The sequence below is a fragment of the Petaurus breviceps genome, unplaced genomic scaffold (genome assembly GCF_028583685.1).
Source record: "Petaurus breviceps papuanus isolate PSGF00001 unplaced genomic scaffold, PetGlider_PUasm1.0 229, whole genome shotgun sequence".
NCBI classification, from domain to species: domain Eukaryota; kingdom Metazoa; phylum Chordata; class Mammalia; order Diprotodontia; family Petauridae; genus Petaurus; species Petaurus breviceps.
In genome coordinates, this window is record NW_027185903.1 from 7,202,844 (window position 1) to 7,487,936 (window position 285,093).

Genomic DNA, 285,093 nt, shown 5'->3' on the forward strand with positions numbered 1-285,093 from the left:
AGACAACACATACCATATGTGAAACCAGAGCATTGGATTTCTGTACTGAAGGCTCAGCGGGTTATTTCCAATTCATACCAAGTCCCTAATCCCTGTAGGAAAAACTCCAGATATTTTAGGGGGGTAATTTGGGATTAAGAGTTTCTTTGTCTGGTTGGGGTGGCTTAATTTTCCTTTTCTCCAATTTTTTGATAGCTTTGCTTTAGTTCATTTTTTTTTTTAATTTTCAAATGTTTTCTACTAGGCCCTTTTAAAGTAATAAGCAACCAATAATCCCAGGTAAACTGTATAGAATGTCCTTTATCGAGTTTGTACAGCTCTATATTTAGCTATTGTGAGGTATAAATTTGGATCTGTATTGTATAAGATCTTAGCCATGTTGACTATTCTGAGACTCTTTTGTACATAACACTTGGGTAGCAAGTGAAAAAATAATGCTTGAGCTTCCAAGGGATCCCAGAGGACTTTGCTGAGGGATTGGGGATGTGAAAATAAACTGAAATTTTAAAAAATGCACCCTGGGTTACTTGCTGAGAACAATAAATTTTAGGTTAGGAGAGAACATAAGATATTCCCCACCTTGAAGCATGCACAGATATTTTCTGCCTGCCCCAGGCATGTCTCAGAAATTCAAACTTGTGGAGAGAGACATCCCCTGCCTGTTTCCAGCTACACAGTACTCATCAGTGGTTTGAGTCTCCTTGGTTGATTGCTGATCCAAAAAAAATAACAAATAAATAAAGTTGGTGATGTGGGATGTCTATCAGGGCAGCAAATGAAGCTTCCAGTGGGCACATTTTTTCAAGGAAGCTCTAAATGGGAATCTAGGAAGCAGTGTTATGAGATGGGAACCAGCTTTCATTGAGTGGCAAAGGAAGGAAGAGTAAGAAAGGTAGAGGTTTAAGATGATAGGAAATCTGTTATTTATAAAGCAGGAATTCCAGAGGACACAATGGAAAGTGCAGGCAGATCTGCAGCACGACATTTACAGGATATTGGGGCAAGGGGAGTTAAAGGGAGTTGGGACTATTGTAACCATTGCAGAGTGAGTTCAGGCAGAGTCATCAGTATTTAAAGAGCAGTTAGTTGAGAAAATCAAGTGATTAGACTGTCCAAGTGCCAAACTGGTGGTAGGTGATGTATCCTGTGAGAGCCTCAAACAGGTACAAGACCTCAGTCAGATGTCAGTGGTGCCCTGCCTGTCCTGTACAAAGCCTTGAGAAGTTGGAGGTGGAGAGGGGCTTGTCCTATGGCAGGCCAGCTCTAGAAAAGATCTAGGAGGCCATGGAAGCCAGAGGTGGGTGGCAATGTCAGGACCTAGGGTAGGGAAAAGAGAAGCCATATTCTTTGGTGAATTACCCAGGGCTGGAGATAGTCCTAAAATTCATTCTCTGACCAACCGGGTCATTGGCATTAAATTCTTTAGTCTCCATTTAACTTTGAATCCTTTCTTTCCCTTTATTCATCATAACCTTGTCACATTGTACTCAGCAAAGCTTATGTTTGACATTTCTGCTTTTCTAAATTTGATTACGAGGAGTTTATGTCCTGGTGTATGTTTGGTTTTTGCAGAGGTGTGATACAAAACAAGTTTCCTTGAATGTTCATTTCCTTTGCCATTCAGCAATGATCAGTGATAACTAACTTTTCTGAAATTCTTTGGAGGAATTTTTTTTTATCTTTTTGTTAAATTTGTCTAGTCTGAAGCAAGCCCAAGGAGGTTTCCAATAATTATAATGTTACTATCTATTTCTCCATTTGATTCAATTAACTTTTCCTTTCAATACTTAGATACTGTGCCATTCAGCACATTGTGTTTTGTGTTGTTATCTTGTCTGTGGTGCCTTAAGTATAATGTAGTTCCCTTCTTTATCCCTTTTAACCATTTCTGTTTTTACAGTTGCTTTGTCTAACATCAAGATTGCTACACCTGCTTTTTTGAGTTTACCAGAAGCTAAATAAATTGTGGTCTAGCCCAGCATTTTTGTTGTGTGAATCTTTGTTTCAAGTGTGTTTCTTACAAAAGGAAAAAAAAACCATGTTGAATTCTACCTTTAACACACACAATCTAGATATAGATAGATATGCATATATATTATATCCAAATACATTATATATATGCACATGTATATACACATATAACATTTTTAATTTAGCAAGACTTCTTTGATGTTGAAATGAAGAAACATTGACCTGTTCGTTCACACAAAAATCAGGATGCTAAGGCAATCCTCGAAAGTCTTAAAAGCATATTTTAGATAAATCCTCCTGAAATAGAGTTCACAGTCTTTGCTTGGAAGAAAGATACTTAAACAATATATTTGTCAAATGCAACTGCACAGCTAAGCAACAGCCCTATATTGGAAACAATAACATCAGGGGCTAAAAGGACTTTTTTTTGCCTCAAAATTTGATCTCTCCTTTAGTTTCTCTTTTGACTCCACCCAGGCTTCATCAATGGGTCTCTTCATTTCATCTTCTCCGTCTTCATAAGTCTTCTGTAGTACCTTTATAACCACCGGTTTGGGTGATCCCAATTCTGTTCCAACTTCTTTTTGCATAATTCAAGAACTGTATCACTCTTAATCTCTCAAACTACCTTCCACAGAGATTAGCTTCAAGGTGGTTGTAGAGTAGTTTTTCCCCATTTAGATTCTTTACCAAAAGCTCAAATGGCCTCTCTGTGAATTGCACCTATGTATTCTCAGTGGGGATTTGATAAACACTAGTTAAGGTAATGTATCTACATTATTTTGTAATAATATGTTTTCATTTTTTTTCACAAATGTTTTGAATTGATCTATCCATGACTATTGATTTTCACTGTATAACCAACTGAAATGGGGGCAACTACAGCTGTCAACTTCTCATTACCTCTCCAGTTACCTCTCCAATCCATTCTGCCACCTTGTGTTTGATCCCTGTCTACAATTTGGATTTATCTGCTGTCAGAGCATCATGGACTACCAGCACTCTCCCCTCTTCCACGTTCTTCTGTAGCTCCTCTAAAGCTGATGTCATGGTTTGTGACCACTGCTGGGACAAGACGAGCTTGGGTGTGGGCCCGGGCTGGGATCCTGAAGAGGGGTGGCTCAGCTGCTCCCACAGCCACAGGCACTACCTGAGTACAGACCAGACTGGCTTGAGCAGCTCTCAGCATTGCTCGTACAAGGCTGACTTCTGTTTTTCAGTCCATCCTACTGTCTTCCTCCCTGTAACATGTGAGCTCGTTCCATTCACATTAATAATTATGATTTTCATTTATTTCCCTCTTTTATATTCTTATAAGTTTTCCATTTATAGCAGCTCTTTTTGTGGTAGCAAAGAATTGGGGTGCCCATTATTGAGGAATGGCTGAACAAATTGTGGTATATGAACATAATGCAATATTATCGTGCTCTAAGAAATGATCCAAGAAATGATTTCAGAGAAATTTGGGAAGACTTGTATGAAAGAGAGTGACCTGATCAGAGCCACAAGAACAATTTTTTGGGGGGGGAGGTAGCAAGGTGGTCAGGGTTAAGTGACTTGCCCACGTCACACAGCTATCATGTCAAGTGTCTGAGGCTGAATTTGAACTCGGGTCCTCCCAACTCCAGGGCCAGTGCTCTATCCCCTGTGCCACCTTGCTGCCCCAAGAGCATTTTATATAACCAACATTATTATTATTACAAAAAAAAAAACTATGAAAGACTTTAGAACTGATCGCTGCAACCACCAACCATGATTTCAGGGAATGCATGATGATTTCCCGACAGAGGCAGTTAAGTGGCACAGGAATAGAGCCATTGGACACAGAGTCAGGAAGACCAGAGTTATATCCAGCTTCAAACTCTTACTAGCTGTGCGATCCTGGGCAAGTCACCTTAAAAAAAAAAACCCTATTTGCCTCAGTTTCCTCAACTATAAAATGGAAATGATAGGCAGGATAGATAAGGTAGGAAGCACCTACCTTAAAGGATTGCTGTGAAGATTAATTAAGAAAATATTTGTAAAGCACCTAGCACCTACTGAGTGCATGTTTCCTTCTTTTCCCCTTCCCAGATAGGTGATAGCCTCAGAGTTAAGACTGAAAAAGAAAATTTTTTTTAATGTAGCCAGTGAGGAAATTTGTCCTGCCTAACAGTATGTTTATAATGGGGATTTTGTGTTTCTTTTTTTCTCAGTGCAGGAGCATGGGGAAAAGGAAGTGAAAGAGAGAGAAAGTAGCATTTCATTGCAGAAAAAAAACTTAGAAATTTAATTTTTTGAAAAAGAAAGGGAAAGAACTAAAAAAATGTTAACTTAAAAAGGTTTTCCTACCTTTACTCTCCATGCCCTGCTTTACAAAGAAGGTAGTGAAAAAGAATGACTGTGGTCAACACTTTTTAATCTCCTCTTTATGCACACCCTTCTGAAGTTAGTTCATTTTACTTGCAATAATAGTCTTAAACCACCTTTCCTCATCCTGTGTCCACTTGTTTCACTATTGAATTTAATGTATTTCTAAGACTTCTTTTTTAATTTTTTTGCTTTTTTTTTTTTTGGAAGGGGGAAGGCAGGGCATTTGGGGTTAAGTGACTTGTCCAAGGTCACAAGGCTAGTGTAAAGTGTCTGAGGCTGGATTTGAACTCAGGTCCTCCTAACTCCAAGTCCCATGCTCTATTCACTGTGCCACCTAGCCACCCCGATTTTAATGTATTTCTATGCTAAACTTTATGTTTGTGTGTGTTCAGCCCTCCCTGGCCCAGTTCAGATAAGAGTGAGATTCATCCAATTGCTCTTCTACACACACACACACACACCCCTTCCTTCATGTTACTATAATGTACTTCTCCTTGTATGGTTCAATGTTAAGAAATAAGTTCCCTCATCTTCCTCATTTCTTTCCCGATGTCTTCCTTTTTCCCTCCCTTTTTTTTTTCCTGAACAAAACCATAAGCCAGGCATTGTTTGTCTTATTTGACTCCTTCTGTAGTCTTTATAATCAGTAGAATTGTGAACATCTCTTCTATAAGAGTGGAAGCAATCATTTAACTCCTCATTGCTCAAAGTATTTACCTTTCTAGGTTCCTATTAACTCTTCTCTTTGTATTTCAAAGTTTCTACTCAGCTCTTCAGTAATATTTGAAAGTCTTCTTCTATTTGATGTTCAGTGTTTCTCCCTGAAGGATTATAATTAATCTTACAGGGTAAGTTATTCTTGGATACAAACCTTTATTTTTGCCTTTAGGAATATCATACTCAAAGTCTTTTTTTTCCTCCTGCTCCTTAGTAGCTGCTGTCAAGTCTTGTGTGATCCTAACTGGTCTCCCGGTACTTAAATGCTTTCTTGCTGCTTGTAGTATTTTTTCTTTGACCTAGAAGCTTTCAATTTAGGTTATGACCCTGGGAATTTTCAATTTATAATTTTTTTAAACATAATATCCTCTTTTTTCCTAGTCTAATGACTAGTAAGAATAAGTTATATGCCCTCCTATAATCTAGTATTTTTACTTCATTAAAATACAAAAAATGAAAAAGAATAAAAACTCCCTCACCCCCCATTTTTTTTTAAACTCAAGGACTAATGATTTTGGAAATTTGGGGTATAAGTCAATGCCCATGTAACACCTCCAGACATTTTGGAAAGTCATGAATCCAGCAGGGCTGGTTTCAACATATTTCCGGTACTCTTAAAGAAAATCATTAACACAAATTAGCCCAAATTATTTATTGGCCTGCTACTACTGCAAGATAGCCCTAAAGGGGGACATGAGGAAGATAGATAGGGTGGAAATGTACTTTGTTTAGTTATGGTTTTCAGGGAATCTGATCATCTTTAAATTCATTCTTTTTTCTCCCTTGGTTTTTCCCTTTATTCCCTTTAATAGTAGCTACCTTATATTTCCTTCCTTTTTTTTAATCTTTTGACATTGTTCTAATATTTCTTGTCTTTTGAAGTCATTGTCAAGACAATTCAATAAGCGTTTTTTGTTCAGTCATTTCATTTTTGTCCAACTTTGAGTTTTCTCAGCAAAGTTAATAGAGTGTTTTGCCATTTCTTTCTCCAACTCATTTTACATATGAGGAAACTGAGGCAAACAGGGTCACACAGCTAACATTGGCTGTGTTAAGTTAAAAGCTAAGCAGTTTTACAAATATTATCTCATCTGATCCTCACAACAACCCTGGAAGGTAGATGCTATTATTATCCTCATTTTCCAGTTAAGGAAAATGAGGCAGTCAACAGTTAAGTAACTTGCACGGTCACATAACTAGTAAGTATTTGAGGCTAGATTTGAATTCAGGTCTTACTGGCTCCAGGGCTCTAGCTAGTACTGTCTCTCTGTGGCCAAACCATTTATTTTTCTGAGACTTTGCTTACACTTGTGTTGTTTTCTCTTCTGGGCTGACCTTTTGGGTGTTGCGTGACACACAGTGTTCCTTTATTATTCCATAGTTTTCTCCCTCCATTTACTCATATGGTCAACCTCAGTTATTGATTTGGGACTTTTTGTCAGGGCAGGCTCTTGGTTGGAGTAGTCCAGTCCTTTTTTATCCAGGCCAAGATTTTCTGAGCTGCTTCCACCTGCCTTCATGTACCTCTGCTCAAGACACTGGCTGGCAGGCAAAAGTTCCAGGGAGAGGACTGAAGTCTTCAAGGGCCTCCTTGATCATCCCTGGTAAGAAAGCCAATAGGCTGTATTGAGTAAGAAAGTATTGTGAAAGTACTGTGTCCCTGAATGGGTGCCACCTTTACTAGTTCCATTCCTCTCCCAGTGTCCAAAGGCTTCTGGCTATGCTCCTTGGAGTAGATGGAAAGGCTAGCTGTTATTTCTCTTTGGATTTCTTGGAAATTGTTTAATCTGGTGCCCTTTTTATGTCTTCAGTACGATAGAGCTTGGTTCCTCTGTAATTTTTATTATCATCAGCTTAACCATAACTTATTGACCCTGGGATCTTCTAAAAGCGATGCCAGCAGAGGTTTACCATGCTTGAAGAATACCAAGTACTATCTCTACGACAGACATCTGCTTCCTAAGGACTAGCCTATCTAAGGACATCACTAGTAGGCCAGACATGGGGGTTAATACTTTGGTCATAGCAACTCATAAAGAAAGTACAAAATGGTTTTTGCTCCAGTGCAGCCCCTGCTGCTTCTGCAGTGACAGTGGCAGAAAGATGCCAAAAATTATAGTTTTTAGACCAGTTATAAAATTAACATAATTGCTGATACTGTAAATGCAAGGTCCTTTTCCAATGACTAGGTGAATATACTATTAGAGAAGTTGAATTTTATTCATCTTGGCATTCTCACCAGAAACAAAACCAGGGGGAAAAAAAAAAGAAAGGTACGTCTCAGTGAGGAATGGGAGGAGATTTTCCCTCAGAAAGACAAATGAATGAGTTGGCTTAGTTGGTTTTAATGGGCAGGCATTCAAAGGCAACAAGAAACTTTATTTTGTGAGACCTGTGCTGTACTCATGATAAGTTTTACAAAATGACCACTTTGAAAAGAATTGTCACTTGCATCTGTTATAAAGGATGAAGAGGTAATGAAGTTCTGTAAATAATTCAATAAGGCCTTCTAAGTTCAATCAAGGTATACTTTAATATTCAGTACCTTTAGAAAATAAGAGAAGGCAAAAAATGTTTTTAAAAAACTGTAGGAGTAAGTAAGCAGAGAAGTCAGAGACCTGTAGCTTATACAGAAGCTTTATATAGAAACATTGTGAATGCTTTCTTTGTGAAAACAGGTGTAACTACACATGTATAACCTCTATTGAATCGCTTATCTTCCCATTAAGGGTAGATGACGAGGGAAGAAGGGAAAGAATCTGGAATTCAAAGTTTTAAAATCAAATATTAAAAAATGTATTATTATTATTACATGCAATTGGGAAATAAGATATATAGGCACTGGAGTATGGAAATCCATATTGCCCTACTGGAAAGTCAGAGGGGGGAAGGCGGAAGATATAGGAGAGAGCAGATTGGGGGAGGGGGTATTCAGTGGGATCTCTGTTTTGGGGTGGTGGGTAGGGGAAAGATGGGGAGAAATTTTGTAACTCAAAATCTTATGGAAATGAATGTTGTAAACTAAAAATAAACAAAAATTAAAAAAAATAGAATGAGTAATTAGCCGTGTGACCTTGGGCAAGTCACTTAACCCCAATTGCCCTCCAAAAAGCAAAAAATAAAATGAGAGTTGGAAAAAAAAAGTTACAAGGCAGCTGGATGTGGTTAGAATCAAGTAACATCACTAAAGACATAATTGACTATATTCAAGCAAAGGAAATGATAAGTTACCAATGCAGACTGTTGGCTTGTTGGAACAAATATTAAAATCAGAACCTAGAACAGGAAGCTGACATGGTGAACAGAAAGATATTGAAGTCAGGAAGACCTAGGCTCAAGCTTTGCCTTTGACAGTATGATCTATACAAGTCACACCTTCTCAGTGCCCTCAGGCAACTGGCTAAGACTACAAGTTGCGCACGTGACTTTCCAGTCTGTCACAAAGAAGAGAGTTTTCACACTGGGAGTTCTCTACAACGATGAAATTCAACCCAGCCCCAGAAAAACAAATCAATGCAAAATTAGAATTCTGAACTCTGAATTCCAATTGAAAAGGTTGTATAGAGGAAAGAGAAGAGCTTGAGGAATGAGGCAGATTTGGAAAGTTTTGGAATTGGAAAGAAGGTCAGAAATCAGATTTGGAGAGGAGTAATTTGGGAGCTCTTCAGGCAGGGGTGGGCGGGAAGGGAAGGAGGACTTGAGTATAAGACTCAGTCTGAAGGAAGAGAAAGATTCAAGGAAAAACTTCTAAAGAGGGGGAAAGAATTTGGGTCTATCAGGTGCTATAGAGAGTTACAAGGTGGCATCAGTAGCTTTACCAAAAGATACAACATTCTATTTAAGCAGAGAAAATGATGTTACCAAAGTTACTCTATGTCAAGTTACTACAAAATGGTCAAAATCTTGATAGGATGCTAAAAAGGCGAAAAGGAGAATGAAAACTGGACTTGCATTCTCCAAAAAATGAGGATCTCACTTCCAGCTAATACGGAGAGCAGGAAAAATTTTTGCTGTGCCTTGGACTGATGGCTTCAGTAGAAACACAAACAAGTGACAGCAGCAGTGCTCAATGTGCAGGGTTGCCGGTCTCTGAAAAGAGAAGATAAAGAAGGCCAAGGAACTGGTCACTATAGTCTCCAAGTTATCATGAGCAACAAAATATTACTTTAAACTGGAGGAAAAAGTGGGGAGGGAACTTCAGTGTGAAAACCAAGAACAAGAATCTAAAGAGGCAAATATGAATTCTGAACTGTGCCAAAAGATGTAAGATTCCAGGCCCTCAAAGGAAAGAGCCCTGAACACTGGGATCTCAGGAATAAAGTAGGAATCCACGTTGAAGCAGAGAGCCTTGGATGCTCCAAGGAGTAAAAAGCTGCTTGTCCTCTAAAGAATGATGAACCAGCTCGACAGATGCTCCCAGGGGAGAGATCGTCTAGTAAGGATCAGAGGAAGAAGAGAGGGGGTGGTGGGTTTCCACATGTGGTAAGAGCAATATCCTAAACACTCCATACAAATCAGGCTCGTTTTTCCTTAAAAGGTATTGAAAAAGGAGCCAAGATGGTGGAGTAGCAGGAAGTAGCATTGCAAGGAGCTCCCCCCTGCCAATATTCCTCCAAACATATCTGGAAAATACATCAGACCAAATCCCGGTGGAGAAATCCAACAAAAGGTAAGTTGTTTTTCCAGCCAAGTTTGGTATAGGGAAACAGGTCTCTGTACACTGGGGACAGGGCCAAGTGCAGGACGCTGGTGATCACTTGAGTACCTAGAGAGTATGTGCCAGGACAAGAAGAAGTCCCAGACCCATCCTGGGGCACCATGATGGAGACAAGTGTGGATTGGCAGCTTTGTAGCCCATTACTCAGTTTAAGGTTACAGATCCAGAGCAGACTGACTGACAACTGCGCTGCACCCTCACCCCAGCAGTCTCAGGTCATGAGAGGTTCAGGTTAAAGAGAGGAGCAAGTGCAAAACTCAAGCAGCAGCAGTGTGACCACAGGAGGAGGGCAGCCTGAGGCCTGCAGAAGAGTAATCAGGGCAGGAATCCCAGACCAAATGAGAGCCTACAGTCCTCTCACTAAACCAGTAAAACTTCCCAGTTGGCTGACCATGGCTGAGTCCAACAGCAATCTATTGTTGCTCAGGCCCAAACTGATATTAAAAACTTGGAGAACTCAAACCAAGGATCAGCAATTAGGCATTCCGCTGCATTAGACCACTTTCAGACTGCTGGAAGTTTGCAGATGCTGAGCCTGAGCTGTCCCTGAGATCTTTGAATGGCATAGCACTCAGTACTCCCAAGAAAGCAGCAAAAGGACCAGCCAGCCCTTTCCTACAGAAGTACACAGAGGTCAGCCTTAACATCAAGTCCAGAGTAAAGGAAGAAGGCTGGAAGAATGAGCAAACAAACAAACAGAAAGAATTCCACCATAAAAAGCTACTACAGTGACAAAAACACTCAAGACACAAACCCAGAAAAATAGAATGACTCCAAAACATCTAAAAACAAAGCCTGAAAGAAAGGGAAAAAAATAGCTTGAACATAAATTCAAATAGAATTTCTGGAAAAGATGAAGCTAGGGATGTTTTGTTTTAGAGTTTAAAATGTTTTTGTCAATGAAATGAGAGTACTAGAAGGAAAAACAGAAAAGAAATGAGAGCTGTAGAAAAAAGAACTGAAAAAGAAATACAGAGGCTGAAGGGGAAGGGAAAGGAACAAGCATTTATTCATCACTTAGTGTGTTCCAGGCACTTTGCTAAGCAATATAGAAATGTTATCTGGTTTGAGCCTCACAAAAACCCTGGGAGGTTAAGTGCAATAGAAGGAATCCACTAGTCATTTCCTGAAACTGAGCAAAATGGATTCTAATCCTGCAGGGGGTGCAGTGGTGAATGGACCTTTAATGAAATAGAGGACTTCAAGCAATTTAGATGAAAAGAATAGAGCTGTATAGAAACTTCGGAGTTAAAGCACACAAGTTAAGAGAAACATTAAAAAAAAATTATGAATGAACAATGACAAAGGACTAAACAAGAATAAATTTCATACTTTCTAATATGGGTAGATGATGTATTTATCCCATCCCCACCCCCACCACCCTGGGAGTAGTTCTGTTAAGTCTTCCTCATTTTAAAAGAAGGATGGAGGGGCAGCCAGGTGGCTCAGTGAGTAAGAGCACCGGCCCCAGAGTCGGGATGACCTGGGATTGAATCCAGGCTCTGATACTTAGCACCACACCCAGAAATAACTGGCCGTGTAACCTTGAGCAAGTTACTTAACCCCAATTGCTTAAAAAATTAAATAAAGTAAAATAAAAATAAAAAAATAAAAGAAGGATGGAAAGATAATTTAAAAAGGAATATACTTAGGGGGAAGGGGAAACAGTTTATGAAAAATTATATGATTATGACCTGCAAGTAGACATCTATTCAGACAAAGAGGAGGAGGTTAGGGGGAGCATCTGACACCTAAACTTCATTCTCATCTGAACTGGTCAAAGGAGAAAAGAATATGCATGAGTGAGCACACACACACACACACACTCAGTTGGATACATAAAATATTTCACCAGGAAAAGGAAAGAGAGGAAAAGGAGGAATTAGACATTAAATCAAAGGAGGGAGGGGCGGCTAGGTGGCTCAGTGAGTAAAGCTCCAGCCCTGGGGGTCAGGAGGACCCGAGTTCGGTTCCAGCCTCAGACACTTAACACCCACACAAAAAACTTAACCTTGGACAAGTTACTTAACACCAATTGCCCTCCAAAAAGAAAAAAAAAATCAAAGGAGGGATCAGTATTAAGCAAAATAAAACCTAGAAAATATGTATAGCCCTTTTTGAGGTAACAAAGTATGGTATCTAAGTAGGTATCCATCATAAATGGTTGAAGAAGTTATAATACATAAATGTGGTGAATACCATTTTGTTATAAGAAATAATAAGGATGATTTAAAAAAAATCCCAAGGTTTATATGAAATCTGTCTGTTTATATCCTTTGACCTTTTATCAGTTGGGAAATGGTGCTTGTTTTTATAAATTTGACTCAATTATCAATATGTTTGAGAAATGAGGTCTTTATCAGAGAAATTTATAGTAAAAGTGTTTTTCCCCCACAGTTGAATATTGAGTATTTCCCTCCTTCTTCTTTCCTCCCATTTATCCTATCCTCACTCCCTTTATTCACCCTGACCATCCTAAAAGTGTTTTGCTTCTGACTATTACCTCCCCAATCTGTCCTGTCTTCTATCAATTCCACCGCCCCCCCCCCTTTATCTACTTCCTCTCTACTTGCATGTAGGGCAAGATAGATTTTTATTCCAAACTGACTGTGTATGTTATTCCCTCTTTGAGCCATTTCCAATGGGAGTAAATTTCACATACTCTTCCCCACCTCCCTGATGTTCCCCTCCATTGTAAAAGCTCCTTTGTGCCCCTTTTATGTGAGATAATTTACACCATTCTGCCTCTTCCTTTTCCCTTCTCCCAGTGCATTCTTCTTTCTAACTCCTTAATTTTGTTTTTTTTTAACTCACCCCATGCCCTCTGTCTATGTATACTCCTTTAACTGCCGTAAGAATGAGAAAGTTCTTATGAGTTACAAGTATGTTCCCACGTCAGAATGTAAACAGCTTAACCTTATTGAAACCCATTATGATTTTTCTTTCCTCTTCTTTATGCTTCTCTTGAATCTTATGTTTGAAAATCATATTTTCTATTCACCTCTGGTCTTTTCATCAGGAATGCTTTAAAGTCCACTATTTCCTTGAATGTCCACTTTTTCCTCCAAAGGATTATACTCAGTTTTTCTGGGTAGGTAATTCTTTGTTGAATTTCTAGCTTTTACCCTCTGATCCTTTAATGTAGAAACTACCAAGTCTTGTGTTGTCCTGATTGTGACTCCACAATATTTAAATTGTTTCTTTCTGGTTACTTGAAATATTTTCTCCTTGACCTGGGAGCTCTGATATAACTTGGCTATAATATTTCTGGGAGTTTTCATTTTTTTATCTCTTTCAGGAGGTGATTAGTGAATTTTTTCCATTTCCATTTTATTCTCTAATTCTAGAATATCATCACAGTTTTTCTTGATAATTTATTGAAAGATGATGTCTAGGCTTTTTTTTTATCATGGCTTTCAGGGTAGTCTAATAATTCTTAAGTAACCTCTCCTCAATCTGTTTTCCAAGTTAGTTGATTTTCCAATGAGACATTTCACATTTTCTTTTTTTTTCATTCTTTTGATTTTGTTTTATTGTTTTTTGACATCTCATGGAGTCATTAGTTCTCACTTGCCCATTCTAATTTTTTTTTTTAAGCAATTGGGGTTAAGTAACTTGCTCAAGGTTACATGGCCAGTTATTTCTGGGTATGGTGCTGAGCCCGGATTTGATCCCCAAGTCATCCCAACACTGGAGCTGGTGCTCTTACTGGCTGAGCCACCTGGCCACCTCTTCTCCCCTATTCTAATTTTTAAAGAATTATTTTCTTCAGTCAGTTTTTGTACCTCCTTTTCCATTTGATCAATTCTGCTTTTTAAGGAGTTCTATAGTGAATTTCTAATATCTTTTTTCCATTTGGCCATTTTTGCTTTTTAAGGCATCCTTCTCTTTATTGGATATTTGTGCCTTTTTTAACCATTTAGCTTACTCTGTTTTTAAGGAGCTATTTTCTTCAGTATTTTTGTGCCTACTTTACCAAGATTTTTACTCCTTTTTTCATGATTTCCTTGTATCACTGCCATTTTTTCCCCAATGTTTTTCTTCTACCTCTCTTATTTTATTTTTAGAATGCTTTTTGAGTTCTTCCAGGAATTCTTTTTGGGCCTAAGACCAATTTATATATTTTCTTCGAGGTTTGGGATGCAGCAATTTTGACTTTGTTGTCTTCTTCTGAGTTTGTGTTTTGATCTTCCATGTGACCATAGTAACTTTCTATGGTCAGTACCTTTTTTGTTGTTGTTTGCTCATTTTCCCAAACTATGTCTTAACTTTTACTCTTCTTTTTTTGTTGTTGTTTTATTTTAGATTTTGCTTTTTGCTTTTTTTGGAGGGGGGAAGGTAGAGCAATTGAAGTTAAGTGACTTGTCCAAGGTCCCACAACTAGTTTGGTGTGAAGTGTCTGAGGTCGGATTTGAACTGAGGTCCTCCTGACTCCAGGGCCAGTGTTCTTTCACTGCGCCACCTAGCCATCCCATATGTCTTAACTTTTAAATCTCTGTTAAAGTTGGGCTCTGCTTTCAGAGCAGTGTCTCAGGCTTCCGGTTTTTTGTCCAGCTGTTTTCAGAGCTAATTCTGGGGACCTGTAAGTTTTTGGTTCTTCTAAGATGTTTTGCTCTTAGGAGAGATGTGTTTACTACTCTTCTGGCCTGTGTTTGTGACCACAAACACTCTTTTCTGCACTGGAACTGTGACCAGGATCCTGCAGTCACAAAATGGTGTTCTAGTGCTCTTCCTCACCCTGAGACTATGACCCAGGACTTTAACCTGGATCTGAGTATGGGCAATTCAACAGAGTCCTGCCCCAGTACCAGCAGAAGGACCCCGGTAATCTTCTTCTGACTAGTTGTCTGACCCACTTAGCATCTGTGGACTGCAAGTTCTGGATGCTGCCACTGCCACCACTGATTCAGTCACCTCCCAGGTCTGCTGCTGGTTTCCTGGGGCATAGCCTGCATTGGCAAAGCCTGCACTGGTCTGTGCTCCACTCTCACCCCTGTTTGATAGACCTTCCCTGCTGACCTTCTAGGTTGTCTTGAGCTGGAAAATTGTTTCACCCCATCCTTCTGTGCGTTCTGCTGCTCCAGAATTCTTTTTGAGGCATTTTTAAAATCATAGAAGTTGTTTGGAGGGGAATTTGGAGAAGCTCAGGTGAGTCCCTGCCTTTTCTCTGCTATCTTGGCTATGCCCAGCCTTTATTTTCTATCATTTAAAGGCTTATATAGTAGAAATTCCTCCTGTCATGAGTAGTACTAAGGGTAGGAGAAGTAGAAAAGGTGAAAAAACAAAAATAAAACAAAAATGATGAGAACAAAAGTCAAAAATTCTAGGACTTTTCTTCTTTCTTTGGAAGGACCAAGTCACAAGCCTATGTCATCAATGAGGCCAAATCTTTTCAGTGCATGGCATGTATCCCATTGCAGATCAGTGACAACAAACCAGAGCAGTACCAGAACCACCACAGTCATAGTAGGGAGGACAGCGCTTCCACTGTAGCTGCAGATTTCTACTCTTGGAGTGAGGTGGTGACAGAAAGCAAGAGCAGCCCCAGGAACATCAGGGTCAGGATGGGGACACTTACGGTACAGTCAGAAATTCTTCATCACCTATCCAGGTCACTTATTGGAAAGTGAATACTGGGTCATGAGCCTCTCATGAAACCTATCCCAGGATCTAAAGACATAGAACGGTACCACCATACAATCAGTGTTCCCTGGCCCACCTGCCCAAACCTCCACCTCCCTCAGAGATGCCTCAAGAGGATCATACAAAATCTTTTCCCCTTCAGAGGCCTCTGGATGAACTGTTCCCTAGTTCCACAGTGGCTAAATAAAATCTCTTATTCTCACCCAATGGCTCAAAAATCACTACCAAGTCAACTAAGGGATCCCCTTTCTTCTGGGTAAATACATAACAGTTTCATCTCCCCCATTATACCAGAAAGCAAGATGTCTCCCAGCAATAACACCCCACCCTTCCCCCTCTCCTTTCTGGGAAGGACTTCCCCAAACCATCCAAGAAGAAAGAGAAAGTCTACTAATTGAGGGTGACATAAGCTGCTTCTCCAGAGTGTATGGAGCCCTCTGAGGAGGTAAGGACCTTGGGGCCAAGACAACTCTGTGCTGGGGAAGGGTTGGAGAGGATCAGCCAGAACCTCATCCAAAAACAGTACATCCTCAGCAGGTAAGTCTTTATGGAAATGAGACCCAAGATACCACTGGTTAAGAGGTATCACCTTTCCAGGATAGCACTGATTTTTTACAGACATGTATCCATTTCCTGTTACCAGGTTAGTGGCTGCCAAAATCCAATTGTATATACAAATGGAGCCATCAGTTAACCAGGCAGAAGGGTATTTCTTAGGAGCCAGGACCTTGTAGGTGGTTGTTCACTGGACCAGCAGAAGAGGCAGGGTTCAAGGGTCTGGACTGGAGGCCTTAGTCTCCGGCCTAGTTGCCACCTGTTTATGAAGGGCACAAACACCAGAGGAACCCGGGCAAAGGTGATTTCTAATTTACCATTGCCATTTCTGAGAATTAGTGTTCGACTCTTACTGGGCTCTAGATGCTATTGAAGATAGGATAAAGGGTCATATAATCACCCTTTGTCCAGATTTGCCTATTATGGATTGGGGGGATGTAAGAGGATCCCATCAGGATACCCATGTGGGGAATATAGGTTCTCAAAAACCTAAAGAGTCCAAAAAGTTTCTGGGATGCCTTCTTAGAACGTGGGGAAGCAAATGTCAATAGCTTATTGTAGACTGTTTGGAATCCTCTGGGTTTTGCGCTACCCACTTTATTCCCCCAAATTTGACTGATCAAGATGAAATTTGTATTTTCTTAGAGTTAATTTCCCATCTGATCTAGGGTGTCCACCACTGTGTCTACCATCTGGCCCGATCGATATTATGTTATCAACAAAGTGGTGTACATCCGTGCCCAGAGGTGGGAGGTGGCAGGAGAAGGGAGAGTTCAAGTTACTCTGCGGAAGGACCTGAAGGTGTGTTGAATTCCTTCCCAGATTAAAGCAAACCACTCCTGACAAGATTTAGCGGCAGGAACAGAGAAAGCCTGGGTAAATCTGATTACTCCCATACCATTCACCTTGAGCGACCTGGCCTACACCACTGACAGGATTGTGAACAGCTTTGGAGTTGAGCATGCTGACTGTTCAGCTCCCACTAGTCCACTGGAAGCTGTCAGCTGCCTTCCTTGTTGAAAGGGTATCTGGTCTATAACAAAGTACTTCGGCTTCCTTCATCTCTCTATCACTATTGAAGAAATGTCTTCCACTCTGCTGGGGTGTCCACTTTGTTTGGTGTTAACTCCATGAAAGGGGTCAGGTAAGTGAGGATTTCCACTGGGCCTTACCCATAGTAACATGATTATAGGTTGCTGAAAGGGTCTACGTAGATACTGTGCTCAAAATCCTCTTTCCCTCTATGGACTCTGGCTTCCCCCAGGGGATCCAAATGAGGCAGAGATTTATGCAGGGGTGGGGAACCCCCATGGGTTGACCATTTTCTGCTTTCTTATCAACCTCCTGTTTCAGGAGCCACCCCCAAAGCTCCTTCCTGAGCTCATCCCCTTCTGCCTGACTAGCAGGGCAGCAGTTGGGTCTGACTGTCCTCCCCACCTCATTCCCAAAGTGTCCCATTTGCCTGCACAACAGTATTTGTTCAAGCCACAGCCATCCTGACCTCCAATGCAGATTTCACCGGTTGATCAGTCAATCCACACCCATGTGGTTGTGTGGTCATAGCTAAAGACACTCACCAAATCTGAGAGACCCAGATTTCACTTTTTATGGAACTGGAACTATTTATCCTCCTAGATAATCAGGAAGTTACAGGAAAGGTAAGGCCAAACAGGTTCATGTTGTGGGTGGGAGGAAAGAAGTTGCATTCCAGAAATGCTAGTCCTATCATATCCCCATTTGTGGTTATCCTTATCCTTCAGACATGTGTGGCTCTACGTAACCTCATGGACAAGTCCATTCGGCTTTCTTGGCAAAGACACGGGAGTACCATTTTTGTCATTTCCTTCTCCAATGTGTCCCCATTTTACAGATGAGTAACTGAGGAGAACAAAGGATAAGTGATTTGGCCAGGGTCGCACAGCTAGTAAGTATCTTTGGACAGATGTGAACTCAGGACTTCCTGACTCCAGCCCAGGCTGCCAGGCTGCCATTGCCTCAGTTTCTTCACATGGAGGCAAAAATGTCCCTGCCCTCAGCCTGGGGCATAGGCAGAGAGGGCATGACTAGTCTAGATAAACTGGACTACCACCCAAAAATCTCCATTTGGTTTTCCTTTGCTTTTTTTGTTCATTTTTTTTTTCAGTCACGTCCAATTCTTTGTGGCCCCATTTGGGGTTTTCTTGGCAAAGATACTGGAGTGGTTTGCCATTTCCTTCTCCAACTCATTTTACAGATGAAGAAACTAAGACAAACAGGGGTAAGTGTCTGAGGCAGGATTTGAACTTATGAAGATGAGTAGTCCTAACCCCTGACCACTGTGCCACCCAGCTGCTCTAGCTGTCTTTGCTTATTTGCTGGTCTAAATCAACATCTACTGCATTTTGCTACAAGGATTAGGGGGAGACCAAGGTGCATGTTCTAAGGGAGAGCCTTTGCAAACTTAAGGGTTCCTAAAGGTACAACCCACTAAGAAGTGGGTTTATTTTCAAATCCACTTTCTTCTTCCTTAGCTAACATGTCTATATAGGGGTGCAAGTAGTAGCTTCCCACAGAACATCTTGCAGGGGGAGTGGGGATCCCAAGACAGACCTCAGGCACAAGGCCAGGAATTAGCTTGGGTCCCTGCTACAGATAAGGAGCTTGTGGTCATCGACCTCCTTGGGGAACATGCCTAGGATTGAAATCTCTGTGTCAAAGGGCATAGATATTTTAGAAACTTTCTGTAATTTTTAATTGCTCTCCGGAATGGTTGACTTTTGTCTGTCTTTACACAGCCCTCTCCAATATTCCCATCTTTGTCATGTTGCCAGTTTGCAAGGTGAGAAGTTGTTTTGGTTTATATTTTTCATCTTGTATTTCTTGTTTGTATTTGATGTCACTGAAATTACATTTCATTCAACACTTTTAGGCACTAGGATTTTAATGCATTGAAATAAATAATGAGATTAATTGTCGTATATGTTTAACAGACAGTGCACAATATAGGATCCTTCCCAAAAATCTCAGTTGTTTTTTTTTTTATTTATAGCAGTAGTACATTGTAGCGAAGGAAATCTTGACACAAATATCAGAAATTTACTAGAATCACAAATGAAGTATTTACCAAATGAGACCCATTAGTCTCATTTGGTGAAAGAAATATGATATCCTTCAAGTCTCATGACTTTTCAGTTTTCTGTTTTCAATTAGAATCATAACAGTAAATTAAAATTGCATCATTTCAAATATAGACCCAACTTTAAATTCAAGAAATTATAAATCAGTGTTCTACTAGCTGAACAATGTGGCTTAGATACTCTATGTAATGTGATCTTTTTTAACCAAAAGTTAAAAACCATTATGAGCAAATAAGTATTTTCCTGTGAAATGTTTTTAATATTTTATTTCCCCAACCGCCAATTAAACATAAAAACAGTTTTTAACATTCATTTAAAAGAATTCCTTTGAGTTTCAAATTCTGTCCCTCCCTACCCCTCTTCCCACTCCCTGAGACAATAAGCAATCTGATATAGGTTATACATGTGTAATCATGTAAAACATTTCCAAATTAGTCGTTTTGTGAAAGAAAACAAACTAAAAAAAAAAGAAAGAAAAAGTGAAAAATAGTATGCTTCAGTCTATATTCAGATACCATCAGTTCTTCCTCTGGATGTGGATAGCATTTTTTCATCACAAGTCCTTGTAATTGTCTTGTATCACTGTGTTGCTGAGAATAGCTAAGTCATTCACAGTTGTTCAGTACTGCTGTTGCTGCATACATTATCCTGGTTCTGCTCATCTCACTTTGCATCAGTTCATGTAAATCCAGGCTTTTCTGAAATCATCTTGCTTGTCATTTCTTATAGCACAATAATAATTACATCATAATCACATACCACAATTTATTCATCCATTCCCCAATTGATAGGCATCCCCACAATTTACATTTCTTGGCTACCACAAAAAAAGAGCTGCTATAAATATTTTTGTTTAAATAGGTTCCCCCCCACCTCCTTTTTTAAAAATCTCTTTGGGATATATACCTAGTGTTGGTATCACTGGATCAAAGGGTATGCCCAGTTTTATAGCCCTTTGGGCATAGTTGCAAATTGCTCTACAGAATGGTTGAATCAGTTCACAACTCCACCAGCAATGCATAAGTGTCCCAATTTTCCCACATCTTCTCCAACATTTATCATTTTATTTTTTTGTCATATTAGCCAATCTGGTAGGTGTGAGGAGGTACCTCAGAGTTATGTGAATTTGCATTTCTTTAATCAATAGTGATGTAGAGCATTTTTCATATGACTTTATATAGCTTTGATTACTTCATCTGAAAACTGCCTGTTCATATCCTTTGACCATTTATCAGTTAAGGAATGATGACTTTTATAAATTTGGCTCAATTATCTATATATTTGAGAAATGAAGTCTTTATCATTAACAATTGCTATAAAAATTTTCTCAGCTTTCTGCTTTCCTTCTAATGTTTGTTTCATTGGTTTTGTTTGTGTAAAACCTTTTAATTTAATATAATCAAAATTATCCATTTTACATTTCATAATGTTCTCTGTCTCTTGTTTGGCCCCAAATTCTTCCCTTATCTATAAATATGACAGGTAAACTATTCCTTGCTCTTCTAATTTGCTTATGGTATCACCCTTTATATCTAAATCATGCACCCATTTTGACCTTTTCTTAGTATATGGTGTGAGATGTTGGTCTATGACAAGACCACAAAAATCACTTTTCTTTATTGATTCCCTTGACATTTTTGACCTTTTGTTTTTATTTTTTCTAGTTTTATAAAATAATTTTTGGTAGTTTGGTATGCCACTGAATAAGTATATTAATTTAAGTAGGATGGTCATTTTTGTATTATATTCTCTCAGCATACCCATAAGCAATTGATATCATTTTGATTGTTTAGATTTGACTTTATTTGTGTGAAGTGTTTTGGAAATTTGTTCATATCATTCTTGGTTTTATCTTGGCAGGTAGACCCCCAAGTATATTATATTGTTTACAGTTATTTTAAATGGCATTACTCTTTCTATCTCTTGTTGCTAGACTTTCTTCATTGGTAATATGTAGAAATGCTGATGGGTTGATTTTATATTCTGTAAGTTTGCTAAAGTTGTTAATTATTTCAACTAGTTTTTTAATTGATTCTCTAATATTATGGGTTTGTTTTTTGTTTTTGTTTTGCAAAATCAGTTTTCAAGTTTTATGAGTTCAATGGTTTTCTGAGAATTTTATTAACCTCTCCTTTGATTTTTAGAATTTCCAATTTGGTGTTTAATTGCAGATTTTAAATTTGTTCTTTTTCTAGTTTTCATAGTTGCATGCCCAATTAATCTGTTTTTTTTCTTTATTTTATTGATTTAAGTATTTAGAGATATAAATTTTTCCCTAAGTACTGCTTTGGCTACATCCCATAAATTTTAGTATGTTGTCTCATTGTTACATTCTCTTTAATGAAATTATTGATTGTTCCTATGATTTGATCTTTGACCCACTTATTCTTTAGTATTAGATTATATCCTTTCCAATTAATCTTTTTTTTTTTTAAAGCAATTGGGGTTAATAAATAACTTGCCCAAGGACAGTTATTTTGTGTGGGTGTTAAATATCTGAGGCCGGAACCTATCCCAGGTCCTCCTGACTCCAGGGCCAGCGCTCTTACTCACTGCTTCACCTAGCCGCCCCCCGCCCCCAATTAATCTTTAATCTATCTTTCCACTGCCCTTTATTGAATATAATTTGTATTGCAGTATAAGCTGAAAAGGATGCATTTAATATTTTTGTTGTTCTGCATTTAGTTGTGAGGGTTTTATACCCTAATACGTGGGAAATGTTTGTGTTGAGGATGCCATGTACCACTGTGAAAAAAGTATATTCCTTTCTCTTCCCATTCATTTTTCTCTAGAGGTCTATCATATCTAATTCTTCTAAAATACTATTCACCTCTTTACTTTCTTGTTTAATTTTTTTGGTCAGATTTATCTAATTCTGAGAAGGGAAAGTTGAGGTCCTTTACCAGTATAGTTTTACTGTCTATTTCCTCTTATAACTTATTTAACTTCTTTAAAAATTTGGATGCTATACCATTTAATACATATATATTTGGTATTCATTGTCTACGGTAACTTCTGGCATATAGTTTCCTTCCTCTGGATATGATTTTCTTCTTTGTCTCTTTTAATTAGATCGATTTTTGCATTTGCTTTGTCTGAGATCATTATTTCTATGCCTGCTTTTTGTTTTTTACTTCAGCTAAAGCATAAGAGATTCTGCACCAGACCCTTACCTTTACACTGTGTGTATCTCTGTGCTTCAAATGTGTTTCCTCTTTGTTTGTTTTGGAGGAAGGCAAGGCAATTGGAGTTAAGTGACTTGCCCAAGGTCACACAGCTAGTAAGTGTTAAGAGTCAGAGGCAAGATTTGAACTCAGGTCCTCCTGACTCCAGGGCCAGTGCTCTATTCACTGTGCCACTTAGCTGCCCCCAAATGTTTCTTGTAAACAGCATATAGCAGGATTCTGGTTTTTAATCAGTTCTACTATCTACTTCCATTTTATGGGTGAGATCATTCCATTCATTTTTACAGTTATGAGAACTAACTGAATATTTTCCTCCATCCTATTTTCCCCTGGTTTATTATTTAGGGTTATTGTTAGTGGATTCAGCATGCCATTTTCACCATAATGTGCTGTTTCTTAAATAAGCAGTCCAGCAAATGTTGTAAGATCAGTATTCACTGAGATACAGGCCTGAGAAACCAGAGCAAAGTCTTGTCTTCTAAGTCATATCTCCAAGTGTTTCCACAAAGGACTGAAATAGTCTTAGACTATTAATGAGAACCATTGGTTGTATAGAATCCTAAGAAATCTCACTGCTCAATTTTTTGTCCTAATGACCAAATTCCCCCCAAATCAGAATTTTCAGAGTTGAAAGCAGGAGGAATTCTTTTCCAAAGATATTGTGCATTATTTGTGTCATTAATGTATGAAGCACAAAAATAGGAGTTGACTATAAAATGGGGGGAGGGGGCATTTTACCAGGAGACTGGAACTCCAGGTTTTTGCACAGATCCATCAGTCTCACCACCATGAGCCCCATGGGAGACCCCAACCCCCATCTCCAGCTCCTCCCCCCTCAGTAATATATTCCTGTTAGTTTCTATTTATCTTGTGTTTGATCCTCATCAGAGGCATTAGATACAGCTTTTTTTCTAGTTGATCACTTCTTTTTATCCTAGTTGCATTAATTTTCTTCATGGGAAACCTGTTCAATTTAATGTAATCAAAATTACTTTCTTTTGTACTTGCCTCTTGCCCTTAAGAATTCACCCCCCTCACCACATCTGTGAAAGATCTATGTATAACCTGCTTCTATCTTCTGATTTTTCCATGCTGTGTTCTTTAATATTCTGAGGTCACATATCCATTTTGAATTTGTGTAATATAATGTAAAATATTGATCTAAACCTAATTTCTGTCAGACTTCTTTCCATTTTCCCCAGAAGTTCTCATTAAATAGGAAGTTATTTTTCTAGATAATACACATTTTCAGGCTTATTAAATATTGGGTTTATTGAGTCTGATTGTCCCTCGTTCTTCCATATTTACTCTATTCCACTGATTTTCTTTTTCTATTTTTGTTTTTTTTTCTCTTTTTGGAGGGGGGAAGGCAGTTGGGGTTAAGTGACTTGCCTAAGGTCACACAGATAGTAAGTGTTAAGTGTCTGAGTCCAGATTTGAAGTAAGGTCCTCCTGACTCCAGGGCTGGTGCTCTATTCAGTGTACCACCTAGATGACCTTTTTTTATTTTTTAACTGGTACAGAATTGTTTTGATAATTTCTGGCTCATGCTGTGGTTAGAGATCCAGAAGTGCTATTCTTCCTTCATTCCTACCCTTTAAAATTATTTTCCTTGATATTACATTCTTTTGTTCCTCTAAATTAATTTTTTACAAATTATTTTGCCAACCTGTGTAAAATAATTAGGTATTTTGCTGCTGGTAGCACTAAAAATATAAATTAACCTTGGTAGTATTGTCATTTTTATTATGTTGGCATAGCCTAGCCATGAGCATTGAATATTATTTAAGTTGTCTAAAAGAGAACTTTCATTATTGTATTTATGCAGCTATTGACTGCCTTGGCAGATTGGCTTCCAGATACTTTAATTAGGTTGTAGTAATCTTAAATGGGATTTCTTTTCCTATTATTGACTTCTAGATTATAGTATTATTATTATTACTACATAGGAATGTTGAATTTTTATGGGTTGTTTTTGCAGCTTGCAACTTTACTGAAGCTACTGTCTCAATTAGTTTTTTTTTGCTGATTCCATGGGATGTTCTGAGTAAATCCCATAGGGATGATTTAGTCTATCTTTAGGACTTTAATTTCTCTTATTCATTATTACTAATATATCTTGATCTATATCAAACAGTGAGGGAATGGAAATATCCTTGATTTACTCATATTTATTAGAAAAGTTCCTAGTCTTATATTAATATTAATACTAGCTCTTGAGTTTAATGATATTTTTTAAAAATCATATTTAAATCTCTTTATGTCTATACTTTTTGCAGGGTTTTTAGCATAAATATGCTTTGTCAAAGGCCTTTTCTTCATTTATTGAAATAATCATGTGCTTTAAGTTTTTTTAAATTTTAACATGTTAACTAACAAGTCTGTATTTCTAATGATAATCCTTGCACCCCTGGCATAAATCCAATTTGATCATAATGATCTTTTAAACATTACTGTAGTCTTTTGCCAGGTTTTTATTCAAAATGTTTAATCAATATTCATCAATCACACTGGTCTGTACTTTGCTTTTTTGCTTTATTAAACTTCCTTGGCTTAAGGTATTATTTTTGTCTCATAAAAGGACTTTGATAGAGGGCTTTCTTCCTGATTCTGGTGCATAATTCCTTTTTTGTGCCATGGGGGAAGAGTTAGAGAGTTGGAGTTTGGAGAATTTTTCTTCATGGTGACCACATGACCAAGTCATATATTCTCTAACATGCCTCCACATAATGAGTAGCTATATGAGATGCATGACTGGAATATAACTTTCAAGCAAATGTTTTATTCAAAGGAAACAGGAAGTTATATTAGGTGAAAATAAGCATTATATATTAAGAAGTACTCATGTAAAAAAATTAATGTAATTGGGAAATATTTAAAGAAATAAACAAATTTTAAAAAAATACTTGTGACAAAACCCAGAAACTAAAAGAGGGAAGCTAATGGAGAGTATTTGGGTAAAGGTTATTGAAGGCAGAAATGGAAGTGATAGTCATAAATACACCAGTCTTGCCAGAAGGAAATGTTACAAGTCAAGAAATTACTGTTTTATCTTTTGTGGTGGCCTCTATACTTTGGTAAAAACTTGTACCCCCCAACCACAGTAGTGAAAGGTATCTGATCTAGTTCTCTATTCTTTATGGTAATTTTTAATATTCAGGCCCCCTCTTCATTCTGAGCTTTAATGTGGCATACTTTGCCATGATGCCCTGATACTCCCCTCTGCCTCCCAAAATGGGGCCACGTTCTCCTAATTAATGGAAGTTGAGTACACCTAACTGCCTCCAGAGCAGGCCCTACATCCTATGCCTTCCTACCATGCCACACTTGTACTCACTCCTATCTTCATCTTTCCATCTGGTTTGGAAAATCACACACACACACACACACACACACACACACACTGCTACCATTCCTGTAGTGTCTCAGTTCACTTTCTAAAGATTTTGCTCACCATCCCTCATTTCCTAGAACCTAATACCTTTTCCCTTCTATGTCTTATCTTCTATTAGAATGTAAGACCCTTGAGGGCAAGTGCTGTCTCCTTTTGGTGTCTATCTCCAGCAATCAGTACATTTCCTGGCACTTTAAAGCTTTTTCTCTTCAAGCAGAATTGCTAGAAAAACTGAAAAGCAGTTAGGTGAAATTAGGCTTAGACCAACTTATTATGATGTATGAATGAATCAAAGAAAAAAACACTTCTTCTCTATGTAATTCATTTTCCAAGATATATCAAATACAGTGTTATAGAGCTAATTTTTTTTCCTGTTTTTCCCTATGGTCAGTCCAATGGCCTACATTCCTTTTTTTAACCAGTAATTGAAGAGTTTTGATAATTTCTGCATTACGGCATTATTTCAGGTCTAGGAGTGCTAGTCCTCCCTTCGTTCTTCTTTCTTCCCACGATTTCACTTGAGATTTTAGACTTTTTGCTCAATGTTGCTCAATTCTTACTTAGCTTAACTTGTATAAGTTTTACATGCCCCTGGTAATTTGATTGGTATTGCATTCCATTCCATTTGCAGACCAATTTAGGTGATATTTGTGTTATATAGGTGAATTCCAACAATGAATAATGAAAATACCTTCTAATTGTAGTCATTCTTTATTTTTAATTAGATTTTGTACGTATTTTTCCTTCTTCCAAATGGCGGCCCATCCCTATGGTTGTGTTTAGGAGGCAGCATTACTTCATCCCTGTCCTGTACTAATCCAGGGGATGCAGAAACATCTGTGCTTGAAGCAGAACTATTTTGTCCCCATCTACTTCAGACATGCCTCCCCCAAATTCCTCTGTGGGGACTTCTGTCTGTAGTAATCAGTACAACCCTCTGGAACCCCCAATGCAATGTTTACAAACTTCCCTTCATCTTAGGTGATCAAGTAGGCATTTGAAATCAAGATCACTTAGATATAGGTAAATACATTAGCTTTAAATCACAAGAGGCCAGAAAAAAAAAACTTTATTGATAAAATCATTTAAAACAATATCCTGAATATATTTATTTAAAAGGGGACTAAAACCATCTGAACAGCATGAAAACCTTTCTACTGTTTTCATAAAGGTGAAAAAAATAAAAATATATGATTTAAGGAAAATGTTTTATTCATATGATATGATTAATTTACTAATGATGCGTGGCCATCCTTGTATACCACAGAGACTGGCACTACAGCTAACATGAGGGATGTCTTCTCCTTCCCAGCTTGAATCATGTTACTGAATTGACCTGATGCTAGTTGATGTTTCTCATAATCCCTGATCTGGGTCAGGTTCTTTCCCTGAGATATCACTTTTTACAGTCAGTCATGCTGGCACTGCACAGCAGCCTGGGCATACACGGCCCAATGGCACCATGTTTCACGTGTTTTCTACCGTGGCCACCAGGTCATCAATAGCACACCAGTCAATCTTGCTGAGGATGCTGCTGGTGCTCTCAGACCCACTATCCAGGCCACTGATGCTTATGGGAAACCCTTCATCCTCAGCTGGTGAAAAGTTCTATTGAGCAAAGGGGAAAATTTGGTTAGTCCCATTCCTGACAGCTTAGAAAAGCTAAATAAAACCTAAAAAGAGATCCCTGGACCCAACTACCGACCTGTCTCATCATGGTTAGTGTTTACAGCCCATTTCAGAACAGGGGTGTCTTACTTAGGATACCAAAAGCCCATTTATAAGTATCTCTGGGATTACCTTAAACCATTAATTTGGCATTAAGTGAGGTTTTCAACAGGATTCTTCTATTCGTTTCCAAAAGGGACCTCAAAATATGTCAACAATCATACTTTCACCACTGCTGTGACAGATCACCAAACTGACCCCAGCCTTCTCTGAAGAAGACTCGTGAGTGCTGGGCACCAAAAAGAGAAGGATGTTCTAAGATCTTTTGCATATCACTCCCAAAAGAAATAGAATATAAGCTCCTTGAGGACAGGAACTGTTTGAAATTTTGTATTCACATCCCCAGAACATAAGAAGCTTAATTGAAGAAAGAAAATAAATGGCTGAGGCCAAAGTCACCTCACATAGAAAAACTAATCCCCCAACCTATGTCTCTACTGAAATTTCACAAGTGCTGTTTATGAAATGGCACTAATCATCCTGCCTCTGCATTAACTTCCCTAAGAGCAATCAGCTCAAAGCTCAGACCATACCAACTTGGAATTCTCATTTATCTGTGCTTCTCAAAATGCTTCAAGAGCCTTTCTTCTTCAGTTAGGATAGCCTTGTGTAATGGGAATGTACATTTTTAAGATCTTCCCTGCCCCTAGGCTAAAGTGCACCGGGAGCCTGGGATGGGAGGCTTGTTTTTCAGGAGATACTTCTTGATTGGCCAGTGAGTCAATAAGGTTGTTACATTCTCTGAGCCAGGAGAAGGCTATATAAGCCCTGATGTGTGGCTTTGTTTTGGGGCTCACTTTGAGAAGTGTTCTGTGATTTGATCAGATGAGACTCTGGGAAGCCGTTGTTGAGAGCCCCCCTCCGCCCCGCCCCCAGCTTTGAAAAACCCAAATGTTGATTTGGTATGGATGTAATGGTTGGACAGTTTGGAAAACTGTCTACTTGATCTGTTTCTCTGTCTTGATAATTCCGTCTATATACTCTGAAGTTCGGGGTGCTGACCTTTTTCCCCTGAACTAGGTGAACGATACATATTTGACTGATTAAAGTAAGCTTGTTAACCCATTTTGAGTTGCTTTCCTTTAAAAAAGCAGATCTAAGAACCTGTGTTGGCAGCCACCCTGAGGACGCTTGGGGTGCTTGCTGCTATACCTTGGAAATCTTCCTAGTATAAGAAATAAGACCATGTAATATTTTAAATCAGATAAACTAGGTACAACAAGATTTATAGGGCTGTAATAGTGACTGTGGGATTAGTTAGGGTTCTGAGAACCAAAAGGTAATGATTCCTAACTTCTTAGACCTGTTACAGATAATTGCTCCCTGGAAAAGTAATTTTTCAATATAAAAAAGGGTGGGATTAACCATCTTGATTTCAGTCAACTTCAGACATGGAACAGTTCTCCCTGCAAACTCCTGAAAGTAGAGAACAAAGATCCATCCACTATTCAAAAGCTCTTGTAAGGCAAGGAACTTGTAAGAAGATGAAGAATCTGAGCTGAAACAGAACACTAAAGACTAAAGGTATGGATGCTGATAGACAGGATGGAATATGGAAGGTGTAAGATCTGCAGAGCAAAAGCCTTCACAGCAGAAAAAAAAAAGTTATGAACAAAAAATGACAAAAAGAGAAAGAAGTATTAGAAGAACAGAGGTGAAAAGAAGGGGCTTCAGTTATTACAGTGGGAAGAGAAGACTCTGGAGCTCCTGAACTAGAGCTCCAGCTGAGAACAGACAGAACTTTAGGCAACAAGATTAAAAAGACAGGGCCGCCAGGTAGCACAGCGAGTAAGAGCACCGGCTCCAGTGTCAGAACGACCTGGAGATCGAATCCCGGGCTCAGACACTTAGCACCCACCCAGAAACAACTGGCCGTGTAACCTTGAGCAAGTTACTTAACCCCAATTGCTTAGGGGCGGCCAGGTGGCTCAGCGAGTAAGAGCACGGGCTCCAGTGTTGGGACGACCTGGAGATCGAATCCCGGGCTCAGATACTCAGCACCACACCCAGAAATAACTGGCCCCGTGTAACCTTGAGCAAGTTATTTAACCCTGATTGCTTAATAAAAAAAAAAGATTAAAAAGACAAAGGTATTTCCTGTCCTAGGCTAGGCTCCTTCCCAGACCTCTGTATCCTTGCCCAAGCTAGTTTCTTCTTTTCACTCATCCTTTCCCCAGTCCACCTATCCAACTCAAGACCCAGATCCCTTGCAAAAACCTGTCGAAGTTCTGATTCTTACCTCAAGGAAGGAATCTGGGCTTCTGCAAAGAACCTTGTCAGCACCTTCAGGCACAGCCCAGGAACTCATTTTCCTGTGTCCCCGCCTGTATTCTTCTGCATTGCTTGTGGATATACTAGCTTCAGAGCTTTTTATGGATCTGGCTCGTTGAGGAGGATAAGCAAAGTCTTCAAAGGAAAAAAAAGTGGAGGTTATAGATCTGGTGATACCGACGTGTTCCTGACATGGCTAAGAGGCTTCTTTGTTAGGCCACTGACTGTTGGGGCCAAGGCATCCTGCTGTATTCCACAGTTCCAATCACAGCATCAGGGTTGTCTGAGCAATATATTCTCAGGGCGTTTGAGAGCTTCTATATGGTGCCACCCTACAGCAAAGGCTATTAAAGTACTGAGCTGAGAGAGAATAAATTGTTATTTTCTCTCATGGTTCAAAAATTAAGAACTACTAAATGAAAATATTAAGAGGCCTGGAGTGGAGAGTCCTTGCAGATGCTAAGGCAAACTCAAAAGAAAGGCCTGCCTTGGGATATAGGATCATTAACCTTTCATATACACTGCCACAGAGATTTTTAGGAAATTGTTTCAGAACATATTTTTAAGTACATTCTTCCAAGCAGGGGTTGACAAACTTTTTGTCTAAAGGGCCAAGCAGTAAATATTTTAGGCTCTGCAGACCAAAATGCAAAACTGAGGATATTAAGTAAGTACTTATATAAGAAGAGAAAACAAGTTTCCACAGATTTTTACTGATGAAATTCAAATTAAGAGTAAAAATTTTTTGGTAATACAGGTCTACTACTGAGAAGAACGGAATTCTTTTTCTGTGGAATAATATTTTGTTTAACTCGAGTTCAAAGTGAGTATTTCCCATTATCAAAATCAATTGCAAATGTTCATCTGTTAATGCTGATCTGAAATGAGATTTTATGTAGTTCATCTTTGAAAATGTCTTTTCACACAGACAAATAGTGCCAAATACCAGTATCATTCCATATGTTTTTAATTAATCATAGTCATTGACTGGAAGGCATTTAAAGAATTCCATTTGATTCTTTTCTTGAAAACTGGCTTTTTAGCATGTCATTCACACTGCAGATTAATGACTTACAATTGACAGTTAGGCAGAAGCTCTTAAATTGCACAAGCTCTTCAATTGCACAGTTAAATGCACTTTGAAATATGGACTTTTCTTTTGCACTTATATTGAGGTCTAAAAAGTGCTGCTGGAACTGTAGTTTGAGGTTGGAAAATATATCCATTGAACATTTGTATGGGAATGGAGATCTTGCTTCTTGTTTTAACTCCTGGTGGGACAGGAAGTATATAAAAGCAGCTTGACATCACTTGTGAGTCAAACAAAGTTAGTTGTCATTGAACTGACTTTACCATGGTATGAGTTTTACATATGAGCAAAGTGCCTTGTAATTTTTAGGTTGAGTTGATTATCAAGCCTGTTCCAAAGCCATAGAAGGTTGGATGATGAGGGATGAGGGTAGTTGTTCTCATTCTGAAAAATTTCAATCTCAGGCTTGAGTTTAAAAAATCATCTGAAGCTCCTTCCCTCCCCTCCCCCCGCCTTCATTCTTTGTTTTAGTATATGGGTATGAGCTGGTAATAATAATAATAATAATAATAAATGTTGTGGTCCACTGATATGTGTGGCCCTCAAAAATCACTGTGGTTCGTAGTGTGCCAAGCAGCAGAATAGAGCAATCAGAGTAGCCAATGACAATACATAAATAAATGAACATAGCTGTGTTCTGATAAAATTTTATTTTAAAATGTAAAAATCATTGTTAGCTCTTAGACCACACAACAAGCAAGCAGAACTAGAATGTACCCATAGATTGTAGTTTGCCAACCCATTTTATGGCAAATACCCATTAATAGCCTCCAGACAGTCTCTCCCCTTGCCTTGCGGGTAATTTATTTATGTTCAGAAATGGGAATGACTGCCTTCATGCCAGCAAGGTAGGGATAAGGTGGGCAGAGGTGAAAAATGGAGTGTAACTGCCAAACCTAGCAAATTGGCAAAGGTGACCAAAAAAAAAAAGATAAAATGACAGTTGCTGGAGGGGCTAGGAAAAGGCTGGCACACTGAGACACTCTAAGTGAAACTGTGAACTAGTGCAACTATTCTGGAAAGCATCTTGAAACTTATACCCCAAAAGTCAATACAGTACATATGAACCCAGAAATACCACTACAAGACCTCTGGCCCAAAGAAACAGAAAAGGGACTTATGTATGACATTTCATAGTAACACTTTTTTGTTTCAACAAAAAACTAGAAACAAAGGAAGCATCTATCAATTAGATAATGGATAAACAAATTATGGTATATGAATGTAATGGAATATTATTGCACAATGAAAAATTATAAAAGGGAATTTTCAGATAAACCTGGAAAGATGTGCATGAACTGACACAAGCAGTAACAACATTATAGAAAAAAACAACTATCAATGATCTTCTGAGAACTCTGAGCAATGCAATGACAAATCACACTTGGCTCCCGAGAACAGATGAGGCATGCTACCCATCTGCCAGACGGCTAACAAATTCAAGGAGCAGAAAGGAGCAAACATTTTTGCAAATGGTAAATATGTGGGTTTGTTTGGTTTGTCAGTGCATGCTATAAATATCGTCTTTTTCTCTTAATTTGGGGAAAAGGGAAAGGGAAACTAGCAACAAAGCTGAACCCCGCCCTCAAGAAAAGAGGGTCACTACAGCACTTTTAAAAATGCACAGAAGAAAATAAGTAATTTCAGAAGGAAATATGGAGAGGACATCTTTGAAAGCAACATGTTGAATTTATTATATACTTTTTAAAAAGCAAAGCTATACGTGATAGAAAGTCATTTTCATATATAATCATCTTTCTGGAAAACCAATATAGAACACAACACAGGAGTATGCCTTTTAAATGAGTATTATCATTTTCCTTATTTGATGATTTCTAGTTTAAGTCCCAAAGTTATCTTATTATCTAGTTTCATTAAATTAAGCCTGAAGCTTACAAGCAACCTAGTGTGTGTTAATACTTTTGGCAAAGGTACCCTGCTGTAGCATAAAACACACACACACACACACACACACACACACACACACACACTTCATTCAGACTTAGATTAGCTCTGAACCAACACTAATTTGATGTAGCAGAAATAACCATTCAGCAAACTACTTAAACTATTTTGTTGGCCATAAATGCTTGCAATTCCTTTATAAATAAATGCAAACATTTTAATACTAAGTTTTGCTAAATCAGCAAAATGTCCTCCTGAAGAAAAGAGCTACTTACTGTTGGTGCGGCTAGGTGAAGTGAATAGAGCACTGACCCTGGAATCAGGAGGACCTGAGTTCAAATGTGACCTCAGACACTTAACACAAAATTAGCCAAGTGACCTTGGGCAAGTCACTTACCCCCAAAAGCCCTAACTTCCCCCTAAAAAAGCAAAAAAAAAAAACCAAAAAGAGCTACTGTTTACCATTACTGTCATACACAGGTACATACCTTACACTATGGTTATATATTGAGATTCATGTAAGAAATAACTATCATGATAAGATTCTAAGACAAAAATCACAAATACTAAATTGGAGTGCTACCTAAAAGTCTAATCAATTAAAATTAAGTTAGTCTAATCAATCTTATACCATCTATTTAAAAATTATGATTTTTAAATATACACACACACATTTTTCAAAACATTTTCAAATGTGGAAGAAAAATTCCTCTAGAGTCTTAGGATCTAAGGCAATTTCCACCCAGAAACTCCTGTGTTACTACAACAGAAGACAGGCAATCTAGGTAAGGGAATAGATGTTTTGTTAACAGAAGAGGTTAGAATATGACTACTATGGAAATGTTTTGCATAAGTATATATGTATAACCTATACTGAATTGTTTGTCTTCTCAGTGGGGGTGAGGAGGGAAGAAGGGAGAGAATCTGGAACTCAAAATTTTAAAAACAAATATTAAAAAAATTGTTTCTACATACAAACAGGAAATAAGATATACAGGCAATGAGGTATAGAAATCCATTTTGCCCTATAAGAAAGTAAGGGGTAAGGGGGGGATAGAAAAGAGGGCAGACTGGGGAAAGGGGTAATCAGTATGCTTGCCATCTTGGATGGGGGTAGGGGAGAGATGGGGAGAAGATTTGGAACTCAAAATCTTATGGAAATGAATGTTGAAAACTTAAAATTTAAAAAAAATAAAAGAAGAGGTTAGACGACTGTGAAGAGAGATGAGGATAATGTCACTCAGCAGCCACCTGTACCATGACAATTCTGAAGACAGGAACCATGGCTGCCACTTCAAAGTGCTGCACAAGAACCTTATTGTCTCTGAAAAAGTTTCTTTCCTGTTTTAAGTAGAACATCAATGTAGTACACAAGGCTAGAAGTAAGTTATAGGGTGAGGATATCAGAGAAAGACCAAATCCTGAACCCATCTTTGCAGGAAGTAGAAACTATTCTTTAAAGAAAAAACTCTATCCCCACAATATGAGCTGAAGAGGGAATGTGGGAGCTGATGATGCCATTGACTACACAGACAAGCATCACAACAAGTAAGGTCAGGAGGTGGTGTAAAAAGAGAGACTAAAAGATAACAGAGAAGAAAACTGAACAAGGGCTAAAGAGCAGGCTCAACATGCTACAGAAAATGGATGTGGAAAGAACTGCATGTGAAACTTGTTCCTCCGAATTCAAGATGTAACAGAAGTTAACAGCAAATGGGAAACTTAGTATAATGCTACTTGGGGCAGGTTTCTAGGCTTTCAGAATTTTCATCTATGAAATGGACATGATGGGAGCCGGCTAGGTGGCACAGTGAACAGAGCATCGGACCTGGAGTCAGGAGGACCTGAGTTCAAATCCGGCCTCAGACACTTAATATGTACTAGCCATGTGACTTTGGGCAAGTCACTTAGCCCCAATTGCCCCTCCAAAAAGCAAAAAAAAAAAGGGGGGGGGGAAATGATGATTATTATAATAGATTGCTACATAGAATAGCTTATATTAACTTATGTATACAATATTATCTTTACAAATAAAGCTTTGAAATGTTAACAATTCTTTAAAAAACTCTTGAAAAACAAATTCAGACCATCATGAAATCTGGTGAAATTAAAGTTCTCAAGCCAAAATTTCAGGATCGTTAACTTACTTAAATTTTAGCCAGCAGATGGCATATTCAACAATGGAGCAATGGAAAGTAGCTGGACTTGGAGTCAGAGGATAAAGCTTAAATAGCAGCTCTCATTTGCTGCCTGTGAGACTTGAACCAAGACAATTATTGCTGTAGGCCTCATTTTACTTGGCTGTGAAGTGAGGGGGTTGAACTAGGCAAGCCTATGCCTTCCAACTCCCAGCCCTAAATCCAGAATCTAAATGAGTGGCCATGACAGGCAGACCTCTACTCTCCTTGGATTCTTCTTCCTGAGAACATTTTGTAGTGTCTGGTTCCAGGCCATTTATTTTTCTCTGAGCTAAGAGCAAAATACACAAGAAAAAGCTGCACAAATCTAAAAAGTAAATTTTATAAAACTTCCAAAAATAGCACTCCAAGTCAGGTGTTTGCTGATCATAAAACAGAACCTGCAGAGTATTTTTGATGTAGGCTTTCAATAACAATATTAGAATGGCAATTATTTCCAATTCTTTTAGTGGATCATAAACTCATATCTTCAGAGTACAGAGACTTTAGATATCTAATAAGCCCTGACTTTTGCAAATGGTGAAACAATCCCAAAATGCCTCATCCAACTGGAAGACTAAGTACCTTGCAGATAATATGTGCTTTTGGGGTGCTGAGGGTCTATGCTTAGAGCCAGGATGCTGTATGGGTTCTATGAGCTGCCCCTGTGGCCATGGTCTTTGTTTCCACTAGCCAGCTGGAGATGATCTGCCCCCCACTGAAGAAGTACTGGTGTGGCCAGAGGTGAAGGTACTAAAAACTGTCAGAAGCAGCACGGAAGTTCACCCTTCATCCACATTTTCAGTCCACATACTCTATGAAGAAGATTATCCAAGTTGTCCTATCCTAGAGAAAAGAACCTTTCTGGTTTCACCAAAGCTGTGAATTTCTTTCTTCACCATCATGATCTGCAGGTGGAGACTGAGTGCCATGTCCTTGATACCACTGGCAGGCTGGTCAGGGAGTCAGGAGTCTGCAGGTAAGTTAGCTTCCTGACTAAACACCAGAAGGTGCTCCTGTGCCTGGTGTATTTCTAGAAACAAAACTGCCTCCATCAGTCACATGTTACCATGTTCTACAATGCTAGCATCTGCTATTACCTTTCTCTAAAATTTATGGGAATTCCTTATCTCCATGAGCACCATTTTCCTGGAGACGACCATAAAGTCCATTCTACTTACATGCTCCTGAGGACAGTACGGCGGCTGCCTCAGACACCTTCAATTGAGACGTAGAACTCTGGCTTCAAACCAAGGCTGTGCGTAACACAAGCTGTCCTACTATGAGGGTCACCTGGAAGAGGAGTCTATTTCTGGGCAGGGAAAGACACACCCTACAGGAAACTTGCCCTGTCACAAGTGTGTCTGAGTGGTTTAACACCAAGGGAGAAAGTCCTCTGCAGAGAAAAGTTTTATCTGCATAAAATGCATATGATACATGCTTTTGGTTTTAGATAGATGCTTTTTTTTCCTTTTTTATTTTTTAGTTTACATCATTCATTTCCACAAGATTTTGAGTTGCAAATTTTCTCCCCATTTTCCCCCTACCCACCACCCCAAAACAGCGATCCCACTGAATATCCCCTGCCCCAATCTGCTCTCTCCCATCTTTCCCCTAACCCCTTCTGACTTTCCAGTAGGGCACAGTGCATCTCTGTGCCCCAGTGCCTATATATCTTATTTCCCAGTTACATGTAAAATAATGATAATATATATTTTTTAAACATTTGATTTTAAAACTTTGAATTCCAGATTCTTTCCCTTCCTCCCTTGCCACCCACCCTTACTGGGAAGATAAGCAATCCAATATAGGTTATACATGTATAGCTATGCAAAACATTTCCATAATGGATATATTGTGAGAGACTGACTATATTTCCCTCCATCCTACCCCACCCCCCACTTTTTCTATTCTCTACTTTGATCCTGTCCCTTTTCAAAAGTGGGTGCTTCCAGCTTCCCTCCCCCCCCAAGCCTGCCCTCCCTTCCATCATCCCCCCTCTCATCCCCTTACCCCCTACTCTCCTGTAGGGTGAGAAACCCTATTTAGTGTGTATGTCATTCCTTCCCTAAGCCAAATTCAATGGGAATAAGGTTGACTCATTCCCTTTTGCCTTCCTGTTCTTCCCCTCCATTGTATAACAGTTTTCCCTTGCCTCTTCTATAGGAGATAATTTACCCCATTCTGTCTCTCCCCATCTCCTCTCATTATATTCCATTCTAACCTTTTAATTTCACCTTTTAAGTATCATTCCTTGCGTCCTGTACCCTCTGTCTACGTATGCCTGTATACATATGTACACACACTCACATATGTATTCATGTCTATATAGGAGCGTATATGGGCGCAAAAGGTGAAATTAAGAGGTGAGAATGGAATATAATATATATATATATATATATACATACACACATTTCTATTCCCTTCAACTATTCTCATACTGAGAAAAGTTTCATAAGTTACAATTATCATTTTTCCATGTAGGAATATAAATAGTTCAACTTTGATAAGTTCCTTATGATTTCTTTTCCCTGTTTACCTTCTCATGCTTCTTGTATCTGAATGTCAAATTTTCTATTCAACTCTGTTTTTTTCATCAAGAATGCTTGAAAGTCCTCTATTTCATTGAATGACCAACATGATGCTCAGTTTTGCTGGGTAGGTGATTCTTGGTTTTAATCCCAGCTCCTTTGCCCTCTGGGATATCATATTCCAAGCCCTTTGATCCTTCAGTGCAGAAGCTGCCAGATCCTGTGTTATCCCTTATTATATTTCCACAATATTCAAATTGTTTCTTCCTGGCTGCTTGTAATATTTTCTCCTTGATCTGGGAACTCCGGAACCTGGCTACAATATTCCTAGGAGTTTTCTTTTTGGGATCTTTTTCAGGAGGTGATGGGTGGATTTCTTTCAACCTCTATTTTATCCTCTGGTTCTAAAACATCAGGGCAATTTTCCTTGAGAATTTTTTGAAGGATGATTTCTAGGTTCTTTTTTTGATCGTGGCTTTCAGGTAGTCCAATAATTTTTAAATTATCTCTCTTGGATCTATTTTCAAGGTCAGTGGTTTTCCCAATGAGATATTTCACATTGCCTTCTATTTTTTCATTTGTTTGGATCTGTTTAACAGCATCTTGATTTCTCATAAAGTCACTAGCTTCCATTTGCTCCCATCTAATTCTGAAGGAATGATTCTCTTCAGTGACCTATTGAGATTCTTTTTCTATCTGGCAAATTCAGCTTTTTATGGCATTCTTCTCCTCATTGCTTCTGAGGCTCTTGTGCCATTTGAGTTAGTCTATTTTTTAAGGTGTTATTTTCTTTAGTCAGGTTGTTGACTCAAATTTCATAATTTTCTTGCATCATTCTCATTTCTCTTCCCAATTTTTCCTCCACTTCTCTTATTTGGTTTTCAAAATCCTTCTTAAGCTCCTCTATGGCCTGTAACCAGCTAGTATTTTTCTTAGAAGCTTTTGTTGCAGGACTTCTGACTTCACTGTCTTCCTCCTGTTCCATGCTTTGATCCTTTTTGTCCCCAAAATAGGAGTCTAATGTCGGATTGCTCTGCTTGCTTTGCTGCCTTTGCTTGCTGATGTTGCCACTCAATTATATGGCTTTTGAGTTTTTTGCCACAGTAAATCACTGCTACCAGAGAGGAGAGCTTTGTCCCAATACCTGGGATTTTCTCAGCTGCTGGAGGTATTAGTTGGGTGCCTTTGCTGAAGCCTCCACACACTCTGGCAAACTGGTCACACACCCCAGGACCTCCACCCTAGACAGAAATTCAGATCCAAGCAGGTTAAAGCAAGAGCAATTACCCCTCAGACTTGTGCTTGGTCCCCCTACTATCTGCAGGACAGGAGCTCTTAAGCAGCCACATGGCTGCGACTGCACGGCCACCACACCTCAGACAAATCTCCCTCCAGGGGGTTAGGCCAGATTACACTCCTGAATTCTGGGTTCCCAAAGTCCACACTGCACTGACCTCTCACTTTTTCCTTAGCATCTATGAGTTGATAATTCTGGAAACTGCCACAGCTGCTGGTGATCTGAATCATGGGTATTAACTGTTCTTTAAAAGTCTGATAGAATTTTTCTGTGAATCCATCAAGATGAGTTCTTTTCTTTGGTAGTTCCTTTACAATGAAATGTCTTTCCTTTTCTGACAGGTTATTTAAAATCTCTATCCGGTCTTCTAAGAATTTGGGTATTTTGTATTTTTAAAGGTACATGTCTTTCATGTTTCAGTTTTGTTAGCATATAACTGTGCATACTATGTTCTGATTATTCTTTTTTAATTTCTCTTGGTTTCATCATGATTTTATCTTGCTCATTTGTTATTTTATTTATGTGATTTTTCTGCTCTCTTCTTTTTAATCTGGTTAGCCAAAAAATTGTCAATTTTATTAGCCTTTTCAAAGAATCAGCTTTTATTTTTATCATTTCTATGGGGATTTTTGTTTTTAACCTATGTGTTTCCCCTCTAATCCTTAGTGTCTTCTTTGTTGTGTTCCTTTTAGGTTTATTTGTTTTAAAGACATATTCAGTTCATTAATGTTCTCTCTTTTTCTATTTTGTTAATCAATGATTTTAAGAATATGATTTTCCCTTGAGTACTGCTTTAGGTGCATCCCAGAAATTTTGGTATGTTGTTTCATCATTATCGTTTTCTTGTATATAATTACTATTTCCATGATTTCTTCTTCGATTCATTATTCTGTTTGTGGTCCCTGAACCAATTTTTTGTTTTTGTTACTTTATGGTTTATATAGGATGTGTTGACTATTTCTATCTTTTTACAGTTGTTTGCAATATTTCTGTGCCCTAGTACAAAGTTAGTTTTTGCAAAAGTTCCACATGGTGCATGTCTATTCTTTTGCTGTTTCATTTAGAAGATCCCATACGGCTTTTAATTCTAGTTTCTCTAGTTTATTTTTAGTAATTCTAATTTAATTCTGGTAATCACTGGTTACTGTTTACTAGTTAAGTCTACTAGTTTCCTGTTACTGTCTATGTCTTCTTGAAGCTCAGGAAATGTTTCCTTAGTGAATTTGGATGCTAAGGCTATTTGAAGGACGTTACTGATTTCGATTCATTGTCTAGGGTTCCTTTCAGCATAATATAGTTGTTTATACTTTTTATTTTTTGAATGTCTGTTTTTTTTCGTCTGCTAGTATGTCCGCAACTCCTCTTTTCTGATTTACTTGATGCACAATAAATTTTTTCCATCCTGTTTTATTTTGTGTATATCTTTGTTTTTTTAAATGTATTTCTTGGGGCAGCTAGGTGGCACAGTAAATTGAACGCCCTGGAGTCAGGAGGACCAGAGTTCAAATTTGGCCTCAGACACTTGACACACTTACTAGCTGTGTGACCTTGGGTAAGTCACTTAACCTCAATTGCCTTCCAAAAAGCAAAAAAAACAAAAACAAATAAATGTCTTTCTTGTAAGCAACAGATTGTAGGGTTTTGTTTTCTTAGCCAGTCTTTCATTCTTTTTTGTTTAATCCATTCATTTAATCCATTCACATGTAATGCTTTTAAGAGTACAATTTATATTTTCCTCTTGTCTCTAGAATTAGGTTTTTTCAAGGTATGATTTTTTTCCCCTCTTCTGATATAAATACACTATTATATTCCTTCAGTTACCTTAATTTTTTTTAAGGCAGAGGAAAGAGATTTAGAGAATATCCATGGCTAGGTAGAAAAATCAAGGATAAAGAAAGCAGGCAGGATCAGCAATGTGAAATACCAAAGGACAGTCAAAGGGAAAAAGGACTAAGAAAAAGTCCTTTAAGTTGGTACTTAAGGCATAGAGATGAAGCAGTCTTAATGAGTTAGTGGGAATGAAAGCTGAATTGCAAATGTGTAAGTAGATGCAACAAACAAATTCCTTTTCCTAATAGGTTGGCAATGAAGAGGAGACATACATTCCTTTTTCCTTATTCCAACAGAAAACAGTTCAAGTCAACATTAAAATTAAAGTTATTGGGGCGGCCAGGTAGCACAGCAAGTAAGAGCACCAGCCCCCGTGTTAGGATGACCTGGGGATCGAATCTGGGCTCAGACACTTAGCACCCACCCAGAAACACCTGGCCATGTAACCTTGAGCAAGTTACTTAACCCCAAGTGCTTAGGGGTGGCCAGGTGGCTCAGTGAGTAAGAGCACCAGCCCCAGTGTCGGGATGACCTGAGGATCGAATCCAGGCTCAGATACTTAGCACCACATCCAGAAATAACTATCCATGTAACCTTGAGCAAGTTACTTAACCCCAATTGCTAAAAAAATAAATAAATAAAGTTATTGTTTCTTTTGCTTCCTGGTGGTGAGTGAAGCAGAACTACTGTGAACTGCCAGGTGGCAGATGAGAGAGCTGTCTTCCTCCCACCCAGTCAGCATCTGACCAGGTAACTAGGAAGCCCAGGGGCAGAGTCTACTGGAATCACCGGAGATGGGACAGCATAGTAACCTTAGAGGTCATCAAGTTTCAAAGACCAAGCAGCTGAGCCTCTGGTTCCAGTGAAGCAGCAGAGGTCTCCTCTTATTACCATGCCCCATAAGGAACCTGGTGAAGTCTCCACAAAAAAGAGAAAAAGACTTCTCGGGTACCAACCTGTGAAGGGCCCCTAGGCCTCACGTGCACACTGGGCACATAGTAAGTAGCCCCATCCATGTCATTCATTACAAGCAGGCAGTCACAACACGTGACTGACCCTACATGCCCAAACAGGTTTACATTTGGGACCTTTAGACAAGAACGACCTAAGCTTCTAGCCCTGCAGAGTTATCACCCAATGATATAACCATAATGAGCTGCTATCAATTTTCCCTCTGGCAATTCAACTGGGAGCTATGTGCAATGTGGTATTTTTTACAATTTACCTTGACTGGAGAGGTCTGAAGAGCAGGATCCATTTAGTGCAGGCTTTTTGGTTATTTCTGTTGTTTTGTTTATTGGAATAGCAGACATTTCTGAAAGGGAAATGCATGTAATATTCTTGACTTCGGTCTACAGCATGAAGACATTCTCAAATACAAGTTGGAAGGGACTTTTGGACTGTTCTCCTTTTTAGCAAAATAGTCTTTTTCAAGATTGCTAGCAATGGCATGTCTACAAGACCAGGAATTCCTAGAAATCAGTAAAGAAGGAGAAAGGATACTGTAACCAGGGAATTCTTGGGAAAGGTATTGACTTAAGAGATCAGTACATATCTGTGATAGCTCCCTAGAGTGCAGACCTTTAAAACACTGCGATATTTATTGCTATTAATGGTAATGGCAATAACAACCAAAATGGAACAATGGTCATAAGTAGTAATGCTTATATACAGCTAAAGGTTGTCAAGTCTTACTGTTTGGTTGAGGTGAATGTTGATATTGGCGTAAAGGGGATTTTCCACAAATATAAGTAGGTTTGGAAGCAAATCTAACTTTTGAATTTCGACTTGGTGATGAGGTCCTGATAGTACGGTCTTTTCTAAAAGGAGAAAAAAATTATTATCTAAATTACATTGGTAATAAACATAAGTTATAATGTTTTAATTCCCACAAATAACAGCATAATTCCATATCCACATAAGTAGTTTTACCAAAACTTGTCAGCTTGAGATTTTCTTTACTTATCTAAGGGTTTTCACAATTTTCTCATCAGTTCATTCCTTCAATATCTTATAATCTTTAATAAATCATTCTTTATGATACAAATCACTATTTTTTAATGGAATTGTAGGAAGGGGTAGTTCTTCTTTATATACCTGACAAAATTTATTAAACTCTGGAGTTTTCTCTTCCCTAAACTTTGGAGGATTTGGTTCTAATTCTGGTTATCACATTTGGGATAGGACATTGAGAAGCTAGGTATTAAGATATTGAAAGGTCTCAAGATCATGCTATATAAGGAAAGGCTCAAGAAACTCAGGATGGCTAGCCTGTATAAGAATTTGAAGGTCTGTCACACAGAATGAGGAAGAAATTTGTTCCACTTGGCTCCAGCAAACAAAACAAGAAGCAATGGAGTGGAAGTCTCAAAAAAGAAAATTAAGCTGAGTGCTTGGGAAAACCTTCCTAACAATGAGAGCTATCTCCACATAGCATGGGATGTGTGGGGATAGAGTAGGCTCCTCCTTACCGAAGAGAGGGGTCTAAAAGCAAAGGCTGGATAACACTTCTACAGGCATGTTGCTGTGGGGGGGTCTTGTTCAAGTCCTGGGGGCCTGCACCCCTTCTAACGCTGACATTCTATAACTACATTTTTTTATCCAGCCTTATGATTTCAGTGGTACAGGGAACTCTCAACGAGGAAACTCCTTACACTAATGCAGAGCAGAAACTGATCTGCAACTTTATTTGTGAAAAGTGCTCAGGGTCACAAAGCTAACATGTCTTAGAAGTGGCGACATGGTTCTCCTGACTTACAAGGAATATCCACTATTCCACATATATCCAAATCTTTTAACTTAAAAAAAAACCTTCACAGAAGCACATATAGAGCTAGAAGAACCTCAGAGATCATCTATTCCAACCCTTTCCTTTTGTAGATGAGGAAACTGAAGGCCAGAGCCTGGTCCAAGGACACGGAGGAAGGAGAAAAGCTGGAGTTTAACCCAGATCCAGGTGATTCCATATTCAACATTGTTTATACATCATATTTCCCCCTTTTATAACTTCCTTTTTAGCCTTTTTAATATACTTTTCTTTTAATTACTTCTTCCCAGTTCCTGTGTCCAATTAGCATTCTGCTAATTCATTTTCTGTTTGTGATCCATTAAGACACTTGGATCCTCATCTGACAGACAGACCAATCAATTTATGGTTTATCTTGTAACTACATCCTTTGTTTTCTTAGATATTCTAAGTGACATTTATTCCTGTTTACTGGAACCAGGCCCAAGGTACAAAGAAAACCACTGAAAGAAAAAATGGCTTGTAATCAATATTACTGTTTATATATCATATTCTCCAATATTTAACATGAAGTTGTTGTTCAGTTGCAAAAATTAACTTCGTGTGACCCCATTTGAGGTTTTCTTAGCAAAGATACTGGCATGGTTGACATTTCCTTCTCCAGTTCATCTGACAGATGAAGAACCTGAGTCAAACAGGGTTAAGTGACTTGCCCAGGGTTACACAGCTAGTCAGTGTCTGAGGCTAGGTTTGAAATTAGAAAGAGGAGTCTTCCTGACTCCGGCCACTCTATCCACTGTGCCATCTAGCTGCCACAACATGAAGTACACTATTCAAATATGTTAGCTGTTTTGGTTACAAAATTAAGACTTTTAACCTTTTTATGGTATTATTGCAACCAATATTCATGGAGTAACTATAAATTCACAAGGCCTTTGTTACCATGGTATATTTACACTTTCTCAATTCACTGTAATTGTTTAAAGACAGACACAAAGACCTAGCCTCAAATTAATTACTTAATACCTTTGAAAACTGAAAAGTGACCTTTGCCCAATGACCTATGTCAAGGCTTCTCTTACCCACTTGGAGGAAGATGATGCTGCCTCCTAGAAATATGAGGAGACTTAGGTGGGCTCCCTGGTGGCTTTGTTAAGGATCTTTTTGGCACCTGTGCTGACTCGAATAACAACTCATTCATTAGGTCATATGCTTGTGTAACTCGGCGATGATAGTGTTCAGACAGTTGTAATCTTTGGAAAAGGAATTAAAAATAGAAACATGTTAACATACTGCTTTGTGAGTGTTATTTGAAATTACAGAGGTTTGCAAAGGATCCTGGACATTTAGTTTTCCCCTCTAAGAACCATGATATTAAAAGGCAGAACATGTCTGCATGTGCATATTCCTGCTATAATGCTAATGTGATGTTTCACAGTTTACAAAGCCGTTCATATGAGCCTTATGGTAAGCAGTGCAAGCTTTTAAGAAGCTGAGGATGCTGAGGGTCAAAGAGATTGTGACTTACCCAAAGTCACAGAGCTAGAAAGCAGAAAAAATAGAACTGAGTCATAGCATGACTTCTGACTCCAAATTCAGTGCCTCCTCCATTACACTGCAAAGACTCATAGATATAAGATTCATATGGACAGAAGAGAAGCCACAAGGATAAAACAGATAAGAGACTTTGCAAACTAAAGTCTAATTAAGCCTGCCATGTGCTTTAAGCAGTGTTCTTTTTCCATGAACTTATATTTACTAAGAAAGTGGGGAGATTATAGAAAGTAGGTCTTTTGATGTAAGATGTGATAAATTTCACTGTCACAGAAGATAATCTTTTCTGACTGTGGCCAGGAAGTCTTTCACTGAAAATTATGTAAGATTTAGACAAGTGTAGGTGATAGCATTAATGATTTATTTGCTAAATTTACCTGTCTTTTTCATTCTTCATCCTCTGATACAGACTAATTTCCTTTGAAGTCATACACAACTGCACAAGAAATAGCAAGTTAGCTTGATCCAAACAATTATGTTATGTTCCATATACTTGAATGGGAAGTTGCAATAGAATTTGCTGACAAAAATGTATAAGACACAACAGTCTTTAGCTGGTTCAATGCACTGTCTTTTATAGATATGTCCCTGCAGGCTTGTGGAAAGGAAATAATAATCCTGGTTAGAGTTACAATCTTAACAGACTTGAGGGAAGATTTTGCAGGGAAACACTTCCATTCCATCACCTGATGAAGAGTTTTTCTGTCTGTACTGGCCATTTCCTTAGTTTGGGAAACTCCCTCCATGATACAGATCCACTACCTTTCTGTAACTTAAGTCTTTTCATTTTATTTTATTCTGAATCTTTTTTTTTTTTTGCTTTTTTGGAGGGCAATTGGGGTTAAGTGACTTGCCCAAGATCACATGGCTATTTTTTTTTGTGTTAAGTGTATGAGGTCGGATCCAAACCTAGGTCCTCCTGACTCCAGGGCCAGTGCTCTATTCACTGCGCCACCTAGCTGCCCACTATTCTGAATTTTTAAAAGTGCATTTCCAAAGACCCAGAATACAAAAGATCACATGTGAAACCACAACTCTCCGTGTCATCCCACTTGCTTTTTCCCCAAAGTATGACTAAGCACCTCCTATGTCCCTTAGTCTGGTAAAGTTCTCCAGAGTTCTCTCTCTCCAGAGACACACTGCCAGGATCAGGGCCTGGGTCACCTGGGCTTGGGGGCTAGCTTCACTCTCCTGTACTACAGTGCCTCTGCATAATGATCTTACATCTCCTGAAAGTTATCTAAATTGAGTTTGGAATGAGATCTCTCTTAGATAAAATGTAGTGTCTTCCCTGCACATAACTAGAAAATAATATTCAATCCAAGTGTTAAGTAAACAACCTAAGGACAATATAAAATGTCCATGTAAAAACAATTTTACAAATGATATCTATCCCCACATTCTTAAAAAGCTGTTCTTTATGTGGAAGACAGGTAGCCCTTCAAAGATCAGGACAGTTCTATTCTCTATTATTTTTGTATTCCTACTAACAGAATAACCGATGGAAATCTAAGTGAATATGGTTCTTTTACTTTTCAATCTAACTAGTAATTGTGTCTGCCTAAAGTTACCATGTGACTGATTTATGAGCCACAGAATGAATACTGTGGGTAAAGAGGATAAAGTGTCAAATATCATTTATGTAAACATTATCATGCCAGAACCTACTAAAGTTCATTTCTATGATTCACATGGGCTTCCATGCCCATTTTATATGCAGAAAAATTGAGGCATAAAGCAATGAATGTTCTCAAGGCTTTATATAGATGAACAAAATGTTAAAGTGATTTTTGGACAGAAATTCTAATATAAACTTTATAATTTCAGTGAAATCTAATTTATCTTGTTATAATTTAACTGAAAACCTTACCTACTTGAAACACAACTGAGAGCCAGGAATGAAGAGGGGAAAAAAATCTTTTAGCAGGCAAAATAGGTATAAGCGAGGATATTCCATGTCTAAAGCTCCTGGACTTAAATCATAAAATAATCCTTTTTGGCCCATTTACTCTTTTTTTTTTTTTTTGCTTTTTGGAGGGGAGAGGATAGAGCAATTGGGATTAAGTGACTTGCCCAAGGTCACACAGCTAGTTTTTGTGTGTATGTGTCAAGTGTCTGAGACTGGATCCGAACCCAGGTCCTCTTGACTCCAGGGCTGGCACTCTATTCACTGCACCACCTAGCTGCCCCCTTGGCCCATTTACTCTTGCTTTACCAACAAGTCTAACAAGCTTGGTTTCCCATAGCAAATTAATATCAGCAAAATGAGCAGAAAGGGTATCTAGCTTTGCTAGAGGCATGCACTTTTACAGGCTGGCAGAAAGAAAAGTGACAGAAATACTATAAAAAGCAGACACAAGATTTCAAAAGTCACAGCAGTACATTTACTATGGTGGGAAATACCTTTTCATTTGTCAATAACCCTGGAAACCATCACTAAATTACAGCACAATATACAATAACTTCTGCTATTGTTGTAGTCATATATAACTCTTCATAGACCCATGGACCACACTTGTCTATGAGGTTTTCTTGGCAAAGATACTGGAGTGGTTTGCTATTTCCTTATCCAGTGACTAACGGCAAACAGAGGATAAGTGAATTGCCCAGGGTCACACAGTTAATTAAGTGTCTGAGACCAAATTTGAACTCAGGTCTTCCAGACTCCAGGCCCAGTGCTCTAACCACTGAACCATCTAGCTGCCTCATACAATAATTACATTTTCATAATGATGCCACTGAGTTATCAGAAAAAAAGGTTATAAGGCACTTTTCAACAGTGTTACTTTCTTTTCTTTAGTGCTAATTCCCCATACTTAAACATAGTCACTCATTAGATTTTTGATGACTGATTAAAAAACATATGTGTGAGAGTGTTCTTGTGGTGCGTGGCTAGGCCATAAGAATCTATATTTTCTTTAAGCTAAGTGGGAGATTTAAAACTGAAAAGTTGAGTAAGTAGGATTGCTCTTAATGCACAAGGCCAAATTATCAATTGAATAAAATAAACACATCTAGAAGAGTGAAGAAAAAAATGCTCTCATTTACCCATACAAAAAGAATTTTATATCAGTTTCCTTACATCTACATTAAGATGAAAACTAAAGGGCTATAATTTCCTGGGTTTACTGAGCTGAGGAAAAAAATTAACATCAATCACCTTTCCTATACACCTAAAGTGTATACTTGACTCCCTTGATATATTAATACAAAAGAAGTAATCACTTTATAATTTTAAGCCAAAGATTTAAAATAAAAATAAACTAGTAGAGAAAAGATTCATACATCTTAAGTATAATGCATGCAAATCTTTTTAGGGAAAACCTTGTGTGGGTGTGTTTGTATTAGCATACCCTAGTATGCTAAGTCTATCCCCCACTATACTTGATCTTAACTGGAATTAACTGAACAAAAGAAATAAATAGGAATGGAAAACTGGATGGGTCAAGAAGGGAGTTTGAATAATGTTATGGACCCCTCACCCTTTGTATATAAGGACTTACCGGATGCTTTGGGGACTGAAAGGGTTCGTGTTCTTGCTTTCTCTTCTCAGCCAGTTGTGCCAGGTACTCTGCCATCCTTTCCTTTCTTTTTTTTTTCATCCAAGCTCTTATCTCTCTTTTCTCCTTCTCAGTTCTTTGTGACTTTCTCTTCTTTGGGGTGCCATGGATCCTGATAGATTGAACAGTGAATATATCTTTACCTTTGCAATCTGGTTCGGCAGTTAAGAATGTCAAAACTAATTATTGTTTATTTAGTGAGACTCATAAATGCTGCCAAAAATACTCTCATCTTTCAAAAAAAAAAAATAAAACTTTTGAAGTGATTTATCTATGTGTGACAGAAAGTAACACTGTTTTGCAAAAGGATTTATATTCCTTTGTAGCTTGGTCTGAAGATATGTAACAAAAATAGGTAACAAATCTAAGGGATGATCTGTCATTTAAATAGATCATTTCATGCAACAAACCCCATTGTTATTTCTTCTTTAGAACTCATTTGATTAAGCCTTTCCTAAATTTCTTTTCTAAGTTGCATTCCCTATTATATGTGCAAAAGATATCATCTCTCCCTTAAAAAAAATAATGTTTTTCAAAATGAGCCCAATAAAAATGTCTTGTATTCATAGCGGTGAGGGATGAAATTTGATTAAGAATAAAAAACAACTTTGGTAGTAACTTTAGTAGCTCTTTACATTCAGATGAAGTGGCCTTACAAATCAGCAAAGATAAGATCTGTCTTCACATAACTTTTAATCTAAAAGTCATCTTAAGTTTCTGTCAGGGTTAATATTTCAGGTGCTTTAATGTATTCATATGAATCTTAAATATTAATGAATTAAAATAAGCTAAATTTCAACCTAAAATTATATTATGTGAATCATTTGACCATTACCTGGAGATTTTCTTAGCTTGGCGTTCTGTTAAACCAAGTTCTTCACTAGATACTCCACTCTCAGTGATAAGATCACCAATTATGTCAGCAACATCAGTTAGTCCAGTTATCTGAAAATCTGCTGAAACACTTCATTTACAAATGCAGTTTGAACCAAGTCAATGATGAATGAAATGAAAATAATATTAGATACAAAAGTAATCTTTAAAAAAGTATCCAAACTGCCCAATTATTATTCAATAACTTGAACAACCCACAAATAATTTGTCAGTCTGTTCCTCTTCAGAGACCTTAAAGATCAAGTCTAACTTCCTCAATTTTCAGATGAAGAAACTGAGGCCTAGAAAGGGAAATGACTGACCAAAGTTTACACAGATTACACAGCTAGGTTAGAAATGGAGCCAGGACTTAGAGCCAAGGTCTCCTGACTTAAGTTCTTTCCACTATATCATGCTGTCTACAAATGACAGGAAAAACATTTAATGATCAGTAGTGCTTCCTATTTACCTAGCTATGAACCCTGAGATAATGGCTGTTTTTTAATATTATTCACTTTAACAGTGTGTCTATGACAATCATTCAATATGCCCAAATTCAAAGAATAGTAACTACTACTTGGCAGAAGGAATCTTTCTTCTGATGCATCTTGATAAGATTTTATAAATGAAAAAAATCACCTAACCAACTAAAAACTTTTTCAACTGGAGGCATGAAATTATACAAATAAAATAACAGTAGGCTTCCATTCATCTAAACAACAGAAAATTACCTGAATATTTTATATTACACTTATAGTCACTCCAGTGTTCATAATACTAACTCTAAAGCACTGTATTAATATGAATATTCTCTGCATCACTAACTCAGAGATTGATCTTCTTGGAATGTTTTTAAATAACTAAAGGAAATAGTAAATTTCAGAGAGAGATCAGTGAAAACAAAGATATAAATTTTTTCCTATTCAAATCCACAGACCTTGCATTAAGTAAAAAGAATTTCCTAAAGTCAAAGAATTTTAGAATTGAAAGAAACTTTATAAGAAATCATAAAGTGATCTTTAGAGATCACTTATAAACTATAATTTTATGGAAGAGGAAACTGAGCATGGAGAGATTAAGCAACTTGTTCACAGTCACACAGTTAAAAGCAAAGCCTGGACTGAAACCCAGGCTTCCTGTCTGCACACTCGTGTCTGTCTCCTCTCCTCTCCCTGACACTAGCACACACCCAAGGCCTCCTTCAGCATAATATCCCGTTGTCACCATAGAAACAAAGTGTATAAAATTTATCATCTCTCCCTTCAGATTTTCTTTTCTCCTATTTCTTTTAATGGTGTACCATCCTCTCTCCTGTCACCAAGTCACCAAACTTTAGTTATATCTTACTTCTTTATTTCATAGTTTCTGAACATGGGTTTAATAAATATTTGAATTGTTTTGAATTGTTTGCTATTTCTGCATTTCTTAGTTGAAAAACCTCTTCTCTGGGTCTCTAACATGAACTATATATAATTCACATGGTGATGGCTACCACAAAGAACCTAAGAGGAAATAACGAGCTCATGCTGGGTATGTCTAGTAAAAAACAAACCAATAAATCTTAGTAAATTTCACAAATTTACAAACTGTGAGAGTATTATTTCATATAGCTTTAAGCAAAAGAATGTGAGAATGAGACTTAGTCCTTTTCCTTTTTTTTAAACTTCTAACCTTTACCTCAAGTTTTATGACTTAAATGTGAAGATCAAAGTCTCTGGGTGTGTACATCTTCATAGGCACACAACAACTGGGAATAGGGATGGTCAAGATAAAGTGAAATAAACTACTCTTTGAAGATATAAAATTGTATTCAATACACCCATGGAATGTGAGGGAAGGAGCACAGTATTCAGCCTTGACTAGGGTACACAAATGCTTTAGCTAGGGTCTAATACATCAACACTCAAGTATCCATAATTGTCTCGTTAATCAAAGCCCCACACCCCCTTGTCGATTCTGGATAAATGGAAATTTACCATATTGCCTCCAATCAGATTATAAAACATGTGGAACCACTACTTACAGTCACACAAATGACAAAACCTGGGGGATACCACACTCAATTTTAAGTAAAATTAATAACTATACTTATATCAAATTGCTTGCTTTTCCAGTGAGGGGGGTAGAGAGGGAAAAAGAGAATTTGGAACTCAATTTTAAAAACAAATGCTGAAAATTGTTCTTACATGTAAGTGGGGAAAAATACAATATTAAAATTTTAAAAAAATGATTATAAATTAAATCATAATATGTTTACCTTCCAAAAGAATCTTCATTACTAGCTGTGCCTAGAAAAGAAATTTATCATTAATACGAATTTTAGTAAAATTTAGAAATCTTGTCACTAGTAACCAAAATATTTTAAATAAGTCAAGTTGATAATATTAACGTAAAAGGATATACTTATGAGCAAACTGCTACATACTCTCAAACAGTGATGGAACCTGGTAATAAAGGTACTTTATTTTTATCATTTTTACTCTTTCAAAAAAGGACTGTCCAAAATGTACTTGAGGAAGCACAAAGACCAGTGAGAACATAGAATTAGTATAGTACCACCCAATACTCTAGAGGCATGGAAATTAATACAATCCTAAAAGTATCTAACTTAAACTCAGAAAATAGCTTCCCTAGAATAACCTGACTCAAAGAATAATAATGTCTTTAAAATATAACTAAATTAAAATTTAAATACACCTTTTCATTTTTGACCAGACTAACAACTAAATATTTAAGTCCTGAAACATGTGTAGGTACCCCATCACCCACCATGACCTACACTAACAAAATACTTCAACAGAGAGCACAAGTTAGTAAGGGCATATCAGCACTTGTCTATTTATGAAGGGTAAATGGAAAATAAATCCTGGTGAATGAAATTTGAAGTATGGCCAAATAACTGTTGAGACTGCCAGGTTTACTACTACTATGAATTCCCAGCTGGGAATTATTCAGTTTAGGCAAACAGCCTTCAGGCTAATAATGGTAGATGGGGTAATGATATTCATGTAAAGAGAAGACAAAGAAAAGTGAGGAAAGGACAAAGTTTCTATCTTTCTGATTAGGAGTTAATACAATTGATTGATCCTGTAACTGATTGATCAGTAAGATTGTCTAACACATCATAATGGACAGTTAGGACAGCTAAGTTCTAATTCTTCAACACTGACATTGTATGACCTTAAAAACACTGACTTCTTCAATTTTTCCATCTGTTTCAGCTAAAAATGGGGAGGAAGAGAGAGACAACATGGTACAATGGATGGAGCAGCCTCATAGTTACAAGGTACTGAAAAGTTAAATGATTTGCCAAAGAGTCACAGCCGATATGTATTTAACTTTTCAGTACCTTAGCAGTTTTCCTGGATTATAAAATTCTGAAGTTATTCAACTGCATTGTACTTCATCACCAGTTCAACATACTGATGAAATCACTGATTCAAACACGGCCCTCTCATCACCAAATGGAGGTATTAGAAAGAAAAATGAATTAGCTCATATAAAAGAACTTTAAAATCTTTGGAATCATTTTGTTCTTAAAACCAACCTGCTTAATTAATTTATCTCCTAAATTGTAGACGTATTTTATATATCATGTAACTGTTTTATTATGTAGTATTTTTAAACACACTTCCCTTCCCATCTTCCATGATCCAGTCAAACTGGTCTTTTTCTCTGTTTCTCACATACAGCACTTTACCCCTTGGCTACCTATCCATGTTTCTGCACTGGCCATCCCAAATGCCTGGAATGATTCTTTCCTTACTTCTACCTCACAGAATGCCTCACTTCCTCCAAGATTACAGCACTTCTCCTTCTACACGAAGCCTTTCCTGACCTTCCAAACTTCAATTCCTACACCTACAACTTGCCTAGTATTTATTATGTATATACTTGTGTGTGTATATATATGTATGTGTGTATGTGTATATATATATATGTATATATATATATAATATACAGAATTGATATAGCCCTTTGAAGTCTGCAAAGTGCTTTACTATTATGAGCTTGTTTTACCCTCACAACACTCCTAGAAGGAAGGTGTAATATTATCCTCATTTTATAAATGAGCAAATTGACATTTAAGTGACTGAGGCCATATGTGAACTCAGGTCTTCCTGACTCTAGGACCAGTGCTCCATCCATAATTATATGGATTTTTATATCTCCTCTAACACAATGTAAACTCCTCTGAGAGCTGAGATTATTTCATTTTTTTGTCTTTCCATCTCCAGCACAGGGCACCAAGCCCTTAGAGCTTATTTATATAAAATGAGTAGCTGTTTAATAAATGTTTGGTTAGTATGAAACTATCTTAACAACATTTTCTTTCTTATGGGCAATAGGTACAAAAATCCTCTAGCATGTCACTTCATATTTGATTATGACCCCAGAGTCCAGGTATCCTCTGACTTCCTGTCTGACAGCAATACAAATTAATTGAATTGAACTGAAAAGGACTACTTTACATAAGTGTAAATTAATAATACTAATAGTTGCAATAATAATTATCTTACCTTTTACTCACAGGACAAACAAATACCGATCTAGTAATCAGTAAATTAGTAAAAGTAACTAGTGATTAGAGAGGAAATGCATTCTGTCAGTCCCTATGGGCCTACTGATGTTGGATATCCAACAAAGTTCCAAGAATTTGGTCCCTTGCTTTGGTCTAGAGATATGACTTTTATTTCTTCATAAGAAAAGCAGGTTAGCCACTAATTGTATAAAATGAAGTAGATCTATAAAAAAACCATGTATCCTGAGATCTTTTAACTGCAAACTCAAAGCTCTTTCTACTAAGTTACACTGTCCTGATAAGGGTATGACATTACAATGTGCTAGGGGCAAGTGATTCTCAATACTCTCTCACTTTTAATTAAAAAGTAGGCATCATTAAGCTGAAATTCTAACTAATGACACAGTTAAAATTTTACCACTGCTAATACATTCCTGTAGACTCTGATGAAACTCTCTTAAAAATGAATAACAATCAACTTGAATGGTAAAATTTTTGAACTCTCTTTTCTCCACAAGGTAATTTAGAAAAAAAAGGAAATGACTTCACAAAGTCATATAAATATGGCACTAACAACACCTTTGATAACATTATTTTCCTAAAAAGTCAATATCAGTCCATAATAACCAGTTCATAAGATAAAAAGCAAAAAGATGTTAAGTAAAGAATAGTACCAGTAGAAGTAATCTGTTCACTGGAAACATTAAAAGATGATATAACAGAAGAAAAGGAACAAGAGTTCCATACAGGATGCTTTGTTTCAGGAAATTCAAGTAACGGAGTTTCCTCTTCTTCTTCTTCAATCTGATGGCTAAAAGAGTAAGCTGATCCATTGTAGAGCAAAGACAGAGTGGTGACCAGAAAAAGAAAGCAAACAGGGAGTATTTCATAAGTTAATCAATATTACCCCACTTAACATCAAGACAATACATATAGCAACTTCCATGGATTCTAACAATTCTCTATAGAATTCTAAAATTATAACTCTCCCTCAATGATGGATAATTAAAGAATATTTTAGAAAGTCACTATTTTCATTTTCCCAATAGAAAAATTAATTATTGGGGAGGCCAGGTGGTGTAGTGAGTAAGAGCGCCAGCCCTGGAGTCAGGAGACTCGATATCAGTTGCGGCCTCAGATACTTAGCACCCACACAAAATAACTGGCCATGTAACCTTGAGCAAGTTACTTAACCCCAATTGCTTGGGGAAAAAAAGAAAAAGAAAAACCAATTATTTCATCACTACCCAGATATCTGAAAGTTTAGCTTTTTCACTGGCTCTACAAATTGCATCATATGTTTGCTGTTCCTCAAGTTACTTCTGGATAAATAGCAACTGCAAAACAGTTGTGGTCACTCCCGGCAGTTAGTCCCATGAGTATTTTCCAGTGTATTTCAGAAGAGTAACATCCTTATTCAACAAAGAAAAGAAGCTCTTCTCTTAGAAGCACTGCTTTCTTCTGCCTTCTGTAATAGTTTAAATAAAAATACCAGAGGGACTTGAATTCTTGGTTTTAAGAGGTAGAGAGTTGCTTAGTAGTGGGTTCTTGTTACATGTGTTAAATGGCTAGAAAATGTAAAACAGATGTACTAAAAATATAATATATAAAGTCTATTCCAAGCTCATTTCCTTATTCCTATCTTCCCAACCCCCCAAAATCTTCTAATTGCCTGTCATTCCAAAGAGCATATTTATTCTTGTAATACATATGAACACCAATAGAGCAGGTTACTATTTTTTCTGAATACAAACCCTCTTTAGGACTTCTAAAAGTTTGTGAAAATGTTGTCTCTTTATCCACTTCTGGGGTATATGACAATTCCAAGGGGTCTTCTGTCTTCACCAACTGAAAACAAATATCCAATAGCAAAACAATCCTAAATTTCATATTTATTCAGGTTTCTTTGATGGAAACATTTTCTTAAATTATCTAATTAATTATCTACTAAGGCTGAATAATAATTATGTTACTATATATTATTTAATATATATGCTTAAAAAGAAGAGACAATGACTTCTGAAAAGAAACAATGGGCTTAACCCTAAAATTAGACAGACGGTGTAGATTCAGCAAATAGGATTTAATTTTAAAATAAGTGTAGTTTAGTGCATTTAAATGGAAAACAGAGAATCTTACAATGCTGAAACTTGAAGGGGCCTTAGAAATAAAAAATGAGTGTGGCTAGGTGGCACAGTGAGTAAAGCATCGGCCCCGGAGTCAGGAGGACTCAAGTTTGGTTCTGGCCTCAGACACTTAACACCCACCCACACACAAAAAAAACTATCCATGTAACCTTGGGCAAGTTACTTAACCCCAATTGCCCTCCAAAAAAAAGCAAAAAAATAAAAAGAAATTAAAAATGATAAGATATATTGGAAAAACATTAATAACGTGGAAATATGTTTAATATGATTGTACATGTGTAACCTATATCAGATTGAGAAGGGGGAAGGTAAATGGTGGGAAATTTCAGAACTCAAAATCTTATAAAAGTGAATGTTGAAAACTAAAACTAAGTTAAAAAACAAAGATATACTGGAAAAAAATTCAAATAAAATGCTGACCCTACAACAAACTGACCTTTAAAATTCCTTAAGAAGAAAAAGTATACAAAACCAGGCACACAAAGCAACATCTGGACATAACTAGGTTCTGGTTTTGCAATTAATATTAGTTTTTATAACAGGAGAAACATCTTTTTCCTAGAAACCTAAGATATTGAAAATACCACACCATTTTGATAATTTAAACATAATAAATAAATCAATATAATATGAACTGTTTGAAAAGAAAAAAGAATAAGAAAAATGATACTTACAGCACAGGGGGGGCATACCAACTTCGTGTTGCTAAAATCTTGCTCTACATTAGTTGCAATGTTCTGTAGTACAAGCAGTTTTTCATCTATTTCCAGGAGTTTAGTGGTGAGGTGCTCTATATCAATGTTTTTTTCTGATGGCACCGTGTAAGGTGGAGCACTGAAATTCTGGCACCGTTTCCAGGTTAAATAATCTTCAACACCACCTGATTTTACAGTAGATTCTTGGACTTGAGGTTGTACTTTTGGCAGATCTTTAATATTAAAAAAAGCAAAATTCAGAATCAGATTTAAGAAAATTATGAACACTGACATTCCTAGAATACGAAACACACAGAAATTACATTTCTATCTTTTATCTTTTGACTTCAAAGACCTAACTCTGCTTTTGTTGTAAGAACAGAACACTATATCATGACTACTATATTGTCCAAAATATAAGGCAATTTGAATTTATGGTGAAATAAGAATCTATTAACTATAGTGGAAATTACCATTTTATTCAAGGTTTCCTCATGAAATGATTATATTTCAATCTCTAGCTTTGCCTTTCAAAAGTGCTTAAAAATCATAAATAAGCAAAGAAATAAAAATTAAAATAATTTTGAGGCTCCAAAATATATCCAAACAGGAAAAGCTGATAGAGGACATAACTAAGAGTGGGGATGTGGGAAACAGGCATGCTAATTCATAGCTGGTGGAGTTGTAATTTGGTCTGACCATTCTGGACAGCAATATGTTCATACAGCAATGCCACTTTTAAGTTTGTTTACTTAGGCTTTTGTCAGGAATAATAGACCCATCTGTGTAAAACATTGATAATAATAATGTTTGTAATAGCAAAAAAAAGAAACCCAAACCCAAAATCCTGGAAATAAATCTTTGCTAAATTGGTTAAACTGTGGTTTAAGAAGATAATGAAATAAAATGGTCAGAACAAAGAAAAAGAAATATGCAAGAGTTAGATGAAGTAAAGCAGAATGATCAAAGCAGAACCCAAAAGGACATATAGACTACAACTTGGTAAAGGAAGACAACATAAAATAGGACCTAAAGTTATGGTAAATACGTGTTTGTCTTGTTAGTTAATGCACAGTCTTTGTTTCTTTTCTAGGTAAATAAAAGAAGGCTACAATCATTTCCAGTCACTTCTTTAGGTTGGTGGTTGGGTTCCCCTTCTTCTGCCTGTATATGATTTAGGAAAACAGAAGAAAAGCTTCAATGTAAAAACAAAGAAACAAGATCTGAAGAAAGAGAGCAAAATCCTAACCTGAGTCAGGAAGTTGATATGAGGTAGAAGAATGTCACAAAGAAAGATGATACTTGGAACTGAAGCTAAGAAACAAAAATGAAACTCGTCCCCCAGATAAGAGCTCGCTATTCTGAAAGGGAAGTCAAATTCTATCTTTGGATAACTTATGATGTAAGTTGACAGGTGCTTTTAAGTGACGTATCCAGCAGAGTCATAAATTTGGGGTAGCTTAGTGGGTCAGTAAATGAAGTGCTGGGCCTGGAGTCAGGAAGGTCTGAGTTCAAATCCAGCCTCAGACACTGTATGGCTGAAACAAATCAGTTTAATCTCTGTTTGCCTAAGTTTCCTCATCTGTAAAAAATGGGGATAATAAAAGCAAACACCTTCTCCCAGGGTTGTTGTGAGGATCAAATGAGATAACAGTTGTAAAGTGCTTAGCACCGTGCCTAGTACATAGTAAGCACTACATGAATGTTAGCTATCATTCAATATCATTATCAATATAATATATAACACAAAGATATCAATATCATTATGATGATGATGATGATGATGATTGGTGGCAGGAGCTGACTCTCTTCTCAGTAGCAATGAGGGAGGTATTTATTGACCTGACAGAAGAGGAAGGTCTGCTTTCTTCTGTGAGCAAGTTTCTGAGATCTGACCAAAAAACTTACAAGACTTTTCAAAATGGGCGACTACACTACTGGCTTTAGGTAATGTAGCTAAAAATCACAAAAAAAAAAAAACCCTCAAAAGCATTTCTAATATTAAAAAGTCCAGCAAGAAACTAAAGACTTTAGCATCACAGATACTATTCTCAGCTCTTTTTGACCAATATAAGCAAGAGCTTCAGAGGCAAAAGGTAGATTTGGGATGGGAACGGTAAAAAACAATGTTTATCTGGGAATAGCATTTGTATTTCTTTTGGATAATGGCTTAAAATAAAATAATGACAAGCTCCTAACTGTAGAGGTAGCATACCATGGGCTAGTGAAAATGTATTTGCCAAGAATCTAGCAAATCTAATCAAAGACACTTTAACCTAAAAAACAGAGGATGAGAGAAAACTGACTACATATGTCCACCAAGAGAAATACACAAGAAATACAAAATTTGAGAGCTGCCAGGAACATCAGTGTCCATCTAGTCCAACCCTTTGATGAAAGAAATCTCCACTATAATATGTCAAACAAGAACACCACATGTTACCACGCAGTACCTAAAATGTAGGAAGGAGAACAGTAAAGATACAGTTTTCATAGGAGACAAAATCTAAGAAAGCTACCAGTAAATAAAACCTATGGCCTCTGGTATCTATACAAAAAATGCGCTAAACTTTTAAGCTGCTTAAAGAGTAGGCTGATCAGCCATATCCCAATATCTACTCTAGCAAAATTCTAAAGTGTGCAATGTACTTACTGACTAATGATAAAGAAATTCTATGAGAAACTACAAATAGTGAGCTCTTCCACCCCAGAACTACCAAATGTCAGCCATAAGTACGCAGGCAATAAAAAAAGGAGAGACCAGCAAAGCCAGGGCTACCCCAGTGTAGGCTTCTGGCCCAGCAAATGACCAGAATCTCTGAGATCATGGTATCTCTACACTCAGACTGGGACAGATTATGTGCAAAGGCAATGAGATCCCAAATACTCTGCCCTGAGATGCTAGAGAAAGCCCTGAAGATCTAGCACTTTGAACTTCAAAGATACAGAGGGGCTGATCCTGGAAGGTAGAAGTCAGCCTAGGGAAACCAAGGGACCCAAAATGACATGAGGCAGGTCCACCCAAAAACACGGAAAGGGGTAGATTCTGGTCCTGGTACAAAGTTCCAATTCAGGAACTAAAGCTAAAGATTGGAGGAAATTAAAGAAAATAACTTTGCAGTATCAAAAACTACTACAAATCTAGAGTGAGGAACTCCCTTGCAATAGAGACTCAAAAAATGATTTTCCACTAGGACTACATGAATATCTAGTCCTAGTGTAAAATCATTTTTTGAGTCTTTATTGCAGGGAGTTAGCTGGGATCCTTGTTGATGAAAATTTAAGCCCTTGAAAATGCATTTTTATAAATTTTATTAAATAATTTTGTTAAACTGTAAAAAAAAATGAAAAAATGAAAAAAACCCTATAGAGGAAAGAATTTTAAGAATAAATGGCTTAGAATGAAAAGTAGTAAATCTTTTTTTTTAATGCTTTATTAACTTCAGGTTTACATCATTAATTTCCACCAGATTTTGAGTTACAAATTTTCTCCCCGTTTTTCCCCTACCCACCTCCCCAATATAGCAGTCCCACAGGATATCCCCTCCTCCAATCTGCTCTCTTCCATATTTTCTCCTATACCCTTTTCGACTTTTCCAGTGGATCTCTATGCCTCAGTGCCTGTACATCTTATTTCCCAATTACATTTAAGATGGTATTAATAATAGTACACACACACACACACACATATATATATAAATATATATATATATATATAAATACATATATATGTATTTGATTTTAAAACTTTCAATTCCAGATTCATTCCCTTCCTTCCTTGTCACCCACCCTTACTGGGAAGATAAGCAGTTCAGTATAGGTTGTACATGTGTGGCTAATGCAAAACAATAACAAAGTAGATATATTGTAAAAGACTGACTCTATTTCCCTCCCTCCTATCCCACCTCCCACTTGTTCTATTCTCTGCTTTGATCCTGTCCCTTTTCAAAAGTGGGTGCTTCCAACTTCCCTCCCCCCCAGCCTGCCCTCCCTTCCATCCTACTCTCCTAGAGGGTGAGATACCCTATTTAGTGTGTATTTCACTCCCTCCTCAAGCCAGATTCGATGGGAATAAGGTTGACCCATTCATTCCCTTTTGCCTTCCTATTCTTCCCCTCCATTGAAACCATTTTCCCCTGCCTCTTCTGTATGAGATAGTTTACCCCAATCTGTCTCTCCCCATCTCCTCTCATTATATTCCTCTCACCTCTTAATTTCACCTTTTAAGTATCATCCCTTCCTGTCAAATTGGTCCTGTGCCCTCTATCTATGTATACCTGTAAACATATATACACACATTCACATATGTATTCATATGCCCATGTGCCCTCATATATAGACATACATATAATCCCTTCAACTACTGAGAAAAGTTTCATAAGTTACAATTATTGTTTTTCCATGTAGGGATGTTAATAGTTCAACTTTGATAAGTTCCTTATGATTTCTTTTCCCTGTTTACCTTCTCATGCTTCTCTTGCTTCTTGTCTCTGAATGTAAAATTTTCTATTCAACTCTGGTTTTTTCAGCAAGAATGCTTGAAAGTCCTCTATTCCACTGAATGACCATATTTTCCCCTGAAAGATGATACTCAGTTTTGCTGGGTAGCTGATTCTTGGTTTTAATCCCAGCTCCTTTGACCTGCAGAATATCACATTCCAAGCCCTTCGATCCCTCAGGGTAGAAGCTGCCAGATCCTGGGTTATCCTGATTGTGTTTCCACAATATTCAAATTGTTTCTTTCTGGCTGCTTGTAATATTCTCTCCTTGATCTTGGAATTCCGGAACCTGGCTATAATATTCCTAGGAGTTTTCTTTTTGGGATCTTTTTCAGGAGGTGATTGGTGGATTCTTTCAACCTCTATTTTGCCCTCTGGTTCTAAAACAGTTTCTTTGAGAACTTCCTGGAGGATGATTTCTAGGTTCTTACTTTTCATGGCTTTCAGGTAGTCCAATAATTTTTAAATTATCTCTCTTGGATCTATTGTCCAGTTCAGTGGTTTTTCCCATGAGATATTTCACATTGCCGTCTATTCTTTCATTTGTTTGGATCTGTTTAACAGCATCTTGATTTCTCATAAAGTCATTAGCTTCCATTTGCTCCAATCTAATTCTGAAGCAATGATTCTCCTCATTGAGCTTTTGAGATTCTTTTTCCATCTGGCAAATTCGACTTTTTAAGGCATTCTTCTCCTCATTGCCTTTTTGAGCCTCCTTTGCCATTTGAGTCAGTCTGGTTTTTTTTTTTTTTGCCTTTTGGAAGGCAATTGGGATTAAGTAACTTGCCCAAGGTTACACGGCTAGTATTTTTGTGTGGGTGTCAAGTGTCTCAGGCCAGAACCGAACTCGGGTCCTCCAAACTCCACGGCCAGCACTTTACTCACTGCACCACCTAGCTGCCCCTCAGTCTGTTTTTTAAGGTATTATTTTCCTCAGTCAGGCTGTTGACTCTCATTCATAATTTTCTTGCATTGTTCTCATTTCTCTTCCCAATTTTTCCTCCACTTCTCTTATCTGCTTCTTAAGGTCCTCTATGGCCTGTAACCAGCTTGTATTTTCCTTTAAAGCTTTTGGTGCAGGAGTTCTGACTTCCCTGTTTTCCTCCTGTTCCATGCTTTACTCCTTTTTGTCCCCAAAATAGGAGTGTAATGTTGGAATCTTCTGTCTGTTTTGTTTCCTTTGCCTGCTCATTTTGCCACTCAAATGCTTGACTTTTGGGCTTTTTGCCACAGTAGGACTCTGCCACCAGACAGGGGAGCTTTTGTCCCAAACGCTGGGGTTTTCTCAGCTGCTAGAGGTCTCTGAGGTCTCCACACACTCTGACAAGCTAGGCACACACCCCAGGACCTCCACCCTAGACTGCAATACAGATCCAAGCAGGTTAAAACAAGAGCAATTACCCCTCAGACTGGTGCTTGGTCTCCCTACACTCTGCAGGCCAGGAGCTGAAGCTGCCATGTGGCACTGCCTGGCTGCGCCGGTGTCTCAGCGGCTTCTCGCCTCGGGGGTAAAAGCCAAGCACTCCCACTTAATGGTCCCAAAGTCCAGATTGCACTGGCCTCTTTGTCCTTATCATCTATGTGTTGATAAATCTGGAAACTGCCACCGCTGCTGCTGATCTGGAGTTCCTCTGGCCCGCGGCTGGTCAGGCCTGCCCTGGGGCTAAAGTGGGGTGGGCTTGGCTCCCAGAGCACTGTGCTGGATTCCTGCCAACCTGCCAGGCTGTCCTTAGTGGGAGGTTAGCTTCTCTGTGTCATTTTGTGGATTCTGCAGCTCCAAAGTTTGTTTAGAGTCCCCTTTTTACATGGATTGGGGAAGGTGGAAGCCAGAGCCGTGGGAAGGTCGTGCTTCTACTCTGCCATCTTGGCTATGCCTCCCGAAAAGTAGTAAATCTTACCTAAGAAATGGACTCCCTGAAAACTAGACCAAACAGAAATCAACGGCTATTTCAATCAACAAGAAATATTAGAATAAAATCAGAAGACTGAAACAAAATATAACATATCTCATATCAAAAATCGATGACTTAGAAAATAAATCAAGAAGAAACACAGTAAGAATCATTGGAATCTCTGAAAACCATGAATAAAAAAAAAAAAAAAGCCTGAACACTATGTTTCAAGGAATCAAAATAGAAAGTGTCCAGAAACTATTAGACCTAGATGAAGTAAAGATAGAAAGAATCCACTGATTTCTTGGAAAAAAAAAAACAAAAAACTCTTAGGAATGTGATAGCCAAAAGCTCCCAAATTAAAGAAAACTACTGGAAGCACTCAGAAAGAAATTCAAATATCAAGGAGCTACACAAGATCCCATAAGCCGTGGCAACATGTACTTTAAAGAAATGATGATCTTGGAATACTATACAGTCAGTTCTCACTTAACATAAGTGGACTGTTGTGCAGATCTCCCTCTCCCCCTTGAAGGACTCCAAGTGGTCCCAACCCCTCCATGGCTCTGCAGCCCCACAGCCAGAGTGTGTCAATGTCTGGGACCCCCACAGCTGGAATGGCTTTAGTTCCTGGAGTTGACCCCCTAGTGAGAGGCTGTACCAGTGCTACTGTTGCCACCTGCTAGGAGCCACAGCCAAGGCCAGTGTAGGGCACTGCCTGTAGCTCAATGTGGAGTCAAATTTACAATAATGCAAATTTACGTAAAGCGAGGGCTGACTATATTCCAAAATCAAAAGATACAGGTATAAAAAACAATCAATAATTTACCCTGTAAAAGCTGAGTACAATCCTACAGGGAAAAAAATGTACCTCTCATAGAATAAAGGTCTTTCAAGTAATTCTGATGAAAAAACAAGAACTGAGTAAGAACTTTGAAAAAGAAATACAAGAATGAAGAGAAATATAGAAAGGTAAATTGGATGAGGAATTAGCTACTAGCTTCTCTCAAAAACAAACAAAAATCTAGGTTATATAACAAGCCTTCAAGAATAAATCCAAACACTTGCATACTGAGCACATACACTTCCATTCTGTAGAATCTTTTAAATATTACTAACAGTGGCTTAGCAATCATATCTGCTAGTTCTGAGTACTCTATGAGGTCGTTCATCTGAGTCTAATGACTTGAGATGCTTAAAGAGAAGTATCTTACTGTCTCCCTATTTATCTTGAGCATCAATTTCAGATGAGATATTTTTGCCCTTTTTTTCCCAAAACAAAAATCTCCTGAGCAGAGAATTCTGAAGTAAAATAGAGTTGAATAGTTCTACCTTCTTTCTGTTGCCCATTGTCATTATTACACCCATCCTGCTCAGCAGTCCTAGACTTTCTTTGATCTGCCTTTTCACCCAAATCTGTTCAAGTGAGTACTCTAAAATAACTTTAATAACTCCAATCCAAACCTTTGTTGTCCTTGACTTCCCTTGACAGACTCGGATCATACTGAACTTTAGCATCCCTAAATTTCTTCTTAAAAGACTCTGCCATCCTTCCTTACCAATATTTGCTTCTATCTTCTATATGTGTCTTTTTTGAGTCTAAGTTAGATGGGGAGTTCCCTGTGTGACACTGATCACTTCAGACAATTCCCATTTTTCTTCCTCATCAAAACTGTTCCTTTTTGGATTTTCAGAATTTTATTCTCGAGCTTTCCCATCCCTTCTGGACTGACTTGTATAGACCTTTACCCCTTGGTAATGATTTATATAAATAAATTCACCTATCAGATTACATAGTTTACTAACATCAGTACATTAAATACTGGTTATAGTGTCAGTGAATTTTATTTAATTACAATAATTTCCCCCCACCCCAACCTACTTAGTCAAAATCCCTTCCTCAATTTTATCTCCTTTTAAAGAATAAACATAAAGGGATCTTGCCTTACTGCTGGTTTATACCATATGACTAATTTACAGGTGGCCTTGTCACTTCATCCATAGCCTTTCTCCCTCTTCATCTGAACAGAAAATTATGAATTTAACTTAGCTCTTCATTTTTCTACTTCTGCCCCCTGACTCTTCTATCACAAAATCTGTAGTTCCTTGATGAGGAAAAAAATGTTCATCTCTGAGAGTATAAGAATAGGAAGACAGTGTTGGGATGACCTGGGGATCGAATCCAGGCTCAGATACTTAGCACCACACCCAGAAATAACTGGCCGTGTAACCTTGAGCAAGTTACTTAACCTCAATTGCTTAAAAAAAAAAAAGAATAGGAAGAAATCTGGAAATTCTGTGTCAAGTAATAAAGAAAATAAAATGGCTTTTATACATTAAAATTTTTAAAGTCCAAAGGTACAAGAGTTACTTTGAGAAAGAAATTCAAATGAAAGATCTTTGAAGAGAGATGAAAATGGGGAAAGCAAAGCAGCATTAACATCTTTTTTCTTCAAAATCTTTCACTGCTTTAAAAAAGTAGAAGGAAGACTATTACCTTTATTCATAAACTGGTCAGGAGGAATTACATTAGTAACAGAAGCTGCCATGTAGTGCAGATCTGCAGAAGATGGAATTTCCATGCTATCACCTTCCTGTTTGTTAACAATATCATCAGTAGTCTCTTCTCTAACAGGCAATTCCTGAAGAAGATCAGTACCTTCAATGTCAATGACATTTATATAATTGTGTCCAACCTGAGGTGTAAAGCATACCAAAAAATTAAAGAGTTAAATATACAGTTTTCTATGTAGGACCAAATATGTTATAAGTGTAATTAGATTCAACAAACATATATTTATTGAAAAGTTTTCACATGAAAGACACTGTAGTAGCTTTGAGAGCTATAAAAACCAATATGATCACTATGAAGTAAGAATTGACAAAATGGATAGTTTCAGAAAAAATATAGCACGATTTGTACAAAGTGAGACAGAGTAAAGTGAGCAGACCCAGAAGAACAACTTATACAATCACCACATTGTAAAAATGAGTAACTTTGAAAGGCTTAAGAACTCATCAATGAAATGACCAACTATAATTCCAGACGGCCAGTGGTGAAGCATGCTACCTGCCTCCTGAAAGAGAACGGATGGCTTCAAGATGCAGAAGAGGACAGACATTTTTACACACCGGAAACGCAGAAATATATTTGCTTGACTATGTATATATTAACAAGAGTTTTACTTCCCTTTTTTTCCCCAATGGGGGTGAGAGAAAGGAGGAAGGAGAAAAAAATGCTTAGTAATTTTAAGAAGTTTTTAATTAAAAAAAAAAAGTCTCTGCCTTCAATGAGCTTATACTGCTCTAGAGGATACAACACATAAACAGCTAATCAAAGAGGCATCATCACTGCAGAGATATGAACTGAACCAGTCCATAGCCAGCTGATATAAACCTGCTATGTATCCAGAATTACCAAGCTTTTCTGAAGTAGAAGAGAACAAATAGTCTCAGTTTACAACCTAGCTGGAGAGTAAGGCTTAGATTCTAATTTTTAAAATGACACACCTAGATTAATTAGGGCTAGATCCTCTAAAAGTATTTCACAAAATCAGAGATAACAAAAATGTTTAGCACTCATCAATACAATGTATTATGCAACACATCAACATATTACAAGCATTTTAAGTAAATACAAACCACATTAGATGTAGGATCAGATGTCAAAAGTGCTTCTGATGTTTCAGAGGGAAATCTGAGATTTAAATAAACATCTGGAGCCAACATCTGAGGAACACTCAAATATTCTTGTACTAGAGGTAAGTGAAATCAAGAAAATAAGAATTAGTCCAAAAGAAGTAAAAATTTCAGAAAGCAGACCTAAAACATGAACTTTCTGAAGGCAGTAGTAGCAAGCAACTCAGAAACATGTAATTTGAAAAATGCAAAAAAGGATAGTGGTTCAAATATAAGTAAAATTCTATTCCAAAGTAATTTTTGTGGAATAATATAATGTCTAATAATTTCTTTTTAAATTAGACTGAATAAAAAACATTCCTCTTCATAATTTAATGACTCCAAGGAACAAAAAAAGTCAATAATGTAAAACAGAGCTTCAAAAATGTTAATAAAAAGCATCTTTTTAAAATGTTATCTACTTTTTATCCATATGTAAAATGGTTATAAAATGTCTGCCTCTTAAGACAGTCTCCATACACCAGCATGTACAATATATGGTTGCCACACATATCTGCGATGTATTTTGACCCACTGTTCCAATTTTATTTGCTAGGAATCTAGTTTTTAGTAAGACATCATTGCCATTTTTAACACTTTCTACTCGAACCCTCTAAACATGGTAACAATAAAAAAAAACTATATTAATATGATACATAATAGTAAGCTTAAAATCAAAAGAAAAAACTCACTGATATTGGATCTATCTGCATGACACCAACTTAACTATTTTTTAATTAATAAACTTGTTTTGTTACTAAATTGACAGATCTTTCAAAGGTAACATGCAATTATCAAAAGAAAAAAAACTATATCCTCATGCGGCAGAAATGATTTGTTGAATTTGATACTAGTAAAAAAAGATTTTTTAAAATTAGCTTTCCAGATTGGCTAACAAAGACAAAACAGGAAAATGATAAATGCTGGAGAAAATGTGGGAAAATTGAAACATTAAAGCATTGTTGGTAGAGTTATGAACTGATCCAACCAGTCTGGAGAGCAATTTGGAACAATGCCCAAAGGGCTATAAAACTGTGCATAACCTTTGACCCAGTAATACTACTTCTAGGTCTGTACCCCAAAGAAATCATACAAATGGGAAAAGGACCCACATGTACAAAAATATTTATAGCAGCTCCTTTTGTGATAGCAAGTAATTGGAAATTGAGGGGATGTCTATCAACTGGGGAATGGCCTAACAAGTTGTGGTATATGAATATAATAGAACACTATTGTGCTATAAGAAATGATAAGCATGGGGGCGGCTAGGTGAGTAAAGCACCAGCCCTGGAGCAGGGAGGACCTGAGTTTGGTTTCGGCCTGAGACACTTAACACCCACACAAAAAAACTAGCCGTGTAGCCTTGGGCAAGTTACTTAACCCCAATTGCCCTCCAAAGGAAAAAAAAAATTGATAAGCAGGCAGACTTCAGAAAAACGTGGGAAGACTGATATGAACTGATGCTGAGTGAAGTGAGCAGACCCAGAACATTGCACACAGTAACAGCCACACTGTGCGATGACTAGCTCCGATAGATTTGGCTCTTCTCAGCAATGCAAGGATCTAAGACAATTCCAAGAGATTCATGATGGAAAATGCTGCCTCCACACCCAGAGAAAGAACTTTGGCGTCTGAATGCAGGCGCCAGAGCACTGCTGGCTCTCCTCCTTGTTTGTTTGTTTGTTTTCTTTTGTTTTTCTTGTGGTTCCTCCCAATGGTTCTGGTTCTTCTTTACAACATGACTAATGTGAAAATATGCTTAATATGAGTGTATATGTAGAGCCATTATCAGACTGCATGCCATCTTGGGGGAGGGAGAGAAGAGAGGGGGAAAATTTTAGATCTCAAAATCTTAGGGAAAGTTGAAAAGTAAAAATTAATTAATTAATTTTGAAAATAAATTAGCTATCTTATTTTGGAGTGAATTAGGAGCTTAATGAAGAAAAAAAAATACTCCAAATCAGTTATATACTTAAATGCATTTTAACATGGGATTGCTACTAACCCTACTCAAATCATCTTGGAATAGATTTCTGTGTATAAAATGCATCCTCCCAATGTAATGCCTTGAGGGCAAGGAATGTTTCACTTTTTTTTTTATTCCCAGCACCTAATACAGAGCCTTTTCAAAGTTACAAAAAGTTTGTTGAAGAGAAATAAAATTTTTAAATATATAAATTGCAATTTTAAAATATGAGAAGTTCAGATACATTACTTATATACTAGACCAGTTTGCAGGAACAAAAAACTTTTTTTCCTGAAAATCAGTCTGGGTATTTAACGGACTTCTGACAGTTTCTTCACACACAAACTCCATCATGAAGAATTAACAAACTGGGAGCTGACTTGGGAGTCAAGAAGACCTGGGTTCATATCCAACCAAATTTACTAGCTATGTGACTCTAGGTAAATCATTTAACCATTTTTGCCTCAGTTTCCCCATCTGTAAAATGGGGATAATGATAGTACCCTATCTCCCAGGACTGTTGTAAAGATCAAATGAGATATTTATAAAGTACTCTGCAAATCTTAAAGTGTTATATAAATGTTGTTACTATTATTATACAGTCACTTACAGATACTTCCCATATTATGCCTGTACAGACCCACCTCCAACTTGACTTTATTATCTGTGGCCTTAGTACTCTTAATGACTACCTAACAAATTTTCTATGTTAATAAAAGAAATTGGTGCAGAGAATCCAAAATAAAAACATAATATATGTTTGGCTTACAATATACTATATAAGGGGCGGCCAGGTGGCTCAGCGAGTAAGAGCACCAGCTCCAGTGTCAGGATGACCTGGGGATCAAATCTGGGCTCAGATACTTAGCACCACTCCCAGAAATAACTGGCTGTGTAACCTTGAGCAAGTTACTTAACCCCGATTGCTCTTAAAAAAAAAAAAGAATATACTATATAATGCATGAAAATAGAGAGGTATACCTTTCTCTATTGTTTTACCCAAGTTTATATTAAATTGTGTTTACAGTAATGTACAAACCAGCTGGCTCTGAGAGAAGGGAGGAGCTAATCTGGAACCAAAAACTGGTCATAGATAATCTACACCAGAATAATTAAGAACCTCTTTTAAAACCACCTTAAATATAAAGCCTAAACAAATGCTTATCCCTTACAGAGATGCTAAAAGAGGAAGTACTTTAGTAGCATAAACATAGTAGCAATAAAATTCATTTACAGAGCCCTTTACAAAGGCCTTTCCTCACAGCACCTTATGAAACAGGTAGTACAAGTATTATTATCTCCTTCTTAGAGATCAGAAAAATAAGTTTTTATGGTGGTAAAGTGACTTTCTTAAAGTCAGAGCTAGTGAAGTTTGGGAGCTGAGATTCAAACCCAGACATTCCAAATCAAAATCCAGCTATCTTTCAGCCAACCTGGGCAACAACAAAACAACCAAGTAAAGGACCAGTGGGGTGTTTTACCTGGGTCTGTGTTTGTACTTGCATCTTGATTTTCTACCACCTTCTTTTTCACAGAAGCCATATAATGTAATCCAGCTGCAGTAGTGATGTCCTCTTCTAGAGATTCTTAAATACAAGAAAAAACCCAAGTGAACTACAATCAACCAACCAAGTTATTCAGTGCCTACTATGTGCACAGCACAGTGAGAAGTCTTGGGGGGGAAAAGAGAGGCCTTGCACTCAAGATGGTGGTAATCAAGTTTGGAAACAAGAAAAGGAAACAATTAGTAAACAGAACAAGAAAGTAGATAATAGATAGTTAGGTATTACATTGCTTAGCATCTCAGAGAAGACAAGACTGATAAAGACAGAGCTAGTCAAAAAAGACTTCATAGACAAAGTGAGCTGGACCAGGAAGGATGAGAGAGCTTGGACAGGAAACAGAGAGAACATTTCAGCTAAATTAACAACCAAAAGCCATAGAAGTAAGAATTGGTATGGCCTGTCTGAACCTTCGTGCACTCAAGGCTAGATTCAGAGGTCACAGAAAGACAGGCCAAAGAACTGAAGCTTTCTAGTTTAGATAAGAAAGAAAATCTTAGTAGGAAGTTTGGGAAGAATTCTGAAAGGCACAAGGATTTAAAATGTAAATGTTTAGTATGGAACTGCGAGGGAAAGGCTGGAGCTGTGATAAGTAGACAGAATGGGTGACAGATTTAGAAGTCACCAGAGACATACTGAAGTCACTTCAGAATAGATAAACTCTTCAAACAATAACCCATTTAGAGGAGAGAAGATCAAACATCATGATCTTCTTAAGACTCACAAAATGTGTATAGTTAGCAACTTAAATAAACCAATTTTCTGACTGTAGACAGTGTGTTTTCTTTTCTGAACCAACTCCTACATTGTAACTTATACAGAACCTCTATAAATTTGCTTATCTGAATATTTTATTACTGTGTGTGAGATCCTACCCACTTACCCATATCACTGCCTTTAATCCAGAGCCTCTCTAGGGGAGACTTTCATTAAATATAGGCATATTTACATATGTGGAAATTTATCTTCTTATTGCAGATGATAATGTAAAAAATCTAGTTAAATCTACCTCTTGTGATTATATAAAGTTATCCCTCAAAAAGCTTATCTAGTCTTTAAATTAGATATAACTTATTTAGAAATCACAAAGATACATACCAAAAGGAATTACAAAAGAATCGGTAGGCTGAGGAATAGGTTGTTCTTGCTGATCCTAAATAAACCCCAAAATGAATGTCTGGTTAGTGTAAAATGTGGCTTATTATCTTCGGTATTTAACATTACTTAAATATCATATTGTGTAAAGTTATTATCCATTGCCATAAAGTTTATTACCCAGATAGTAAAATTTAGTATTTTCAATTCACTAAAAAGTCAGTGGTTGGTACATATATTTTAGGAATAATTTAGGTTTAGAGATATTTTCAAGTGGTATATTTTGATTATGTCCATATTATACATAGACCCTGTTTAATCTGAACATGAGAAATATTGAGGCTATTCTCTTGCAAATCTCTTCTGTCCAGCTTGAAATACTTAAAAAAAAAAAAACCTATTTCTAGCTAGTATCCATTTTATAACATGAGCTTTACTATACTAATGTACTGGAGTTTGTTAATTGATAATCTTTGTAATCCAAATAATAAAAAGGCATAGAGTTCCATGTACATATGAGTTATTAAAGTCTGACAGTGGCTTTCCTCTACCTCTTGTTTCACAAATACTTCTAAATCATCTGGATTAATAATAGAATCCTCTGATCGGAATGTCACACATTTTTTCTCCTGTTTCTTTTGCTTCTCTGAACTCTTTTCTTGAAGGTCTTTCTTAGCTCGTCTTCTTTCTCTGTTATAAAAAAATATAAAATTTAAATTAATTAAAAGAAACAAGAAACTGGCAAATGAACACTCTTAAGGACATCTGAGGGAAAATATAAGTAGCAACATAATCTTTTGTTTAAGTAGTGCTTTACAGTTTACAAAAAACTTTTTCTCTTCTTTTGTAAATTTGCCAAACAACAACAAATGTGGACATTTCCATTTAAAAGAAAAAGTATATACTGAATTTAACAGCAGTGCCAACACTACCCAACTTATTTGTCTTTGTACCCTTCTGAACTGCCCTCTCCTTATACTTTACACAGGAAAGAGGTTAAGGCTGAACAAGCAGATCTGAGAATCACCTTGATAAAGATGTTAACTGAATTCTTGAACACTCATAAGATCACAAAATGAAGTAGGATAAAGCGAAGAAGAGGGTCCAAGACACAATCCTGGGGGGCATACTCTGATCAAGACACCCCCAGCTATCAGAAGTGACCCGGATGAAGATCCAGCACAGGTTACTTGAGAACAGGTGGTATCTAGTTTCTCTTCTGAGCTCGTCTTTTTTTTTTTTTTGGTGGGTAATTGGGGTTAAGTGACTTGCCCAAAGTCACAAGGCTAGTAAGTGTGAGCTCTAGTCTTGCAACAACTACATACTAAGCATTTTGAACTGGATGTCCTAGGGGCATCTGAAACTTAAAACACATCAGTTCATTATCTTTTTCCAAAATCCATGTCCCTCTTCCAAACTTCCCTATTTCTGTTATGGGCTTCAATATCCTTCTAGTCACCCCTGAACACAACTTCTTGGTATAATTTTAACTTTTCACTTTCCATCTATTTAATCAGTTGTCAAGTCTTATCATTTGTACCTCCGCTAACACCCCCTGAATTCTTCTTTTATTGTCCACTGACACAGCCATCGTCTCTACTTCAAGACCTCAGCGTTCTCCACTATTGCAAGTGCATTCCAAATAGTTTCCCTGCATCAAGTCTCTCTCTATTCCAACTCATCCCACATTTAGCTGCCAAAGTGATTTTCCAAAAATGAGGTCACCAGTTGAGAAAGTGTAGAAAAAAAAAAAAAGCCAACCTCAGAGCCTTGAAGTGAACTCAAAGAGAACTGGTTCATGTGATTCTCCTATTCTGTGTCTCAGCTGTTGTCTCACTCCAAACTTCCTTCAGAGCCCTGGGGCCTCTTCACCCAGGAATATCCATCCACCTCTGCAACACTCCCACCATGAAATAGCACTCCACTGTGCCAAATCCCTTTTCTGATTGGTGAGTTCCTCCCCTGGGTCTCTCTTTCAGAGAAGGTCCCAGGCCAATGAACTTTTATTCCTCCCCTGGTTCTGTTTAATTCTAGACTTCAATGCCATGCCCCTGCACGGGCATCTTCCTCCCATTCCAAACTTGTGTTTTGAGATCCATTTTGTGTTGTCTTCCTACATTTGAATTTAAATTCCTTAAAGGAAAGGACTGTCTTTCTTTTTGCTTTTATTTGTATCCACAGCACTTAGTTTAGCGCCTGGATACAGAGTAAACACTTAGTAATGTTTGGTGCCTACCTGCTTGCCTTTCTCAATAATTCCTGCAGCCCTATTACCTGAGGGGAAGCCCACCAACTGGGGAATGGCTGAACAAGGTGCAGTATATGGTTGTGATGGAACACTATTGTGCTATAAGAAATGACAAACGGGACAGTTTCAGAAAAAATCTGGGAAATCTTATATAAACTGAAACAAAGTGAAGTGAGCAGAACCAGGAGAATACTGTACACAGTAATAGCAATATTCTAATGATTATCAACTATGAAAAACTTAGCTACTCTGATCAAGACAATGATCCAAGATGATTATTCCAAAGGACCCATGATGAAAAATGCTATCCACCTCCAGAGACAGAACTAATGAACTCTGAGTACAGATTGAAGCTTGCATTTTTCCACTTTATTTTTCTTGGTTTTTGTGTGTTTTCTTTTGCAACTGTAATGGTAATGGGAATTTAAGTTCTTACTAAAACTGTATGAGCCTGCTCCAAATTTGTTAGTTTGAAACAGATTTTCAAGCCTCTTATCTCTGAGTGTTTTTATTCCCTAATCATTCTGTGGGCTTTTAAATCATTTTTCATATCTCTTTCTAGCTCTGGCCAAGACAGGCCTAACTCAGGGTTTTAAGTGAGTCAAAAAATAAAAAAACCAATTTTAAAAGAAGAAAGTCAATTGGCAGAACCACCTCACTGTTCCTGCAACTGCTCATCACGGTAGCGACTCTGCCAACTCTCCATGAACAGAATCACATCATCTCTAGTGAGAGGGGAGTGAGGATGGCAATACAGACTCAGTTCCTTCAGAGGTGGCACATTTCATTTTTTGGGCAGCTCCAGTTGTTTTGAATCTAATCATCCCAACAAAAATTTAAAGGCATCAGTAAAACTTGATACTTGATGACAGCTCTCTTGTCCTACTTTGAGTCTACTCTAAGTCAAATGCCTTCAGGTATTTTAGACAACCCTTTAATGGTGTGAAGGCAAGGCTTTTCACAATGCAATCTGGATGCAATCCGGAATTGAGTTAACTTTCTTTGTTTCCATGTCACACTGTTGACAATTCATTAAGTTGGCAGTTCACTACAGTTCTCAAATCCTTGTCAATGCAACTGCTGTCTAGCCACACCTCCCTTGTCTTGCTCTTTCAGAAGTGATTTCTATAACCTGTGTAAAACTTCACATTTATCCCCATGAAACTTTGTCTTATTAGATTTGATCCAATATCCTGTCAGTAACTTTGGGGATCATGACCATCATCTAGTATTCATGCCTTCAGATTTGAAAGTACGTCATCTGTGTCTTTATTATGCCACTGATAACAAAAGGGGACACTCTACTTAAGAAACTTCCTTCCAAGCTGACAATTCTTTGGATACAACTGTTAGACCAATTCCAAATCAAACTAACTACACTATTGTCTAGACCAGACCTCTTTATCTGATCCTCAAGAATAATATGAAGGATTTGTCAAATACTTGGCTAAAATCTAGGTAAACTATTAACATGTTCTACTGATTTACAAATCTGGCAACTGTCAAAACCAGAGTTTACTTGGGGGAAGAGAAAAGCTTATCCTTTTTTTGTGATTTTTTTTTTTGCCAGAGGTTTCATAGTACTCACCCTACTTAATTTTGGATCTCTGTTACTAATCTACACTGAGACTTCAAGAAATTCATTGAATTTGTGTGGGCTACAGTTTTTTCAATTGTAAAATGAAGGAGTTGGAACAGATCTATAAGATTTAATGATTTATGTCAGATTCTAAATGAAGCTGGCTAACACTCAGTTGTCATTAACAAATTAACATCAACATATTATGATGATATTGTAATGGGAATGGGAATCTGAAGATCTTCCATGTCCCTTAAATTGGCAAGCAAACAGGTACTTAGCACCTAAGATCCAGAACTTGTGAATCCCACAGTGGGAGGAAGTTGCTGTTGTAACAGGAAAGGGCAGAATAAGGAGGAGCTAATACCATACATAAGGAAAAGGCCAATCTAGAGAGTCAGAACTGCTGGGAATGAGGATTGCTGAGACAGAGAGAGGGAACTGCTAGGATCCTAAGAACTTCTGAGAGCTAGTCGGAGCTGCTGAGAACTTCTGAGAACTGAGAAGAGAATTGAGAAGAATTGATAAATGAAAAGAAAGGAGAATTGGGAGGAAGCATGATTGTGATGCTGGTACTTTGTCTGTTTTAATGTTACTTTGTTGGATTCATTTGTTGATAGAGGATGTTGCTGTTGTTACAGAAGCCCTGGAACCTCACTGCTGGTTCAGAAGCCCTGAAAGAGGATTTTCTTGTTGTATGTTTACAGAAATCTTGGAGGAGGGTCTTGCTGTTGTTTTCAGAGGTCCTGAGACTATACTGATGATTTATGTTGATTCCTCAGACCTTGTTGTTGGGTCTATATTGATTTCAAATTGGATAGATTTGGGCAGGAGCTGGGACCATGGAAGAGGAACCATGGAAGATGAGAGCCTGACTTGAGTCAAGATGAAAAGACCTCTCCTTGGGTGTTTAATGCAAAATGAGAAGATCATGATTTACTGTGGTCTAGGGGTGGAGAACTTTGACCTTTATGTTTACATGATTGAGAAGAAAGAAGACTTTTTGATTGAAGAGATTAAGACAATGTGACCTAGGGGTAGAGAACCTTGCTTGACCTTTGTACTTTGTGTCAATTAAGGAGGCTTGCCTTAAGGATGACTGAATTAAGGACTTATAAATGAATGTTATCTTTTGCTTAAAACTATGTGGCCATTTTAGTGATAAGTTGTTATGCCGTAACACTGTGAATGCTGTACTTTGATTTCTATGAATGTTTTGCTTTAATTTACTGTTGAAATACATAGAGAGTTCACTATATTGAATCAGAACCTTGAAAGCTGTTCACAGCAGCAGTCCTATGGAAAGCTGCTTGTGCTTGGCTTTACAGCAACATGGGGAAATATAGTTTGCAAGACTTCTCATGTAAACATGTATAATTTATATTGTACTGCTTGCCTTCTCAAGGATAGAGGGAGGGTGGGAAGGAGGAAAAGAATATGAAACCCAACAATTTAAAAAAATTAATACTAAAAAATGTTAATGTAATTAGGAAAGATTTAAGGAAATAAATTTTCTTTAAAAGAGAATACAGAGGGGCGGCCAGGTGGCTCAGCGAGTAAGAGCACCGGCTCCAGTGTCGGGATGACCTGGATCAAATCCGGGCTCAGATACTCAGATACCACACCCAGAAATAACTGGCCGTGTAACCTTGAGCAAGTTACTTAACCCCAATTGCTTTAAAAAAAAAGAGAGAATACAGAATTTGCCTTAACTTAATTCTACCCAGTGAAGGAGAAATAAAGGGGATAACACAAATGCACTTTTATTTTTCATGAGCAAAATACATGTTCCTTTAAGCTTATGGAATATATTGAAATAAGTCTGAATTAAATTAGTGACATCACATTTCAGAAGATAACTTTAAAAAAAGGAAGAGGTTATAGGGTAAAGAGATGTTAAGAGATGTGATTTTATTCCTAGCTCTACCAATTAACTAGAGTTTAGGAATACTGTAGCAGTAATTTTTGCACTGAGAGGAAGGCTAGAATAAATAACAACTACTCAAATGTCAGCTGTGCTTTTAAAGTTTACAAAGCACTTTTCTAACAACAAACTATGATGTAGGAAGTATATTATTTTCTCACTGGATGAGGAAACTGTGGCTATGAGAGGTTAAATGAGTTTCCTAAGGTCAAACAATGTTAAGTGTTAGAGACAGGGCCTGAACCCAGATATTTTGACTCCAAGACCAGCCCTCTTACTACTATACCATATTGCCTCCCCAAATAGTAGTTACAAATATTCTTCTATTCGATCCTAATAACCACCTTATGATGTCATCAGTGTATTAGTAGTTATATTTGAGAGGTAAAGAAATTGAGCCTCAAAGAGGTAATAATTTATATAAGGACACAAAGCTATTAAGTGGAACAGCTGGGATTCAAACTTGGGAATCTATTATGTTTTTCACTATACCATAACTGACTTTAAAATTTATTTCAGGGGAGGCTAGGTGGTGCAGTGAATAGCGCACCAGCCTTGGAGTCAGGAGAACCTGAGTTCAAATCCGGCCTCAGACGCTTAACACAAAAACTAGCCATGTGACCATGGGCAAGTCACTTACCCCCAATTGCCCTCCAAAAAGCAAAAAAAAAAAATTGTATTTCAGCTCTAAGATTCCATATGTATGACTAAAATTAATAATGAATTTTCTAACTTATTTTCACAAAATCTTACTTTAAAACTTACCTTTTTTTATTTTCCTTTTTTTGATCTATTTTGGCCTTTAAAAGGCAGATATTCCCAGGTTTCATATGTTCAAATAAATAAGGTGATTGTTTCTGCTGGCTTTGTTTAAATGCAATGAGATTTTCAAGTGGAATGAGCTTTGGTTTTTGACACTGTGAAAGAGAGAAGAAATTACGCAGTTAAAGTACATTTTTTTAAAAATCCAACCCCAATTAAAATACTATAATCACAAAAAGAATGAGTTCTAATTAAATTAAAATTTACAAACAAGAAGCTCTGAAGATGATTTGGTATTTAAACAGTAGATCTAGATTTTAGGAATGCTAGAGCCACTAAGCAATAACTAGGATTTTCTCATCCCTAAATCAGTTCAGCAGGAGGGGAACAGGAAATAGTGGACAGTTCAGTTTGCTCAGCTGCAGTCATTACGGGAGGAGCCGCCAACTCCTCAGGGAATCCAGGCCAGGTGTCAAGGCACTGTGTGAAAAGCCCCTGATCTTGGACTCCCTAACAGTGAAGCAAATGCATGTACCACTCCCTCTCCTGGATGCAACTATCCAATACAACTGCCTACCTCCTTCTTGCTCTAAGATCTTACCAAGGCAGCCAGCTTTCCTATTACTCGACTACATGAGACCTTTTAAATATCTAATCTATAGAGAACTGAAGAACTCTTGAGGGTAAAATGAAGCATAATTTTTTCTACTTTTTTGCAACATAACTAATATGGAAATGTGTTTTGCATGATTTCACATGTATAACCAACATAATATCACTTGCCCTCTCAATAGGTGATGGAGGGGTATGAGGGAAGGAAAAGAATTTGGAACTCAAATTTTTTTTTAAAAAGTCAAAAATAAATAATTTCAAAAATCTAATCTATAAGATTTAGTGCTAAGAAGGACTTTCAGAACCCTCTAATCCAAACCTCTTATTTTATAGATGAGGAAACTGAAACTCAGAGGTATGATGTGATGTGCCCATAGAAACAGTAAAATAGTGAGGATCTAAATCCAAAACCTCTGCCTCCAAATCTAGTGCTCCTTTCACTATAATATGGCATCTCATATTATTAGTTTAAATGTACTAGCTGATAGTACCTTTTCTATAAGAAATCATGTTATTAAAATAGGAAGTTTAAAAATATTTTCATTGAAGGGATCATATATTTGTACTACTCTGCTATTAAATTAAATATTGTTAAAATCCGTTACCTTGCGTTCTGGGGGTAAGCAAGTTTGAAGTAATTTTATGCTTGGGTACAAGATTTCTTTTGGGTCTCTTTCTTTTTCTTTAGGTCTACTAGGGATTGAGGGAGTTGAAACTGATGGTCTCAAAGCTGGTGAAAATCTAGTAGTAGGATTAAGTTGTAGGTGTAATAAAGGAACACCAAGAAAATTCTGATTAGGTATTTCAAAGAGCTCTGGTTTCACATCAAATATTTTTTCTTGTTTTTTCACTGAAGAGTCACGTTGAGGTGTCAAGGTTTCTTGTTCAACATACTGATCTAAGTTGAGATGCTTAGGGGTTTCTATAGTTCTTATTTCTGCCCATCTCTTCTGCTCAAGGGCTTTCTGTACAGTTTCCGCATCATACTGACTCAAATTCAAATGGGATGTTCGAGTGATGCTCTGTGCTGTTGAAGGAAGGTTTTTTCCAGAACTGGATGAACCCCAGGCCTCTTTTGGTTCTGGAGGGGGTCTGACTGTAACTTGTGGAGTTCTTGCTGTACAGACAGAGAGTGGTTTGAATTCATGCTTTATTTGAATCTTAAGCAAAGGAAAACCACTGGCAGGATTTAAGGTTTTTACAGCTGGAATAAGTATAGGATTCTTGTGAATGGTGGGTGTGGTAGACAACAAATGGAAGTGATTGTTTGCAGCATAAGCTGGAGAGCCTGGAGTGAGGGACAAGCCTTTGGATTTTTGAGTTACTTTTCCATTACTAGACTGGCCATCTAAGTGACCTGAAGGAACACAAAAGGATGGAATATTCTGAAAGAGAAAAAAAAGATAGTTTAAATTTGTAGAAAACATTTCAGAATTTCTTAATTTAAATATGGTATGGGGCAGCTAGGTGGCGCAGTGAGTAAAGCACCAGCCCCATAATCAGGAGGACCCGAGTTCGGTTCTGGCCTTAGACACTTGATACCCACACAAAAAAACTAGCCATGTAACCGTGGGCAAGTTATTTAATCCCAATTGCCCTCCAAAAGGCAAAAAAAAAAAATATGGTATGAATGGTGATTATTTTTTAAGTGAAGGGAACATTAACTACTAGAGAATAGTAATTTAATCAAATAACCAAAAAAAGAAAACCCTTAGAAATCACAAAATCTTTTATGTTCTGAATTATATAAGGTACCTGATTATTTCCAACTTTGTTCTGATCAGGCTGGACAATTCCTTCATGATGAGGTCTGCTCTTTTCAAATTGTCTGGAATTTTCTCCAATGCATTCAAGTAGGAAATCTTTCTTAAGATTTGTACCTGTGGGCTCAACATCACCACTGCCTCTTGTGGGGCCTAAAATTTGGCTTCCCTCCAAATGCACATTTTGAGACTGCTGTGTAAGTTGCATATTGGGAAGGCTGGCAAACGACGATCCTACTATTTGCATTAAACTCATGAAGTTGATCTGCTGTAACTAGGATACAGTAAAAAAAAAACTGTTTAATTATTTAACAGTAAGAAGCCTAAGTAAAAGGAATAGTCACAGTCCCTTAGAATAGTCAATAGTCTGAGTCATATCCTTGATTGTTTTTCAGTCAGTCAGGCAATAAATATTATATTAGGTGTTAGGTAAGGAATATGCAAGGAAAAAACCTTACCCTCACAAAGTTTACAGTATAGTTAGAAATATAAACATATCTAAGAAATAAAAAAGATTTAATAATAATATATTATATATTAATTATATATAATTAATAATAATATATAATATATATAATTATAATATAAGAAAAATAATATCCTCTACTTAAATCCCACTATGATGGTATAGAGGTAACCCTGGGTCTTAAAGACTATGCTAGCAGAAGAAAGGTTTCAAGTATAGACCTTGTTTTGGAACTGTATGTTTGTCATCAGAGAAGTAGATGACAGCCCAGGCAAGTTAAAAAAAAGTTCATGAAAAGATCAGTCACAAAACGATGGATTTTTCTGCCACAGCAACTCAAAGACCACCTACCAAAATGCAGAAAGACTAATTTGCATTGGTAGAGCATACATGCACAGAAAGATGAAACAGTTGATGCTTAGAATACTGAAATATAATAAAATAGTATACAGAAGTACAATACAATGGAATAGAATGATAGGATAACAGAATGAGTTGAGGTTGATTAGAAAAGAATTTAAGGAAAAATGACAAAAGATTGGAAGAATCAATGTTGGATGAGTTGGGGGAAGAGAAGCATTATTAATATATTATTGATGGAGGTATGAAATGGTACAACCATTTTGGAAAGCAATTTGGAGTGATGCAAATAAAATTATTAATATACCCATGCACTTTGACTCAGAAATTCTAAGAAGAAAGTTCCCATAAAGGCCAAAATATTTATAGCAACACTTTTTTTGATAGCAAAGAACTGGAATCAAAGTCAGTGCCTATAGATTGGAGAATGGCTTGATAAATTGTGGTATATAAATATAATTAATATTACTGTACTAGCAATTTACTTACTTAGTGACATGCCAATCCAATTAGCAAAAAAAAAAATTTATAGAGCTTGAAAAATAACAAAATTCACTGGGAAAAATAAAAAATAAAGAATATCAAGTGAACCAATGGGGAAAAATGTGATGGAAGATGGCTTGGAAGTATCAGATCTCAAACTGTATTAGTAAGTGATGATCATCAAAACAATCTGATAATAGCTAAGAAATAAAAAGTGGTAGATCAATGGAATAGATTAGGCACACAATACACAGTAGTAAATAACTGTAGTAGTCTAGCATCTGACACTCTTTATTATGGTAAATTTATCTGTTTTAAATCAAAACATACCCGCTTAAATATTTAACAGCTTTCAAATATCTCCATGTTCTATGAGACAACTCTATGGGAAGGGGAGAGGAGAATGATGCTAAGAGAAACTATGGTGATGGAAAAAACTGAAGACATCAATAAAAATGTATTTGAAAAAAGAAAGAACACAATGCCAAGAAGTTAGTTTTGAACTAGGTTTAATGAAGGAGTGGGGTATGGAAGATGTAGTAGAAAGCTTTTGGGGCGGCCAGGTAGCACAGCGAGTAAGAGCACAGGCTCCAGTGTTGAGAAGACCTGGAGATCGAATCCCAGGCTCAGACACTTAGCACCAACCCAGAAACACCTGGCCGTGTAACCTTGAGCAAGTTACTTAACCCCGATTGCTTAAAAAAAAAAAAAAAAAAGAAAGAAAGCTTTTTAAATGACAAGAATGACTTGTCTGAAGATAAAGATGTAGGAATAAAACAAGTAATACATGTAGAAGTTCATCTCAGTAACAAAGAGTAATAATAAATAACAAAAACTAATAAATTATACAAACCACTTGAGTGAAAAATACAAATCAGAGAATTAATGCAAGTTTTAAAAAATATGATGGAAAAAGAACCCATTCCTATTAAAAACACTAGCAAGCATATAGTTAAATGCAGTTTTCCTAAAAATGATAAGTACTATCTATCTACAACCATCAGCAAGTATTATCTGAAATGAGGATAAGTTAGATGATTTCTCAATAAAATCAGGGGTAAAATAAGGATGTTCATCATCACCACTATTATTCAATATTGTCCTAGAAATGTTTGTGATAGCAATAAGAGAATAAAAAGAAATAGAAGGAATTAGAATAGGCAATGAGGAAACAAAACTATCACTCTTTGCAGATTATGTGATGGTATACTTAGGGAATCTCGAGAATCTAGATTCTAGAAACTAGAAAACCAACTAAAAAACTAAGAGAAATAATTAGCAACTTTAGCAAAGTTGCAGAATATAAAATAAACCCATATAATCATCAGTATTTTTATATATTACCAATAATGCCCAGTAGGAAAAGACAGAAAGAGAAATTCCATTTAAAATAATTGAAGATAATATGAAATACTTGGGAATCTACCTGCCAAGACCACCCCAGGAACTATATGAACACAATTACAAAACACTTTTCACACAAATAAAGTCACATCTAAATAACTGGAAAAATATCAATTGCTCATGGGTAGGCTGAGACAATATAATAAAAATGATAATTCTGCATAAAATAATTTACTTATCCAATGCCATACTATCCAAACTACCAAAAAACTAATTTCTCAAAGTAGGGAAAAAAATAACAAAATCCACCTGAAGAACAAAAGGTAAAAAATATCAAGAGAATTAAGGAAAAAAAAAAATGTGAAGGGAGGTGGCCTAGTCATACCAGATCTCAAACTATATTATAAAGCAGTAATCATGAAAACTCTCTGATACTTGCTAAGAAATAGAATGGCAAACCAAGTGGAATACATTAGGTACATAAGACATAGTAATAAATGACCACAGTAGTCTAGTGTTTGATAAACCCAAAGATTCCAGCTTTGGGGATAAGAACTCATTATTTGAAAATAACTGCCAGGAAAAATGGAAAACAATATGGCAGAAACTAGATACAGACCAACATTTTACACTGTATACCAATAAAGGGTCAAACTGAGCATATAATTTAGATATAAAGAGTGATACCATAAGCAAATCAAGAGAGCTAGGAATAGTTTACCTGTCAGATCTATGGATAAGAGAAGAATTTAGGACCAAACAAGAGATACAGAGCATTACAAAATGTAAAGTGGATTTTTATTCATATCAAATGAAAAAGTTTTTGCACAAACTAATGAGAAATTGAGGGAATACCTATCAATTGGGGAACAGCTAAACAATTTGTGGTATATGAGTGTGATGGAATACTACTGTGCTATAAGAAATGACAAGTAGGATGGTTTCAAGTGAACAGAACCAGAAAAACCAATACCACCAAAATTAGAAGGGAAACAGAAAGCTGGAAAACAATTTTTACAAGTGCCTCTGATTAGGCTCATTTCTGAAATATATAGAGAACTAAGTCAAATTTATAAAAATAAAAATCATTCCCCAACTGATAAATGGTCAAAATATAGAAGCAGACAGTTTTCAGAAAAAGAAATCAAAGCTATCTACAATCATATGAAAAAAAAGCTCCAAACCAGGGCTTCTTAAACTTTTTTCACTCATGACCCATTCAGCGCTTTTTAAACTGTGGGTCGGCCATAGGGGGTCACATAACTGAATGTGAGGTTGTGAAAAATTTGGCAATAGTAAAAGGTTTCTGAACATGCAACTAAAAATTAATTCAAAATCAAATGCATAATGAAATCCAAGGTGTTTCTAGCAGCACTTGTATATGTTACATTGAGTGACTTCACTGCAGACTTGGTTCTGAACACAGTCTTAATGATTATAAGATCAAAATAGCAATCAACCATGAAAAACTTTGAAGATGCTGTGACCTACAGTATCAAATATGTAATTCTTTACATAAAAAGAAACAAGCACATCTACCTCATTAGTGTACAAATTTGCTTTCATTTTTAATAAAAGGTAAAATTATAAACTCAAAGATCCAAGATTTGGGGCCAAGCAATCACTACCTGACACAAATTGCTGGGAAAACTGGAAAGCAGTCTGGCAGAAACTAGGCATAGACCCACATCTCACAGAGCATACCAAATTATGGTCAAAATGAGTGCCAGGTTTAGATACAAAAAGTAAATTATTAATAACTCTATCTTAGAAAAAGAAATTGAACACAAATGAGAATATCATAACCAAATAAGAGAAGCATGGGAAATTTTACCTGTTAGATCTATGGATAAGGGGAAAGTTTATGACCAAACAAGAGATAGGGAAGATCAGAGGAGGAAATGGGATAATTCTGATTACACCAAATTAAAAAGTTTTTGCACAAACAAAACCAATGCAGCCAAAATTAAAAGGAAAGCAGGAAAGGGGAAAATTTTTTACAGTAAGTTTATCTTATAATGGCCTCATTTTTCAAATATGTAGAAAACTGAGTCAAATGTAGTTTAAAAAAAAATAAGAGCCATTACCCAACTGTTAAATTGTCAAAGAATACGAACAGGCAGTTTTCAGAAGAAGAAATGAAAGCTATCAATATTCATATGAAAATGCTATATATCACTAATAATTAGAGAAATGCAAATTAAAACAATTCTGAGATACTACCTCATACCTATCAGATTGGTTAACATGAGAGGAAAATAAAATTACAAATGCTGGAGGGAATGTGGAAAAATAGGTACACTAATGCACTTGTGGTAGAGTTGTGAACTAGTCCAACCATTCTGGAGAACAATTTGGAACCATACTAAAGGGCCATAAAATTGCGCATATCCTTAGACCCAGCAATACCACTACTAGGACCATATCCCAAAGAGAACAAAGAAAAAGGGAAAAGACTTACACATACAAAATTATTTCTATCAGCTCCTTTTATGATAGCAAAGAATTAGAAATTGAGGGAACACCTATCAATTGGGGAACAGCTAAACAAGTTGTGGTATATGAGTGTGATGGAATACTACTGTGCTATAAGAAATGACAAGTAGGATGGTTTCAAGTGAACAGAACCAGAAAAACCTTGTATACAGTAACAAGAGTATTATAACGAAGAACAACTGAGATAGATTTAGCTTCTCTTATCAAGACAATGATCCAAGACAATTCCAAAGAACTCATAATGAGAAATGCTATCCACCTCCAAAGAGAAAACAGATGAACTCTGAGTGCAGATTGAAGCACACTTTTTTTCACTTTATTTTTCTTGCTTTTTTTTTTTTTGCAACATGGTTAAATGGTTTCTGTGACTTCACATATGTAATGAGTATCATATTCCTTGCCTTCTCGATGAGTGGGGCAGGAGGGAGAGAATCTGGAACTCAAAATTTTTAAAAGTGAATGTATAAAATTAATTAATCAATTGAAACATCAATGACAACAATAAAATCATGCTGATTTCAACTCACTATAAATTTGTGCTATATAACCACAGGTCTTCAACAAGCCTTCAGTTCTACATTTGTTGTTTCTCTATAACTCAACTGTTAAGAACATTTTCCTTTTATTTTGAACCTCTAACTTATGGCTGATGGCCTAGCCTCTTTCACTGAGAAGTCTGAGGACATTAAACAGGAGATTCCCTCAACTTGTTGTAGAAGGAACTCTTGTTCTAGTATGGGAGGGAGTACATGACCCCTGAAATTGTCTGATTATGAAACCTCCCTATTTTCTACTCCAGATTTTTCACTATTATTCTCCCCCACCCTTGTCCCAAAGGATGAGGTATGTTTAAGACTAATCCTTAAGGTACTTGCATTCTTTAAGACTAAATCTTAATGTACCTGCATTCCTATTTTTTAGGTCCAACTAAATTATAAGTCCCTCAGGGACTACAACTTATTTACCTTTGTAACCCCTACAGTCCTAAAGCACTATGCCTTGACTGTAGTGAAAACTGAATAAACATTTGATAAATCCTGATGTTTTAATTTAATAAGTATTTAAGTGTCTAATTTGTACAAGACATATCTACTCAAGACAACCAGCCACTTATGAGACTTAAAGGCAGTCTATAAAAGTTCAAAAAAAAATTTTGTAAAACCCAAATTTTCATAATGTATTTTGCTTTCCATAAAAATTAAAAACAAAACCATAAACCCATTTGAGTTGTGGTTTAGCTTTTGTCATAATTAAAATAAGAATGCAGGTACATCTTGATAAGGAATTCCTATTAAGGGAACAAGTTCAAGAGATCCCCAGTAGGAAACTATTACAATAAAGAGAAAAGAGAAATCCGGAAAAGCAGTCAAGGAGGATCACCTGAGAATGGGAGGGTGAGCTACGTGGTTGTGCTCCAGTCCTTTTTGTCCAATCATGATTAGTCTTTCAAAAAATTTCACTGACTAAAGCTCAAATGGTACTAATCTAAGAAAAATAACTAATACTAATGTGCAAATGATCAATATACTTAACTTTCCCAGAGTATTTTCATCCTAAAGGAAAAATTTATTAGCCCTAAAGAATCTCTAACTGATGATGTGATTTATGGAGAGAAAAGGAGAGAGTTTTTGAGCCAGGTGTCTTCTACAAAAATAGGTGGCCCACTAGGGAATAAAACAATAAAATTAGCTTAGTTTAGTTCCATGTAACTAACAGAAAAGGAAAAATTCAGAACAGGAAGATCTTCTAGAATCAGATTCTAACCAGTCATTTTCTAAGACCAAGAATCAATAGATTTAATTTGAAAGCAATTTTTGCCTTTCCACAATTCTTTTGAAAGAAAACTATTATCTCAATTTCTCTAATTCTGCTCCATATACATACTCACAAACACACACATGTATACACACAAACACGTGTATGTGTGTGTACACAAGTAGCTTACCTGAACCAATCTAAACAATTCATCGTGGAGCATCTGTCTAATAGGTTCTGAAGAATTTGGCAGTTGAGCTGGGGACACATCTTTACGGCTCCTGTGACGTTTTGAAATAGGAGTATTTGAGGAAACACTGGTTGTATCTGACACCAAAGGTGGAACTGAGGCAGACTGGTCTTTTGGTGAAGAAACTTGTATGCTATAAGAAGTGACCCATAAAATAGATACAGAAAATCACTAATATGAACAATTAAATTCAAAACAGTGATTAGAAAAAATTGGTGCCACTTTTTTTAATTCAGTAACACACTGTCAGTAAACTTCAACTTCAGGGACAGTACAGCTTATCTGATTTACCTTTAAGGTTCCCTGAGTAGGATATAACTAAACACATTTAAGAAATCAATGGCTAAAGAGAATGGGTAAAAAATGTCATTCTCTATGGCTAAAGCAGCACCTGAAATACTAATGAGAGCTGATAAATTTCAAACACTCAACATTCAAGTTTCACTTCCTAAGCTTCAGATTTTGAACTAACCACAAATCATGTAAAGAGGAAATAGTCCTTAGAAAAAGAAGGTGATGAAGATTATAAAACCTTTCAAAACTCCTTAAAGCAAAGACAGATGATCTTTATGAAAAGCTGAAAACAGCATGAACTAAATCATAAAGAAGGCAATTCAAATTAAATTAATTAGAGCTTAAATTTAGTAAGAAAAATAAAGGGATCAATACTCACATTTATATATGTCTACATAAAAAGTCAGTTAAACTATTTCAAATCCAAGCTGGGAAATATACTAAAATAATACTTCCTAATTCTTTCTCTTTCCTTGTAAAAACTTCAATTTCAAACTTGTTTAAGTTATAAGATCTGATTATCTGGATATGTATAATTATATGGAAATTAAAGTCTTTTCTCTGGAGAGATTTAGCTTGGGATAACAACATACTTGGAATTCAAGTTTATACTAAGGTACACAAATATGCCTTTATAGTTGATCTATGAAATACACACTACAGCAGCTGTCCTGTTTATTTCAAGACAGATTTGTGCCCTAGTGTAAATAAACACTCAATATTAATTCTCATTGTTAATATGGAAAATATCTTTAGGAGCCTTGTGAGTCCAAATGCAAAAAAAAAATCACCCTACTGATTTGGAAAGACTACTAGCACTAACCTTTACGTCACCCTACCTCTCATAAATATAAAATAAAATTGGAAGTTAGGGTTGGAAGGAGTATTTTCACAACATAATTTGTCTTGTGGGAGTACAGGATTTTTCAAATGTTCTTTTAAAAGCACGGTTAAAAGTTGGAAATTGGGAACAAAGTCTACCTCTTTTTAAATATATACTGTTTATTTCATATTTTCACATAAGATTTTGCCTCCTTGGCCCCTTAAAATGTAGATTACACAAGGTTTAAAATTTGTTTTAAATGATAAGCAGAAAATACACTTGTATAAAACACACACAAAAATATTCACAGCTTAAAGTACAAGGAAACTATAATTTATTTAATGAGAAATATAATTCATTTTCTCTTACCTAGGAGTCTCTGCACTTGTATCTAAACAGAACAAGTGAGGAACGGTGAGTTTAGTGTCAGCAACAGTCTCAATCATACTATAAGATTAGAAAAGAGATTTATGTAGCATATTTTCAAGATTTTACATATATTAAATTACCCCTAATATAGGGAATCTAATTGTCAGTCTTTCATGGATACGCAATCACTATCCCTTTATAATAGCCTGCTGTTGAGTTCATAAATAAGTATGTTTACAATTGTCTCCATAGCAATTAGCAACTGACTGAAAAGCAATGGCTTTACCCATTTAAATACAATATATGAAAAACATTTCTGATTGGACAACACTGGAAAATGAACACGGGGCTTAAAATAAATATTAGATTAAATTTTCAGAATATTCAAAGTTTCTTCTTCCTTTCTTAAGTGAAATTTGTGGTCCTTATTATTAGGCCTACTTGTTACATTTTAAACAATAAGTTTTGTTTTTCATTAAGCGAAATATCTGTATTTCACATGTCATTTTCTTTCTTAAAGTATCTTCGTAATAAGGGTAAGCGATGGACCTCTTGATTTCAATGGCACAGAGAAGTCCTAAGTGAAGAATTTCTATCAATGCAGGACAGCACCTTCTTGGTAATATATAATCTTTAAGAGCTGACTAGAGTCACCATAAGCAGGGGAGAGGTAGTGAACCAAGAGGACCTTTACCAGGTTTTGGCTAATGACCAGATTGCAGCAGCAGGACTAGATGTCACAACCCCTGAACCACTGCCCACAAACCATCCTCTCCTTTTACTGAAGAATTGTGTGATTCTGCCACATATTGGAAGTGCTACCTATGGAACCCGAAACATTATGTCAGTGCTTACAGTTAAGAACTTGCTGGCTGGCCTAAAGGGGGAGCCAATGCCAAGTGAATTCAAACTATAAAGGTTAAACAATTAGAATCTCACAAATGAGGAAGAATAAAATTATATTTTCATTTCTGCTAAAAAAAAAAAAAGAGCTGACTAGAGTACTGAGAGTTTATGTGACTTTCCCAGAATCACACATCCAAGAGTGTAAAGGCTTAATAACTACCAATAAAGCAAGAAGCAGCATGATAACTAGTGGATAGAAAATTTAGCTCAAAATCAGGAAAACCTAGGTTCAAGTGAGATCTCTCACACACAATGGCTAACAGGACCTGGTAAGGGCACTTAAGCTCTTGAATGCCTTAGGGTGTAAGTTGCAGAAACTGATGGAGGAAGTGCCTCATTGCCAAGTCCCTATACCAGTCATATAAAGGGTCCTATTAAAAAAAAAATCAGAAGTGACTGATGTACTTGTGAGGACAAAATGACACCTGAGTTCCTTTCCTTGATTCATTTAAAGTATGTGCTGTCTAAATCAACTACCGTGTTTCCCCGATAATAAGACCTATCCCAAAAATAAGCCCTCCCCTTACTGTGTAAGATTCCTCTAAAATAAGCCCTCCCTCGAAAATAAGCCCTATTGAGATTGCTACTGTGCTACACGCTACATTACGGTACCCTCTGTATGCACCGTCCCCCACCCTGAAACGCACGCCGCACTCCGAGCTGCATCCAATCAGAGCTGCAGCAGTGAGAGCGTCATCCTGTTCTTCCCCAGTGATTTGCTTATTGAATAAAGGTACATTTTTTTTGTTCACATTTACCTGTTTATTAAAATTGCTGTCAATGTTCATTAAAATAAGCCCTCCCCTGAAAATAAGCCCTCTGGTGTTTTTTCTGTCCAAAAAATATAATAAGACAGTGTCTTATTATCGGGGAAACACGGTATTATGTCCTAAATGCCTATTGTTCTTCCTTTGTACTGCATCTGCCTTGACCTACTCTGGCCCTTTGGATCTGGTATTTGGTAAAAGCTGGCCTGATCTGACATGATTGAGTTACTTTCTCTGATCATGACTTATCTGAAACATGGATACTTTCTCCAGGCAACATCATTCTTTATCCTGTTGATATGCCCTTAACCTGTGAGACTCCACATCCACCCAATACCCGGAGAAGGACTTTGACAAAGACCACCTTGGCCCAGGATGTGGTTATTACCATGAATAATTTGTATTGGGACAGAAGGCTTTGCCAGTAAAAAAAAAAAGTGAGGGAGGGGGAGGTTATTAAGAAGGTGGTGGGGAGGTTGCCATTTGGCCAAAAAGCAAAGAAACTAATTTCACCTACCCTTCTCTCTCCCTAACTACCTTTTAATTGTTTTTTATTTATTCTATGTGTTTCTATATATACGCACATGTGACATGTATATTTGTCTGTGTGTGTTTATGTGTACATACACACACAGACACACACAATAGAATATACACTTCTTGAGGGAAGAAATTGTTTCCTTCTTTGTATTTGTATCCCCAGCACCTGACAGTGCTCTTAATAAAAGCTTTTTGATTTACTGATTCCTAAAAACTGGATCTGGGTTTTTTAAATGCATTCAATCCTGACTCTGTCATCATTTACTATCTGGGCAAATCACTTCCCCTCCATGGACATCAATTTCCTTAAACAGGTGGTGGGGAGGGTAGGGAAGGCAGTAGTGGAGGAGACTGGGCTAGATCACTTCTGGGGTCTCTCTAATCTCATGACTCGATGCTCCCACACTGCATGGTCAATCACATGGTCTCTGGTAGGATGAGGAGCAGTATGGATGGAGCAAGTGTAGGTGTGAGATGAGGGCACAAGGAGCCTCAGTCTGGGGAGGAAGTTTACTTAAATACCACATGAAAAGGTGGGGAATGGAGGTAAGAAAGTATAGCAATGATCACAAATCTGGAGAGTGAGCATGAGCAGCAAGATGCCAATTTGTATCAGTCAATATCTATCTCGTGGTAAAGGACCATGTCTGGCATGCCGACTTAGCACACCTCTGCTGAATTTGAACACCAAGGTAAGAATGCTATGTTTCTTACTAGTATTCTTTTGGAGGCTTTTTCAACAAAGCTATAACTCTCCAAAGATTAAAATGGACCTTCACAAACCTTAAACTTACCTAGAAATACTATATACAAAGTAAAAACTGATGTTAAGTTGTCACACTATAGTTTCAAATTGCATTTCATATGATATTTGATAGGATGAGAAAAGTATTTTACAAGTAAATCATTTGCAGTTTGACTGAGAGAACTGAGAAATATAACATTTGCCAAGGCCAAATAAAGTAGTATCTGCTAGCCATAGTTCAAATACACTAAGATAAAACTTGATATATAAGTAAAATAACCTCAGAAAAAATATTGAAAAGTGAGGGAAAAATTTTCACTGAACTCAATGAGCCAATTACATAATCATTTAAAATATTTTTTAAACCTTACCCATCCTGCTCAGATGATGTTTTCGCCAGTACTTCCACTGATTCTTTCAATGGACACTCAACCTTTTTTCTGGAATGCTGCTAAAAAATAGCACATGACAGAATGGCATTTTAAAAAAAAAAGAACTGCATGGCCATGGTCATCATGACTCTAATTAAGCCCCATAAATAACCATTCCCCTAGAAAAGGGGTTCTTGAATTTAAGAAAGAAAGAAATTACATCTCCCTGTATTTTCACCAACCTCTGGCTTATTTTGTAATTCTAATTTTAAAATCTTACTCTAAGCAAGGTATCCATAGGATTCACCAATTGCAAAAAGAATCCATGACACAAAAGAGATTAAGAACCTTTCCCCTAAGTATAGGTTTCTAAAGTCATTGGTACCTCCCCCTGAGGGGTGCTGGAATAATCCAGGGGGAGTAACAGTAGTGTGAAATGACACAAATTAAAAAAATTTTTTTTTGCCTTTTGGAGGGCAATTGGGATTAAGTAACTTGCCCATGGTTACATAGCTAGTTTTTTTGTGTGGGTGTTAAGTGTCTGGGGCCAGAACCGAACTCGGGTTCTCCTGACTCCGGGGCTGGGGCTTTACTCACTGCGCCACCTAGCGGCCCCTGCAAATTAAAAAAAAACCCACCAAACAACATTAAAGGGTTAAAGAAAGTAGATTGGGGGAGGGGGAGATGTTAAGCAATTTTTTTTAAGGTGGCAGTAGAACAAATAATTTTGGGAACTTCTGTCTAGAGCAACTAAACTCTAACAAGCAAACAAACATTCTACGCAAAATTTATTTCCTTTAATAACACTGTGGCCTAACAAGAATTTAAAATGAATGGCTTATAAAATCATGCTTTGTCCAGATATTTAGACAGCATAATCTGCCACCTGTCCCTTAAATAAGATATAGATAGGTAGGCAGATACAAAAGTAAAGGACAAATAAGCTTACAAGCTAGTTGAGAAAGAAACAGAATGGAACAGTTGTTCTTCCTCTCAAGCAAATACATGGTTCTTAATTACTCTATTGCTTTAACTCTAAATATGGTGTAATGGTCATTTCGTAAGAATTCTTTCAAGTAGTAAAATATCTAAAAATATCTTCAGTATAGTTGCAAATAAAGTATTCTACTAGATGAATGTTGAAAGTTCTAAGACACCAAAGAATGCACAATATGCACAAGTTTTCCACATGTACATTACAGAAATTATACATTCTGCCTAACACTTAAGACATCTGCCACTTTCATTGATTATATTCAATTATTGAAGCAATTTATGAAATTAAAGTTCAGAAACTAAAGTTAATTAACAGACACTTGCAACATTTCAATTTTAAGGAAAAATATTACATGGGGATTTTTTCATCAATAATTTTAAAAATATGATGAATAGTGAGACTTTAATAATGTTTTATACTAAGTACATGCATTTATAACATGAAGAAATAGTCAACTTGAGTCACCCACATGTAACCTTACTTACTTCTTCTAATTGCCCTTCTAATGACATAAGGCTGATAGAAAAATCAGTGTTTTTTAGACTTCCAAATGATTCTTCAGATTTCTCTAGTTTGAGACACAAAAAAGCAGAAATGATTATCTTAGAACTGAGTTGATTTTTAGAACACTTGGAATAAACTAAAAAGATGCAAAATTAAATGACAGCCAATTTATTAACTTTTTCAGAGGAATATTTTTCAAAGTATGATCATTAAATCCTTAGGTTCCTCAAAGTAACCATTCTAAAACTTTTACTCTTTCCTCAAGCTCTAATTCCCCACCACTTATAACAGAGTGGATGACCTACTTCACTGAGAAATGAGGACATCTAAACTCTCAACCTCCATATTCTACCCTTTATAACTTCTCATTATTATATCAACCATTTGCCTCACCCATTATATTGTTTCAGAAAAGAGATATCTATCATACTTACATATTGTCAGATAACTTCCAAAACTTTGCTCTAATAATCACCCTTCTGTCATACATTGTCAATTCAATTCAACAAACATTTATGTGACTACTGAGAGCCAAAGCCCTCTGACAGGTACTGCAAATACAAAGATGAAAAAGAAACAGTTGCTGTTGCTGTCCTTAAAGAGCTTATATTCTTTGGGGGAAGAGGAAAGGTATGTAAATATATGTTTGTGTGTGTATATGTATATCTATACAGATACATAAATGCAAAATTATCTGAGCAGAGACCATTAATAAATTAGGTAAGTCAGTAAAAGTCTCCTGGAGAAAGTGACACCTGAGTTGAGCTTTGAAGGAAGGTAAGAATTCTGAAAGAAAAGATAGGAAGCACACTGGGATGGCTTGTGCAAAGGCAAGAGGATGAGAATTAGAAAGCCAGGTGTGAGGGACTGCAAGCTAGTAGTCCCACTGGCCTGGAACTGAGAGTCCATTATGAGGAATTCCATGTCCTTTCATCTCCCCAGGAGTGTGCTCAGGTGTCCCAATCCTAAAAAGAACTTTTTTTTACCTTTCTATCCTCCCATCTCTGCCCAACTTTTCAACGACAAATATATTTTAAAAAATTTTTCAAGGGTACAATGTCTACACTTGCTCTTCATAGGCTGATAGTCCTTTATATCATCACAGTACTGAAAACACCATCTCTTCTCTCATGCCTCACATTCAGAAATATCAATTACTGCAGTAGTACTGCTCCTTGGAAGGAATTTTCCTGCATTCCTTATTGTGCAGTTCTTTACTACCTTCTGCTCTTCTACACAATCATTTTTCCCCATTTGTCATGAAGTCTCTTCCCTGGGTCCATGCCCTCCTACTCTTGCCCTCAAGAGCTCCGATTCCCTCTCTGCTGGATGAGTCAGTGTCTCTCCTAACACCAAAGCCCTGGAGATTATCCCCCGTCTCCACCTGCAGATCTCTCTTCCCCCAGGGAGGCATTCTTCAGCGGGATCCCCATTTCCACCAGTGAAACAAGACTTCTCCACGTCTCTCCCTCTGTTTTGGTCCTTCCCTTCGCCTCCTCCCTGCTCTCTTGCAGGTCTTCCTCCTGAGAGGCTACAGGAGTTATTTTCCCTTCATTATTAACCTCTGACTTGATTAGAGTATGTCACCTAATCCCCTCTATTTTCTACCTTCCCTTTTCCCTTTTCTACATCCTCCCATTCTGCAATCTAATTATACAAAGAAGCCTGATTGGTCTACAGGCAGTGTCTTATAATATTGAATCCATGATGTTTCAAGCCTCCACTATCAACTCCTATTTGATTTCTATCAACCTTGTCTCCTTGTGTCCTTTGAAAGAAATCTCTTAATGGTCTGTTATTTTGTTGTTAACAGGTATATTTTTTCTTTTTAGTTATTTTTTTTCCTTTTTTTCCCACTGGAGGTAATTTATTTGACTACCCATATCTTACTTGGTTGCTGTATTTCTTTACCTTTCTTATGAGGTCTATACACAATGTCTGCAGATCTGACCAAGGCCTTTGATACTGTTAGTCATCAGGGCTCATGGAAAACTATGTCAAAATTAGGTTGCCTGGAGAAGTTCATCAGCATAGTAGGTCAATTTCATGACGGCATGTTTGCCTGGGCTCTAGATAACAGACAATGCTCTCGTGCCTTCCCAGTCACCAATGGAGTGAAACAAAGTTCTGCGCTTGCTCCCATGCTTTTTTTAGCACGATATTTTCAATCATAAGGTCAAATGCTTTCACTGAGGATGAACATGGCATCAAAGTCAGCTGCTGCACTGATGGTATATTCTTCAATTTGAAAAGGCTACAAGCCAAGACCAAAGTGGAGGGAGTGCTGGTGCATGATTTTCTGTTTGCAGATGATTGTGCACTCAATGCAGCCTCTAAAGCTGAGATGCAACAAAGCTGGATCAATTCTCTGTTGCTTTGTGCTAATTCTGGCCTAAAAATTAACACCAGGAAAACACATGTGCTCCACCAGCCAGCACCATCCATGTGTGGAACCATTGGTTACAGCAAATGGAGAAGTTCTGAATGCTGTGGATAAGTTCACTTACCTTGGTAGTGTACTCTCTAGGGCTGTACACATTGATAATGAGGTTGACGAACAAACTACCAGAGCTAGCTCAGTGTCTGGGAGGCTCCGAAGGAAAGTATGGGAGAAAAGAGGTATTAGAATGACTACCAAACTGAAGGTCTACAGAGCCGCTGTGCTGACTTCATTGTTGTATGCTTGTGAAAACTGGACAGTCTACCAGCCCCATTCCAGCAAACTGAATTGCTTCCATTTGAATTGTCTTGGGAAGATTCTGAAGATCACCTGGCAGGATAAGGTACCAATCACTGAGGTCCTTACTCGAACTAAACTGCCAAGCATTCAAACTCTGCTTCAGAGAAAGCAACTCCAGTGGGCTGGCCACATTGTTCAAAAGCAAAATGTACACATGTCAAAAAGACTGTTTCATGGAGAATTCACACAGGGCAAGTGTTCACATGGTGGTCAGAAGAAGTGATATAAGGATACTCTCAAGGTCTCTCTCAAGAACTTTGGAATTGATTATGTGACATGGGAGACACTGGCACAGAACTGCTCAGCATGGCGAGCCCACATCAGAGGAGATGCTGTGCTCTATGAGCAAAACAGAATTGAAACAGTTCAAAGGAAATGGAGGATACACAAATTTGGAGAATCCACCCCAAATGTTCACACAGACTATTGTGCCTGACCTGTGGTAGAGCATTCCGAGCTTGTATTGGTCTGATGAGCCACAGTCAGACACACTGAAACTTGACTTTAGAATAGTGATGTCATTTTGGTCCTCTTCGAGAACAAAGGAAAACAACCAATGTTTGCGAACAGCAAACATGTTGTTTAGGTCTGGTTTTCTTTACTGGGAGTGCTCCAAATATTTCATTCTCACTGAACATATCTTTTTTCATTAATGATTATACTCAGGCTTGCTGGGTATGTCACTTTAGTAAAACATTATTCCATCCCACCCTGGGGTTTCTAGTAGGTACAGAAAAGTCTTTTGTTATTTGAATTTCCTTAACTTTATATTTGAAGGTCTTTCTCCTAGTCCCTTGCAAAATCTGCTGTTAATGCAACTGTTAAATTTAACCATTATACATGTTGGAGTTTGAAGCATAGGTTTTGATTTTGGTTTTCTTGAAAGTTATCCACGGATTCTTTGGAATGGCACTCTTGTTTTCTGTGTTTAGAAATCAAAGGCAGTTTTATTGGATTACTTCTGGCATTATTATGTTCAAGATTTTTTTTACCTGTCTTGTTTTTCTGGGAGACTTCTTATCCTTAAGCTATCTCTATGCATCCTGTCATAGAGATTGTTAGGTTCTGATTATATAAAGATCATGTTTTAATCTTACAGGTCTTTGCTTCTCTTCTTAAAGATTATCCTTCACTTCCATATATTTTCATTCCCAATAATTTATTCTGTCTTTTGTTTCTTTGGTAAAGTTTGCCATGGTGAATTCAAGTTTTTTTTTTTATTTTGTCAATTATTTCTGCTATGCAGACCATAAATTCTGCTTTCACAATTCTTATTTCTTTTTTAAACCATTTGTGGAAAAACTGATGTTTTTCCATCTTCAGATGGAAAAGCATGTCCTCTGCTTCATCAGATGACCTTTGTCTTGCAATATCTATTCATAGATATCTGACCTCATTCAGCCAATCTAGAGGTCATAATCCTTTCTGTTATTAATATTTCCCTATGGGTTTATCTACTTATGTTCAAAATCTTTACCTGAGCTTTCTTCCTCCTGGGATCTTTGATAATTTCAGTTTTTTTCTCTTATATTCCCCTATTTCTCTTTCTGACTCCTTTTCTTTTGATAATGATGACCCCCAAGGTACAGATCTTAAACTCATTTCAGTCTTCTCCCATACTGAAGAATTCACTAGCCTTAATCTCTGACCTGAATGACTTCTTGGGGGACAGAACATGGCCCAACTGTATACCAATCCCCTTTTCCTCAGACCTGGTGGAGTGCCACAGATACTGGTGTCCTGTCCCAGTTTCTTCTATTCCTCAGTTCTCTAGCTGCAGCACAGAACATTACCATGCTGCTGGCCCAGCCACAGAAAGCTTCTGACTTTTGGTTTTCTAGCACACAAGGCTGAGGGTAGGATAGAGCTGAGTTTTGGTCAGCTTATGAAGTCCTGCTAGAACATGATGGCTGGTGGAAGAGGGGATGCTGATAGAGCATGTTGTAGGTTAGACATTAGTCTTCTCTGATAATAGTTCACTGAGTTTTTACCTCTTTGGGGTTCTTAGTGTTTTAAGACCTTGGAGACAGCTAAAAGTGTTTTTATCTCTTCCAAAAATTCCTATTTTGGAGATGTTTGAGAGGTCATAAGGATAAGAAAAAGTACTTAGTCTTCCATCTTGAAATTGCCCTTTGTGACACTATTGAACATTTTCTCATTCTGGTTATTCTTTCTTCCTTTGTGTTTTGAGTTCTCCTACCTCTCTAATCACTCTTCTTTGATGGCTCTTATTTCTCTTCTACTGATCCCTTAATGTAGAAATGCTCTTCCCCCCCCCCCCCATGTTCCGACTTGGCCCTCTTCGTTCCATATGTATATGCTGTTTTGAAGTGATCTCATTTGTTCCCACAGCTTCAACTATCACCTCTATATAGATGACCACCACACCTACTTGAACTCTCTCCTGAACTACAACCCTTATTTCTAATTGCTTATCTATCACCTGTACTATCCTACAGGACACTCTCATGTCCAAATGTCACATTAAATTCAACATATTCAAGAGAAATTTTTTTCTTAATTATCTTTCCCTAAAAACTTGCTCCTCCTCCTGACTTCAATAATTTTGCCAGCATTATGCCATCATATACCTGGTCTCCCATGTTTGTGATCTTTGTGCTATAGTGAATCAGTTACCAAGTCATGCTGATCTTACCTCAGCAATATCTTTTGTATCTGTTCCCACTTTGTCATTCCCATTTGTTGCAGGGAGAACACTAGTGGAATTTGAGTTGTGAGTTAACTCCCATACTCTCACAACCTCATCTATTGTTGTGATCCAAGATGCAAAGGAGCAGACCTGGGAAAGTTTGAGTAAACCCAGCTATAGACCCTTTGCATAAAGAAAATGTAAATTTTAAGACTTCAGCAAAAGAGCTTCTGAGACCTAAGAGAACTTCCTTGTCAGAGGTTTTTAACCTGCTTTTAACATTCTTGGACTGGTTTTTTATTACCCTGTAAATTAATTTTTATCTGGAGATCACTGGATGTTTTGATTAAAAGGAGTGTTTATCTGAATCCTCATTTTGCCCCGAATGTGGGACCACAACTGTCACCACTATCACATCCTAGTTCAGATCGTTTTTAGCAACCTGACTAGGCCATTTTAATAACCTCCTACACTTTATTCTCACTCTATACTACCCTTCCCCAATGTATGTGTGTATGTGTATATATGTATATACATGTATGTAAATTACATAAATATACACATACATATGAATATATCCACACTGCTGCCAAGAATTTCTTCTTCAAGCATAGCTATATGCATGAGCCACGCAGCTAGGTAAAGCAGTGGACAGAGAGCCAGGCTTGGAATCAGGAAGACCTGAGTCCAAATCAGGCCTCAGACTAGATGTGTGACTGAGCAAGTTGCTTAACCCTGTTTGCCTCAGTTTCCTCATTTGTCAAATGAGCTGGATAAGGATATCACAAACCACGCCAGTATCACAAACCACGCCAATGAGGTCAAGAAAAGTCAGTCACAACCAAAACAAGTGAATAATAATATGCATGCCAACCTCTTATACAAAACTCAGTTTACAGCACAATTTTTGGTCCATAGTAGGTACTTAACAAATCTTAATTTAATTTAATTGACTATTGAATTGAATCCCTCAAAGACTCTCTGCTGCCTACCAAATCAAGTTGAGATGTTCAGAACTCTATCCAAATAAACATATACTTGTTCATACTTTTGTACTTTTCTGTATTAAAGGCTTAATGGCAAATGAAAATTTATATTTGTCTATGTGAGCAGTCTACTTTAATGTTTATTAGGTTACCATGGTATAGGATAAAATTAATACTCATGACAGATCACTCACTATTAGAGAAAAACATTCAAAGTCCTTCATAATCTGATGCAACCATGCCTCTCACTAAGATCTCATATTACTTCCACATACGTGGTCTGGTCCAATCAATGTCTACATATACTGTCTCCTGTACATACCTCACACCTGTCTCCAAACTAACAAAAACTCTTTAATAATAATAAAAATAATTTCAAAATTATAGCTTTACACAACTCTAAAGTAAATATAGTAACTACACTATTGGCTTAAAATTAACATCAAATGGGGCGGCTAGGTGGTGCAGTGAATAGAGCAACAGCCCTGGAGTCAAGAGGACCTGAGTTCAAATCCGACCTCAGCCACTTAACACACAAAAAACTAGCCTGTGACCTTGGGCAAGTCACTTAACCCCAAATGTCCTGCCTTCCCCCCTCCAAAAAAAAACAACTGCAAAATAAAAATTAACATCAAATTATTAAGTTATCTACTAAATGAACTTACCTCCATAGTCTGGCACTTTTATTTCCTCTTGTGTGAATGTTTCCATTTCTTCTAGTATATCTTCATCAAAATCTGTAAATTCTTTATCAGTAACATGAGTAAAAGAAATGCTCTCCTCAATGAGTTCTTTATTTTCATGATCTTTTGATTGAGTTGTTATTCTACTGATAGAAATGTCAGAAAAAAATTACAAACTAGTCTTACAGAGATGTGGCTTTTGATAAAAGTACTTTTTTCCAAACAGATTAGTCGTTTTTTTTTTAAAGGAAGAAAAGACCTTCTTAGATAATCATGAAAAGACCCATACTCAAAAGATGAGAAGAACTCTAACTTATCTGACCCCTTTCAAAAAGGAGTCTTTTCTGTCATTCCTTAATGAATATATATATCTTCCTACATACTGAAATGACTAAAAGAAATTATATTACTTTCATAAATAAAGTTTTGTTAAAAATTGATTACTTACAGCTTTTTGTGTAACCGACAGGTTAAATGTAAAAAAATTAATATTCAAATAGCCACCTTCTCAGAAAGATTTAAGCAAAAACAAATAACAAGAAAAAGAAATTATTTTTTCCATCATTTTAAAAGATGTTGTTAAGGGATCCTCACTACATACTATTATAGTTAAAAGACATACAAAAATCAATCATTTAATACTCTAGTCTCAAGTCCAGACATACTCCCCACATACCCACACTACTGAAAGGAAGTTCTAATTAAAAACTTACTCCAAAAGATTGTGATTAGGTCCATCACTATTATGGACTTCCTGAATTTCATTTGGAGTTGGCACTGATGCTGGACAGCCAGTATCTACACTGTTTTCTTTCTCAATATTTTGTTTAGTTTCAGGTAAGAGCATGGAAGGCACAGAATAATGATTCTCTGGAACCTAAAACAAAATATTTGTAACATTTATAATTGTATCCTTTATTTTATTTAATCTAAAGTACAGAGATATTTCAAAGCTCTGACTTGTTCCAAATGGGGACTCCCTCTACAGCATCCTCCATCAACTGCTAATGAGGTTGTTAGTTGTACATGGTGACAAAATTTTAGAAGCAGGATGGCAACCCATCACTTCCTCACTCCAAATCCAACACTCTGGATACTGTACCACATTGGCTCATTGTTTAATCATAGTCTGCATTTATTCAAAAGTGTGCATATCTCATGAGAATTAACAAGATGTAATATGGAGTTATTAAGATTTACCTAGTATGCACTACAAAAGTTAAAATACTAACCAAATAGCAGAGGAAGAGAAATACAGAGAAGGAAGGTCCTTAAATATTTTTTGGAATTAAATTGTTAAATTTAAAGCTTCACAAAAAAACAAGCAGCAATAAGATACAGTGGTATTGTGTCACTAACTACCTACATTCACTAGGTTTAGAATGAACCAAGAGAAAACTAAATTTCCAATTTTTTTGTTTTTGTTAATTCATTCAAAGAACATTTATTCAGCACCCACTATATAAGTAACTCCATTACTCACTGCAGGAGGAAAGGAGAACAAAAATAAGTAAACAAAATGATATCTCTGATCTCAAGATCCTTATAATCTAGTAGAGAAAAAAAGACCTTAGATAATTAAATATATCGAATATTAGACTTTGGTGAGTGCATAAGAACTAGACAAAGTGCTATGAAATCGAATGAGGTTAGTTCTAGGTTGGGACAGCAGGGAAGGCTTCACAGAAGTTTTGCCCTGGGAGTTCAAAGACAGACACAAAAATACAGTTTAGAGTAGAAGACGCCTTCACTACCCAGACCACAATGAACATGGTGCCCTTGACAAAAGTAAGCCTTTATTCACACAATTATTGGATGGACATCAATATTTTCTGAAAACTCCACTGCTTTTTTGGACCTCCCTTCCTATTTGACCATGAGTCTAACATTGGCACTACATTTTGGTTCAGTATAACCCCTGGGAACCCTAACCACAGGGCCCAAAAACCAAGCCCAAACTGCCCACAGTCACCCTGTGAGAACAACACATACCATCTTTCTCTGTCCTCATCATGACCTCTATCTAGCCCCTCCATCCATCCCAACTTCCCAAGTCTTATATTGACCTAATTTCCCTTCTGCCTTCACAATCTTGACTCCATGGCAAGGTGGTTAGTTCAAGTATACATTCCTCTATACCCTTAAATCCGTTGTACTTCTTTGTCCTACCACCATCTCCACCTCAACAGTTCTCAAGTTTGGGATCACCCCCCCATGCACCTCCATAGAATCACAGAATCTGAGAGAAAAACGGTCCTCAGTAGTCATTTGGTTCAACCAATTTATAAAAAAGAATTCTTGGGGCAGCTAGGTAGAACAGCGAATAGAGCACTGGCCCTGGAGTCAGGAGGACCTGAGTTCAAATCCGGCCTCAGACACTTAACACAAAAGTAGCTGTGTGACTTTGGGCAAGTCACTTAACCCCAACTGCCTTACCTTCCTCCCTCCAAAAAAAAAAGCCCCCACCTCAAAAAAAATTTCTCATTCTAACAGACCAGACAGTGGCTTCCATGTTTTGATCAAAGACATCCAAGAATGGAGAACCCACAAAAATCTTCAGGCAGCCCATTCTATTTTCAGACAGCTTTCATTGTTAGGAAGATTTTTTTCTGCTATTGAGTCTAAATACACCTCTTTGAAATTTCCAACTATTACTCTTGATTCTAATCCTCTGGGATCAAACAAAACAAATCTCATCTGTCTTCTACCCAAGAGCTCTTCAGATACCTGAAAATAGCTGTCCCTCTCCCCTTGAGTCTTCTTTTCTTCTGGTTAAACATACCAATCACTGCAATCAATCTTCCTAAGTCACCGCTTCAAGGTCCTTCTGTGGACACTTTCCAGCTTATCAATATACCTCTTGCACTAGGCTGAAAACTGAACAAAATTATCCTAGGGCAGAATATAATAGTAGGAAAATGTCACCTCCCTATTCCTGGAAACAATGCTTGTCTTAATGTAGCCCAAGATCACATTAGCATTTTTAGCTACCACATCACACTGTTACTCACAGTGAGTTTGCTGTGCACAAAAACTTCCAGTAATCTGGCCTCTTTCCCTTCCATTCTACTAAAGCTACTCTCTCCAAAGTTGCTAATGACTTTATAACTGCCACATCTAGTAGTTTTCAGTGTTCATCCTTTATCTTTTTGCAGCATTTAACACCTTGCTCAGAACAAAAAGCCCTCTTCTCTTTTTTCTCTACGTCATCCATAATGCTTAACTCCTCAGTTCCCATGGCTATAATTATCACCATGTCTATGCTAATGATTTCCAGATCTAATATATCCAGCCCTACAAATCGCTCCTAAGCTCCAGTGGGGAATCACCAACTGCCCACTGAACGTTTTAGAACTCATTATCTTTCACCCCAAACCTTGCCCTTTCCCAGATCTTTCCAATTTTTGTCCAGAGCATCACTATCCTTGATAGATTCACAACCTCAGAGTCATTTTCAACTCCTCATTCTCCCTCACCCAAGTATCTAATTCACTGCCAAATTTTGTCCAATTTACCTTCATTACAGCTCTTACATTCATCTGCTTCTCTCTATTCCAGTCACCGTACTAATCCAGGCCTTCATCACCTCTCAATATCCTAATGGTTCTCTCTGCCTCTAGTCTCTCCTCTACACAGAATGCTGAAGTTATTTTTCTAAAGCACAGTTCTGACTATGGCATTATCATGTTCAAACAGTTAAAGTGGTTCCCTCAAACATGCAGGATCAAATAAAAACTCCTTTATTTGTAATTTCTCAACTGGCCTGAGCCTATCCTTCCAATCTTATTACCCATTATTCCTTTTTTTTTATGCACCATATGGTACAAAGAAATTACTCTTCTTCCTGTTCTTGACATCTTACATTCCTCTTATCCCCATGACTTTGAAGATGCTTTCTTCTATGCCTAGAATACATCCCCCATCACTTCTGCCTCTTAGAATCCTTAGTTTCCTATAAAGCTCATTTCAAATGCCATCTTCTATGAGACCTTCTCTGATGTCAGCTGCTAATGCCTCCTTCCTTCCCTAAAATTACCATGTATATATTTTATATATAATTATATATGTAAAATTTTTTCTCTAATAGAATGTAAACTGCTGGAAAGAAAGGACTGCTTCATTTCTGCTTTTGTATCCACAGTGTCTGGCACACAATAGGTGGTTAATAAATATTTGTTCATGAATTGATTGACCACTCTATCCTTCTTAACATTCTCTGCTCTTAGATTCTATGATATTAGTCAATCCTGGTTCTCCTACTGCCTGACTATCCTCAGTATTCTTTGCTAGGTATTAATAACAGCAACATCATCAACAATAAGTGATATTTATAAAATACTTTAGGGTTTCAAAAGCACTTATGGCTCAGGTCAAGTGTCACCTTTTTAAAGATGTTTATGATCATACCCCTTATTATGAATGCTCTTGTGAACTGGTGAAAACAAGTATGATTGGTATGGTCCCAACTTCTCAGGATGTGTGTGTGTGTGTGTGTATAAAATATATATATATATATATGTAAATATACATATATTAAGGCTAATAAACCCAGAAAGTGGGCATTATCCACCCCTAAGCCTCTCGTGAGATGGTACAGTTGGAGTTATTATTATTATTATTCCCCACAATCCTCACTCCTTCCTCCCTCACTTAAATCCAGTTCACTTGTATGTCATGGCATCACCTCCCTGATGTCATGGTCCTCTTCAAGAATGAAGAACAAACAGTAGCAACCTCAGTCCTTATCATAAGGCAATTTAGAAAATATCCTCATTTCACTGGTCCTAGCTATTTTCCCTCTGGAAGGACAGGGCTAGTTCTTATCAGTGACAGGTAAGTTTTTTGTCTTAACTCTATAGAAATTTTACTCCTGAGGGCTTCTAGGCTTTTGACCATAGCAAGAAGGTGGTTTTATAGTTCTGTGCCCAGAAATCAATTCACTGTGTGCTGCTGCCTTCAGCTGAGAGCAATGGGGGCTGCATACCAAAACTACTGAATCTTGGCATCTTTTCTCCTCCTCCCCTCTTTTAAGTAGTAATAAAGTTTTTTAACTGCTCTCTCTACATGGTTCTGCTGCGCTTCATCTTAACTGGTCTGCACTACAGCTTCTTACCCAAGCCAAAAATTACTTTTATATTGTGTACCTATGTATAATAAGAGTCTTAAGAACAGGAACTGTTTCATCTCTCTTTGTAATGTAGTGTCTGGCATATAAAAGGTTTATTTAAATGGACTCCAACCCCTTAACTGCATCAGTCTACCACAGATGTTAATTCCTCCTTTCTTCCTCTAATCACTCTCAGAAAACACAGCTACTCCCATGGCTTTTTTTATAACCACTACACAAATGACCACCTAATCCAGCCTCCATCTCTCCCCTGAGAGCCAATCTTACAATCCCATTCTAAAACTTCAGTTCACATGATCAAAAGATGGAGGATTTGATATTTTCTTTAATATTCACATAACCTCTCAAGCCTCTCCCAAACAGATGTTATGCTCCAAGGATAAAGCAATTTCAGCTATCTCCCTGATCTAGTACACCAGAAACTCAAAAAAAAGGTTAAAAAAAAAGGAAGATAAAAAACTCCATGAACTAATGCCTAATTTGAGCTCACTAAACACTTCCTGCCCCACCAGTCCCCCACACTACAAGCAATAAGACTTGAACTAGGAACCACTGCCATAGGCTTGCAACAACAAAAAAAAACAACCCCAAACCCCAGGCCCACATGCCTTTTTCTAGTGCCATAGAGATCCAAGCTCCAAACTGCAAAAAGTTTGCTAAGGCCTCCATAGCTAGTACTATGGCAGGGGTCTGTCCTGCAAAAGATCCTTTCAGGCAGCAGCTGAGGCACAGTGAATACAGCACTAGCCCTGGAGTCAGGAGGACCTGAGTTCAAATTTGACCTCAGACACTTAACACTTACTAGCCTTGTGACCTTGGGCAAGTCACTTAACTCCAATTGCCCTGCCTTCCCTCCTCCAAAAAGCACCCAAAAAAATTTTTTTTTAAGTTTTTTCCCACATGAATGAATGAAATACTGTTCAAAAAGGAAAAAAACTCAAATGATTTGACACTTCATGAGACAAAGGACCATGTGGATTTTGATAATGTGGAACTAGAACACAGTGGTTCTTTAGTGATTTAAAAGAGAAATGAGAATTATAATACTAGAATTTATGACCTACAAAGCAGAAACAATTACCAAAATTTAAAAAAAAATGAAATTTGTAATGGAAAACTCACTAAAGAAACAAAAGAGAGGACAACTTATTGGGTAAACAAAAACACAGAAGGGAAAGACAATCTAGAGAGAAGAGAAGCAAAAAGCAGTAATATTAAAGTAAAACACATATTCTATTCCAGTAAAACAATGCTCTTGAAGATAGAACATATAGAAACAGCTCATCCCATTCTGGGCACCTTAAGTGACATGTTTAAAACTCAACCCCTCATGTCCTCTCTTCCAAACCTGTTCCTCCTAACAAACAGGATCCCCACCTAATTCTATAATGTTACTAATAACCCCATTGGTTACTAGGGCTCAAAATCTCAGTTATCTTCGATTCTTTCTTTTCCTACCCATATCCAATCTGTTGCCAAATTCTAGCAAAAAAAAAACAAAAACTCTGGAGTCTATCCCCTTCTCCTTATGCATAAAGTCATCACCCTAGACCAAGGACTCTCATCTGGATTGGCATAAGTCTTAGCTCACCTTCCTAGGCTCATTTATCTCCAGTCTTTCCCTTCTCCAATCTGTGCTGTACTCTACTGCCAAAATAACCTTCTTAACACAAAGGGATGCCCATGTCACTCCTCAGTTCAAACACCATCTGTATATCCTCAATGACTCAGGAGAAAATAAAAATGTATTAGTTTTGCATTTAAGGACTCTAAACTCTGTTTCCAATCTATTTTCCCACCCTTTTTTACATTCATCTCCTTTATGCACTAACTCTACAATGATTATGGACTAATGACTATCTACCAAAGTCTTCATATACTGTCTCTTAGACCAGCACTGTACACTCACATAGATTGCCTCTTTGGAACACACTCCCTCTTCATTTTTTCTATCGTAAATCCTTTCTATCCTCCAAGACCTAGCTCTGGTGTTATCTACTTCATTAAATCTTTCTGGATCCTTCCCTGACACCTTCCACCTCTTCCCTTCCCCTCCCCTGCCAAAAGCAGTATGTCTCTTCCAAATTACCTTAGAGTACACTTTATCCGTATCATTTGTCAGGTACAGTAAATAAAGTACTGACCTTGGAGTCAGGAAGACCCAAGTTTAAATCAACCTCTGACACTAGCTGTGTGACTCTGGGCAAGTCATTCGGCCTTTCCAAGCAGCAGTTTCCTTATACAAAAGGTTGGCACCACAGGACTGTTCTTGAAGACCAAATCAACACGAGATTATATGTAAAGCACTTTGAAAAACTTAATGGATGTTGGCTATCATTATCATCTTCATTATCATTAAATTCGACCCATGTTATATCTATATCATATTTATGTGCATATCTATAACCCCTGATTAAATTGTAAACTCCCAAAGGGAAAGAGCTATTTTTTTCATCTATTTCCAACACCTGAAACAGTGAGCACATAATAAATGATAAATCGCATTCACTTGGCAAAAAGCCAACTGTTTTCTTACCTCACAGATTACAGGATTTGTTTGCTGAACAAAGTATGACTGTTCTAAAAGCCACAGGGATGTGAGAATGGCAGCTGCTGAGGTCCTCACCCGTAGGACAGGGCTGTACTGGCAGGATGATTCAGGTTTAGTGGAGTCACAGAGCAATCTTCTATCAGACCATCTTATCATCCATTCCAGTAGTTTTGCTATGCTGCCAAATTTGTTCTTTAGTTCTGGAGAAAGTTCTTCATGAGGAATAATGTCATTCCATTGAACTGCTTTGAAAGTGAACTTTGCAGTCTTAAAGTTTTGTGGAAGAAAAGCTTGTTTTGGTAATCTGTGGGATGTGGTCATTTCTCTATTGTCATCTTTGATTCTATACATCGATTTTTCTTTTAAACCGAACAAACCTTTCTTTCTCGTGCTTTTAATTACTTCATTCGAAAAGTTTTGTATAAGAGATCTTGGCCCTGGAACAACTAATACTGAAGGTGAAGATGTTTGATTTCCCAAATTTTTGAAGTTTTCACTATTCAAAGTAGATGATTTTTCAAATTCACAAGACTCAGGAATGATAACGTAGCAGGAGCCAGCTCGGAACACATTCTGGCTCGTGGGTTTGCCCTGACGACGTTTTAAAGTTGTGTGAACATCAAAAAGCAAAGAATTAAGTTCATGTTCCTTAAGATGGGATGTAAAGCTACTTAGAAAAGGAATACCAGGATTATTAGAACCAATCAGGTCTTTTTCAAGCACATAACTCAAGAACAGATCAAGGAACTTGATATATTCATCATCATCACGTTCAAATTCCCAAACACCTACTGTAGGAACTATATTTTCTCTTGGGAAATTTTCATAATCACCTTTTCTTTCAGGACATTCCTCTGATTTGAACTTTTTCTTCTTATTGCCGTGCTTACTAATCAATGTGAATTCTGCATGATTCTGGGCATTCCTATAATAAAATATTTTAAAAATTACTTCAAACTAATCCTTCATTACTGACAAAGTCTTCCATAAACAGGGGAGTTAATGATAATCCCATTCAGGGCCCCTTATAACTTTAAAAAATTGATAATTCTCTGAAATGCAATACATAAAAGATATCAAAAGGAGAAACCTGTGAAGTGAAATTTAAATTATGTAAGAATACATAAAATCTACCCCAAAAAGCCCATGAGGCAATCCTTTTACACTTCCCTATCTGACTCACCACAGCAGCTTTTCCAACACATTTTATCCCTTTTTTTAAACCTCTCATGGTTGCCCTCCCTCCACTCTCTTGGCAGAGAAACTTGCCCCATATTTCACTGAAGAAACTGATGCCATTTCCTGAGAGCTCCCTCTTCATTATTCACTCGGATGACTTCTGACACCACATGCACAAATGACACAGTTCCATCCCATCCTTTCCAGCAGATTGCTCCTTCTATCATCTCTGCTTTCCTCTAATCTTCAGTCTCTTCCTTTCTATTGACTGTTTCCCCACTGCCTACAAACATGCCCACCATTCCCCATTTGCAAAAACTCCTTACTTGGGGCGGCCAGGTAGCACAGCGAGTAGGAGTACCGGCTCCAGTGTTGAGAAGACCTGGAGATCGAATCCCAGGCTCAGACACTTAGCACCCACCCAGAAACACCTGGCCATGTAACCTTGAGCAAGTTACTTAACCCCAATTGCTTAGGGGTGGCCAGGTGGCTCAGAGAGTAAGAGCACCGGCTCCAGTGTCGGGATGACCTGGATCAAATCCCGGGCTCAGATACTCAGCACCACACCCAGAAATAACTGGCCATGTAACCTTGAGAAAGTTACTTAACCCTGATTGCTTTAAAAAAAAAAAAAACTCCTTACTTGATTCATCCATCCATTCATCCCCACTGGTTATTGTCTAATCTCTCTCCTCTTTTATGTGGTTAAATTCCCTGAAAAAGTCATCTAAAATAAGGGCTTCCGCTCCCTTTCTAGGAAGTCTTTGAAGTCTGGCTTCCAACCTCATTCAACAGGAACAGCTCTCTCCAATGGGAGCTGAGATGCTTTCTCCAACTCTAATGGCCTTCTCTCATCATGACTCATTCTTTTTAATCCCTGTCTAATCTTTAACACTATCAGCCATGCTCTGCACCTTGGTACTCTCTTCTTCCTAGGCTTCTGTTCTGCCCCAGCTCTACTCCTCCTGGTCTGACCACGACTTCTCAGGCTCCTTTACTAGATCTTCATCCTGGTCTCACTTGATAACCATGGATATCCCACAGTGCTTTGTGCTGAGTTCTGTTTTATTCTCCCCCTATATTATTTTACTTTTTGATCTCATCAGCGCCTATGGATTCAATTATCATCTCTATGCAGATGTTTCTCAGATCTAAACTGAGGTTCCCAAACTTATTTACCCTACTGTCCACTTTTCAAAAAAAAATTATTCAATACTCCCCTGGAAATCTACTTTCTTCAACCCTTTAACAGTTTAAAAAAAATTTGTCATGAAAAAATAATACCCCCCCATATTACATCTACTTTCTTTAACCCTTTAATAGTTTTTTAAAATTTACATCATTTAAAAAAATACCACCCCCACCCCCCCAGGGATGGTATCACTCACTTTGGGAACCTATAAACTTCTCTCCCAACCTTCAGACTCCCATCTCCAACTGTCTATTGAATATATCAAACTGAACGTCCCACAGACATGTATAGCAGCAACCACACTGGCATACCCAGGATGGCTGCTAGCACAGGTTCTTAGATCTGCTTTACTAGGAAAAATAGCTGTTTAAGGGGCCAACAATATTTTTTAATTACATTCACTAGTTCAGGGGAAAAGTCAGCACCCTGAACTGCAGAGAAAATATAAAGAAAATACAAACAGAGAAATAAAGCCAACAGATAGGGTTCTGACTATACACTTTACATATATCCCTGGATGGAGAGAGCCTTTACATCTGAGCAGTCGAGTTCTGAACATAGGAGCACTCAGAATCTCGACCAAGAAATCACAAAATCCTTCTCATAAGCAAGCCCCCAAAGCAAAATACCAACTCAGAATATATATACAATTCTCAGAGCCAGAAGGCATTACAACCCTCCTGACTCAGTGCCTAATTAGAAATTAGCAAAAGGTGTGAAAGTCTTCCTACAAGCAAGCCTCCCCTAAGCAAGCTTCCCTTAATGGGCTCTACCATGAGGTCTATTAATGGGCAGGGAAGATCTTAAATCCCAGTAACATTACAACATCTTAAATTTAACACATACAAAACTGAACTCATTATTTTTCCCCAAAGCACTCCCTTCTTCCTAAATTCCCTACTGCTACTGAGGATATCACTCACTATCTTCCCTGTCCCCCAGGTTCACAACCTAGGCATTAGAATCAATTCCTCACTCTCTCTCTCCCCATATCTAATCTGATGCCAAGCCCTATCAATTTTATCTCTGAAATATTTCTTGATTATGCCCACTTATCTCCTTTGATACTGCCACCAACCTAGTGCAGGCCCTCATCCATTCTGACTGGGATTGGTGTGCAATAGCCTTGGACTGATCTGCCTGCAACAAGTCTCTCTCCACTCCAAGCCATCCTCCATTTAGGTAGCAAAGTAATTTTTCTAAAGTATTAAGTTTAACTATGTCAAACCTCCCCAGACATACTCAATAAACTCCAGTAACTCCCTATTACCTCTAGAATCAAATATAAAATCTTCTGAACTAGACACTTCATCTTCCAACTGTGAGAATTTTCACTGGCTATCCTTCTTGCACGAAATGCTCTCCCTCCTCATTTCTGCCACCTGACTTCACTGGCTTCCTTTAAGTCCCAGATAACACTCTACCTTTTACATGAAGCTTTCCTGATTCCCCCTTAATTCTGGTGCCTTTCCTCTACTGATTATCTCCAATTTATCCTGTATACATCTTATGTGTACACAGTAGTTTTCATGTTGTCTTCCCAATGAGACTCTGAGGTCTCTGAGAGCAGGGACTTTCTTTGCATACCTAGTGCTTAGCACAATGCCAGTCACATAGTAGGTGCTTAGTAAGTGACTGATTAAAAGCATTTCACCAAGAAATACTCTGTTATTTTCCACAATAAATTCAAACAGATATGTAAATTTAAAGTCTATACCATTTTTTAAAAAAAGCAGAAAAACAGATCATATATCTTCTAACAACTATAGAGATGAATCCCTAAAAAATCTTACTCTGTAAGAGTATTTCTACTCAAACCCATCCTAAGTGAAATACAGATAAGGCAAGTATAAAAAACAAAATAGATAATTTTTATTAAATGAAACTGAAAAGCTTTTTTGCATGAACAAATGCATCTAGAAAGGGTTTGATATCTATAATATATAGATAACTAACAGAAATAGATAAACCCAAAAGTCATTCCCTTATAAGTAAGTGGTAAAGGACAGGAATAATTCTCAAAAGACTTTTGAACTATTAAAAACCATTAAAATGTTCCAAACCTCTTATAATATGAGAGATTAAAACTAAAACAACTCTGAGGTTTTACCTCATCCCCAGCAAACTGGCAAAGATGTCAAAATAAAGGAATAATCAGTTTTGGAAGGGCTGTGAAGACTGATACACTAATTCATTGTTAGCATAGCTGTAAATTAGTGGCTATAAATGGCTAAAATAATATAGCTAATAAATAATTATGGCTAAAATATAATAAATGGCTAAAATGTTCAAATCCTTTGACCCAGAGATTCTTTTGCTAGGCATATCAATCAGTAATAAAAAGAAAGGCTTCATAGACACTAAAATATAGCAGCACTTTTTGTGGTAGCAAATAACAGGAAACAAAGTAGTTGCCCATCAACTGAGGTACAAATTGAGGCCAAACAAATTGTGGTACAAGAATATAATGGAGTATTGCTATGCCTTAAGGAACAACAAATATGGTGAATACAGAGATACATGGAAAGATTTACATGAACTGATACAAAGTAAACAGAGGCAAAGAAACAATGTGCAAAATGATTGACAACGTAAAAGGAAAGAAAGATCACAAAATAATTAAAAAGTGAATGCTATGAAAGAAAAGCAACAGGAAGCTGTACAATAAGCTCCTCCCTCAAAACTTTTCCAAAAAAGATGTAGGAAATGCACCAGTCTGAATTCTGAGGGAAAAATACAGAAAAAAGTAATAGCAGGGCAGCTAGGTGGCGCAGTCATCTGCCCTGGAGTCAGGAGGGCCTAAATTCAAATGTGATTTCAGTCACTTAATACTTAATTAGCTGTGTGACCTTGGGCAAGTCACTTAACCCCAAATGCCCTCCCCAAAAAAAGCCCCCCCCCCCCAAAAAAAAAAGTAATAGGAAGTTATTTTCCCGCCAAGGTTGGTATATTTAGACGGAGAGGTCTATAGAAACTGGGGACATTTTTTCCCAAAGAAAGCGATATTAAGTGAGCTCCACCATACCTTTGATCTGAATTTACTTACTCTCTTTTTTTTTCAGATGACAAAGCTTCTGAGAAAGTATCTGCAGTCTCTGTATCACTATGCGCCTGGGAATTTCCTACTTCAGTAGGAGTGCTTGTGCTCAAACCCGTCCCAAGTGAAAACCGGTCATAAGTATGAATCTTATCTACAGTTTCTTCTTCAGGTGGTTCCCAGATATTAATTTCAAAAGGGCCTATATTCCTCCTTACTCGTTTCAGAGCTTTCACCCTCACTTTGTAAATAGAATGCATGATAACAGACATCATTTCCTCAGTTTGTGGTCCTAAGAAAGGATAATCAAAGAGAATTTAATGTTACATTCAATAAATAGATGTTTTGGAGGATAACACAGCATCATAGTGGCAGAAAGAACAGAACCAAGGGAAAAGATTTCTATGACCTTCCAGCCCCATCAGAGGACAAATTATTAAAAGTAAAATGGTATAGAAGGATTGTAAAGTAATGTTTAGTTTGTAATCCACATTTTAAGGAAAGATATAGAGAACAGAAGGGATCTAATAAGCAATAAAAAGTATCAAAAGACTAAAAAACAAACTATCAAAGGGGAGATTTAAAAAGATAAGATTAGTTTAGTTAAACCCAGGCCTGCACAACATACGGCCTGTAGCCCTCTTGCAGGCCAAAGGATTTCAGATGGCTGTCATGTGACAGCCAGCAACCAATCATCCTCAGCCTATCTCTAGTCTAACCTATCGCATGCCAAAGAAGGTTACAATTTGTGCAGGTCTGGTTTAACCAAAGATAAAAGAATGCTATGCATGGAAAACTGTTAAAAATAAATGAGAAGCAGCCAAAAGATATGAAGAAATCATTTTCATGAGGAACAGTGCAAACTATCAACTATATGAAATCATTAACAATAAGAGAAAATGCAATAAGAACTGAGACTTAACTGAGGCTCACACACTCCTCAAAGTGATAAAAACAGGAGTGAATGTTTTTTCATTCAAAGGAGGGACTGTGCTAAGACAGGCACACTAATATACCGTTGGTGGGGTTGGGGATAGCTCAATTGCTCTGGAAAACAATGTAATTAAATAAGAAAAGTCAATGGAGAGTCTATTACCAGAAAGAAGTATTATGTAAAGTGCTGGGGTTACAAATGGAAAAACGAGACAGATTCAGCTCTCAGGGAGTTCATATTTTAACAGAGGAGACCACACATAAGGAAAATTTCACTTATATATCAGATGTAAAGATTCCACGATCCTTAGGGTAGGAGCAGCAAAGCAAATTGTTGCCTCTTCTTTAGAATCACTGCCACAGGTAAAAATCACATTGGCTTAGAATGTTCAACAATCTACCAGTGCTAAGTAAGGGCTTGAGTGACAAGAACTTTCTTTCCTATGTCTCCCTTAGCTGTGGCTGTCGATCAAACAGGAACAGGTGCCAGGTTACTTCTCCACAGGGGTTGCTTCTCAAGATGATTCAATTATTCATTCATTCAATTAACATTTAATAAGCACCTGCTGCTCTGTGCCAGGCACTATACAAAGCACTCTAGATACAAAACGAAGCAAAAGGTAGTCCCTACCTTCAAGGAGCTCATAACCTAACAGGGGGAGACAACACACAAATATACACAAAGCAAACTATATGTAGGATAAATAGGAAATAATCAGAAGAGAGAAGGCACTTGAATTAAGAAGGGTTCGAAAAGGCTTCCTATAGAAGGCAGGATTTCAGTTGGGACTTAAAGGAAGACAAGGAGGTCAGTAGTCAGAGTGGAGGAGGAAGAGGGCAGAGGCGAGAGAGCATTCCAGGCATGGAGGAATAGAAAAGGAAATGCCTGGACCTGAAAGATGGAATGTCTGCTTTGTAGAAAAGCTGGGCCCCCACTGTCATTGGATCAAAGAGTACACATTGAGGAGTTGCAATTTATACTTAATAAAAAGATAAGCTAAGGCAAGTCTCCTGGCAAGATAACATTTATCAGCAGGGGAATGCTACCTTTTCATAAGTGGGTCTATGGTTTGCCTCCATTTATGCCAAAGGCCAGAGACAAGGGACAGTTGTTCATTTATAGTTCTGGAGAGTACAGAACAAAGAGCACAACAGGGTAGGTAACATCATGTGGTTGAGGACATGATTGGCTACAGAGCTGGAGTGCAGGGAACAACACGACTGATTGGAAGTTTGGTAATACGGGCTAGCAACCCCCTCCCCCCTTCTTCTCTCATAAGTCTAAGAAGTGCTCATTGTTTGAGCCCAGGTACAAGACAGCAGCCCAGACTTTTGGACAGCAAACCAGATATTCTTGAAGGATAGCCTGGTGGAGCAAAGATATCAGGCCCAAACTCCCCTGTGTTCACAAACATTCTCCAAGGTCAGTTAAATTCATTGAGGCCTTACAGGCCAGCTCTGAACCAAGTCCAGAGACAAAGAACCACGACTTAAGCTATTCCTGGACAAAAGCAATTATAGGATAAAATCAATTGTAAATAGGATCAATAAGTAAATGATACAGGACTAATCTTAATCTTCTCACTGGAAAGGTAGGAAGGACTATGCTATGAGGAACTCTGAGTACCAAAGAAAGTATTTTGCATTTGCTCCTTGAGGCAACAGAAAACCACTGGGGTTTACTGATTAGGGGGTGACATGATTGGACCTCCATTTCAGAATGATGGCTGTGGGTTCTGGGCTAGAAGCATTATTATTCCCAAAGTTCTTGGGCTCAGGGTCCTGGGTTTTCTCCAATGGGGCATAAGGGGAAATGGTGAGGAAGATGGTGCTAGTGGTGGTTTGACCTGTCTAGCAAATGCTGGCTTCTGTCTCCCCCTCAGGGTTTCATGACGCTTGAGCTAGGCTACCTTGTCTGTCCTATAAGTATGGCACACAGCTGGCAGGTGGTGAAGAGAACTGGACCTTTCTCTACCACAGTCACATGCCCAGATGTAAGGGCTGTGCTGAAAGCAAAGCTTGTGGTCATGGGAGAGTCTCTCAGAGTTCTTGTGCCTAGCGAGCTGATCAGCAATTGTTGCTAGAGGTGATGAGAATGGTGGGCTCCTTCTCCACAATGATTTCCCCTCTCAATGATGGTTGCAGAGGCCAAAATGGAAACAGGTCTAGTGGTTTAGGGGTCACTGCTATTCCCAAATTCTTGGATTCAGGGTATTAAGCTATCTCCATCAGGGTCCAAGGAGAGATAGTGATCACAGTGGTGCAAGTTTGACTTGCTTGGCAAATGCAACCTCCCATCTTCCCCTCAAGAAGCCCTAAAAGCCAGCCTCAGAAACTTGATACACATACTAGCCATGTGACCTTGGGCAAGTCATTTAACCCCAACTACCCTGCCTTCCCCCCTCCAAAAAGCAAAAAAAAAAAAAGATGCCCTAGGAGGAATGTATTATACATACCAAAATATACATTGGAGCACTTTTTATGTTAACAAAAAATGGAAAACAAAGTAGGTACCAGTGTATGAAGGTAAAGGAATATTATTCTATTGTAAGAAAAATGACTATGAGAAATTCAGAAAAACATGGAAAGACATATAAATTGATGTGTAGAACTAAGCACAAGGAAAACATACACAATGACTACACAAGAACACTGCTAAAATAAAGACAAATGCTGTGTAATTACAAAGACTAATCTTGACTTAGAAAAGGGATAACGAAATGTTCCTCATTCCTGTCACAGGATAGGCAGAGACTATGAATACAAAATGGGACATCAGCTGTGGAACTCAGTCACGGTCTTGGATTTGCAATTTTGCATAGTGACTTTTTTGTTATAAAGAAAGGATCGCTGAGGGAAAAATAAAGGTATTGGGGAGTTTTGGAAGACTTGAGAAGGAAGAGGTACAAAAAGGTACAAGGGCTATATCCCAAAATGACTGATATAAAAAAAAAACCACATTAATACAATAACTTTGATATAAAAACAAACAATAATACATTCTTTTTTTTAAAGCAATTGGGGTTAAGTAACTTGCTCAAGGTTACACGGCCAGTTATTTCTGGGTGTGGTGCTGAGTGTCTGAGCCCAGATTTGATCCCCAAATCATCCCAACTCTGGGGCTGGTGCTCTTACTCGCTGAGCCACCTGGCCGCCCCAATAATACATTCTTAAAATGTTTTATTTGTTTCCCCAACACCTAGCACAGTGCCTGTTTTTTTTTTAATTCATTGAATGATATAGATGATAATTAGATGTTAGAGAATTCCTGTGTTCCATTCCAACTGAGGAGAAAAGAACAAGAGGAAAAAAGTCTAGAAGTTAATAAAAGAAACAAGGAATTAGTTTCTGACTATAAGTATAAATACTTCAAGAGAATGTATAGAGCAGATATCATAGAAACTATCTCTAGAAATTTCTAAAAGCACATATAAGTAAATTAATATATATCTATTGATCCGGTCTAGACATTCAGTAGATTCTACATGTAAATAATAATGACTTATAAACTTATAATAAGAACAAATGATTTCTAACAAAATGCTTCTCAGACTAAAGAGAGCTCAAGCTTCTTGATAAAAGAAATAATGCAACAATGTTGGAATGACTAAATTCCAGACTCAGACAATGGATAATAGTAAAGAACACATGGTATCTTCTAATTCTTTTTCAGTTTCCACATGATCGCCTGTTCTGTACAGGATTCATTCACAGAATCACACCCATTGGTGTCAACTAATCCAACTCCTTCATTTTACAGATAAGAAAAGTGAGGCCATACAACTAGTAAATGACAGAGCCAAGAGTTAAAATGCTGTCCGACTCCAAATTGAGCATTTTTTTCCACTAATGTATATTGGATTTAAGCCTTCTGAGAGAAAATTCTTAGGGAGATAAACTAAGGGAAAAGAGAACAATATAATTAGCTCCTCCCTAAAATGTACAGGGTTTTCTAGCTTCTTGTTTTCTCCATCTCTGCTAAACAGGAGACATTGTCTACAGATTATAAATACCTAAAAATCATATTCCTCGGGAATTTATGCATTTAATATCAAACAAAATCAAGAAATCACATTACCTTTCACAGTACAATGTCTAAGTCTCTGATGAAGAGAATTATATTTATCTCTTAAAGGTACTCTTATATCTTCAGAATTGGGAAATGCTTTCACCAAAATTTCTGCTACCTATGCAGAAAGAAATTTATCTTAGTTCTCTGGGCAAAAAAGTAACAATAAAGTCAAAGTCTTATAAAGGTGCAGCACCCAGTGACCTGAAAGTTTTACCTTTCTGGTGGGTGGTAGTTCTCCAATAAGACTCAAAATTATATCCTGCACAAGTTCTTCAATATTCATAAACCTAGAGAAAGGTAACATTCTACATGCCCATTCCAGTGCACTGAGACAGTGCTCTACCATACAAGAATCAAACTCCAACTCCATATCCTAGAGAGAAATTAATAGAGAGAAAATAATTCTGGAAATATTTTTCTCAATTCAGTAAAATCATTTTAAAATGAGATTAAGACCATTTAGAGTAATTTCACAAAATAATCTGATGAATTCAGTTATTACCACTATTATTTTTACTATGAATATAAATACCTTTTTCTTTTCCATGTCTTCTCTTGCTTTCTGATATTGTCTACAACTGTATGACAATTTTTCTCGGACATGAAGCATCCAACACAGAGCACAGAGTTCTCTGAAGCAGCCTGAATCAAAAATAGTTATGTAACTGAAAAATATTAGTCAACATATGCTCTTATCTTTGTATTTTAAAGATATACAGAATGTTCCAAAAGTCTTAGTGCAGTTTTAAGCTACTAAAGCCTATGTATGCTAAGACTTTTGAGATACCCTGTAAAAATCAATATCTTTTAGATCACCAGATAAGGAATTCCCAGCACCAATGCAGATTAACATTCTGTAACTTACAGTCACAGAGAATTGTCTAGGGAATCACAAGATGCCTTTTCTCAGGGTCACACAGACAGTACACCGGAGACAAACCTTAAACCTCCTTCTTCCTGACTCTGAGGACCAACTCTCTATTCACTACATCATGCTGCCTCTTTTTGTTGTTCTTGCTGTTGAGTCATTTCAGTCACATCTGACTCTTCATGATCCCATTTCATGGTCCACCATGTCCTTCTCCAGCTCATTTTACAAATGAGGGACTGAGGCAAGCAGGGTTGAGAGACTTACCCAGGGTCACACAGCTAGGAAGTGTCTAAGCCCAGTGCTCCACCCACTGCCCCATCTAGCTGCTCTTGCCTCTTGGGTATATATTACATAAATATACTTACTAAAATATAGTACTATATATAGCCTCTTTACACTCAAAATTAAAAAAAGATGTACTGCCCACCTCCACCTAAAATAACCTCTTTTTCAAATGGGTAACCTTTTCTACTTGATCTGTAAGTGTGCTTTCTTGGGAGGTAGAGGGACAGCAAGTGGGAAAAGTTTTCAAAACTGTCTCTAAAGAAATAATGAATTCTCCTACCATGTCTATGAGGCTTAAAAATTCTCCCTGACAATGAGAAATTTTAAAATTTGGGAGGTAGGACATACCTTAGACTCCACCTAGCCCATGACTCCAAGGATGAGCCAAGTGTAGTTCAAGATGTTCCTGATGCTACACAGCCCCTCAGCAGCAAAGCTGAACACTTTCCAGGAGGAATAAGGGGCCAGGGTCAGTACCAAGAATGGCAGAGGAGCTTAGACCAAGAGTGTCAAACTCAAATAGAAAAAAGGGTCACTAAGCCATTCATAAGGATCATTGCAGGCTGCATACTGACATAGTTTAAACGTGATATTATCTACTTTACTGTATTTTTATTTATTTTTGTTCAATATTTCCTAATTACATTCAAACCTGGTTTGGGTTGCGCTCAGGAGTTTGGTGGGCCCCATTTTTAACACCTCTAGCCACTACCTCATTCCCATTCTTACTTTTCTGAAAGATTCAAGTAGCTGAAGGAATCGGGGGAAAGCAAGAAGGGGAAAAAAAACCAAACAACCTTCAGTCTCTAATTTGTAGAGTTCTGGAGTTTAAGGGAGTCATATTTCCAAAGTCTAGCACTTTTTGCCATCTCTCACCCTTTCCTAAGAGTGCTTCTTCTAGGAACAGACTATAAAAAGTATAAAAGACAATGAAAAATAATCCAATTGTTAAAAAAAAGTACAAAATTGATGGTTAGAACCAGTTTCCTCGTTTACAAAATGAAAGGATTGGGCCTTTCTGAATGAAGGTCCCATCCAACTGAAAGTTCTATAAATTCATTTAAGTGTCACCTAAAGCAAAAATTATGTTATTCAAACCACAATCACAACTACTACTTAATGGTGTAAGACCCAGATTGTAAAAACTGTGGTCCCAAAATATGTATACTCTCTTGAGAGCTGAAATTACAAATTTAAAGTTCTAACATAAAAATAGTAACCAAATTTTTAAATATTTTTGAGTAGTGGTAATATGAATTCATGTTACAAAATATGAAATACAAAAATACACATACAAATATTTTGACATACAAAAGATGCTCTATTCTGAGAAAGTCCCTTATCACATACAGTTCCTCTTTAGGTCCAAATCAAATTATAAATCATTAAGTTCATATTGCTACAAACCTATTGTTTTACAAGAAACTTCATCAAGCTTTTGGTCTTCAGGGGCTCCAGGTCGATAGAAAGCCATGCCAACTTTACAATAATGAAGCAAAGATTCTGGAAAAGGACTCAGTAAAGGAAGGGAGCCTTTAATTCGAATCTGAAAAGAGAAAAATTAGGAAAAAAAATTAATTTTATAGAAATTTAGAAATCACCAGTGTATTAGATTTCACAAGAACCATTGTGGGTCTAGACAAATATAGGGGGAACAGAAATAACAAGGTAACTGCACCATAAATTTGTAAAACAAAGCCAAGTTTGTTGATTTTGCCAGTGAGGTACCTCTCCCACTCAGGCAGTCACACCATTCAGGGAGGGAGCAGTGCTTTTTATAGGGCTGGAGAGGAGTGGGGATGGAGTAAAAGTTTATTTAAGGTCCATGTCAGTGAGGCTTGAGGCTCATCTGGTATAATACCCCTTTTAACCAGTTTCAGGATTAGGGGTTTCTACATAACAGGATGTGGGGGGTAGCGGGAGCCACTCAGAATAGGTTACATGATAGGATACCACAGAATGTCCTATTTTGGGTTACTTGCATTGTAACAGATACATGGGAGACTACTGGCACACAGAGGGGAACAAAATGAAGTAATTCTCAAAATGAAGTAGCTCTGGAACTACACAAACACTTAACTTAATCAAAAAGAAAGGAAAATGAGACTATAATAAAATTTTGCCATAATCATAGTTAAAATCTTTCTAGAATCAATGAGACTTTTAAAAAGGGCCTTGTCATTTAAATCACTCTGAAGCTCACATATATCTTTAAAGAGAAAAAAACTAAGTAAACTACTTAACTTCTTTTATATTTTTTTTCAGCATCTCTAAAACAAGGAAAATATTTATTTATCCTCTTTCTCTAAAGGAAAATTGAGAAGGCTGAAACTTGTAAAGTTTTCTGATAGCTAGGCTTGTTTTCTCAATGAAATCAACATCATTTTCTACTTACAGTTTGTAAGTACAGTTTATCAAGGGGCAGCCTAGTGTGTGTGGTTCAAGTCCTGTTTTTGACACACCCAGCCATAGACCCCTGGGCAAGGCCTGTGACATCTCAAGAAACTGGTCAACACACTAAAACTACGAGATGCAGGGAAGAACTACATTTGTAGAACATGCCTCCAGATGACAAATGGAGGCACAGATCTAAGCCCTGATCACCAGGTCTGGTTACTTTTTAATAGTCCTAGACAAATCAGGTAATTGTTCTTATCCATGTTAGCCTATGACCTAAAAAATTTCACATAAGCCTATGGTTGGTCATATAAAGATTTTGAGAAAAATTAACAAAGTCCATCCCTGTCCTGCTCTGCAACATGGGCAAAAAGGTCAAATGATTTTGTAACTTATTTTAACCTGTTTGATACTGCTTCATACATGTGTGAAGATGAGGCAGGAAAAGCTGACTGACCATCAGTCATTTCACCCAGAAACAAAGGAAAGGGGATATTTTGGGCTTCTCTTTTGCCTAGGACTTTTCTATTTCTCACACAGCCTCATATTAAATTGGACATTTACTAGGAGCCTGTCAATAGATAGTCAGTGCTTTATGCTAAGTGCTGGGGACACTAATAAAAATTACAAAGTTTACCTGTCATCAGGGAGCTTCAAATCTAGCCTCCAAATTGTGAGCAAGCACCACAAATGACTATATCACAAGGCCAGAAATCCAACAGAAAAGCCTGACTCCCAACGACTATAGTAATCTATCGTTTGATAAACCCCCAGACCCTGGTTTTTGGGATAAGAACTCACTATTTGACAAAAACTGCTGGGAAAACTGGAATATAGTATGGCAGAAACTGGGCATAGACCATTATCTAACACCACATACTAAAATCAAGTCTAAATGGGTACATGATCTAGGTATAAAAGTTTATACTGTAAGCAGTCTCCTAAAACAAGGAATAGTTTACCTGTCAGACTTGTGGAGAGGGAAAGACTTTATGACTAAACAAGAATTAGAGAACATTATGAAATGTAAAATGGATAATTTTGATTACATGAAATTGAAAAGCTTCTGTACAAACAAAACCAATGTAACTAAGATTAAGAGGGAGATGGGAAATTGGGAAAAAATCTTTACAACCTATGTCTCTGACAAAGGACTCATTTCTAAAATATACAGAGAATTGAGTCAAATTTATAAAAATACAAGTCATTCCCCAATTGATAAATGGTCAAAGAATATGAACAGGCAGTTTTCAGAGAAAGAAATTAAAGATATCTATAAGCACATGAAGAAATGCTCTAATTCACTATTGATTAGAGAAATGCAAATCAAAACAACTCTGAGGTACCACATCTCACCAGTCAGATTGGCTAAGATGACAAAACAGGAAAATGACAAATGCTGGAGAGGATGTGGGCAAATTGGAACACTAATGCATTGCTGGTGGAGTTGTGAACTGATCCAGCCTTTCTGGAGAGCAATCTGGAATTATGCCCAAAGGGCTAAAAATACTTTCATACCCTTTGATCCAGCAATACCACTCCTAAGGTTATATCCCAAAGAGATCATAGAAATGAGAGAAAGACCCATATGTACAAAAATGTTTATAGCAGCTCTTTTTGTGGTAGCAAAGAATTGGAAATTAAGGGGGTGCCCATCAATTGGGGAATGGCTGAACAAGTTTTAGTATATGCATGTTATGGAATACTATTGTGCTATAAGAAATGAGGAGCAGACGGTCTTCTTATTTACCTGGAGAGGCTTGTACAAACTGATGCTAAGTGAGAAGAGTAGAACCAGGAGAAATTTGTACACAATTATAGACACAATGTATGTGTGATGACCAACTTTAATAGACTGGACTCTTCTCAGCAATGCAGTGATATAAGTCAATCCCAAAAGACTCATGATAGAGAGAAATATGTGCATCCAGAGAAAGAACTAGAAAGAACTGAGTTTATATCCAGGTGGAAGCAAAATACCTGATCTTTTTCCTTCTCTTACTTGGTTTTATGTCCTCTTTACCATTTTTCATTCCAGCTGGTACAATCCGTCCTTATAACCTGACTAATGTATAATGTCAAAGTATTTACAAATCCTATACTTGACTATAAGCCGCCATGGGGCACGGGGAGGGGAGGGAGGGGGACAAAATGTGAAACTCAAGAAATTGTGGAATTGAATCCTGTAAACTAAAAAAATAAATAAATTAAAAAATATAAATTAAAAAAAAAAAGAAAAGAAAAGCCTGACTCCACACAATAAGACACTGAACCAAACCCCTGCTCCACTTCAGTGTAAAAATAATAGAGACAGCCATAAAGAGGGAATAAGATGATGAGAAAATTCTATCAGTCAGAATGGTGAAGACAAACAGCAGGGTCAAGGGTGAAGGTGACATTACCTTTTGCATCACTTTTCTTGCCCACCTCAATTTTAAGATATACCATTGAGCTGCGGGAAAGGAGCAACAAGCTGCCCGGAAGAGTAGAAGGACTCGCTGAAGGATGCCAGACACCTTCTGACGATAATCTTTCTCAGCTTTTAATAGGAGGTCATCACCATGGTCCTGAGAAAAGCAAAGTAAAAAGAGGAAATACGTCATGTTCGTAAATGAAGGGAAAGGCACAATCCTTTATTAAAATCTTTATGTACCAGGCCCTCTGCTACGGGTTTTAAAAAATATTGTTTCATTTGATTAGAGAATCAATCAAATAAGGAATCTTAAAAGTTAAAGTAAAATTTAAAAAAAGAAATAATGATATTTAATGGTGCTCAAACTGAAAAGTTTCTAAAGAATTACAAGGGGGAAGGCAGTCAACCAACATCAATCTTCATGCTTCGGGGAGGTTCTCTATGGACTCCAGCTGCTATGATTTCATGATGACCCCCCACTCCCTCTTCTTTCCAGAGCAGTACAGGGACACATCTTTCTGACTCCATTTTCCTGCATCTTTAACAAAAAGGTATCACAACTCCACATTGGGGCAGGGAATGTTCAGGAAATTAGATGACAAGCAACATAGCATAATGGATAGTGTGCTCCTCCTCAGGTGAAGAAGATCTAGATTCAAATCCTATTTCTGACACTGGCTGTAGGCCCTCGCACAAGTCTCTTATAAGTCCCAGTTCCTCATCTGTAAAATGGGGGTGATAAAAAGAGCACCTGTTTCAAAAGAAGGTTGTAAAGATCAAACAAGAGGATGCCTGTAAAGCATTCTATAAACACGCTATATAAATACAAGCTATTACTACTACTGCTGCTACTGCTCCTCTTATTATTATGAGAGGTACAGTAGGGAGATCATGGCTTCACTCAGAGAAACTGGAGAGTGAAAAATATGATAAAGTCAGTATCTAAATAGGCAAAGCACAAGATTTCCAATAACATTTTAGCATTGTTTCTAATTACAAAAATTAATATAATTATAAAATCAGATGAAAGAGAAAATAACTATTGAGGATCTAAAATTTACTTTGCATCAGTTCTTCCATTTATTTTCATGTTACCTATACCTATTCAAGGTAATACTTTCTATTATAATACACTTCATAAAATAATATTCTTTTTTTTTTTTTTTTTGCTTTTTGGAGGAGGGAAGGCAGGGCAATTGGGGTTAAGTGACTTGCCCAAGATCACACAGCGAGTAGTATTAAGTGTCTGAGACTGGATTTGAACTCAGGTCCTCCTAACTCCAAGGCCGGTGCTCTATTCACTGCACCACCTAGCTGAATAATATTCATTTCTAAGAAAATTCTAAAAACAAATAGCAACGGCTTGTATTCAAAGAGAAGGTAAAAAAATAAAACCTTCAAGAATGTTTTTCCATTTAAGACTGAAAAGTGTAACAAGTGTGTACAAAATACTGTCTAGAATATTGGAGAAAATAAGACAAGATGCAATAGGTACTATATCAAAAGCAAAATTTCTATTTTCATATAAACTCTACTGTAAAAAAGGTGAGGTGGTTTCATATTTGAAATAGCTATGGATAATACTAAGATTTTCAGTAAGGGTGGAAAAAAACAAAATCAAGACCCATCATTACAGTAAAAATGACACACAGCTTGGTTTAATGGAAAGAATACTGGACCCTGAAGAGATTTTAAAAAGAGGAAAAAGGTCCAATGTACAGAAGTATTCATAAGTTATTTTTGAAGTATCAAAGAACTGGAAAACTAGGAAGAGAGTGCCCATCTATCATAGAATGAATGAACAAATTATGGTAAATTAATGTAAGATAATTGTGCTGTAAAAAAAGGTATGAAATAGTTTCAGAGAAACTAGGAATGACCTGCATGAATTGATGCAGAGTGAAGTGAGCAAAATCAGGAAAACAATTTATATGCCAACAACATTATGAAGGAAAACAACTTTGAAAGACTTGAAAATTCTGATCAATGTAATGACCAACCATGAAACTAGAGAACTGATTAAGGAGCATGCTACTCACCTTTTGACAGAGAAGTGATCAACTCACATTCAGAATAATTATCATGCACAACTGATATGGAAGCTTATTTTACTTGACTACATACACACACACACACACACACACACACACACACATTTGTTAAAAGGCCTTTATTTTTCTTTTTTTTCCCAAGAGATCAAGAGGGAAAGTAGGGATAGGGATAAAGTAGCAACAAAACAAATAAAGAAAAGAGTCTCTGAGACCAACCATAATTCCAGAAGAACTACAATGACACTTGTTATCCACCTGCTGAAAGAGAGATGATAAATCAAGATACAGACTGTGACACACTTTTTGGACATGACCAACGAGTCATGGCTTGATGATGTATGTGGAAGGAGGAAAGAAGGAAGGAAATAAAATAAAATTTCATTCAAAAAATTAGATTAAATTTTTTAAAAAGTCAGTAAGGCATCTTTTTTTAAAATACAGAAGAGGGAACAGAAGGTCAGAAAAAAAGGGAGAAGTCAACAATTTTGAAAGCTGTTTATTCAACTGACTGTATATTTTAAAAGAAAAGTCAGCTATACATAAAATTCTCAGAGAAGAGGTAACAAAAGAGGGACAAAATGATGAAAACGTTCTCTTAGACATTATTTTTAAACAATCAATCTAATACAAGAAAAAAACAGCCTTTCAAAATGCAGAGCAATAACAAATAACAGAATGGAAATATTTATTGTATACCTCTGTATCCAAGATTGGAAGTATTTTTTGGAACTTCTGAAATTCAATTCTGATTTGTTTTGTGACAATAAACAAGGAGAGCTATACTATTTACTTAATAGGAATATTATATGAAATTACCTATTCTCATTTGTAAACAGTTTAAAAGATTTTATATATTTCAGAAGACAGTTTTTATTATGGTTTTATTTTCAAAAACCTTGCAGGAAACAAAATCAGGTACCTCTTATATCTATGGCTAGGGGCAAATTTTAAACAACCAGAGACAAGAGGCAATAACAAAAGACAAAATAACTTCAATTATATGGAATTGAAAAGATTTTTCATGAACAAAATTAATATAACTAGGATAACAAGAAAAAAATTGTGTCAAATATCTATTTTAATAAAGATCAAATATCAAAGATACACATATATATCCATATATATGTAACTAACAGAAATATGTAAGACCAAAAGTCATTCTCTGATAAGTGGTCAAAGGATATGAACAGTTCTCAAAAAGACTACAAAACTATGAATGATTACATATGAATGACTACTCCAAATCAATAACAACAAAAGAAATGCAAATCAAATAAGCCCCAGAGTTTCATCTCATATTCAGCAAATTTGCCAAGATAACAAAAGAGCAGACTACTTAATGCTACAAGGGTTGTGAAAAGACAGGAATACTAATGCACTATTGAAAGAGCTGTGAACTGGGACAACCAATCTGGAAAGCAACCTGGAATCATGCAAATAAAGTGGCTAAATTGTGTATACCTTTTGATTCTGAGATTCTGCTATAGAATATACCCCAAGGAAGTCAATGAAAATCAGAAAGGCCTCATAAATAACAAAATATTTATAGCAGCACTTTTTTTTTTAGTAGAGAAGAACTGAAACAAAGTAATTGCCTATCATCTGGGGAAAAGCAGCGATGTATGAACCTAAGAAAGTACTATTGTGTTGAAACAATGAATATGATGAACAGAAAAGCAAGGGAAAACCTTTATGAACTGATGCAAAGTAAAATAAGCAGAAAAAGGAAAATCATATAAACCATGACTACAATAATGAAAATGGAAAGGACAACAATATAATGTAAACATAATATTGCAAAATTAAAATGACCAAGCTTGGCCCCAAAGAGATGAGAAAGCACCTCTCCCTATATCTTTGCAGAGGTGTGGAACGCTGCAGATAATTCTTTCAATATGTTATTTTTTCTGAACAGTTTTCCCCCCTCTTTTTAATTTTTTGTTATATAAGATGGCTTTCTGGAAGGAAGAAGAGATACAATGGAAAGCAAAAGAGATATAAAAATGAAAAATAATAATTTATTTTAAAATACTTTAAAAAATTAAATTAAATTAAAAATGGACAGGATATCTGATTTTCAAAGTACTTTAAACTTTAATCCCTCATACTTACCTCACTAATAACAGCTGGCTGAGGACAATATAATGGAGGAGAGGGAAGATACAAGCCCATAGGTACTAAGCCCCATAACCTCTTACTGAAGTCTTTGGCTGAGTCTATCAAAAGCTGAAATGTCTCTGAAAGAATATCAGCATCAGCCATCACTGCTGCTTTCAATATTTCCTGTATGGAATTAAAAAGTAGGTCTACATCTTCTTCTTCAATAGGATCTATAAAATGGGAAGACAAATATAACCATTAATTTGTGGAAACTGATAAATTTCAAAGCTAGCCACTTAACTTTTTAAAAATTGACTCTCAAGCATAAATATACTTACATACATTCAGTTAAAACTATTTATTGTCTGCTATATGCCAGACACTCTGCTAAGCAATATGGATACAGAGACAAAGAAAAATAAAAAATGTAATCCTTGACCTCAAGGAACTCAATATTTAAATGGGGGAGACAATGTTCATGGAAAACATAAACAGTATAAGTGGAAGGTAATCCCAGAAAAAGGCACTAGCAGCAAAGGAGATAAGGATTTGAGATGAATCTAAAAGGACCAAGAAACCTAAGAGCTGAAGGTGAGGAGGAAAGAAATCCAGTCATGGTACAGTGAGGACAAACATACAGTCAGCTGATAAGAGGGCTGTGTGAGAAACATCAAGGAAGATGGCATTGCTGATAAATAGTAGAGGGAACAAGAATCCATGCATGGAGATTGGGAAGTATAGGAGCAACCCACTGGCATACCAAAGATGGCTGCTAGCACAGGTTCTTAGATCTGTTTCACTAGGAAAGATAGCTGTTCAAGGGGTCAACAATCTTTTTAAATTACATTTACCAGTTCAGGGGAAAAGTCTGCACCCTGAATTTCAGAGAAAATATAAGCAGAGAAATAAAGACCAACAGACAGGGATCTGACTGCCTGAATTAACTATATACTTCACATATATCCCTGGATCAAGAGAGCCTTTACATCTGAGCAGTTGAGGAGCTCTGAACATATGGCTACTCAGAATCTCCACTAGGGAATCACAAGATCCTTCTCATAAGCAAGCCCCCAAAGCAAAATACCAAAGCAGAGTATGTATACACTTCTCAGAGCACATATATACTTCTCAGAGCCAGAAGGTATCACAACCCTCTCGACTTAGTGCCTAATTAGAAACGCCTTCCTACAAGCAAGCTTCCCTTAATGGGCTCCACATGAGGCTAATGATGGGGGGAAGGTCTTATAACCCATTAACATTATAGGACGGTAGGAAGGAGTCAAGTGGTAAAAAGCTTTAAATGTCAGAGGATTTTATATTTGGTCCTGGAGGATCAGTGGAAGCCCCTGGAATTCAAGGAAGGGCTGACATGTTCATACTTTTGCTTGAGAAAAATCACTTTGGTAACTGAATGCAGGATGGACAGAATGAAGAGAAACAAGCCAGGGAGACCAACCAAAAAGCTACTGTGACAGTATAGGTATGAGACAAGGAGGGACTGTACCAGGGTAGTTGGCTTGTGAATTGAAAGGAAAGTTAAACAAAAGATGTAGAGAAGATAGATGGAATATATGGAGTTGATGCGAATAAAGAACCAAGGAAGATATCAAGGTTGGGAGCCTGAGTGACTGAGAAGATGGTGGTACCTCTGATGGTAAAAGAAAAGTAAGGAAGAGAGGAGATATGAGGAAAAGATAATGAATTCTGTTTTGGCCATGTTCAGCTTGAGATGCCAATGGAACATCTAATCAGAGATGCCCAAAAGGCAGTGTGTGCTGTGGTTTAGTCATTTTGGTCATGTTCAATTCTTCATGACCCCTTTATGGGTTTTTTTTGGGCAAAGATATTGCAGCATTTTGCCATTTTCTTCTCCAGCTCATTTTACAGATGAGGAAACTGAGGCATATAGGATTAAGTGACTTAGCCAAAGTCACATAGCTAGTAAGTGTCTGAGGAAAGATTTGAATTTGGATCTTCCTGACTCCACATCTGGCATTCTGTCCACTGTGCCACCTAGCTGCTTCACAGAGAGACAAGGGCTACACAGGCTGTGTGTGTGTGTGTGTGTGTGTGTGTGTGTGTGTGTGTAAGAAAATCTAGGAATCATGTGAATAGATCACTAAACCCACAGAGGCTGATGAGGCTGATGAGAACACCAAGGAACTCATAGAAGCTGATGAGATCACTAAGTAAAAACCAAAGGATCCTCTACCTCATCAGGTATTTAGATATTTTCCTTTGTCTTGGAATATCCACTCATATATATATGTGAACTCTTTTAGATAATCTTTTTTTTTTAAGCAATCAGGGTTAAGTAACTTGCTCAAGGTTACACGGCCAATTATTTCTGGGTGTGGTGCTAAGTATCTGAGCCTGGATTTGATCCCCAGGTCATCCCAACACTGGAGCCGGTGCTCTTACTCACTGAGCCACCTGGCTACCCCTGTCTTTTAGATAATCTTAAGGCCATATTCCTTTAGGTTCCAGGTCTGTCCTTCCAGTCCTCATTTCTTTAGCTGGGTACTGTTATAGATGTAAGCCCTTCCAAATTGCAGTCCCAAGACAGAGCAAGCATCTCTGCCTTTTGGTCTTTCTTAATGGGAAAGGGGGATGGAGGAGAAGGGAAGTTAAGGGGACAGGCATGGGAGATGCAAAGCTCTTGGTTGAGAAAGTGGGGGAAGGTATGGCTTAAGGAGGGATGAAAAAGTCTGGAAAAGTTGCTGTGGTGAGATAGTGAATTGAATAGGGAGGAGCAAAAGAATCACTATGCCATAGTGAGGTCCAAGTTAAGATTATGTAAAATTGATTTGTCATGAACCCCATTTGAACAGTTTCATATTTTTTCCCATTATTTACAAGTACATGACTAAGAGTGAAGGCAGTAGTTATAGGAGTAATATAAGGATGAGGCTTGGCAGGGTAAGATTCCAATAAAGGACCAGGAGACTAGAGAGGAGAGTATAAAGTAGAACGGATTTACTAAGATGTCAGGATGGGCAAGGGATTAGAGTATAGTCAGCACAGGAGTTATGGCCTGGAAAAGAACTGAGAGAGGCACTACAGGCTACAGAAAAGACAAAGAACAAGTTTAGGGGTTGTGAGGCAAAGGGAAAGGTATAATCACAACAGATTATAATCAGATAAAGGAATTTCTGAGTTCATGAACATGAAAGTGAAATATTTGTATATAATAGCAAGAGTAAGGTTATGGGGGCGGCCAGGTAGCACAGCAAGTAAGAGCACCGGCTCCAGTGTTAGGACGACCTGGAGATCAAATCCCAGGCTCAGACACTTAGCACCCACCCAGAAACACCTGGCCGTGTAACCTTGAGCAAGTTACTTAACCCCGATTGCTTAGGAGTGTCCAGGTGGCTCAGCGAGTAAGAGCACCGGCCCCAGTGTTGGGATGACCTGGATCAAATCCGGGCTCAGATACTCAGCACCACACCCAGAAATAACTGGCTGTGTAACCTTGAGCAAGTTACTTAACCCCGATTGCTTAGGAGCGTCCAGGTGGCTCAGCGAGTAAGAGCACCGGCCCCAGTGTTGGGATGACCTGGATCAAATCCGGGCTCAGATACTCAGCACCACACCCAGAAATAACTGGCCTTGTAACCTTGAGCAAGTTACTTAACCCCGATTGCTTTAAAAAAAAAAGAGTAAGGTTATGATCGTTTCTGTAACTGAAGTGAGGTGGAGAGGTAGGTCATGGGAAAAGAGGAAGTCAAGGAACTAGAAAGTAAAGGTGTTTGAGGGAGTATCAAGATATATGTTGAAGTCCTCTAGCATGAGGACAGGAGTAGGGGAGAAGAGAAAGACTGTGAAAACGGCACTGAATTGGGGAAAGTGTCCTAGAGGGTAGCAGATAACGGCTACTAGAATTCTGACAGGATGATAAATAGGGATTGAATGACCCTTAAAAGATTAAGGTTACTGAGTGACAGTGATAAAGACAGATTCTGGAAGTGGCACTGGGAAGAAGGTATGTATTCCTTGCATCTCCAGTGCATTAAATTGTTCTCTATGAAGGATTATTAGGAAAATATAAATAAGAAATGCACAACATTAAAGTATAAAAGGATTGTAATGTACATACATAAGAAGAGGACCCACAAAAATATCACAGATCCATCAAGGCCTCAAAGCAATGAGTTTGGGAGAGCTCAGGTGCTTAAACTGCAAATGCCATCTACTCTTTTCAGATAATAAACTTAAGGTGTGGTTCAATCAGTAGACACTTAAGACCTTTGGAAATAGCATGAAAGAATTTACATAAATTAACCTGATATATATAACAGCAAATGATAAGTACCATACCTGTAAACTGTTTGTATTTGGGACCCAACTCGTTAGCCACTTCCAAAGACGCTGGTTGACCTAAAAAACACTGTAGTTTTTCCTGAAAAATTCGTGTTGGAGTCATGTTTAATGGTAGAGTTAAATCCTTTTTCTTACACCTCAAATCATTTGGGGAAGGAAAACAAAGGAAAAAAGTCAATCCTATTATGGAAGAAGTGAAAATTTCAAGATTTTTTACACATCTTTAATTTATAAAAAGATAGTTATATATAATAAAACAACAGATATTACAAATATAGCACATTGCTATTTAACAAGCTCCTTGCCTAAAACTATACTTTAAGAAACAGTGCAAATATTACTTCTCTCAATTTATGAATGAGGAAAATGAGGCATAAAAAAGTTAATAAATGTGTTTATGTTAATAGTATAGGAACTGGGGCTAAGAGTCTAGTTTTTAGAATTCACTGTTTGGTGCTCTTTCCACAAAACTATTTTGTGCTCATGTTCAGAGATCAAATAAATATCTGCAGTTAAAATACATTATTCAGAATTTTAAAAACAACAGAACACAAACCACTTAAACTGACTACTTTATACCCTCAATCAAAGAAAAAAAATTAGAACATAATGGGTTTCTTTCAATTTCCATACAAAATGTGGAAGTTTGTTTTTAATCTTTGAAAATATTAAGTGCCCTTTGAAGGTGAGTACTAATTTGAAATGAATACATTTGGAAGTGATAAAGTTCCTATGTGAAATGCAAACAATAGTAATAATAAAAATTAAACTCTCAAAATGATGGCACTACTGTGGTAACTGTGAACTTAAACATACTTGAAAAATGCACACCTTGATAAATTGCTGTTACTTTTATAGCATAATTTGAAGGCTAAACCAATTGAAACAGCCATCTTCCAGTCACCAAGTCTGTGAGCAAGCCACACAGCCTCTGGGATGAGACCAGTGATAAACAGCAATTCAAGAGCATATTCAACTGTCCATAGATATGAAAGGTTTTGATCTCTAATAACACTTGCCACCTTAGAGTGCTGCAGAGGAATGATTCGAACAGACTGTTCTGTGAACAAATAAAGAAAAGGAGGAAATATAAAATTTTAAGCACATTTGTAAGACAACTAGGGATTTTTTAGGATACCAGAATGATTCCTTAAATGTCTGTGTTGACCTCCCCAACTGGCAGTCTTCTGCAATAAAGTCCAAAACTGTGAAACTGTTTACAGTTTGGGGTTATTTGGGGGAAGGGGAGAAGGATTTGAGGGTTTTTTTTGTTTTTTACAATGAAACCACTTTACTTAGTATTCTTGGAGATCTTAGGCTGCCTTCTTTAAAACAAAGACACAGAAATACAAAGAACCCAAATAGAACTAGCAAAATGATATTTAACATATTCTAGAAGTTCCTTTTCACTACCTATGTGAATGGCATGAATAAAAATGCAGATTTCACTCACAGATCAAGACTCACACAACAGTTTAAATTAATCAACAAATATAAAAGTGCTTCTATACAGCCTTATGGATTTGAAGTTAGTGCCCTAAAGGTTTATTTAGGACATCCTTCTTGGAGCTGTTATCCTAAAGATGCTTGACATCCTAGAAGTTGAGAATCAAGTTTAGGTTCTGATCAAGAATTGGTATAATTTATTTTTGTCTACAGTATTCTCAGTCTCTTCTCTTCTTTCTTTCGACCACATTCAATTCTGATCTTTACGTTTTTTTTTTGCTTTTTGGAGGGGGGAAGGTAGGGCAATTGGGGTTAAGTGACTTGCCCAAGGTCACATGGCTATTAAGTGTTAAGTGTCTGAGGCCGGGGGCGGCCAGGTAGCACAGCGAGTAACAGCACCGGCTCCAGTGTTGGGACGACCTGGAGATCGAATCCCGGGCTCAGACACTCAGCACCACACCCAGAAATAACTGGCGGTGTAACCTTGAGCAAGTTACTTAACCCTGATTGCTTAAAAAAAAAAAAAGTGTCTGAGGCCGAATTTGAACTCAGGTCCTCCTGACTCCAGGGCCGGCACTCTATTCACTGTACCACCTAGCTGTCCCAATCCTTGCCTTTTTTTTTTTTTTTAAGCAATCGGGGTTAAGTAACTTGCTCAAGGTTACACGGCCAGCCATTTCTGGGTGTGGTGCTGAGTGTCTGAGCCCGGGATTCGATCTCCAGGTCTTCTCAACACTGGAGCCGGTGCTCTTACTCGCTGAGCCACCTGGCCGCCCCTAAGCAATTGGGGTTAAGTAACTTGCTCAAGGTTACACGGCCAGGTGTTTCTGGGTGGGTGCTAAGTGTCTGAGCCTGGGATTCGATCTCCAGGTCTTCTCAACACTGGAGCCGGTGCTCTTACTCGCTGTGCTACCTGGCTGCCCCCTTGCCTATTTTTTAAGACTGAGAGAACAGAGAGGGGAGGCTAAGGGTAGCGAAAACAAATGTAAATAACCAAAACTAGATTTTGTCAGTCCCACTCACACCTCCAATTAACACAATATGGCAGACTCCCTGACAACAAATACAACATCAGAGACTCTACAGACAGCCTGACACAGTAGCCCAGGGCCAAATACCCTAGACTTCCCTCAGGATACAGCACCCCAATGAGATCCCAAAAAAGCCAAAAGATGGTGCTCTTTTTGTGTTTGGCCACTGAAGCCCAAGATTCCTGAGTAGATAAAGATAATTTTCCACCCCAGTAAGAAAAAAGGTCATATTAACTGGAAAAGGCTCCTTCAATGTGTAGCATTCTGTTTGCCAAAGGGGGTGGGGGGAGCCAAACAGGGTTATCCCTGGGTAGGCTAACAGCACTCAGCAGCCTACACTGGAGAAAGAGTTCATATGCCAGCATCATACCCTGTCTTATTACAGCTATGGCTTAGGTTTGTTACCTAATCATTCTACCTCTAGCAAAAGGTCTTGCCTACTGCTTAGCTTCCTTTTACTTTTCTCCAATCTACCTGCTTGTAGTCCAACAGTGCTCCTTATCTTGTAACTTACCTAACTCTCTAAATTCACCTAAGTTCATTGCCCACAGCTTCTAGTTATCTAAGCCAGGAAAGAACATCTTTCTAGCTTCAACAAGAGAAAAGGAATTAAAAACATGGACAGGGGTGGGGAACCTGTAGTCTCAAGGCTACATGTGGGCTTCTAGGTCCTTGGATGCCGTCTTTTGACTGAGTCCAAGTCTTACTTAACAAATCCTTTTATTATGGAGACTTGTTCTATGAAGTTTGGATTTAGTAAAAAGGCCACACTTGAGGGCCTAGAGAGCCACATGTGGCCTCAAGGCCACAAGTATCCCACCCCTGGATAGGACCTGTGCATGAAGAAAAAAGTCACCAACAAAGAAAAAGGATACAAAAAGTCTGGAACTATGGAAGACAAAGTTACTGACCTAAAAATTTTGCCTATGATTTGTTTTATGTTCAAATGTGTAAGGACAAAAAAGAAGTTATACATGAAAGTATTTCTGTCCTGTAAAGTTACACAACAAAATTACTGTTGAATTCTATAGAACAAATACCAAAAACATGGCCAATTTTAACATGGTCATGGAAAACAATGTAAAAAGGAGAAAGGAAGGAAAGAAATAAGCCTTTATTAAGTATCTACTATGCACCAGTCACTGTGTGAGGCATTTTGGAAATATTCTCTCATTTAATCCTCACAATAACCCTGCAAGGGTTATTCCATACAATAACCATAATGTATAATATTATATATTACATATATCATATTATGTTATATATGTTAATATGTTATATATAAATAAAATATGTATTATATTATATATAATTCTAGCATAATTATATGTGGAATATGTTATTATATGTTATATCCAATAAAACAAATAAAATATATTATTATATATAATATAATACTGTGTATAATAACCACAAGGTGGGGTTATTATACTCATTTCACAGTTGAAGAAACTGAGAGAGACAAAAGGTGATATACTCAGGTGATACACAGCTAGTAAATCTCCAATGGTTTTGAATTTGTATCTTCCTGATTTAGCTGCCTCAAAAAAGGCAGACTCTGGCATTAGAGGATCTGGATTCATAAGCCAATTGTGCTACTTGCTATTTATGTGACCATGAGGAAGTGACTTTACTTCTCTGAGCCTTAGTTTCTTCATCTGAAAAATAAAAACCTGTAAAAACAACCTTTCAGGGAGCAGAGTCAAGATGGTGTAGAAACAGGACTTCCTCGGGGGGCTCTGGCTTCTACCACCTCCAATTCATGTAAAAGGTGACTCTGAACAAACTTTGGAGCTACAGAACCCACAAAATGACACAGAGAAGCTAACTTCACGCTAAGGACAGACCAGCAGACCGGCAGGAAGAGGCCAGCGCAGTGCTCTGGGAGTCAAGCCCAGCCCTGAGAGCCAGAGGTTTTAGCCTCAGGGCAGGCCTGACCAGCCGCTGGCTGGAGGGACTCCAGATCAGCAGCAACTGTGGCCCTTTTCAGATTTATCAACACAAAGATGCTAAGGACAAAGTGAGAGGTCAGTGCAGTGTGGACTTTGGGACCAGTAGTCGGAAATGCATTGGATTTTGCCCCCAGGGCGAGAAGCCACTGAGAAACTGGGCACAGCCAGCACCACATGGCAGCTTCAGCTCCTGGCCTGCACAGTGTAGGGGGACCAAGCGACCTGAGGGTATTCGCTCTTGCTTTAACCTGCTTGGATGTGGATTGCAATCTATGGTGGAGATTCTGGGGTGTATGTCCAGCTTGCTAGAGCATGTGGAGACCCCAGAGAGGGCACCCATCTAATACCTCCAGCAATTGAGAAAACTCCAGCATTTGGGACGAAAGCTCCCCTGTCTGGTGGCAGAGTCCTACTGTGGCAAAAAGCCCAGGGGTCAAGGGACTGAGGGGCAACATGACCAGGCAAAGGAAACAAAGCAGACAGAAGATTCCAACATTAGACTCTTATTTTAGGGACAAAAAGGACCAAAGCATGGAACAGGAGGAAGACAGTGAAGTCAGAACTCCTGCACCAAAAGCTTCAAAGGAAAATACGAGCTGGTTACAGGGCATAGAGGACCTTAAGAAGCAGATAAGAGAAGTGGAGAAAAAATTGGGAAGAGAAATGAGAACGATGCAAAAAAATTACTAAATGAGAGTCAAGAGCCTGACTGAGGAAAATAACACCTTAAAAAATAGACTAACTCAAATGGCAAAAGAGGCTCAAAAAGGCAATGAGAAGAACAATGCCTTAAAAAGACGATTTTGCCAGATGCAAAAAGAATCTCAAAAGCTCAATGAGGAGAATCATTGCTTCAGAATTAGACTGGAGTAGATGGGAGCTAATGACTTTATGAGAAATCAACATGCTGTTAAACAGATCCAAACAAATGAAAGAATAGAAGGCAATGTGAAATATCTCATGGGAAAAACCACTGACCTGAAAAATAGATCCAGGAGAGATAATTTAAAAATTATTGGACTACCTGAAAGCCATGATCAAAGTAAGAACCTAGAAATCATCCTCCAGGAAGTTCTCAAAGAAAACTGCCCTGATGTTCTAGAACCAGAGGGCAAAATAGAGGTTGAAAGAATCCACTGATCACCTCCTGAAAAAGATCCCAAAAAGAAAACTCCTAGGAATATTATAGCCAGTTTTCAGAATTCCCAGATTAAGAAGAAAATATTACAAGCATCCAGGAAGAAACAATTTGAATATTGTGGAAACACAATCAGGATAACCCAGGATCTGGCAGCTTCTACACTGAGGGATCGAAGGGCTCGGAATATGATATTCCGGAGGTCAAAGGAGCTGGGATTAAAATCAAGAATTACCTACCCAGCAAAACTGATATCATGTAGGGGCGGCCAGGTGGCTCAGCAAGTAAGAGTACTGCCTCCAGTGTCGGGATGACCTGGGGATCAAATCTGGGGTCAGATACTTAGCACCACACCCAGAAATAACTGGCCGTGTAACCTTGAGCAAGTTACTTAACCCCGATTGCTTTAAAAAAAAAACTGATATCATGTTTCAGGGGAAAATATGGATATTCAGTGGAATAGAGGACTTTCAAGCATTCTTGATGAAAAAACCAGAGTTGAATAGAAAATCTGACATTCAGATACAAGAAGCAAGAGAAGCATGAGAAGGTAAACAGGGAAAAGAAATCATAAGGAACTTATTAAAGTTCAACTATTAACATTCCTACATGGAAAAACAATAATTGTAACTGATGAAACTTTTCTCAGTATGAAAATAGTTGAAGGGAACAGAAATATATATATGTCTATATATGAGGGTATATGGGCATATGAATACATATGTGAATGTGTGTATATGTGTTTACAGGTATACATAGATAGAGGGCACAGGACCAATTTAATAGGGAGGGATGATACTTAAAAAGTGAAATTAAGAGGTGAGAGAGGAATATAATGAGAGGAGATGGGGAGAGACAGAATGGGATAAACTATCTCATATAGAAGAGGCAAGGGAAAATGGTTACAATGGAGGGGAAGAACAGGAAGGCAAAAGGGAATGGGTCAACTTTATTCTCACTGAATTTGGCTTGCGGAGGGAATTAAATACACACAAAATAGGGTATCTCACCCTACAGGAGAGTAGCAGGGGAAGGGGATTAGAGGGAGGATGATGGAAGGGAGGGCAGGCTGGGGGGGAGGGAAGTTGGAAGCACCCACTTTTGAAAAGGGACAGGATCAAAGTAGAGAATAGAACAAGTGGGAGGTGGGATAGGAGGGAGGGAAACATAATCAGTCTTTTACAATATAACCACTATGGAAATATTTTGCATAGCTAGACATGTACAACCTATATTGCATTGCTTATCTTCCCAGTGAGGGTGGGTGACAAGGGAGGAAGAGAATGAATCTGGAATTCAAAGTTTTAAAATCAAATGTTTAAAATATATATTATTATTATTAATATTTTATTTTACATGTAACTGGGAAATAAGATATACAGGCACTGGGGCATAGAGATCCACCGTGCCCTATTGGAAAGTCAGACGGAGTATGGGGGAAGATATGGGAGAGAACAGATTGGAGGAAGGGATGTCCAAGGAGATCGCTATTTTGGGGTGGTAGGGAGGGGAAAAACAGGGAGAAAATTTGTAACTCAAAATGTTATAGAAATGAATGATGTAAACTAGAAGTTTATACAGCATTAAAAAAAAAACCAACCTTTCATGTCCCTTCCAGTTTTTAAAGTATGATCCACTGAACCATGATATAAATAAACCTTGTTTCCAAGTAATTCATTAATCAAGATGAGATTTAACTATATATAATAAACAATCACTAAGTATTGGGAGGCAAAAGTCCCTAAGGACCTGTTTTAATGAACAAATGAGAATACTATAAATTAATCTATTGACTAAATGGCAGCATGGCCAAGTGGACCAGGAGCCAACCAGAGTCAGAATTTCCCACATGCTGGACACAGAATCCTGACAAGTCACATCACCCCTCCCCCTTAGTATCCAAGGGAATTCTCCATGACCAGAAGGTGCACAGCAGGTGCTGATCTGCATTCAAAGACAGCAAATTCCCTATACCAATGAATCAGAGATTTGGTTTAAAAAAAAGTTATTAAATATAACTAGGTACTTTTCTTTCTAAAGTGCTCCATAACAAACTGTTCTCAAATTGTCAAACGTTCAAATTTATCACCACCAGACAAGTCAGTTAACTTTTCTGGGCCTCTGTTCTCTCATCTAGACTGTACTTCTTAAACTGTGTTTAAGAATTGCTGAAGGAGTCATGAGTGGAAAAAATTTAAGTCCTGATCTAGAACATGAAGTAATTGGATTAGATGAATTCTAAGGGCCCTTGAAATTCTAAGATCCTATGTCCTAAATCCCTCTATCTCCTTCAGGATAAGAACAAAAGTAAACTTCAACCCAGTACCTTGCTAAATGTTCACACATTTTTAAAATATGGCATCTAATAAAATCATGAAACTTTGCTGTAATACTTCTGAATGTATATCTGTATATATGGAGGGCAGTTCAAATAGTCACAGAAACCACAGGATCCCAAAAGTATAAATGAAGCCAGATATCATTTCTGTATGAAGGATCTCATGAAGACTCAGTGGTTGAGGGGGTGAGAGGTAGAAGGAAAAGGTTGTTATATTCATTAATAAACAACTATTTCAAAAGGCATTAACAAAACAAAACAAAAAAGAATATCTGTACAACATTTGTGACAAATAAAGCTTGTCCAGGTTCCACTAAAAAACATCTGGTAACAGGAATCCTTATGAATACCAATTACCAAAAAGAGATGACAAAATATCTCCAGTTAATGAAAGTAAGAACCTGATCTTATTGGTATTTTCATGTTACAAAAGTCAACTCAATTGAAGCTAGAGAACTATCTTTAAGTGCTGTCAATCAATCAGAAGCATAATCTAAAGTGTTATATTTGAGAATAAAGCATTGTGTAAACTGAGGCATAATTAAATATTATTCTTTCAATAAAAATACCTGATTCTATGTGAAGTGGAGGAAGAACACCCACATTGTGAGGTGGGAGCACATAAAGCTGCTGGTTGGTGAAATAGGAAGCCATGAATCGCGCCATGCACCGAACAACCACAACTGCAGCCTCAAGACGAACATTTCCAATTATTCCAAAATCACAAAGAAAATTCTCTGAAACTAAAAAGTAACAAAAACATAGGTAGTATGAGTGGACTATGAACAAACTAGTAGAAAAGTGTTAAACATCATTCTGACAACAATTCTTCATATATGGAACAACACACTATATTATATACTCAAGTCCATGAAGAAAAAAAACAAAAAGATATAATTGGTGATTATGTCTTGGTATCTAACCTTAAAGATAACAGGAATGTTAAACAATTAGCTCAAGTATTAAAATAAAAATAATTTTAAAATACAAGGAGTCTTATTAACATTATTCTAGTGATTCAAGAATTATAATCTTAGCTATTTTTTTAAACTATAAAAAACTACTTTACAAACTCCAGAATACCACTGGTTGGCATTAATAAATCTGAAAATTAATACTAATCCTAAATAACTATACTAAAATTCAGGTTTTAAAAACATATAAAATGTATATCGCACAACTAAAATACTAAAGTTCATTTCATTTCCCAAGAAAATGGTCATTGTAGGTTACTGTATGTAATAGCACGTAGTGTATATTAAGTGGAAGTTATAATCTTCCTAACATTACTAATTGCTCAATTTTGTCATATCAAGTTGGAAGAGGTGGGAAGGAACCATTAGTTTCTTCAGATCTGAAGAGGAAAGAACTTACAGGCCCAAATGAGAATGTATCCCTAAAAATATATTACTGTTTCATATCACTTATCCTTTGGTTAACATTCAATTGACTTGGAGCAACTAGGTTGGTGCAGTGAATAGAGCACCTGCCCTGAAGTTAGGAGAACCTGAGTTCAAATCTGGCCTCAGACACTTAACATTTACTAGCCATGTGACCTTGGGCAAGTGACTTAACCCCAACTGCCCTGCCTTCCCCCCGCTAAAAAGCAAATATATACATATATATTTATGTAAATATAAATATATATATTCAATTGACTCTAAAGTTCTCTCAAGCTATCATCCTTTAAATTCTATTTTTTCACAGCTTTTTCTCCTTGGAAAAAGCTGTCAAGTTATCTTTATTTATATGTTCTCTCCTCTCACTCATTTCTCAACTTTTTGCACTCAAGCTTCTGACCTCATCACTCAAATGAAACTGCCCTCTCCAAAGTAAACTCTCTCTTAAAGGCCAAATCCAGAGGCCTTTTCTTAGTTTTCATTCTTTTGATGTTTCGGTAGCATTTGACTGCTGCTCTCTCTGGTTTTTCTTTGCTATCTCTTGGTTTTCTTACCTATCTCCTTTACAGGATCATCATCTATTTCCTGTCCCCTGACTGCGGCTTTATCCTAAGCCCTATTCTCTTCTTTCTTTAAATTCTCTCTCAGTGACCTCATCAGCTTCCACTGGCACAATTATCTCTAGGCATATGATTCCCAGATCCTGCCCTACCCTCTCTCCTGAGCTTCAGCCCAGCTTCACCAACTACCTACTGGACATTTGGAACCAGATGTCCTGAAGGCATTCTGCAAACATACTAAGGCCCCCTTTCCCCTCTAAGATAAATACTAAGAAATAATGTTCCAAAATTCCAAGTAAACAAAGTCCTATACTCAAATACTTGATTTTCTGCTTGTGAAGGCCTTATTAATCTAATCCTTAAGGACAGTTTGTACCAAATGAGCAGATGCTGAATTTTTCTTCACTAGCATCTCAAACCCAAATCCAAAACCAAAAAAGACACCAATGATAAAGAGCAGAAGTCAAGTCACTTCCCTAATTAGTGGGTCCTTATTAATTCTAGGATCAAATATAAACTCTTCTGTTTGACATTTAAAGCCCTTCAAAACCTGGCTACAATCTGCCTTTCTAGCCTTACTATACAGAGTGGTTCAAGCATCTTAGTATAGTTTTATGCTATTAAAGCTTTAAACTGAACTAAGATCTTTGGGATATCCTGTATAACATTCTTCTTCATCTTCAATATGATCCAGTAAAATTGGCCTTTTTATTGTCCCTCATCCATAACACTCCATATCTCCAGGTTTGTTAGGGTTTTGGGGTCGGTTTTTTTTTTTTGCGCTGTTCCCCATACCTAGAATGCACTCCTCCTCATCACTGATTTTTAGAACCCACATTTTCCTTCAAAGCTTAGTTGAAGTGCCACCTTATGCATGAAGCTTTTTCTCATCAGCCCCCCACCAGCCTTTTCTCTTGAAAAATCAGCTTGTATTTAGTATCACATATTGTTTACATTAATATAAATTTTGTATATGTACAAGTTACTTTCCCAGAATGTAAGCTCTTTGAGGCCAGGGACTACTTCAATTATGTCTTCGTATCCTTCCCTTTACCTCTCTGCCTAGTACAATACCTGGCACATAGCCTGCTATGTATAAATAATAACTGAATTAATAAATGAATAAATGCTTGCTAATAAATAAGTCAGACTTTTTGTAATGTCAACCATTCGGAAGAAAATCCAGTTGTTTTTTTAAAAGAGTTTCTGAGTATTGAACAATAACAAAAATATCCTATGACACAAAGATTATATATTAAACCAATGTAAAAATTTATGAGTCTATAACAATGTCCTTTCCTTTAACTATTAACAATGTTTCATTGTCAACAGCTTCTAAATCAAGGTGAAGCTATTATAAGTGCATGACATATGTTCCCATCTTTATCCATTTCTCTAATTCTTCAAGTAAGTGTATCACATTAATTATGTATTTATATTTTTCTACCTGATTAGTGATTTGGTATTTAAATCTAACCTAAATTACAAAGCATTAAGTTACTTTGTGGCTTATATTAATTAAAGAAAATTGGTGATGACTTCAATGAGCCACTTTAATAAATGAGAGCTATGGGGGAAAAAAAGAAATGTATCAAAGAAGATATTTGAAATATCAATATGTATTCCTTTTGGAAAGAATTTAACTAATATTATACAACCATGAAGATTTTCACCTTGGAGGAAGGGCATCAAATTTTCAATAGCAAACTTAAACTATATGCATATGTTTTGGACACTAGCAAAATTAGATATATTTACACTAAAAACATACCTGGAATATATTCCTCTTCTTTGATAGACATTTGAGACTGCCTCAGTATTTCTCTTACCAAATGATCACACATTCCTTGAGCATCATTTAAATTATAACAATAGAGATGACAATACAATTGAGCAAGATAATAGCGTGTCTGAAGAATGCATGTCCTCTTTCCTCCTTGAGCAAATATAAAATGTTAAGTTTTCATTAAAAACAAAAAAATAATAATACTATTTCTCTCTTCTTTCAGTTCTGAATAAGCTACAATCTATGCCTCCGAAATTATTTCTCACTACTCCCCTTCAGTTTACATTTCAGCAAATCTGGCCTCCTTGTTGCTCCCCATTCCTTGCTCTTTACCTCTCTGCCATTCCCCACTACCTGAAGTGTCCTTCCCCCTCATCTCCACCTCTCAGAAAACCTAGCTTCCTTCAAAGCTTAGTTCATGTGCCATTTCTGATGGGAAGCCATTCCCAATGCCACTAGCTTTTAATGGTCCCTCCCTCCTCCTGAAATTGTCATGTATACACTTACTGGTTTATATATTATACATACGATCTCCTTGAGATCACAGAAAGTTTTTCATTTTGTCTTTGTGTTAACCAGGATAGTGATTTGCGCATAGCAGACAACAGTCTGATGGACTGAATTGGATGAATTGTAATTATCCACGTTTTGAAAGATTCTACTTTATTTCACATAATGTCAGGATAACTAATGCTCATCTATCTAAAGGTCTGATAAAGAGATTTACACATTAGCATTTACTGTAGACTAATAATAACTCCGGTTTCAAACATATATATAGGGTAGAACAGAAAGAAAAACAATGCAACTTCCTGAGGAATTGTCCATCGTGAAGTATTCTCCGTTAAAATGCTAAGTGGTCAGACATTACCAGCTCCTTCAGGGCAGGGACTGTCTTTTGCCCCTTTCTGTATCCCCAATGCTTATCACAGTGCCAGGCACACAGTAGGTGCTTAACAAATATTTAATGATTGAATTATTGTCATTTAAAAGCTGGAAAAGCTTTTCTAAAACAGAATGCTTTTCCAAAAGACTCATGATGGAAAATGCTATCCATATCCAGAGAAAGAACTATGAAGTCTAAGTGCAAATCGAAGCATACTATTTTCACTTTGGGTAGGGTGAGGTTGTTTCATGGTTTTTCCCTTTTGTTCTGCTTCTACTTTCACAAAATGATTAATGTGTAAATATGTTTAATATGATTGCCCATATATAACATATATCAGATGGCTTGCCATCTTGAGAAGGGATAGGGAGGGAGAAAAATTTGGAACTCAAAATCTTATTAAAAATGAATATTGAAAACCATCTTTACATGTAATTGAAAAAAATAAAATGCCATTTCAAAAAAAATTAATAAAACAGAGTACTTGCAGTCAGAAACACATTACCCTATTGCCTCAGTCTCTCAGTTATCTATCACTAATACTTTGAAATCATAAAGTCCTCAAAAAACCAATCCCCTAGAAATTCTACTCAATTATCTTTTATAGAAATCTACCTAGCAAAAGTATCGGGCTTTTAGTATGAATGAAGTTCTCCAAGCCAGGTTGGTGGACAGAAGTTTCATATCTTCCCAAAGAAGAGAACACTTCAGGAAGACAAAAAGGCTCAATGTGTAGTTCTTAGTCCTTATTTCTACATTCTTCCCCAGTTACAAAAAAAGTTACTTTATTTACAATCCCAACTTCTCTCTTTTTGAACATGTAATTGGAGTCACTGACAGATTCTGCACTAACTTAAAAGATACAAGAACTCTGCTTATGGACATAAGATATACTGAGATTAAATTTTAAGATATACCTTTTTGACAACTAGTATGAATCAATTTTCCATTACATCTAGGCATTAAAAACTGCTTTCAGCACTGTGAAACTTGGAGTTATTTTCAATGAATTAAGAGGTACAGTAAATCAAATGACATATTTAGTCACCTCTAAGATACCAAATATTATTTTTTCTTTTTTAAATTCAACTTTATTTTAGGATCAGAATTTTCTTACTCCCACTTTCTTCCTCCAACTCACCTCCCACCAACTGAGAAAATACAGATAACAAAACCTCTATTACAAAAATGTATAGTGAAGCAAAACAAATCCCCGTACAGATAATGTCCCCCAAAATGTCTTAATTAATACTCTACATCTTCTCTATCAGGAGATGGATACAATCCTAAACTCTCTAGAATTTTAGTTGATCATTGGGCAACTATTTTGGGAGGATAGTATCATTACCTATTGTTTTGGTTTCTTGTAGTGCTTTCTTCCATAGTTGAACTGATTCTTCATATGACCCCAAAAGAAAGTATTCCTCACCTCAAAAAAAAAAATGAAAACCAATCATCATTAACATTGTTAAAAACCCTTCTATTGGAAGGTAAGCACACAAAAATATCATAAGTGACACTATAAATCTCTTTCCATTAAGTCTTTTGGACAGTCAATATTTACAAGTACCACATAATTATTTATAGCCTTTGTCCCAGTAAGCCTGCACTGGGGAAGAGATGCCAAAGAAAAATAATCACCAAAGAGAAAAAAATAATTTGTCCAAAGATGTTCATGGCAATACCATTTATAAGAGCAAAAATATTGGCAATAACCCAAAAGTCCCATATTGGGGGAAAAGCTTAGCCAATTTTGATATATATATATATATATATAAAACCTGAAAAACAAGCATCTTGATAATCTTAAATGGACATTTGACTTTGGGCAAGTTTCTGTCTAGGTTTCAGTTTTTCTATCCATAAAATGAGAAAGCTGTAATAAATGATGTTTAAATTTAAAAGTGTCTTTCAGCTTTAAAACCTACAAAAAGCTATGCTATTAATAATGTTAAATGAAAAAGCTAGAACACCAAATTGTATCTGCAATCATCTCGTTTACCTGATATTTTTATACAAACCGCTTACTTATAATGAAACGTAAAAAAATATGCCTTTCTTTTTGTCCATTGGCTTGAGAGTAGATATGACAAATCCTTATCACTGCTTCCAAAATGAGACAAAGACAAACAACATTTTTAATTATATGGATTGAAATTCCTTTTGGGACACTGACCAATGACAGACTTAAGCTCCAAAGTTTGGTTCAAGTAACATCCCGCTGTCTGTAGAACAGCTTGTACGTGGCATAACAAGGATGTGACAACAGATTCTTCATGTGCTATCCTTTGGGTTAACTGTCCATCATCCTTAGGGTCCATCCTATTTAGATGAGCTTGATACCACAAAGTCCGTTTGTACAACAACTGCCAAAGGATGGACAACCTGCACGGAAAATTAAGTATCCTATAAAAAACAAACTACAAACTACAAATGAATATGTAGCTTATTTTTGATATAACTAATAGGTAATTATCATTTTCCAAAAATATGTCTCAATTTAAATTCTAAAAACTATATATTTTATTAGGAACAGCTCCTTTCACAAATATTTTCTGGCATACTCAAAAGCTGGTAATATTTTCTAAATTATGCAATTCTAAAATCTAAACTGTTAATATTTTCCAAGTTTCTGATTAAAAATATTTGTTCAGTTGTTAAAAATGTAAGAAATTCTTATGATTGCTTTTGTTCCACAAGTACTATAACATTCAACTCTAAAGCCTATTTAAACCTCTAGTAACATAGTAATATAAGTACACAATTATACCTGTGGCCTGGCTTTTGAACAAGATTTACGGACTGAGGAGGCATCTTTATAAAAGAATTCCATGACCATAATTTTTCAGTACAGTTGTTAGAAAGTTTTTGAAAAATAGGTACCACCAATGATTCATGATTTATTGTCCTATTTCCATCAGTTGATGCTGAAATCAGATGATGCTGAAGAGCATATATGCCATTTAGATTGTCAGAGACCATCTTAAGTAAGCTGAAACAGCCTAAAAGGGTATCTGAGAATAACTGATCTTGTTGCTGCTGAATGAACATCAACTTCAGTGTTTGTGATGTCAGCTTAACCAAATGTCCCACTTCCTGTCTGTATCTCAGATCCCAGTACTGAACAGACAAACACTGATGAAAAAGTTGAAAGACACAGTGCAGCCATGCATTATGTCTTATGGTCTTGTTTAAAAAAATATTCTGTTTAGGAGGACATTTTACAAACTGAAGAATGTAGAGAAAATGAGTAATACAGATGACTGTGTAATTTAACATTAATTTTTTGTGTTCCACGTTTTTTGAAATTCCAATATTCCAGGCTGCAAGGAGATTTTTCTGGACAGAATGTAGTTCTGTTATGGTATCATCTTTTTCCTTAGAATCATCCTTTGCATGAATAGTATCAAACATGGATGCAAATTCTAGTCTTCCTTCTTCAAACAAAGAATCATTTTTCTGATTCCAAAAGGGTAAAAAATTGTTGGGAAATTGTTTACTATTATTACTTTCTTCTATTTCATGATCCTGAAATGAGAAAAAAAAACATCTGAGTATCAAATACCTCAGAGTAATGATGCAATAGACATCATCAGGGTTCCCCAATTCTCTTTCCTTAGAAGCAAGAATCAAAGGCTATATTTCTTGATACAGTATTGAAATCAATACAGACTATTACTGCTCACAGTAAATAAACTGTGAGGTCAAGTACCTGCAAATCTGTCATTTTCTCTGTCAGTTCCCCTATTTCTTCCTCTGCCTGCAAGAATCTGGGGATGGCAGAGGCAACTGAATTTTGGTTTCCTTGATGCTTTAACAGACTAGATCGAAGGGAATCCAATGATCTCAATCTCAGGTTTTTTCCTTTAGGCTATAAAAGGGAACAGTACAAGACTTTACAAACTCATGCTTCCATCACTTTTTCCATACCAGAAACATGTTAGTGTACAAATACAAATGGTATTATTTATCATTTTTATAATAATGCAATGTAAATATGTTTTATATTATCTATAAAAATCATACCTTAGATATCAGCCCTTGATGTATTTTCTCAAGCCTTTGGGTTGATTCAAGTAGAAATGATTTCATAAGTACAGATGGGGTAAGATTATCAAAAAAACGAAGTAATGTAACCATATATCCATCAGAGACAATTAGGTAGGGTAATCTTGAGTGTGTTTTTACAGAAAATCTCTGTCTCATCAGGTCATTATCAGAGGCTGATGAATCAGGGGAATAAGCTGAATCTTGAGGTACAAATTGCTGTGGTCTAGTAAACAAACCCCAAAATTAAAAAAAAAAGATTAGAAGGGGTAAATTTACAGGAAAATAATAAAATGTTTCCATTTTATACTGTTTTCCAAGAAAAAAGTAAAAAATAGACGGCAGAAATAAAAAGTGACAGTACAAAAAGATAAAAGAGCAAGGATGAAATACAAAGATAAAATTATTTTTTTTTCTTTTAGGAAAAAAGTAAAAATGTATTTTGGGTTAAACAGTATATGTTGCAAATGTTTATTATTATTTTATGTTTTCAGCAAATTATAACATTTTCATGAGGTCTTTGATTCTTTTTTTTTTTTTGCCCCCTAGTAACATATTTAAAATAGAAGAGAAACCTAATTAGATTTTTAAGGTCCTAGTTTACATCTTATTTTTATTTCTTTCATAGAACCTAGTACAGTACCTTGTACATAGGTACCCAAGAAATGTTCATTAATGAAGTGGACATTTGCATTTTGTTGATGAAGTGTAAAAAAATAAAAAATCAGTAATAAGGTAAGGTGTGTAGAAACGGAGGTGAAAAATTTTTTTATCTATTTCTAAGTGAAACTTGGTATTTCTATAATTTAATAAAAGTATTTTTTGAAATAAAATGGTTGTATAAATTAATTTCTAACGGACCTGAAATATACTGAAGCATATGGTCCTCTTAAGAAAATGGCTTGGAGGGGTGGCTAGGTTGCACAGTGAATAGAGCACCGGCCCCAAAGTCAGGAGGACCTGAGTTCAAATGCAGCCTTGGATACTTAACACACTTACTAGCTGTGTGACTTTGGGCAAGTCACTTAACCCCAACCGCCCTCCAAAAAAGCAAAAAAAAAAATGGTTTGGGGCAAAAAGTAAAGGAATGTTCAGTGGAAAGGATAATAGATAGTAGAAGAATTCCTAGACCCCACCTACCAAGGGTCCCTCTAACTACTGCCCCCCTAATATTCTTTTTTTTTTTTTTGCCTTTTGGAGGTCAGTTGGGGTTAAGTAACTTGCCCAAGGTTACACAGCTAGTTTTTTTGTGTGGGTGTTAAGTGTCTGAGGCCAGAACTGATCCCGGGCCCTCCTGACTCTGGGGCTGGTGCTTTACTCAGTGCGCCACCTAGCCGCCCCCATCCACCTAATATTCTTAACAGCAAGTCTTTTGAGTTCTAGGGTTGGAGTTGTGGGGAAGAAAACAACACAGAAAGGAGGTACTATACCATGATATGCATTTCATTGAATTCTCCACGTTAAAAATTTAATGACAGAGACCAACTGAACTAACTTAATAAAAGTAGACAAAAGTTCTTTGCAAACATTCAGAAAATTCCATAAATTTAAATGACTGTAATTATAGCTATATTTATATGGAAAATCACAATAAGTATGGCTTCTAACTATTTAATATCCTTTTCAATGTTCTCATCCTGTAAGGTTGATACATAGGTAAAAAAAAAATCTTTATATTTTGTTTTAGAAACTATCCCAATATAAATATTTTAAACAACAATAAAAATTGGGAATCACTGATTCCCTTATTAATTATAAATCATCTGTGACTTAATACACAAGTGAAAAAATAATTTCAGTGTAGCATACAAATACCTCCCAAAATGTGCTCTATGACTAATAAGTGTCATTCTCTAATAAACAAATTCAAAGTTATAAATCTAAAACCATGGCTAGTTTAGTCAGTAATTTTATAAGGTTGCTTTAAATTCTACATTAAAATTAATAAGAGGTGACATTAATATTAGAAATAGATGTATGTTTCATACATTCCTACCTCAAAAGTTTAGGACAATATGATTAATCAACAAGAGTTTCTCACTATTTTAGAAAAACTAACCCAAACTTCTAGGACAAACGCAAAAACTCATGTGCCAAATTAATCCTGAATTAAAAATTTTTAAAAGGTTAAGCCTTTATCATAAGAAATGCAACATGTCAGTATTTTACATTTTTCTGATGCTATTAAGACATGTAAATAATATACTTACATGGCCACAATGTCAATTTTTCACCAGGGTAAAGCCATAATAAGAAATAGGAGAGAACTATAAATAAGAAACAGATAGTGAAATGACAGACACAAAAGAAAGATAATGTGAAAGATGAAATTATATTAAAAAAACTATCCAAGTAACAGGAAGGAAGATACCATCACAAATTAAAACAACTAAAAATTATGTCTCACTTATATGTTATTATGCTATCTCACCTATATGTTATTAGTGGATGAAGAGGAATAAATTCTGCTGGTCCAAATTCTACAGAGCAACCAAAGGTGATCAAAGTTAGCAATTCACCCAAACAGCTCAACAGAACCAAGGAGCCACGTTTTAATACACAGGCCAGAAAAAGGCTGTCGTGAGTCCAGCTGATATCACCTACCCAGTAGGACCTAGAAAAAGAAAAGAATAACACATTCACAAAAATCTTCAATAAAATGTAGGCTGCATTTTCAAAAATCCAAGGTTTTCTCAAATGATATCTTCTGAGTTCCAAAGACACAAATTTAATGGGGTTGGAACAGTGTAAAGTTAGCTATAACTAAAACACTGATTCCATGTATTTTATATATTGGGGAATATTTTTATTCATGTTCTGAAAAAAATCTTTTTTCTGTACATTCCACGAAACACATTCATTTGGATAACAAGATCTGCTTTCAAAATGCAAATACCCACCCACTAGGGGTGTAAGTCTATTGAGCATTTATACACAGCAGCCTCCAACTACACAGCAGGGATCACTGATCATCCTAGAAGCATCACAAATAGTTAGTATCACCTCTTCCTCAGATTCATTATAGATACCACCCTACTGTTCCCATTCCCAAAGGCATGATCTCCTCTCCAAAGGCTAGGGATTTCTAAATCATACAATACTCAGCTGAGAACACTAGCATTTGGGAAATGGGAATTTTGATTGTGGAAGAAAGAAAAAAAGTTATTTTGAAAGAGGGCAGGGGCGGCCAGGTGGCACAGTGAGTAAGAGCACCAGCCCCAGAGTCGGGATAACCTGGGATCAAATCTGGGCTCTGATACTTAGCACCACACCCAGAAATAACTGGATGTGTAAACTTGAGCAAGTTACTTAACCCCAACTGCTTTAAAAAAAAAAAAAAGAAAGAGGGCAAATATGGGTGAAGAGAATAAAGCTGTATAGTCAAAGACACATTTGAGGTGCCTAAGGGATGGCAAGGAAGGGTAATGGAAGAAGGGGAAAGGGGGAGAATGGTCCAGAGAGAGAGTAGGAAGATAAATTTTGTCTTCCTTGCAGTTTTGCCTAAAGGCAAGGTGGGGAAGAGGGGGAAGAGGGGGAAGGAGAGAGGGAGTGGAATAAGTTTTACTATGTGCATGGAACTGTGCTAAGCACTTTACAAATACTCTCTTTAATTTAATCTTAAAATACTACTAATATTATCCCCATTTTATAGTTAGAAAAACTAAGACAGACTGAGGTTAAATGACTTATTCAGGAGTCACTAAATGTTTGAGACCAGATTTGAACTGTGCTTCTTTCGGCATTTTGCCAACTTGGCAAAATGCCAATTTGCCAGTTTTATGTTAACATATAAGTAAGACTAAAAAATTATAATCCCAGCCACCCCTAAATCTCCTTATTAGTCCTGTTCTGTTTCTCTGCTTTATATGAGTTTTCTCATCAGCCCTCAACTCTTTCTCTCTAAGAAGGAAAAAAAGGGAAAAAATAAAGATGAGAAAAAAAAGAGAAAATTTTATATGCAATTACCCTCTCTAGTACCTTCCTCTCTTGTGATAGTGATTGTTTCACAGACTTTACTATCCAAAACTTCTAGAATATATCATCTATAAACAACAATGGATATAAACCAGATCCTTGACATCTGTAAAATTCCAAGACTTCTAAAAATTGCTCTGTAATAACTTCTTTAAAAGTAAAAGTATTTTGGCATTCTTTAAAAGAGATCTTACCTAATGAGTCTGGATGGAACCACAGGATTCTTATTGCTACAACCTTTAAGACTACCACTGAGGGTAACAAAATTCAATATGTTTATAAATAGAATTTGTGTGGCCTAGAAAACAAACAAAAAAAAAAACACAAAGAAATAAACTGAGGATTATTTTGTAACCTGTAAGAATCTTTACTAATAAATTCTTATTTTAGATCAAAATACTAAAAATAATACTTACATTAAAATACTAGACTCAGTTCTACCAATCCTATACATAGTAAGTCCTACTGAACTTAAGAAATTTCCAGTCATATAAGGGAAGCACAGGAGTACAGAAATTGGGCAGATAGTTATAGCAGGGTATGGTGAAGCAAAATTTTAGCCCAAGGTCAGGTTTTACCAGTTCATAAAAGTGGTCATAGCTATTGATCTTGAAATCCCATTACTAGAAATAATACCAATTATATACTTTGTAGAATTACATGAAATGATAATGAAATTTATGTGGGGGGAAAAAAGCAGGAAAACTAGATTTTAAAAAAGTCTGAGGGAGCCTTACCATCACTGACTTTAAAAGATAAAAGAACTACCACTAAACTATAGGCTACTAGGTTAAAAAAAAGAGTCTAGCATACCCCTGTATAGGAATAAATGCCATACTCACTAAAAGCTATCAATAACTCAAGAAATTATGTCCAAGGAAACTGGAGAACAATGTAGAAAAAAATAAAATAAGATCATACCATAACAAACTCCAGCTAGATAAATGAAAATTTGTTTTTTTTAATAAAAATTTTAGAAGAAAACAGTATTATGTAATTCCAAATGTAGAAAATACATTATTACTCAAATAAATAAGAGTAATAATTATGGATAAGGCTGACGAAATAACTTTTTTCAAACTGTTCAATGAAGAAAAGAACAATAAAAACAAGATAAAAAAGTGACATGCTGTGGGAAATTTTTCTCAGCAATCATATCATAAAAAGCTTGATATCCAAAACCTGTAAGCTATTCCTATCAGACTAAAAGGGCATAATACCCAGTCTCCAATGAACAAATAAGAGGCAATTCACAAAAGAAGAAACAAAAACTTGCGATTGTGTTCAAACTCATGTGTTATGTCTTTCTTCAGTCATGTACAATTCTGCATAACTGCATTTGGGGTTTTCTTCGCAGAGAAACGGGAGTGGATTGCCATTTCCTTCTCCAGCTCATTTCACAGATGAGGAACTGAGACAAACAAGGTTAAGTGACTTGGCCAGGGTCACACAGCTAGCAAGTATCTGAAACCACATTTAAACTCAGGAAGACTAGTTTTCCTGACTCCAAACCCAGCATTCTACCCCTGTACCACCTAACTGCCTCATAGATAAGTATCAAAATGCAAATTTAGGGGCAGCTAGGTGGCAAAATGAATAGAGCATGGGGCGGCCAGGTAGCACAGTGAGTAAAGAGCACCAGCTCCAGTGTTGAGAAGACCTGGAGATCGAATCCCGGGCTCAGACACTTAGCACCCACCCAGAAACACCTGGCCGTGTAACCTTGAGCAAGTTACTTAACCCCAATTGCTTAGGGGAGGCCAGGTGGCTCAGCGAGTAAGAGCACCGGCTCCAGTGTCGGGATGACCTGGATCAAATCCCGGTCTCAGATGCTCAGCACCACACCCAGAAATTACTGGCCGTGTAACCTTGAGCAAGTTACTTAACCCCGATTGCTTAAAAAAAAAATGAATAGAGCACCAGCCCTGGAGTCAGGAGGACCTGAGTTCGAATCTGACCTCAGACACTTGACACTTAACTTAGCTGTGTGACCTTGGGCAAGTCACTTACCCCCAAATGCCTTGCCTTCCCCCCCCCTCAAAAATGCAAATTTAAAGAGCAACTAAGGTATTCCTATCCAACTGGTAAAAGTAAATAAAAATGCTTAAACTCTATGCAAATGGCACTGAGAGAAAACAAACTCACATACTTCCACTGACAATGCAAATTAGCATAACATTGTTGAAGAATAACAAGTTCTGTGACAGCAGATGTCAGTGTCAACACCTGTACCAAGCAATAGGTTTTTGGTGACACTAGGAAGCGCAATTTCATTACACGGGTACATGAGAAGGACAACACATGGCAAGAGACTGAAGCACAAGAAGGTAATATGGAAGTAGAGGCAAAAATAGAATATACTTCCTAAATGAAGTATATTGAGAAGGAGAAGGAGATGAAGGAGAAGAAAGAGCTGAAGCATTAAGTTTAGGGGATATTGGGGTCAAGTGAAATCTATTTTTAGGTAAGGGGAATTTAAGCATGTTAGCAAATCAATGAGAGTCAGTAAAGAGGGAGAGAAATGGAATGACTGAAGAAACAAGGTTCTGGAGGAGTCAGGAAAAGGTGAGATTAAGAGCACAAATGAAAGGGTTAAACCTGTCAGTCAGTCAGTCAGTCAGAAAGCATTTATCAAATACCCACTGAGTTCCAGGTACTATGTAAATGCTACGAATACAAAGAGAGGCCAAAAACAGTCCCTGCACTCAAGGATCTCACAGTTTAATGGGGGAGACAGCATGCAAACTATGTCCAAATAAGATATATACAGGATAAAATGGGGAACAGACACAAGCAAAAGGCATTAAGATTAAGGAGGTCCCAGAAAGGCTTCTTGCAAAAGGTGGAACTTTAGCTGAGACTTGAGAGAAGCCAAGGACAAACCAGGTGGAAGTGATGAGGAGGGAGAGACTTCCAGACATGGGGGAGAGCCAAGGGAAATGCTTAGTTGGGAGATAGAGTATCTTGTTTGAAGAACAAGGAGTCTGGTGGCACAGGATAACAGGGTATGTGGAGGGGAGTATGGTAGGTAGGCAAGAAAAGGTCGGAAGAGGCCAAGTTATGAAAGGCTGACAGAAAATTCTGTATTTGATTCTGAAGGTAATTGGGGGTCACTGGAGTTTACTAAATAGAGAGATGGCAGGTTCAGATCTAAGCTTTCAAGCTCTCAATTTGACAGTCAAGTGGAATACAGACTGGAGTGGGGAGACCTGAGGCAGAAAGACCCACCAACAGGCTATTTCAATAGTCCAGAGGTGACGCATGAGGGCCTGCACCAGAGAGGTGGCAGCAATAGAGGTTCAGGAACCTCTGCTACATGAAACCTTTCCTAATCAGCCCAGATGCTTGCTAGTGTCCTTCCAACCAAAATCACCTTCTAACAATTTTGTATATATTTTCTATCTACCTATATTTATACATGCTGTCTTTCCCCCTAGAATGTAAGAGGGTAGGAATTTTTGTCTACACAACACCTAGCACGTGGAAGGCACTTATTAAATGCTAATTGAAGCTTTGTCCCAAAGAATATATGTAAGCAGATAACTCCCCCCACACCTTTGGGTAAAGGAGGAAGGTTTCCCTGAATGCTGAGCATTCCATGTAATGTCAGATTTTTTTCAATGTATCAATTAGTTTTGCTGAATTATTTTCTATTTTTTTTAACTTTGTTATTTAAGGGATGGTTCTCTGGAAGGGAGAGTTAAGAAGACTAGAAGGGGAAATATAGGTGATGAAAAACAAAAGATATAAATAAAAAAATTTAAATGTTTTTTGATTGATTAATAAGTGGATCTTTACAAGTCCTTTTGACCTTCAACCTAGATCTTGATAAAGTTTTAGAACAGAGTTTTTAAATTTTTTTGGTGTCATGAACACCCTTTAGCGACCTGGTGAAGGTTATGGCACCCTTCCTTGAATGTTTATAAATGCATAAAAGAAAAGGAAAATACAGAGAATTACAGAGGAAATCAACTGCAATGAAATAGATATCCAAAATTGCAAAAAAAAACAAATCCCCAGATTCTATGTTAAGAACCCTTGTCTGAAAGTCACCCAGATACCTGAGGCTGACCATGAGTTCAACCAAGGACTTAGATACAATGGAAAGAGCACTAGCTCTCTAGTCAGAGGACCTGAATTCACTTAAGGATCCACTTTAGCCCAATCCCCAATTAAAGGATCCCTAGGTAGGCAGCAGAGTCCCACAAATCCAGGAGAGGGTTTATGATCTGCTTCTGAAAGGGGCTTCAGGACTGCTTCAGATCTCAGAGCTCTGGGATCTGAGCCCCCTGTTTATACACAAAAAGTAGTAAGGCGGCTTGAAGGAATCCTAGATCATTTGTTGGTAAAGTTCAATCCTTCAGTCATGTCTGACTCTACATGACCTCATGGACTTTTATCCATGGAGTTTTCTTGGCAAATATACTAGAGCAGTGTGCCTCTTCCTTCTTCAGTGTGCCCCACTTTACAGATAAGAAATTGAGGCAAATAGGGGTTAAGTGACTTGCCCAAGATCACACTGCTAGCAGGTGTCTGTGGCTGGATGTGAACTCAGATCTTTCTGACTCCAGGTACAGTGCTGTATCCTCTGTATCATCTAGCTGCCCCATCCTAGACCATAGCTTTGGATATAATTACCCAAGCAGTTGCTAGAGTACTAGTAATACTAATACTAGTAGTAACTACTACTAGTTGCTAAAGTAATAGAGTAATATTTATTCTAGAAATTCACTATTAAGGCAATAAAATATCTAGAGAATAAAATCATGTATTCAAAGGAAATTCTAAGATGATTTCAAGTCAGCCTTTTTACAGATTCCACTCAGCTGGAGAGATTAGTTCTACTGACCTTTGGATCTTTCTGATTAAGAGCAACTGCCAGAGTAAGGCCATCCCTTGAAAATGCTATAATCAGGGCTCCTCTTGATTTTACTGATTCACATTTGGGAACCAAGGTACACAGAAAACATTCTTGATGCGCCCAATGGACCTGGTATGACAATGAACTGTAAAAGCAAAATAACAGAATCATAACAAATTCATCATATACTGCTAATTTTAAAAAGTAATTAAAATTTAACATAGCCGAAATAAAAGGTGTATACTTTTATTGATTTCTACCTTTGAAGACCATCTTCAAGATACCTCAAAATTTCATCTGGGGCAGAACAGAACAGCCATCAGTTAAATAAGAACAACCTAAGTGTTTTATTAATAGTCCAAAGCTTCCTGATCTAATGGGCCTGGATTTCCTAATGTTCAGAGATGAGGGACTGGCAATCAGTACTGGTTCTACTACTTACAGGATGTGTTAACTTGGAGGAAATCATTTCACTCATCTCTGTCTGAGTTCCATCATTTGAAAAATGATGTAATATTAATCTGTACTACCTACACTACAAGGTTGTTGTAAGGAAAGTGCTTGGTAAAACTTAAAAGTTTTAAGTGAGTTAATATTATTCTATTGTATCTATACATAAATTAATAAACATTTTGATAGGAAATAAAAATAGAGAAATTCATATGTACAAACAGGCCACATTTCTTTTTAAATTCCAATTTGTTTTTTTAACTTTTTCCAAATTATGTGTTCCGATAGTCTTAACATAAATGAGGTTCACACTAGGTCACGATTAACAACTTTTCCAGTTCCAAGAAAATAAGCAATACAAAAAAGGACAAAGACTTCATGGGTCCCAAATTTTTAAACATCAACCTCAAAGAATGAAATAAAACTCTTTTTTGTTTTGTTTTTTTCTTATCCTGGAAAGTACAGGGAACAGTCCATGGATGTTTATCTATTTTACTTTTTGTTTATTATTTTGCATTTGGACTAAAAGAACTTAAACAGAGGGTACATAAAGGGGGTTTAGGTTTTGTTTATTATTAAAAGTTGTTCTCACCTAATAGATTGAGATATATTTTCATGCCACTGAAGTGCCAAAAATGTTAACATCAAATATTCCCCAGAATAAAAGGTAAATGAACATAAGCAGCAATCACCAAGCAACTGCCAAAACAAAACAAACAAAAAAAACAACTTTACTTTTACCTTACAAAAAGATTTAATAAGTTAACATCATTATAAACTAATTTGATAGCCAAAACTAAAACACCTCTCATATCCAACTGGCAGTAGAGTACAAATTTTAAAAATCATATCCTTTGACTCAATGATCCCACTGTTAAAATACAATCTAAGAATATTATAAAAGGCTATGAGAATATTTATAGTTGTATTACTTATAATAGCAAAAGCTTAGAAACAACTCACTGTCCATCAGTAAAAGAATGACATGCCATAGTCAACTGAACATCATAATGTAATTAAGAATGACAAGTACTAGATACATAAAGAAATATGGAAAGACTTCTGAAATAAGGGAAAGTAAAAAAAGCAGAACTAGGACAAGGGAATTCATGGGTGTAGAATACTATACATATAGTCAGATTTATTTATATATTGATTAGTTTTGTACAATTGTTTTTTATTTTTAAATTCTTTATCAAAATGCTGGCTCTCTAGAAAGGAGGTACACTAGGAAAACATTTTAAAAATCAATAAAATTTTTTTTTAAAGCATTAGCACATACTTTTTTATAAGAAAACCTGAGGTAAAGGGGCCTTAGAATTCAAACAACACAATTTAAAAATATAATATTCCAAACTAAATGTGAATTACTTATCAGTTTTAATCTCATTAATTCTATATTGTTGCATATGCTATTGAAAGAAATATCACAAAAAATCTCTTACGAGTCTAAACCATATTCTTTTCAATATTTAAAGAACTGTGGACAGGAAATGTTGAAAATTTTTCATATAACTAATGAGTTATTCTTACAATTACCATCCCAATATATAGCTGGAATTCTACACTTTTTGCTAAAATATATCACACGATCAACTTTTTCCTCTATTTCAAATCACATAATATCTGCCTAATTTCAAATTTACCTCATTTCTTATAAAAACAGCATCTACTACAGCTTCTTTATCTTCAGGAGAAGGCAAAATGATTGATTTTTCAGGTTTGATTTGTGTCCACTGACCGAACAGTGAAGAGTTTTTGGAATATATAATATTCTCAGACTCCAAACATTCCCACAACAAGATGCATCCAGAAGGTATGGTAAGTAGAACTCTTTTTCCATCTCCTGATACATAGATATATAGTCTCAGAGAACATTCTGGTGGGGGGAAAATAACCATTCATCAGAAGGCCAAAATTCCTAGCTCTATAAATTTTTTTTTTTAATGTACCAATTTTTCTTCCCTACCAATTAGAAATTCCTAATACATTAACTTTATAAATTAAAAAGAAAAAACACTCAAAACACACAAAACATGTGCAAAAGAAGAAAACAGTGTTAGTAAGGATGAATTTATATTACGCACAAAAATGCTAGGTACACCAGAGACAGGTGTCACCAAAAACAATCAAAAAAATTTCAAATAGAATTTTTATACTTCCCCCCTTCTATTTTTTGATACAAACAGACGATTAAGAGATTCCTACCTAAAGCTACCGTGATCAGTTTCTTAGACTCTTCAGTTGCAGATACAGTTTTCAAGCAGTCTTGATCTTTGTTCCAAAGAAAAATTTCACCAGTGTTAAGTAACCCAGCTAGCCAAGCATCTGTTTCCAAAAAGAAAAGTATTCCTTCTAAACTAATGTTATTAAAATAGGTGAAAATGTTCTGCCATTCACTTCAATCATGAATTACTACAAACTGAAATTCATTTTTCTATGGGATTTCATTAGTATAGGGAACTCCCAACAAGGAAACTCTCTACCAGTACAGATCAGTAGCTACTCTGCAATTCACAGTATTAAAGAATTGTCTGGAAAACTAAGAAGTTAAGTGACTTCACCAAACTCACAGTCAGTAAATGTCAGAGGCAGGGCTTTAACCAGGTCTTCCTGGCTCAAGATCAGTTCTCTATCCATGCAACTATTACTTCCAAAATCAATTTAATTTAGGATTTTAAAAATATCAGTAATACTTAACCATTACTGGAAGTTGTTAAGCTGACAACATTTTTCAGCAAAAGCTGCAGACGAGGTATTTTCTTCTTTGTCTTTCCAGACAGCAAATTAATTTCATTTATATACTTATCATCCAAAAGGAAAATAGCTTCCTTTTCCTACAGAAGAAGAAACATTGAAAACACTGAGGTGCAAAAAGAATTATCCCTTCACTTGTTCTAACTATGGTAGCACCAATAAAAAGGCAAGACCAGAAAGACAGAAGATGAAATCCAGTTTGAAAATGATTTTACATTTTAGTCAGAAATCATATAATGGACATACACAGTGAAAGCTAAGAGTTTTCCACTGTTTCTAAGTATCTTTGTTATGTAAGTACTAAGTACCTTTTCCAACATGTTATCTGCTAGTTCACAACTCTCTAATAGTTACTTTAAAAATTTCGTGCAGTTTGGGGTTTTGAGTTGCAAAGGGGTCTTCTAGGCTTACTACACAAGCACTTTACATATACTATCTCATTTGAGCTTCCCAACACTCCTGTGAGGTAGGGACTACAATCATTCCCACTTTGGAGGTGAGGAAATTAAGGCTCAGGTAGGTCAAAGGATTTGATCGGGGTCATACAGCTTTGTTAAGTATCAAAAGCAAGATTCTTCCCTAATTCTTCCTAACTCCAAGTACAGTTTTCTATCCACTATGCCATGGGTTCTTAACCTCTTTTGAGTCACAGACCTTTCTAGCAACCTAGTGAAGCCTATGTAACCCTTCTAAGAATAATTATTTTAAACAATTGAAGTGCTAAATTTCAGTTAGAGATTAGTGAAAATAAAGATGTGATTGTTTTTCCCTAAATTAACACATCCCCTGAGATCTGTTCATGGACACCTTGGCCATCCAAGAAGTCCAGATTAAGAACTCTTGTACTATGCCATATTATAGATAGATATAATCTATTAATTCTTTGCTAGAGAAGAAAATGGCAAACCACTCAAGCATCTTTGCCAAGAAAACCCCAAAAGAAGTCATGAAGAGTGACAGAAATGACTGAACAGCAACAACAACATTAAGTCTCTGGTCAGTCACAGGAGATTTATTCAGAATTATGTAACTGTTACAGAAGAGGTCTTGTACAAGGTTCAAACAGAAAAGGGATTCCCTTTGCAAGTTTTCTACCTAACTCCTCTTTGTTGAGTTTATTGGGCTGACTTAATACGGGTTGCCACAATGAAATCCATGATTATGCAAAAGATATCAGTCTAATAATTTATACAAATGTATCTACATAGATGAAGAATGCCTATTGTCCAGACTATGATATGCAGCTAAATGTCCAGTCTATTAAATTAGTATATTAGTATGTCTATCTGGGCCAAACACAGCCAGTGAACAACAAAGTAGTAAATAGGGGAAAGAAAGCTATCTGAATTACACCTGAGACATTATGCATGCTTTTACCAATTCCAAGCTGCTCCCTGAGGCAAAAAACTTTTTTTAACGCAAATGTCTTCTCTTCAACTCTCTAAGGCTGAGAATACCACAGTCTCTGAGGAATCAAAGTACAGTCAGTGGAAGTAATTTAGACAATTTGCCCAATGGTGACTGACCCACAAGAATAGAAAAAAAGGACACCATGAAGGAAATATGTGATCAGAAAAGTAAGTGACCTAGTCAAATGGCAAGAGGAAAGGATCACAGAGGTACAGCCCAAGGGCTCCACTGGAACTTTCAAAATGTACAAAGAACATAGGAAGCCTCCCAAGATGTCAGGTAGATCCTTTGTAGATCCATGGAAGAGCTTATACATGACCTGCACAGACTCAGAAGGTAAGCAGAAGCTGCAATCTAAACAATCATAAGGAATACCCCCTCTGATAAGATCACAGATACAATTAAGTATTAAAGAAGCATCTTATTTGAGTTGTATCTTTAGGTGGAGGATGCAGAGGAGTTGCTGAAGTTCACAAACCCATCTTGAGGAGGCATGAAGGGGTTGTGATCTGATCTGGCTCCCATCCCTACTTGTCCTACCTTCAGAAGTTTCCCCTCTTCAGATTTACACCACCCTAGCTCCAAATAATATAAAAAAATTTAACTGACAGCAAAATATATTTTTCAAATAAATTCTTTTTGGAGAAATAATTTCCCTAAAATGAAAAAGATCTTTACATATTTTTTTCAAATCACATTTATTTAGGAAGGTTGAAAAGCACTATCCTTGGATGGCATTAGAGTATCTGCACTAAATGCTGGGTATATCACCTGTGACCTTGAGCAGGCCAATCATTTTTCCCCCTTTCGCCTCAACTGCCTCATCTGTAAAACAAGATTGGTCTAGAGGATCAACTAAAGTCCCGCCAAGAGTCAATATCTATAAGCAACATAGTCTGCCTATTAATATACCTCAAATAGGAAAGGAAGCATTTTACTTTCAAGTGAAAGGATGTTTTATTCAACTTATTCTATCTTAGAAGTAATATATATATATTTATATATGTGATATAAAACATTTAACAAATACGTATAAATTTATATGAATGAAAAGAAATACCTACCTGTCCCAGCCAGGAAATTCGAGGCCAAGGTTTTTTCTGTTTGATGCTTGTTGATAATAAAACTTCTAGGTTTACCTCCATGTTGTCAAGAATATCAATGAGTAAAATAATTAGGAAAAGGTTACAGGATGCCTTAATGAATGATAGTGGGGAAAAACAACAAATAAATAAATATATTTTTTTATTTCACATATACACATAAACTTTTTAATATTGGGGGAAGACTCCTTTTTAGACAACAGATCTTGACAACTTCTCTCTCTCCCCCAACTCCCTACCCACTTCCATCCTCCAGAAAAAAAAAAACAAATAGTATTCTGAGGAGTGAAATACATCAGCTCAAAAACAGAGATACTGTTCAAGCCTTTCCTAAAAGATTATTCAAGGGGACGGCTAGGTGGCACAGTGAATAGAGCACCAGCCCTGGAGTCAGGAGAACCTGAGTTCAAATCCAGCCTCAGACACTTAACATAAAAACTAGCTGTGTGACCTTGGGCAAGTCATTTAACCCCAACTGCACTCGAAAAAGCAAAAAAAATAAAAAATTATTCAACAGTAATTCCCATGCTTTATATTTTGATCTGTGTGTAATTTAGTTTTTCGATTGTACAAAATTTTTTTATTTTGATGATTACCTCCTTGCAAACTAAATAAAATGTAAAATCATAAGCACAATTCTTAAAAAAAAAATAACTGACCTAACAAGATATTCCTTTTTCTGGTAATAGAGCTCTGCTCATTTTAGTCAAGGGAAAAGACAATGTTTTAGAGAAAAAACTAAGACTATATAGCTTACTGTACCACAATACATAGTTCTCTAGAAATTTATGCTGCTGATAGATATTAATAAGTTTCCCAATCGCAACAAAATCCATTCATTTCAGTGAGGAAAAAGTTTAGGCAACAGTGCTCTAAAAATAAACTTCATAATGAAAAAAATTAGAATGAGATGCAATGAATAAAACATTAAGGCTGTAAACCAATACTACAGGAAAGTATTGTCTTTATTTAAACTAGCAGATGTAATTTACTTGTGCCATAAACAATTCTAAGATCTAGTCTGTATTCTACACAGGGTGAAACACAATCATCTATCTGGTAGGCTTTTTATCCCCAGAGGGAAATATTTTAACTGGTAGCCCTCTTCTTGGATACTGAAATGTTGAACCTGTAGGTTTGCTAGGGCCTGCTAATTTAGATTATATGATGCTTTTTCATCTAGAAAGTGTAGCCCATTTCCATGTCACTCCAGCGAAGAACACTAATACTTCTGGGAACCTATTCTGTTCTGAGCAAGAGGGGAAAAGCAGAGAATAAGTAGTATAGGGAAATGAAAAGAGTGAGATTGAGCCATTTCTGCGGTCAGATATGTGTACCAGAGACCCAGATGAGTGATGCAGATAACCTACTTCTCAAGGGCCAAGAGGGCCCTTGTTAGTCCACAAGCATTCACTAAGCTAAGCACCAGGGTCACAAAGAAAGGCAAAAAAACAGACACTGTAGTCAAGGAGCACATACTGTATTGGGAGAGACAACAATAAACTACTACGTACATTAGAGATTTATACACAATGAATGGAAGGCAGTCTGAAAGGGGAGGGAGGCACCAACATACTACTGGAAGGACAAGGGGAAAAATCTCCTACTGAAGGTGGGATTTGAGCTGAGTCTTGAGGCAAACCGTGGAAACCAAGAAGCAGGGATTAGGGAGCTTGCCTAGATACTGGGGGGGGGGGGGTCCATAAAGGGTGAGGGGCCACTAATGGTGAAGTATTCATTCCTGGCAGACAGGAGATGACCTTAATACATTTGAATGAGACATGGATGCTGAGATATAGCCAATGTGTTGATTTTTTTCCTTGCCTATTCTTTGTTACAAGGGAGGAGGGGAATAGGGAAATTAACCATTAAGTGACAAATGCAGAGAGAGAGGCATTAATGAAAAAAAACACCTTAGAAAACAAAAGGGGACAAAAATAGGTTATTTTTTTTACAATCCTGCTAAATTTAACATACTATTTTGAAGACAAATTAATTTCCCCGTTTCAATATGCAATTTTTGTTTTCTTTGTTTACTGAAATGTTTGTTGATAAATAATTTCACAATAAAATAGACAATGCTAAGTAAATAAATCTGTTTAAAGAGGATGGGATGAAGGAGGAGAAGGAAGAATGAGAGAGGCAGGGGCTTGGAGGAAGACTGACAATGAATTAGGAAGGGGAAGGAGGGAAGAAGCATTTATATAGAGCCTACTATGTGCCAGGCATTGTACTAAGCGCTTTACAAATGAGTCACAAATATTATTTAACTATATTCTCAACAACAACCAGAACAGATCGGTGCCACTATGATCCCTATTTTACAGAAGAGAAACTGACGCCGAGAGAGAAATCCAGTGAATTGCCCAGGGTCACCCAGCTAATAAGTGTCTGGGGCGGGATCTGAACTCGGGTCTCGCAGACCCCAGGCCCAACGCTCGGTCCCTCCAGGTAGGACGGATGGATGGAGGGGTGGGGGGAGGTCACTGATGTGAAAGCAGGGGGAGCCCGGGGCGGGAGCGGGGGGGATAGCTAGGAATCTAGGGGGGGCGCGGACTCTGCGGGGAGGGGCCGGAGAGACCTACCTGGGCGGGGTGGGGTGACGGAGCGGCGTAGGCCGAACTGAGGGCTCAGGAGCCTCTGAACGAGCGTCGAAGCAGGGCCTGCGCCGGCGAGAAGGAGGGTGAGAAGCCGCGAGGCCCGGGCTTCCCCTGGACACAGGTCCCGGGCTCACCTCCCCGCTTCCCGCCTCAGCCCTGCCTCGGGCCTCTCAGCCCCAACACCCACAGCAGCCGCCTCCCTGCGGCCGCCGAGCTGAGGCCGCTGCGCATGCTCAGAGCGTCCCGAAGGATGGGGTCTCCTCCCTCCCTCTCCCATCCTCCCCCTTCCCTCCTTCCTTCCCTCCCTCTCCCTCCCATGCTCCCCTCCCTCCCTCCTCCCTTCCCTTCCTCTCCCTCCCATCCACCTCCCTTCCTCCATTTCCCATCCTCTCCCATATCCTCCCAACCTCCTCCCTGCCATCCTGCTCTCTCCTCATCCTCTCCCCTCCGTCCCTCCACATCATCCTTCCTTACACCGTCATCCCCCATCCTCCTCTGTCCTTCAGCCGTCTTCCTGTCTTACCTAGCTTCTTCCCTCCCTCCCTCACCTTCCTTCATCTTTCTCTTCTCCCACACGAATGCTTTGGTCACATAATCAGCCCCCTTTCCTTATTCTTATACAACTGTTTGATGACGTCTTTCATTTCTGTTCTTCTTTCTATGTTGCAGCTTGCTCACACCTACCATGTGATCTCCGTTGCCTTCTCTGTGATATTGATTTTCACTTCATGGAAGGCAGCTATTTTCTGTTTCATTGCCATATAACAACTATAGAATATTAAGATGGGCCTTTGATCTTAGATTGGAGTCGGTAAAGGACCTTAGGAGTTTCCCAAAAGCAAACATTTTCCTCTGCCCTCCCATCTCCCTTTCCCCATCCTCCTCAATTTTCCTTGGCACTCTGGGAAAGGCCAAATACTTACTCTCTCCATACCCATCTTTGTTCCCACCTTCCCCTCTTTTAGACATCCCTTCATCCTTTCTAATCTCCTCCTTTGCTTTCTTCCACCGTCTCTCTGTCCCTCTCCCTTTCTCTCCCTCCCTTCCTCCTGGAGCTCCTCATTTCTTATCAACTTCATAGGTCCGCCTGTCTCTCTCTCCCTCTCTCTCTCTCTCTCTCTCTCTCTCTCTCTCTCTCTCTCTCTCTCCCCTACTCCACCTTCTCTTTTGTGCTTCTTCCTTCTTCAGCCACCACCTCTTCATCTCCTACTTCTCACAATCCTGGATTTTCATGTCCACCTAAGTTGTTTGCCTCTTTTATTTAGGGCTCTTTAGTTCCCCCTCCCTTCTGTCTTTCTCTATCTCTTCCTATCATTCTTGCCTTCTCTCTGATCTGTCCTACTCTGTTTAGTATGTGGCTCACCCCCCCCCCCATTCATTTATCTATTGATTCACTCACTTCACAAATAAAGCATTAATCTATGATCAGGAGAATTTTTTAAGTTCTTTATTTAGCATTTTTATTTTTCCAGCAATTTCATAACTTTTTTTGTCTTTTTTTTTTGGAGGGGGGAAGGCAGGGTAATTAGGGTTAAGTTACTTGCCCAAGGTCACATGGCTAGTAAGTGTCTGAGGTCAGATTTGAACTCAGGTCCTCCTGACTCCAGGGCCAGAACTCTATTCACTGCACCATGTAGCTGCCCCCCTTTTTCTAACTTTTAAAAAGGCTTAGGAAATCTAAGCTACCAAAAGCCATACTAAAAAAAATTGCTCTAAATCAGGAATTAGAGAAATGTAAATTAAAGAACTCTGAGATTCTATTTCCCACCTATCAGACTGGCAAGATTGACAAAAATGGAAAATGACAAATGCTTTAGGCAGGTTAGGAGAAAGGGAATTAGCAGATGGAGGTGGGGGTGGGGGGAGGATCAAGAAAGGCTTACTGGAAATGGTTTTAGAAGAGAGAATCACAGAAATCATAGGATCTGAGAGGTGGAAGAGACCTCAGGAACCATCTAATTCAATCTCCACTGTAACTCACATGAGTGCTGGTTCAACCTCTGCCTGAAAACCTCTAAGGAATCCACTACCCATGGTACTTTTAGACAGCTCTAGTTCTTAGGATGATTTTCCTGACATCAAGCCTAAATTCACGTCTTGAAACTTCCCTCTTACCCACACTTTCAATTACTCTTGGTTTTTATCCTTGGGGGCTAAACAGAACATCTAAGTCCTCCTTCACAATATGGTCCTTAGATACCCTCAACTATCATGTCATCATACTCCTCTCTACCCAGCCTCTGCCCCCGCCCCTCCGAGTCTTTTTCAGTTTAAACATTTTTAGTTCCTTCCAATTCATCCTGTTAAGTCCTTTCCTATTTTGGTTGCCCTCCTTTGGACACTCTTCCTTCAGCTTATCAATATCGTTAAATTATGGTGCCCAAAACTGAATACAATCTGTTGATGAGGTCTAATGAGAGTAGAGTGCAATGGAACGATAATCCACCTGTTCCTGGAAAGCCTTATTCCTTTTTTTTTTTAATTAATTTGTTTACTTTTAGTTTACAAGATTCAATTCCACAATTCCTTGAGTTTCACATTTTGTCCCCCTCTCTTTCCTCCCCCCCATGGCGGCATATAGTCAAGTATAGGATCTGTAAATACTTTCACATCATACATCAGTCAGGTTATAAGGATGGATTGTACCAGCTGGAATGAAAAATGGTAAAGAGGACATAAAACCAAACAAGAAAAGGAAAAAGATCAGGTATTTTGCTTCCATCTGGATATAAACTCAGTTCTTTCTAGTTCTTTCTCTAGATGCACACATTTCTTTCCATCATGAGTCTTTTGGGATTGACTTATATCACTGCATTGCTGAGAAGAGTCCAGTGTATCAAAGTTGGTCATCACACATAACGTTGTGTCTGTAATTGTGTACAAATTTCTCCTGGTTCTACTCTTCTCACTCAGCATCAGTTCGTATAAGCCTCTCCAGGTAAATATGAAGTCCATCCGTTCCTTGTTTCTTATAGCACAATAGTATTCCATAACATGCATATACCACAACTTGTTCAGCCATTCCCCAATTGATGGGCACCCCCTTAATTTCCAATTCTTTGCCACCACAAAAAGAGCTGGTATAAACATTTTTGTACATATGAGTAGCCTTATCCTTTTTAATGTAGCTCAAAATTGGATTAGGTTTTTTTTTTTTTTGGCTGCCTCATATTGAGTTTGCAATCCACTAAGAGCCCCCAGATCTTTTTTTTTTAATTCAGAAAAATGGTTCTATGACTCCCTATTTCATACTTGTGAAGTTGATTTTTGATGTACTCAAGTTCAAGATTCTATCCCTTTTGAATTTTATCTTATTAAAGTATGTTTCCAGCCTGTCACGCCTTTTGGATCCTGAACCCATCATTCATTATGTTTTTTATCCTTCTGTCATGTGACATCTGAAAATTTCATGATTATGTCATCTGTGACTTTCTAAGCCATCCATAAAACCCTTGAACAGCACAGATCTGAACAGATCTGAACAGAGCTGATCCCCTATGGTTCTCCACTGAAGACTTCCTGCAATGACAACCATTCAAACAGATCTGAATCCCTCTGACTGTATTATTGAGTGATCTGGATCTCTCCTTTTTTCTACAAAAATTGAAATGCTTTATCAAAAGCTAATAAAAAATCTTTTTTATGACATTCCATTTACTAGTTCTAGTGATCTTGTCAGAGGACTGAAGTTAGTCTTACATGATCTGTTCTTGAAGTCGTGTTAGCTCTTTGTAGCTTACTATTTCCTTTCCTAGAAGTTTATCCACCATCTCTTTAATGAATCATCCTAGTATTTTCAGTTAAGGTAACATCATTTTTTTTTTAGTTTGCAGGCTCTGCTGTCTTCCATTTTCTGAAAATTGGGACATTAATACTTTCTTGTCTTGTGCTGTCTATCCCATTTTCCGTCTTTCAAGTATCACTGGCAGTGGCTCACTAGTCATACCAGCTAATTCTTTCAGCACCTGGGGACGTTTACCAGGCTAGGGAATGGCAATTCATGAAGGGCATCTGTCTTTCTTCCTCCTTACTTGCCCCATGTTTCCCCGATAATAAGACACTGTCTTATTATTTTTTGGACAGAAAAACACCAGAGGGCTTATTTTCAGGGGAGGGCTTATTTTAATGAACATTGACAGCAATTTTAATAAACAGGTAAATGTGAACAAAAAAATGTACCTTTATTCAATAAGCAAATCACTGGGGAAGAACAGGATGACGCGCTCACTGCTGCAGCTCTGATTGGATGCAGCTCGGAGCGCGGCGTGCGTTTCACGGGGGGGGGGGGGGTGTGGGATGGGTGGAGTACGGGGGGGGGGGGGGGGGGGGGGGGGCGCGTGCGGGGACGGTGCATACAGAGGGTACCGTAATGTAGCGTGTAGCGCAGGGGATCACCTTCACTACAGTAGCAATCTCAATAGGGCTTATTTTGGAGGAATCTTACACAGTAAGGGGAGGGCTTATTTTCGGGATAGGTCTTATTATCGGGGAAACACGGGTAGGTTCCGTCTTGACTACCTATTTACTTAGAAATGCACCCCATGCAGAGAAGAGCCAGTGCTGTGTGTGAAGAACAGGGAGGACAGACTAGTTAAATGATAGGATACAGGAAAAGGAGTAATAAATAATGAGGCTGAAAAGTTAGGTTGGGGTGAGGTTGTAAAGGGCTTTAAAAGAAAACAGTTTTTATTGGACCCTACAAAGAGATATCAGAGTTTATTAAAGAGGGGAGTGACATGGTTAGATGTGTACTTTGTGTGTGTGTGTGATGGATTAGAGCAGGGAGAGACTTGAAGGCAGAGAGACCAATTGGAAGGTCATTGCAGGGGCAGCTAGGTGGTGCAGTGAATAGAACACCAGACCTGGGAGTCAGGAGGACCTGAGTTCAAATCTGGCCTCAGACACTTAACACTTACTAGCCATGTGACCTTGGGTAAGTCACTTAACCCTAATTACCCTGCCTTTTCTCCCCCAAAAAGAAAAAAAAAGTCATTGGAAGAGTCTAGGTGAGAGGTGTTAAGATGTGCCTGTGTGAGTAGAGAGTAAAGGGCAGTCAGAGGTGAGATATGTTGAGGTGGTAGGAACAAGGATTTGGTGACTGAATAGAATGAAGGAGAGTAAGGAGTGGAAGATATCACTTAGATTACGAACATGGGAAGGATGGTACCTAACACAAATAGAAAAGCTTAGAAAAGGGGTAGATTCTGTGGAAAAGATAATGTATTCTGTTTTGGATATGTTACGTTTGTAAAGTCTTTGGGACATCCAGTCTGAAATGTCCAATAGGTACTTGGCGATGAGGGACTGAAGCTCTGGAGATGTGGCTGATCTAAGTCCTCTTTCACAATATGGTCCTTCAAGTACCCCTAACTATCATGTCATTTACTCCTCTCTACCCAGCCATACCCCCCTCCTCCTGTCCCCATCTTTTCATGGGAAAAGACTTTTCAGCCATGGGAGCTAATGAGGTCATCAAACGAATATAGAGACAAGAGGGCACAGGTTAGAGCCTTGGTGAATACCCACAGTCAGAGGCAGGCTATGGATCGAGCCAGGATAGGAGATTTGGGAAGGAGCAATCAGATAGGTAGATGTACTGTGAGGGAAGTGTCACAAAAACTGAGAAGAATGTTAGGAGGATAGAGTAGCAAATTGTGTCAAATGCAGCAGAGAAATAACAAAATTAGGACCATAAAATTTGGCAATTAAGAAAGAGGTCATTAAATACTTTGGAGGAAGCAATTTCAGTAGAGTGATGAGGTTAGAAGCTAAATTTCAAAGGACTGAGGAAAGGGAAAAAATTAATATGAACAATTTCTTCTAGTTTAGTGAGGAAAGAAGGAAATATAGGATGATCTATGGGGTATAGTAAAGTCAACATTTTTTTTTTTAAGTTTCTTCTCTTATGTGTAAGCATCTGTGAAGACTGGGAATGAAACCCAACTAAGCCACATCATTTCAAGGGCATTAATAAATTAAACCAATAGGATTTTGCACGCACACACATGGAACAAATTTGTCACTGTTCCTAACATGATCTCATTAATGTCTGCTGAACAATAGTTCAATCCTACAACCTGTCTCTGATGTGCCATAAGTATAAATAGCATTTAAGATGATAAGTTGAGAAGAGAGGCTGGACCAAAACAATAACACTCTTAAGAAAATCTATGCTGGTGTAGTAGAGGTATCAGAAATGAGATATAAAAACAAAAGGCATCAATAAAAGATCTGATTGTATACTAATATTCCTTGACATTTTTCTCTTACAGCTTGCAGCAATTTTTCTTTATATTTCTAATTGTAATTGTAATATAGCTAAACAACTGAATTATGAATTTTGTCAGCCTTTTCAATTTTGTCTCTATATAATAGTGCAAGCCATTTAACTTTAAGGCTTTAGGCAACTAAAGACTTCAAGTTGCAGAGGTCTAGATCTGCATTATTAGACGGGAATTTTTTAATCTGTAAGCTCCTTATACCAATAAAGTCAATGGTCCAGTTGCTATCCCTATCCTTATCTATTATTAATGTTTTTTGAACTCTACAGGATTTTCTTGATTGGAACATTATCTGTAGAATCTTTGAATTTTCTTAATTTTTCAAGTCAGAAAGCCAGAGGTTTAACACTTCTTGATCTATTACTTAAAATTGTCATTTATATCTGTATTCTTTTATAACTTTTACAGGCTTTTAAAAAAATCTGATGATATATATTATTTTCTAGTGCAGTCTGGCAATTGCTTCTATTGATTTTTTTTTCAGGTTTTAAAAAGTATGTCTTTTTTTTTCTCTGGCAGGAGGGGTGAGTACCTATAATTCAGCGTATGGAATTCCTTCCACTAAAGATGGGTAACTCATCCATAATACATTCTTAAAGTTGTCTGGGGTACTAAATTTAAATGTCTTACCCATAGTCATATAGTGTGTCAGAACAAAGGCTTAAACCCAGGTCTTTCTGAGCCCAAACTTAATCTTGTACTACAGAGATGTCAAACATGTAGTTATATTCTGATGTGAACCAGATTAAAATGTAATTGGGGAATATTTTAACAGATAAAAATTCAATAGAATATAGATCCTGTAAATATGTGGTTTTCTGCATTGATACAAAGCATGATTTAGGGCCTGTTTCTATTTGAGTTACACCACTGGTCTACCACATGTCTTTTCATATTTTCTCCACTATTTCCTCCTGATCATTTTTAGGAACTGGTAATTCTTGCTTCAGTTTTTGTCTTAATTTTGAAATTTTTATAAGCTATTTCCTCTGGTGATTTTCATAGTGTTACTTATTGCTTAAATTACTTAGCTATCATTTTAAAGAACTGAATACGAGGAATCAAAAGAAAGAAATCCCATTTCTGACATTGTGTTACTATGGACAAATCTTTTACTTAAGATTAGACTAAGTTTAATTATTATAAAATGGGGATAATGCCAACTACCTTAAAGGGTTGAAAGGTCAGGAGACATACCGCATATATAGAATTCTGTAATTGTAAAGTGCTATAAAAATATTGACTGTGATGATTATTCATTTGAGGATATCTCTACGATTAACTTAGTTTATTCTTTACCTTTTTTGCTTCTGATATTTAACCTGTTACCATTTGTTACAGGCTATTTAAAAAAAATGCATTTTTGTTATTCAGCTTTGCTCATGGTAGAATGGGGGGAAATTGCATTATTTTTTTGGTTACTTGTCTCTTAATATATAAATTTCAGGGGGTAAATGAATAGCCTAACTTCTCTGCAACCTATCACTTGGTCATTCCAGCTGAGACTCCCTGTAGATTTTTCCAAAACCATTCACTTTCCCTCTGAACCATCATTCAGGAACTGGCCTAGCTGCCTGCTCCGATAATCCTTTTTAAAACAATTTATATCATTTATCTTGAAGTCTTGTTTTCATTAAATTAATTTCCTAATACACCCCATCCCCACCTTCTCCAGTAAACCATCTGTTAAAAAAAGCAATTCAGCAACACTAATCAACACATCAACTATGTTAAGAAATAAATGTAAATCAATACCCACAAACCTCCCACCTGACATCTAGGGAAGAAAGTCTGCTAACATCTCTTAAATATAAATATTTTTAGGATAACCCTGAGTGTTTAAACTATAAAAATCACAAACAAGGCACATATTTATATGTAAAACAGACACACACCCAGAGTGCCATCTTAATCTCTATGTATAATGAGGTGTGAAAAGAGACTTCAAAACAGGTTTTAGTTTGGCAACACATGTTATTTTGACTGCATAAAAAATCATTTTTTTTTAAAAGGACTAACAAGTCATTCGGCATATTTTCTACCACTTGTACATACAAGAAAGTTAAGAACACAGAAACCATACAATCCAATTGATTGTACAATGCACTTAATTCTCTAAGTCTTCTGGGGTAGCTATTCTTCTGGATTAGGTTACATATATCTGAACCTTTATTTTACAGCTCAAAGAACACATATTTATAGTCCATTTCTATCATAGTAATTAATGAAGTCGTTCTAATTTAGCCTGAAGAGATTTAAAATTCCCAGTGCTAGCTTGTACTGATAGAGTTGAGCTCATAGACTGGAGTTCAACAAGATAACAGCAAACAGCATCCATGCAGAGATTTGTAAAACGTCGTCTGTAAAAAAAAAATAATACAAGTTTATCAGTTTCTATACTTAGAAACATTTCTTACATGGTCTTATATCCAGGTGCTTTTTTTCTTTTTCTTAAATCAAAGGTAAGTAGAAATGGAATGTACACATAAGAGATAAATGACAAATAACAGAATTACAGAAAGTAAAATTAGGGAAATAATCAGTAAAGTTAGGGAAATGTTGATAAGTGTTGCTTTCAAGTTTTTAGGTACTTTTAGATATATAATAATAATCATTTAGTAAAAGGGGATACTTGAACTAAAGGTGAGCCAGGATGGATAGCATATTAGACATTGCTATGCTCATCTCTAACTCTAGAAACAAAAGGGGGGAGAAAACAAAACGGGGGAGAAAATGAGTAAAAACAAGTCAAGGGAATGAAGGGAAATGAATTTTATAGACAACATCCTTGGTAATTTATGTCGATACATTTTTCTAAGGTTTTTAAAGTGGTCATTATGGGAATGAGAATAATGACCAGATGCATAAAATCCACTGAAATTAGGAATACTGCAGCATTAAAGATGAGAGAGAAACTTAAATTTTAGAGCAACAGTCCCTAATATGATTTTGCTGGGGGTGGGGTACAGTTATAATCTTTAGAAACAAACCAGATTTTTCTTAAACAGCTTTCAAAATTAAAATAGAATTGGATTGTTTCATTCTATTTCCCTTCTCTATTTCTTTTTTAGCATGGACTAGTTGATATGTAAATAAAAAATTAGGAGTAATGAGAACTGGAAAAACCTTTGCTAGGTTAATATGAAAGAGTGTGCCTCGAATTCATTATTAACACCTGTTGAGTTTTGTCAACCTGGGTATACACAGAACTTAAATATCCTAGGGGGCTATATTACTACATGATTAGATGAGTTAGTTTAAAGACTATGGTATTGAGAAAGGGCTGAAAATACAAGTTTACTTACAAGTACTCCTTATAAATTTCTAAGAACAGAAGAATATTAACAGCAAAGCATAAGGAAGTCAATTACAACAATAGAGAGTAATTTTTAACAGTTAATTTGTATTGTGTCAAATTGATCCACTTAGTCAAAAGGAAAAAGCTTTACAACTTTTCCCATTTCAAATTCTTACTGCAAGAACTTTATCTTAAGAGTTTTAAAAGCTTTTGGGGGGAGGCTAGGTGGCACAGTGAGTAGAGCACCGGCCCTGAAGTCAGGAGGACCTTGGGTTCGGATCCAGCCCCAGACACTTTACACACATACACAAAAACTAGCCGTGTGACTTTGGGCAAGTCACTTAACCCCAATTGCCCTGCCCTCTCCCCTCCAAAAACAAAACAAAAAACTTTAAAAGCTTTTGGAACATTGTAACATTCAATAATTTCTGATTACCTCTCATAATTAGACACTTGGTTAGGATTCTCAACATATCTAGACAATAATACATGTATACAATCCAAAAGGTGTAAGGGCTTCTTTATCCTAGTCCAGAATGGGTCCTATTAAGAAAAGAGACATACAAAGAAATACGAACTATAAACATTTTCATCAAGCATCTAAGTCAGCTAAAGAATTCAGATTTAATGCTAATATTAACAAGTATCCTGACTGTTTTGAGGTGGGACAGCCTGGTGCGTTGTTGATCTGGGAGTTAGGGTTTGAATCCTAGATCCACACTTACTGTCTGTGTAACCTCAGGAAAATCCCAACCTCTCTTTGGAAATTCATACCTTTCTATGGATTGCTGTATAGACTGACTGATACCTTGATGAGGAAAATCACAAGGCTGAGTTCTGGATCCAGCCCTATCCCTTATGTGCTCTTTAACACTAGACAGGCCACTGTATTAATCTGTTAAAAGGGCAGTAATACTTGCCTTCCCTGTCTCACAAGGTTGTTGTGAAGAACAAATGAGAATATACATGTGAATATGCCTTTAAAAAGGCAAAATAAAAATGAATAAAAATTTAAGATATTATTATTTCAAAACTATTGCCTCTGATCATCAAGAAAATATGTATGGCTTTTATCTTTAGGAGTAAAAGTAAGCAAAAATTAGGTAAGATAAAACGTTAATCTGAAGTTTCATTCAATGAATTTTAAAGAAAGAATAGCTTAAATGAGTTAAAGTAAATTTGACTTTTTTTTTAATTGAAGAGGCCATCACAGTTTGTGCTTTTTAGTCTATAATTTGGTTTCAAATATTGCGTATTCCACTGAGTTAGACTGAGGAAATAACATTAATTGTGCCATTCAATAAATCTTCTGTGAAACAATTCTCTTCTCACATTCTCACAGCACTTTGTACTAGAAATCTGTCAAATAAAAGGCAATATATTCCAATTGTATTTTTCTTACCCTTGACTTGAACAACTGATCGTATACTTCTAACAGTCTGGGCAGTGGCACTCCTATTTCATGCATCGTCTGAATCACAAATCCTACATCCCAGTTCAAGTTACATACTTGCTGCTCTAAGAACTGTACAATAAAATCTGAAAAGGGGGGGAAAGCACAGTAAGAAATTAGGAACAGATTTACCCATTTAGAAGTAGGTTTCAAAGAGAAAATTTTAGACTGGAATATAGGTTACACTTCAAAAATTAATGTCACCTACTTAGAATTAGCAGGCATTTTTTTATGCCAGTAAAAGGGTTCAATTTATATTCCTTTTTTAAATTTAAAATTCAATTTTGTTTTATTGTTTCATTGCTGAATTCTCTCCCTTTCCCCTCCCCTACCAATTGAGAAGGCAAGAAAATAAAACCTATTATAAATATGTATAGTCACACAAATCAAATTTCTGCATTAGCTGAGAGGTTCAGAGAGACAGAGAAAGGAAATATGTTTCTATCTGTACTTTGAGTCCATCTGGAGACAGCATATTTCATGAGTCCTTTGGAATTGTGGTTGGTCACTGTGTTGCTGGTCACTGCTGATCAGAGTATTATTAAGTTTTTCAAAATTGATTCAAAAGATTATTTCACTGGTTTTTCTCAAAGATACCAAATAATTCCTCAATTTGACCAAATGATTCAGAATTTGGCACACAAAATCCCACTAAATTATTATCCACAGGACAAAAGTTAATCTTCTCATAAGATGGATAAGCACTACAAATTAATGTCATAGATTAGTATGAATTTTGAAATAACATTAAGACTCCTGTGGACTATATATTCACATAGTTCTGTGACTGGTTATATCAATTTGTTAGGGCCTTGTGATCCTAAGGTCAAGATAAACATTTTATGTCTTTTGCTTTGGTTATTTTTTCTTTTGTTCCCAAAGCTTAGCAAGTCTCATAAATGAAGGTCAGTGGTCATTCAGACAGGAAACTGGGCAAGAATAGAAATCAGTGTAAACTGATCACTCCTATGGGAAATTTACAATTTAGACTTAAGTCAACAGTATTGTTTTTCTATATTCCTGTAACCAAATTAAAATAAAAAGTTTTAAATTATTCCTGCTCAGAAAATAAGAAAAATAGGTATGGTTTGTTGAGACACCTCATTTTAATTCTGAGAGCTTTAACTTTATATTCCTAAAATAGAGGGTGTGTGTGTGTGTGTGTGTGTAAACAACTCTTGGAGACAGAGCAAAGTTTTCATGGTGTTGTACAAATAGTACTAGACTAGAGAGCCAAGAGATGTGGGCCCAAACACCTAATCCTTGTGTGACTGTAGTCAAGTTTCTCTACCTTGCTGAAACTTACTGTCCTCGTATGAAAACTGACTAGGTCACAGGGCTGTTTGGAGAAATTCCTTTATAAACTTTAAAAGTTATATTGATATTTGTAACTATTACTATACCAACCTATAATGGAACAAATAAGCAAAAGTGTTAAACATATTTAATAACAAAACGTGTTTTAAGAATTCAATGATCCCAGGGGCAGCTAAGTAGCACAGTGAATAGAACACCAGCCCTGGAATCAGGAGGACCTGAGTTCAAATCCGGCCTCAGACACTTACCACTTTCTATCTGTGTGACCTTGGGCAAGTCACTTAACCCCAATTGCCCTGCCTTGCCCCCTCCAAAAAAAAAAAATTCAATGATCTCAAAAGCTCAAGTAACTAATTTTTTTTTCTGTTCTCTATGAGAAAGATATAAATGAATAAGTTAATTATCAATGATTTATATTTTTTAAAAAAGAATCTATTTCCAGGTTGCATCTTAGGACAAATTCAGCCCAAATATCTACAACTCCTATGTTAAGAGTTTGGTGAAAGGGGCGTCTAGGTGGCGCAGTGAATAAAGCACTGGCCCTGGAGTCAGGAGGACCCTGAGTTCAAATATGGCCTCAGACACTAACACAAAAACTAGCTGTGTGACCTTGGGCAAGTCACTTAATCCCCAATTGCCATCCAAAAAAGCAAAAAAAAAAAAAACCTTGGTAAAATAATTATCTGCATTAAAAACGTGCAAGTTCCTAACACAACCCTGAGTTCTCAATTAAACACTAGATTTTGTTCAGTATAATTCTAGTGTTAAGTTTATTTTATTATATTCTAATTCTCTGAAAATTAAAAAGCAAGCCTATCAAATCCATATCAGTTTATTAACCAGAAGGAATAGCAAATCAAATAAAGCCTAATTTGCCATCTATTTCCTATAAATACTAGCTTAGTGTACTGGCTTTTAACACCAAAAAGACAAGACATGCAACTGACACATTTTTTTGATACTTGAAATTGGAAAAAGTTTAAGTGTTTCTACTTCACAATTTTTTCTACAGCTTAGTTATAAATGTTTCTTAACATTCTAAAGACTTTTCAAGTAACAAAAGAAAAAAACTATAGTTCTATCTATAAGGATCAGATGGTCAAAGGACTCATATTACTTTATACTTCTATTTTTAGTAAATAAGCAGAAATGCTCCTAAATTTTTTCTACTGGATCATTTCTTTGCCCATATTATTAGTCTTTCCCCCTTGAAGCAGCAGTAGAATTTATCACGTTTCTAAAATGCGAATGTTATTTAAAGAGCAAAATAAAATTTTATGGCATATAGTTTACAGTGTTTTACTAATTTTTCCCCAGATTTCCAGAATTTTTATTTTGTTATAATGACATAGCTTTGCATATATCCTTACTCATAATATATATGAGACTCTCTGATGAACAGATTTTAAAACTAATAAGAAATACTCCATCCAACTCATCTGAAGGTGAACTATCAGATGATGAAATGTGATGATTTAAATACTACAACTGAAATGCATGAGGCAGAGAAAGAGCATCTCTCATCTGATTCCAATAACAATGAGTCTATCAATGAAGTTCCTTCTACAAATGACAATCTAAAAGGTAGTGAGCAATTAGCTCTCATTGGACTCAAGTTCAAAACAAAAGAGACAAAGAACTACAGAGTCTGAAATGTAAAGATGGTTCTTCTTGGCAGTGAGCTGCTGCTTCTCAAGCAGTAGGAAGGTCTCTCAAAACAGCTAAAATTACTTTGATCTGGTGCTATTGCATATTCTACAACCCATACTTTCAAGCAAAGTCCCGTTTCTTCTTTTTATTTAGAAAGTGAAATCTCAGAAACTTTTAGAAATGAACAAACGCCAAGTGGCAACAAGTACTATTCAACGCTAATTATTATATTCAATGAGGCAGAAAGTTCATTGTTTTTATTGTTGCTCGTGGCATTACTGGTAGAAGAAAGCTACCCATAAAAAAGTATGTGGAATAGCTCCTGGACGTGACCTTTGTTCAAGAAAAACATGCCATGTAACAAATTCCTAGAAATAATTAATTCCCTTCATTTTGACCTGAAAGCATAAGGGAAACAAAATCTATCTCAGGGCAATTTTTGTCCAGTATCCTCACCATGGAGTCCTTTTATTGAGAACTGTCAGGAGGCATTAATTTCTGACGTATATTTAATGGGTGATGAGCAGTTGCTGTTTGCAAGGGAGGCAACTCTGTAAGTTTATTCAATATATGTCAAACAAGTGACATTATAATCTGGCCCGAAATTTTGGTTGGCAATTGCCACTGAAAACTAGTACTTGTTAAATCGATTCCTTTAGTTGGGGAAGGACAATATTAGAAGTACCAGTGTAATCACAGATGTTGTGTTGAAGCCCATGAAAACACTATTCAACAAAGGCTACAATGTAACCAGTAACAATTTTTTTCACATTCCACAATCTTTCCTTAAAACTTTCAAAGCAAAGATTCAGCATAGTTGGAACTATTTCTCAGAACCATAAAGAACTTCCAGAGTAATAAAGACATGTAGGCTGCTGCATGAAACTGGTTTTGAAGTCAACAGAGAAGCTAAGGTGATGCCAAGCCATGCCATGATTACCATGCCACGGTAAGAGATCCAAATCTGTAACTAGAATGAGCACCCTCCCTGCTGCAGATGTTCAGAGTCTGGCAGAGAACAACCCAAAAGCCAGATCCTATGCTATTTTGCAACAATATGGTAGGAGTAGATGTTCTTGACCAAAGGGCAAGATGTTATTCAGGGAAAGCAGCAAATATAAGATGGCCTAGGCACCTTTTCTATGACTTCTAGAACATCATGGAATGTATAAGATCCTCATCAGCATCCTGATAATATATAAAAAACACTAATTGAAATATTAGCCATCAAAAATACATTCAAAAAGTGAGTGAGCTCTCTGGAGATTGTTCAAGTGGCAAACAGGAAAGGATAGTCACAATGCTCCTCTAGCCCAAAAGTGTCATGTCATGTATGACAGCACCAAATGCTGGAAGAAGACCTGAAGTAGGATTACCATGCAAAAAACTTGTCTGTAGTAAACGTATGACAAAATTGTGCAAAATGCAATCTAGAAATAATCACATATTTACGGATTGCATTTTGCATATTTTGGACAAACATTTGCTTTCTCCTGTCTGTGCAAATGCACTTTAAAAACCAATTAACTGGGCCAGCTAGATGGCACAATGAATAAAGCACTGGCCCTGAAGTCAGGAGAACCTGAGTTCAAATTCGGCTTCAGACACTTGACAATTAACTAGCTGTGTGACCTTGGGCACTTAACCCCAATTGCCTTCTCTTCTCCCCTCCAAAAAAACAAAAAACAACAAATACAACCCACACACCAAATAATTAAAAGCAGATATTATAGTTTTAGTTTTAAGTAAACATTTTTATCCTATTGTCTCTCTTAACTTACAGATAAAAATAAAACATCCTGCAACAATTAATGCAGTATGGTCCATTGAGGTACTTTGAAATCTCTTTCCTACTGAGAGCTATAACACTGATCACATTATAGATTTAGAAATTATAAGATGTTACCATGGGAGTAAAAAAAGAAAAAAACTTATAGCAGTTGTATGCTACCCGTGTTTCCCCGATAATAAGACCTATCCCGAAAATAAGCCCTCCCCTTACTGTGTAAGATTCCTCTAAAATGAGCCCCCCCGAAAATAAGCCCTATTGAGATTGCTACTGTAGTGAAGGTGATCCCCTGTGCTACACGCTACATTACGGTACCCTCTGTATGCACCTCCCCCCCGTGAAACGCATGCTGCACTCCGAGCTGCATCCAATCAGAGCTGCAGCAGTGAGCGCGTCACCCTTTCTTCCCCAGTGATTTGCTTGCTGGCGCCACTGAGAGCAGTGCTGCGGAAGACAGCTGAGGCAGGACAACATAAGCCCTCCCCTGAAAATAAGCCCTCTGGTGTTTTTCTTTCCAAAAAAAAAAATAATAATAATAATAAGACAGTGTCTTATTATCGGGGAAACACGGTAATATCTCTATGTATGTATCTCCATCTCTGTATCTCCAATGCTCACTGCTTACCTAAAGGAAAAAATCGAGGTGTGCCAGCATAAATTTTGCCGAGCAGCACAATTTTCAGACTAAGAGCTTGCATCCTATCTGAGGAGCTCATTGACACACTGTCGTTCAATTCTGCAAGAAAGAAAGAAATTTGTCACATTGAAGTTCCTTTCAAAAGTTAAAATTTATAAAAGTGGCCTAAAGAAGTCCATGATGAACATTATTAGTATATTCTGGTCTATTAATGCTAGCACTCCTGCCATGCCCTCCCAGAGTGGCAGCCAAGAGGGAGGTTCAGGGCAGGTACCTATTACTCTCACTAGGTGATTTTTCAAGGTAACATTTACAACATGATAGAAATACAGCTTTCTCAGTCATCAGAATACACCAATGTTTAGAATGATAAGTTAAATTTGTAATTTTGTCAATTTACATCACTGTATACTCAGCCATTCACGTAAACATAATTTTCACTTGTTCTTAATGTTTGGGAAACTAGCAATTTTCTTGTTTCTTTTAAGTCATTTACACATTTTTATCAGTATAGCCAAGCACTTACCCTTCTCTATGATATCTTGCCAAAGTGTTTGTACTAAGATGGGGTCTGAATGACCAGCACAATGAATTATTGCAAGTTTACACTCTGCAAGTTTGAATGGGTCAGCAAATTCTCCATAAAGCTGCAGAAAAAAAGAAAAAAAAATAGAAAAAGTAAATTAAGTCATAAAACAGTTGAAAAAGTAAATGACAGATTTTGCCAAAGAAGACTATACATGTAGAAAACCAATACAGTGAGATTTGATCAATCCTATTTAAGTTAAATAAAACATACTAACAAAGTTCTTTGTTTTTCCTCCTAAAAACGGAATTTGTAATATGATGTAGAAAACTCACTTTTTAAAAATGGCAAGCTGAGACTATGGAAGGAAATTCCTTCTTCAGAAAGTACCACTTTTAAAAAAATGCTAGGGATTTATTTATTTATTAAAAATAAATTACCTTTCCCAGACAGGAGTCTGATAAACCACAGTACTAAAACAATACTAAGAAAGCGTCCTCTAACCAAGAAATATGGATAATTCAAACTGGAAAGAAATGTCATGGTCAAGTATGAGCAGAAAAAGGTTGAAAAGTATTTTAAAAAGTGAATACTTCCAAAGGATAGGGTGGAAGTTGGTAACTTTGTATTAAGAGATCTTTATGAAAAAAACAAAGCAAAATTAAACAGACTTTCAGGTTAGACTGTTCCTAAAAGGTATCAGGTCATTTTTCACTATGGCTGAGAGTCAACCTGTTTTTTTCAAATAAAGTAGTAGTTTCCTCTGGAAATACCAGCAAGGTGATTCTGAACCATTAAGACTTTCCTGGCCTTCAAACTCCAGGGAATCTCTTTTTAATGGAACCCCCTGAAATCATGTAATCTAAATCAAACCAATAACCTTATTTTACATTTTTGGCAAAAAATTCTAAAAGCTCTACAACAATTTTGTCTTTCTTTATGTTACCTTGGTTATGTCCATTAGCTCAGAATCTAGCTGTGAAATTGCATCTTGCACCGAAGAATGATGGGAATACTGTCTTTGTAGTGTATCTTGTATCTGAAGCTGGATCCTAGCAACCTAATTAAAAAAAAAACAGACATTTTTTGTAAAATAACAGGGACTCAAAGTTCTGAAAGGAAAATAATTAAGAAATAAAATTCTCTAGTAAACCAACAACTCTTTACCTTATGGCTCTCATAAGACCTATTATAATTTACTAAAATGATAGTAAACAAAAAATACTGCTGTATTATCATGTAACTTATATAATAACCCCTTAGAAAGGCTATATGTAAAATTATTAAATAACAGCAACATCTCTTCAAAGTTGTGATGTTATTTCACTAGTCTAGAGAATCACTGCTGTAGACTAAGACAGCTAGGTGGCAGTGCGGGCCTGGGGTAAGACCTGAATTTAAATACAGAATCAGAAACTTATTAGCTGTGTGACCCTGGGAAAGTCACTTAACCCCTTTGCCTCAGTTTCCTCTGATGTAAAATGGGGAAAATAAAACTACCTAATTCACAGGGCTGTTGAAAAGAACACAAGGCCAGTGGAAAGTAGGCACTATATAAATGCTTATTCTCTTCCCCATGTCCCCTTCCATAAGAACTCCCAAGAAGGAAGTCTTATTTATGCAGGTTATCACCTTCTCAGAAATTCAGTCTTGAGAGAGATGCCCGGAGTGCTAAGAAGCTAAATCCCAAGGTCATACAGTCATTATTTATCTGATACATGACTGGAACTCAGGTCTTACTGATGTGGAGGTCATACTATGTCTATTATGCCACACTATGTACATCTCCATGCTGGTTATATCTAGATACCCCAAATGGTTGATTTAAAAAGCAAAAAAAAACCCTCAGCATTTTTACTGTACTGAAAAATGGACAAAAAGCAAAGAATAAAGTTTGTGGCTGCTACAGATCTACCACTTTATAAAAGCACAATTAAACAGCACAGCAGACATTTCCTGAAATATGCAACATAATGAGCAGAAGGTTTCAATGACTCATTTTCCTTACTTCCATCTTTTCTTCGAGTTCATGGAGGAATTCACCATCTGCAGCTATTGAAGAAATGGCAGTGGAGCTTTTAGCACTAAGGATGGCGCGAGCAATATATTCCAGACGCTGTTGAAGTGAAATTTCAGTACTGAAGGAAAAAAAAAGTTGCTTTAAATTAGGTGCCTCAACCACCAGGGCCCATATGTTAAGAGGAAGTAAAGTGCCTAAAAGGAACGTAAAAGGGCATTCTAATCTACTGACAATTAAGTGTGAAAACCCGCAGAGATTTTGTTATTTCTTACTTCTTGTGGCTAAGTGACAAGCTGTGTGCTGTGGGGAATCTAAGAGATGCGTCAAACTTGCTCCTGGGCTCAGGCTGAGGCTGTACACTAGTCACAAAGAATATGGACTATCGTAAGGAGTGACCATGGTAAAAGCTTCTATACACATTTCCTGAATTAATCACCCAAGCTAATTTCAAGCTCTTCTTAAGCCTGCTTCTCAAAGGGATTTTTCCTCCTATCCTTCCTAAACATTTAAAAGTACATATGGCGGGAGGGGGAGAAAATTTGAAACTCAAAGAACTGGGGAACTGAATTTTGTTAACTCAAAGTAAACGAACAAATTAATAAAGACAAAAAAAGAGAAAATGGCAAAAAAAAGTACACATGAAAGGAATAGTTTTTTTTTTTTTAAACAGATGTTCATGGACAGAGGAAAAAGGTGCTTCAGACTTCTGGCCTGGTAGCACCACCAAATACTGGTGTGGGGGCTGATGATGATGAAACAATATCAGACAGACCAGGAGCTGAAGTACCCTAACCCAGCAATGAGGAAACAAGTGGCTAGGATGAGCAACTGACTATCTGTACAGTACAACATCACCAATCATATGCAAATGTTTTAAAAAACTGATATTTTGCATGGATGTCATAATAAGGAAATGAAACAATAAATATCCAATTTCAATGTTTTCTGTTTCCTATCTTCACTGAAAACTTTTATTAATTTTCTCTCATTTACTCTTTATGATTTCAGGTGCCCTTCCATACACCAAAATCAATATTTAATGTGACAATTACCCTAACACAAAACAATTTTTTATAATATCTATTTCTGGGATTCTCTAAAAGAAGTCATTTAGGAAAAGAATGAGATGGGATTCCATGACCAACAAAACAACGAGCAGCTCTACCTTTTTACACAGCAGACACTTCTGGACTCTAGAAAGGTTACGCTGCATCCTCCGCCACATGGTGCCCTGGCAGGATGCTAGTCTGGAGTCAGCACAACCCAGGTCCAAATCCTGCCCTAGGTATTACTAGTAAGTTGTATGACCCTGCTCACCTGGCCCTTCTCAGCCTCAATTTCCTCATCTGGATCATGAGGATAATAATAGCACCTACCTCCCAGGGAAGTTGTAAAGATCAAATGAGATAATATATATAAAACATTTTGCAAATCTTGAAGCATGAGTTATATATACCCGTAAGAGATAATTGTTGCATTACAATGAACACCAATGATGTAATTTTTTTATTAGACAGTCCATGAATTAACTAGGTCCTCTGCTTTAATATGCCTTTTAAGAGACTTCAAAGCTCATTAATTTTTTTTCCCTTTGGCTTCCTCCATTCTACTCTTCAGATCAGTAAGTACAAGCTCCCCTCTATACCCCTGGGAGGCTGGATGTGAAGTTTCCACAAAGAACTTGAGCCACTGTGAATGTAAGAGGCAGGAAGGCTGGACTTAAGTTTGGGCTTCCATGGGCTCTTAAAGTAAAAACAAGGTGATATGAAATTCCTTAGGAAGGAGAATAAACTGACTACTTTTAGTAATGTCCTGAGGGATTCTAAAGATCTTTTTTAAGAGGTCTGGTCCTTAGTAACCTCCTCTCCCTTGACTCTGCCCAGCTTTAGCTCAGCTCTGCCATGTGGAAAAGAGGTGCAGCTGTATTTCGATAAGGGAAACCCCAAAAGGAAAGTGCAATGCTTCTTTCTCTTTTGGGGCCTTCACACCCAGGACGCTGTCATTTGCTACTCTTTCAGGTGTCATGATGAAGGATGATACTAAAATAGAAAAATATACACCGTAAAACCCCACAAACTACAGAATTTAAAAGCATATTAGTGCTGTGAAAAAATTTCATCGTGTGGCACAGGACAAAAGCTTGGTTGGGCAGATTTCACCACAAATAGGTAAAATCCTGAATAGGAAACCCTAAGGGTATTTTGATCTTTTATATACCCTAAGGGTATATAAAAGTTGCTTAATAATTCTTATTGCACTGACTTTCCTTCCTCAACAAATCTATCCATTAAAATGGGGTTTTGATTACCTACATATTTAATTTATCCAAGCTGTGTATTTAACAATGAGGAATGAATGCAAGCATGAATTGCCTAGGCTTCACTAACATCAACATAAAAAAGCCTAGTTAAAATGGCCAAAATTTATTTAACACATATCTTGTTATTATATTACTCACCACTTATACTACCTGAACCATTTGGAGTGGTCAGTTTGAATTACTTAACATTTAGAATTATATAATAATTAAAAAGAAATATAATTAAATTACTTTTAAGCAAATTCAGTTCTATTTAATACCTACCAGTAACAAGTATTCTCAGGTAGAGGTTCCTGAAAATGGGTTATTACTAACAGAACACAGAATGTAAGGGCTGGAATGAGGCTGTGAGGCTGACTACAGTGGCCTCTACCTGACCCAGAACCTCCTTTACCACAGCCTCCAAAAGGTGGCAACCCTGCAACCTACCTCTAGACCCCCAATGAAGAGAAAGCCACAGCCTCCTGAAACAGTCCAGCAAAACTTTTCTTTATATAACTTCTACCTATTTCTTCTGGTTGGTTGTTCCTGTGAGGCCAAGCAGAATAAATCTCTTCCCTACACTACCCTCCCCTTGCCCCCATTTCCACATGAAAACTTTTCAAATGCATCAAAATTTCTCATACCACCACTGGATCTTCATACTTTTCCAGACTAAACATCACTCATTAATTTAAGCAATTCTCATATGGTACATTCTCAAGTCCTCTCAATATCCTGACTTTTAGAAAGGTTCCAGTTAAGGCCTGAGCTAAGAAAATAGTAAAACCTGTTCACTTGCATCTGACTCTGTGACCTCATTGGAGATTTTCCTGGCAGAGAGACTGGAGGGCTTTGCCATTTCCTTCTCTAGCTTATTTTACAGATGACACACTGAGGCAAACTGGGTTAAGTAACTTGCCCAGGGTCACACAGCTGCTAATAAGTATCTGAAGGCAGATCTGAAGTCAAGACAATGAGTCTTCCTGACTCCAGGTCCAACACTCTATCGACTGCACCACCTATCTATTCATAGGCATATAGGAAAAAGGCAAATTTCAGCCCAAGTCACTTCAAGTGACCATGAATCCTAAGTTTGCAGTACCTGAATGACTAAAGTTTTAGCGTTCTTCTAAAATGTCAGTGTCATGTCAGAATTAACAAGATCTTTAATTATTTCTCCCACTGAAACAAAACCTTTTTCGTACCTATGCATATCAGCTAGTTTAGCCAATACTCGAGCAGCATTACTAAAACTCCTGTTCTTCTCAAAGTATCTCCAGAGTAAATCCATATAACGGACTTTGTTTTGATCAACCTTGGCCATACGGACCAGATGTGGCTCCAGAAATGGAGAAGCAATCTGGAAGATTTATAAAGTCAGTTAAAAGCATTTACTAATTGTTGAATATGTACACGCCACTGAAATAAAATTGCAAAACACACATCTTTTAAAGTGTAATTGTATCTCATTAAGGACATCAGGAACATAAAAACAAAATCTTAAAGAACAAGTAAAAAAAGTAGATAATGTTCATTAAAAAGGCCTTTTAAAAACATAATGCAAGTTCATTAGCAGTGCTGCTTTTAACAGGTTGTTCCCTATTGTATTTGAAGCAAGTTATACCATAACACTTAGACATAGACAGTCAAAGGCATACACACATTAGCTATTCCTGTCAACATTGAAGATGAGAACTCTAACTTGTTTCAGAATGAGAAAAGAAACAAATCTGTTCCATATTAACAAGTGATGAGAGAACACAATTCCTAATTCTTATATATGTATTTATTAGGTATGCGTAACCCTTACACTGATGAAAGAATTAAACATGAAGAAAAACCTCTCTCACCTGCAGCAGTTTATCTGCGAGATCCGCTTGTATCAGCCAGTTATAAAGAGCAATGCTAAAAAGCTCATCTTTAGACCGCTGAGCCAATCTAAGCATTTGTTCAAACTAAAGGGCAGAAAATATGCAATTAAAAAAATGGTAAAAATCCACTGATGATTGAGATGACCTAATATACATGGATATACACTAATTTAGTCATAAACATTATTAATAAACAGAAATTTGAGGTTTCTTCAGAGCCTCCAATGTATAGCAGTGTAGTTAATCAATGGCTCTGACACAATACAAGTCTGTCATGTGTTAGGAGCACTTCCCAAGAGATATGTTTTCCCCAAGGCTTCCTACACACCTCTACAAACTTTCAAAAACGCACTCCTGGGGCAGCTAGGTGCTCCAGTGAATAGAGCACTGGACCTGGAGTCAGGAGGACCTGAGTTCAAATCCAACCTCAGACACTTTAACACTTACTAGCTGTGTGCCCTTGGCCAAGACACTTAACCTCAACTGCCCTGCCTTCCCCTCTCCAAAACCCAACTCCTTACATGATGTCCTGCTTCTTCATTACTCAACATATTGGGGTCTGATGACAAAACTGGAGGACCTGGCTTTTTAGGCACACTCGGAGACTGAGGAGCAGCTTTACTCTGATTGACAAGTTCCTGGAGCGTATCAGTAATGCACTTGTAGCTATTCAACCTGTAAATATTTATAAAACATCACAGACATTTAGAAAAGGGCTTTAATTTTACTCGTATAATTTAAGTAAACATTTCAATTTGAGAAAAAATAATAGACGTGTATGAAGAACAATTATACACTCTATGCTTTTATTTTACACTAAAAGAACTCGAGGTCACAGTGATTTTAAACTTCCTTTGTGTGCTTCTGTTAAATAGCCATAATATACCGTGCAGACTTTTAGAAGCCCCATCCTAAATTTACAAAATAAATTAATTTATAATTTATTTATAGAACAGAAACTAATTTCAAATTATCACTAAAAATATAATTCATGATGAAGTAAAAAATGTTTTTAATAAACATATACAGGCAAATTAAAACTGAAACCATTTCAAATGTAAAAACAGTAACACAAAGCAGAATGTGTTGCCCTGATATACCATTAGGAGTGTCAACTATCAACTTGCCTCTCTTGGAAAGCCTGCAGTCCCACAGTGTCCTCTTCTGGCTCTCCATGTTTATAGAAATGGAGTCCAAGACCTTGAGGATCTTTTTTCTCCGCAGCCGTGAGGGAGAGCTCCACAACACCCTCATAAAAACGCACTAATGGAAAGGAAAAATGGGTTTGGAGATTATACTGATTAGCTGGCTATGAATCATGGAAATCTACATCTGAAGAATCTAAACTACAGGTCATCCAAAGGAAAGTAGATGCTTGGTGGGTGCAAAAAGGCTGCAGCACAATATCAAATGATGGAGAATACACACCAAAAAAATTGAAAATACATCATCCAAGAGATATATGACCAGACAAATGAGATGGGTGGCCTAGTGGATAGCACTGGACTTGGAGTCAGGAAAACCTGAATTCAAATCCTTCATCAGATATTTATTCCTGTGCTACCGTAGCCAGCATCAATTTCCTCACCTGTAAAATGGGGAAAACAGTTTACCTTATTGGGTTGATGTAACAATCAAATGAGAAAATAGATTTAAAATACTTGGCAAACTTTAAAATGCTATGTAAATGTTACCTATCATTAAAAAAAAAGGGCCATGACACAATGACTAACTGATTTGAGAGAACCAGTGATAAAGAATGCTACTTATTTCCTAACAGAGAAGTGGGAGACTAAACTTGCGGAATGTGACACATTTTTGGACACAGTCAACATAGGAATCTGTTCTTCTTGACTCTGAATACTTATTGTTATTATTTTAAGTGGGAAGGGGAGAAAGCAGGAGGGACAAAAAAGAGTATTAAGAAATCAATTAAAAATACATTAAAATGATATATAAAATGACATATTTTTAAGAAGGGATGGACCAATTCTGAAGTGCCAGGCTAGATAGCCTTTGTGCTATACTGCACCCCCCAGGATGCATCACTTAAAGAAGCAACCAGATAAGAGAACACAGATTCCCTGATAATTGAATAATTAAATACATCTCTTTTTCAGTAAGCATACAAGAATAATGTGTTATCTTCAAACTTCACATCTGGTTTCTTGGTGTCATCATTTTCACGATTATCATCATCAAAAGTTGATTCTTTTGTGTTCCACAGATAACATGACTCAAAGTACGAAAATACACAAGAAGATAAATACATTTCACAATTTTTTTCCCTACTTTTTAGTGTCTTGAAATTTTAGTATATCTGTGGTTTTCGGTTTTCAGTTCCTTGTTGGGGATGAAGAAATTCAAAACCATTCTCTACTTAACATCCTTCCTCCTAAATTGGCTCCTCCTTATTTTGTAGCACCATCAATCTTCTATTTTATCATTAATGCAGACTTTGATGCTTTTGTACCTTATCTTTTATATCTAGTGCCTGATCCAAGTCCTGCAAATATTACTCTCAATATCCACATCTGTTCCCTCCTCTTTGCTTTTTAATATCACCATGTTAGTATAGGCTCTTATTACTACTCACCCTTAATACTGAATAAACATTTTAAAAGGGATTATTATTTATTCCCTAATACTTCCTACAATAAGCTTTCCCATTTTTGCATCTCTAATGAAGCTGCTTCCCAAGCTAGAGATGTCTACTCTCTTCTTCTAACCTTGCTAAATTTCTTTCTGCTCTTCTATGAACTTTCTTCTATCATTCCTCAATTGGCAATTATCTCCCTCTTGAACTGCACATACCACTTTATGCTGCACTTCTCTTAAAGGCTCAATGTGTATTATTTTACATTTAGCTCTCTATTGCTCTTTCTTACACTCCTGTAGAGGGTGCCCAGGATTATAAGCTCCATGAAAGAAGAGATTTCTCTATTGTTTCTCCCAGTGGCTATAACAATGCTCTGTCAAACAACAGGTATAGCAATAAATACTGGCTGAATGGAATACAAATCCTAACTTTCTATCAAGTAAAATAAAGATCACTTTGAAGAAATTTTTTAAAAGTCATGTAATATATAAAAATTCAACTTCAAAATGTTTTTTAAAACCTAAGGGAAAAAAATGTATGTATGTAAAAAAAAAAATACACACACACACACACACACACACACACACAGAGTAGTTTGTTTAGACCAAGGTGGAAAAAGGAATAGAGTGAAAAGTTTCAACTGTCAAAACAAAAAGCACTGAAATGTTTGTAGAAAGCAGTGCTGATGTCACATATTCACTGGGACCAATACAGGACACACTCTGATGCCACCATATTAGGTTCATTAAAACGGAGGAGGGTAAAGACCGTATACCAAGCACAACTAAACTAAAGGTTCAGTTCCTTAGCTACTTAAAGATAAATCTTTGTCAAGATGCTCTCCAGCTATAACTTCTCTTATTTGTTGTGCTTCTGTATTCTATTGTCCAACCTCGAAATATAAAAGGCACTTTGCTTCTCACCTTGTCTATATTGAGCACAAACATTGGAAAGATCCACTTGATTACTAATTTTCTGATATTCCTTCAGTGATTCCCTTAACATTCTTTCCTTTTCAGGTTTGCTTTGAACTTGTCGAGAGCGCTGAAGAAGCTCATTTGCCTAAACATAAATAGATAATCAGACTATGCAAAAATGTGTACAAGCTGAAGAAATATTCCAATATATTAAATCTAGGCTAGAACACACACCTTGCTCTATTATCATTAAAATGTAAAAATTTTACAAACTTGATTCTTCAGTTTAGTGTTAGGCAGAAAGTAAGTCATGTGATAAATGATCTTTAATAAAAGTTAAGAAATCAAACTTATGTTTGCTATCCCTAGATAAAAGTGACAAAGATAACTTTATAATATTTTTCACCTAGAAGAAGAAAGAATATTGCTTTAATTCACTATATGGGTAGATTATGAATAAAAGCCTACATTTGTTTGGGGACAGGTGCCTTTGAATCCCTATTTATAAAAAAAAAAATGAGGATAATAATGGCATTATCTATCTCACAGGGTAATTTTGAGAAATAATATAATGAAAATGACAAAAATATATATAGTCCTTTATGATCTGAAAATGCATTACATACATGATTTCATTTGAGCCTCATAAGGCAGGCACTACAGATGTTATCATCATCAATGTTTTATAGAAAAGCACTCTGTAAACCTTAAAGGGCTATATAAATGAGAGTTATTCATTAATAAATATAATTCCATTATTATTATTAGGTAAATTTCCTAATATTTGATTAAACTGAATTTTTACTCCAACTCTGTCCTGTACTTTTAAGAAGTGTTTTATATTTTAATTTAATTTCAGGCATTCAGATACGAACACATTTTTTAGTATAAAACAGAAAGATTTTAAGATAAATCCTTAAGTCCTCTTTACATCTTTGATCATCTAGTCTAACAAATTCATTATAAAGATAATAACAATGAAGCCCAGAGAAGTAAAGCTTATAGAATGCTCAAGGTCATACAAGTGAGTCCATGTCTAGGGCTCCACTAACCAGTAACACCTTCCTAAATCCTGGACCCTTTTTAGTAATGCTCACACCTTAGAACAAATTGCATCATCTGTGCTATACAGAAGAGGGCAGATGTCTTGTAAGTGTGAGCTGATGCCATCCACAGCAGCATTGTCTCTGATATAACAGTTGATAAGAGAAGCAATCAATGCTCCAGTCAGCTCTTTGTCTCTAATGACCAGGTCTTTGAAAGTAGTGATCTTCAACTGTTCCTGAAATTCCTAAAAGAAAAAAAATTACCACTCCGTATTTGAAAAGTAGAGAAGCCTCGCACTTCCGACCAACATTACATATGCACAAATTTCTCTCCAGTAGATAAAAATCCCCAAATATCAACTAAATTCATAATACAAAGGAAATGTCATTCTTAAATAAACCATAAAATCACTGCATCTGAACTAGAAGGAATTTTAGAGAACCAAGATGCCCCTCCCCCACTTTATGGATGAGAAAACAAAGGCACAGAGAAATTAATTGTCCAACCTTAGTAGGCTGGGACTAAAGCCCAGGCTTCCGGCTGCCAATCAACTCTTTTGAACACATCTTTACAGCCTGTTAGCTATCTATCCTAACTGGATAACAACAGGAACCTAGGGAGTCCAAAACGTCAAACAATTCAAAACTTATTCACATTTACCTTTTTAATCCATTATGTGACTGGGATAAGGGTGGGGGGGCTAGGAGGGGAGGAGCAGCAAATTATGTTTTCTATATATAGGCTATTATTTACTTTGCATTTCCAAAGCACACACCATATGATGATGAAGGAAGGCCCGGAAGATTGGTGACAGAGAAAGCTAGCCAGAGATATCCCTCAGATAAATTACAAAGTGAATACTGAATTGCTGGTATGTTATCAATAACCTTAAAGCCTACCTCAAATTACAGTGCATGCCAAATAAAGCTAAAACCTATTATTTAGGTTAGCACTGAGCATATGTTTTCATCAATAAGCAAAACATATCTGATGAAATACCACCCTGAGTTTTCTAAACCTCAAAAAGAATAAGAATGTACCCAAGAAAATAACTTTATCCGATAAATAAGGAATAATAATAATAATCTCTTCTAAGAACTCTTACTTAGGGTAAGGAATCACTATGAACCAGAACAATATGAACACACACACACACACACACACACACACACAAACACCATTATTATAAATTAATTAAATCTCCAAAATAACTGACTCCTCTAAACTGTAAATAAATGTCAAGCATATCTGAAGAAACAATCTGAACTCTTCTGTTAATATATTACATGCATGAACAAAAAATACCTTCTGAAGCTCTCCTACAATGACAGTGAATTGATGTTCGCACAGGAGTTTCCATAAAGCCAAAGCCTGGTATGATTTGCGAACTAATTGCTGGATACCCTGAAGTGAAATTTTTTCACTCACTTGAGCCTCTGCTGGAAAAATAAAACTTAGGGAGTTTCATAATAAAGATCAATGTAAAACAGGACAGTGGTGAAGTGACATGCTTAGCACGCAGGTAGAGAGAATGGTAATGAAGAAGACTGCGGAGCAGTCGTTTTTCCATCTTTTCTGTGCCATGGTTCTCTCTGACGCTCTGGAGAAGCCCTTCTCAGAATATCTTAAAATGCATAAGATGAAATTCAAAATATTACAAAGGAAAACAATTATACTGAAACACATTTATTAAAATAATTTAAAAATCAGTTCAAGGACCCATGGTTAATAATGCTTATGTGCACAGTTGCTGACATTAGATTTCTAAGATGTTTCAGGAGCTGCAATTACTGCACACCACAGGACACTATCATCAATATAAAATGAAAATTGTAAGAGTAGGGACAATACTCATCCCCAGGAAAGCTTTTATAGTTGCAACACTTGACTAAGATGCATAGGATTCAAAGTCTGATGAGTTTTTACAAAATTGGAGCTCCTTAGAAGGCATCATATATCCATTCTATGGTTGTGAACATTTTATTATTACTCCAAAAAAAGAAATTCTACATCCTAAGTTTCTTTTTGCTTCTCTTTTGGATACTACTCACTGGGGCCATGTCATTGTTGGTTTAGTACTTCCACGAAAGTGAAAAAAAAGAAAAAAGATCAGGGTGAAATCCATATCAGTTTATTTTGTGTAGGTCTAAAAAAAATCTTAGCATGATAAAATCTTTACTTTTTAAAAAAAATTATGATTAAATTAAAAAAAAAGATTTTGATGGAAAAAATGTGAAAGCACTTTAAAAAATATTTTACAGATATCAGGTTATTATCATTAATTGCAGTTTAACCCAGTAACTAGGAAAATGACAGTAATTTTATGCTGTCATGTGAATGTCTTAAATTGACTCATTCCAATCTATTAGAGTGGGAGTAGGCCCTCTTTTATCTGTTTCAAAACCAAGAACAGAATTTTGTACAATGCAGGAAATTAATATTTGTCAATTGGCAAATCTAACTGAGACTCTAGGTTAGAAATATGCACATTTTATTTTTCAAGAATAACAAACTATAGGGACCGCCAGGTGGCACAGTGAGTTAGAGCCCTGGCCCCAGTGTTGGGAGACCTGGGATTGGTTCTGGCCTCCGATACTAGGCACCCACAGAAAAATAATAACTGGCCATGTAACCTTGAGTAAGTTACTTAACCCCGATTGCTTAAAAAAAAAAATAAGAATAATATACCATGGAATTTCCTCTGTAATTCCTGCTGCATTTGTTGAGAACTTCCATTTTCAGGACGCATGAATCCAATCAGTCTCTGTTGCACTCTGGCAGGGGTAGTACTGAAATTGAAATAAAAAATTTAGGCATCTGAAATAAATGAAGAAACTTCACTGAATTACATTAATTTTTCCTTCACACTTGAAGTTCTAAATACTTGGTATGAAGAATGGTGGTAAAAGAAAGTATAAGAGTATACTATCAGAGCTATATGTCTCCTTTAATATTCCCAAGGAAAAGAAATTATGAGAAACTGAGAGAAAAATAATAAAGCATGTCAAATATTTGGGCATAAACCCAAACTCAAAAGATTACAAAAGATAATATGAAGACTGCATGACAATTTTGGCAGAAATCAAGGTGAAACAAATAAATGAGGGAATATTCCTCACTAATATTTAGGTGAAGCAAATATAGTAGGTTCACTTTATCTGAGAATGATTGGTACTGGAAAAATGCCACTGAAAGTGAATTTGTTTAAGACACGGATCAATATTTTATAGTAAATATGAAAAGATGGTTTGAATCAAACTTTATAGTTAAAAATGAAACAAAAACGATTAATTTAAAATAAAAAAATTTTTAAAAAGACAAATTGAGTTCTTACTGTGGGTTCCCTATGGGTCCACCTGCAAACTGTGAATTTCTGTCCAGAAATTCTTGCAAACCTTTTAGCTCCTGTAGCACTGATTCTAGCAGCTGAGGTGGTACACTACTTTCAATCTAAAAATAAGAGGAACATTTTAAAAAGCTGAAAAACTTTACATTACAAAATAAAATATGCAGTAACTTGAACATTCAGTATTGAATAAAAATAACTTGATGGGTTCATTGTGAGAAGCAAGATTTTTCAAAAACAACCAATAGATTCATACTGAGACTAGAACAAAGGGGTTAGTAGATAAACAAATATGGAAATAAAACAGCATCAGAGCTGAAAGGATGACAGATAACTTTTGTGTTAAAAAAAAAGACAAGCAAAAAAGAGAAATATTCTGGGCTTATATTTTGTAAATCAATCCATAAACATGTATTAAGCACCTACTATGTGTCAGGCACTGTGCTAAGTGCTGGGCATACACAAAGAGAGTTCCAGGTCCCTTCAGCTGTGTGTCATCATCTATAAAATAAAGATTTTGGCCCTGGTGACCTGTAAGATCGCTAAGACTGATTCTGATCTGATGGAGCACAAAGATAAACAAGACAGTTCCAATTCTATAATCTTTAGTAGCAGATAAAAGAGGGCATCAGAAAGGTCACCCGGAAAGGTCACCAACTCAATACAACTAGAAGATTTATATACACATATATACACACACATACATGTATACATACATATATATAATGTACATGGCTTATCTAAAAAATTTTAAATCATTACATTTAAACTGTTTTAATTTGAGATAAATCAAGAGGTACACATAAAAATGTTTCTCATTTAAAAACCTAATACATGTTCAGACACAGTTAGTTTATCAATTTGGTTTCCTTGATTATATTTATTTATTTGGGAGGACTCAAGACAATTATTAGGAGTCCCTGTAAAGTGACAGTAATATTTAAAAAGAAAGAATCAATAAAATGTATAAAAATAAGAGGATTAAAAAAAGAGCCTACTAAATACGAAGAAAAAAACTAAAAATTGGCACCCCACACTTACCGCAATAATCTCTCTGTTGCCACTCTTGAATACTCTCTCCACAACTAAACTTGCATCCCAAATATTTCTGAAGCACAGAAGAATATTTTAATTAACTATTGCACTGACTCAATAAAAAAATTCTAAGCACTGTTAATGACTTTCATCTAGTATATCAATTAAAAAACACAATGCTGAAGAAATTAACTGCTTTTATACTTGACATATCCCCAAAAGTCAAATTTACTTCATTTGCTAAACTTTTGTTGAGAGAAGATAATGTAAGTTGCAGTTTATGTAAGTCTGCTAAAAGAAACTCTTGAAGGGCAGCTAGGTGGTGCAATGAATAGAGCACCAACTGTTTAGTAAGGAGGACCTGAGTTCAAATCCAGCCAACAGACACTTAACACTTACTAGCTGTGTGATCTTGGGCAAGCACTTAACCCCAATTGCCCTGCCTTTCCCCCTCCAAAAAAACAAACAAAAAAAAGACTTAAAAAAAAAAAAAAGAGAGACTCTTGAAATCATCCTGGTGAAATATATGGAAAAGCAGTTACATAAGATGATGTAGGTAGAAGTAAGCAGAACCAGGAAAAACATACACAACTACAACAATGTAAAATAACTTTTTTAAGGAAATGTAACAGTGTAATTATAATAATCAAACCTGGCCCTGGAAAAGAGTTAAGAAAATGCCCCTCCCATTCTTTTCTGTACACTCTAGGTGTGAAATATTGCAAATGGTACAGGAATTAGTTGATATATTAGTTGGCTAGACCGACTTGTTTTTCCTATTTCCTTATTCTCTCTTATAAGGCATAACTTGCTCAGTATGAGAAGGGAGACAATCCTGCCCCTTCCCCCCTCCCCCCCGTTGTTGTTTTGTTTAATTGTTTCCAGGGATTTTATTTTCTGTTTTGTTTAAACAAAATTTATTATCAACTAAAAAAATGGAAAAAAAACAACAACAACCCTATATTGTATTTTAAGTTATAATGAATGGTCAAAGAATACATTTTCCTTAAGTAACTTACCCCATAATTCGAGAGAAGTAAATGCAAATACCATTGTGTTTTCCAGAATACACAACCTCTGGCCCAGTCATAGAAGCAATACTTGTAGAAGGCTGAGACAATTGGCTTCCAGTAAGATACACTGGTGTTGACATGGCAGGAGAGTGCACACCTAGGACACATATAAATCCTTTAAAAAGTTTCCAAATCTTCCCAGATAAATGTTTTTCCTCATGTGAATAACACAATTAAGTAGACATTTGGTTTGGTTTTCCTTAATGCCCAATTCAAGTCCGAATGTGGGACCCTGAAATATCTATGTCATGTGAGAGGAATGCTAGGTACAAGTAAAGAAGACTGACAATATCGTTCCTATCTCTTCAGTCTGGAACATGATTACGTAGGAGCTGCTTCAGAACTTGTTCACCCTAGCACCTGGGTAAGAGATCTGCCACGAATAACACCAAGGGCATTCTGTCAAATTGAGCCCCACTGTTGCCCTGGGGTAATGGCAGCTGTAATGTCCTTCTGCCAACCAGTCTATTTTCATTCACTTCTTGAATGTCTGCAAATTAAACTGCAGTTGGAAAAGAGTGTTAAGGAAGAGAAACTTCCACTGCTAATGCGAGGGGCAAAAATGTAAAATATTAACCAAAGAATATTTAGGGTAGGTTTTAGCTTATCAATACTTGTAAGTCTAAAACAGATAAAGTAAAGTACCTGGAGATGGTGTTCCCAAAAAGGATGGATTAGGATATGGACTACTGACAGGAATAGGGGAACCTAAAAATAAAATCAGAACATATTTATGAAGAAACATAAAAACCTTTGGAAATAGACTCTATATAGGAGGAAGGACCCCTCAAGCCCAAAGGGCTTGTGAGCACCATATCCCCACAGGAAGGCCAGGGAAGCTGAACATTCCCCATGGAATTTATTGGAGGCAAAATAATTCAATAACATGATTGTAGCTTTCTCAGAATTCACACTTTGGGGAATGCTGATGCAAAGTTTTAGTCATCAACGAACCATGTTTTTGGAAATGATGCCAACATGTTAGCAAATTTAAGATATAAGATGACAACACATATGTATGTTCTTCCATAAAAAAACAAGCAATAATTAAAACAGAATGAAATGCATTCAGTGTTTAAAAAGAAACTGAAACAGTTTAATTTGGGTGTTTCATACTCACTAGGATAGACAGGAGACCCCAAGATGGGTCCAACATTACTTGGAGGAGGAAGAGCTGATGGAAATCGCATCTGTGCCTCTCCACCATACCTATTTTAATAGACAAACCCTGAGTTATTTCATTCAATATATATATATATATTATTCAGAGATCATGTTAGGTTCAAAATGTTTAAGAGGCAAAAGTATTATACTAAAATATACTTCTTAAAATTCCATCAACCATATGCCCATTATAAACATTTCTCTATGCAAAATAGCAATGTAATTTCCATGTAAGGCTGTCTTTTGCTTTTATTTCTAAAATCACACTGCATTCTTTCTAAAAATAGTTTTTTTCACAGAAAACATATATAAGACACATTTCTTTTGAACTATTTAAAGTCCTTCACTGTCACTAAAATTTGACTAATCAGAGTATAAATAGCAGAAGTTTAAGAACTGAAAGAGAAGTAATTCATTTCAACTTCTACTTGATGCATGAATCCACTCTATATGACTGAAAAGTAGACTTGAGGGTAGGAAAAAGAAACTCACTATCTTTCCCATTTCAAAACTAGTTCATTACTTTTTTGTATAGCTCTGTTTTATGCATACATGCACATACACATTAACACACACAAGCACATACATGCTGAACTGAAATCTACTTCCTTGTAATTTCTAGTCACTGTTCTCAGGAACCAAGCAGAATCAATCTAATTCTTCCTCATCAACATTCCACTGGGGGCTTATATCTCAAGGTTAATCAGAAAAATGAAGGTAATGGGAATTAAGAGTAGGAAAAGCTTTAGTCAATCTAGTCCCCTCCTATTAGAAACGAGGAAACCAAAGATGTTAAATAAACTGCTCATAGTCACTCCAGTACTAAGTGGAATGGCCTGGTTTCAAACTGGGTCCTTTGGTTTTGAAGCCTATGGAGCTCTTTGTCCTAACGGAACCTGGATTTCCTAACAGATTTAACAAACTAGACTCACAAAATGTTACCAGAATGCAAAAAAATAAAAGAGGGAGAGAAAGGAGGAAAAAAGAAAAAAGAATAAGATGAAAGAGATTGTGGCACCTGAGGTTTAGTTTAGGAGGAAATGAGAAAGGAGGTGAAGGTTACCATTTATTATTTTCATATGGGCTACATTAATGTGATTTGTTCAATTTTAATGGTCCCTGATCAAGGGCAATTTTGTTCTCTTATCCTCTTAGCATCTCTAAGGAAGGTAAATGGCATAAAGCTCTTTTACAAATGTTTACTGATTGATATTCAACTTATTGTTCAAGAGCTACTCAATAACAGTCTAAACTTGAAACTAGCTCTAATGCTGGTCCTTTTCCAACAATATTTTAATTTTAAAACTACAATTCCAGGATTCAGAGATACAACTGAAACAATAGTGACAACATAAACATTGATCTGTATACCTGAAAAATGCACGAGTAGCCCAAGCAGATACCTCTCTATCACAGGCAGCAGTGGAGCAAGCCAGGATAAGGCAAGTTGCACAAGCCTGGTCCTCCTATAGGAAATACTACCATCCATAAATATTGCAAGTATCAAAACATATAAATATATTTTAGTCATTTTATGCTAAAAAAAAACTGATCATACTATTTTTAAAAACATATATCCCATAATATTATAGTACGTATTTCTTAGTTTATTAATAGTACTACTCCTAGTTTATTCCCTAGTTTAATCCAGATTTCTTCATGTATGGATTATCTCCTACTTAATGTCCTACTACTCAGAAAAAAGTAATGTGTTGTGGCATGAAAGTCTCCTTAGTATTTAACCCTAACAGTTGTTTTGGTTTATTCTGAGTTATAGTTGTTTTTTTTAAAGCAATTGATATCTTTCTTACTATAGGTTACTTTTCCCCCTGTGATAGGATAAAGTACATTCTATGTTTTGTAAAGTCAAATTAATGAAACAGAAAAAGTTGTATTTACCACTTAAAATAACAATAGGACCCTAGCTTGCTATAACATGGACTAAAGTACGTTGATTAAATCTATCCACAGGAAAAAATCAGAACAGACCTCAATAAGGACTCTAAAATACAGTTCTGTTCCCAAACATCAGTATAGAAAGACAAAATTAGAGCTACTAAAGAAATAAAAACAAATACAAAAAGAATAAGGAATGAAACTGTTTGACTTTGTTATTCTTCAGCATCATAGTAACGCTCATTTTAAAACAAGATAAGTTTGGGGCACCTAGGTGGCACAGTGAATAGAACACTGGCCCAAGAGTCAGGAGGACCTGAGTTCAAATGTGACCTCTGGCACTTGACACACTTACTAGCTGTGTGACCTTGGGAAAGTCATTTACCCCAATTACCTTGCCTTCTCCACTCCAAAACAAACAAATAGAAGTTTAACTAACGTGGCTCACCTGGGCTTATTATTTAAGCTGAAATTTCAGAGCGTATAATAAACATGAGGTAAAAAACAACCACCTATTGGCCACCTAGATTATATGAAAGAATTAAATGCTCTACTATGATCAGACAAGAATGTATGGAGTTACAAATGTTCACCTGATGCAATTTGAAGAATCTTTCAATATCTTCTCCATCTCCACCCAAATTAATAACAAGAAGATGCCTCAGTTGATCCACAGGTCTAAGTTTGTGAAACATAAGACTCCCCTAAGAAAAAAATGCAGAAATTGATGAGTACAAATACAACAACTGCAGAGTAACAAGTAACAAATCAAAGATGTCACCCTTACCAACACAAAGAAACAAATGATAAAGAACTTAACACCCTTGTAAAAAACAACACAAAAAAACCCAAGCTTCCCCAGAGAAATCATTAATGTTTCAATATCAAACAGAATACTTGATCCATAGAACCATATAATACGTTTCAAAAATTAAAACAAAAAAACACTGCTAAAAATGCTAATGATAATATTGATCTTTTTTTTTTACTAGCAGCTCTTAGAAATCGAGCCCAGATGGCATCGAATCTTATATTGTTTCAAAATACTAAATAATGGCAAATACAGCATATTATTTCAGGAAATTGTTATTCTTCTGAGATACAGTTTTCAGATTATTTTATCTACATATCAATTATAATGCCATTAAGTTATATAAAAATTATTATAGTCCACTAAGACTTTATTAGAACAAATATTTATGGCCATCACAAGATAATGGTATTGTGCTAAGTGAGAGTATGTTAAAGCTTATTCTTCCACAGAGATATTAACTACTATTTCCTTTTCCTTTAACTCTATTTTTTTTTTTGATTTTTGGAGAGCAACTGGGGTTAAGTGACTTGCCCAAGGTCACATGGCTAGTTTTTGTGTTTAGGATCTGAGGCCACATTTGAACTCAGATCCTCCTGACTCCAGGGCTGGTGCTCTATTCACTGCACCACCTAGCTGCCTCCCTAATTTAACTCTATTTTAATATGAAATATATACACTTACTTGAGCAGAAAGCAGGACAAATTTCTTTGGGGGCAGCATATGTTGCTGCACAACAACTGGCGAATCTGTTATTGGAATATGGTCCTTATTTAAAGGTGTTATTATCTTATCAATTTTCAACTCATCTATTGCAGAGAGAGCCCAAGAATGACCATCAACACGTGTTGTCATCTATTTATTTAAAAAGAAAATCATTTTCACAAGTCACTAAGTATAGGTAAGAACTTTTAGAAAAATCACCTTACTATTCTATGAATAGAAAGATAATTTAATAAACACACATTAGACATTAATATTCAATTCCCAATTTTTATGATTTTCAGTTCTTTCCCCCACTCATACATATTCTTTGTGATCAGAAAGGCAAAGGCAGTAGTATTTTTTAACTTCAAAATCACTTGGATTTTGTGATATAACTTATGATACGCTTACAGTGGACTCATACTATGTATTCTTGTTAACCCAAAGTATATCCCACTCTTGGATAATGGTCAACTCATTTAACATATGCATTTTGCTAATATGCAAATTACTGTTTCTGAATTACCACCAAATAGTTCTTATTTATATAATAATTTTCTCCATTTCTTCTTTCTCTTCCAAGAAACATTCATAAAATAGTAGAGGATACAAGTCCACCTTTCTATTTCTAAAGCCTTCACCTTAGATCAGGCCCTCATCACTATTTCCCTAGACTACTGCAATGGTTATCCTGCCTGAGGTCTCACTCCACTCCAGGCTATCTCCACAGAACTGCTGAAGTACAGGTCTGACCAAGTCACTTCCCTGTTCAATCAACTCCAGAGGTTCCCTATGGCCAAGAGGATCAAATAGAATTTGTTTTTAAGTTCTTTACAGCCTCGCCCCAATCAACTTGCCTAGTTTCATACTGTACCCCTTTCACACACATGATGTGATCTGTGCAAACTGGCCTTCTCTGTTCTTTGCATGACCTTCCATCAGACCCTGGGTCTGTCCCCACACAGGATGTCACCAAAATGTAGAATGCTGCCTCCACACCCTGACCTCTCCCTTTGAAAAATAGCTTCAGCACACCTTCTCAATCCCTTCCTTGTGCCTAGTGCCCTTGCTCCCTATCTACCTTGCATTTATGATTAGTCTGAGCTTGCCTGAACTTGTTGGCTTCCTTAACAAAAGGTAAGGGGATATTTCATTCTTTCACTTCTTACCATCACATTAGTAGCTGCTAATGAGATCCTAGATTTAGAACTGGTAGAGGATTCCAAAGATCTTCTAGTATGAAACCCTAATACCACAGATGAGGAAACTAAGGCCCAGAGTAGCTACATGGGTTAACCTATATCCAAATCCAGTAGTGTTTTTTTTGTTGAGAACTGTAACCATAACTTTCTAATTGATAATGCACTGTCTCTCAACTCTCCAAACAAATTTCAGCTAATAAATTTCAGGCAAATTTAGGCAAGACATTCTAGGTAATCCCCAAACAATTTAAACTGTAAAAATTGCCTCGTGAATAAAAGACTGACCAGAAAAGATTGAGTTTCCATAGAATTGAAAAAAAGAAAATTCATTAAGAAACAAAAGTATTTCAAAGACGAAATCTAGGATTAAACGCAGGTTCTTTTGACATATTTGATATGATTTCAAATGAAACTTTTAAAAACTCAAAATATATGAAATTCATTGCAAATAGCATTGATAATGATTTACAAAGAACAAACTAGAACACAATGTTCAATTTCATTTAAATATAATTTCATATTACTAGAAAATTAGGAGCAAATAACCAAACCAAATCACAATTTCCCCCTTTCCTTACAGGAATGTATTTACATTTTTAATAAAATTTGAGTTAAAATCTTCCAGAATACTCAGAATGATTTACCTGGGTTTCCATCATTGGCTTTTGGAATGGAAAGGTGTCATGGTTGACACACCACAAAATGTCATTATCTTCATTTTCTGAAGCTGCCATCAGTAGAACACCTAAAATGCATAAAAGTGACATAAATATGACTATATGCACTAAGCCAAATTATTTGGGTAACCAACGTCATTTGTTAATTCTAAAAAATTAACTTAAAATACATTATTCTACAATCAACCAAGTCAAACAAACAATAATTTTAGTTTACTTCAGACTGTCTTAAAGGAAAAATGTTTAAAAGAAGTTACTGCATTTTTTGTTCAATATTCAGCATTACATAGTGTTACTCAGTCCTAAAACAATGGAAATACACAAATTGAAAGTACACATCAAATTCTACATTATCTGTGTGCAAAAAGTACAAATGTTTTTTAAAATAAGTAAACAAAAAATTAAACTCGTTATTTGGCTTTGGAAAAGAGTCAAAGACACATGATCAGTCAAGTACTTCTCTGTACTTAACCCCTTTCCTCCTTAGCTGACTTTATTGTTGGTGGCTTAGTACTGTTAGTATTAGGGGATAGTCCACTGATATCCCTGAAAGCACTTAATTTACACATGTATCATTAAGAAATTTTATCATATGTTAACAGAAAAAACTGGAAGCTGACTGCTAGTACACAAAGTAATGCAAATAACATTTATTCACAAAACATTTCTGATGTTAAAAAAAATTAAGTGAATTTGTAAGAGAGAGTTAAGCAAGAGTGTAAACTCCAAGTGAGACATTTTAATTTTTCCATCTTTTAATTTTAAAGAAAAAGTTGTTGGGGCAGCCAGGTGGCTCAGCGAGTAAGAGCACTGGCTCCAGTGTCGGGATGACCTGGATCAAATCCGGGCTTAGATACTCAGCACCACACCCAGAAATAACTGGCCGTGTAACCTTGAGCAAGTTACTTAACCCCAACTGCTTTAAAAAAAAAAAGAAAAAAAGAAAAAGTTGTTACAGAAATGCTAAATATCTTTGTCAAACATATTAGAGAGTATAGTAAAGTAGGTATAAGCAGTTTTACCAACATTCATGGCATGATTTAAGTAAAACAAAACTTCCATTTTCAATAGTTTGAACTTTTAGAATGATTTAGAAAAATTAGCATCACCAAGTAATAAAATGTAAAACAGAAAAGCACACCTATTAATTCTCCTTAAGTATTAAATTGATTACAGTATTAAATAGCAATGTGCATAATGTGGGACAATTGAAATAATTCTACTTAAGATGCAATTCTCTGTCTTGAAATCCACACTATGAAAAAATATGACAAAAGCATATTCTAGCACTTACCTTTGCTATAAAGAGCTCTATGCACCTTTGATGGTTTTTCCACAGTTGAAGAAGCTGAGAATCCAGGAGGTAAGCGGACATGAACTAGTACCAGTGTACTGGGCCTTGCAAATGGTTGTCTAAATGGGCATGTGCTGAAATATAATCTTACCCCTAGGCACAAGGGAAAATAAGAATATCAGTCACTGATAATTAAGGAACTAAAATGCTTGCCAATGGCACACATTCATTGTCAAAAGTTTTAGTAAGAAATGAAGAACTCTACTAAACTCATAATGTCTTTGAGTTCCCTTGAATTGTCTCATAGAAATATTTACTTGAGTTCAATAAACTGCATCTATCATAATCAACTAAAACCACTTTTTTTTTGTATTTTTAATTGCTGGTGAAGCAATTATTCAGCTTGAGGTTAACTACCGTAGAAGATTCCAAAATCATGACGGGGTCAGGGGAATATAGTGTCTAGTTCTGGCTTTGCAACTAATGAATTACAAAACCTTGTGAAAATTACTTAACCTTTATGAGCTTGGGCCTCCTTTCCTTGACTCTCAAAAGTCCCTAGTTTCCAATGCTTGACTAAACACTTCCAGAATGAGGTCTTTACAGCTCCCCAAAATTGCTATCACCTCCCTCGCCACGCCCCCCCCACAAACAACCTTGTACTTTGTGTTAGTTTTGTCTATTTTTTTATAAAATGCATTATATTCTCTGACAGAGGGACCTTGAGAGCACTTTCATTTTTGTCTCTGTATTCCTAACGCCTGGCACACAGTAAGCATTTAATAATTTTGTCAATTGATTTCCTCATCCACTCAAAATAAACCTTAGGAAAAAAATGTTCTATTTGAAGAAATATATATGATTTGTGCCTTCTTTTTATCTTCTTTATCCAAATGAGGAGTTTGGACTAGATGTCTTGAAGGCTTTTTCTAGCTCTATAGTGGAATGTAGTTTTATGTTATATAATGACACATGACAGAAACAGAAAATAAAAGTCTTATCTCTTCATCTGATGACTTAAACATACCTGCATGTGTGATTGCCAGTAACTGACAGTCTATGGATTCCGAGTTTTCAATCACTGCTATTTGGACAATTGGCTTAAAAACAGAACGATCTATGGTCCTAAAAACAATAGGAAAAGATCTAAATTAAAAAAAAAATTCATGGTGTCATAAAATGTGCAATAAGTTATAATAGGGAAAATTTTTTACAATAAACATTTTTACACAGCTGAATTTAACCCAACCAAATTTAAGATTAACTTAAATACTCAAGAGCCAACATAATAAACAATGGGAAAATTCGGGAGAATTCCCATTAGAAAGACAGGGAAACCAAGGACATTCATTTACACCACTTTTATTTAAGAAAGTATTGAAAATTCTAGCAACTGCAGCAAAATATGAAAAAAGACACTAGGAATTAACAATGGAAATGAAGAGGTGAAAATACCATTATGTGTAGATGATTTAATGGTATAACCAGAAAATATACTGTCTTGACCAAAAAATTACTTTAGCAAGGTCAAAGAATATGAAATTATTCACAAACATCATTTACATTATTATTTAAAGAGAAAGACCAGGGATGGCCAGGTAGCACAGTGAGTAAAAGCACTGGCCCCAGAGTCGGGATGACCTCGGATCGAATCTGGGCTCTGAAACTTAGCACCACACTCAGAAATAACTGGCCGTGTAACCCTGAGCAAGTTACTTAACCCCAATTGCTTTAAAAAATAAAAATAAAGAGAAAGACCAAGAAAGTATCATAAAAAAGAAACCCTACAGGCAGTAACAGCAAAAAACAATGCTTACTTCATAGTTATCCAAAAATGAAATACATTCATGATCTATTTATCTCATGGATAACTGAGGTAGGACAAGAAATTTTAGCATATGTTAGTGGGGAAAAAAAAGCTGGATTTGATTATTAGTAACATAATATTAACTGTAAACAGTAATTATATCCTCCCCCCCATTCTCATATATAAAAAATTAATATAATTTAGAATAGAAACTCTGATAAGGGCAGGCTTCTTTCATCTTTTAAATTGTAAGGAAAAGTTCCTGTGGGAATGTGAAATTTATCTGTAAAATATACTAGAAAGTATAGCAAACTACAAATCTAATAATACATAGATAGAGTAAAACCAACTAAAATGAGCAAAATTATAGACGATCTAAACAAATGAAATACTATCTAATCCTCAGGAGTGAGTTAATACAGCAAAAATTATAACATTCCCAAAATTAACTTAATTATTTAATTAATCCCAATCAAAATACAAAGAGGTTTTTTCATAGAGCTAAATAAAATCATAATGAAAATAACAAATGAAGTAGAATATGAAAGGGCATACTGAAAAGAGAAAAAGTGTTCTTACACTTGAAGACTTTGAAACATACTGCAAAGTTATTATCATCAAAATTATCTGCTAATGGGCATAAAAAGCACTAGATCTAAAGAAGAGATGATGAGATCCCAGACATCCAATCACATATATACATACAAAAGACCACTAGCCGATAAACCCATAGAATGTTTTTTTTAAAAGCTATTATTAAACAAATTTATGAGAAAACTTAATAATTTAGGGGGCAAATAGTTTAGGTTAACATTACACACAAGATATAGTGAGTTATATATTTTAATGAATTCCTGTTAATCATAAATTCAAACTTAAACACTTTAAAAAGGATAGAGGAAAATGGAGTAATGCATTTATCTCAATTGGGGAGGGAAAATTAGTTTTTTGGTACTGAACTAACAGAATAATTATTAGGAACAAGATAGATGTGCTTGCTTTTTGTAGCAGACCTATGGCTTCATGAGTGTAAGGAGGTCCTGACAAGGAAACACCCTGTATCACTGATGTTCTGGCAGCATCTGTTCTATAAAAGTCTCCTCTACATTTGTCTGGAGCAGTGAGAGACAAATGACTTGCACAGGGTCATACAATGTGTCAGAGGTAGGAACTGATTCCTAGGCTAGAGCTTTTATCTACTATATCATGCTGTCTCTCTAGAGGTTTTTGATAGACCTATTAAAATGCCAAATTTCTGTATAACAATTTTTAAAAAGTAAAATTACACGAGTAACATATATATGGGAAAAATGGGAAATGAGAAAAATATTTGTGGCAACTATAGGAAAAAATATGTGGGAAAAATATTTATGGCAAATAAAAACAACATATAAAGAACTTGCTATGAGGAACAGTAAATATGAACAAAGTTAATTCCTACTCCATGATAAAAAGTCAAAGGAAATGAAAAGATTTTCCAAAGAGGAAGCACAAAATGTTAACAATAACTTTGAAAAAATGACTTTAACCTCTATGAGACATGCACATGAACACAATATTGAGGAAAAACTTACGTATCAAAACTAGCAAAAATAATTAAAAGCAATAAAAATGAAATGCTTGGTTGGGTTGCTGAGAAAAAGCTACACTCATTTACTACTGGTAGAATCACAAACCAATAGAATCTTTTTGTAAAAAAGCAATCTGGAAAAAAAGACATAAATGATCAAATCCTCTGACCTAATGTCATTATTAGAAATCTATCCCAGGGCGGCTAGTGGCACAGAAAGTAAAGCACTGGCCCTGGAGTCAGGAGGACCCAAATTTGGTTCCGGCCTCAAGACACTTAACACCCACACACACAAAAAACTAGCTGTGTAACCTTGGGCAAGTTACTTAACCCCAATTGCCCTCCAAAAAAAAAGAGAAATCTGTCCTAATAATATAGCATCAAGAACAAAAGAAAATGTATCACTAAAAAGAGATTAATTTCTTATAAAACCAAACAAACAACAAACCATGGGATAAGAGCAGGTAAGAATAAGTAGTAAATTTATAAAACACAACTGTGTGCACTGCCATGGTCAAGGTTCATAATTTGTATTGCAACCTTTGCTACTGACTGAACAGTAAATAAAATCTCGCTTTTTCATGGGACTGCTTGAATTTTACAAGTCTTCTGTTTTAGAGGAGACTTCAGCTTAGTTTACTCTTATAAGAGTTGGAATATGTAGTCAACATTCTTTCAGAAATGGAAGTGATATCCCAATTGTAATTCATGAATTTTTTAATTATAGAGACATTACTCAATCTCATTTATTAGGGCTAATAAATGAATAGGACATGAAATACTTAATATTACTTTTTTTCAATTACCTTGCAATGTTTCCAGCAGCAGAAACAATAGAACTCTGTGAAACAGAAGCAACTCTGGATATTCCTTTTCCATCTTGGCCCAAATCATAAACCTGTAATTAAATAATTGTGTTCAAATAATTCCCTCTTTCCAAAGAAAAAAGAAAAAAAAGGCATACAAAAGCATGCATATGTAATTTTTCAAACTCAATCCTAGCTTATTTCATCTATTTTTCATGCAAGAATGGAAAAAGAAAGGACAAGTTTAGTAGCTACATTAAAGGAATTTTAAGAAATGGTTTGGGAATATCTTTTTAAAAACTAAACAGCTGTAGAAATTCATGAATATCCTAATGAGGATCCAATCATTTCTACTAAGAAGAATTTTTTTTATTTTTCTCTTAAATGTTAGACAGATATTTTTAGTTACCTGTATCACACCTCTTTCTGAGCGAGTATATAAAATATTCCTGGAATTGTCAATTGCAATCTGTACAATGGGATCTAAATTTGAAGAAAAATAAAAACAAAATCAAATACAAGCCATTTAAAACAAGGTAAGTGTGCCACACCAAACCTTTACACCTCAGAGCCTTCTTCCCAATCAATACAGTCTAACAAAGATTTCACACTACTTAAAGGAAAGCTTTTGCCAAGAATGGTTTTTGGTGAGGTGTAAACTGATAAATAGATAGAAAATGTTCTGGAAAAAATGTAAAGCCCCACATAAATAAATAAGGTACTATGTGTACTGAACTTTAGATGACTTGTATTTTTCTTTTTTATCCATTTCTTTTCCATGAAGACAGTAAAAAATTTCCAAAAATATACTGATTTACTTCACAGAAATGAGTTTCATTTAGTTAACATGTAGGTATCCCATATTTCATGAGAAGTCCAGTTCTAAACCAATTTCCCCCAACAAATCTTTCCAAGACAATACAAAAAAGAAATTCAATTTTTCACCTGTAATCGCAAGTATTTATTTAAATTAGTATATAGTTTAATCTTTTAGCAATTTCTTCTGGCCTGTCTACATAGCTTTTAGTGTCCCTAGCAACAATACCCATGATATCTCTGTGTAAAGAATTTACACAATACTAGCACCATATGTTAGTAAAATCAACGTAAAATAATAGTTTTTCCTATAAGGATGAAAATTTGCCAATAAAACATCAATTTACTATTTTAAGTATAGTTATGGAATCTATGACTTTAATAGTTTCTTACCATCTTCTGAGAATGTGAATTGCAGCAAAGATGGAACAAGGAAAGAAAGAGAACTCTTTGAGTGGTTTATCTTTCTGCACCTCTGGCTAAACCAGCCAGCTTCTGCCTGGAGAAACACAAAAGATTGTAATTCTATATTAATTCCCCGATAATAATTATTACTTTTTTAAAGCAATTGGGGTTAAGTAACTTGCCCAAGGTTACACGGCCAGTTTTTTTGTGTGGGTGTTAAGTATCTGGGGTTGGAACCGATCCCGAATCCTCCCGACTCCGGGGCCCGTGCTCTTACTCACTGCGCCACCTAGCTGCCGCCACCTCCCCCAAACCCCGCCTGATAATAATTATTGAATTTTTATTGTATATCTGTTGCTCAAAATGTCAAGGGCTACAAAGGACTATTAAAAACTAAAAGCTGTAGGATGTCATTAGAATTTAGCCAAAGAACAGCTGTTTGCTCATATGTGTCATCTTTATTTGTCCCCTGGAAGTATTGGTATGGAAATGCTTTGTACTGGTAAACTAATTTTTATACTTTCTTGAAAATTTTTTTTTTTGCTTTTTGGAGGGCAATTGGGGTTAAGTGACTTGCCTAAGGTCACACAGCTAGTTTTTTGTGTTAAGTGTCTGAGGTCAGATTTGAATTCAGGTCCTCCTGACTCCAGGGCTGGTGCTCCATTCACTGCGCCACCTAGCTGCCCCCTTTCTTGAAAATTCTTAACCAAGAATTAAGGAAAAGGCTATAGGTGTTTAAGAAAAACACACTACCACAATTATAAGAGGTTTGCGGATTCTTGGCTACCTCCATAAATTCCTTTAAAAAAGACTCAATCATAGCAGTGGCAGCAAACCTCCCCAGAGGTTTCTGCATTTAGAAATGGAAGTGGAGAAATTCAGTGTTATGAGAAATGTAGGGAACAAGGTACACATTCACCATTTATGTACTCAGGAAGATAAGAGCAGAAAAAGGAAAGAGAAAAGTTATAAACAAAATAAATAAAAGGTCATTTTGATAGGGTAACAGTAACAATGGAGGGTGGGGATCAGAAAAGACCTTAAATATTCAACCATTCTGGAAAATTCTTCATAATTTTTAGCATTGTGATTTTCTCATTCAGTAATTCTGTTGCTGACTTTATAACCTGAGTAAGTTATTATTACTTCTGGAAAATAAGCTAACAACAATAAAAACTTAACATGCATAAGACATTTTAGGCAAGAAGAGTTCTTTCAAACAAGGGAACATTATGGGGAAAGTCACATACATGTTCTATACTTTAAAAAATTTTAGCCAATCAATATTACTGAGGATCAATATGCTGAATATTGGTAAAAAAAAAAAAAAAGGAGTTATAATTCTGAGTCATGTGTCTATGATTACTTTCTGTAACTTCTCAGTGTGGTTTTTTGGGGGAAATCATGAAAAATAGTATAAAATGCCATAGACAGAATTAGGAGATCCAAGTTCTACTTATCCCACCACCTGCAGGATTATTCTCTGTATATCCATTTCCTTCTCTGTAAAACCAAACACCTTTCAGATATATGATTAGTAGAAGAATTCTTCACATTAAAGGGATAGAAGATATTTTAAAAGATGAGAGAGACAATTTAAATTACAAAATCAAAAGCTTTTGATAGACAAGATCAATTCAGCTAAAATAAGAAGCTGTTAAATGAGTAAAAATATCCGGGCATCAAATATCTCTAAGAAAAGTTTGATATCCAAAATATGTAGTAAGTTGATGCAATTACATAAGTCTAAAAACTGCCCTTCAATAAGCAGGAAGGATATAAATAAGTAAAGGATATGAACCACAAATTTTTTTTTAAAGCAACTGGGGTTAAGTAACTTGCTCAAGGTTACACAGCCAGGTGTTTCTCGGTATGGTGCTATATCTGAGCCTGGATTCAATCCCAGGTCATCCCAACTCTGGGGCCGGCGCTCTTACTCACCACGCCACCTGGCCACCCCTGGACCACAAATTTTAAAAGAAATGCAACAATAGATTAGCGCTCTATTCACTGTTGGTGTTGTGAATTAGAACAACTCCAGAAAGTAATTTGCAATTATGCTAATAAAGTGGCTAAAATGTTCATACACTTTGACCTAGAAATTCCACCAACAGAAACATATACCAATTAGGTCAATGATAAAAAAGTTCCAGGGCATTTAGGTGGTGCAGTGGATAGAACACTGGCCCTGGAGTCGGAAGACCTGAATTCAAATCTGATCTCAGATACCTGACACTTACTAGCTGTGTGATCCTGGGTAAGTTACTTAACCCTGATAGTCTCAACTTAAAAAAAAAGAAAGAAAAGAAAGTTCCACATGCACCAAACTAGTTATAGCAGGTACTTTTCGTGATACCAAAGAACTGAACACAAAGTAGATGCCCATCCACTGGAGTATGGATGAATAAACTGTGGTACATGAACATAAGGACATTATTCTGCTGCAAAGGAAAAACAATGAATACAAAAAAGGATGAAAAGACTTATGTGAAGTGAAACAAAGTAAAGGAAGCAGACCCAAGAAAACAATGTACACGATGACTACAACAATGTAAATGGAAAGAACCACCACCACCACAAATAAAAAAAGAATATTACAAAATTACAAAAATTAAATTAGACTCCAAAGAAGAGAAGAATAGATAACCACCTCTCCCCCTATATACACATTCTTTTTGTAGATTTGGGAAGTTAGGGGGAAAGTGTCCACAAGTATGGAACTTTGCATATATTGCCATAAGAATTTTTCAACATACTGATGATTTTCCTGATTTTTTTTCCTTTAAAAAAAAATTACATTACAAGGGATGGTCTTCTGAGAGAGGATAGGGGTAGAAGAAACTTCGATGATACAAAAACAATTGATACCAAAAAATGTATTTTTAAAAAAATGCTTAAATTATAAACTGAAAATCTGGGAAAATGCTTCAAATCACTAAAAAAAGGAAAGCAAATCAAAACAACTCTGAACTTATACTTTATACCCAAAATAGCAAAGATGAGAAAAGACAGAAATAGTTAATGTCGGATGGGCTTTGGGAAGACATGTACACTAAAAGCCCAGTGGTGAAGCTATGGATTGGTCTAACTAATCATGCTGGAAATAACTTGAAATTAAAAATGTCACTGAAATGTTCATATCCTGCACTCTAATGGGCCTATATCCCTGATAGAAAGTCACAGAAAGAAAGGAATGTCCTACATATAATTGCATTATCATAGCAGAACTTTGCAAAAAGTTAGAAACATAGTAGGTTCCCATCAAATCAGGGAACAGCTGAACAAACTGCAGTATATAGCAAGATAACAGAATGATTATGTCATAAAAAAGAATCATAAGGAATTCAGAAAAACACGAGAAAACATGAACTGAGAGAGTAAAAAAAGTAAAAGCACAAAAATATGTATGACTACAACATGTAATAAAAACAGTAAGAGGCAGAGTGATTCAAATAAACTGAACTTGGGGTGGCTAGGTTGCACAGTGAATAGAGCACTGGCCCTGGAGGCAGGAGGACCCGATTTCAAATCCGGCTCAGACACTTATCATACTTACTAGCCATGTGACCTTGGGCAAGTCACTTAACCCCAATTGTCCTACCTTCCCCCTGCAAAAAGCAAAAAATACAAAACAAAAAACAAATAAACTGAACTGACCAAATTCTTCCCAGAGGGCAGATGTGAAACACCTCCCTCTACTTGGTAGTTAAGAGAACAGAATGCTGCACCCACTATCAGATGTAATTCTTCTGTCAAAGTGTTCTGCTCAATTATTCTTCTGTTACAAGGAAGGGCTCAATAGAGATGGAGATATACTGAGAAATTACTATAATCTAAAAAACAAGTACCATCAGTAAAACCTTTAAAAAAAAAAAACAAATAAAATCAGGGCGGCTAGGTGGCACAGTGAATAGAGCACCAGCCCTACAGTCAGGAGGACCTGGGTTCGGATCTGGCCTCAGACACTTAACACAAAAACTAGCCATGTGACCTTGGGTACCAATTGCCTTCCAAAAAAAAAGCAGAAAAAAAAATGAGGGGGGTAGGCCAGATAAACTTAAATTCCTCTTAACTCAAATATTTCGTGATTCTGCCAAATGAATGAAGACTAGACAAGGAAACATTTTATTTAACAAATTTCTGCAATTTTTGAGAAAATCTATCACTGAAGAAGAATCATAGTTGTTAAAGGCAATTAATTTGGACTTAAAGATTATAAGCTCCTTGAGGGCAGAGTCTATCTTTTGTCTCTTTTTCTAACTTCAGTACTTAGTATAGGGCCTGGCACATAGTAGAAGCTTAATAAATGTTTACAGATTGATTGAAACAATGATTCATATATTTGCTAACAAATCAATTCTCATTCTGATTCCTTGATCATATGTCCTCTAATTGGAGAAAATAACCTAGAATTCTAGAAAGTCAGGACAATGGGATTTGAAGAAACTGGGGGAAAGACATTATAGAGGTAGAATTCTCTTTTGCTAAAAGACTTAATTTTTAAAAAATTGTCTGTCCTCTTAAGATTTTTATCTTTTACCCTAGAAAAGCAACTTAAAACCTTCCTAAGCATATCTTTCTATATCCTTTCTCTAATATAAAATGCTGATTCCAGAACATTTCTCATTTTCATAAGGTCATTACAATCTTCAAAATAAAATGTCTCAAAAAAAATCTAACCATCCCCACCTTTATGAAAAGATAATTATGTCTAGCTTCCTTAAATTGAATACTTACTTGGTATGCTACTTCATATAAACAACCATCCTTGCCGGCCAAAAAAATTCTACCATTATCCGTAGAAGTAATTGTCAAAAGATAAGTATTGTCAGTGGGTAGTGAATACAAAGGGTCTGGAAGTAATTGCATTCCACCAGACATGCTGTCATTAAGGACTCCAACACCTAGTTTAAGTAAAGAAACAATGAAATATTTCATAACTCTAAAAGAAATATCCACTTTACTTTTTTATTTTTAAAGCACAATCACATATTGTCACGAATAATGGATTTGATTATAGATAAACCTAAGGAATTTTGTAATTGGTCATACTTAAGATGTGCTAGGCAGGTTAATATTAATTTCTTTTATTAATTACTTGATAATCAAGTAAAACAACATCTAAAACATTTGGAGAAATCCTTAAATACATGATGAAATCATTTGCCAGACAAGTCTGGGAAAAGTCTGGGATGGATTAAATCAATGGGTACATACACAGAAGTACGACTCTCCTTTAAGCATATACTGTATTCAAAGAATTAAGCATCAAGTCATCTAAAATGCACTTGTAAAAACACTTTCTTTCAAATAAGTGTCTGTATTTAGGTCATAAAATCTTGCCTCTAAAACAAATATCAGGACTCACAAGGACCAGGATTCACCACTAATTTCTGAACAAATATATATTTAAAATATCAACATATTTACATGCTAGGCAGAGAAATTAGACCATAATTAAACCAAACTTATGCGGAAATGTTATACTCTTTCCAATTAAATAGGCAATAAAGTTAATATTGTCAAGTAGATTAGTTTCAAATTAATACATGAAAACCATTCAGAATATTTTCATTTAAGACACAATGAATACACATACATACCTGTTTGCAAATTAGCATAGCTGAGTCCTAGAATCACTATATCTACAGGGGTGGCCAGAACCAGAAGGTGTCTTACATGAGGCTGAAAAATACCTTTTAAGAGGACAAATTCAGATAAAGAGATCTTTCTTAAGGACAAAAGACATGAATTTATAGAAACAAACAAAAACTTGTTCTATATATAGGACATTTCATAATATTACCTGATTCTAGTACAATTAGTCTTGATATAAAATATATTTTATTTCTAACACATGACGTTCAAAAATTAATAGTAACCTGAGATCACAAATAATGTCTCATTTAGTTGAATGAGTTAAAAGAAAACATTTGGAAAGAATCTTTACAATGACTAACATTCAGAATGAGAGTTGCATAGCAAAGTGATAGATCACAAATACAGTAAGATGGTATTTCTTGGTGATTTTAAAACAACCTGTATTTTTTTAAAACTAAATTCACTTGGCAGGTATTTGTGGGAAAACCAGTTAGAGAGGGTAAGCATACATCTTTAAAAATGACTTCTATTCCTAAAATATGGAATTCAGGTTTTTTGGGAGAGTTTGGATTTCCCCCCCTTAAACTCCTTTCAGGTAATTTATAACTACTTCAATGCTAATTAGCATCTTGGAGACACTGGACATGAGATAAAATTCTAATTCATTTATTCTGTTACTTGTTTCCAACTATAAAGGGACTGGGAGAGGAGACAGGTTGAAAGACATTAGGTAAAATGACTGGGGATTTCATTTAGCTATCTCAAGAGAAGGGATTCAAAACCCAAAAGAACAATGTAGCCATTGGAAACAATGGTACACTTAACAATTAATATACTGGAAAATTACATTAAACAGAAATCTAAAATACCACCACTTCTAATCAATTTTAAATGACAAGTATTTAGATACCATAATGAAAGAGGAACAAATTCATTGGTTAAAATTAAAAGCTATTTTCACATTTATAATGAAGTCTTATGTCTAAATTATTTTAATTTCAATTGGTGTAATCCAAGAGCAAGGATTCAAAAGAAAATCTAGCTAGCTCATTTAAAGCATTTACATATCAATTCTAACCATCTGGAGTCACACACACTCACACACTCTGTGTGTGTGTGAGTGTGTGTGTATGTATGTGTATGTGTATGTGTGTGTGAGAGAGAGATCACTGTATTCCACTTTCTTACCAGGCTTTGGTTTCACAAGACCCACAGCAAGAATAGTTTCACTAAGTCCATCAAAGTAGGCAAGGTCCCCACTGCCAATAGTTGAAAGAAAAGTTATACAAGTATGAATAACAAAATTCTTTTAATAGTCAGATTATTTACCAAGTAAATGTTTAATTATTACTTTTATTAATTATAAAAATCAGAGTAATTAATATTTACAGCAAAAGGGCAACTAGATGGTAGAGTGGATAGTATGCTGGGCCTGGAGTCAACAAGACTCATCTTCCTGGTTCAAATCCGGTCTCAGACCCTGGACAAATCACAACCCTGTCTGCATCAGTTGGAAATAGCAAATGACTTCAGTATCTTTGCCAAGAAAACCCCAAATGGAGTCACAAAGAATCAGACACAACTAAAAAAAATTACTCAACAAAATAAAGAGGCATCCATGAACTTCCAACTTGTATTTAAATGTACAAATCTTGCATTAAGCTTCTGCAAAGTATACTGTTTCAAAAAAAACAATCTATAATAAAGAGCTGTACAAATATTTTCCTCAGAAATGTTTTAGACATACTGCATTTAAATGACCATAGGAAAACAGAAGAAATCCATTCATCACAGAAACAAAGTGTTTATGGATACATTAGTTATTACAATGTCCCACATCTGAGTGACTAAGTTGGGATTTGAAAGTGTTAGAAATGGAAGGGAGAGAGAGAGGGAAAGAAAGAAAAAAAGGTAAATGTCTGATAAGGGTGTGTAGTGGTCAATAGTATACAAGGTAGGATCATGTCTTCAGTGTTCACTCCATAGATTAGCACTAGAATGAAATATAAACTAATATATTCATCCAACTCTATAGCTAAACATTTGTAATGGGAATGGGAAATTGAAGATCTTCTCTGCCCCTTAACAGACTTAGGGAGGAGTTTGAAGACCTCTCCTGCTTTGAAACTAAACTATGCCCCATAATAGGCTGAATGTAATCACATGGAGACTGTGATGGAGGGAATTTGCTAAAGGGTGGAACAGAGTCCACAGGAAGCTTCCCTGCTGTGAAGATAAACTCTGTTCCCTAATAGGTCGAATGTAGTCACATGGAGTCTGTGGAGGGAGGAGTTTGCTGAAGACAAACAGAGCCCACAGGAATCTGGGAATCAGAGCCAGAGAGAGGGGAGAGGTGCTCAGGCAAGGAGAGAGAGGTTTGTTGAGTAAATATTGATCTGTTATTGGTTTGTGGGAAGGGTGAAGGATGCTGTGGCTCTCGGTGTTAGGGCTTCTTAATATCTTTGGTACTATGATCGAATTGGCTTACTGGTTGTGGGATTCTGTTTTCTGGTATCTAAGTAAATGCATTAGTTCTATCCTCTATCTGGAGAGTTTGGCATATTTTGCAGTCCAGCGTCATATGATACTTATAGTCACAGTCTTTATCGTGATCATGGGTGCTGTAAATATTGCATTGGTGCTACAACATTAAATGATTAACTCTGGATTTTGCTCAATCTACAAATAATAAAAGGGTGGCAATACAAGAAATAATTTATAGATTACATATGTACACTGATCATGAAATATTTCCTATGCTCCATACCTTCCAGCAATTCTATACTTTACTTATATCAAGAGTTTTGCTTATATTTAATGGATCTTCTCCATTTCTTCAAGGTGGAACTATATTCAAATTATGCTTTGTCAATGCAGTAAGCACTAAACTGGAATTCAGAAGATACGCCACTAAACAACTGTACAATTTGTTCCTTTATTTCCTGCATTATTAATAAGAGAGTTGGATCATAGCATCACTAAGGTCTTTGTATGATTATATCAAAATTAACTAAAGGTATTTTTGCTATTTTTTGTCACAGTGTAATGCAATCTGGATAGCCTGATCTGTTTTAAAAAGGCAGCTATTGCAGGAAGAATGAACTGATGTCTGACTGGAAAACCAAACAGTAAATTTTTCAAAAGAGCTTCTTGAGGTGGCTAGGTAGCACAGTGAATAGAGCACTGGCCCTGGAGTCAGGAGGACCTGAGTTCAAATCTGGCCTTAGACACTTAACACACTTACTAGCCATGTGACCTTGAGCAAGTCACTTAACCCCAACTGCCCTCCAAAAGGCAAAAAAACAAAAAACAAAAGAGCTTCTTAACTTCTTATAGATGATTAGGTAAGGTATAGGAGAATACTGCAATTAAAGAACAGAAGTATAGTGTAGGTGTTAGATTCCTAGTTTCAATGTCAGAGGAATCTCATTTCTTATATATTCAAAACATACATACCCATCTTCATAGTTCCACATAAATATGTCACTGTCAATAGTAAGCCATGCCCTCCCGATTTGAGGGAATACCCCCATCATGCAGTTACACTGCATATCTGAAGCATTATAGGATGTAAGGTTTAAATGTTTTTATCTCACCTCAAACCTGTTTCAAAAGCCTTAAAAAGTTCTTTAAACAAGTTATAATTTCTTCATGTCCTACACAGAGTAAATAACCTATGAAATATTAGAAGATTTTATGTTCAATTAAGAACCATAATTTTTAAAGCAGAAAAATTCTTGGTAACCCTTTAGAATGAGCAACATGTAGTATATCTATTTTGTGATATTATTTTTGTTAACAACCTAATAAAAAACAGCAATTAAAAATGTACCACACAGAATTTTAACATCAAGGCTTAAGATAAGAAAAATTGTTCATGAAAAAAGGGGAGAAAAATTATATACAAGTTCTGACTAATGCAAATAATGAACCCTCATATATTGGCTGTGTTATTTGAATTTGTACTGCATATTTCTATTAGGCTATTACTAATAACCATATTTTAAATAACTGTAACTCTGAAAAATTAAAATATCTGCAACCACTTCAAGGGGATTGTTGTTCACACTAATTGGTATACAACTATGTATGGCATTTGGAAGTCAATAGGTATCAATAGGTGTCAATTTCACAGAGGTGGAACAGCTGAGTAGAAAGAGTATTAAATTTGTAGTCAGAAAGAACTGCAAGTCCAAACTATCACCAGCTGTGTAACCACAGGTTAAGTTATTTAATGTCTGAGTCTCAGGTTCCTTTTCTGTAAAATAAGGATGGTAAATAAGAGTTTGAAGTTCTTCTAAGTGTTAACATGATAAAAAAATGTTCTATGCTAAAAGAAAGCAACTTATATAAACTAACAGGACTAGAAAATGTGAAAATGAGATCCATAGAACAATTCTGATAAAAAATATTTTCAAGTATTATAATTGCATTAAATGTAAATTAAAACATAACAAAATATTATTTTTTGGCATTTCAGAAGAACTAAGACTAGAAATTTTAGAAGAAACAATTATTCTTTTGCTAACTTTTTTATTTATGCTCTATTCTTAGTCCATTTGTATTTCCTTTCCATTACCTGGCTGCTACTGTCAATCTTTCAAAATATGAATTCCTTTTCCTTTTTAAATATCCAATTAAGTTTTAAGCTAAATTATTTGTATAATTCTTTGATCTCTTTATCAAAGCCCATAAATCATTAAAATATACAACAGTCTTGCAAAAAAATAACAAGCCAAATGATAAATGAACCTATTTTACAGAAAAAATTATACAAGTGTACCCCACTTTAAAAGACTAAAATTTAGGAGATCCTCTAAACATGTTTTTCATCATCCTACTCAAGATATAGTTATCCTCCAGAAGTCCAACAGATACCTCACTCCTGACATCTTTCTATTTCCTATAGAAGGAAGGGTAGTCACAGTCACTTTTTAAGAGATGAATCCATGAATAACCAAGAGGACTATTTGAACAGGAGCATACTAATTTACAAAACAACTAAATTAGGGGCAAAATGTTTGTATTACAAAATGATTTAGTAGAGATTTCTTTAAATAGTGATCTCTCACAAATGTCAGTAATACATCTTAAATTATACAATTTGCAAATTTTAACTTAACATAATTTTTCAGCAATACATCTTTAGCACATAGTACAGAACACTGACCAGCATAACCAACATATTTTTATGATAAAAACAAAACCAAAAAAATAATGAATATAATCCAAATAACAAAAAGTTCTCAATTCTCTCTGTCTCAGACACACACAGTCACACAGAGATACACACACACACACTCTCACCTTTCCCCCTGTCCCCCAGAAAAATAAATATAGGATACGGCCAAACTGTTCAACAAGCTCAGGGGGGAGAGGAACTCTTCGTATGGAACTGATCTCTGGAAGATTGGGTACGGAGAGCAAACCAGGTCCTTGTAGAGGATAATCCATGTCTGACATGCCTGAAACTGTGGGAGTACCTACAAAAAAGAAAACCATTTGTTCAAAATGAGCAGTAAAAGATTATTTGGGGCATTAAAGATTTTTTTTTTTAATTATAATCTCTGGATCCTGGCACTTGGTTATTAGGGCTAATGAACTAGGTTATTTTCCTGAAGTTTACTTATCTTAAATCATAAGCCAATGATAGCAATAAAATACCTGTATCTAAAATCAGGAAGATAAAAATATCAGAAGATTTCCTGACAAAATCCATTACCTCCCTATGTTTATGTTCTATAACTATTTTTGAAATTACTCAAGTATGGTTATATTTTCTAGCCGTTTGTAGTATGTTTTTATTATCTCCCCAACCACAAGATAAATTCTTCAATGGAAAGAACCACGTGGTTTTGATGGAAATTTAATAAAGCTGCCCTCAGTCCCAATATTCTAACTTAATCATTACAGGCCCCACTGTACCTACTTAGCCTCCCTGCCAATGTCCTAACTTCTTCGTATATGTCTCATTGCTCACTGGAACAACAGGTATGTGTCTGAACCCTTAGCTCCTACAGAAACAGCAGGTGTATCCATGGGATGGGAACACAGCTACTGCCTCTACCTAGTCACTGCCCCCAGACCCATTCCCACAGAAACAGGTGTGTTCTTGTACTGAACCACAATCACATCATCCACCTACCCTAAGACAGGATTACAATAGCTAACCAATAGGAGGGCAGAATGTTTAGTCACTGGAACTGTAGATGGGACCACTCCTCCATTACCTAATCCCTTAACAAACCCCTCCTGCCTTTTTAATAATCATGATTTCTGTTATGTAACTGCATCTTTACCCTATAAAAATCTATCTTGTTTTCTCTGAAGTTGCTGGTACCTCTTGGAACTTAGCCCACTTCACAAGAGACGTCAATCTCAATAAATGCCTATACTTGGTGGATTAGAGGTGGTCTAACTCTGAATTCTTTGAGACGGTTCCACTACAACACATCATGAAACTAACAGTTTTTGGGTGGGCAGAGCCCCCACCTCAACAGTTTTTGGTGTCCCTGGGTTGAAACCACAACAGCTTTTTGGTGTCCCTGGGTTTAAACAGTTTGGGATGGTTTGGGATGCCATTCTTTTGCAATAGAGATATCTCATAGGCACATAAACATAAGCAAAGAGATAGGAGAGGGAAAGGATCTACAAGTACAAAAATATTTATAACAGAATACTATTGTGCTGTAAGAAATGATGAAAGTGGGGCAGCTAGGTAGCACAGTGAGTAAGAGCACCGGCCCCAGAGTTGGGATGACCTGGGATTGAATCCGGGCTCCAATACTTAGCACTACACCCAGAAATAACTGGCCGTGTAACCTTGAGCAAGTTACTTAACCCCAATTGATTAAAAATTTAAAAAATGATGAAAGTGATGGTTTCAGAGAAAACTGAGCTCTCTTGTGTGAAATGATGCAAAGCAAAGTGAGCAGAACCAAGTGAACAATTTATACAATAACAACAAAATCATAAAGAAAACAACTTTGAAAGATTTAAGAACTCTAATCAATACAATGACAGAAAGATTCTAGAAGACTGAGAGGTTTAGGAATAAGCAACTGTCTCTTGATGCAGAGGTGATGGACTGAGGGTGTAGACTGAGATATATTTTTCGGATATGGTCAATGAAACAATTTGTTTTACTCGACTGAACTTATTTGATACAAGATAGTTTTTTTTTTAAGAGGGAAGAATCAGGAGTGTAGGGTAATGACAAAAATAAGAGTGTCAATTAAATATTTTAAAATGCACAGGAAAAAACAGAAAAGGACAAAGAAGCAGAGCAGTGTTGGAAATACATTAAATTTAACATACAGTTTTTAAAAGTACTATGTAACTGCTTCATGGCATCACATACCATGCTTTTTTCTGTTCTTTCTTATTTTGAAAAGTTCACATCTGTCCAATTCATAATAAAAAATTTTTTAAAATATAAAAACATCTGTCAATCTCCTGTGGCACTCTTCAAGTCTAGAACATTAGGTTTAAAACAAAGGAAAAAAAAAAGAAAAAAACAACAGGAATGGCACACCAGTATGAGAAGCAAAAAAATTTCAAACTTTTCTGCTATCTGGCTTCCACCTGACACAATTACTGACATGAACAAAATAGCCAGAATAATAGAGGAGCATTGTACTGCTCTCCTGTAAATGTTGGTGCTGCCTAGAAGAACAAAGGGTGAGATAAAAGATGGAAGGGAAGAGAAGGATACCATCAGTCAAACACTGAATTACAAGTATACTACAAATACCATTCTGAATTCTTGACTGGATCTACTCAAAGACCAGTTCAGGTCCTCAACACCTAAGCCACTCCAACAATCTCCTAATTAGTCTCCCCCCTTTCCCCCAATCCAGTTTTCCCTTCAGCACTAGTCTATCCTTCAAAAACTTGCCAACATAAAATCTCCTTAAGTATAGGTAGGATCATGACACTTCCCTGTTAACTTTCAGCAAAGCCTAAGTAAAACACAAATTCCTTAGTCAAGAATGTAAAGGCTTCTACAATCTGGCCCTGGTCTACCTTAACCTTATTTCCCATTACACACTTGTTTCGGTCAAACTGGACTTGCCATTTCTTCTCTCTGTGAACTCCCACAAGTTATCACTGACTCCCGGAACACACTCCCTATGCATTTCCACCTCAGAATCTTTTATCATCCTTCATTGCTTGGCTCCCACGAGCATCTTGAAGCCTTCCCCAATTGCTCAGAATGGTCTTTCCCTCCTCCAATCACCCTGCCTTTTTTACTTTTCTGTTGTGCACACCACCTGGTCCAGAGACCTTCATTTTTGTCTAGCACAGCACCCTATTTAGTGGGTACTTTATAAACGATTGCTGGTTCTGATGACCAGATCTATACACCAGGAATATGATGGCTGGCTGGCAGAGTTTAAATGGAAAACTTTTAAGCTATTATAGTACATAACATCAGAAAGGAGGGCTCGAGGCCAGCTGGCACAACCTTGACCAACTCAAGAATCTTCCCTCCAAAACTTAAAATATAAAATCAACAAAAACAAGACCACTAGCTCTTCTCCCAAACTCGATGTCACCTCGACAGGTGCAATGGGGTGGACAATGCCTTTCGTAATCTTTCTCTCCTTTCAAGGCATAGTGAAGATGCCTTTTTCTCCAACTGAAAATGCCCTCCCCCTGATCAAATTTCCTTACAGTACTGTCAGCATCACTCCCTCCATTGAATTTACTTATCTTCTCATCAGCATACTCCAGAACCAAGCTCCTTGAGGGCTAGGCTTGGTCTGCCTGGCACATACTAGGAGCTTAATAAATGCTGAAATGAAAGTCCATCCCGAGCCTGGGAGCCTGGGGTGAGGAGGTAAAGGAGGGAGGGGCGGGAATCGGGAGTCACGACCGAAGGGCGGGCAAACAAGGCTCACTTGGGGCCGGCACCATGAGCAGCTCCGACAGGTCGGGGTAGAGGCGGTCATCCTGCACTTGGCGGTCGATGAGCCGCCCCGCGTTCTCCAGAGCCTCCTGCAGGGCCGCGACCGCCGAAGGCGTGACCGCGGCCGCCGCGGGGCCCCCGAGCGACGACGGCATCGTCAGCGACCCGTCCAGCACCAGCGCGGCCGCCGTCACTGCCTCGGCGACAAAAACTCGTAGATCTGAAAAGAAAGAGAGGAGAGAGAGAGACAAGCCCAGAAAATGCGTGCAGCCCAGAGGCGCTGGTCAAAAGCGCGCCGGGGCGCCAGACAGCGACGCATTTCCGCTTCCGTGGTCCCGCCTCCGAGGCCTTCCGTTGCCGGAAGAAAGAGGGGAGAGGGAAGAGGAGGGGGAGGAGAGGAGTCGAAGGGGGCAGCTATTTTGGCTGGGAGGGCTGAGAGGTGAGAGGGGAGGGGTTGGAGCCTGTGTGAAATGGGAAGGGGAAGGAGAGAGGAGGAGGACCAAGGAGAGGAGAGTGGGGAAAGAGGAAGGGGGAAGAGGATAGGGAAGGGGAAGCGAAGGGGAAGGGAAGGGGAAGGGAAGGGGAAGCGAAGGGGAAGGGAAGGGGAAGGGAAGGGGAAGGGGAAGGGGAAGGGGAAGGGGAAGGGAGCGGGTTAAGGGTCTGAGTTCTGGAATCTGGCTGCGGGTTGCGAGGTGAGGCGGGTTCCTAGCGCGAGCCCAGGTTCGAAACGGGGCTGGGCGGGGATCCCGGACCTCCCACGGCCGCCAGGGGGCGCCATGGTGCCCAGAGCGCCGCTCCCCAGTCAGGAATGCCTAGGGAGCCTCGGAGGGGTTCTTCGCTCTGTGACCCCGGGCAAGTCTCTTATCCAGGCGTGGGGAACCTGCAGCCCCAAGGTCACATGTGGCTCTCTAGGGCGGCCCTTTGAATCCAAGTTTCACAGATCAAATCCCCATCCTTTTGGGGCCGCACTCGAGGACCTAGAGAGCTACATGTGGCCGCGAGGCCACAGGTTCCCCAGTGCTGCACGTTTCATTTGTTTGCCTCAGTTTTCTCATCCATAGGATGAGGATAATTGAACAGCACCTAATACTTAGGGTTCTTGTGAGGATAAAATGAGAAGTTTGTAAAGCACTTGGAAACTTTAAAATTTATAATAGAATATATTTTCTATATGTTATATATAATACATTGTATATATGTATATATATAAGGATACCAAAGAACATTTTTACATAAAAGTACTATATGTAGACCTATGAATATTTTATATATAAATATGCAAAAATAGAATAATAAGATGATTATTATTATTCCAAGAGATAAGTACTTCATTTCCAAATCAAATCAACCAGCAGCCTTAACCAAGGGACTGCTGACTATAAGCTGGGTAGACATTGTTACTTGGAGCTGAGGATACCATGACACAAAGCTACAGAGAGTAGACCTTACCCTTAAGATGTTTGTCTGTGGGGAAACTATGAATACAGATCAATCAACAGTATTCCTAAACCTACTATGCTCAGGCTCTGTGCTAAGGGTGCTTGATACAAAGACAAAAATGGAACAATCCTTGACCTCATGAAACCTATGGTTTTATGGAGTTTTATTTTTGGATGAGAAAACAATGTATCATACAAAATAAAGTTGGGGAGGTGGGTGTTGAAGAATCAAGATGGATTTTCCTGTAGGCGACACTTTGATGAGGGATGGCTCCCTCTAGGTTCAGCAGGAATTCTGATCTTATCTAAGACCAGAAAACCTGCAATAGCATCTGGAAAAAATTCAAGGTCTCAGGCTTAATTGGAGTGAGAGTTGTAGAAGTTTATTGTTATGCTTCTGCAAGAAGTGGGCAAGAGTCCTTTAGGGGACCTGCAAGTGAGAGGGGTACATGCTTTTACTGTTCTGGGCTTAGTGATGTTATAAATAGTCAGAGGGGGTGCGAGAAATCCCAGGGAGCACATACCTCGTCCACAGAATTCACACCCTCTGACCCACCCATCTCACAAAGAAAGGAATATCCTTGGGGAGCACAAATGGGGCCAGTTTGTAGTAGGCCTTGAACATGGAGGCTCCGTGGGCCAGTTAGATTACATGACAATGTTTCCAGCAGACGAGTCACCTGCGAGTGAAAGGTGCTGAGCCTAAAAGACACAAATCTAGCAAAAAGATTAAACAAACAAGGGACAAAAAGGAGTAAGAGAAAATTGACCAGAAGTGGGGTGAGTATGGGCTAGTATAACCCATTACTCAGACTATTTCACTGTCCTTTATATTTTCCCATAGATAAGATATAGTAGGCCTTTTAAAATCCCACTAGAGATTTAAATTTTCTTGTAAAAGTATTTTCCCTTCTTTTAAAACAGTTCAAGATACATAAAACTTTTAAAATGATCTTAAGCAGTTTGCATAACTTTTTGCACATGTTCTAATCCTAAATGAGAATAATATTTGATTTTCCAGTAAGCTAACAGGAAAGAGCTCACATCTTTTACTGATTCCTTGCTCTGCTCATAGAAACCTGCTATAGAAGGAAAAAAAACAGGGACCTGTGACATTCCAAATAGGACAGGATAAAACATCCTTGATTCTGTTTAAATTCAGGTTAGTTACAGATATCAAGCCAGGCAGTATCCATTCCACCTCAAAGCTAGACTCAGGAATAGGTGGGGAACATTCTTTTTTCAAAGGAACCCTATGGGTAAACTGAGCCAGGAGGGATCCCATCCCAGACAGAGGCAAAGGTTGTCCCTCCAGCATTTACCAAATGCAGACTTCCATCCAAAAAAAAACTGTATTTACCAAATACAGACACAGTACAGGCTCTGAGTAGCTTGTGGCATTTTCGCTCAGATACTGATTTAATGCAGATAACTATACCCAAATTCAAAATCAAAATAAAATTTAGTTATGATCCCAAATGCCTTTTACCTTAAACAACAAGCCTCAACAATCACAGCTTAAGAGCCAGTTATAATTATTTCTATTCTCTTGTAGCTGCAATAAGCAATAAAGATTTATCAGGTCTCACAAATGTAAGGAATTCCATTTACCATCTTCCCTTCTAAAATCCAATTGATAAAAATCCTTTTTAATCCTTGCAACTTTTTAGCAAGTTAGGTTCATTTAAAAACTATGTGACTAAAATTGTTCCTTTCCCAATGACCGTGACTGTTCTGAATGGGCAGAACTAGTCAGAATAAAGTTGTCACAGTTTTAGGTTTTAGCATTAAAACAGTAGTCCAGTAACTTAGTTAACAGTCTTACAATTTTAAACAATCTTGACTGAAACTTCTCTTTTAAACAAAGACAGACTTGGAAGCTTAAGATTTTCCCAAATTACAATACTAAGCTTAAGATTTTCCCAAATTACAATACTCCAACACTTTAAGAGAAACTGCTTCTCATACAGCACAGATAGTAAGGCTGTTTACCAGTAACAATATAAATAAAAACAAATGAATTACCAATCTGATGACCTTAAAACTCCACATGAACTTACACAGAACTAAAATCTTTTTTTTTTTTGATGCCATACAACCAATCAACTTATAATCACTGTATATTTCCAGAATAGCCAAAAAGTTAAATGGACAATCAGCTATCACAGTAAATATCAGCAGTATTATTACTACTTGTTTGTATCCCAAATATAACAGCTTTAAACCATTAGATATTATAACATAAAACATCCAATTTACATGAAATAAACATTATAACATAGGGTTAGCAGAATTGATAAAGTAACATAGCTAATTTTACACAACTTTTTATCCATCTTTTAGTTTCAACAAAATTCAGATTGAAAACTGCTTTATGTAACACCATTTCTGGCTCACAATGTTCGCTCAATTTTTACAGTATAAGAGGATTTTACAATTTAGAGATACCATAATAAAACAATGATATTATGACATTAATTGCATTTCCAATTCATCACATACCAAAATTATTGATAGAAAATTAGGCTTACCAAGTGCAGAGGCTTTTCTCCTCTCCTCACAGTTGCAGAGCTTGGTTGTGGACCCAGGGGTTTGAAAGGAGAGAGGGTCATCTGCATGCCCCAGGGGTCCAGGGCTGTTGCCAGTGGGGCCTCAATATAGCTGCTATGCCTCCCTCCCCAAATGTTTTTAGCTGTTCTAACTTTTACTCCAATAAACTTTATGTGTTCACTCCTTAGAAACTTCTTTGAAAGTGATAGCTTTGACTTCTCTAGCAAGGGGAGGGGAAGTGGCACCTACTTCCTTATCCCAGTTCTAGAGAACCCAAAAACCTCACCTTTCCTATCAACTCTTAGAAAATATTCCAGTTTTCCTAAATGCCAAATAGTAAAATGAATTCTGACTTTTCTTTAGCATCAAATTAGGAATGACACTTTTCAAAAATGACCAGAAGGCATTCAGTTGCCTTTTAGTTGCATTCTGTTACACAAAACTTTCCTCTTTTAGGTGAGGCAGGAAATAGTTAAATGTTAGTCTATCTGCCTCTTTGTTCTGAGGGAGAAGATTCCCTCCCTTTCTTATCACCTTCTTTTCACTCCACTTGGCTAGAGTGGAATGAAGAGGAGGAGATTTTCAAACTTTTAAAGATCTTAAAACTTCTGTTTACAAACAAGACAATATTTTGCTCTCTTCCTCTCCCTTTCCAGCCTGCATTCAGCAGCAGGGGAAAAGAGGAGGGAAAGAGATATCAGCATTTCAAAGGAATGTCCTGCAGTCCAGCTGCAGAAAAGCTCACAGAGGATTTCTGGAACCCTCAGCACAAATCACATTTTCTTGGCCCTCAGATAGATGCCAAATGGGGCCAGGTAAGATTGTTTTCGGATAGCCTAGGCACAGATCCCCAAGTGCAGGGGGAAGCCGGCCCATCCTTTCTACTTGAGGTCTTGAAGACTGAGTGTTTTTCAGTTGTACAAAAGATATTCCAGAGGTGAGTCCTGCCTCTATGGCCCAGGAGCACAAGCTCAGCGTGGAACACTGGCCTGTGGGGCCTGAGCACGCAGAAGTGCTCTGTGGGTACTCGAGCTGGGGAAGCCCAAGGCTGAGAGGAGCCCACAGCTGTACTTGGGGTATGAAGTGAGACTGACCCATTAGCTTTTTGGAGGAGGGAAGGCAGGACAATTGGGACCTGCCCAGGGTCACACAGCTATTATGCCACCTAGCTGCCAAAAGTCACTTGTAGTCCATTGCTTTTCCATGACGCCCCCCAAGAAAAAGCTTTGCCTAAAAAAAATATGTGTTTTTTGGACATGGAGACACTTGTCCCTGGACAGGGCATCCCCAATCCATGTGGGATATGTCCTGGGTCTATTAAAAAAATAGACCGGATTCCGGTCCCAGACCAGAATCATCCAATCAAGCCTTCCTAGGTGCTTAAATGAACCCAACTTACAGGACAAGAGGGAAGGGGTAAAGGGAGTTTACCAGAACTCCAAGAAAGCTTGAGACTACAGACTTCTACCTGGCTTGCCAAAATGATGAGGGATGGCTCCCTCTAGGTTCTGCAGGAATTCTGATCTTATCTAAGACCAGAAAACCTGCAATAGCATCTGGAAAGAATTCAAGGTCTCAGGCTTAATTGGAGTGAGAGTTGTAGAAGTTTATTGTTATGCTTCTGCAAGAAGTGGGCAAGAGTCCTTTAGGGGACCTGCAAGTGTGAGGGGTACATGCTTTTACTTTTAAAGGGTAGGGCTGCCATAGGGCTGACCTGAAGGAAGAGACCTCAGTGCATAGATAAAGGTTAGAGGAACTTGTGACTTTAGTGCATAGATATTTAGATGAGATTTGGGACAGACCAGAGGAGACTTGAGGCAAGGACAAAGGAGTATTTGGGCCAGACTGGAGAAGACATGAAGAGATTAAGTAAGAACAAAGGAGTCACAAGGTGTTGCCTAGGCCCAGTGCAGATAGGGGAAAGGGGCAGAGCCCAAGGCTGGAAAAGGGATTTCACAGATTACAATTTTACAATACAAATTGCAATTACAACTGCACAGACTGGTTCTACAAATTGGTTCCACAAATTGACCTAGACCCCAGGTACCCCATCAACTTGATCTGAGCTTTGAGGGAAACTAGCGAGTCCAAAGGAATGGTGATGGAAGATGGAATTTCATGTATGGAAAACAGCAGGTAGGTCAGTTGGACTGGAATATAGGATGTAATGAAGGAGAATAATGTGAAATAAGCACAGAAAGGTAGACTAAAGTCAAGTAGTCGAGGCTTTATATGTTAAATATGGTCACTGGTCCTTTCCCTTCACTCCATTGTTCTTCGACCCATGTAGAGAGTAATTTATGTAGTTCCAATTAGTTTTTAATCTTTGCTTCAATGATGCAATTGAATGTAATATTTATTGTATTATCATAAAAATGCATTTAATATATCTATTTTTCTGCATTTGTTCATGAGGTTTTTATACCCTAAAATGGTCAATTTTTGTCAGTGTGCCATTCACAGGAGAAAATAGGTATATTCCTTTCTAGTCCCATTCAATATTCTCCAGAGGTCAAGCATATCTAACTTTTGTAAAATTCAATTCTTTAACTTCTTTCTTACTTTTTTTTACTTCTATTTATCTCAATCTGAGAAGAGTGAATTGAGAATCCCCACTATTGTAATTTTGTCATGTCATCTATTTCTGTAATAGTAATGGAATTTAAAGATCCCCTGTATTAGTTTGGTTGAGTGTTAAAACCCAGAGCTTGTGAATCCCACTTGTGGGATGGACTTGTTGAAGTGAAAAGAGAGGGCTGAACTGGAAGGAGCTGGTAATGTGGATTTAGAGAGGCACAAGCAGAGAAAGAGGCAGAAGAATTTTTTTTTTGGAAGCAGCATCATGGAGGCAGAGAGACAGAGAGGATTGCTGAGGGCCAGTTCGAGCTGCCCAGGACTTTTGAGAGCTGCCACCCAGAGCTGCCAAGGACTGAGGAGACATGGCTGTGATGCCAGTACTTTGTTTTGATGTTGTTTTGCCAGATTCATCTGTTGGTGAAGGACAATGCTGTTGTTGCAGAGGTCCTAGAACCTTGCTATTGGTTCAGAGCTCCTGAGACTGTTCTGCAGACAGAGAATGAATTGCGTCCACTGGTGAAGGACAGTGCTGTTGTTGCAGAGGTCCTGGAACCTTGCTGTTGTTTCAGAAGCCCTGAAGAAGGATTTTCTTGTTGTATGTTTACAGAAATCCTGTAAGAGGGTCTTGCAGATGTTTTCAGGGGTCCTAGGACTGTTCTGCAGACAGAGAATGAATTAATGAAGACACTGGCAATGTATCTTGTGACATTGTTAAGCTTTGTCTCCCCAGGAACAAAGATTGCTGAGAACTTGCCTCTGGTCAAGATGAAGAAAAGACCTCCCTTTGGGTATTAAATGCTGTGCTTAAGCTTGTTGTAACTCTGGGGTAGATGGCCTATTCAGTTGTAATCCAAGGATGGGGAACTTTTGACTTTTTATGCTCTGTGATTGAACAAATGAATGTACTTTACTTATGATTGGAAACTAATCTCCATTTGAGAAGAGGGGCTTTGTGGTTGACTAAATGAATGTACAGCCTAGGGGTGGAGTAGTATTTAGAAGACAGACTTTGTGATTGATTAAATAAATGTAATGTCCAGGGGTGGGGCAGTACTTGATTGAATTACACTTGGTAAATGCTGTATTTTGAATTATGCTATATTTTGATTCTCTCTGTTCTTAGTTTTTCACTGAATAAAATGGAGAACACCTATGCTGGTATTTTGAACCTTGGGGAGTTGACTTTGCTTGGCATTACACAAAATGAGCAGGCAAAGGAAGCAAACCAAGCAAAGCAATCTAACATTGGACTCCTATTTTGAGGACTAAAGAGATCAAAGCATGGAACAGGAGGAAGACAGTGAAGTCAGAACTCCTGCACCAAAAACTTCCAAGAAATATATGAGCTGGTTACAGGCCATAGAGGACCTTAAGAAGCAGATAAGAGAAGTGGAGGAAAAATTGGGAAGAGAAATGAGAACAATGCAAGAAAATTATGAAACGAGAGTCAACAGCCCTGACTGAGGAAAATAATAACTTAAAAAATAGACTAACTCAAATGGCAAAAGAGTCTCAAAAAGCCAATGATCAGAAGAATGCCTTAAAAAGCCTTTTTGTGTTCTATGATTGAACAAATGAATGTACTTTACTTATGATTGGAAACTAATCTCCATTTGAGAAGAGGGGCTTTGTGATGGACTAAATGAAAGTACAGCCTAGGGGTGGAGTAGTATTTAGAACAAGGACTTTGTAATTGATTGAATGAATGTAAGGTCCTGGGGTGGGGTAGTACTTGGAGATTATTTAATCACACTTAGTAAATGCTGTATTTGGAATGATGTCATATTTTGATCTTCTCTGTTCTTAATTTGTCACTGAATAAAATGGAGAGCACCTATGCTGGTATTTTGAACCTTGGGAAGTTGCCTTTCCTTGGCATTACATTACATTGCCATGCTACACAGACTGGGGAATATAGCCATGTTATATTGGAAGCAACCATGTAGGTAATCCTATAAGCCCTTCTGCTTGAACCAGTGCCATATACTCATACTATTGAACACCAAGATTCAGCTAGTCCAATGGCAACAGACTGGAGAATGTGGCAAAAAGACTCCTCAAGTTCTGGGTTTATGTAGGCAGTAGTCAATTGGCTCCTGGACCTTAACTGAGATATAGAGACTCAGAGGAAACATTTCTGTTACTATGAGACTTAAGATTCCCATTCTCCAATGTGTCTTCCCCAATAACAAATTGCATAAGCCTGGGAGGGCTCAAGAGTCATCAATTATCATATGGAAATAGTACATTCAAAGTGAAGGAAAGCACAGACCCAGAAGGGTGAATAAGCTACATGAGTAGTGACTGACCAACCAACTAAAGGAGATGTGCAAAATAACCTGTTACCCACACCCTTAGCTACCTGGGGCCCTCATCAGTCCTGGGGGACATAGAGACCTACTTTACTGATAGAACTTCTTGCATCAAAAATGATTAAGTCCAGTGGAGTACCACGATATCAAGATGCCTGAGGGTGAGGTTCATATCACTCATACCAACAACCAACCAGTCCAATGGGCAGAGCTATGAGTAATGCTCATGGAGGGCATGACTATTAGCTCCAGGGCTTCTGTTTTAAGAAAGGAGCTAAGCACAGTCTCCTCCCCATTTCTCACCAGCTTACATGACTTTCAGACTTCACTGTCATGTCCCCAGTACTGGGTACTTCCATTCTCTTCCACCTTTCCCACCCTTTTCAACTTCTTTTTGTGTGGTCTTCCTCCATTAGATTGTAAACTCTTTGAAGAGCAGGTTTCTTTTTCTTTTTTAACTTGTATTTGTATGTCCAGTGCTTAGCTAGTAAGCACTTAATGTTTATTGACTGATTCTTTTTGTTTGTTTGTTTTGCTTTTTGGAGGGGGAAAGGCTAGGTATTTGGGGTTAAGTGACTTGCCCAAGGTCACACAGCTAGTAAGTGTTAAGTGTCTGAGGCTGGATTTGAACTGAGGTCCTCCTGACTCCAGGGCTGGTGCTCTATTCACTGTACCACCTAGACACCCCTATTGACTGATTCTTTACCTTCAAAATGAACACTCAAAAGGAAATATTCATCTATGCTGATTCATGGGCTGTGTCCCATGGCCTAGCTGTCTGATCTGTTAAATGGCAGCAACTGGAAGATCAACTTCCATAGAGGTCGAACTGAAGAACTGACTGCTGTGTCTGTCATTCATATATATATGCCCACTGAAGGGGACTCTTCCCTCAGGAAACCAAATGGAATGACATAGTTCATCAAAACTGTATACAACAAATCTCAGTAGCACAATGGATTTGTGCCATGGAAATAAACACACTATGCAGGACTAGGCCCACCAGTGAAACCTCTACCTCAGAAAGAAGCCAAGGAAAAGAAGGCTGGTTGTACTTTCTGCCTACTTCATTGCCACATAGAAAAGGGACCCTTAAGGAATATCCCCCAGTGATTATAGCTGGAGATAGATCTTAGCAAGTGGACTGTGTAGGGCCCCTTCCATGACACTGGAGCCTATGGTATGTCTTGACAGGGTATGAGTTGACTACATCTGTCACTGACCCTAATGGAAGGCTATCATGGCCCTTGAAAAACACCCTGGCTATCCTAATTATGTTTCTAATGATAATGAATTCTACTGTATCCTGGATTCAATAATGGGCCCCAAATCAGGACATTAGATGGGGCTTTCACCACCCATACTACCCTCAAGCAGTGGGCATTGTGGAATGGTGGAATGCATACTTGAAACAAACCCTCTTCTCTAAAGTTATAGGCAATCCTTTTCTGGCTAGATGAACCACCTGGGTCAGACTCTTTTAATACCTCCATTATCCAACAAGAGTAAGTCTTTACTATCTCAGTCGTTGGTTGATCCACTATGAGGAGTGAAAGGGAAGGAAAACAGTAGGTTATGACTGCTGCATAACCAGTGGTTATATAGTGGTATATAACCCAGTGACTACACTCCCAGATTGACTCTTTTTTTCCACCCAACCCACATCCAGGAAGAAGTTGGATGATCTTCTCCATAAAGCCCACCTGTCAGGGCAGAGCTGATACCAGTTTGGATAATTTGATGCCTCCTAGCCATGGACTGATAGTCTGGCTAGTGGACCAACCATCTATTATATTTACCATCTCTAAGGCTCCACTTATTTTTCTTAGGACAAGAAATTTACATGCCATGCTTTTTTCTAATCAGCAAACAACACAGCAGTATCTCATATTTTCTACATTTTTTGTCAATTAAGTTATCAAACTTTTATTAAGCTCCTATTAAATATATCTAATCTATGAATAGTATTATTGTGCTAGGTGCTTAGAATATAAATCTGATGAATGAAAAAATACTACTTATTTATAAGGAGTTTACATTCTAGCCAGGTGAGACAAGTATATATAGAAGTATATATAAAATAAATAAAACATCATTAAATACAAGCATTTGGGAAGGAGGATGTTAGCTGATAAATTAGGTCAAGTCAGGAAGCATTTATTAAGTACCTACTTTGTGCCAGACATTTTGCTATATGCTAGGGATACAAAGAAAGGAAAAACAGTTCCTACTCTTAAAGAATTCAGAGTTCAATGGAGGGAAAGAGAGGGGAGGGGAAGGAAATTGACGGGAGGGGAGGTATCCACTAGAAGAGGCTCAGGCTTGTGACTGATGAAGGGAGAATTATAGAATTTGGTGTCCTTTTTTCCCTAGCAGGCCAGGCAAGAGACTTGTGTGGTGTGTCGCTCCTTCCTTGGGTAGGGTACTGGTGGAGGGAGCCCAGTGAAATGCTGTGTACCTCTTCCTTCCTGAATCTTGCCCTCTCCCAGGTCCAGGCAAGATTTGACAAATGGTTAGATATGTTGAATGAGGGAAAGTAAAGAGTCAAAGATAACAATCAAATTATGAACCTGAGAAACTAGAAGAATGGTGGTGCCTTTAGCAGTGACAGGGAAGTTCAGAAGAAGGGTGGGTTTTGAGAAAAATATAATGAATTCTGTTTTAGAAGTGTTGGATTTGATCTATCTCTGGGACATACAGTTTGAAATATTCAATCAGCAACTGGTGATGTAGGACTGAAGTTTAAGAGAAAGGCTGGGATTAGATATATAGAACTGAGTCATTTGCACAGAGATAATCAAAACCATAGGAACTGATGAGGACAATGACAAAAAGAGGAAGGAGCCCAACATAAAGTGAGTATGTGGCATACTCATAGTTAAGAGATATATCCTATGGATGATGAATGAGCCAAAGGGACTGAGGAGCCATTAGATATGTAAAAGAACCACAAGAGTATATCACAAAGAATGAATGAATGGATGGGAAAGCATTTATAAAACAAAGAACTATGTTAAATGTGAGGTATACAAATAGAAAACCCAGATCATCTCCATTCTTAAGTGCTCCCCTTCAGATGGAGGCCATAAGACCTATAGGAAGTTTCAGCTGCAAAATTGATGGGAATTTAGGATACAGAGGCAAAGCAGATGGTAATGAATCATCTTTAATGCCATATCCACTAGTAAAACCATATGTTTCTGATGCCAAATTATTTGACAGTGCAAATGATTCTTATGATGAGCACTTCCTTTTCCAGGTTTTTAGTAGCTGTGGCTGCTGAAGAGGTGGGGGTTTGCAGCACCTACAGTAGCAGTTGTCAAGGCTTATCTTTACAGGGGTTACTTCCCTGGACAATGGCTGTGGAAGCTAGGCTGGAAGCAGGACAAATGGTCTGGGGGACCTATGTGCTGCTATGACTAGGGATTGTGGGCTCACCTGCCAGTTGGTAGCAGTTGGTCATTGGTAGTGGTGGAGAGGATATTGGACCTTTTGTCCCCAAGTTCTGTTCACCTTGATAATGGCTGTGGGGAGTGGGCTGGAAGGCACTATTCTCCAGAAAGGAAAGAGTATACAGAAGGAAAGGTGGTCAATAGTGTTTAAGAGAACAGGGAGCAGAATGAGGACTAAGAAAATATAATAAGATTTGGCAACGAAGGCATCATTAATAACTTTAGAAAGAGCAGTTTGAGTTGAGTGATGAGGTCAGAAGTCATATCGCAAAGGGTTGAGGAGGTAGTGAGAGAAATAGAGGAAGTTACTATTGATAACTTTTTCTAGGGGTTTGGCTGAGGAAAGGAGGAAAGTTATAGGGTAATATTTTGAAGGGATGAAACCATCTAGTGGAGGCAACAGGGAGGGAATTATGGATTGAGAACTCTTTGAAGGCAAGGACTGTCTTTTGCCTCTTTTTGTATCCACAGTGCTTAGGACAGTGTCTAGTACATAGCAGGTGCTTAATAAATGTTTATTATTTGATAGGAAATATTGTTCAGTCAAATCTGACTCTTTCTGACCCCATTTGGAGTTTTGTTGGCAAAGATACTAGAATGGTTTGCCATTTCTTTCTTATTTTACAGATGAGGAAACTGAGGCAAAACAGATTAAGTGACTTGCCCAAGGTCATACAGCTAGTAAGTGTCTGAGGCCAAATTTGAACTTGGGAAGATGAGTTTTTCTGACTCTGGGTCTGGTGTTTATCTACTGCATTACCTAGCAGCCCCATGTTCTATGGAGGAATATCATTTGTGAAAGCTTGCCTATTCCCTGATAATACTGTCATTGAGGATGCCCTCAATATGAATGTAGATTATTCACATGAAAATTTTTATATAGATGGGAAAGGAAGCATGCAGGTTAGTAGCAGCCGATAGTCTTTTGGTTGCCCTTTTTTTATATAAATAATATCTATGATTTTCTTCCATAATTTTTCTCTCTGTTCCTTGGATCCGACTCTATCTCTATGGATCAGTTCCTTAATTGTGACAGTTTTGTCACTTCTAATGCAGATATCCTGCCGGTACACTTTGTATTTGAGTTGCTTTTCTTGTCTTTGCTTTCCGTGCATCTGAATCTGTGCTGTCAAGAGTCCAAGCTCCACTGTAATTGATGGTGAAAAAAACTTGTTATAAAACACTTTGCAGATTTTTTCCATTTTCCTGCTTTTTGCTCTTCCATTTTGATCTTTAAACAATCCTTGGAATGATTTTTACTTGGTTGCATCTGTTGGTAAGCTGTCTTTAAACCAGTTTTACACTGCATTGCTTTTCTATTTTATGAGCTGATACTGCTCATAAAGTTCTATTATCCTTCTCCTAAGATTTTATAAAAGAGTTTATCATCTAAACTTGTGTTGCCCTTGGTTATCACATCTCTCTGCTTGCTAAGTATGTTTGCTAATGAAGGCGCTTTAAGGACTTTTTTGGTTCTTCTTTTATTGCAATTGATATATACTGGTGAAATTTCATATGGCATTATTGTAACATGTGTACATGTCCTTTTTGTCGTCTATATACTATTTCCATTATCGGTAACAATCCTAGACAAAACTGTCTATATTTGTTGCTTCCATTTATTCCACTGTTACTCACTTCTCAACATTAAATGCTAGTCAATTGAAACTCTTGTCTCCAAAGTTACTAATGATTTCTTAATTGCCAAATCTGATACCTTTTTCTCATTCTTCATTCTTCTTGACCTCTCTGCAGCATTTGACATCATTGACTTCCCTTTCCTCCAGGATATTCTCTGAGTTTTTGTGATACTGCTCTCTGCTGGTTCTCCCCCTACCCTTCTGACCACTCTCCTTTGCTCGATCTTCTTCCATATCTTGGCATCAAAGTATGGGTAAGTCCCAAGGCTTTGTGTTGAGTTCTCTTTTCTTTTTTCTCTATACTTTCTGACTTGTTGATCTAATCAGCTCTCATGGGTTCAGTCATCATCTTTATGTCTTGATTATATGCTTTGCAATTGGAGTCTGAGGCAGCTAAGTGGTACAATGACTAGAGTCCTGGACTTTGGAAGGAGTTGGGAAGACCTGATTTGAAATCTTGCCTGGGGGGGGGAGGGGCAGGGAGCCGAGTCAAGATGGCAAAGTAGAAACCTGACTTCCATGGGGCTCCAGCTTCCACTTCCCCCAATTCATGTAAAAAGGGGACTTTGAACAAACGTTGGAGCTACAGAACCCACAACATGACCCAGAGAAGCTAACATCCTGCTGAGGACAGCCCAGCAGGCCAGCAGGAATCGGCCAGTGCAGCATTCTGGGAGCTGAGCCCAGCCCTGTGGGAGCTGGAGGTTTTAGTCCCAGGGTGGGCCTGACCAGCAGCTGGCTGGAGGGACTTAAGATCACCAGCAGCTGTGGCAGTTTCCAGAATTATCAACACATAGATGAAAAGGACAAAGTGAGAGGTCAGTGCAGTGTGGACTTTGGGATACAGTAGTTGGGAGTGTGTTGGCCTTTGCCCCCAGGGAGAGAAGCAACTGAGGTGCAGCTGCCATGTAGCCGCCCCCATGTGCAAGCTTCAGCTCCTGGCCTGCAGACTGTAGGGGGACCAAGTGACCAGTCTGAGGGGTATTCGCTCTTGCTTTAACCTGCTTGAATTTAGATTGTGGTCTAGAGTGGAGGTCCTGGGGTGTGTATCCAGCTTGCCAGAGCATGTGGGGGCTTCAGAGAGGGCATCCAACTAATACCTTCGGCAGCTGAGAAAACCCCAGCATTTGGTACGAAGCTCCCCTGTCTGGTGGCAGAGTCCTACTGTGGCAAAAAGCCCAGGGGTCAAGTGACTGAGTGGTGACATGACCAGGCAAAGGAAGCAAAATAAACAGGGCACCCCAACTTTATACTCCTATTTTGGAGACAAAAAGTATCAAAGCATGGAACAGGAGGAAGACAGTGAAGTCAGAACTCCTGCACCAAAAGCTTCAAAGAAAAATATGAGCTGGTACAGGCCATAGAGGACCTTAAGAAGCAAATAAGAGAAGTGGAGGAAAAATTGGGAAGAGAAATGAGAATGGTGCAAGAAAATTATGAAATGAAAGTCAACAGCCTTACTGAGGAAAATAACACCTTAAAAAACAGACTAACTCATATGGCAAAAGAGGCTCAAAAAGTCAATGAGAAGAATGCCTTAAAAAGCCAGATTTGCCAGATGGAAAAAGAATGTCAAAAGCTCACTGAAGAGAATCATTCCTTCAGAATTAGATTAGAGCAAATGGAAGCTAGTGACTTTATGAGAAATCAAGATGCTGTTAAACAAATCCAAACAAATAAAAGAATAGAAGGCAATGTGAAATATCTCATGGGAAAACCACTGACCTGGAAAATAGATCCAGGAGAGAGAATTAAAAAATTATTGGACTACCTGAAAGCCATGATCAAAGAAAGAACCTAGAAATCATCCTCCAAGAAATTCTCAAGGAAAACTGCCTTGATGTCTAGAACCAGAGGGCAAAATAGAGGTTGAAAGAATACACCGATCACCTCCTGAAAAAGATCCCCAAAAGAAAACTCCTAGGAATATTATAGCTAGGTTCAAAAATTCCCAGATCAAGGAGAGAATATTACAAGCAGCCAGGAAGAAACAATTTGAATATTGTGCAAATACAATCAGGATAACACAGGATCCGGAAGCTTCCACATAGAGGGATCAAAGGGCTTGGAATATGATATTCCAGAGTTCAAAGGAGCTGGGATTAAAACCAAGAGTCACCTACCCAGCAAAACTGAGTATCATGTTTCAGGGGAAAATATGGTAATTCAGTGGAATTGAGGACTTTCGAGTATTCTTGATGAAAAAACCAGAGTTGAATAGAGAATTTGACATTCAGATACAAGAAGCAAGAGAAGCATGAGAAGGTAAACAGGGAAAAGAAATCATAAGGAACTTATCAAAGTTGAACTATTTACACTCCCTCCTACATGGAAAAATGACAATTATAACTGATGAAGCTTTTCTCAGTATAAAAATAGTTGAAGGGAATATATATATATATATATATATATGTATATATATATATGTCTATACAGGAGGGTATATGGGCATATGAATACATATATGAATGTGTGTATCTATGTTTACCAGTATACATAGATAGAGGGCACAGGACCAATTTAATAGGAAGGGATAATACTCAAAAGGTGAAATTAAGAGGTGAGAGAGGAATACAATGAGAGGAGATGGGGAGAGACAGAATGGGATAAACTATCTCATATAGAAGAGGCAAGGGAAAATAGTTACAATGGAGGGGAAGAACAGGAAGGCAATAAGGCAAAACCTTATTCTCATTGAATTTGGCTCAGGGAGGGAATGACATACACACTAAATAGGGTATCTCACCCTATAGGAGAGTAGGAGGGAAGGGGATGAGGGGGGTATGATGGAAGGGAGGGCAGGCTAGGGGAGAGGGAAGTTGGAAACACCCACTTTTGAAAAGGGACTGGATCAAAGTAGAGACTAGAACAAGTGGGAGGTGGGATAGGAGGGAGGGAAATATAGTCAGTCTTTTACAATATACCTACTATGGTAATGTTTTGCATAGCTACACATGTACAACCTATACTGAATTGCTTATCTTCCCAGTAAGGGTGGGTGGTAAGGGAGGAAGGGAATGAATCTGGAATTCAAAGTTTTAAAATCAAATGTTTAAAATATATATATATATATATATATATATATGTATATACTATTATTAATACTATTTTAAATGTAATTGGGAAATAAGATATACAGGCAGTGGGGCATAGAGATCCACTCTGCCCTACTGGAAAAGTCGCAGGGGGTATGGGAGAGAGCAGATTGGAGGAGGGGACATCCTGTGGGACCACTATTTTGGGGTAGTGGGTAGGGGTAAAACGGGGAAAAAATTTGTAACTCAAAATCTGGCGGAAATGAATGATGTAAACCAGAAGTTAATAAAGCATTAAAAAAAAAACAACTAAATCCTGCCTCAGATAATTGCTAACAGTGTATTGTTGGGCAAATCACAACCTCTATTTGACTATTTCCTCTGTAAAATTGCTCCCATGTCCCAGGATTGTTATGAGAATCAAATGAGACAATATATGTGAGGGCAGTATATAAATAGCACTATATAATGGCTTAAGGCGCTACATAAATACGAGCTGTTATTATGGCTTTCATGGTCAGTGAATAGAAAGTGTTGGCCTGAGTGGGATTTGTATAAGTGATAATATAAAATACTGCATACTGATACTGAAAGAAGTAGCAGAGCCAGAATTCTCAGGAAAAGGCGATTCTTGTTAAGTTCATTCTTGAAATAGTCATTTCTGCTTCACCCAGTGAGTTGCCAAACACACTTTTAAGTTTAACTCAAATGTCATCTCTTGTGTTATGTTTTTCTCAAATGTCCTTCCTTCTTAGACCTCACAGATACTTTTATTTTTAGTTATAATGTAATATTGTGTACTTTTCCAAAAGTAATCCAGTCTGCTCCCTTCTTTCTTTTCAGTTATGTGCCCAACTAATTATCCACCTGGAATATATGTCCAAAATCAGAGGCAAAGCTTATTGACCCATTTGCCTATTGTAGTAGGCACCCCTATTTTCTTTCCTGAGGACAGAGTCAGGCTGATCTTTTTTGAGACATTATGAACTAAATGTAGGACTTCTGCAATATTTCAGGGCTTTGATGTAAAACAGTAGCATGTGGAGGACTGTGTCATTATAAGATACCACAGTTGATTTGGACTCTGCACTAGATACTCTTCCTGATAGTGGAAATACCTCTCATGAACATATATGTCTTTCTCTTTCATGTCTTGGTTCATATTAATAAGCATGGCATCATTGAAAATTATTTCTGTTGTATCTTTTGAGAAATATTGTATAATTTTAACATATGTATGCAACCTCTTGTTTAAAGCAACATTTTGCTCTATGGAATCAAATGCTTTTTCTGTAGCTAACAAACATATTTTTTTTAGTCACTTGCATACTTGTAAAGATGTGATATACTATATACTGATTTGTGAAAACTTGTGTATTTATTTTCCAAATTATTTTCACTTCATCAAATATTTTTCCTATTGTCTTTGTACCTACTATGGCTGGTATTTTGCTCCTAAAAATGCTTAATAAATGGTGAATATGGTAGTACTAACTTTGCTTGTCTGTGTTCCCTTTTGAAATTATTTCTTTCTTAGGTTGGATCAAGAATATACTTACCTTGTGAGAAAAGGTGTAGGAAGTAGAGGACTATGGCAAATTTCCCATATTTCACAATTTTATCCTGAGGCAGCCCTCACAAATATTATTAGCATGGTTATTTTAGCTCTCCAGGAAGGATCAGTCATTAAGTCTATATATAGCTGTATCAGCAATGCCATATTCACAATGCCTATAGAGATTACAAATATGCTGATATAATTATCCATTAGAAAATACGTCATGTTTGCCATATGAGGAAATAAACTAGAAAATTTATTAAGATACCAAAAGACTGAGTCCCAAAACCAGAAAGTGAAAGCCATCAGAGTAGTTATGACATTGGCACAGGTAGATAAAGTAGAAAGCACCCACATTTTCAAGCCTTTAAAACAGAACAGGCTACCTCAGGCAAAGGTCCTCCTCTCCCCACGCACAGCAACCACCCAGCGTCCTGGAAGCGCACTCCCAGCAGCTCCGGCCCCTGGCAGTCCTCAGCAGGAGTCCTTAGCAGAAAGTCCTTAGCAGTTCTAACTCAAAAAAGGGCTTCGCGCTGCCACTGCCTCTGCTGCTGCCGCCGTCACCACCACCGCCAGCCACCGAAGGAACGCTAGCTTGGCTTCCGCTTCCTCTTGCTCCGCCCCTTCCTGCTACGTCAGCAAGTCCAACGGGGCATGGAAGATCTTTAAATCCCATAACCCTTACAATAGCCTAAGGTAACTCAGAACCTATCTGTGCATCAGTTTTTCTATTATCAAATATTTTCACATACTTATTGTAAAACTCAAGTTTAATAGTGGTTCTCAGGCTCAGCAGTAAGTGATCTTTCTCATGACTTTTTGGTATTCTTAACTCCTTCAATGTATTTTTCATATTCAAATTTGTATCATTTGTTGTTCAGTCATTTCAGTTGTGTCCAACTCTCTGTGACCCCATTTTGAAGTTTCTTGGCAAAGATACTGGAGTGGATTTGCATCACATCTTTGTATTGCATACAATCTTTGTATTGCCCTCATTCCCTAACACAGTGCTTATTACATAACACTTAACAAATATGTTTTGAAAGTTAAGAAAATTAAGAAAAATCCTCTGAAATACTGACCCCTTTTAAAGTGAAATGGAAATTCAAAATTCAAAATATTGTCATTAATAATCTAAACATGAACATGATTTAATGGAAAGGGCATCTGGAGTAACTGAATCTGGTTCTGATAGCTCAGCCAATTATGTGACTTAAAGTAAGTTAATTCGCCTCTTGGAGTCTTGTTTTCCTCATCTGCAAAACAGGTATAACTATGCTTGTACTACTTCCCTTGAAGGTTTAAGAGTCTTTTATAAAAGTAAAGCTATTTATTTACACATTATTGTAATTTAAAATAATATGGTCGTGGTGAAGCTGTGTTATAGAGTGGAAAAAGAACAGGACATTGAGTCAGAAGACCCAGATTCAAGACCTGTCTCTGCTGCACACTAGAAGTGTGCCCCTGGACAAGTCACTTAACCTGTCAGTGCCCTAGGCAGATCTCTAAGACCACGGATCTGCTTTGGTGAGAGAGTTTCCTCAGTTGGGATTTCCCTACATAGATAAATTTGCTGGTCCAGAATAAACAAAATCATGGTTTTCAGCGTAGAGCAGGGATGTAGGGTCACTCTCCCCCTACACAACCAATCAGATGTCAGATCTTGCCATTCATCCCCCTACAGTCTCTCTCCATTTGACCTCCTTCCAGGCACATGGTCATCCCCTTGACTCCCACCCTCTTGGCTTCTGCCTGGGCTTGCAAAGGCGTCCTAATTCTGCTCCCAGCTGACTCCCCTTCTTGCACTCCACAACCAGGTCTTCTTGCTGTTCCACACGCCACTTTCCCATCTCCGAGCCTTTGCACTGGAGGTACCCCTTGCTTGGCGCGCACTTCCTTGCTCACCTCAAATCTTAGACCTGTGAATGAGCCTTTCTTGATTAGTCCTTTCCTTTCTTCTTCCCCTCATACCACTTAGAATTTATTCTGCATGTACTTATACATGTAAGTACATGTAGGCTCCTGAGAAAGAATGGCAGCTCCTTGAGGGCAGGGGGCTGTTCCGCGGCTGCTTCCCCATTGCCAGAGCCCAGGACACCTCCTCAGTTATAGAAATCTCCTCTGCGCCTGCTCTATTACTCTCCGTTCCCGCCAGGCGGCGCTGTAGCAGGAGCCGCGGTTCTGCTTCTCTGGTCAGGAGCGTCGTCTCTACTTGTCAGTGGCACCATTTCCTGTTTTGTGGAGACACTTCCGCCCGGCTGCGAAGACACTTCCGCTGTACTTCGCGTACAATTCCGCCCGGCTGTGCAAACCTGGGCGAGCGTGTGGGGTTTGGGTCTATACTTGTCCCAGGAGCCGGCATGGAATCATCGGCAGGCGGTGATGGTGGGTTCGGTCTCCGGGCGGGGGCAGGGGCGGCTCGGGACAGACAGAGAGCCCATAACGAAGCTCCCTTCTCTCTTCCCTCCTGCTTCACAGGCACCGACGCGCCGGCGGCCGATCCCGAGTTGGCTTCCACCATGGGCTTCACCGGCTTCGGTGAGTTTGGGGGCGTCGGGCGGGGCGGCGCTGCAGGAGCCCCGGGAGAGCCCGGGAGGGAAGAGCGGCCCGTGGGGCTTGGGTGCCCGGGACCCCAGGGCATCTCCAACTCTTCCCCTTGGAGCGGAGGTTACCCTTCCGCGGCCGCTGCACTACGGCCAGGCGCGCGCACCCCCTGACAGCTCCGATCTGCTCCTTCTCTGGCCGGTCTTTGGCTGTGGGAGCAGGAGGCAGGGGTGGGGGGGTGAATAGGAGGGATTGGGGAGAGGAGCAGGGGAGGGAAGAGGAGGAGGGGGAGGGGAGGGAAGAAGAATTGGGGAGGGAGCAAGGACAGGGAGGAGGGGGAGGAAAAAAGGATGGGGAGGAGGGGGAGGGAGGAAAAAGGATGGGAGGGAAGAGGAAGAGAAGGAGGGATAAGGGAGGAAGGAAAGGATGAGTCGAGGGAGGATCAGATGGAGGAGCGAGAAGCAGGAGGTAGAGGATGTGAGGAATGGGGTGCAGGGAGCCCAGCAGGAAGGGGAGGCAGATTAAATTTCTTTGTATTCAAGGAGTCAAGGTCTTAGGTCAGAAAAGGTTCTGCAGACCCTGGTACTAAGTGGAGATGTACATTAGTCCCTGTGAGTAGGAAACTGTTGCAGATGCTAGGGGATAAATAGGAACTCTATGAAGTATAGATACATGGCAAAGGCATCTCTATCTCTGTGAGGAAAACTGCAGCAAAAACTAAACTTGGTGGATTGCTGCTGTGACCTCATCTCTCACTAGTCATAAAGGGAAATGCATATTTATGAGTGTATGTTTGACATCAGTCAACAAACATTCATTTTTTATTCCATAAAATGTATTTTTTATTTTTAGCATTCATGTAAAAAAAATTTGAGCTCTAAATTATCTCCCTTGCTTGCCCCTCCACTACCCATTGAGAAGGCAAAGGATATCAATTATACAGATGAAGTGCAAAACATATTTCCATATTGGCCATCAACAAACATTTATTAAATGCCTGCTATGCAAAGTACTTTGGTAGGTGCTGGGGATATATACCTATACATACATATATACATATATGTGTGCATATGTGCATATATACGTATATATATGTATATTCATAATAGTCTGAAGAATTTAAGATTCCATTCATCCACACTCCCCCCCCCTTTTTCATGGCAATAGTCATGGGCTTCATATCCAAACATCCGTGTGTGTGTGTGTGTGTGTGTGTGTGTGTGTATGCATGTATGTATGTATGCCATTATTCCTGAAAGTGACTAAGAGAAAAAAGAAAAGCTGCTTTATGACTATGCTGTTGTGTTTGGAGCCATGCATTGGGTAAGAAGTTATGCTGGATAATTTCTATAGTTCCCTTTATCTCTAAAGTGCTGTGATTGAATAACTCATATTAAATTCTGCAATATTAGTACATCAGTATCGACTACTTCAGTACAACAGCACTATCATTTGAATTAGTTCTTTGATTTCATTGGTATAAGGAACTCATGGTAAGGAAATTCCTTCCACCAAATGAACACCTGCTCTGCAAACTTACAGTCTTAGGTACTGACCTAATGCATTGAGAGGTTAAATGATCAAGGTCACACAGCCATTATATGTCACAGGTGAAACTTGAGGCTGTGCTTTCTTGACTGTTTCATGTTGCCTCTCTTATTTACTTTTGCTACTGCCATCACCACCACCACTACCACCTGTGTTTTCTGGGTACTACCAGATTGCACAAGGGAAAATAATATTTTCCAGCATACTTGTAGCCTGCAAAAACAGAAATGGGTATCTGTAATGGAAGCTATTTTGCCAAAAGATGATTTTCCTTTCTGACTTGCCTCCTATCTTCCCTATTTTTGTTTACCTGTGTGGGGTCCAAAGCCTCTGAAGATGTGTGAACATAGCATTGATAGCTAACATAGAGCACCTTGAAGTATGTTAGAGTACTTGACATACATTTATCTCGTTTGAGCAGTATAACCATACTTTGAAGTAAGTAATTTGCTATTATCCTTATTTTATATGTACTTAGGCTGTTTTTTGGCTTGGTCCACATCTTTGAGAAATGGTACTCAGGGGAGTGGTTCTTAAATTCTTTAATTCAGAGACATAATTGCTGCTTTCCCTCTTCTCCACCTTAAAACAGACAGACAAGAGTTACCTCCCCCATGTTCCTCCAGCAGCAGGACCAGGATTTCTAGGTTAAAGAAGTAATAACTGGAGGCTTGGAGGGGCATCTATTGTGCATTGAACACTTGTTGTGATACATTGTGGCCATCCTGTACTATGCTGTAGATTAGACTAATCAAAAATTTTATTTACTGTGTAGTATCAGTTCTCTTTGTCATCCATCCCCCTCCATTTTAGGGAAGAAAGCCAGGACATTTGACTTGGAAGCCATGTTTGAACAAACTCGAAGAACAGCTGTGGAGAGAAGTAGGAAAGTTTTGGGTAAGTTTAGATACATGCATTTACATTTGTTTAAATTAAATGCTATCAGTTTCATAATAGTACACAGTTATATTAAATACTTTATCAATGTTTTTTTTTGTTTGTTTTTTGTGGAGGGGCAATTGGGGTTAAGTGACTTGCCCAAAGTCACACGGCTAGTTAAGTGTCTGAGGTAGGATTTGAACTCAGGTGCTTATGACTCCAAGGCTGGTGCTCTACTCACTGTGTCACCTAGCCCCCCTTTACCAATGTTTTTAAAAAGTTAATTTATTTTTGTTTTAAACATTCACTTCAATAAGAATTTGAGTTCCAAATTTTCTCCCCATCTTTCCCCTCCCTTTACCCCAAGATGGTGTGTAATTTGAGATAGGCTCTATATTCATATTTAACCTGTTTTCACATTAGTCATAATGTAAAGAAGAATTAGAACCAATGGGAGAAACCACGAGAAAGAAGAAACAACCAAAAATAAGAGAGAGCAAATATTATGCTTCAGTCTGTGTTCAGACTCCATAGTTCTTTTTCTGGATGTAGATAGCATTTTTTATCATGAGTCCTTGGATCCTTACATTGCTAAGAAGAGATAAGTCCATCAAAGTTAGTCATTACTTATGGCTATTACTCTGTACAGTGTTTTACTGGTTCTGTTCACTTCGCTCAGCATCAGTTCATTTAAGTCTTTCCAGGTTTTTCTGAAATCTGCCTGCTTATCATTTCTTATAGCACAATAGTATTCCATTACATTCATATACCACAACTTGTTTAGCCATTCCCCAATTGATGGGCATCCTCTCAATTTCCAGTTCTTGACCACCACAAAAAGAGCTGCTATTTTTGTACTTGTGGGTTGTTTTTCCCATTTGGATTATCTCTTTGAGATATAGCCCTAGAAGTGGTATTGCTGGGTCACAGGGTATGCATAGTTTTATAAACCTTTGGACATAGTTAGAAATTGCTCTCCAGAATGACTGGATCAGTTCACAACTCCACCAACACTGCATTAGTGTTCCAGTTTTTCCACATCTTCTCCAGCATTTATCATTTTCCTGTTTTGTCATGTTAGACATAAAAGTGTTTATGGTAGGTTTTATTTTTAGTTTTAAAGATGTATGTAATAATTTTTTTTGAACAATTGTATATGATTTTTAAACTTCTGTAATGTTTCAAATTAAGTAAATGCCATGGATGTGAATATTCCTGCCACCAGTACAAAGAACAAACCAGCTGCAACTTCTCATCTTTTGTGATTCTCATTTATAACCTGCCATAAATCCTCTATAGAGGGCCTACTGTGCATGCTAGTGATGTTATTGCTCTAGATCATTATTCTGGTTCTTTTGCTATTTCCTGGTAATTGTTTTAAGCCTTACATGCTGTCCCTTACTCTCCATTTAGAGTACAAGCTCATTTGCAAATCCCTAAGGATGACAGAAACTTATTGGAACTTTTACCTCCCAAAATAGTAAAAAACAGTGGAAGCAACGTGAACTTGCAAAAAGTTTGGTTTGTGTCAGACCATTTCACAGTAACTTTTTTTGAATATGATAAGAATTGCAACTGAATAGAAGATGGAAGTCTGACCAAATTTTCCATTATTGAATGTTCACAACTTAATGGCATTTTAAAGTGTGCTTTTATGGATTCTCTGAGACTTTTAACTTCATTGATGAATTAATTGATCAACTCCAGTGGGAGATTAGAGAGTTAAAGGGTATCAGTTTTGGTCTCCCCAGAATTTCAACTCTTTATAAACTCACTAACAAGTTGATGAAAGTATTTTATGAATGAAAAGTGAATTTTATTGTTTTATTCTGTGTTTGCCATTTGCATGCATTCTGGTACTTTACCCTTTTAATTTTCATTCTTCATTTAATAGAAAGTGAAATTTCATTTATTTATTTATTGCTTTTTGGAGGGGGAAAGGCAGGGCAATTGGGGTTAAGTGAGTTGCCCAAGGTCACACATCTAGTAAGTGTTAAAGTGCCTGAGGCCGAATTTGAACTCAGGTCCTCCTGATTCCAGGGACTGTGCTCTATTTACTGTGCCACCTAGCCACCCTCACCCCCAAATTTTAATTATTTAGAAATAATTTATATTTCCTCTTCCTAAAATTGTCATTTGGCTATTTCTTCATTTGGGAATGGATGTTTTTGTAGATTTTTATCGTATATAGTTCCATCTTTCTTTATAACTTTATGGAATAGTCCATCAATATTTTGATTAATAATTACATCTTGCTTGATAAGCTTATCGGCTCCCATGGGTTTAGTTGTCATTTCTGATGATTCCTACAGTAATATATCTGGTCCTAACCTTTCTGTGGAATTCTAGTCCCACATCACCAAATGGCTTCTTAGATATCTTGAATTAAAAGTACTGTAGGTGTCCTAAACTCATCGTGTGCAAAGTAGAACACATTATCTTTCCTCTGTCATGCAACTCTCCTGCCTTTTTTAGTTTTCCTATTACTATTGAGAACTGGAATCTAAGAAGGTATTCTTATTTAGGAAATGACTGAACAAATTATGGTCTGTGAATCTGATGGAATATTATTGTGCTGCAAAAATGAAGAAAGAGATGTCTTCAGAGAAACTTGGGAAGACATATGGACTGATGTAGAATGAAATGAACAAAACTTGGAAGACAGTTTATAACGTAACAACACTTATACGTTGTCACATAGGGGTGTGTGACCTCTCCACACCCATGGCAACTAAGACTACATATTACATGCTTCTACCAGAGAAAAAGACAGTATCCTGGGGTAGCACCATTGAGCACCCCACCATCCTGCAAGTCATCCCGCCCTGCAAATTTTAGTGTCATCCTTGATTTCTGTCTTGCACGTATTGAATCCTTCATGTTCAATCTGTTGTCAAGTGTTGTTTATTTTTTGGGGTTCCTATCGGGATAATTTATGAATTCTTTCTATTTCACTTTGTCCTCTGGTTCTGGTTGATGTGTGCAGTTTTAATTTAGTATTTCTTTCTTTTTTTTCGCTTTTTGGAGGGGGGAGGTAGGGCAATTAGGATTAAGTGACTTGCCCAAGGTCACACGGCTAATTTTGTGTTAAGTGTCTGAGGCCGGATTTGAACTCAGGTTCAAATTGAACCTCAGGTCCTCTTGACTTCAGGGCTGGTGCTCTATTCACTGCGCCACCTAGCCGCCCAATTTACTATTTCTTAAAATACAGTGTATAATCTTAAACTACAATGTCTAAATTATTCTTAAATTATTTCTCCTTGACCTCTTTTCCTGGTGGTTTTTTATACCAGACATTTTAAATTTTCTATTTTTTCAGTCTTTTGATTTCATTTAATTTTTTTTGTTTTTATGAAGTCATTGATTTCTGTTTTCATTGGCTATGTCAAAAAGAAAAAATATAAATGCCTATATGTCTTATTCTGTACCATGAGTCTTTTTCTTAAGTAGCATGTTTCATCATGAGACCTCTGGAATCCTGGTTGGTTATTATACTCATCAGAATTCCTGAATTTTTCAGAGTTATTTGTCTTTACAATATTGTTCCTGTTGTATTAATTATTCAGATTTTGTTCACTTCACTCTATATCAGTTCATACAAAACTTCCCAAGTTTTTCTGAAACTATTTTCTTAATTATATCTTATAGCACATTTCACATTTATATACCATAATTTGTTCATTCCTTCCCCAGTTTACTTCCTTAGTTTCCAGTTCTTTGCTACCACAAAAAGAGGCAGATGTTTTTGTACATTTTTTTTTAGAGGGGTGAAAGCAAGGCAATTGGGGTTAAGTGACCCAGAGTCACACAGCTAGTTAAGTGTCAAGTGTTTGAGGCTGGATTTGAGCTCAGGTCATCCTGACTCCAGGACTAATGCTCTATTCACTGTGCCACCTAGCTGCCTTTTTTTAGAGTTTGTTTTGCTTAGGACTAATTGTTTCATTAATCCAACCTCCTAGTTTTCCTTCTCCCTTTTTTCCTTTTTCTCCATTCCCTTTTTAAAATTATTATTTTTTTCTTTTTTTTTCCTATTCCACCCCCTACTTGTTCTATTCTCTACTTTGACCCTGTCCCTTTTCAAAAGCGTGTGCTTCTAAATTCCCCCCCAACAATCCCCCCGAACCTGACCGCCCCTCCATCATCCCCCCTCTCATCCCCTTTTCCCTACTCTGCTTTAGGGTGAGATATCTTATTTAGTGTGTATGTCATTCCCTCCCTCAGCCAAATTCAATGAGAGTAAGGTTGACCCTTTCCCTTTTGCCTTCCTGTTCTTTTCCTCCATTGTAACAGTTTTCCCTTACCTCTTCTATATGAGATAATTTACCCCATTCTTTCTCTCCCCATCTGCCCTCATTATATTCTTCTGTCATCTTTTTCACCTTTTAAGTATCATCCCTTCCAATTCAATTGGTCCTTTGCCCTCTGTCTATGTATACCTGTACACATATATGCACACATTCACATAATGTATTCATACGCCCATATACCCTCCTATAAAGACATATATATGTATTTATGTGTATATATATATGTATACACACATTTATATTCCATTCAACTATTCTCATACTGACAAAAGTTACATAAGTTACAATTAATATTTTTCCACATAGGCATGTAAATAGTTCAATTTTGATAAGTTCCCTATGATTTCTTTTCCATGTTTGCCTTCTCATGCTTCCCTTGCTTCTTGTATCTGAATGTCAGATTTTCTATTCAACTCTGGTTTTTTCATCAAGAATACTTGAAAGTCCTCTATTCCACTGAATGACCATATTTTCCCCTGAAACATGAAAGTCAGTTTTTCTGGGTAGGTGATTCTTGGTTTTAATCTCAGCTCCTTTGACTTCCGGGATATCATATTCCAAGCCCTTCGATCCCTCAGTGTAGAAGCTGTAAGATCCTGTGTTATCCTGATTGTGTTTCCACAATATTCAAATTGTTTCTTCCTGGCTGCTTGTAATATTCTCTCCTTGATCTGGGAATTTCAGAACCTGGCTATAATATTCCTAGGAGTGTTCTTTTTGGGATCTTTTTCAGGAAGCGATTGGTGGATTCTTTCAAGCTCTATTTTGCCCTCTAGTTCTAAAACATCAGGGCAATTTTCCTTGAGAATTTCTTGAAGGATAATTTCTAGATTCTTTTTTTAATCATGGCTTTCAGGTAGTCCAATAATTTTTAAATTCTCTCTCCTAGATCTATTTTCCAGGTCAGTGATTTTTCCAGTGAGATATTTCACATTGCCTTCTAATTTTTCATTTGTTTGGATCTGTTTAATAGTGTCTTGATTTCTCATAAAGTCATTAGCTTCCATTTACTCCAGTCTAATTCTGAAGGAATGATTCTCTTCAGTGAGCTTTTTTTTTTTTTAAAGCAATTTGGGTTAAGTAACTTGCCCAAGGTTACCTGGCCAGTTATTTTGTGTGAGTGTTAAGTATCTGAGGCCAGAACTGATCCTGGGTCCTCCTGACTCCTGGGCTGGCACTCTTACTCACTGCACCACCCTGTTCAGTGAGCTTTTGAGATTCTTTTTCCATCTGGCAAATTCGGCTTTTTAAGTCATTCTTCTCCTCATTGCCTTTTTGAGCCTCTCTTGCCATTTGAGTTAGTCTATTTTTTAAGGTGCTATTTTCTTCAGTCAGGCTGTTGACTCTCATTTCATAATTTTCTTGCATCATTCTCATTTCTCTTCCCAATTTTTCCTCCACTTCTCTTATTTGGTCTTCAAAATCCTTCTTAAGCTCCTTTATGACCTGTAATCAGTTCATATTTTTCTTGGAAGTTTTTGGTGCAGGAGTTCTGACTTCACTGTCTTCCTCCTATTCCATGCTTTGATCCTTTTGTCCCTAAAATAGGAGTCTAATGTTGGATTGCTCTGCTTGCTTTGCTTCCTTTGCTTGCTCATGCTTCCACTGAATTACTTGATTTTTGAGCTTTTTGCCACAGTAGAACTCTGCTGCCAGAGAAGGGAGCTTTGTCCCAAATCACTGGGATTTTCACAGCTGTGTAGCAGCAAGCACCCCAAGCATCCTCAGGGTGGCTGCCAACACAGGTTCTTAGATCTGCTTTGTTAAAAGAAAGCAACTCAAAATGGGTTAACAAGTTTACTTTAATCAGTCAAATATATATCATTTACCTAGTTCAGGGGAAAAAGGTTGTAGCAGCAAGCACCCCAGCGTCCTCAGGGTTTGCTGCTACCACAGGTTCTTGGATCTGCTTTGATAAAGGAAAGCAACTCAAAATGGGTTAACAAGCTTACTTTAATCAGTCAGACATATATCGTTTACCTTGTTCAGGGGAAAATGGTCAGCACCCCAAACTTCAGAATACAGACAGAATTATCAAGTCAGAGAAACAGATCAAGTAGACAGATTTCCAAACTGTCCAACCATTACATCCATACCCAGTCAACATCTGGGTTTCCACATCTGGGTTTTTCAAAGCCGGGGGACTCTCAACAACGGCTTCCCAGAATTCAGATCAAATCACAGAACACTTCTCAAAGTGAGTCCCAAAACAAAGCTACACATCAGGGCTTATATAGCCTTCTCCTGGCTCAGAGAATGTAACAACCTTATTGACTCACTGGCCAATCAAGAAGTATCTACTGAAAAACAAGCCTCCCACCCTAGGCTTCAGGTGCACTTTAGCCTAGGGGCAGGGAAGATCTTCCAAATTTACATTCACATTACAAAGGTCAGCACCCCAAACTTCAGAATATACAGACAGAATTATCAAGACAGAGGAACAGATCAAGTAGACAGTTTCCAAACTGTCCAACCATTACATCCATACCAAATCAACATCTGGGTTTCAACATCTGGGTTTTTCAAAGCTGGGGGACTCTCAACAACGGCTTCCCAGAGTTTCATCAAATCACAGAACACTTCTCAAAGTGAGCCCCAAAACAAAGCCTCACATCAGGGATTATATAGCCTTCTCCTGGGTTAGAGAATGTAACCACCCTCTTGACCCACTGGCCAATCAAAAAGTATCTACTGAAAAACAAGCCTCCCACCCCAGGCTCCAGGTGCACTTTAGCCTAGGGGCAGGGAAGATCTTTAAATTTGCGTTTCCATTACAAGCTGCTGGAGCTATTAGTTGGATGTCCTCTCTAAAGCCTTCACACACTCTTCCAAACTGGTCATGCTCCCCAGGACCTCCACCCTAGACAGTGATCCAGATCCAAGCAGGTTAAAGCAAGAGGGATTACCTCTCAGACTAGTTGGTTGGTCCCCCTAGTGTCTGCAGACCAGGAGCTCTGAAGCAACCACATGGTGGCGGCTGCATGGTGTAGCAGCTAGCAGCAAGCACCCCAAGTGTCCTCAGGGTTGCTGCCAACACAGGTTCTTGGATCTGCTTTATTAAAGGAAAGCAACTCAAAATGGGTTAACAAGCTTACTTTAATCAGTCAGATATGTATCATTCACCTAGTTCAGGGGAAAAAGGTCAGCACCCCGAACTTCAAAGTATACAGACAGAATTATCAAGTCAGAGAAACAGATCAAGTAGACAGATTTCCAAACTGTCCAACCATTACATCCATACCCAATCAACATCTGGGTTTCAGCATCTGGGTTTTTCAAAGCCGGGGAGCTCTGGACAATGGCTTCCCAGAATCCATATCAAATCACAGAACACTTCTCAAAGTGAGCCCCAAAACAAAGCTACACATCAGGGCTTATATAGCCTTCTCCTGGCTCAGAGAATGTAACAACCTTATTGACTCACTGGCCAATCAAGAAGTATCTACTGAAAAACAAGCCTCCCACCCCAGGCTCCAGGTGCACTTTAGCCTGGGGGCAGGGAAGATCTTTAAATTTACATTCCCACTACACATGGCTGAAGTGCCTCCGCGGCTGCTCCTTCCAAGAGGTAAAGGCCGGACCGCACTCTTGAACTCCTGGTTCTCAGAGTCCACATTGTACTGACCTCTTACTTTGTCCTTAGCAACTATGGGTTGAAAATTCTGCAAACTGCCACAGCTGCTGGTGATCTGAAGTCCCTCTAGCCAGCTGCTGGTTGTGGACACCGTGAGGCTAAAACCTCTGTCTCACGTGTGGCTGGGCTTGGCTCCCAGAGTGCTGCACTGGCCCCTTCATGCTGGCCTGCCAGACTGTCCACAGCAGGAGGTGTCTTTCTGTCATTTTGTGGGTTCTGTAGCTCCAAAGTTTGTTTAGAGTCATTTTTTACATGAATCGGAGGAGGTGGAAGTGGGAGCCATGCAGAAGTCTTGTTTCTCCTCTGCCATCTTGACTCTGCCTCCCCGAGTTAGTCTTTTTTAAGGTGTTATTTTCTTCAGTCAGATTGTTGACTCTTTTCATGGTTTTCTTGCATCATTCTCATTTCTCTTCCAATTTCCCCCCCCCACTTCTCTTATTTGGTTTTCAAAATCCTTCTTAAGTTCCTCTAGGGCCTGTAAGCAGTTCATATTTTTCTTGGAAGTTTTTGGTACAGGAGTTCTGACTTTGTTCTCTTCTTGCTGTTCCATGCTTTGATCCTTTTTGTCCCCAAAAAAGGAATCTAGAGTTGGGTTGCTGTGCTTGCTTTCCTTCCTTTGCTTGTGCAGGATGGTTGCTTGGTCCCCTTACAATCTGCAGGCCAGGAGCTCTGAAGCAGCCATGTGGCGGCAGCTGTGGCACCTCAGCCAGATTGTACTCCCGGACCCCCTGTTCCCACAAAGTCCACAGTGACTGCTCACTTTGTCTTTGGCATTTATGGGTTGATAATTCTGGAAACCTCCACAGCTGCTGGTGATCCACTCTCCCAAAGTCCCTCTAGCTATCGCTGGTCAGGGCACCCTGGGGCTAAAACCTGCGATGGACCCTTCCAGCAGGCCTGTTGGTCTGCCTTCAGCGGGAGACTTGTTTCTCTTGGTCACTTTTTGGGTTCTGTAGCCCTAAAGTTTCTATGTGGTCATATTTTATAGGTATTTGATGTGGTTATGGGAGGAGCACAGGGAGTTTTCCTGCTTCTATGCTGCCATCTTGGCTCAGCCCCATCCATTACCTTTTGAATGACATAATTCTATACACAACTCTGTGTATGTGTCTGTGTGTATATGTATGCGTATTCCTTCTTTGACCAGTTCAGATGACAGTGAAGTTCAGATGTCAGCTTCCTCCTACCCTTTCCTCATTGTTTGTATGGGCTTCTGCTTCAGTACCCAATTATGTGAAATAATTTCTTCTAAATTTTTTCTGTTTTCTCTTTCTCCCCTCATCTTCAGTATATTCTTCTTCCTCTCCTTTTCTGTTCTTCTTTTAAGATTGCCAGGATTTAACAACATTGCCCATACCTTCTAAGTAGATTTCAGAGGGGACATGTGTATCATCTTCCTGTAGTAGAATATAAGCCTTTTATTTTTGATTAGTCCTTCATCACTTGTTCATTTGTGTTTTTAGATTTCACTTAACTTTGTGTTTTCACTTTAGAGTTTCTATATAGCTCTTGCTTTTCCTCATGAATGCTTGAAATCCTTTATTTCATTAAAGATGCATTTTTCTTCTTTAGGATTATTCTAGGTTTTGTTAGAGATGTTATTCTTTGCTGTTAAGTCATAGCTGTGCTGGAGTCAGCTCACATCTACTTATGAATAATGTGAAGTTTTCGGTGTAAGCTCTTACACTTCAGAAATCAGTAAACACTACAAATGAATACTTGATTTATTGTTTTGTTGATTGTTAGACTTAAGGTGTTGAAGAAAATGTTGCTAATGTAAGTTAAACTTAAAAATGTGTCATGTGTACATTTTTTTCCATAGAGAACTAATTATTAAACATTTACCAGCATACCATGCTTCTAGAATATTGTATACTAAGGTCTCTGTTCCTCTATGGTGATGACTACTAAATTGTGCATGATCCTTACTGTGGTTCCTCACTACTTGAATTTTTTCATTTTGTCTGCTCCTGGCATTTTTTCTTTTGTCTGGAATATCTGGATTTTGGCTATTATGTCTTTGAGTTTTGATTTTGGGGTTTCTGTCAGAAAGTGACCACTGAATTCTTTCTGTATCTATTTGTCCTCTGGTTTTGATGTCTCATGTCAAGACTGTTGTTTTTTTAATCATGGCTTTCAGGTGGTCCATTGATCCTTAAATTTTTTCCCTTCAATCTGTTTTCCAGGTCAGTTGTTTTTACTATTGTATTTTGCATTTTCATTTATTTTTTTCAATCTTTTAATTTTTTTTTCTGGAGGGGAAGGGCAAGGCAATTGGGGTTAAGTGACTTGCCCAAGGTCACACGGCTAGTTTTGTGTTAAGTCTGAGGCTGGATTTGAACGCAGGTCCTCTGGACTCCAGGGCCGATGCTCTATTCACTGTGCCACCAAGATGCCCCCTTAACTTTGTTTTTCATGTTCTTGTCTCATGGAGTCATTAACTTCTGTTTTTTCCATTCTAGTTTTCAGGGATTCTGTCTGAACCAACGTTTCCATGTTTTCATCAGATTGGGATGATACTGGCTATAGCACTTAAGTCTTATAATCATTGGTATTTCAAATGAAATAACAATGTAAAGTGCTCTGATAGATGTCAACTATTGTTAATCGATTGGGGAGTAGCTGAATAAATTATTGTTTATTAGAATAATGAAACATGGCAGAGACAAAGACAGTGAAAAGGAATGTATAAAGTTTCTTGTGAAGTGATAGCAAAACTAGATCTGTGGAATTAGACTAATATTCACATGTTTAGAAATATGTATGTGTGTATTCAGAACTTTTGTTTTGCCTTGGGGTAAATGTATCCTTTTTCATTTTGTTAAAAGGGATGGTATGGAATTTTCTTTTTAATTACAATGTTAGTAGTTTAAATTTTAGAACTTTATTTGGAAATTTACCTTATTTGTTTTTTAGTATTTTGGAGTCTATGTTAATTTTAAGAAAAATACTGTATTTCCCGTTTTTTAAATACTGAAATCTTTGAAATCTAAGTATGAATTCTTTTTTTTCTTCCATTTTTAGAAGCCAGAGAGAAAGAGGAAGAACTGCAGAAAGAGAGAGAATTAAGAAGGCAACATGAAGATAATGAATCAACACCTTCAAGCTCAAGTTTGACCAAACATCCTTCTGTATCAGCTTCCAGGTGCCTAGTTTTCTAAGAAGGAATTATACAATGTTTTCATTGTCTGATTATTTAATAAATTGTCTTTATATTATCACTGTTGTTTTGGTGATCAGAATGCAAATTTAAACCTGATTATCAAAAAGAACAAAAACTTGCACATTTTTCTTGCTTTTAGGCAAATTCAGCATATGCATGGTCTCAGGCCATGAGAAATCATATCTGTCATATTTTAAATAATTTGAGTTTTCCTGAAGTAATTCCGATGTAGCATAATATATTTATACATTTTATTTTTTAATATACATTTTCACTAGAGAGTTCATTATTAGAAATTTAGCAAGAAATCTGTGTTGTTTCATATTTTTTTTGTCTAGTTAATTTTTCTCAGTATGTGTACATTCTTTTGTCTCAGAAAATTTATATTTATGGTAAACTTTTTGCTAGTTTGAAATGGGTAGTAGAAAATAATAAAAAAAATCGACATCTTGTTACAATTTACTGATTTAAGGAAGATAAAAGTGGGGAGGGAGTAGTCAATCAGACTGTACATGTAATTTAAGGACATGTAGCTGCAAAGAAGCTTAAAAGTTCCTTTTTCAGTAGTTCAGGAAAGATTTAGATAAATTTGTCACAATTGAATTATAATATTAAAAGAAAAATAGGAATTCCAGCTATTACTGCTAAACTTCTGAGTATGTTTACTCTAAGGTAACTACATGCTCATATACAGAATTGCCCTTTGGGAGACAGAATATTGAATACTTCCTTGATGGGATTTACTGATGTGCATTAAATTTGATTAGACTGAATATTTAAAATATGTAAGAAATATTTTATGGTAACATCACTTTGCCCTTGTACTTATTCATTTTTCCTCTCTTTTCTCTAAACCGCCCCCTTAATAAGTGATTTCCCAACTTGCATCATCCTGCTTTATCTAGATCTTTTTTCTTCATTGTCTCTGAGGCATTTTCTTTCCATTCTTTTTCTCATTTCAGTTATTTTTGTTGTAAACTTTTCCCCCCATTCATGTTGTGTCTTTTAAGTCCCTCTAATGTATTTGTCTTTAAATCACATATTGTTGTATGTTAGTGTATGGGAATATTTGTGTGTGTGTGTGCGTGTGTTGTATGTTACATATAGATATGCAAACGTTTTAGAAAATTTGCTGTTATCAGAGCACGTAGCAAGACATGAAACCAAGACCATCAGGCACTTAAGGATTCATAGGGCATCATGGTAGAGTGGTCAGTCTCAGGAGTATCCTAATAAGGAGCTGGCAGGTATAGGAGGAGAGAAGCCCTCATAATGCCTGTACCCTTGGCTTTAGTTCAGGGACAGGTGTCAAGGAAACTGATTGTCAGAAGACAGCAGTCATTCCATGTATATATGTGACTATATAAAATATGTGTGGATCCAACTCTGATTTTAGACCAATAACAATTTTTTCATTATGTTTTTCCTTTGATTGTACCATCTGTAAGGAGAATGTATAAATTGAAACATTAATCTAATTTTATCTATATTTTACTTTTTCCTCCAAGCTGTCAGCAAGTATTAAAATGGAAAAAAAAGGACCCCGTTTTTCCTCCACTCTTATCCTGGCCTCCCCTCCCCCCTTTACTTTCTTTTGTTGTTTATCTTCTTTTGCTGGAGTGTTATATTAGAAATGTCATTGTGAAAAGATAGGAAATGAAAAGGAAAAAATATTTTAAGTTTTTAGATAATTTGAACTTAATTATTTTGTGTTGCCTAGAGGTTTAATGGAGAAGAAGTGAAATAACGCTCCCAAATTAGGTATTTAGAGTAGGTATTTTAATTCAGTCATTCATATTAGTAATTAGAGTTGGTGTTTATTAGCCATAGGATTTCCCTGTAGTCTTTCTTGACTTTACATTTATTGATTCATTCCTTTGTTTAACTCTTCTTATTTTCTTAATTTCATGCATATAGCCTAAAGCCTAGCAGAAACTTGGAACAAGGGTTTCTTTGCCTTTTTTGTGTCATAGACCCCTTTGGCATTCTGGGGAAACTGGTGGATGTAACCTCCCTCAAAATAATGTTTGTTGCCCTTATTTGTAATTGAAAAAATGCAAAATTTCATTTAGAGTTTAGTAAAAATATAAATGGATCCTCTGTGGATCTGTGGACCTCAATTTAAGAGTCTTTGGATTAAAAGAAAAAATTCTTCAAAGACCCAAGATGATGCTGTGAAAGGCATTTAGTTACTTCCTTTTCCTCTTTTCCTCAGCCTTCATTCATCTTTTTCCATAAAATGTGTGCCTATCATCCAAAAAATTAGTGAAAGGGGAATTTTCCTTAAGCTGTTGCTTTTCATTTTAACTTTGGAGCAGGGTAACTCAGGGGAGTTAGCTTGGTGACCCCTTTCCATCACAGTGTCATTATTTTATTTGAAGTGTTTTGAATTTCCAGAATATAAGGCATACCTATATTCAAAGTACCTAAAAAACTTATTCTAAGTGAATTTCAAATTATCTACTGCCTTGTTTTCTGAGTTGTTTTGCTTATGCCTTAGCATTGACAATCGAGTTATTTTGCTTTGAAAATCAAGTGGCTGTTTAGTTATTCCATAGAAGCATGTACATTTAAAAGCAGGAGACATACATATAGCATTGCTTCTTGGAAAGAAGACAGGGCTTTAACTGGACTTTGATGGGAAGGAGAAAGAAGGACATTTTAAATAGGCCCAACAGCTTAAACGAAGACTTGGTGTCAGGGATGTTTGTGATGTATTTCAGGGGTGGTGCAACTGGTCCGGCTGTATTTGATAGTTTGGGTTGTAAAATACTGGGATTAAGGTTGGATGCTCAAAAGGAATCATATCTTGGAAGAGTACAGGATTAATTCTGTATTTAGGCAGTTGCATATAAAAACTGCAAGTACCAAGCCTTTGGTCAATTTTTAATACATTTTTGAATGGTCTTATAATAATATTTTCAATTGCATGCAGATGTTGTTAGTTGATATTTATGAAATTTAACATATGAAGTCCCTTTATAGTATTTAAGAATGATATAGTAGTGATAATTAAAATCAAAACAGTTTTGAGTTTCAAGAAATACTTTTTTATAGTTCTTAAGTTTTTTGTCTGTCAGCTAACACTGATGGGGAGCTCATTGTCTAGAGCAATGGTAAGTATTGTAACTACCTTCCTGAGATAGTATTTTCTCCATGTTAATGGACATTGACTCAGCAGTAACAGTGATAGGGGCATCAGAGTTAGTTGACGAAGTTAGAAATGATCTCAGCATTGCAAGCCCCTGATTGTTTTAAATTTTTTGATAACGATTTTAATATAATTACTTTCCTTGGTAATCTTTTACATTTCATTTAATGCATTTAAAAACTTTATTTTGAAAAGGAGTCTGTAATCTTCACCAGACTGCTAAAGGGGTCCAAGACACAAAAAGAGATTAGTCTCTGAATTAGAGGGAAATCTTAGTGCAGAAAAATTGACAGTTTGTGAACATTTAAATTAACCAACATGGGGAGTAATGTCCTATTGTAGAAGTCTTTAAAAGTAGGATCGATTATTATTTGGGATCTTGTATTTGTATTCCTTTGTTGAGGCTAAAGGTGTTTTAAGATCCTGATTGGCTTTTTGACTTTGCCTCAAATAATCAGAGCATGGAAACTGATCACAAAGGCGCAGGAAGAGAATTCTTTTTAAAGCAAAACATTCATAAGCTCGAATTGGACATGAGCAAAAAGAGAAAAACAAGGAGATATTATTAGTTTTCCCAGGGAAATGATTGCAATGCCATCTTATGAGTCATGTAAATCTACCATATGTTGGATGAGGCCCTGTGGGAAACATTCCTACATCAGTCTTCTGGAGAATCAACAAAGTAATTGTGTTCTTTCCAAACTTAAAAAAATATTCCCTTAATGAAGACTGTGAAATGATTTTTTTTTTAAACTCTGGAAAAATGTATTTTTGTTTAGTTAAACATTGAGAGTCCTTAGGTTGAATTAGTTAATTAACATTTTTTTTGAGACTGTATATGGTGGAGAAAATGATATCCAGAACCCATGAGAAGAGGAAAATCGATTATTTTGCTTTTGATTGATTATTTCTATATTTTCAGGTCACTGTTAGAAACCTGCTTTGAATGTAGGAACTGATGGGAGAGGACATTAATTACCTATTCCTATTAATTATACCTTAGTATTCTCTTTCAAATCTGCTTCATCTTTTCTGATCCCCTGGGCAACATTCTACTTAGAGACTCTCATTATTGCTCAAATGGACTACTGAGGCAGTCTCCTAACTGCTTTCCCTGTTTTTGGTCTCTCCCTTGCCTGTAATCAGTCCTTCCTGCTTTCGTTACTCTCCAATGGGTGCCTGTAGGGTTAATGGAATATAAGATTTTCCCCGTCCATTGTGACTACGTGTTCCCTTTTTCCCTTGGAATAGGGTCTGTGTTTCCAGGTCCAAAGGTACACAGGTATTTCAGTCATGTATGTCTTGCTGCTTTGAGCTTCAGTCCAGTTCACAGCTATGATACATCCTGGGTCACATAGAGCCCATATATATATATATATTCAGGGAGATTTATATTGCCTTGGGGGAGGAGCTTGCTTAGGGGGAAGCTTGCTTACAGTCACACGGCTATTTTTTGTATTAAGTGTCTGAGACTGGATTTGAACCCAGAACTTCCTGATTCCAGGGCCAGTGCTCTATTCACTGCGCCACCTAGCCGCCCCTAAAATTCCAAATTCTTAACTTGGCATTTAAGGACCTTTCAGTTTGATGTCTCCCTCCCTCTTTTACCCACTTTTGCACAAGCTTAGTTTTAGCCAAACTTAACCATGATCTGCCCTTGATAAATACCCAGCCCTTTTCTACCTCTGTCACTTTGGTTCTGCCTTTTGCTATGGAGATGTCCTCCTCTCTGCATTTTGAAATGCAACTTGTCTTTGAAGTTCCAGTTTATTTGCTTCTCTACACCCAGTTGGAAGCTTTACTTTTTCCCACAATGCTTGATGTACTAGTACCCTCATATTTCTTTCTGCATTGTAGGGATCATTCCTAAGATTTTGTGCTGAGATGGTTTTCTGTCTTATGCATGGCATTTTAGCTTTGTGACCATGGATCTTTTCACCTCTATGAGGCTCACTTTCCTTATGCATAATATGGTGACAAAAATGCCTGTAGTCTCTATCTTTTATGGTTGTTGTGAGAATCAGATGTGGCTGAGTTCACATCTGACCTCAACTTTGTGACCCCGGGCAAGTCACTTAACTTGTTTGCTTCAGTTTCCCTGTCTGTAAAATAGCATATAGTAGGTGCTTAATAAATGCTTCTTCCCTTCCCTTTTCTCTCCATTCTTTACCTTTACTCTGACTTTCTGGCCAAAAATGTTTTTTTTTTTTTTGGACTACTTTAATAGTTGTATATTAATACTTTAAAGATGTTTGCATTTGTACATCTTTATGTGATAATTTGTTTTTATTTCCTTGTGTTTGAGATTTGTTCATTTCTTTTTCTTTTTTTTTTTTGCTTTTTGGAGGGCAGTTGGGGTTAAGTGACTTGCCCAAAGTCACGCGGCTAGTAAGTGTGTCAAGTGTCTGAGGCCGCATTTGAACTCAGGTCCCCCTGACTCCAGGGTCGGTGCTGTATTCACTGTGCTACCTAGCCTCCCTGTTTGTTTATTTCTTTTAACCCCATTTACAGAGTGGAATCCGGGTATTTATATGATATATTTCTTTTGAAGAGGCAGCATGGTGGTAAATAGGGGGCTGGCCTTGAGGTCCAACAATTAGCTCTCCTACACAGGCTCTGTGGCCATAGGCAAGGTAAAGATGACTTCCATTGTCTTCACTGCTGGAAGAAGTTTCCATAATTGGAACTTCCCCACATTTCTGAACGTAGGTCTCTATTCCCCTCCACAGAGTTATTTTTGATGAACATGTTTATTGTTTTTGTGTTATGAACATTTTGTTGCTTTTGCTATACAGTTTTAGATTTTGTTATGCTTATTTTTAAAATATTAAAATTTTATGTTTATCTCTGTTTATAATTTTCATTTTTTTATTAATAATGAAATTTATCTTCTGTGTATCTGGTATCTGGGATAAATTTTTTTATTGGCTTCTAGTAATAGGTCTGTTTAGAAATTTTTTTGATACATTTGAGATATATTGTAATGTGAGGTATAAATCAAAAAAACATTTTTTTCCATAGTACCCCAGCTATGTATTAAATAGTGATTCCTTTTCCCATTGTTAACTTATGGAATGATAAAGAATTTTGGAGCCAGTAGGAATCTTAGAAAATTGCTAGTTCACAATCTTAATTTTATAGATGAGATTATTGAAGTTCAGTGAGGGAAGCTCATACAGTTTATTGTAGTAAGGTCATACAGCTTATTGTAGTAGTATTGTTGCAATTAAAAACAGGTCTTTTATGATTATTGGGTTGTTTGGATTTTTTTTTTTGCATACCATTATCTTGTAATGGTTTTCATTATACATTGGTCAGTTTTTGTTTTTATCACAATACCATATTTTTAAAAACAAATACGTTTCATTGCTGTCATTGTTTTTTTATCACCTAAATATGTCCCAGAATTCCTCCTCTTTCCCAAAGAACTGTCCCATGTAAGAGTATGTTTTTTTAAAGAAAAGAAGAAAATGATGGAGAATAAAAAAATCAGTACACCTAAAATGTCTCAAAATATATGCAGTGTTCCACACCCATTGACAACACCTCTGTAAAGGGGGAAGTATCTTTTCATACCTCTCCTTAGGGATCATTGATCACTATTTCTTTATAATTTTATAGCATTAATTATAATTTCTTTTAGTTTTTCCATTTATATTGTTATAGTTACTGTGTATATTGTTTTCTTTGTGCTGCTTGCTTCACTTTGTATTACTTCATGCAAGTCTTCTATGCTTTTCCCTCTAACTTTTCCTGACTGTGGTCTTGGGCAAGTCTCAATTTTTTGGTACTTAAGGCAAAGGATATAAATTATAGATAAATTAAGAATCTGCATCAGTGGAGAGATATTTTTACTGGGAGTTAACCTCCAGAGCTCATAGATCTCATAACTTCCCTACTTTTTACAGAGGGTAGTCTTCTGTTACTGGTATATGTGCTGTAGTTTTCACCTATTAATCAACTGCTGAACCCTTTTTTTTTTTTTAACTTCTTTGGAATGACAAATATTGATATTGTTGGTTTTTGGGTCTGTCTGTTTATCCATCTATATCTCTGTATAGATAAAGGGTATAGTTTAATAGAAAGAGACAGATTTGAATCCTGAATCTGCCAGTTTCTTCCCTTTGCTAATTGTACAGTGATTATCTAAAAGATTTACTTGTTCTTCGAAAGGTTGAAAAAATTTGCATAGGAAGTCATCTGGGTCCTTTGTTTTTGGAAGGGTTGCTCTCTGATGACTTACCTTATTTCTTTTTTTGAAGCAGGTCTATCTATTTCCTATTTCCTGTTGTGGTAATTTATGATTTTGGAAATATTTCATTTAACTTCTCAACATTTCTTTTAGAAAGTATCATTCCCTGATAGTTTTAGTTTCTCTTTGTATTTGTTATGGTCACCTTTTTCCTTTCTACTTAGGTGATCTTTTTTTTTTCTTGATAAGTTAGCTAATGGTTTGTTAAAGTTATTGCTCTTTAAAGAAAAACACTTCGTGGTTTATTAATCCAGTTTCTGTATTTTTAATTTCTACCTATTTTTGTTTTTATAGTTCCCTCTTTTTCTACTTTCCTTAAAAACTATTCTTTTTATAATTTTGTTAAATGCAGAGTATATGTTCCTTTTTCACTCTTATCATTGTAGATAATTATTTTTATGAATCAATTTAGCTATTCATTTGAATTTTATGAATAAGTTGTATATCTTTGGCTCTAAGAACTTCTTTGGCTGCAGCCTGTAAATTTTGATAAATGGCTATTTAAAATATAGGAACAACTTTGATTAAAAATATACAGAACAGGGTTAATTATTTTTCTATCAAGTTTGAATTTGGGAGCTGTGAGCCAAACAGCTCTTAGGAATCTATTTAAATAAAATCACAAAAGTGATGTAACTCTTAAGGATTTGAGAATAAAATCTTCACTACTAAAAAAAATAGTTTTTTCCAATTTCTTCTTTAACTCAGTTATTGTTAAATAGATGTTTCTTTAGCTTTGTGTTTTATTTGTAGTATTGTTAGGTATGTTTGACTTGCAGTGGGAAAAATACGGCATACATAATTTCAGCTGTTTTGAACTTACCCAGCCTTTTCTTACACCTAAGCATGTGCATAACTTTGTAGGACTTTTGCTATACTTGACAAGAAGTGTGTATGTATCCCCTCTGCCTATTCTGTTTAGTTCTCTCACTCTAACTGGTACTTACATCTGATTAGATGTTTTGATTCCTTTGTTGTTAAATCTTTTTTTTTTTTATCAGAGTCTAAGGGTAGATAGATAAAAGGTTGGCCTTAGAGTCAGGAAAACCTCAGTTCCAGTCCTGTCCCAGATGTTTTTTTACTTCTGTGTGATTGTGGGAAAGTAATTTAATTTCTCATCGCCCCATTCTCAAGGTTACAGATGAGTTACTTTGGAGGCAGAAGATCTACGTTCAGAACTTGCCTCTTCTCTTTACTGACTGGGCAGATAAACCTCCATGTGCCTTAGACAGTTCCCTAGAATTTAATCTACTGAATCTTAGATTAAATTGTCTGCCTTGGTGGAGAGAGTTTTCAATTCTTATAGTTTCTTCTTTTATTTGCACAGTAGATACTAGATATCTATAAATACTAGATTTATCATATTCTGATAATTGTTCCTACTGTTATGTTTCCACCTATTTTTCATCTTTTATGAATTCAGCTGGCAAATGATTTTATCACTCAGCCAACAATGATTTGTTAGGTGCTTGCTTAGTGTCAGGTGTCCTGCTAGGTACTGTGGGACATGGCAAAGTGAGACAAAAGTCCCTTCCAGTTCTCAAGGAGTTTCCATTCTGTGTGGGAAATAAATATGTGTGAACAAATATATTAAAATGTGTACAAAATAAATGTATACAAAATAAAGAATAATTACAAGGTAGCTTGGCAAGAGAGAATGCTTAGTATGGGAGATCAGAGGAGGAGATCTTGTAAGAACAGGGATTTGATGAGGTGGAGGTTAAGAGAGAGAAGGTCATAGGGGCCTGTTTGGGAAGTGTATTTGCTACTACAGACTAAATGTTCTATGTATTCACCTTTTAATTCTCTTTTCAACATTATATAATTCCCTTATCTGTCTTTCTCAATCTTTTCTGGTTTATTAGACAATACTGCTGTGTTTTTGAGCTTACAGTTAGTTGTATGATATATTTTAGATCAATATAGTTTGATTTCTTTCCATTTGTTATATGTCTTTTCATACATTAAATGTTACATGTAAGTAGCATATTAATGGATTTTGTTTTACATTTTAAAATTCTATAAGTTGTCTTTTAAATTGGATAATTCAGTTAATTCACATTTAATATGTGTTAAATTTGATTTATTTTCTAGCTTTTTAATTTTTTCACTATTATAAATGTTTAAAAGGAGTGAAATAATTTATTTTTCTGAAGTTTTTACTAATAAAATTGTTTAAAGAATCAAACTTTTTTGTCTTTTAAATGAGTAACTGTTCTTGTAGCTTTATTTCTTAAAAAATTAAATAAAGCATGTTTGCTTTCAGCATAGCTGGCTCCTTTCTTTGTCCTTTTTTTTTGGTTGTCAATTTGAAATATTTTTAAATTTATTAACCTAAATACATTTTAACTCTTTCCTCTTTTTAAAGTTGTAATTCACACTAACAAATCTCAGAACCTAATTTATTTCTGTTTCTTTTACACTGACTTAGTACCTTAATTTGTAGACTTAGTTTCAGGTTTAAATTATGAAATTATTTTCAATGATTACTTATTTCTCTATTGATATAAAGTTTTCCCTCTAAAGTAGTTATCCTTTTATTTTTACAAATTTAGATTTTTAGAAATTCATTATTTTTTGGGAGGGGAAGGGGGGAAGGCAAGACAATTGGGGTCACACAGCTAGTGTGTCAAGTGTCTGACACTAGATTTGAACATAGGTCCTCCTGACTTCAGGGCAGGTGTTCCATTCACTGTGCCACCTAGCTGCCCCCATAAATTTATTCTTTAAGAACTTTTCGGTTTTTGAAATTTTTTTGCCTTCAAAAAAAGTTCAATATTGCATGAATGAAAATTTTCTTATATATTCCTTTTAGCATACATATTTTTTGACCACTTTTGCTCTCTTGCCTGTGTTACTATTGAAGTATATAGAACAATTCTGATTGGTACTTTATGATATATGATTTTTCTTTTTGGATGCACTAAAAATTCTTTTTCTTCATTAGAAATTTAATAATTATTGATCTGAGAGGCTTTCATTTTGTGTTTCTCCAAGTTGTGTTCTGGTGAATCATTTGCACTTGGGAAGGTGATGTGATATCTTTGATACTGTCTATTGGAATATTTATTCCAGTTGTCAGTTGTGCTACAGAGCTTTAGGTCTTTTCCTTTTTAAAGCCATCCAGGATCCCAAACAATCTAAATTAATCTTTTTGTTCCTTCTTTTCCCATTCACCACTAGAATCAAATTATTTATTTAATTATTATCTTTTATTATTTTTAATTATATTATTTATTATTTAATTAATTTTTTTATTTTTAAATGCCTTCTATTGTTTCTGGTACAGACCTTTTCTCTTTTAGTTTTGTCCTTTCTCTTCTTTTCTCTTACACAATTTAGCTAGTTAATGTTTTTTCATTATCTTTTAGATGGGCTTTTTTACTTCCTTGCTGTTTTGATAGTGTTATTTTCTTTTTAAAAATATCTTAGGGTCAACTAGGTGGTGCAGTGAATAGAGCACCAGCCCTGGAGTCAGGAGGACCTGAGTTAAAATCCAGCCTCAGACTTAACACTTACTAGCTGTGTGACTTTGGGCAAGTCACTTAACCCCAGTTGCCCTTCCTTCCCCCTCCAAAAAGACAAAAAAAAATCTTGAAAAGCAGATGACCTTGAATATAAGAGGGGTCACCAAAGTTGTAAGTGGGGAACTGGTGGTTATGACTGTGTCTGGATACTTAAGGGTGTTTATTTCATTGCTAGGACTATTGCAGTCTTTTTCTTGGTCCCATAACTTTTCTCTACAGTTGTTCTTGCTTATCCTTTTACAACCTGGAACATAGAGTTGCAGTTTTATTGTTGATTTGGTTCCAAGCTCCAGGATTTCCTATTTTCTCCTCTCATTTGTAGTTGGGGGTGGGGGAGGATGCAAGTGCAGAGAACACAGCTACAGAAGAAGCTTGGATAGTTTTCCTAACTCTGTTCCTACAGCCTAATCTTGGGCAAAATGCTCAGTGGGTCATCATTCTCTTTCCATTCCTCCTTACTTCCTCTCCAGGCAGTGCATGGGCCTGCCAAGGGCTTTGTTATTTGGTTCTCATCCCTGCAACAATGCATCTGTTGATAGTGGTCGAAGAACTTTTTTTTAAAGAACTATTTTTTTTTCTTCCCAGTTTTTGTTGAGGGGAGCTAGGGAACTACTTAGTTTCTTGACTTTGGTCTACTTTTCTGTCTTGGAAGGCCCATTATAAATTCAATTTATTTATTTATTTATTTTTGCCTTTTTTTGGAAGGCAATTAAGATTAAGTAACTTGCCTAAGGTTACACAGCTAGTTTTTCTGTGTGAGTGTTAAGTATCTGAACCGCACTTGGGTCCTCCTGATTCCAGGGCCAGCGTTTCACTCACTGCACCACCTAGCCGCCTCCCCCCCCCCCCCCATTATAAATTAAAAAAAATTTATTTTAAAATTTTAATCATCTACAATCTGCCTTCTCACCCTCCCACCCCTTTTCCCCCATTCAAGAATACAAGAAAAATAAGAGGTATTATGGACATGTAGTCAACCAAAGCAAACTTCCATATGGTCCATGTCCAAAAAAAAAATTTGTCTCATTCTGCATTCTGAATCCTTCACTTGTCTATCAAGTAGCATGTTTAATCATTAGTCTTCAGCAATCCTGGTTGGTTATTATGCTGTTAAGAGTTAATACAATAGTATTCCATTATGCAAGGACACATTTCCTCCTCTTGTTCATTCATTCTCCAGTTTATGGACACCCTGTCAGATTCCCTTTCTTCACCACTTCAAAAAGATCTATAAATATTTTTGTGCGACCTTAAAGTTCATTTTCCTTAGGGCTAATTATTTAATCTTCTCTCCCTCCAATTTTCTCTTCCTCCTCTATTCTCCCTCCTTTTTCCCTTGAGTGAAATATATTTCTGTATCCTATTGTATGTATGTGTGTGTGGGTATTCTTTTGACCAGTTCAGATGACAGGTTCAAGTGTCAGCCAATACTCCTCCTCCAACCCCTTCTCCTTATTTATATAAATATCTACTGTGTACCCTCATTATGTGAGAAAATTTTCAATAGCTTTACTTTCTTTCCCATCCCCCTCTTACCCCTTATAATATCCGTTTAAAAATTTTTATTTTTAAAAATTTATTTACTATTAGTTCACAACATTCAGTTCCGCAAATTTTTGAGTTCTAAATTTTCTCCTGCCTCCCTCCTCCCCATAGTGGCATGCAATCCGATAAAGGTTCTACATATACCTTCACATTAAACATTAGTCAAGTTGTAAAAAAACAATTAGAACCAATGGAATGAATAACCAGGAAGCAGAAACAAAACAAAATGAAACAGAAAAAGAGAGAAAGCAAGTAGTTTGCTTCAGTTTGCATTCAGACTTTGTAATTCTGTGGATAGCCTTTTCCACCATGAGTCCTTTGGAGTTACCTTATAGTTTTGCATTGCTGAGATGAGCCCAGTCTATCAAAGTCTGTCATCGCAGATACGATGTGTCTGTGATTGTGTACAATGTTTTCCTGGTTCTGCTCCCCTCACTCGCCATCAGTATATGTAAGTCTCTCCAGGTTTTTATGAAGTTTGTCTGCTCATTTCTTATAGCACAGTAGTATTCTGTTACATTCATATGCTAAAGTTTAGCCATTCTGCAGTTGATGGGTATCCTCTTGATTTCCAAATCTTTGCCACCACAAAAAGCTGCTTTAAATATTTTACTACATATGTGTCTTTTTCCTACCTGTATGATTTCTTTGGGATATAGCCCTAGAAGTGGTATTGCTGGGTCAAAGGGTATGCACATTTTTATAGCCTTTTGGGTATAGTTCCTCATTGCTCTCCAGAATAGTTGGATCAGTTCACAATTCTACCAACAATGTATTAGTATTCCACTTTTCCTACATCTCCAGCATTTCTCATTTTCCTGTTTTGTCATGTTATACAATCTGATTGGTGAGATGTGGTACCCGAGAGTTGTTTTGAGTTGCATTTCTCTGATCAATCGTGATTTAGAGCATTTTTTCATGTGCTTATAGATATCTTTAATTTCTTCCTCTGAAAACTGCCTGTTCATGTCCTTTGACCATTTATCAATTGGGGGATGACTTGTATTCTTATGAGTTGGACTCAGTCCTCTCCATGTTTTAGAAATGAGGCCTTCATCAGAGACACTGGTTGTAAAAATTACCAATTTTCTGCTTATCTCCTAATCTTCATTGCATTGGCTTTGTACAAAAACTTTTCAAGTTAACATAATCAAAATTATCCATTTTGCATAGGTAAACTATTTCTGATACGTAAACTATTCCTTGCTCTCCCAAATTGCTTACAGTATCAGCCTTTATAGCTAAATTGTGAACACAATTAGACTTTATTTTGGTATACAATGTAAGATATTGGTCTATGCTCAGTTTCTGCCATACTGTTTAGCCAGCAGTTTTTGTCAGATAGCGAGTTCTTATCCCAGAAGCTGGAGTCTTTGGGTTTATCAAACAGTAGATTACTATAGTCATTGACTACTGTGTCTTGAGAACTTATTCTAATTCACTGATCTATTACTCTATTCCTCAACCAGTACCAAGTAGTTTTGATGACTACTGCTTTATAATACAGTTTAAAATTTGGTATGTCTAGGCCACCTTCCCTAGCATTTCTTTTCATTAATTCCCTTGATATTCTGGACCTTTTGTTCTTCCAGATAAATTTTGTTACTATTTTTTCTAGCTCTATAAAATAATTTTTTGGTAGTTTGATTGGCATGGCACTAAAATAGGTAAATTAATTTAGGTAAAATTGTCATTTTTATTTTATTAACTTGGCTTAACCATGAGCAACTGATGTTTTTCCAGTTATTTAGATCTGACTTTATTTGTTGAAAAGTGTTTTGTAATTGTGTTCATATAGTTCCTGGGTTTGTTTTGGCAGGTAGACTCCCAAATATTTGATAAGATCTACAGTAACTTTAAATGGAATTTCTCTATTTCTTGCTATTGGGCTTTGTTAGAAATATATGGGAATGCCAAGGATTTATGTGGGTTTGTTTTATATCTTGCAGCTTTGCTAAAGTTATTTATTATTTCAAGTAGTTTTTTTTCCTGGATTCTCTAAGTATATCATCATATCATCTGCAGAGAGTGATAGCTTAGTCTCTTCTTTGCCTATTCTAATTCCTTCAATTTCTTTTTCTTCTCTTATTGCAACAGCTAACATTTCTAGTACCAGATTGAATAATAGGGTAGTGGACATCCTTATTTCACTCCTGATCTTATTGGAGATGCATCTAGCTTATCCCTATTACATATAATACTTGCTGATGGTTTTAGGTAGATGCTACTTATTATTATTATTATTTTTTAAAGCAATTGGGGTTAAGTAACTTGCTCAAGGTCACATGGCCAGTTATTTCTGGGTGTGGTGCTAAGTATCTGAGCCCGGATTCGATCCCAGATCATCCTGACACTGGAGCCAGTGCTCTTACTCGCTGAGCCACCTGGCCACCCCTGCTACTTATTATTTTAAGGAAGACTATTTATTCCTATGCTTTCTAGTGTTTTTAATAGGAATTGGTGTTGCATTTTGTCAGAATCATTTTCTGCATCTATTGGGATAGTAATATCCATTTTTAAAAGCTGTAGAATTAAAAGCACCACATAAGATGGCAAATGAAATATGTATATTGCATAAATCAACTGACATAACTAACTAAAGTTGGGGAGTCCAACTTGTTTGTTTCATCTGGAAAAGGTCAGTTTTTCCGCGTCAGTCTTTTCAATAGAGGCCAAGACTCAGAGCTATTGCTGTCACAAAATGAAACTAGATGAAAATTATGACTTTCCCTAGTTAATTATCTACCATTGTATTTTATATGTATGTTACATTATTTACTTTCTGATTATCTATCTATCTATCTATATGTAAAAATATATTTTTGGATCCTTTGAACGAGAAGAGCACTTAGAGATTGAATGTGTCTGATAAGCTATTCTGAAGTAGGAATTTTCAAATTTGACATTAAAAAATTAATACTAGAAAGCAATGGATTTTTCTTCTTTTAGACTGTTATTTTATATTTCTGTTTTTTTAACTTGATGATTTGTTGAAATCTTTAATGGTAGCCAGTCTGAGAAAAAATTAAGCATTTGGAAGTTACCTATTTTCTAATCCAATCAGTAATGTTTCTCATGTCCTACTTTATGTCCTTGCAGCATGTTGAATCCAAGAATATTTGAAAAATGGAATACATCTCTTTTTCCAGCAAGGAACAGTTTTGGCTCTTTCTTTATGGACTCTTCCTCCTCCCCTCCCCCCAATATAAAAGACTACTATTTGAGAACAGTTTTTATTTTTGGCTTCTAAGTATCAAAAATTAAAAGGCAAAAATGGAGCTAGAAGGCCTAAAGTCCTTTACAACTATTTTCTTCCTGAATATTAATTCCCTTTTATCAGTCATGAAATTTGCTTTGATCCCTTCATTGGTATGACTAATAGATATTTAGGCATAAATAATTCATGTATTTGAACAGAGCAGAAACTTCAGGTTTGATTTCTTTATGGGCTAGTTAACTTTGCTTAGGAAAAAATCTCAAACTTTTCTAGTCATGGATTATTCCATTAAATAACAGCCCTTCTGAAAATGTATGCATTTTATAAGGGGTTTATATAAGAAAGCATATGAATTAAATCCATATTTTACACCACTACAAGAGAAAACAAGTCACAGTACTTATTAATGTTTTGTATAAGGCAGCCCAGCGTTTATTCTTTACACCATTGAATAGTCAGGAACAAAGGAATTAAATCCAGAATGATTCTCAGAAATGAAACGAGAATCTTACAGTTATTTTTAGATAAAAAATAGGCATAGTTCAGAGCATTAGACTGTATGTATTAATTGATCAGCAGAAATTTATTAAGCACCAATATTAGGTGCTGACTTAGAAAACCCAAAATGAAATATTTAGCTCACAGTGGATTGTAGGTATGTAAGTATTTATATCTAAAATAAATATAAAGTAATTTTAGAGGTGTTCGACACCAACAGTTGGGGTGGGAGTGGGTCAGGAAATTGGGAAAGGCTTCTTGTTAAGGGTGTCATTGAACTTACTTTTGAAGGAAACAGGATTCTAAGAGGCAAGGCAAGGAGGGGTTCATTCTGTGCACAAGAGTGACTACCACAGCAGCATGAGAGATGGTCAGTGGAGTGTGCTGTGTGAGGAATGGCAACCATGGAATTGATATGTAGTTCAAATATATGTTTAAGCATTTTGGGGATAATACTGAGTTTTTATTATTACTGTTTCATATACTCTGCTTTCAAACAGAATTTGGCTCGTTTTACAGGTGTAGTGAATATAAGACAAAGAAAACTGAAGGATGAGGGTGAGGATTCTTTAGCCTAATATGTTCCTGTTGATCTTTTCCAGCGATATGGAGGTGCTGGTACTTGTATAATACTCTTTCCCTAGCCTGTACCAGTCAGTGCCTCTGATTTATATCTGATGCCATCAGATTTTGAGTGAGTTTGAGATAGTTTGAGTGAAAAAATCAGAAAATTTCAGTTATTTGATTAGTTGAGATAAAGTAAAACTTCCAAGAATAATATTGGAATTATATATTTAGCAGTAGTGTAAAAAATCCAGTTTTTTTAAAAAAAATTGAATAAGGAGAGATTTTATACATCTTGTGAATACTATGTTAAACAATAGCAGAGAATTAGTCAATCAACAAACATTTATTAATTCATTTCTCTGTTAGGGGAGACCAGTGTAGTAGTAATAGTAGTAGTAGTAGTAGTAGTGTGTGTGTGTGTGTGTGTGTGTGTGTGTGTGTGTATGTGTAGTAAATATATATCAGGGTGAAAGACCTTGTGGGATTGTAAAGTTAAATGAAGAGGACTTAAGTGTAAAAAGATTGAAAAGATAGGGTTGTATGTAAAAAAAAATAAAATTGTTTTTTTCTATTTTTAGTGACACAGAGAGCAGTGGAAGTGAAAATAGTTCTGATGAAGAATTAATTGGGCCTCCTTTGCCACCCCGAGCCACCCAGACACAATCTGAAGATACAGATGAGCTCATCGGCCCCCCACTCCCACCTGGATACCAGGATAGTGATGATGATGATGATGATGATGATGATGATGATGGTGATGATGAATTACAAGATGACGTTGTAAGTCTGATGGTCGTGAGAGAGTACATTCATACGCTAAACTACACTTCTTTGGTCATTCCTGTATTGTTCTAAAAAACTGGAACAAAAGCATAAAAAAAACCAATTTCTGATTGCTCCATTATAGATTGCTATTTGTGATGCTCCTCCATAGGTATTTCTGAAGGTCAGGAGTTCCTGTGCAGCTTCCCTTCAGGCTCTGTGCAGTGAACTTGAGAGTGTCGTTGAGACAAAGCTAGACAAATGAGCTTTAGATCTAGGGCCCAGCTCCCAGTTTTAAGAATTAAGTCTGAAAATGCTTACTGATTGCCTCTGATGTGCCAGGCATCGTGCAATGACAAGATAGATTTTTTTGCCTTTCAGGAAGCACTTTGGATTTGAAGTCCAGAGGATCTGAGTTTTAATTCCTACTCTGCCCCTTACTTCCTTTGTAACATGTAGCAACTTATTTTCCTTCTCTGGACCTCAACTTCTTTATGTGGAAAATGAAGGGGTTGGACTAGCTGATCCCTGAAGTTTTTTTAAATTTTAGGTCTATAATCTGGTAATTAAAACAACAGCAACAACAAAAGGGAATAAAAGAAAGAAGGAGCATATGTTGATTGCCATAGGGCATTGGTTTGCAACCTCAAATTGTGACTCAGATTTGTCTTTATTGAGCATTTTGGAGAATACTCTGGAAAGGCTCTGAGCATAGGTAGTCAGGTCTGCTGACCAGATGGTCCTCTCTCCTTGCTCTTCCCCTGGCTCCATTCCTCCCCTTCCCCTTTTCCCCCCTCAAGTACAGCAAAGATTGGAGCTCAAGTTGGGACTGGAACAGGTATGGGAAGAGCAAGGGAAAAAAGTAAACATTTATATAGCAAATACTGTGTGCTAGACCAGGAGTGGAGAAACCTTCAGCCTCCAGGCCACATGTCATAGAACAAATCCCCATAATAAAAGGATTTGTTCTGTAAAACTTGGACTCAGTCAGAGGGCCACATTGAGGACCTAGAGGGCTGCATGTGACCTTGTGGTTTTCCACCCTGTGCTAAGCCCTTTAAAATATGTCATTTGATCCTCACAACGACCTCACAATGTAGGTACTATTATTATCTCTAGTGTATAGTTAAGGAAACTGAGGCAAGCAGAGGCTATGTGATTTGCTTAGGGTTGCACAGCTTTCTGTGTCTGAGGCTGGATTTGAACTTAGGTGTTCCTGGCTCCAGACCCAGAATTCTATTCGCAGTGGCACAGCTGCCTAGCATGTTGGTGGAACTGCCCCGCTATTTATACCAAGTGATTTTGCATAATGTTATTTCTTTTCAGATTTATGTGATAAGTCTCAAATGTGAATGAGTTGTTTTTCTGTGGTTTGGGGTAAAATTTTACTGAAAATTTTAGACACTTTGGTGAAATTGCAGAATGTTATGGGGACTTGGTTTGAAACATATCTTTTTTTTTTTTAAAATAAGTTTTTCTTGGTATCTTTTGTTTCTTACATCATCATAATTATTCCAAGTATCCCTCCTTCTTTCCTTCTGAGAGCCGTCCATTATACAAATAGTTTTTTTTTAGAGAGGAAAAAAAAAGTCAGCACAACTGATCAATATGTTGAAAAAAGTCTGAAAAAAATGTGCAATGTGTAACACCTGTGGACCTTCCATGAAGAGGTTGGGTGGGATTGACCGCTCATTCTCAGTCTCTTCATTGGAGTCCTTCTTGATATTTATGATTTTGTTACATTTACTTTTGATTTTTTTGGTGTATCTAGTTCCTCCCTTTACTTTGTTACTATTCTATTGTTTTCTTGGCTCTGCTTCACTCTAAGTTAGTTCATTTAGATCTTCCTGTGCTTCTCTGTATTTATCACACATCATTTCCTATAGCACAGTAATATTTTATTACATTCATGTACCAGAATTTGTTTAGCCATTCTCCATTCAATGGGCATATGCTTTTTTCCAATTCTTAGCTACCATAAAAAGTGCTGTTATAAATATTTTTGACTATACGGGGACTTTCTTCTTATCAGTGGTTTCCTTGGGGTATAATAAAACCTAGTAATGGAGTCTCTGGTTTGAAGAGTCTGGACATTTTAGTCACTTTATTCACATCATTCTAAATTGCTTTCCAAATTTCACAGCTCCATCAATAACTAATGTGCTTATTTTTCCACAACCCCTCAAATATTAACTATTGAATTTTTTTGCCATTTTTTGTCATTTTTTCTAATTTGCAGGGTATGAGGTAAAATTAAAGGGTTGCTTTAATTTGAATTTCTCTTATTATTAGTGGTTAAGAATACATCTCTGGGGGCCATCTAGGTGGTGCACTGAATAGAGCACTGGTCCTGGAATGAGGATTACCTGAGTTCAAATGTGGCCTCAGATACTTAACATACTTACTAGCTATATGACCTTGGGCAAGTCACTTAACCCCAATTGCTTTGTCTTCCCCCCTCAAAAAAAAAAAAAAAAGAAAAAAAAGGAAAGAGAGAAAGAATACATCTCCTGCCCAAAGCTGTGAGAGGTATATGATCTGATTCTCTTTTAATGGTTTGATACTTAATATTAAGGTTGCATATCCATTTAGAATGTATTTTGGAGTGATTAGTCTAAGCCTATTCATTGGTCAAAGCAGACTTCATATTAAGGCTTCTAAATGTAAGAAATATATTAGCTAAGAATCACCTTTTAGTTTGTGTAATTTCTTGTATTTGATTTTTTTGTGGATTCCTCCGAAATTCAAGAGACCAGCTAATGACCTTAAGAGCAGAAAAAATTCCTGGTGAGTGAGCAGGGGTGTTCATAGACCCTTGCCTTTGTTCTCAGAGCTTCAGTGAGGAGTTCACTCTCTGATCAAAGTGTCCACATGAGAGAAAAAGCAAATGAATAAAGATTTCCCCTTCTCTATATTGTGACTGGTGCAGTTGGATGGAAAATCAATTGTGCAATCTTTTCTCTTTTGCTTTTTCAGGGATGCAGGGTGGGAGATGATGGTGGTGGGACTTGGTTGGGGTTCTTCTGTCTATTTTTTTGTTTGTGTCCTGTTGTGTTTCTCAGAAATGTTTGTTTTGCAAAGAATGAAGTCTCCTGGACTGTTGGCATTTGCAGTTTTACATCTCTGAGCTCACTAGGTGGCGCCATAGCGCAGCGAGTGCTGAACCTACAGTCAGGAAGAACTGGGTTCAAATTTAATCTGAGGCACTCTGTAGCTTTGTGACCCTGGCCAAGTCAAGTCTGTAGTCTCAGTTTCCTCAACTGTAAAATGGGGCTAATAATAGCACCTACCTCTCAGGGTTGTTGAGAGTATTAAATGAAATAATATTTGTGTATCACTTAGCACAATGCCTGGAATATAGTAGGCATTATATAAATGCTTTTTTTCCTTCCCCTCCCTTTCCCTTTGTTTTAATTACTCTTAGTATAACTGACATTAGGACTTAAAAATTTAAGTCCTCAAGTTACAAATAATTTTTTTAAACAAAGGTTTAGCTAAGTTTGTGTTTTTTAAGTCAGGATAAAATCTGTTTGTCTTGAAACTCCAATTTGCATCACACAGCACATTGTTACTAGGTATTGAATGGAGGGTTTTCCTCTCAAAACTGTGTTATGAAGGAATTTGAGGAAAGGTATCTCTGAAAGGTTTTAACTAGTCTTTAGAGTTGAGGTATAAATAGCTTTAAATACTTTCAGGAAATAAGGCCAAAAATCTCAGTTGCTGTAGAGAGTAGGGGAAGTTGGCAGTTATTTTTGTCAAGTGTGTCTTATTTGTATTTCTGCCACAGCTGAATAACTTTTACAGTGTCCAGTGTTTGGTTTTCTGTGTTCTTGGACAAGGTAAAAGGATTTTAAAAACACATCTTCGAGTCTAAAGTTATTAGGGAGAATAAGAAGTAGAGTGGGAGGCAGAAATAAAGCTTTATTGAGAGAAAAAAGGAATCTGAGGTGATGGAAGAGCAGAAAGAGAGTTGACTTTTGTCAGGATGATGGAGAATGGAAGGCTGTTACACAGAGGTGGAAGGATGGGCAAGGACAGTTGTGTGATTGTAGCTTAAAAATAGGTTGGTAGCTCATTCTGAGGAGGAAAGAGTTGGATGCTCCAAAGAGAAAGTAGCTGCTTGTCCTCCCTCCCAGGAATTGTGCAGTTGAACCAGAGAAACTTACCATGTGAGAGGTCCTCCAGAAGGAGGTATAGGAAGAAGAAAAGGCAGTGTTATTAATGAGGTAGCTATTTGTTGGCCCGATAACAACCTTTGTCTTCCTGGGACTTATATCCAAGGTATAGCATGTAAATACTGAATTAAAAGGGAACACCCTTATCATAATTATTTGATGTGCCAGGGGGGAATATCCTCTTTGAGAGTTAATCCATATTTACTAGGACTCAGCTATCACCTGGTGTCATTTCCTGTGCAGTATTAGCTAATATTGTAAATGATTCACACCTTGATGGTGTCTAGTTTCCAGGAAGTTTCTTTTCTTCTGCTTCCCTTCTGATTTATTATGATTAAGATGTCTTTGAAATATTTTGCTGTATTTTATGAGAATGTATGGTTTTCTCAGTGTAACCTCTAAGGGATATAGATGTTTTTAGCTGAATGATATGGTATTAGTATTGCATCAGTTTTTGTTTTTTTGGAGGAAACAGAAGACAGGTGTTGGATTATCATCTTTAGAGACAGTTCCTCATCTTTTTGACATTTATATTTTTAAGTTTTTGTGTATGTGGAAGGTGGAAAATTAATATTAAGTAACACTTTTAATTTAATCCAGATGTTTTCAGGGAGGTGATTCCTTAACAATGGTAGCACCATAACTGGAAACAGGAGAAAACCACCATTCTTTGCTAAATATTTAGAAGATTCATCTTTCTCAGATTTCTTACTGATTTCAGAACCTGACAACAGCTTGGGCCAGGGATCTGTGTAAAAAACTAGGCTTATTACTTGAAACATTTCTAACATCATTTATTAAAAAGTAACAAAAACAAATATATTTCTTTTGCAAGCTTGGGAAGTTTCTTTTCTTTCTTTCTTTCTTTCTTTCTTTCTTTCTTTCTTTCTTTCTTTCTTTCTTTCTTTCTTTCTTTCTTTCTTTCTTTCTTTCTTTCTTCCTTCCTTCCTTCCTTCCTTCCTTCCTTCCTTCCTTCCTTCC

General features: G+C 37.0%; 3 protein-coding genes and 1 pseudogene across 11 annotated transcripts in view; 1 reads left to right on the forward strand and 3 right to left on the reverse strand.

Annotated features, from left to right (window-relative positions):
• Nucleotides 1–2,107: 2,107 nt before the first annotated feature.
• Nucleotides 2,108–3,977, reverse strand: LOC138167225 (calcyclin-binding protein-like; annotated as a pseudogene).
• A 14,877-nt stretch (nt 3,978–18,854) lies between these two features.
• On the reverse strand, nt 18,855–167,213 carry CPLANE1 (ciliogenesis and planar polarity effector complex subunit 1). Of its 8 annotated transcripts, none has more exons than XM_069096163.1 (52): nt 166,940–167,213; nt 164,316–164,447; nt 161,786–161,921; nt 161,293–161,412; nt 160,731–160,963; nt 159,677–159,783; nt 158,623–158,779; nt 153,968–154,071; nt 152,230–152,412; nt 149,778–150,024; nt 149,464–149,622; nt 148,522–149,279; nt 147,928–148,136; nt 147,100–147,180; nt 144,851–145,015; nt 141,689–141,862; nt 134,046–134,274; nt 133,212–133,351; nt 128,907–129,124; nt 124,733–124,897; nt 121,341–121,479; nt 119,310–119,419; nt 118,992–119,150; nt 118,784–118,892; nt 113,782–114,064; nt 108,350–109,289; nt 101,399–101,562; nt 100,668–100,831; nt 93,608–93,690; nt 92,126–92,205; nt 88,797–88,874; nt 87,251–87,443; nt 80,149–80,430; nt 78,999–79,778; nt 77,785–77,936; nt 71,820–71,958; nt 71,272–71,326; nt 70,093–70,197; nt 66,610–66,722; nt 65,465–65,663; nt 56,556–56,809; nt 55,489–55,582; nt 54,409–54,558; nt 51,470–51,500; nt 49,175–49,303; nt 48,283–48,451; nt 45,157–45,215; nt 44,308–44,478; nt 42,175–42,299; nt 41,705–41,794; nt 29,618–29,784; nt 18,855–19,793 (listed from the first exon to the last, which is right to left on the reverse strand). In XM_069096163.1, exons 2-52 carry the CDS (start codon nt 164,394–164,396, stop codon nt 19,788–19,790), a joined length of 9,438 nt encoding a protein of 3,145 aa, XP_068952264.1. In that variant the 5' UTR covers nt 164,397–164,447; nt 166,940–167,213; the 3' UTR covers nt 18,855–19,787. The 8 variants fall into 8 exon arrangements, with proteins under 8 accessions (XP_068952264.1, XP_068952263.1, XP_068952261.1 ...); XM_069096162.1 differs by lacking the exon at nt 18,855–19,793 and adding an exon at nt 26,694–27,258 and having other exon boundaries at nt 160,731–160,930; XM_069096160.1 differs by lacking the exon at nt 18,855–19,793 and adding an exon at nt 26,694–27,258 and having other exon boundaries at nt 100,668–100,828; nt 166,940–167,212.
• A 7,976-nt stretch (nt 167,214–175,189) lies between these two features.
• NUP155 (nucleoporin 155) lies at nt 175,190–228,079 on the reverse strand. Of its 2 annotated transcripts, none has more exons than XM_069096169.1 (35): nt 227,773–228,079; nt 224,215–224,352; nt 222,326–222,422; nt 220,058–220,128; nt 218,872–218,964; nt 218,006–218,172; nt 213,257–213,362; nt 212,457–212,530; nt 212,048–212,139; nt 208,892–208,989; nt 207,865–208,017; nt 206,538–206,638; nt 204,671–204,841; nt 203,769–203,879; nt 202,651–202,745; nt 201,236–201,324; nt 200,761–200,823; nt 200,062–200,212; nt 199,049–199,115; nt 197,996–198,111; nt 197,350–197,450; nt 195,967–196,097; nt 194,714–194,905; nt 193,621–193,759; nt 191,226–191,361; nt 190,620–190,773; nt 190,078–190,182; nt 189,433–189,587; nt 185,914–186,043; nt 184,852–184,965; nt 183,906–184,026; nt 183,368–183,478; nt 177,936–178,072; nt 176,970–177,076; nt 175,190–175,595 (listed from the first exon to the last, which is right to left on the reverse strand). In XM_069096169.1, exons 1-35 carry the CDS (start codon nt 227,933–227,935, stop codon nt 175,457–175,459), a joined length of 4,188 nt encoding a protein of 1,395 aa, XP_068952270.1. In that variant the 5' UTR covers nt 227,936–228,079; the 3' UTR covers nt 175,190–175,456. The 2 variants fall into 2 exon arrangements, with proteins under 2 accessions (XP_068952270.1, XP_068952269.1); XM_069096168.1 differs by having other exon boundaries at nt 195,967–196,100.
• A 20,487-nt stretch (nt 228,080–248,566) lies between these two features.
• WDR70 (WD repeat domain 70) overlaps nt 248,567–285,093 on the forward strand; it is a 359,998-nt gene continuing 323,471 nt past the window's right edge. Inside the window, exons 1-5 of the mRNA XM_069096170.1 lie at nt 248,567–248,728; nt 248,822–248,881; nt 251,249–251,332; nt 262,280–262,400; nt 279,754–279,955. Coding sequence (XP_068952271.1) covers nt 248,704–248,728; nt 248,822–248,881; nt 251,249–251,332; nt 262,280–262,400; nt 279,754–279,955 — 492 coding nt within the window. The 5' untranslated portion in view covers nt 248,567–248,703. The remainder of the gene's footprint in view (nt 248,729–248,821; nt 248,882–251,248; nt 251,333–262,279; nt 262,401–279,753; nt 279,956–285,093) is intronic.

What these genes read in the sequence shown, in the direction of transcription:
- CPLANE1 (XM_069096159.1), bottom strand. Translation starts at nt 164,396, where the DNA reads ATGGAGGTAAACCTAGAAGTTTTATTATCAACAAGCATCAAACAGAAA. An exon ending in ACTGATCACGGTAGCTTTAG is followed by an intron (nt 160,964 to 161,292) that starts GTAGGAATCTCT and finishes TCCCCCCACCAG; the next exon opens with AATGTTCTCTGAGACTATAT. An exon ending in GCTTACCCCCAGAACGCAAG is followed by an intron (nt 77,937 to 78,998) that starts GTAACGGATTTT and finishes TCTCTTTCACAG; the next exon opens with TGTCAAAAACCAAAGCTCAT.
- NUP155 (XM_069096168.1), bottom strand. Translation starts at nt 227,935, where the DNA reads ATGCCGTCGTCGCTCGGGGGCCCCGCGGCGGCCGCGGTCACGCCTTCG. An exon ending in TAGAGCTCTTTATAGCAAAG is followed by an intron (nt 206,639 to 207,864) that starts GTAAGTGCTAGA and finishes TATGCATTTTAG; the next exon opens with GTGTTCTACTGATGGCAGCT. An exon ending in ATGATGCAATTTGTTCTAAG is followed by an intron (nt 193,760 to 194,713) that starts GTGTGAGCATTA and finishes ATTTATGTTTAG; the next exon opens with GCAAATGAGCTTCTTCAGCG.